Source organism: Anabrus simplex, chromosome 1 (genome assembly GCF_040414725.1).
Source record: "Anabrus simplex isolate iqAnaSimp1 chromosome 1, ASM4041472v1, whole genome shotgun sequence".
Classification (NCBI taxonomy): Eukaryota; Metazoa; Arthropoda; class Insecta; order Orthoptera; family Tettigoniidae; genus Anabrus; species Anabrus simplex.
Window position 1 is genome coordinate 966,399,357 of NC_090265.1, and position 253,668 is coordinate 966,653,024.

A 253,668-nucleotide genomic window follows, 5' to 3' on the forward strand; every position below is an offset into this window, starting at 1 on the left:
ATGGTTCGACGTAGCTGAGAAAAATATCTTTAACAGGTACATTGACAGGTCTTGGAGGTAAAAGTACCGCTTCCTTTACAGCTTCATCCGTAAGTTCGTTTCCCGCAATCCCAACGTGGCTTGGAAGCCACGCGAAAGTGATCCTGGTGACACCATCACTTAAAATGGCTAGAAGGTCATGAATCTGCTGCACCAGTGGGTGTTGCAAGAAACAGGCTTCAATAGACTGCAGAGAGCTTAACGAGTCGGTACACATAAGAAAGTGGCTTCTTTCGTCACCCAGTGCAAACTGCAGAGCCTCTAAGATGGCGTAAAGCTCAGCAGTATACACGCTACATACACTAGGAAGCGAGATCTTCGTCCTCATATCATCGGTAACGAAAGATCAGCCAACATTATCTCCGATTTTAGAACCATCCTTGAAGATAAGTCTCGCGACCGGATATTGGTGGACGAAGTCCTGGAAATACCTCCGATAAACGGAGGAAACCGTGTCCACCTTGGGTCCACGGAGTAGGTCTAGACGTATATCCGGTCGCGGAATTAATCACGGAGGTACCTCGCTAAAAATTTGTTCAAGACAACTACTGATATCGATATTCAAATCACGACACAAGCTATAAATTGAAACCCAACCGGCCATGTGGCATTCGGCCGGTTTTTGTTCCTCTGGTGGTTTTGGGTAATATGATGCATTTATAGTCTGGATGTAGCGGAATTTCACGAATTTTAGCAGCGTGCGTAATGTGTAACTGTTGCCTCCTTATCCGTAAAGGTGGAACTCCCGCTTCAGCGAGTAGGCTGGGAATGGGGCTATGGACAGCAGGCAATGAAGAAAGGGGTTAAAAATCAGGTTGATAGTTTCACGAATGGGAAAAGTCCTCTCGGCTTCAATTACTGCTTTAATGGGGTGAAATTTCCTTATGCGTATCACTATAAGTACGTAGGTGTTAATATAAATAAAGATCTTCATTGGGGAGTTCACATAAACTGAATTGTAAATAAAGGGTACAGATCTCTGCATATGGTTATGAGGGTATTTAGGGGTTGCAGTAAGGATGTAAAGGGGAGGGCATGTAAGTCTCTGGTAAGAACCCAACTAGAGTATGGTTCCAGTGTATGGGAACCTCATCCGGATTACTTGATTCGAGAACTGCAAAAACCTAAAGATTCGTTCTGGGTGATTTCCGACGAAAGAGTAACGTTACCAAAATATTGCAAAGTTTGGGCTGGGAAGACTTGGGAGAAAGAAGACGAACTGCTCGTTTATGTGGTATGTTCCGAGCTATAAGTGAAGAGTTGGCGTGGAATGATATTAGTAGAGAAATAAGTTTGAGTAGTGTTTTTAAAAGTAGGAAAGACCACAATATGAAGATGAAGTTGGAATTTAAGAGGACAAATTTGGGCAAATATCCGTTTATATGAATAGGAGTTAGGGATTGGAATAATTTACCAAGGGAGCACCGAGCTCGATAGCTGCAGTCGCTTAAGTATCCAGTATTCGGGAGATAGTGGGTTCGAACCCCACTGTCGGCAGCCCTGAAGATGGTTTTCCGTGGTTTCCCATTTTCACACCAGGCAAATGCTGGGGATGTACGTTAATTAAGTCCACGGCCGCTTCCTTCCTATTCCTAAGCCTTTTCTATCGCATCGTCGCCATAAGACCTATCTGTGTCGGTGCGACGTAAAACAAATAGAAAAACCAAGGAAGATGTTCAATCAATTTCCAAATTCTTTGCAAATATTTAAGGAAAGGCTAGGTAATCTGCCACCTGGTCGACTGCCCAAAATACACATCAGTGATCATTGAAAAAAAAGGTAAGTTTTGTTTTTGTTTGTATGTCTTAATTAAAATTGTTTCTGTTACAGAAAACGTCTGGGACAGTCTTGCATCTTCGAAGATAATGGAAACATCTAATGATGACCGCAGCATATTACACAATGCTTGAAAACCTGGCTTGTGGTGCGGAAATGGTCTTACTTAACCAGTAGCGTAGCCAGGATTTCAGTTTTGGGGGGGGGGGAGTTAAGGTAGGTTTCCAACCAGAATTTTCTTTTGGTAGGTGTCCAAACTTTCAGAGAGTTTAGGTGGAATAGATAGAGCCCTGCATGGATGCGGATATCCGCGGATTCATCCCCAGATATCCGCGAATTTATTGTCATGGCGGATGCAAACTGTATAGCAGTGTGGATAATTTTACTGATAATTCCTATATAATGAAGTTCATTGATTTTCACTCAGGTAGGCTCTTATTTTTGCTTGTGGTTAGGTGACCCTTGAGAGTGATATAGGAGAATGGTGAAATATAAATAGCCTTGAGACCATAAAGTCGTAAATCTGACCGTTTACTGCCCGCAATGAATGGAAGGAACAAAGGTCAATACGTCGGTAGTTGTCGCTGTGACAATCAATCAATCAATCAATCAATCAATCAATCAATCAATCAATCAATCAATCAATCAATCAATCAATCAATCAATCAATCAATCAATCAATCAATCAATCAGTCAATCAGTCAATCAAATAATCAATCAATCAATCACTACTGATCTACATTTAGGGCAGTCGCTCAGGTGGCAGATTACCTATCTCTTGTTTTCCTAGCTATTTCTTAAATGTTCGCAAAGAAATTGGAAAATCATTGAACATTCCTTGGTAAGTTATTCCAATCCCTAACTCCCCTTCCTATAAACGAATATTTGCCCCAATTTTTTCCACTTAACTTTATCTTCATATTGTGATCTTTCCTACTTTTAAAGGCATCACTCAAACTTATTCGTCTACTGATGTCCTCCCACGCCATCTCTCCTCTGACAGCTCGGATAATACCATTTAATCGAGCAGCTCGTCTCCTTTCTCCCAAATTTTCCCAGCCCAAACTTTGCAACATTTTTGTAACTGTAGGCGTTCTGGAGCCAGGTAACAGGCCCATTGTATTATGTTAACAGATCGATCCGTTTCAATACATTGGGTGTAATATACTGTATTAAATATTATTTTAAAATATCCACGAATAAGCATTCGCGGAAGCGGATGAGGATAATATTTTGTATATCTAGGCATAGAATTCCTATTAAGGAAATGAATGTCCTTGGCTCCAAGTAATATTGGTGGATTCGTGCTAATTCCGGAAGCTAATAATACTATACATTATATATACTATGCTTAATAAATGTACATTCGTTAAAACTCCTGGGGTGCGTGGACTCCTTGAACAACCCCCACCCCGCACCACCCGATACGTCCTTGCCTTCATCTGTTATTCCCATACCAGCATAACTCCAGCATTTCATATATTCCGAATACAAGTGAAATGAATGCAAAAAATAAACAGTTTGAATAAAGGTACTATATTGTGCTTTAGAATAAATACGGTAATTTTGTGCATTGTAATAATAGTCACGTATAACTTATGAAGAAGTGACATTTTATACAAATAATGCGGCGAATAAATATACACACAACATAATGTGTATTATACAAGGATTTATTGAACTTACCAGGCTTCAGCACAATACATAGTTCAAATCCGTAAAGTTTAAAGCTTAAGCAATGTACAGAGATTATATAATCCAGTAACATAAATTTAACGGAAATCTGAAAACCATATGCGCCGTCATATGGCCCACGATCCACTCTTGTTATGAACCAAAGGCCCTGGCAAAAGGCAGCCGGATAATGGAAACTAAAATAAAAACTTAATAACGGGTGTAATAAACAACTTCGGCAGATGGCATGAGAGGTTTAAACAAATTTCGTCTCACATCCTGCTGAGCTAGCAACCTGCCACAATCCAGACCGTACATTGACCTCTCTTCTGACTTACTTAGGTTGCAAACTCAGCTCAGCGTTGCATCATCTGCTGTGCTGTTGAACCACATACTCTTTCCGTACTATTCGTATTCAGCAAATATCTCACCGTCTACTTCACCAAAATAAACCCTTCTCGTTCCAACATCACTCTGAGCTTTTCAATCGCATCCAGATTATCTTGGTTCCACTCTAGGTAAACAAACCACAATCTCACACTTTCCTTTCTCGCCACTCAGCCTCAACTAACCACTCTTCAATTCAGATTACTCACAATCAAATACCACCCTTAATCACCACTTACATTAATTATGAATAAACCACAATCTTACTCTCTCCTTTCGCGTCACTCAACCTCTTAGAATTACAAACCCAAACCAACACCACATTTCAAGTTCCCATCCATCTCATCAACTACCCACTCATTAATCTGATACCACACTTGATCACAAACCCAACCTTTCCTTTTACATCAATCCACCTCCTACCTTCCTGGCTTTCAACACTCAGAAACGCCTTATATACTTCACATTCCAAATCCATTCCAAATTACCTTATATATTACTCTCCATCTCACCTCCTAATTGCCTTAAAAATGCTCAAATCACTCAACTTTTGAATTCTAAACCTTACAATAAATAAAGCACAACCTCACTTTATCCTTACACGTCACTTAACCTCTTATAATTAGCAACCCACTCAACTCCACATTTCAATCTTTCGTCCAGCTCAACAGCTAACCACTCACCAGGTACCACATCCATCTACTCCATACTATTGATCTTTCCATTATCATCCAAATTGCCTTAATATCACTCTATATTCACTCATCGTTACCAATTCTCAACCATTTCAATCTATACACATTACAATAAACAGACCACGTCACCTTAATTCTACTCTAAATTCACTAATCAATACCAATTCACAACCCATTTCAATCACCTAACTTTACGATAAACACATCACCATCTCGCAGGCTCCTTTCCCGTCACTCAACCTCAACTAACCACTCTTCAATTCATATTACTCACAATCAGATACCGCACTTAATCACCACTTACAATACTATCAATAAACCACAACCTCACACTTTCCTTTCACGTCACTCAACCTCTTCAAATTACAAACCCTATCCAACACCACATTTCATATTCTTATCCAACTCATCAACTACCCACTCTTCAATTCGAATTACGCGCTCCAATTTACCTTATATGTTATTCTCCAACTCACATCAATTCTACCTTAATTATCAAATCAAATTATCACACTTTCATCTCCTCTTCTAAACAGTCTTAAATCAAGTTGCTCACAATCAATTACCACATCCATCGACATCAAACGCTTATCCTTCAGTTAATCACTCTTCCAAATTACGTTAAATCCCCAATTACAAACCTTAAACCTCTCAACATCTCAAATTCATCCACATAACTACAAAACTCAATAATATCTACCTCATTTCGTAACACTACATGGCTTTACTCTATCCTCTACTAACTCAATTTACTTAACTTTCTACTTCTCGATACTACACCCTCCTCCTTTTTGTCCTTCTTACTCACAAGTCCATTAAACTCATGCTTCTCCCTTTCCTCCAAGACCCCCATTTGCAAGGTGTCTCTTTTAACTCTTTCTGCCCTTCATTGTTCTTCTTCACTTCACTTACCCAGCCTTCCTCATACAACTCCTTACATACTTCATTGACAGCGGTCCTGATTGCTGTCAACTGTGACCTACTAAACACTGACACTTGATCAATAATTCTGCACGGGGTTGCCACGGAGCCTGTCTCTATACTGCGATCATCTCTCCTTCCTTTCTCTGCATTTGTCACCTCCGAAGCAGTTTCTTTGGCCTCACTGGACCCTGGTCTTCTCCTTTCCTCCTGTCCATCTTCTCCTGGAAGGATTCCCGCTTCTAGCCTTGTTTCCACTCTCATCCCCATACCTTCATCCTGCTTCATCCTTTCCTCTAGTTCTAGTAAGTTTATTACAGACAAAAATCTTATCCACCGGCCATTTGTTACTACTAATTGCTATCTCCTGATATAAGCTTTCAAACCTTGGTGCCTGGCCCTCACCATATGCTTTTTAAGAACTTTTAAATTCTTAATCCTTTCACTTCGTATGTCTCTTTTAATCCAAATTTTGTCACTCTGAATATAATCCGCGTTTCTGATCACTATCTCGGCCTTCAAATTAGATAGCAATTTCACTTTTATAGGCCTGCTACCCTGCGCTTTCTCTATTCTTTCCGCATCGTCTATACCAACCTCACTAAAATTGATTTTCATTTTTTCCATGGATTAGCTCCACCGCTTTATAAATTGTGATTACTTTGTCCTCCCTCTTATCCTCCGGAATCCCGTATATAAACAAATATTTTTTGACGACTAGCCTCTACTTTTGATTTCGCCTTCGTCACTTCCTCTTCTAATTTTCTTATTTTTTCTCTTAGTGGCTCAATTTCTTTAACACTCTTCCCACTTTAGTTATTGTATCGTTTGTTTCTTCCTGGAACCATTTCTTCATATTATCGAACTCTTTCGTCTGTTCCTGTATCATATTTTTAAATTGTTCAAACGGGCAAATTTCTTCTACCACCCCTTTAACCTCCTTCCTAATAACTTCCATGTCTTCCCAGCTCAAGCATCCACTAGAGTTCGGCCCGGAGTTCAGTTCCACACAACCGATAATTAACATTATCCTAATCACCGCCGCCGTCAGCATCCTTGCGCCCTTCATGCCCAGTTCTTTCTTGCTTGCTCCATTTTTCACTTCTTCTTTCTTCTTTCTCCCCTGCCGTCTTCCTATATTTGCCTTATATTGATCTACACCGAGCATCTTCCACGATGCTCTTCCCTTCACTCTTGCACTCCCCTCAAACACTCCCCTCTCGCATGATCGGCACGCTCTACCAAGCACGTCTGCGCTTGTCGCTTGCCTAAACTATACTGATAATGGGTATTAGTGATAGGTCATTCGATTCATTTTACTGAATCGAATCATTTGATTCCGTTCACGTTATAGAATCGATGCAGTGATCCGATTCGCGGCATATTAGACTCACCGCTCCTACTGCATCTGTGTAGTGTGTGCTGATAAGACAGGAGCAACAGCATTCAGTGCTCGCTTCTGCCATCTGGTCTTCATCCTATGAACTCCTTTCCTGTGCGTCGTCTGGCTTTGAGATTCAGGTTTCTCCTGCAGCCACGTCTTCGTATCAAGTCTTGATGTTACAAAGCCTTTCCCCCACAGTGACAACTCCATTAAATAAGTATATAGAATTAGATGAAAAAATATCTGTACACGAAATAACCAGTGATTTACATTTAGAGCTGTCGCCCAGGTGGGAGATTCCCTACCAATTGCTTGCCTAATATTTTCTTAAACGATTTCAAACAACTTAGAAATTTCATTGAATTCACGGTAAGTACATTACACAAAACAAATAAGTTGAAAAATGAATGCAGGAAGAAATAGGTACTTGTGAAGTTCTATGCATGCTTATTATATTACAGTAAAAAAACTTGCGTAGTTATTATTATTAATAATAATAATAATCATCATCATCATCATCGACACAGCTCAAATTTTGTACACAGACATGTAATTTTTCACAATTCCCAGAGAGTAACAACTACACTAAATAATTGCACACAATTACATTAGATGTACAGATATCTTTGTTCACAAGAAGTAGCCCACATATTAATATAAAACAAATGTTAAAAATAAAATGCAAATAAAATTACCTCTCTGGTACATCAAACCCTCCTTATTAAGTTACAGTACAAACATTAGGTACCGAATAATAATAATAATAATAATAATAATAATAATAATAATAATAATAATAATAATAATAATAATAATAATAATAATGTCATAACTCAAATTTTATACACTAATCTATGGTTTTCTACAATTCTCTGAAAATGGCATAACTTATTATATATATAATTAGATGAAAGAATACCTGTGTTCAAGTATCCTACATATTAAATATAAACAAGTTAAACGAATAAAATGCATAAAAAGTTATGAACAGTAGCCCGCTGGTTTTCTGATTCGAACCGAGCTCGATATCTGCAGTCGCTTAAGTGCGGCAAGTATCCAGTATTCGGGAGATAGTGGGTTCCAACCCCACTGTCGGGAGCACTGAAGATGGTTTTCCGTGGTTTCCCTATTTCACACCAGGCAAATGCTAGGGCTATACATTAATTAAGGCCACGGCCGCTTCCTTCCCACTCCTAGCCATTTCCTGTCCCATCGTCGACATAAGACCGATCTGGGTCGATGCGACGTAAAACAACTTGTAAAAAAATTATGATTCAACATACTTTTGGTTAAGTTACTGCGTCAGTCGGCTCACTTACTGCCCACGTATACCGGTGACCTCGTGATTCGATTATTGAAGTCTTCTGCAATGATGCGACATACGAATTGAAAAAATACTGAGCCGTTCTTCCCAACATAAAACAAGTAATTTTGAGTGGTCATGAGCATGACTCAGAGTCACGGTCTAGGCTAGAGTAGAGCGGAATTAATTGTTAAATGTCAACTAAGTTATTATACTGAGATTCATAAACTAATAAATAGGATAACCTAATAGCCTATCAACTTCCTAGCTATTTTAGAATTATGTTTTGACTACCTTTTTAACACTACAAATATATCCATATATTACTTATACCTTCCTGTAAGAAGAGGAAAGTAAATGTTAATGGGAATTATTTTCAAATGGGCAGAGAGCGGGAGTCCGTTATGGCGTACGATTCTTTCAGTGTGCCATGACTCTGTATGTCTCGCTGCAGCGGAAGTTCGGCTTCCCACCAATGCCCAGTGTATAATTTTTATTAACGTGCAAGAAACCAACGATATGGACCTGTTGTCATTTCAACCTAAGCCGGGAAGTGAAACGTTGACGATGACTAGTTCAGAAAGGAAGAGAACGGAAACTTTTGAAATGTGGTGTTAAATACAGAAGAATGTCGAAGGTGAGGTGGACAGACCTAATCACGAATGAAAAGATACGAGATACTGAATCGAACTGGTGAGAGAAGATCGATTTGGCTAAATTTGACCAGAAGAAGGGATAGAATGATAGGACACATTTTAAGAACCCAGGACGTTTGCAATTGGTTTTGAGGAAAATGTAGGTGGTAAGAACGGTAATGGTAGACCAAGGTATTAATATGACAAGCAGATTAGAGCAGATGTAGGATGCAGCAATTACGTAGAAATGAAGAGGTTAGCACAGGATAGGTTGGCATGGAGATTTGCATACAGCCAGTCTGTGGACTGATGACTCAAACAACAACAGCTTTGTAGAAAGAAGTGCAGGGAATACTTCAGTACAAAAATAAGAAACGTGTCTTTCTTTTGACCATAATTACCTATCTCCTGTTCTGAAGACAACGGCAGACGTTCTACGGATTACGAAGTGACGCGTGATCAGTGTAACCAATTAACTCGACCGTTATTCTTGGTTTTTAACACAGGGACCACTATATCACTGTCACATAGCTTCCAAATTGCCCTCACGTAGGTAGGTGGGCCTCGAACCAACCCTGAGATCACAATAAAATTCCCGGACGTAGCTCGTTATGGAACCCGCAGCTTCCGGATAAGAGAAAGGTTCACAAACCCTAGACCGTGGAGCTGCCACAATGTAAGTAATTGAATTTAAATTTTGATATGTATGTGTTGATAAGAATGTTTTATTCCTATTGTACAATATTTACTTTAACTTTTGATAAGATCAGACGAAGAACGTAACCTGCATGGTATTTAGCCGGTAAATAAGAGGAAAACGGGATAACAGAACATTAGCATACTAAATTGTATTTAGAACTAAAGAACGTTTAATTCGCTACTAGTCAATAATATCCATTAATCTACTTGGATAAAGTACACAATACATTCAGTTTGATTCACAGAAAAAACAATTAGATCTATAACTATACATACCTTCCAAGGAAACGCTTTATGCTCACCATTCCGGTTTCAATATTCTATATGTTCAAAACTTAACTTCACTTAGATTCGTTAAATATTTGGCAACTAGAAGGATAATAGTAAGTTCACCATTGCCATTTTCATACAGCAGAAACCATTAACTTTCTGACATTGAAGTCAGGATGCGTTTACATGGTGACAAATCATAGCAGTAGCTACAATGGTAGCATTGTCTGTATAATGAACACTGTTGGGAAGTAATTGAGGAAAACTAATTGAATTACTTGTAACGATTACTTCTCTTGTATTTTTACTTGTAATTGATACTTTTCCCCCAATGTACCGTATTTTTACTCGTTATTTACCGGTAATTCTTGAAATAATATTGTAAATGTTACCTTCTAGTAATCGTTACATTTTTGTAACTGAAGAACTTCGCTCTGTGAGTTTGGCAATGATGGAGCCCCAGATTTCGCAAGGCGTCACGCCAAGGGTATAAACTCAAGGACAGAACGCGTAGGCATTCTTTTCCTCGTGGGTTGTGGTGGTTATAGATTAAGGTTGTTGGGGGTTCGAGATGAATCGATAAAGACACTACAAGAGTGTCATATCTTTGGACATCCTTCTGTTATGTATGATCCCTGCGTTAGCACTTTTAAATAATGTAGTCAAATAATGAAAACATCTTCGAGCATACAAATAGATGGAGAGAGCGCAGCTAGCAGAGCACGGCACCAAGATACAAATCAGCTGATGTTGGGCAACTATCGTAATTTGCGCGGGCCATCGGCGTAAGCGGGGAGATTTCAAGGACTAATTGCCAAAAAACCAGGCTTTTCCTATACAATTTTAATATACTACAAACATAAAAAACGTATTTCCGTTGAAATGATAAGTGAAGTACATAAGTCTGAAGAAATATAGTAAAAATTACAATTTATTGCAGTCAGAGATTTGAAAAGGGAGCAAAAGAACTTTTCACAGGCAAGGATTCAAATCTGTAACTAAAAAGACACTATTTTGATTTCATACAGTATCTAGTGTCCGGCTCCATGGCTAAATGGTTAACTTGCTGGCTTTTGGACACAGGGGCCCGGGTTCGATTCTCGGTAGGTTCGGGGATTTTAACCATCATTGGTTAATTTCGTTGGCACGAGGGCTGGGTGTATTTGTTGTCTTCATCATCATTTCATCCTTATCACGACACGCAGGTCGCCTATGGGAGTCAAATGAAAAGGCCTGCACCTGGCGAGCCGAACATGTCCTCGGACACTCCCGGCACTAAAAGCCATACGCCATTTTTACAGTATCTAGCTACCGAAGAAAACGAGTAAAAATCAGAAAATGACATGTACTCTTCTCCCATAGACAGATATTAGCATGTTTCCTTGTACCGTTGGGACCAAATGAAGCATTAGGCCTACATATAGTTTAGTTCTGACTTATACTACATCGTGGACTTATGCCTGTTGCTCACGGTAAAATTTTCTGTCCAATTTTTTTTTTTTTTTTTTTTTTTTTTTTTGCTAGGGGCTTTACGTCGCACCGACACAGATAGGTCTTATGGCGACGATGGGATAGAAAAGGCCTAGGAGTTGGAAGGAAGCGGCCGTGGCCTTAATTAAGGTACAGCCCCAGCATTTGCCTGGTGTGAAAATGGGAAACCACGGAAAACCATTTTCAGGGCTGCCGATAGTGGGATTCGAACCTACTATCTCCCGGATGCAAGCTCACAGCCGCGCGCCTCTACGCGCACGGCCAACTCGCCCGGTGTCCAATTTATTGTACAATAATTAAATTTTATAAAATTTCTGTTGCTCACGGTCAAATTCAAGTCTGATAAAACCTTTGATAAAATTTTTTCATAAAAGAGGAAATGTTCTGTTCTGTAAAATTCATTTTACGAAAAGAACCAATCAGCGAAGCTCACATCGCGATGATGCTGGCGCTACGTCGTGAGATGATTGCGAAGCTCGATTTTAAACAAACGCTTCTTTCTAAAATGGCAGGATCCAGGTGGACTAAGGAAGCTGTTAGTGTTTTACTGGACGAATACCAGATATATCCTTATTTGTACGAAGTTAAAACACCACTTTAGCGCAACAGAAATGCAAGAAGAGAGGAAGAAAGCTCAATCGCCGAATTCCTATATGAATGTTGGTCTTCTAAACTCAACTAATTTTCGACCAAGGACAGCAATCCTCTACCTTCTTCTCTTCTTTTGATCCAATCCCGAGTCCAGCATTTCCTGGCATTTCTTTTCTTCCTTTTTTACCACCGTACAATATACAATTGCAGCTAAAGCAGCAAGTTTTGCTTTGTTTGTTGGAGCCATACTCTCACATACTCTGTTAGTTGAAGAGCTGATTCTTGGTTTAAAATTTTATCGATAGATGGCAGTACATACACATCTTAGTTCAGAAGTGAGTTCATACATGGCCATCCTGATGCTTCACGTAATTTATAAAGTAACTTTACCGTGAGCAACACAACTTGTTTTCAACAATTTTTTATAAAATTAATACATACATACATACATTATCATTATCGACTGTTATGCCTTTCAGCGTTCAGTCTGCAAGACCCTGAGAATTTACTAAACGTCGCCACAATTCTCGATTTGCAACTAGTGTTGTGGTATTATTTAGTTCTATACCTTTTATCTTTAAATCGTGAAACCAAATCTAACCATCGTCGTCTTGGTCTCCCTCTACTTCTCTTACCCTCCATAGCAGAGTCCATTATTCTCCTAGGTAACCTATCCTCCTCCATTCGCCTCACATCATCCCACAACTGAAGTCGGTTTATGCGCACAGCTTCATCCATCGAGTTCATTCCTAAATTAGCCTTTATCTCCTCATTCTGAGTACCCTCCTGCCATTGTTCCCACCTGTTTGTACCAGCAATAATTCTTGCTACCTTCATGTCTATTACTTCTAACTTATGAATAAGATATCCTGAGTCCACCCAGCTTTCGCTCCCTAAAGCAAAGTTGGTCTGAAAACAGACCGATGTAAAGATAGTTTCGTCTGGGAGCTGACTTCCTTCTTACAGAATACTGCTGATCGCAACTGCGAGCTCACTGCATTAGCTTTACGACACCTTGATTCAATCTCACTTACTATATAAAATCCTGGGAGAACAAACAACCTAAATACTTGAAATTATCGACCAGTTCTAGCTTTGTATCACTAATCTGACATTCAATTCTGTTGAATTTCTTACCTACTGACATCAAGTTAGTCTTCGAGAGGCTAATTTTCATATCATACTCATTGCACCTATTTTCAAGTTCCAAGATATTAGACAACAGGCTTTTGGCACAGTCTGCCATTAAGACCAAGTCGTCAGCATAGGCCAAACTGCTTACTACATTTCCACCTAACTGAATCCCTCCCTGTCATTTTATACCTTTCAGCAGATGATCCATGTAAACTACGAACAGCAAAGGTGAAAGATTACAGCCTTGTCTAACCCCTGTAAGTACCCTGAACCAAGAACTCACTCTACCTTCAATTCTCACTGAAGCCCAATTGTCAACATAAATGCCTTTGATTGATTTTAATAATCTACCTTTAATTCCATAGTCCCCCAGTATAGTGAACATCTTTTCCCTCGGTACCCTGGCATATGCTTTCTCTAGATCTACGAAACATAAACACAACTGCCTATTCCTCTCGTAGCATTTTTCAGTTACCTGGCGCATACTGAAAATCTGATCCTGACAGCCTCTCTGTAGTCTGAAACCACACAGGTTTTCATCTAATTTCCTCTCATCCACTAATCAGACCCTCTTTTCCAAGATGCCTGTGAATACTTTGCCTGGTATACTAATCAATGAGATACCTCGATAGTTGTTGCAATCCTTCCTGTTCCCTTGCTTATAGATAGGTGCAATTACTGCTTTCGTCCAATCTGAAAGTACCTTACCAACACTCCATGCTAATCTTACTACTCTATGAAGCCATTTCATCCCTGCCTTCCCACTATACTTTAGCATTTCAGGTCTAATTTCATCTATTCCTGCTGCTTTATGACAATGGAGTTTATTAACCATCCTTTCCACTTCCTGAAGTGTAATTTCACCAACATCATTTTCCTCCTCCCCATGAGTTCCGTTGTTCGCAACACCACCAGAAATATTTCCTTTTACGCTGAGAAGATGTTCAAAATATTCTCTCCAGCTCTCCAGTGATTCCCTGGGATCTATTATGAGTTACCTGAATTACTCAAAACACTGTTCATTTCCTTTTTCCCTCCCTTCCTAAGATTCTTAATTACTGTCCAGAAAGGTTTCCCTGCTGCTTGACCTAGCCTTTCCAGGTTATTATCAAAATCTTCCCATGACTTCTTTTTGGATTCAACAACTATTTGTTTCGCTCTGTTTCTTTCATCTACGTACAAATTCCCGTCTGCCTCGGCCCTTGTTTGGAGCCATTTCTGATAAGCCTTCTTTTTACGTTTACAAGCTGCTCTCACTTCATCATTCCACCAAGATGTTCGCCTTTTCCCATCTTTACACACAGTTGTTCCTAGGCATTCCCTTGTTGTTTCCACTACAGCATCCCTGTATGCCACCCATTCACTTTCTATATCCTGAACCTGCTTACTGTCTACTGTTCGAAACTTCTCACTAATCATATCCATGTACTTCTGTCTAATTTGCTCGTCCTGGAGATTTTCTACCCTTATTCGTTTGCAGACAGATTTCACTTTCTCTACCCTAGGCCTAGAGATACTTAGTTCACTACAGATCAGATAGTGATCTGTATCATCGAAAAACATGCGAAAACTCGTACATTCCTAACAGATTTCCTGAATTCAAAGTCTGTTAATATATAGTCTATTATGGATCTGGTACCCCTAGCCTCCCATGTGTAACGGTGAATAGCCATATGCTTGAAGAATGTTACAGTGAGCATTACTTTGAGTAATTTTTACATACTTTTTTCCTGGCAGCCCAAATGCATTTCTGGATCTCGCAGCACATCCGTAATTTACGCACCATGACTTCGGCTGAGCCGGATGTCCGATGACAGAAAGTTCGAATCCCGGTGCTGACAGTGGCCATCCTTAGAGTAGTGGTTTTCCCCGGGTTTTCCCACACTCTTTCCAGGAAAATGCCGGGATGGTAGCTTGTTTGAAGCACCCCCTACCCGAATCCTAGACCTTAAAAACTAGTTACACACGCTAGGTTATCAGACAAATTCAACAAACACCTAAGTGTACGGGGATGATGCCAATATGTCCCAAGCCACTCAAATGAATTAATATCATCATTTATTTAATGTAAGATATAAATGTTGGGGGAGGGAAAATAACAATGAGTTACTGAGGGATACATTGCTGGCTATCACCCTCTAAGCATAAATGAAAATGTTATTCACTTATTTCAGTTTCCCATCAGACCCTGAATTGCTGAAGAAATGGGTCATGAATATGAGGGTTTCAGCCACTAGAATTTAGTAAACATTGTTTAAAGCATTTTGAATATAGCTGCTTCGACAAAGAGAGGTTTGGACGTCCATTTCTTCTGAAAGGATCGGTTCCAACTGTTTTTTGAATTTCCGGAACACCTGAACAAAAATCCAGGCATCGTAAGCCTGAGCATTTAGAACAGTTGAACAACTTTTGGCGTGTGTATGGACGAACTCTGCATCAAGAAACGCCTATCTTCCCGTGTGAGTGAGCGTTACCTCCAGTTCCTTGGCCACATTCTAAGACGAGACGGAGAGAACTTGGAAAAGGTAATTTTACAAGGCAAAATTGAAGGCAGTAGACCACGAGGAAGAACAGCAAGCAGATGGATAGATCAGGCAAAGAAGATCACTGGGCTACCACTTCAGTTCATTTTAACGAAGTGTAAAAACCGCTCGGGATGGAGACATCTTGTCAAGGTTGCAACACGGAAATGATGGAGTTATGAGGTCACAACGCTCAATAATGAGCAGAGTGACTAATGATGACGATGTGCTTATTTATATCTAATAGTAGCTGATAACCTAGATGTAAGGTTGTTCTATGTGCGTTCATGCATGTTGGTGGCTCATAACCTAGATGTCATGCCCTGTAAAACAATACTTATCATCATTCATAACTGTACATCCATAATCTAAATGTGAAGGTCTGTGAAGAAGTGTGATGTTGGTGATAGCTGTTTTTTCTTAATGACAGAACCTTGAGGTTATCAGCTGCATTAAGTATTGGTAATTTCAAAGTTTCTTTGATGATTATTACAGGTGCAATGGGGACGATTGCGTTATTATCGGACACATTGCTTGATTTAGAAGGCTTAACCAGCATAAAATCGGCATTATTAGGAATACAGGTTATTCGTATATTTTGTTGAGTTTATTTTTTGCAGCAATGTGAAAATACTTTTAAAATAACTATTTCAGACGAATATTACGCGGAGAAAAATTAAACTTGTGAAATCAGAAGACAAGTAGCTAAAATAAGTTGTCCGGCCCCGCGGTGTAGGGGACAACTCGTTCGCCTGTCACCCGGCAGCCCCGGTTTCGATTCCTGACCGAGTCAGGGTTTTTTAATTGTAATGATTAATCTCTGGCCTGGGGGCTGGGTGTTTGTGTTGTCCATAATGTTACTTTCCCCACAAACAACACTCAACACTTCCGCCATTCCACTTTAAACGCAGGTTCATATTATATGGTGCCAGTAGGGAAAAAGATCCACCATGGTCGACACCCCGAACAAATAGCATTTAAAAAAGTTAACAATGTGAGGCCTATCCCCGTCACCGTATCGCTTAACTGATACATAAACACATCAGAATATCACACATATATAATGATACATAAAACATTTCATACAAAAAGGAATGGAGCTATTCACAGGGAATTGCATTTATCACCATCTTCAATAGTTTAAATCAATTAATCATAAGGAGCACGCTTAATCCTTGAGCTGCACCTCCATCCCTTACCGACAATCTACGACACCATAAAACACACACGTCGGGAGATTCGAGGCGTGGACCGCGGCTAGGAAAGGCCAAAGACACAGCCCTGTACTGGAAACGACCCTCATTTCAATGCAGAACAGGAACGAGACTAGCGCTACTAGCAATACAATTCAAACTAAATTTAAATGAGGGTTTTTTAATATAATAAAATTCAAAAAGAAACAAGAAATGAAGCCAGCAATTAAAATTAAGGATACGTACATGTGCAGAGTTCATCCAGTTGGAGTCCTAACATTAATGCCTGAGCACAGCTTTTCAAACACCAAGCTTAAATTATTCATACGACGGGCTCACCGTCTCAATTGCAGACCGCCAATGTCTGATCGAACGGAAGTTTGAGGTTCAGTCTTATTACGCCAACGTCCGATTGATCCCGCAAAAAATATTTTCCAAGTTATTTATTCGTTTTAATAACGTATAATACATATTTTGGACTAGTGCTGGATTAAATAAGACTGTATACAACAAGTTGGACAAATCAAATATCGCCCCAAAGGATTCATGCTGATTGTGGGCAGCCGGCTAAAAAGATCACAGAAAAAGCAAGTACTTCTCCTGTCTACAAAGGCTGAGGCAAAAAGTGAAATAAAATCAAAGAAGAAAGGAAACAAGTTACAATCTACGACCAAGGCAAGGGTTTTTCAAGTTATAGGAGGAAATTGATGCAAGTTTAGTGTAATGAACTAGTATTACTTGGAAACAATTCTCTAACCCATGGGTAAATAATGGAATTATCAAGCTCGATTAGTAGGTATTATTATTATTATTATTATTATTATTATTATTATTATTATTATTATTATTATTATTATTATTATTATTATAATATCTGATGTGTGGCTATGAAGTTGTTTACGTATATGATTATTGTTATTATTATTTACGTAGTAATGTATGAACTTTATTTGGTATAAATCGTGATCGAGTTATTTGTGTATTGTATGATCTGTATTGTGTAACAAAACATGTAAGGTTTTGTCATGATATATTTTCTGTATGTATATTAACAACAGTTTTTTTAATGTAAGAACACGTATTTAATAGTATAAAATTTATTATTACCTGTAAATATGATGTATAAATCCAGTGTAATGTTATGCAACAGATGGTAATAGTGCAGAATAACGCATCTTGTCACTGGAATAGTGTAAACAATTCTAATCATTCTTAATAAGTTACTGGAGACTCTAGAAATTACGAGAAAACATGTTGTGTCATACTCTTCTAGAATCCTGGCCAGGCAATTTATATAAAAAGGCAGTCTTGGAAGTTAGAGTGGAGTTGTTAACGAAAGGGCTATTGAAACTCGTGTTCTTATTTTGTGATTCTATTGTGTTGGTAATCGGTTGGCATGCTACTGTAGCAGTCAAATTTTTGCCAAGATGGTGGTTCATTAATGTGTGTGTATAATGTGCATATAATTTGTAACTAAATTTTGTACACAATTGAGAGCATCTCGTGTGTGCGTCTTTGTGGTTACAACACATTGTATGTTGTCATAGCCATGTTGCTTATGTGTTGGTCGTTTCATGAATGACCATAACTGGGATGTGTAACTTACTTTTTGTTTCGCCCTCGTCGAAAAGAAAACTTATCGCAATGTAATATGTTTCCGAACTAGTTCATTAATGTACTTTTCAAATAAAATATTTTTGAAAATTACGCATGTTCCCTATTGCTGTGAAATAATCAGTAAATTCCTCAGCGATTTCTAGGGGACAAATAAAGAAACCATACTCCTTACTAGGTGTAACGCCTCGTCTTTCACATGTATATTGTTTGTTTGTAATGATCTCATTCATATGTTTTCGGTGGGTCCTAAAACTAATTTCATTTTCAATTTTATTGGCATAAGTCATTTTTGGACCATCTTCTAGTTACTGAGAAGCAGCATCTTCTAAATTGACCCTTAGTCTTTCCATTCACATACTTATTTTTGAGGTTATTGTGCAAGCAGTCCCTTCACTTAATTTCCTTAATTAATTCCACTGTCACCATAGGTTATTAGTTTTCTTCCTATTTTCGGAGTTTGTATAGTTTTTATTTACACAGAGTCAATCCCTTTTTGACTACGAGGTATTAAATTGTCGAGTTCGCCTTCTACTAGGTTAATGCCAACAGGAATATATGGATTATCAAGAAATTTCATGGTAAGTTTAGTGAAATTTAACCTGCTTATGCATTTATGTTGTTAATTGGTATCTTAGGAATATTGATTTCAAGTACAAGTGTCTGGTTATCAGAAATTACACAGTCCATGTTATATAAAATTATATTTGTTGGCAAATATTCTGTATGATTAATTGAAGTTTTAGTGCCATTTCTAATTCCAGTTGTCAGAGTACAGTTTAGTTACACAGTGTAAATCCATAAGATTATAAAAGTCTTAACTCTAGCACGGAAGACTAAATTTTTGGATCCTTTAAAGTACCTGTATCAAGATGAAAGTCTCCTATTGCAATACAATTATTTATCCTAACCTTATCTAGCATGTACTCTAAATCTTCAAACAAATATGGTGCATTATTTGAGTTTGGATTTTAAACATTAATTATTCTATTTTAGTATTAACAATTTTAATTTCCAGATAAATACTGCTACGGCATTTTTCAAAGTTATATTTAAAAGAACATAGTCATTTGCCATCCACATAAACTTCTAGTCCTACACCATTACCATTGCTTTTCATGGCACTGAATAGTGTATAGCCATCCAGATTAAAAATTTCAACATCATTGTTCATAAGCCAGGACTTGAAGGTCCAGTTTCTTCAACGAATGTTAAGTGTTAACACTGCTGTTAAGTAGACTTAATACACAATTGTACAAAATGTCCGTCCCATCAAGAATTGTTCACACTGACAAACTGCAAATACTTGTGTTAAAATGACACCAGCCTTGTATTAAACCTCTTAACAAAGGCTAAAATTTCAAAATTGAATCACCTAGAAGTCGTAAGTTTCAAGCGGTATTGCTGTATGAAGACTGTCTATAAATTGAAGAAGGCAACGGACGACCAACTTCAAGACAAAACTACTTTTTACAGTTATCAGAAGAATCTTTTCTACAAGATGCCTAATTACCAAAGTCATAATGACCAAGTTACTAGAAGAAATTAAAAATAGGTTAGAGCTTCCCACAGACTGAAATTTTCAGTGTCTCCATAGCAGCAGTTGCTTCTAGTTCTTAAATATTATAATTCTGAATCTTTTTATGTAACTGTATCAGACTATGTGCATGAGTGCAAGACAACAGCGTGCAAAATTGTGCAAAGAATTTATGTTGCATTTGCGACAATGACAACGCATCACATTACTTTCCCCGAAGTAAAGGAATGAAACGAGATTTCCACTCCCGGAGGTGCACATGCCCCTGAGGTTCACTCAGCCTACACCAACAATGAGTACCAGGTTAATTCCTGGGGGCAAAAACGGCCGGGCGTAGAGCTAACCACTCTACCCCATCAAGTGCCGAGGTTACGGATAGTTGAAGCCTTTACCTTCCAACACTCCAAGGGCCTTCATGGCCTGTACGGAGATGACTTTGCTTTGCAGTAAAGGAATGCCAGAAAATCATTTAAGACATATCATTACCACATTTTCCCGGTGTTGCAGGAGCCATAGATTGAACTGATAAAAGAATCTATTGAATTTTGTGATTTAATTATCCGTCCTTTTATTTTTCAAGCACACTCGTATACGTCTGTAATGACGTTTGCCTCATATTATAATAACGCTATTGTTGCCTCTTAATGCACATGTTTTGTGTAATAAGTCTTAGCGGTATCTGCAAACCATAACCTATAATCATGTCAACAATATATAAATCAAATCAAAATCACCTTATCTGCAAGTGAGGTTTCTGCCTCGGTGGCAAATGGTACACAAGAACACATTATTATCGAGTACTAAATTTTAAATAAACAATAAGAAGACATTTTCCTAAAATACAGTATTATACAATTTATACTAACAATTGCTTTTATTAATCCGTAATAAATGTATGTTATTTTAAATTCTACTGATAATATATTCTGTACTTACAAACATAATCAACTCATATACAGTATGTGGAATTACTTCAAATAATATTATATAACTGCTATAACCTCAAAATATACATTGCATTTTTTTCACCCATTTTGGTAAATAATAAGCATACCGACCTGTTGCATCTTAACCAGAGCCCGTTTTGCCACCACTTTTCAGAGTTCCTCAAGGGCCTTCTCAGCTACCGTAGCGGTCCCAGGGCCCTCGAAGTCCCCACTTTACTTCATCCCTACAGGCAGTCTCATACTTCGGCTGTCCAATCTCCATAGACTAGGGGTTGGTACTAATTTATTCACGAAAAATCTTTATTTGCAATAATCTGCACAGGTCGAATGCCCTCTAACATTTTTATGTTGCTGTTTATTCTTTTCTTGAAGATCTGTACAGATTATGGAAGAGAATCAAACACTTCCCCTGGTAAACTGTTCCACTCCTTCGCGCACTCGCCAATGAAAGAAAATTTACCCCAATCGCTTCTCCTAAGATCCCTTCTAATTTTATACTTGTAGTCAGCCCTGCTGATGTAATTATTTTCCAACTGAAGCATCTCACGGCTTTCACCCTATGATTCCTCTCCTGTACAGGCTCTATATAATCCTACAAGTCTAATTTTCTACCCTCTCTTACTTAAAGTTTCCAATCCAAGTTTCTCTAACATTTCTGATACACTACTTTTTCTCCTGAAATCTCCTGTTACAAATCTTGCTGCTTTCGTCTACACACCATTTATTTTTGTTAATAAGTAGTCCTGGTGAGGATCCCAAACACTGTTTGCATATTCCAATAATGGACCCACCATACTTTTCTCTTTTAATTCCTTGTTGCATCCTTTAAGTAGCCTCATTATGACATGTAATGATCTGTATGCTTCCCCAATAATTCCAGTGCAAATTACTTTCAAATCTCACACCTAAGTATTTGCACTTGCCGTCTTTTGGGACAATTACCTCTTTAAAGTACATTTAGCCGTGCTGATTGGCTCAGCCGGTTAAGGCGCTGGCCTTCTGACCCCAACTTGGCAGGTTCGATACTGGCTCAGTCCGGTGGTATTTGAAAGTGCTCAAATACGTCAGCCTCGTGTCGGTAGATTTACTGGCACGTAAAAGAACTCCTGTGGGACTAAGTTCCGGCACCTCGGCTTCTCTGAAACCCGTAAAAGAGTAGTTAGTGGGACGTAAAACAAATAACATTATTAAAGTGCATTTAAATTCAATTCTTAACCTCCTGTTTGTAAATGTTGTAACAGTTGATTAGCCTCCATTACCTTCATATTATTCTCCTCAACCCATTGTTGGATACTGTCAAGGTCCCTTTGTAATTCTTAACAATTCTCAGTGTTATTTATTTCCCTATAAATAATTATGTCATCAGCATACAATCTTATTTTTGATGTTATATTGTTCCCTAAATCGTTTGCGTATATTAAGAAAAGTAATGGAGTGATTATACTTCTTCTTCTTCTTATTCTTCGTTTTGCCTCATAACTGAGGCGTCGTGACTATGATAATATTCAGCCCTCTAGCCGATGAACCATACTCCGCCATTCTTCCCTATCTAAAGCTTTCAATGTGGTTGCTCTGAGAGAACTCTGTAGGGGCCGTTCACCATGTCAATCCATCGCGTTGGTACTCGTCCTCGTTGTCTGTCTCCCTGGACTTTGCCTTCAACAATCAGCTTTTGAAGACTACCATCTCGGCGCATTATATGTCCAAAGTAGCGTACAATCCGCTGAGAGACATTACACGATAAACGAAATTTATCTGAAGTTGGTTCAGGATTGATGTGTTCGTGCGATGAGCTGTCCGAGGAATTCCCTTCCAAGTTTCTCCTCCTGTGATACATGGTTTCCTACTTTGAATTTCTGAACTCTTGGATTTATAAATGTTTTTATCCAACGTATAACCTTTATGTCCACCCTATTTCCTCCAGTTCCTTTAATAATATTCCATGTTCCACTCTGTCAATTGCTATGCAGTCCAACTGGCCTCCTGAATCCAGCGGATCTGATAAGTCCGATTGAAATCCCACCAGTTGGACCTCACAAGAAAATTTCTCTCTAAATCCATATTGGCTCCTCATGAACGAATTTTAATCTTCACATACCCCTCTGATGTACTTTGCTATTAACCACTGCAGTATTTTACAAACGACACTGGTCAGGCCGACTGGTCTGTAGTTCTAAGGTTTCCTTTTATCACCGTTTCCTTTATAATTGGTATTATTAGATATTCCTTCCATTCCCTTGGTATTACGCTATTATTTATGACATAGTGAACGAGAAATTTTAAATAAGGCACCATGTACCATCCCGTTGTCTTTAGTACTTCCCCGTAATTTGATCACTCCCTGCTGCTTTTCCTTGCTAAACTAGTTGGATTCCTCTGAAAATATCCTCATTTGTGAATGAGAAGCTTATTGTTTCCTTATGTGTCTCTCCCTCTCTATCTTCCCTTTCATTTTTCAACTCCAGACTATCTTCTACTGACAAATTACAATTTCAATACACCGCTCGGAGCGCTATACATAAAGAAATAAAAGAAACTCACTGCCAAATGCGTTCAGAAATCACACGGAAACGTGTTAATTTGTCTTAAAAAATTGTTTCATAACAAATGTAGGAAATATGTTCGTGAAACGGAGGATTATTAATAGAAGTGTTAAAGTAATAACAAAAGTTAGTTAACACCGTTAAATAAACTTAAACAAAGAGTTGGAGAAACCGAACTAACATATCTACATTAGGAATGATTTAATTTGTGGTGTTCTGTTTGAGTCATCAGTCTGTAGAATGGTTTGATGCAGCACTCCATGCCACCATACCCTGTACTAACCTGTTCATTTCTACGTAACTACTGCATCCTACATCTGCTCTAATATGCTTGTCATATTCATACCTTTGTCTACCCCTACCGTTCTTACCACCTACATTTCCTTCAAAAACCAACAACAAGTCCTGGGTGTCTTAAGATGTGTCCTATCATTCTATATGTTCTTCTTGTCAAATTCAGCCTAATCGATCTCCTCTCGCCAATTCGATTCAGTATACCTTCTTTTGTGATTCGATCTATCCATCTCACCTTCAGCATTCTTCTGTAACACCACATTTCAAAAGTTTATATTCTCTTTCTTTCTGAGCTAATTATCGTTCATGTTTCACTTCCACACAATGCCACGCTCCACACGAAAGTCTTCAAAAAATGTTTTCTAATCCCTGTATCAATGTTTGAAGTGAGCAAATTCATTTTCTCAAGAAAGCTCTTCCTTGCTTGTGCTAATCTGTATTTTATGTCCTCCTTACTTCTGCCATCGTTAGTTATTTTACTACCCAAGTAACAATATTCATCTACTTCCTTTAAGACCTCACTTCCTAATTTAATATTCCCTGCATCACCTACCTTCGTTCGACTGCACTCCATTACTTTTGTTTTGGACTTATTTATTTTCATCTTGTACTCCTTACCCAATACTTCGTCCATACCATTCAGCAGCTTCTCGAGATCTTCTGTAGTCTCAGATAAAATAACAATAGCATCGGTAAATATCAAGGTTTAGATTTCCTCTCCTTGGATTGTGATTCCCTTTCGAAATTCCACTTTGATTTCGTTTACTGCGTGTTCTATGTAAACATTGAAAAGGAGGAGGGACAAAATGCAGCCTTGCCTCACTCCTTTCTGGATTGCTGCTTATTTTTCAAAGCCCTCGATTCTTATCACTGTAGACTGATTTTATACAGATTGTAAATAATTCTTCGTTCTCAGTATCTGATCCCAATCACCTTCAGAATCTTAAATAACTTGGACCAATCAACATTATTGAATGCCTTTTCTACGAATGCCATGTACGTGGGCTTGTCCTTCTTGATTCGATCCTCCAAGACCAGACGTAAAGTCAGGATCGTTTCACGTGTTCCTACATTTCTTCTGAAGCCAAATAGATATTCTTCCAACTCAGCTTCAACTTGTTTTTCCATTCTTCTGTAAATAATACGGGTTAAAAAAATCAGGCATGAGATACTAAACTAATGGTGCGATAGTTTTCAAACCGCTCAGCACCGGCTTTCTTGGGAATAGGTATAACAACATTCTGCCGAAAATCGGATGGGACTTTTCCTGTCTCATGCATCTTACACACTAAATGGAATAACCTTGCCATGCCGGTTTCTCCTAAGGCAGTCAGTAATTCAGAGAGAATGTCATCAATTCCAGGTGCCTTGTTCCAATTTAGGTCGCTCACAGCTCTGTCAAACTCTGACATCAAAATTGGGTCTCCCATTTCATCAGCATCAACAGCCTCTTCTTGTTCCAGAACCAAATTATCTACATCTTCACCTTGATACAACTGTTGGATATGCTCCTGCCATCTTTCTGCTTTGTCTTCTTTCCCTAGAAGTGGCTTCCAAGATTTCCTTTCTCCAAAGTTTTCCTCGATTTTTCTCTATGCAGCATCTACCTTTCCTAAGACATCCTTGCACTGCTCCTTCAGCCAGTCTTCCTTAGCTACCTTGCACTTTCCACTTCATTCTTTAATCGCCTGTATTCTTTTCTGTCCTCTTCATTTCTAGCATTCTTGTATTTTCGTCGTTCATCAATCAGGTCTAGTATCTCCTGAGTTATCCACCGATTCTTAATTGATCTTTTCTTCTTCCTAACATTTCTTCAGCAGCCCTGCTGACTTCATTTTTCATGACTATACACTCTTCCCCTATTGTGTTTCCTTCAGCCTTTTCATTTAGTCCTTTTGCAACATGTTCCTTGAAACAATCCCTCACACTCTTTTCTTTCAACTTGTCTAGATCCCATCTTTTTGCTTTCTTTCCTTAATTTCTTCAGCTTGAGATGGCATTTCATGACCAACAAGTTGTAGTCAGAGTCCACGTCTGCTCCTGGGAAAGTTTTGCAATCCAACACCTGGTTTCCAGTGTCTCCAGGTCTCGTCTACGTACAAAGCCGTCGTTTGTGGTATTTGAGCCAAGTATTGGCAAGGACTAAATTATGATCAGTGCAGAATTCAACCAGCCGACTTCCTCTTTCGTTCCTTTGTCCCAATCCGAACTCTTCTGCTGTATTACCTTCTCTTCCTTGGCCTATCACTGCATTCCAGTCTCCCATCACAATTAGATTCTCGTCACCTTTTACATATCGTATTATATCTTCTATCTCTTCATATGTTCTTTCGATTTTCTCATCATCCGCTGAGCTTGTAGGCATACAGACCTGCACTATTGTGTTGGGCATTGATTTGGTGTCTATCTTGACGACGATAATTCTTTCACTTTTCTGGTCGTAGTAGCTTACCCGCTGCCCTATTTTCTTATTCATTATTAAACCAACTCCTGCATTTCCTCTGTTTGATTTTGTGTTGATAATTCGGTAGTTACCTGACCAAAAATCCTCTTCTTCCTGCCAACGTACTTCACTTATACCAACTACATCTATCTTTAGTCTATCCATCTCCCTTTTCAGAATCTCTAATCTACCACAACGATTCAAACTTCTAACATTCCACGCTCCGACTCACAGAATGATGATTTAATTATGAATGGCAAAGCCACACAATTTATTCTTGATACTCCTAGAATTTAGGTAAAGCAATATGATAATTGCCAAGTTGCAATTAAAATAATCACTAACACTATTTCATTTAGTTTCAATCTTCTACAATAACAGACTTTCCATTCTTAAAGGTAAATCCTGTGTTAAATATAAAATTCAAACTTCTAACTTATCTTAGATTCTTATTTAAAGCTCAAGAACATAGGCAGTGTTCTTGATTCTTATTACTGGATCAGACTTAAATTTCCTAATAAAAATCTTGTCCTCCTTTGCCCAAGTGAAACTGTAGCCTTGATTCATCATACATCTTGTTCTCTTAAAGAGTGTCTTAGCCTTTGGTGGCAGTTGTTCCTTAACGAAGCCGCACTGAACAATGTTAAATACTTGATAATTACTCACCTACAGACTTTTTAATCATTTTAAGAGAAATTGGGGAATGAAATTTTGCTGTCCATTCGAAGAAGGTGGCGATGCAGACTCTTACTCACGCAAGTACCTTGAACTGTTTAAAGGCACGGTACGGTACCTACTGTCAATCAAGTATCTTGAACTGTTGAATGGCCGGGAAATCCGTAAGTCAATTCAAATTGCTGCACATACTGATAGGTCTATTACTGAGCCTGCAGGACGAATGAAGTACAGTCTACTCGCCCTGGCTATACAAAGGAAGAATACGGTAGGGCCGGTGCATTGTTCGACTATGGCGGTATTATTCCTTTACTTAAATACGAATTCCATTCTTCTATAACGTAAATCTACAAGCTTAGAAATTGCTTTATCGTCAAAGCCAGACGTATTGTAAATGAGGTCTTTCGCAATAGAAATAATTGCCAGAGCAGAGGGTCGTTCTTAGGTCATTGTATTGCGCAAAAATGTCTTAATATGAGTCACGGTCGAGAAACAAATCTCTGCTTCGGTTCGGAACATGGGTGTTGTCACAAATGTCTTGAGAAGCTTTAGAGTTTCTTTGAACGTTGATTTGAGATTAATTTCTAAAATAAAAACGATGAATGTTAGAGCTCCTTTGAATTGCTGAAATCTGTCCGTTTATAAATAACTTCTAATTCCGTCTTTAGCCTATGTTTTTGCAACATTGGATAATATAACACATTAGAATTGAATACATTCCTTTGGAAACTTAGTAGAGAATTTCTCAAATGAATCGGAGTACTGTAGTGTTGCAGCTTCAATATACCTGTGGTGGCATCCGGAAAAATGAACTCACCTCATGTACAGAACACAACCTTGTGTACGATGCAACGTTGCATCATGTTGTATACATTCTTGAACCAGCGTCATTCGACGTCGTCGAGTGTGTTTGAGCTACACGTCTTGTCTTGTGTAACCGATGTATCATATAAGCTAAGTTACTAAAACTGTACGTGGTGTCTGTGTAAATAAATCTGTTATCTGTGAGGACGGATTCATTTATGTTAACGATGTGGAGCCGCCTACAAATCAAGACACCATAATTGGTGACCCCGTGTAGAGCACACGTGCATACCGTAACCTATCTTCGACCAAGTGCTTCACCAAATCTTACGGTACGTTACCATACTTTATTTCAAAGAGGCATTAGATTGTTTACTACATCGGGGCTAACACAGGTTTTCGGAATATAAAACCAACTCGACAAACAAACAAAAGACAGTCGCCAGAGTCCTAACGACCGCCGGTGATACTCAGCGCTTCAGACTGTGCCCGAAAAGTGCACGCCGCATCTGCTACTCCTTGAGAACTCCACATTTCATTTGGAAACCTGTATATATTCAACCTACGTTATAATTGCTCTGGAATATTGCAGAATTATGCACAACATCAATTCGGCGTGAAGTTGTAGGAACAATACAAAGAACTCTCTACAATGGACAGTACCTAATATTCTAACCACAATTACAATCTTGGTGTTCAATTGGTGTGAACGTAATTAAACAATATTTTGTGCATTTTTTCTTTTTTGCTAATTAAGGCATAAAATACAGACTTTTCACAATATAGGCCTACCTTGTCTGCTGTTCAAACAAGTAAACACCTAAGATTCAGTGCTACCTGCATAATATTTCATGTTTCTAGCTAACCTATAAGACTGTATCGAGCTATTTGTAAATTTGTGCTTGTGTTGCTCATCCTCACACATCTTCATACACTTACAAACACAACTACACGTCGTACCTCTGACTGCTTCTTTGTAATCATGTCCGGCATTTTTCATATTTGTTGTGCCCTTGTGTTGTGCGCACATTCTGAATATGGCGGAAGATCGACTAAAAGCGTTAGAGGAATAAAATAACAACTTACAGAACTAACTCCAACAATTTATAGATTTGACGAAGCCTTTCTAAGAGCAGAACGAAGCATTTCTAGCATGGTTCCAGGAGCATGAGTCTGCTCGTGCCGATGCTACTTCTAGCAGTGTTGGCCAAGTTGCCAAAATCTCGGCCAAGTTACCACCGCTTTGGTATGAGAGACCAACTGTTTTGTTCACCCAAGTAGAGACTCAATTCTGGCTCGCAGGCATTACGGCTGACCAGATTAAATTTGATAATGTAATCTCACAACTTGATACGAAGGTCATAGCCGAGGTAGAAGACATTGTGACTAACCCCCCTGTCACTGGACGTTTCGAAAACTAATCTTGAACTGGTTCATCGCCTCTCAGTATCCGAAGAGCAGCGAGTTCACCAAATTCTCGGCGATGAAGAACTCGGATATAGGGAACCATCACAGTTTTTACGTCACTTAAAGTCATTAGCTGGTAGCTCACTTCATGACGAAAGTATATTAAAGCAACTCTTCATGCGTCGACTACCACAGTACTTGCAGGCTGTATTAGCGTTCCAGTTAATGCCTCTAGCTTATATAGCAGACCTTGCAGACAAGAACTTGGAACTTTCACTTTATGTAGGAGATCTAAAAGCCATGACCGTTCACTAACGCCACAGGGACGACTTTGCTGGTACCACAAAAAGTTCCAAGATAAAGCTATAAAATATACTAGTCCTTATGCCTGGCAGGCGGAAAATGTAACGAACAGCCAGTGAAGACGACAATTGTCTGTTCTGCATCGGGCCAGCGTCTGTTTATTTTTGATCCGAATACCAAAGCAAAATTCCTGAATGCCACTGGAAATGACCTTTGCTGTTTTCTGAGTAAGCTTCCGGGAAGCACTTGAAAACCTTCCGGGTATGATCTGAGCGCTGCAAACTGTAGTACAATGAGGACGTATGGTAGCCTTCCTATGACCCTCAACCGTGTTTTACGTCATGACTTTCGCTGACAATTTGTCATTGCTGATGTTAGCACAGACATCATTGGTTCAGATTTTCTGGCTTATTATAAGTTACTGCCATAACAGATGCCTTCTCGACATCACCACCAGCCTATTCGTTAAGGCATCTCTAGACTCTATCGAACAGGCCAGCGTAAAGACTGCTGCAGTATCCACTGACTCATCTCTTAGCATGTTGGTCGCCGACATTCATTCCACATTCCACTACTCGCCCACCTGGGATCCAACGTTATATTAAACACAATACTGTACATCACATTAGAACAACCGAATGCCCACTGGTCTTTTGTCGACCTCGTCACCTGGGACTTCAGACATTGCAGATAGCGAAGAAAGAATTCGAGAACATGGTAATGTGTGGTATAGCGAGACCTTCTAATAGTCCCTGGTCCTCACCCTTGCATCTTGCAGCTAAGCGAGACAACTCATGGCGTCCATGCGGCGATTATCGTGCGTTGAACGTAAGGACAATACCCGACCGTTACCTGGAACGACACATAGAATATTTTTGCAATAAAATTTCTCTGAGTCAACCATTTTCAGTACCTTTGACCTTATCAAGGTCGCCCAACAGATCCAGAACCATTCCAGTGACATATGAAACACAGCCATTGAGACACCTTTCGGGCTGTTTGAATCTGGGTTACGAAACGCTGAACAAATTTTTCGTCGTTTTATGTGTGAGGTCACTAGGTATTTACCTCTACCGAAGATTGTCCAGGGCATCCACCAGTTCTTGGGCATGGTCATGTTCTATAGACGTTTCTTACCACATACGGCTGAATCGCAGGGGCGATTGGTTAACGTCGTAGCCAATTCTACGCTTAAGGTTTCTAAACCTGCCCCCTGGATTCCAGAATTGCAAAGTGCCTTCCACGAATGTAAAGAAAGCCTAGCGTAAACCACTCATTTCGCTCATCGATTGCCAGATGCACCTCTAAGTCCCTTTACCGACGCATCAAATACTCAAGTTGGAGCATGTGTACAAGAGAAATTTGGACACAATTGGCAGCCCCTAACTTTTTCATCTAGAATCTTTCAGCGCTTCTGATAACCTGGCCAGCCTAATTCAGATAAATGTAAATTGTGTACGAGGCTGTCCAGCATTTCCACTATATACTGGAAGCACAACGCTGCACCATATATACGGCCCACAAGGCTCTGCTTTATGCGTTTTCTCGACGCAGAGAAAAACTACCCCCTGCCCAACTTAAACAGCTGTCCTTCATATCCCATTTCACGATTGATATTCAGCTTATGGATAACGTTAGCGCCGATACGATGTCCCGTGTTGAAGCTACCTCACTAGAAGATGGCTATGCCACGCTGGCTCTATCACAAGCGAACAATGAGGAACTCAAAACCTTATTGCGTGATGGTACGTCGCTGACATTAGATAAAGTAACCCTCCCAGGCACCACGAGTCTCATTATATGTGATGCATCAACTGGGAAACCCCGTCCGATCTTGGCACTTCCTTTCGGACGCAAGTTCTTTGACAAGGTTCATAACTTATGTCATCCAGCATTCAAGCCATTTCTTGTCTAGTCTCGGATAGATTTGTTTGGCCATCTATTCAGAAAGATACCAGCTCCTGAAATCGTGCTTGTTTGTCGGGTCAACGCAATAAAGTGACAAGTCATAATGTCTTTCGTTTGGAGAATTTCGGAGCACCCACTGGACGTTTCAGCCACATTAACTTGGATATTGTTGGTCCACTACATGTCTGCGAAAGCTATTATTATCTCTCAACTGCTAATAATCCGTGGTAGAGTGTCGGCCTCCGGATCCCAAAATAGCGGGTTCAAATCAACGTTTGCATCCATCATATCAAGAATTTGGTCAGAACTAGATCCTACTATACGTATTCTACGGAGTGGATTTGAAAAGGGTGGGGTATTTCCTTATTGCAGTGCAGTAATTCCTGTAGAAAGTTACGAACCGCGAGCCTATAGGAGATGGTTAGGTTTGCAACAAGGTCAAAGCAATGTAACTCATCAGTCAGCAACAATGACCCTTGCAGAAGCCTTCCATATTTGCCATCAGAAGTGTCATGTGAAGAAATTCCCCAAGCGCTGCCACTATCAGTATCTAATGAAGAAACTCCCCAGCTAAGCCATCAACAACTGATTCAAATGATATTGCTTCCCCAGCATCAACATCAAGCACACAAAGGGTCTCACTTGAAGAGTTGCTCCTAGAGCAAGTAAAACGAGCAGCAAGAGTCACTCATGGAAGAAAAAGAATCTGTGGAGGGGCAGAAGTTATCACCTAAGAGGAGGCATTTCTAAAGCTGAAAGAAATTGAAAGGATATAATCTGAAAAGCAAGTGAAGAAACCCAAAAAGACAGCAATAAATCATGTGGAAAGTAGTGATGAAGATAATGCTGAGGAATGCACAAATGACTTGGATGATTTTGAACTGGAAGCCAAGATCAAAGAAATGGATGAAGAACATGACTTCACAAATGTAATGCAGAGAGATTTATCAACAGCGCAGGTGGATGATTGGATTCTTACAAAATTTTGTCATAAGAAAAAAACCAAAATCTATGTTGGACAGCTGACGGAAAAGGAGTCACGTCTGGAAGTGAAATTTGCTCGAAGAATTCGCTCAACATCAACATTTCATTGGCCCAACATTGAGGACAACAGTATAATTCAACCGGAGGAAATTTTTCAATACGTATACATACAATACAAATAAATACAGTTTCACAACATAAATGATTACAATAATCAACATGATTGTATCAAAATAATATTTGATTTTTATTAAGTGTTTGGTTCGTTTGGCATAACCGGTATTTCAAAATAAGGATATATTACTCATAAGGTAAATATTACAGTATCTTTGGCCCGAGTCCCTTCTATTTAAATACGAGTATGACATTAATTATTTTATATTAAACTAGCAGTTACCCGCGGCTTTGCACGCGTGGATATCGTAATTTGACAAAAGGAATCGTTCCTTAATACTGTACTATGACATAGTCTGAAAATCCCTCAGGTAAAAAACTCACCGATAAACTAAGTTTAATTTACCCCAGAAAATCTTTGGAAACCACGTTTGTGGTTTTTGGACTAAGACGGCCATGCGACATAGAACTGTACATGTGAGAAAAAGTCTTCTTTCAAGTCGAAAAAGGTACCGTACATGTTTCTTTATTTTAAAGGAGATTCCAAATACCTATTTCCATATCTGTAACATCTTCACTTTAAGTCTTCTCTCAAGTCGAAAAAAGTACCGTACATGTTTCTTTATTTTAAAGGAGATTCCAAATACCGGTACCTATTTCCATATCTGTAACATCTTCACTTTTGAGATATAAATATACCCATAAAGTTTCAACTCCTCTATCAGTCCTTGCCACACCCGAAACCCACCCTCACCTAAGTGGATTTTCCGGAGAAAAATACATGTTTCTTTACTTTAAAAGGAGACACCAAATACCAATTCACGTCTGTAACATCTTCAGTTTTTGAGATGTAGGTATCCTCGTAAACTAATTCAACACATTTTTGACTTCTTTTCAGGACCGTTAAGTGATTTTCCAAAAACAAAAAGAAAATACATGTTCCTGTATTTTTAAACGAGTTTCCAAACCCCATGTTTCACGTCTCTAACATGTTATGATTTACATATACTATAAATACACAGGTAAGTTACTCATTGTAAAAATTCACCCACTTTTCCAAATTTTCCACCCAATAAGTGGATTTTCCGTGTTTCTTTATTTTTAAAGGAGATTCCAAATACGAGTTTTCACGTCTGTAAAATCTTCAGTTTTTGAGATATAAGTATCCTCATAAAAATAATTCATCTTCTTCACTCCGTTCCAGCCCACTCCCCCTTAAGTGACCAATTTGAGGCATTTGATAGGGTAGATCACGGGAGACTATTGCAAAAATGAATGCAATTGGACTACACAAAAGAGTGACTTAATGGGTGGCTATATTTCTAGAAAACAGAACTCAGAGAATTAGAGTAGGTGAAACTTTATCTGACCCTGTAATAATTAAGAGGGAAATTCCCGAAGGCAGTACTATTGGACCTTTATGTTTTCATATATATACATATATATCGATGGCATGAGTAAAGACGTGGAATCAGGGATAAGGCTTTTTTCAGATGATACTATTCTGTACAGAGTAATAAATAAGTTACAAGATTGTGACCAACTGCATAATGACCTCGATAATATTATGAGATGGGCAGAAGGCAATGGTATGACGATAAACGGGTTTAAAAGGCAGGTTGTGAGTTTCAGAAATAGGAAAAGTCCTCTCGGTTTTAATTACTGCATTGATGGCGTGAAGGTTCCTTTTGAGGATCATTATAAGTACTTAGGTGTTAATACAAGGAAAGATTATAATTGGAGTAATTACATAAATATGATTGTAGGTAAAGGGTACAGACCTCTGCACATGGTTATGAGGGTATTTAGGGGTTGTAGTAAGAATGTAAAGAAGAGGGCATATAAGACTCTGGTAAGAGCCCAACTAGAGTATGGTTTCAGTGTATGGGACACTCACCAGGATTACTCGATTCAAGAACTGGAAAAATCCAAAGAAAAGCAGTTTGATTTGTTCTGGGTGGTTTCCGACAAAAGAGTATCGTTACAAAACTGTTGCAAAGTTTGGGCTGGGACGATTTGGGAGAAAGGAGACGAACTGCTCGACTAAGTGATATGTTCCGGGCTGTCAGTGGAGAGATATCCGACTCGTTGGCTGAACGGTCAGCGTACTGGCCTTCGGTTCAAAGCGTCCCGGGTTCGATTCCCGGCGGGTCGGGAATTTTAACTTAATTCCAATGGCATTGGGCTGGGTGTATATGTTGTCTTCATCAACATTCCATCCTCATCACGACGCGCAGGTCGCCTACGGGGTTAGAAAGACCTGAACCTGGCGAGCCGAAACCGTCCTGGGATATCCCGGCAAAAAAGCCATACGACATGCGACGTAAAGCAACTAGCAAAGAAAGGTATTTTCTTAAATGATTGCAAGGAAAGTGGAAATTTATTGAACATCCCTTTTGGTAAGTTATTCGAATCACTAACTCCCCTTCCTATAAACGAATATGTGCCCCAATTTGTCCACTTCAATTTCAACTTTATCTTCATATTGTGATCTTTCCCAAGACGCCACTCAAACTTATTCGTCTACTAATGTCATTCCCCGCCATCCCACCACTGACAGCCCAGAACATACCACTTAGTCGAGCAGCTCGTCTCCTTTCTCCCAAGGCTTCCCAACCCAAACTTTGCAACATTTATGTAACACTACTCTTTTGTCGGAAATCACCCAGAACAAATCGAGCTGCTTTTCTTTGGATTATTTCCAGTTCTTGAGTCAAGTAATCCTGGTGAGGGTCCCATACACTGGAACCATACTTTAGTTGGGGTCTTACCAGAAACTTACATGCCCTCTCCTTTACAACCTTACTACAACCCCTAAATACCCTAATAACCATGTGCAGAGTTCTGTACCCTTTATTTACAATCATATTTATGAGATTACCCCATTGAAGATCTTTCCTTATATTAAGACCTAGTTAGGGAGATAGGGCAAGAGGTAGTCCCAATGAAAGATGGGTATACTCTGTCAAGAATAATATATCAAAAAGCAGACTGGAATGGAATTCAGTTACTGAATAGAGGTGGTGGAAGGAGAAGAAACGGCGGAGAAGTATCATCAACATCTCGATCTGGCAGGAGCTGGACAAGGGAAAATGAAAATAATGATGAATACAAGTTCACATTAAACTGCACATTGGATAATAAGATGTGTTTTGTCAGATTTTGTCGTTCAGTAGCATTTGTAGCACTGTTTATTACTGCTTTTGACTGTGCTCTTAATCTAACTGAAATATATGTAGAAACAATGACTTTCAATACCTTGGTCTCGTGTAAATCTTCAACATCAATAGCAGAATTAATTGTGTGATTAATTTGAAAAATATTTGGATGATGAAGAGTCAAATAGCGACACACAGCACAAACAAACTGAGCATGCGCATGTGGCTTGCTCCAATCCGAAAACCTCATAAGAGACCGGAAGCAATTCTCTGAATACTGCACTATTTTAAACACTGCTTCTGAAGCAAATTTAAGATCACCTCTGGAAACTTGCTGTGTGGAAGCAGTTGGATCTGATGTAGGAGTTTTGCAGTAAGTATGAACTGTGGTCTGGTTTAATAGACACTGTCAACATTGCAGCATATTCACAACACTGTATCAGTCTAGCTCGAGCGGTCGAGGAGAGAGGTTGCGTAGCGAAGTGCGTGCTGTAAACATGGTCGGCATTGAACAGTACCGGGCCGCTATTGGGAAATGGCAGGCAAGGCAGAAGAAGGAGGCCAGGAGTGGATTGGTGACGGACGGATTGAAAATGAGTGAAGCGGTGCTGGTGGTGACAGTGAACAATATTGGAAGATAGGATGTGTGAATATTGAAGGAGTAAGGAGCAAATTAGGAAACAAGAAAGTTAGGGAAGTAATTGAAAGTTTCGATGTTGTGGCACTCTTGGAGACGTGGTTGGAAACAGGGAGGGAGATTGCATGGAAGGGGTTTGAGATAAAATATAAATATAGAAGAAAAGAGAGGAATAAGGGACGAGCACCAGGAGGGATGATAGTTCTAATTAGGGAAGAAATTAGTGAAAGAGTAGAGGATATAGAGACCGATATGATGGAAACCATATGGCTGAGATTGAATTTGGGAGGGAGAGAGGGATGGAGGAAGAAAATAAATCTAGCTTTTGTTTACTGCCACCCTAGTAATTCAGAATATGCAAATAAATATTTTTTGAAGAGTTATTGGTGGATATTGGTAGGATAAGGGGAATGTATCCAGGGGAGGAGGATATGTTGTTATTTGGGGATTGGAACGCGAGAATAGGAGAACAGAGCCCAGTTTATAGTAGGGAGGATGGAATGTGTTTGTTAGAAAGCAGAAGGAGTGAGGACAAAATTACAAATAGTTATGGAGAGAAGCTCCTAGAGATGTGTGCTGTGGGAAACTTGTATATTTTGAATGGGTGGATAGAGGGTGACAGGACGGGGAAATTGACATATGTTACGGAGAAAGGGGGTAGTGTGATAGATATGGTTTTGAGCTCGGAAGGGATGATTGAGGAAGTTGTAAGTATGGAAATAGGAGATTGGATTGAGTCACACCATTTCCCGGTGAGGGTTATGCTGAAAAGAGAGGAAGAGAAGTGTACAATGAAGGAAAATGAGACAAAGGATAAACGAGGGAGGGGTTATAATAAGTATAAATGGACAGAGAAGGTGGGCCGGGATTGGAATAGGGTAGTAAAGGAGGAGCTACATCTTCTGAAATATGGGTGGGAAGGGGCGTTAGAAGAGAATGATACTGATAAAGCCTTGGAATTGTTGCTACATCCAATAAAGATGATAGCGCAGAAGGTGAAAGCTAGAAAAGGAAATAAGAAAGAGGGAGAAGAATGGTTTAATAGGGAGTGTGAAGGATTGCGGAGGAAGGTGATGGACGCGTTAGGAGAATATAGAAGGAAAGGTGGGAGCCAAGAAAGGGAGTTTTTCTGTAGATTGAGGAAGGAGTATAAAAAGAAAGTCTCTGAGACAAAAAAGACGTGGTTAGAGGAACAAATGGAAGCCATAAATAATGACTGCAAGACTAACAATTTTGAGAGAGTCTGGGATAAGATTAATAGAATTATTAAGGGTGGAAGGAATATGGAGAGAACGAGTATTGAGGAAGTGCAATGGGTCAGGCACTTCGATGAATTACTAGGAAAAAAGGGGGGTGATAGATGGAGAGGTTCGGGAGAAGAAGTAATTTGGAGGAATAGGGGAGTGGCAATTTATGACTTGGATAAAGAAATCACAAGAGAGGAAATCCGGGGAGTGATAAGCAGAGCCAGAGCGAAGTCGGCCGGGGGGTGTAATGGTATAAATAATAAGTTTTGGAAGGAAATTAGTAAAAATGAGATAATGATAGAGGGCATGGTGAAACTATTCAATAGGATATTCGAGGGAGGAAATTACCCTAGGGAATGGGAAACAGGAATTATATGCCCTATATACAAGGGAAAGGGTAGTAGGAACATTGTGAACAGTTATAGGGGTATATCTCTGTTGGATTCTTTGAGTAAAATATATACTGGGGTGCTAGCGAACAGAATAAGCGGGTGGGCGGAAGAAAATGAAATTTTGACAGATTACCAAGGGGGATTTAGGAAAAAGAAAAGAACAGTGGATAATATAATGATAGTAAAGACTATTTTAGAAAAGTATAAGAATATGGCTAGAAGTACGGTTTATGTAGCAGCAATAGATTTTGAGAAAGCTTTTGATAAGGTAAATAGAGAGGCCCTACTAGAGAAATTAGGTAGGTTAGGGATTTCGGAGAAGATGTTGAGGGCAGTGGAAGGAATATATAGGGACGTCAGGTTTTGTGTAAAATTGGGAGAAGGGAGAATGAGTGGACCATTAGAGTCCAAGGTGGGTTTAAAACAAGGATGTAAGTTATCGCCCATACTGTTTATTTTATTTATCAACGATATTTTAGAGGGGTTTGGGGCAGAAAATTGGGCTGTACCAGTAATTAATGGTTTGGAAGTGCCAGGACTGATATTTGCGGATGATGTGTTATTGATGACGTTAACTTCAGGGGCGATGAATAGGGCCTTAGAGTCAGTGATGCTATTTGCGAGGAAATGGGGATTGAAAATTAATGGAAATAAGTCTAAAATATTGGTAGTACAGGTGAACAAAAGAAGAAAGATAGAAGGGAATTGGGTAATTCAGGGAGAAAGATTGGAACAGGTAAGGAAGCTGGAATATCTAGGAGTTATTTTTAATGATAAAGGAACTTGGAGTGACCAGATCAAAAGAATGAAATATAGAGGATTGGTAGCCTTAGCCTCAGTCAGAAATTTGCTACTCAAGTACCCGGGGATCAGTTACAAAACACTGAGACTCGTGTTCAGGTCGGTAATCGTGGGGAGGGTATTATACGGAGCAGAAGTTTGGGGGCTGGATGAGAAAAGAGAGGAACTAAGAAGGATTGTTAGTAGTTTTGCCAAGTTAGTGATGGGCTTACCGAGGTGTACAGCAAATGTAGGGGCGGAATTAATGTGTGGGGAGGATTTGGAATCAGAGGGTGTGAAAAGAATAGTTAGATATTGGATGAATTTAAAAAGACAGGAAGGTGGGAGAGTTTTACAGGCAGCATATGTACAGCAATTTAAGAGCATGTATAAGGGTGGATGGTTAGAAAAAATAAAGGGATATTTGGAGAGGATAGGATTAGGACACCTGTGGGGGGAGGTTTGGTCAAAGACAGAAGTGAGAGGGATGAATATACTGGAAAGGAGAATTAGAGATATCCATAGGCAGAAATTATTGGGGGAAAGCAGACTAAGAAATTCGCTGACTGTTTTGACGAAAATAGAGGAGATAGCAGGGTTGAATATTAGATACGTCGATAGGTCAAAACGATATGGGATGATGTGGTGGCTTTTAGGTCTGCCAAGGAATAAAGGCTGGTTACAGGGCAGGGATAAGACAAGGTGTGTACTTTGTGGAGATGTGAATGATGAGTTTCACTTGCTAAGAGACTGTGAGGTAACGAGGGGGTTAAGACATGGATTATTGAGTGCCGAGCATCGGGAAATACTGGGGAGAGGGGATGAGAACGCAATACTGAGATGGATTATTAAACAATGGGAAAAAGGGGGTGAATTGAACAGGTATTTTTGTGCGACAAAAAAGGCCTGCGAGAGTAAAATGAAGGAGAGTGAGTTAGAGGGTGGGCAGGGGAATAGGGGGGTGGAATAGTTATCTGTATAAGGGAAGGGGATAGTATGTTAAAATTCTAATGGATTAGGGAATATAGGGACTGAGTACTTAGTTAGGTGGAGTTGGGTAAGAGGACAGGATTGCATGGTCTGTTTGTTTTATGATATGTTAGTAATTGTTATTCATTGTAATTTTATTAGGTTATGATGGTAATTATTTGTGAAGGCTGAAATGTGGCAATGGTGAAGTGGTATATTTATTGTTGATATGTGGAGTTGGAGGAGTGGTGGTATAAATATGGTAATGGAGAAGTGGTATAGGATGAAGAAATATGTTGGAAAGGTGTTGGTATATGCGTGACTGGTATTGGTTATTCATTGTAATTTCATTAGGTTATGATGGTAAATAATTTGTGAAGGCTGAGATGTGGTAATGGTGAAGTGATATATTTATTGTGATATTTGGAGTTGGAGGAGTGGTGGTAAATGTGGTGTTGGAAAAGTGTTATATCGTTGGAATGTAGTGTGGGAGAAGTGGTGATATAAGTAGAGGTGGTATATAATGTGGAGTTGGTGCTGTATTGCTGAAATGTGGTGTGGGAAGTATTGAAGGTTTAGTATTTAGGTGATGTATGGTTTGGTACTGAGATGGTTTATTTATGGTTGACTTCGTGGGAGTTGGGAGGTGGTATTATTGTATTGGTGTCTGGTATAAGTATTTAATTTCTGGAGCTGGATAGAGGTGAGTTTATTGTCATTTTGTAAATTTTGGTTTGTTTGTATGGAGAGGAGGAAGAAATATGATGTTGGAGAGGTGTTGGTATGTGTTGTATTGCTGAGATATGGTGTCGGAAGCATTGGAGGCTTAGTATGTATGATTAGGTGATGTATGGTATGGTATTGAGATGGTTTATTTACGGCCGAATTCGTGGAAGTTGGGAGGGGGTATTATTGTATTGGTGTCTGGTATGAGTATTGAATTTTTGGAGCTGGAGAGAGGTGATTTTATTACAATTTTGTAAATTGTGGTTTGTTTGTATGGAGAGGAGGAAGGAGTATGATGTTGGAGAGGTGTTGGTATAGGCGTGATTGGTATTTGTTATGCATGGTCGAAATTTTTGGGAGATGGAGAGGTAATTTTATTATGGAGTGTTATGGCGGATTGAAATGATATGAAGCAATGTTAACGCTGATTGGTAAAAGCTGTGGTATGATGGATTGGAATGTTATGACGGAATATTGTTGTTATTATTTAGACTTGTACTATAGGAGGTGGAATCTGAAAGATTGAATGCAATGTTAGTGTCATGGCTGGTTTGGTATGCAATAGTGTAATGTTGCTGGTGTAGCTTATTTTGGAGTAGGTCAGGGAACAATAGAGGTGATGGAAATGCTGAAGCAAGAAGGTCGCGTGATGAGTGGGTACGTGTGAGTGATAACAAGCAGCAAGTTGCAACACCAGCAGCAGATTGTAAACATAGAACAGGCTGATGAGGTGTTCATTTCATTTTATTTTGTATGTGGTGGAGAGTGGTGGCTTGGGTTGGACTGCGTTTATTATTAGTTATTTATTTATTTATTTATTATTATTGTGAACATGTATTCGGGGCTGAACGCCTGTTTTGTTCATTAATAAATACATACATACATACACAACACTGTATGGTCTTCAACAAGTTTTAAAAACAAAGCCAGCTCTATAATAAACAATGTTGTTTACATAAAGATATTGTTGACTGACATCAGTAGACAAATAAGTTTGAGTGGTATCTTTAAAAGTAAGAAAGATCACAATATGAAGACAAATTTGGAATTCAAGAGGACAAGTTGAGGCAAATGTTCGTTCATAGGAAGGGGAGTTGGGGATTGGAATAACTTACCAAGAGAGATGTTCAATAAATTTCCAATTTCTTTGCAATCATTTAAGAAAAGGCTAGGAAAACAACACATAGGGAATCTGCCACCTGGGCGACCGCCATAGATGCAGATCAGTATTGATTGATTGATTGATTGATTGATTGATTGATTGATTGATTGATTGATTGATTGATTGATTGATTGATTGATTGATTGATTGATTGATTGATTGATTGATCTTCCTGAAAATCAAAAATCCTGTTTCTCTAAATTTAAACGCGATTAAAAGTACCAGTATTGACGTCTGTAACTTCTTAAGTTTTTGAGATATAAGTATCCCCATAAATATAATTAAACTCCTTCTTTACCTATTTTCAACCTGCACCATAAGTCGATTTTCTGAAAACAAAATGTTCGTTGACATTGATGATTTCACGGCCCGTACTTATAGACATGATATAGGTTTTTGGACTTGTTCCGTGTGAAGAAAATAAGGTGAAATTTTTTACGTTTCGCAGAGAACTTTGCTCTGCGTCATCAGAAGGAAATCTCGACTGTCCATGAGAATAGCTTCTTAAACAACAAGTTTTGAATTAGAAGTTACAATATAAGTGGAAATGGTACGTTCATTCGTCAACAGACGGCTTCTCGGCCGCGGTACAGCGCTAGAGTCCTAAGCGGAAGCTGACGGAACCATCAGAATCAGTCTAAGAGGGTCACATAACATAACAGGTGTATGCACATACGAAGCTATGACATTGACATAAGCGTGGAATGAAACATCTGGCGATGACGAACGTACGAATTTGGAGAACACCGAAACGAAATAACAATAGTGAAGGTACAGGGAAGGGAACTACCTACGTAAATCCTTTTTTTTTTTTTTTTGCTATGGGCTTTACGTCGCACCGACACAGATAGGTCTTATGGCGACGATGGGATAGGAAAGGCCTAGGAGTTGGAAGGAAGCGGCCGTGGCCTTAATTACGTAAATCCTTAATGGCTGGCAACCAGGTATTACTTAATTGATAGTCAGTGTCCCTGTTGAAATGGTTAGGATTTCAAAGTATTTCCACAGCTTCCCGTATAATCTTGGACCTGTAGTGTCTAGTGTCCGTAATAGCTCGGGCATTTTGGAAACATGGCATAATGACCCGACGATAGAGCGTGCTCAGCTGTTGCTGATTTGTCCGGCTGGTTGAGACGAATATTACGTTCATGTTCCTTGATACGAGTGCCAATGGACCGCCATGTTTGGCCAATGTGTACCTTACCGTAAGAACAGCAAATTTTTTATACCCCAGGATGTAAAAGTGGGGACAATTTGTCCTTGGTTTTACACAGACTGTGCGAAATTTTAGTGACGGTGCCAAACACGGTTTTTATATTGTGTTTGCGGAGGACCTTGGCAATTTGATCTGTGGTGTTGTGACTGTAGGAAGGTAGGCAGTTCCCTTCACTTGTTCCATCTGTTAGCTTTGCTTGGTCGTTTCTCTGGGATGCTGGACTCTACGAATCTGCAAATCGTTGTAACCATTACCATTGAACGTGACTTTGAGTGTGTCCATCTCCACCTGGATATTTGATGGCTCACAAATTCCTCTCACCCTCTTGATTAGTGTCGTAAGAATGCCTTGTTTTGTGCTGGATTGTGGTGAGAATCTGCATGAAGATAGCGATTTGTGTGGGTAGGCTTACAATAGACGGTACGTCCTAAGGAGCCGTCCGGTTTCTTTTTTACTAGAACATTCCAGAAAGGAAGGCATCCATCTGACTCCATCTCCATAGCGAATTTAATTGTAGAATGTTGCTGATTTAGGTTGTTTAGAAATAGATGAAGTTTCTCAGGACCTTCTGTCCAGACCACAAATATATCATCAACATACCCCCACCATGTCATAGGTTTGACGGGCGCCGAAACAATAGCCTCCTCCTCAAAATTCTCCATATATAAATCAGCCACTACAGGTGAAAATGGACTTCCCATATTCACTCCGTCAGTCTGTGCGTAATACTTCCCACCCCACAAGAAATAGCTGGAAGTCATGCAGTAGTAAAATAGCTTAATAACGTCCTCTGGGAACAGGTGTTCAATGAGAGACATGACCGAATCAATCGGGACTTTAGTGAACAAACTCACCAAAAGTGCGTTAGGTTGAAAGGTTGTGGTTGACAGCTTGTTGACGAAATACCGAGAGTCCCTGACGTATGATGCAGTACGTTCTATGTGTGGCTGAAGCAATTAGCTTATGTATTTAGCCAGAGTATACGTAGGAGAAGCTGTCGCACTAACAATAGGTCTGAGCGGAACATCTATTTTATGGATCTTAGGAAGTCCATATAATCTAGGTGGCACTGTGTCCCCCGGGGATAGATGTTTAGCCTCCTTCTTAGGAATTGAAGATTACCTTAAGAGCTTCACGGTGGCGTTGGAAACACGTGTGGTGGGGTCACGTGAGCTCAGTCTGTAAACTGGCTCTGACAATATATCCTAGATCTTATCCTTATACTCGTCAATGTCCATAACCATCGTCGCATTACCCTTATCAATGGCAACATTAAAAACCTCTATGGGGAGGATACTTTTAAGGCGGCTTCAGAATTCAGCAAATTAAGCAGGAAGAATCTATACTTCTTTATGTTTTCTGCTGAGATGCAGGGACCATAACATTATTCCCAAGTGTGTGTAGCTGAGTCCAGTTCCTTATGAGTGTAATGCACTCTCTCGATCACAAGAGCCTTGCTAGCGCGTTGATATATTCTCCTGGCCTTCAGAGTATTTATCGTGTGCTTCAGCTTCACACAGTTGGGAATGATGTTATGGTCCCTGCATCTCAGTAGAAAACATAAAGAAGAAAGAAGTATAGCACAAAACAAGGCATTCTCACGACACTCACCAAGAGGACGAGGGGAATTTGTGAGCCATCAAATATCCAGGTGGAGATGGACACCCTCAAAGTCACGTTCAAGGGCAATGGTTACAACGATTTTCAGATTCATAAAGACCAGCATCCCAGAGAAACGACCAAGCAAAGCTAACAGAAGGAAGAAGTGAAGGGAACTGCCTACCTGCCTTACATTCACAACACCACAGATCGAATTACCAAGGTCCTCCGCAAACACGATATAAAAACCGTGTTTGGCACCGTCAATAAAATTGCTCATGGTCTGGGTAAAACCAAGGATAAAATTTCCCCACTTTTACATCCTGGGGTATACGAAATTTCCTATAGTTGCGGTAAGGTATACATTGGCCAAACATGCCGGTCCATTGGCACTCGTATCAAGGAACATGAACGTAATATTCGTCTCAACCAGCAGGACAAATCAGCAATAGCTGAGCACGCTCTATCGTCGGGTCATTATGCCATGTTCCAAGATGCTCGAGCTATTACCCACATTAGACACTACAGGTCCAAGATTTTATGGGAAACTGTGGAAATACCTGAAATCCTAACCATTTCAACAGGGACACTGGCTATCAGTTAAGTAATACCTGGTTGCTAGCCATTAAGGATTTACGTAGGTGGTTCCCTTCGCTGTCCCTTCACTCTTGTTATTTCGTTTCGGTGTTTCCCAAATTCGTACGTTCTTCATCGCCAGATGTTTCATTCCAGGCGTGTGTCAATATCATAATTTCATTTGTGCGTACACCTGTTATGTGACCCTCTTAGACTGATTCTGATGGTTCCGTCAGCTTCCGCCTCGGACGCTAACGCTGTACCGCGTCTGGGAAGCCATCTGTTCACGAATGAACGTACCATTTACACTTCTATTATAACGTCTAATTGAAACCTCATTGTTTAAGAAGCATTTCTCGTGGACAGTCGAGATTTTCTTCTGATGAGGCAGAGCAAATTTCTCTAAGAAATGTAAAGAATTTCACCTTATTTTCATGACACGTCATAAGCCCATAAGCCTATATCATGCCTGAAAGGTTCGTGTTTCTTTATTTTTAAAGAAGATTCCAATTACCAATTTTCACATCTGTAACTTAACATCTTCCGTTTTTTAGATATGAGTATTTTCATACAATTAAATCAACTAATTTTTCAAATCATTCACCCCTTAAGTGGATTTGCCGAAAACAAAAGAATATGGGTTTTGTTATTTTTAAGGAGATTTCAAATACTAATTTTCACTTCTGTAACATCTTTAGTTTTTGAAATATAAGTATCCTTATAGAAAGTATTCAACTAATTTGCAATTCATACACCGCCCCTTAAGTAGATTTTCCGAAATAAAAAATACCGGTTTCTTTACTCTGAATGAACATTTCAAATACAAATTTTGATGTCTGTGACATATTCAGTTTTTCGGATATAAGTATCCTCATAAAAAGAATTCAACTCCTTTCTCAGCCCCCACTCCAGTTAAGTTGATAGGCCTACCAAATATCACGACTGTAACATCTTCAATTTTTTTAGATATATGTATACTGACAAAAAGAATTCAATTCCTCACCCAATCCCCCCGCCCAGCAGGTTGATTCCCCCTAAAATGCGTGTTTTTTAATTTTTAAAGGTGATTCACCCCTGTAGCCTTCATTTTCTGAGATATAAGTATCCGCATAAATGAATTAAATTGTTTAACTTCCTTTCACCCTCACCCTTAAGTGAATTTTCGAAAACAAAAATACCTTTTCCTTCATTTATAAATGAGCTACCAAATACCAATTTTCACGACTGTAACATCTTCAGTTTATGAGATATATGTATCCTCATAAAACTATTTCAACTCTATTTCCCCCCCCCCCCACACTCCCGCAAGTTGATTTCCCCCTAAAATGCGTGTTTATTTTTAAAGGAGATTCCAAATACCAATTTTCACGTCTGTAACATCTTTAGTTTTTAGATATACGTATCCTCATACAAATAATTCAACTAAATTTTCAATTATTTCACTACCCCTTTAGTGGATTTTCCGAAAACAAAGAATACATGTTTATTTTTAAAGGATATTCCAAATACCAATTTTCACGTCTGCAATATCTTCAGTTTCTGAAGTATAAGTATCCTCATGCAAATAATTCAACTAAATTTTTAGTTCTTTCACCCCACTAAATGGATTTTTCGGAAACAAAAAAATACGTGCCGGTACTTCTGTAGTTTTAAAGGATACACCAAATACCAATTTTCACGCCTGCAACATCTTCAGTTTTTGAGATATCAGTATTCTAAAAAAATCTCCTTTCTCAGTCCTTTTTACGCCACCCTTACATGTTTTTTCCAAAAAGAAAAATCATGCTTCTTTATTTTTAAAAGAAATTTAAAATACCAATTTTCACATCTGTAACATGTTAAGTTTTTGAGATGAACTATAGATATGCTCGTTTTAAAAATGCACCCCTTTTTCAGTTCCCCTTAAATGGATTTTCCAAAAACAAATTATCTACGTTTCTTTACTTTTACGTGAGATTCCAAATGCCAATTTCCACGACTGTAACATGTTAAGATTCCGAGATAGACTGTAGATATCAGTGGCGTGCAGTGGTTTTGAAAAGTGGGGGTGTTGTCCAAAATAGTACGTACTAATTATCGGACATAGGAAGTACAATTTAACGTACATCATTACATAAAAGAATGTAACCTAGCTGTAACTATATAGACTTAACTGTAATCTCATGAAAATTGAAGGGCTTCTAACTAGAGCGTACGGTATCATGCCAAATTCTTGGCTTTTCAGGAAACACAAAATAAGTAGTAGATTTAAACTAGTAGATCTGTAGATTTAAAAATTGGTATCATTTTTAAAGCTCCAATTAACTTATTGAGATGTATAGAAATAGTTTATTCCCAATGACAGTGCATAATCTGTAAGAAACGAAGACAAGCGTGTCATTGTTGCGTTTTTTAAAAATTGTTATTGTATTCAGTTTCCTGCATCGAAGTACTTAGATTAGTAGAAATCACGTCTATTTCATGCACCACCCGTCACTATTCTGTTAAAAAAACTCCCTGATCTCGTATGTATCAGAAAACTCTTTGTCCAGTTATACTTTTTACCCGTCAGCTTGGAATCCGACTTGAAATACCCCTGACACAGGTGCAAGAACATCATGCATATTACGTTGTACACATAGACCTATCTCAAAATTGATAGTAAATTATTTGTTAGGTTTTTGTCAGAAGTTCTTCTATTGTCCACTGTTTGTTCCACAATTAACAAAACTATGCATTATGTCCCTCCACAAGATTTTTGTTAACCGGGCGAGTTAGCCGTGCGGTTAGGTCCGCGCAGCTGTGAGTTTGCATCTGGGAGATAGTGGGTTCGAGCTCCGCTGTCGGCAGCCTTGAAGATGGTTTTCCGTGTTTACCCATTTTCACACCAGGCAAATACTGCGGATATACCTTAATTACGGCCGCGGCCGCTTTCTTCCCACTCCTAGACCTCTCCTATCACATCGTCTCCATAAGACGTATCTGTGTCGGTGCGATCAAAAGGAAATTGAGTCTAGTTGAAGGTGAAATCTATTTGTCTCTCTTGTTTTGTGAATGTTGTGATGACATTATTATAAAATGTGTCTGTTCTTTCCAGTTGGTGCAGAACTTCCTTTTCTATGGATAGAAATGCCAAACCTGAAAGTCGCTCTGGACTCTGCGTTGACCTATGATTAGTCTTAATCCTCCCGAGAGCTGAAAACGGTCTTTCAACTGACGCTGTAGTGCTTGGAACAGTTACTATAAGTTTACCCAATTCGCACACTTCAGGCAGGGCTGTATCTAATTGTTTGGTTTACAGAGAACACACTAACTGATGAGATTGTTGACCATAAAATTCGTCAAACGAATACAGCACGGTAAGTTCATTCTTCAATCGGATCAAATCCAAGAAGTCTTTATAGCACAGTTTAAGATCTTCAAAAGCAGAATGAGGAAAAGTAGCTTTGTACGCTCCATACTTCAGATGATCCAACAAGGATGTAAACAGTATTTGGCTCAATGACCAAATCGTTCGTCTAATTCTACAATAATGTTGTCAAAGCTAGAGTGGTAATGGCATTTCCTTGAAATTATTGCATCTCCTTCCCGGCATTGTCGTTTATTAGGTGGAGAGTCTTTGACACCATGATAGACAAGAGACTCGGCCCAAGTTACGTCGCACTTATTCCTGAGGTTCAGTATCTTTCTTTTGATGTCCTGAACTTTCTGGGAGCAATGTAGGACGTCTTAATGCTTGGACTGAAGGACATTGCTAAGTTGCTTTACGTCGCACTGACACAGATATGTCTTATGGCGACGATAGGACAGGAAAGGCCTAAAACGGGAAGGAAGTGGCCATGGCCTTAATTAAGGTTCAGGCCCAGCATTTGCCTGGTGTGAAAATGAAAAGCCTCGGAAAACCATTTTCAGGGCTGCCGACAGTGGGGTTCGAACCTACTGTCTCCCGGATACGAACTCACAGCTGCGCGCTCCTAACCGCATGACCAACTCGCCCGGTTGAAGGACATTGGAAAGGATATCAGTGAAGGTAAAAATGTTGCTAAAAATCTGTTACAGAAAAGAAGTTTCAATGCGAGTTAGAAATGTCATGAAACATTATACCGCTACTACTGTTTTACTGTCCCAGTTTGAGCTTTCATCTAAAACACTCCGAAAGAATTCAAGGAATGAAGTGCGATGTTCTTTCACTGTGTGAACAAGACGAGATGAAAAATTCCACCGTGTTGGAGCATTTCGAGACATCCTCTTTACTGTAAATCGTTTCATTTCATGAGAGCGTTTAAAGGACTTGCGAAAAAAAATATCCTAATCCCGTTAAGGTCTGAAAAAATATTTTACATTCGTTGATGCAGGAAAATAACTGAAACAAAATCAGATTAAGCTTGTGACTAAAGCAATGGATAAATATGGCCTTCGGAAAGACTTCTTGTACTTTGGTTCTTAGTCCACTTGCGTGGTCGGCCTTCACAGCTGGTCCGTCGAACGTTTGTGCAACCAACCTGTACTTTAAGTCAAGCTCAGTAACAATGTTTTTCATATGCAAACCACTAGCTGTTCGATCTGCGCTGACATCAGTGAAAGAAATGAACCTTTCGTGAATTTTACCACTTTCAGAATCAACGTATCTTAGAGTGGTTGATGGTTGAGACAAATTCATAATTTCTGAAGTCTCGTCAAGAAGAAGGGCAACAAAAATAGCGTATCATATTTCTGACTTCACTCTTTCCAAAACTACATCACTGACAGCCCTTATTAAGTCATTTTATATCGTTTGAAGTTCCGCGAAACACGGTCGATGTTTCTAGGTGTGTACTTAACGTCGCAGCGTAAGTGCCGAGTAAGTTCAGCGCACCCACATAAGCACCCCCTGTTCAAAAAAATCTTCACTCTCAGAATGTCCTCGGCATGGTAATTTGTGGGTACCGGTAACTAAAAACACACATCACTCAATCGCTTGAGCACGTCTCTGCTTTTCCAAACGGTCTCATTAGTATTGTACAGTGGTTGCACGCAATTGAGCAACAGCTGAATATCAATTCTAGATTTTCCAAACGTTCTCAGCTGGAACAGTGCAGAAATGTGTGACTGCGATTTCTCATGCTTTTGAATGGCATTGTGCAAGTCACTCAGATTATCATAACTGTTGTCGAACCAAACAGTTCAGTCTCTTGCAAAGAGAAAACGTAGCCAGCAAAACTGTTTATTTAATTTGGAACTTCCAGAAATCCATTCTCTTTTACTGTACAGTGAAGTTTGGAAATGGCGAACGTAGTCTTGATTTTTTGTTTTTATGCGTCCCTTTAAGGTTGGGCATATCTATAGAAGGTTTTCCAGACTGAACAATTTCTAGTTTCTCACATACTGTAAGCTCCTAAAACGAAACAGTCCAACAGTCGTTCAGCCATCGCAAATATTACGGTAGTTGAAACTAAGAAGAAGTTATATTTCACTAAATACTTCTACATATATGCACAATTACACACTCATGACACAGGTTGATTATAATCACTGTCCACGTTGCATGTTTTTATTATGAAAATCATTAGAACGTACGCTCCTACAAATACGCCAAAAGGTCCATTATAACGCTAGTACGGGACCTTCTAGTAGGCAAGTTTTTCTCACACTGTTACATTTAAGAAAAAAAACTAATTTTCAATTCTAAGGTGAACTGGATACTCGTTTTTTTAAAGTTCTTCACTGCTGTCAGTTCTCACTCGCAAGAACTGTTTCAGCAATAAGCCAAATCACAGTAAATAAACGTATCATAACCGCTTCACACCGCTACGCTATGCGATCAAGCCGGGCAGCGATGAGTTGTCGGCTTACCAAGTTCGCTTAAAGGCCGGTCGCCACTGTTTAACATTTAACACCAACATGTTAAATTTAACATGTTACAGTTGACATGTATATTGTGATTGTGTCTTCCAATTGACTTTGCATGTTAACTCAGAATGTTAAGTTAACACTTTTAACATGTTGGCGTGTTTTCCGCTCCAAGTGGAAAACATGTCAAGTCAATTCGTTGTTCGTGCGTTGTCGGCACAGCTTCGGCAACTTCCATGATGTTTCCATGCCAACACATAACCTAAACGATGCAAACGACGAGCTCCTCATGAAGTAGGATTATAATTACAACACTCCACAATACTCCTTCTCTTTGTTATAAGCTACAAATACAGTACACGCACGTGTGTCGTTCTCTCTGCACTATACTAAAATGTCAGAAATGGGGTAGAGCAAGGAGATTACTCTGGACCTAATTAATGATATAATAGAAAGGCCTTATTTGTGGGATGTCTCATCAGAGGAATACAGATATAAAGCGAAGAAAGCCGACAGTTTCCAGGAACTCGAAAATATCTATAATTGTTCCCGCCAGTAAATCGAAAAAAAATTTGCGTCCCTCCGCTCCCAGTACAGTCGAGAATTGCAGAAAGTTCAGAAAAGTCGGTAGTCGGGAGCGGACGAATTTTATACCCTGTACTTCAAAGTGGTTTACTTTTGAAGCTATGAGCAGAGTGAGGGGAGGAAATGTGCCTAATAAAACTGAATTTCTAAATCAAAACAAGAAGCAACAGTGGCAATAACAAAGGCCAATTCCTCTCCATCTGAGTCCATTGTCCTTATTTAAAAATACTAGACACCATCTAAATGTATTACCATAAATTGTATGATGAACTACCTGTATATAAACAAAGAATGTCAAGTTTAACATGTTTATTAAGTGTGGACACAATGTTAAATGAAACAGTTTTTGACATTTAACATGCTGATGGTGTCACCAGTTAACATTTAACACTTTTGACATTTAACACCAACATGTTAAATTTAACTTGTTACAATTGACATGTATACTGTGATTGTGTCTTCCAATTGACTTTGCATGTTAACTCAGAATGTTTTACTGGCGCGGTTACTACTCATGCGTCACCTTGGTCTCAACGCTGGGTGAGCCAAGCGATAGGTGTGTCACATACCCTCGCTACTACAGAAATTCGCACTGCAGAAATTCAATCTTCATACATACTGCAGAAAATACTGCAGCAAAAACTGTTATTTAAAAAAGTATTGCCAACTGACAACATAAAATAAATTGTTGCACTTACACTTGCATTAGTGCTTACTTTGCTTCTCAAGTCCAATGGATAAACCCCGCTTAGCCTGCATTCCCACAATGCACGCTACTTGTAGATATATTATTTTGAAAAAATCACTCTCTGTCACCGCTGTTCAACCCCCATTAATTTGATTTTCCATAAACAAGAAGTACGAGTTTTTTCTTTTTAAAAGAGATTCCAAATTCCAATTTTCATGTCTGTAACATCTTCAGTTTTTCATATATGAGTATACTCATAAAGGGTATTCATCCCCTTTTAAATTTTTTTCACCCCTCCCTTAAGAGGAATTTCCGAAAACAAAACAAAAATACGTGTTTCCTTACTTTTAAAGGAGATTGCAAATACCAATGTTCGCGTCTTTAATCTGCTAAAATTTTGAGATATATATGCACTAATTTAAAAAATCCCCCCCCCCCATTTTACACCACCTTAGCGAAAGAATATCCAAAAATCCTCCCTTCGTGAGCACCTACATTGTAATATAGCCTAAATGTATTCCCAAAATTTATTTTCTTTATGTCCAGTAGTTTTGGTTCGGCGATGATGAATCAGTCAATCACGACATGTTATTTTATATATATATTGTTTAAATTAACTTCTCTAACGAAATGGATATATTAAAACAATAATTTAAAGTTAAGGCCAGTCTCCACTGATTAACATTTAACAACAACATGTTAAGTGTTAAAAATGTTAAATGTTAACTGGTGACACCATCAACATGTTCAATGTTAAATGTTGAATACTATTTCATTTAACATTGTGCCCACACTTAATAAACATGTTGAACTTGACTTTCTTCGTTTATAGGCCTATATAGGCCCTAAGTAGTTCATCATATTAATTTGTGGTAATACATTTAGGTGGTGTCTAGTATTTTCAAAGGCGCGCGGCTGTGAGCTTGCATCCGGGAGATAGTAGGTTCGAATCCCACTATCGGCAGCCCTGAAAATGGTTTTCCGTGGTTTCTCATTTTCACACCAGGCAAATGCTGGGGCTGTACCTTAATTAAGGCCACGGCCGCTTCCTTCCAACTCCTAGGCCTTTCCCATCCCATCGTCGCCATAAGACCTATCTGTGTCGGTGCGACGTAAAGCCCCTAGCAAAAAAAAAGTATTTTCAAATAAGGACAATGGACTCAGATGAAGAGGATTTGGCTCTTTGTTATTGCTACTGTTGCTTCTTTTCATGACTTAGAAATGCAGTATTATTAGGCACATCTCTTCCCCTCATCCTGCTCATTGCTTCAAAAGCAAACCACTTTGAAGTATAAACTTCGTCCGCTCCCGCACCCGACTTCTGATTTTTTTTTTTTGCAATATTCGACTGTACTGGGAGCGGAGGGACGCTAGGTTTTTTCAATGCACTCGCGGGAGCAATTATAGATGATTTAGAGTTCCTGGAAACTGTCGGCTTTCTTCGCTTCATCTCTGTATTCCTTTGATGAGACATCCCACAAACAAGGCCTTTCTATTATATCATTAATTAAGTACAAAGTAATCTTGCTCCACTCCATTTCTGACTATAAATTTTAGTACAGTGTACAGAGAGAACGGCACACGTGCGCGTGCCGGTACCGGTACTGTATTTGTAGCTTATAAGTTATAACAAAGAGAATGAGTGTTACGGAGTCTTGTAACTATAATCCTACTTCACGAGAAGCACATCGTTTGCGTCGTTTGCCTATCTGTTGACATGGAAACGGCAAGGAAGTTGCCGAAGCTGTGTCAACATCTCACGAACAACGAATTGACTTGACATGTTTTCCACTTGGAACGGAAAACACGCCAACATGTTAAAAGTGTTAACCTCAACATTCTGAGTTAACATGCAAAGTCAATTTGGAAGACACAATCACAATATACATGTCAATTGTAACATGTTAAATTTAACATGTTGGTGTTAAATGTTAATCAGTGGAGACCGGCCTTTAGCCATTTGATTCAACATTTTCTTTATCTGAAATGTCACCATCCTACAAAAACTACTGTTCTCGTATAAATATAAATATGATGCATATAGTACTCCTTCTATGTCGGAAATAACCTTCAATAAGGTACAGATTCTCCGTCGCCATTCTAATATAAACATGAATTCAAAATATTTGCCCAATTTTTCCTGCTAATGAGACCGCATTGATGCGCTGCATTTGCCACTTAAGTGGGTTTCTTCTTGTGCTTTCGCAATCCATCGTATGCACATTCGTATGCACTTCCAATATATAAAAATACAAGCCAAAATGCTTCTGCAAGATGATATACGCCTAGTGACTAAGTGATTTGTGAGCGCAGTTTAGGAAGTCTGAATACTCTCATACTTTAATTTCGTTTTCTCATGTATTCTAATAATTTATGAGGTAAAGAACGCGAGTGGAAATATTTATTAGAGGGATAGCACGGAATCGAATTTTCTCTTTCCTTCAAATATGAATACACAGTTGCTAAATTTATTGTGTTGTGTTCTGTGTGTTGGAGGCACTGATAATGAATTCTAGAGGGCTACGTCAACATGGCGGATCAACTTGAAAGTAAGATAAGTGTGTGTGATTTAAATAGATTTAAAGCAGAGTCTTCGCGAGTAGAGTATTTCTAATGACTATTTAGAATCAAAGAAAAGGGATTCTGTACCTGTTAACTGCTGTACGTTTCCACGAAATTCGTAAAATCTGTAATGTTTTGAACATCCCTCTCCCGTATTCGTGAAGATTGCGAAATTTTAAAATTTTAAATCTGGAAATGCGCCACATTTTGGAAATTTTTCTTTTATTGGACGTTTTTTACCACAGTTCTATGACCAGTGTGCGCTCATGTGTTATGCATCTTGAGATCGTGTTCGGGTTTTAATTGCGCGCAGTGATCTAATATACTGTGTCGTGAAATATCTAATAATAACATGACTTCATCACAAGTGGAACATTCATGCTATATTAGGGCCGCACACGGCGCTTTCATTCATTCAGTTCGTTCTGCGGTTGAAATTTCAGTTTTATAAAATGTACGACTTGTTTCTGTTTTTTTAACTAGTCCTAATTTTTTAAAAAAAAATTCTTACCATACCGTATTGAGTAGTATAAATAAAGGTATACGCTATTTCCGATACAAGTTCCTGAAAAGGGGATATAGTGTCAGGGTTCATATAGATCAGTGAATTTTTCCGACACTTCATGACTTGTTTTTTTTTTGTTTTTTGTTTTTTTTTACATTATTAAGTTGTTACAGCTCTCTAGTAGCACTTCATTTGGTTGAAGCCCTCCTTACTGCACTTTGAAAAATAAATGTTAAGATCATCTACAAAATTATTTTATTCTGTTCTTTCATTTTTTTTAAAATTCCTTATGAGATATATTTCAAATTAGTTACTAGTTGATTGTTTTACAGATGAGTCGGCTGCTGCGTTATTAACTTTCAAAAATGGAGGTCTGGGATATGGAGATATCAAGCAAGAAGTTGATGAGGAGCTTATGGACGTGGATCATGAAGAAACAACTGTGTTGGGTCCTGCAGCTTTGGGACTTCAGCGTGTGGGAGAAGAGTTGCCTCCAAGACCTTCTCCAGCACAGCCTGGTCTTGTGCTCAATAGAAGGGGCATGGTATGTTTAAACTTTAAATTACTGTGGGTGGGTGGATGCTTGCATATGCATATTTTGATCATAATATACAGGTTCATTGTATTTTTTTAATTACGTCGAGATTGGAAGAAACTGTCTCATACTTCAACATGGAGGTAGACTTATATGAAATGTAATCTAGACTTTCTGGTCTTGAAAAAGTTTAAATCCTTAAATTGGTATTTTACACTCTTTCTACCTGTTATAGTGAGGTCACAGTAATAGGGTAAATTCATGCAGTAGCAAAAATTTGTACTTAGTTTTTGGATATTAGTTCCCTGTCTCTTGTTTTACACACTGTGAGATCTGGTGTGATACCGCCACTCCGGTAGAAATATAGATACCAATAGAAACGGTCCATTATTGGACATTATAAATTTTCCAGCTAACTCATTCCTGGTTGCCAGCGTTTTGCCCCCGTGTACTAAGTTGGGCTCATCAGTTGGTACATAGCACACCCACCAAGACGCATGGCTAGTGCGTACCGTCCTGCAATGATTATTACATAATGTGTTAGTTTCAATGCTGCTATTCTTACCCAGAAATGATTCTGGAGTACAGGTATACATTACACCTGCCAGGGTCCAACCCACCCGCCCCCAGAAGTATATTTACTTTTAGAACCTAAAGTAGTGGTCCAGGCGCCATTATCCATTGCTTCTGCCAAGGATCACGGGCATTGGCTGACGTTACCAACGATGCAAAAGAAAAAAAAAGACTAAAGAGGCCTGCGAAGTTTGAAAGTGTCATGGCGTTGGACGGTAACCTTACTCCTTCTCAATTCCTCCTTCAATCTCGGGGCTTATGGCAAGAAAAATATGGTCATTTATTAGCTTTAATGTATTTTTTGCACATTCAGGCCAATCTCTGTCATGAGTGGCCCCTTTGGTGCCACACTCCCTTCGAGAGGCTTTATCTATGGCTGCGGCGTGTACTGTCCGCACGGCAAGAAAAAAGGGTAATTTAGTAGTTCGTAATCTTTGCATATCCAGGCCAATCTGTCATGAGAACAGTCATGAGAAAGGGTCTTTTCTATCGCCATGGCGCATGCTGCCCACATGGCAAGAAAAAAAAAAGTCATATCAAACCAACTGTTCGCAGCAGTGCTATTCTACTTACTTCAGTGCTACTAGTGGAAACCTTAAGTATTAAACAGAGGACAGTCACTTTGCATGTGCCACATAGTTGTACCTTGTGTTACTAACATTGTGAGGCAAACTCTATAGTTTTGCCTTCAGTTTTTTTATATCAGGTAATTGCACAAGAAATTGCATAAGATATCTGGAAAAATAACAGAAAAAACCAAACACGGTAAATAATACAGTGCAACGAATTCGATGCAATTGTTTGGACCAGCACAGTACTACACATTCTCCAGCAGTCAAAATAGTCTTCTCAGTTGCATTAGCTGGAGAAATTGAGTGTTCCATATTCCTATATGAAATATTGGTAGCATATGTATATTATAAAGCTGTTTGTAAATCTAACAAGTATTTCTCTTCAGATGTGGTTTTTGCAACAAACAAATCCAATGAAGATTAACTTGAAGGCACACGTTTTTTCTTTCTTGAAAGGTGCTCTGATAATATTCCAGTGCTTATTGATATGCTGCTTCTAAGTGAGACACTGTCTGAAAACTCAAAGAAAAAATATTTGAAGGATGATAAAACACTGTTTTAATTTCTTTAACAATTTTTTGATGAAATAGGCCTGTTGCTTTTATTTGAGCAAGAGACCCAAAATGGCAAATTGTAACATTTACTGTTACAATTACTTAATAAGAATAACATACCTTGCTTTTCAGGTGGTTAGTATTTTTCTGTTAGAAGTTTAAAAATTTGATACTAGAAAGAAAAAGTAAAATTATTGAAGATTTAAAGAAATTGATGTAAAGATTCACTGTGAGAAAACCTAAAGAGAGAACATAACTGATCAAAATTTAATTGTCATACCTTCATCATCGTTGGCTTCTTTGTATTTTTCTGAAGAAGAAAACATTTAACAGCTGACAAATAGAATATGTTTTGTTCTTGAAAAAATATCAGATTCTATCAAATCACAATTTTTATTATTTAAAAATAATGTCAAAGTTGAAACTGAAAAGAAATTACTTTCAGTATTAAAAATAATATTTTAATCTAGCGAGATACCTGTGCTTCGCTATGGTTTTAAACTGAAAGTTATTATTCAAAATTTTATATTTTGGAGAGTCCACTGTCAGCTGAGCCTGTAAAATATGCCCTGTGTTCATATGTCAAACGGTTTTGAGGGCATGATTGTTTATTTTCTGACCTAACATTCATTTGAACCCCGTGTGGAAGAATTTGAATGTTTTAACCCCTATCTTATTTAACATCTAGGATGTGAAAGCGACCAACTTGTCAAATTTTTATTTTGTTTTTCAAACAGTAATGGAGGAATGAATACTTTTTTAAGGGATAAATGTTTTTAAGTATTTATTAACATCTAGGATATAGAAGACCACCCTTCATTAAAAAAAGTAAGTTCGTACCTGAAACCATTATGGAAGAATGGATACTGTGTTTCTGAGAGTCAGCCACTCCTTAGGGGAGAAATATTTTGGAGTATATGATAGTTTACACCTAGGACATAAAAGAAGACCCTTCTCATAAAATTACAACTTAGTACGTCAGTTTTCAAGGGATGAATAATTTCATTTACTGAGCTAACCTCATTTAACACTTTAGGGGTGTAATGTTAAAAAATATTTCCTATTTCACACCCAAAATTTGAAATATATACCGCTTTTTGGAATTTGTCTTTGTACATTAAACCGTTTTGGAGTAAGGAATGAATATATTTGTTTCCTAATCTGAACCTACATTCAACTCTCTGAGCGTTTAAATTTGTTTAACACCTTCTGTTATTTAACACGTATGATATAAACTGAAATTTTAACTTCATCATTCAAACGGTTTCATGCATATTTTTGTCATCATCCCCCCCCCGCCCACCAGTCTAACTCCCTTAGGGGTGTATTGAAGTCCACTTCTTATTTGTATCCTCATAAAAAGAATTTCAACTCCTTTTACACCCCACTTAAGTTGATTCCATTCCCCTCTCCCGTCACAAAATACCTATTTATTTTTAAAGGAGATTCCAAATACCTATTTTCTCGTCCATGGCATCTTTCGTTTTTGAAATCTGAGTATCCTCAAACAAAGAATTCAACTCATTTTTCAATCCGTCCCTGAAAACAAAAGAATACATATTTCTTTATTTTTAAAAAAGGTTCCAAATACAAATTTTCATGTCTCCAACATCTTTAGTTTTTGAGATATAACATAAGTATCCTTGTAAAAAAGAATTCAATCTCTTCTTCAGTCCTGTTTACAACCCCCACCCCTTAAGTGTTTTTCCGAAACTAAAAAATATGTGTTACTTTATTTTTAAACCGCCAATTTTTTCGTCTGTAATATGTTAAGTTTTTTATATATACTGTAGATATGATTATTTCAAAAAATTCACCCTTTTAATACTTCTCCTTAAGTGGATTTTCAGAAAGCAAATTATGCCTTGTCCTTTGCTTTTGCAGGAGATTCAAAATACCAATTTTCACGTCTGTAACATTTTCAGTATTTGACGTATAAGTATCCTCATAAAAAGAATTCAACGCTTTCTTCACTTCTTTCCCTTAAGTGGATTTTCCGAAAACAAAAATATACGTGGAGCCGATGACCTTCGATGTTAGGCCCCTTAAAGCAACAAGCATCATCATCAAAATATACGCGATTCTTTATTTTTAACCTGCCAGTGGTCACGCGTTGAACAAAATGCCCACAGTATGATACGGTGTGTTTTCATAATAAATACCAACCGATTTCAACCGTAAGTGGACTAACATATTAAATGAACATGAGAATAAATCTCAAATGGTTATAAAAACACTAGAAATTACAAATAAAATTGCAAATAGTAATAACTCTCAAGTGTTTATAACTGTATCTGGAAAAAACAATTCCCAACTTTCTAAAATAGTATGTGCGTATTTCGCAATGCTCTTACACAAGGAGGAAGAGTCACTATATTTTCAGCACAAGTACGTGAGCGTGGATTTCTTCTTGGTGACTGTCTGCCCCACTTTGTCACCTTACCTTTCCCTATATAAACATTGTTACTAAACATGAAATCTCATGTACCTCCAACATATGTTGTTCGCTAGCTACAGATTGCTCTCCAGGTACGGTTTCATCAGCACGTTCTTCTGGCTCAGACTGTTCAGTATCCATATTATGTTCACTGTGTTCACTTTCACAGTCCGAGTCACTATTTTCGCCCTAGAGTTGATCACTAAGAATTTCATCAAACCAAGCTAAAATGTCACGACTTGAAGCAGTCGTCAGGCACTAATTATACAACACATTAAAACAGTAAGTTGGCATGAACTGTTTCAACTATGAAACATACAACAATAGCGAAACTATAACACACACAGAAATTAGCACCAACGTGACTGGTCGCACGTGAAGCAAAATGCTCACCGTTGATGGTCGCTGACAATTCCTTCCTCCTTGTCTCTTCTCAAGGTCACAGATGTGCATTTCAGTGCATTCACCAGTCTCTCAAAACTGCAGTACAAAGGTACAACAGGGTTCAAGTTCGAAACTACATGCTGTATAAGAGGGTAGATGATTTTCAATGACAGTGAGCATTTTGCTCATATAGCAACCGCTGGTGTGTTGAAGAAGATTGCAAATTTAAATTTTCATGTCTATAACATCTTCAGTTTTTGAGATATAAGTATCGCCATAAAAATAATTCAACCCCTTTTTCAGTCCTTTTTACAACACCCTTAAGTGAATTTTCCGAACAAAAAATAGGAGTTTCTTTATTTATAAAGGAGATCCCAAATATCAATTTTCACGCCTGTAAATATCTTTAGTTTTGGAGATACCAGTATTGCAGTAAAAATAATTCAAGCCTCTCTTTCAGTCCCCCCCCACTAAAGTGGTTTTTCTGAAAACAAATTATGCATGTTACTCTACTTTTACAGGAGATTCCAAATACCAATTTTCATGTCTGTAACATGTTACATTTTTGAGATATATTGTAGATATACTCATTTTAAAAATTTACCCCCTTTGTCACTCTTGTTTATCCCCTCTTAAGTAGATGTTCCAAAAACAAAAAAAATATGTGTTTCTTTATTTTTAAAAGCGATATCAAATACCAATTTTCATGACTGTAATACCTTCAGTTTTTTTGATGTAAGTATCCTCATAAAAGGTATTCAACCCCTTTTTCACTTTTTTCACCCCTCCCCCATTAAGAGGATTTTCTGAAAACAAAATATATGCATTTCCTCCTTTTAAAGGAGATTTCCAAATACCAATTTAATTTCCATGTCTTTAAACTGTTAATTTTTTGAGAGATATATATATACACACTCATTTTAAAAATTCACCCCCGTTTTCATTCCCCCTTAGCGACGAAATATCCAAAAATTCCCTTAGACTATTGAAAGCACCTACATTGTAATAGAAATGTATCCTCAAAATTTAATTTCTTTATGTCCAGTAGTTTTGGCTCAGCAATGATGAATCAGTCAGTCAGTCAAAACATGTTATTTTATATATATTGATGATTCTTCACTCTCTGTACTCTTGGCCATCTAACTCATATCCATATTTCATGCACTTGGCTCTACAGCCTTTTCTGCATGTCATTTCTTATATCATTAATATAATACATACATACATACATACATTATCATTATAGACTGTTATGCCTTTCAGCGTTCAGTCTGCAAGCCTCTGTGAATTTACTAAACGTCGCCACAATCCTCGATTTGCAACTAGTGTTGTGGCCTCATTTAGTTCTATACCTCTTATCTTTAAATCGTTAGAAACCGAGTCTAACCATCGTCGTCTTGGTCTACCTCTACTTCTCTTACCCTCCATAGCAGAGTCCATTATTCTCCTAGGTAACCTATCCTCCTCCATTCGCCTCACATGACCCCACCACCGAAGCCGGTTTATGCGTACAGCTTCATCCATCGAGTTCATTCCTAAATTAGCCTTTATTTCTTCATTCCGAGTGCCCTCCTGCCATTGTTCCCACCTGTTTGTACCAGCAATCATTCTTGCTACTTTCATGTCTGTTACTTCTAACTTATGAATAAGATATCTTGAGTCCACCCAGCTTTCGCTCCCGTAAAGCAAAGTTGGTCTGAAAACAGACCGAAGTAAAGATAGTTTCGTCTGAGAGCTGACTTCCTTCTTACAGAATACAGTCGATCGCAGCTGCGAGCTCACTGCATTAGCTTTACGGCACCTTGATTCAATCTCACTTACTATATTACCATCCTGGGAGAACACACAACCTAAATACTTGAAATTATCGACCTGTTCTAGCTTTGTATCACCAATCTGACATTCAATTCTGTTGAATTTCTTACCTACTGACATCAATTTAGTCTTCGAGAGGCTAATTTTCATACCATACTCATTGCACCTATTTTCAAGTTCCACGATATTAGACTGTAGGCTTTCGGCACAATCTGCCATTAAGACCAAGTCGTCAGCATAGGCCAGACTGCTTACTACATTTCCACCTAATTGAATCCCTCCCTGCCATTTTATACCTTTCAGCAGATGATCCATGTAAACTACAAACAGCAAAGGTGAAAGATTACAGCCTTGTCTAACCCCTGTAAGTACCCTGAACCAAGAACTCATTCTGCCATCAATTCTCACTGAAGCCCAATTGTCAACATAAATGCCTTTGATTGCTTTTAATAATCTGCCTTTAATTCCATAGTCCCCCAGTATGGCGAACATCTTTTCCCTCGGTACCCTGTCATATGCTTTCTCTAGATCTACGAAACATAAACACAACTGCCTATTCCTCTCGTAGCACTTTTCAATTACCTGGCGCATACTGAAAATCTGATCCTGACAGCCTCTCTGTGGTCTGAAACCACACTGGTTTTCATCCAACTTCCTTTCAACGACTGATCGCACCCTCCCTTCCAAGATGCCAGTGAATACTTTGCCTGGTATACTAATCAGTGAGATACCTCGATAGTTGTTGCAATCCTTCCTGTTCCCTTGCTTATAGATAGGTGCAATTACTGCTTTTGCCCAATCTGAAGGTACCTTACCAAGAGATAGGAGATTATAAAATGTACTTGACGGGTGTTAGAAAGGGAAGGGCAGAGTCTGGGGTAGGGCTCTTTATCAGGAATACCATTGCACGGAACATAGTTTCTGTTAGGCACGTAAATGAGCGAATGATGTGGGTAGATTTGTCTGTTGGAGGAATTAGGACTAGAATTGTGTCCGTGTATTCACCATGTGAGGGTGCAGATGAGGATGAAGTTGACAAGTTTTATGAAGCATTGAGTGACATCGTAGTCAGGGTAAACAGCAAGGATAGAATAGTGCTAATGGGCGATTTCAATGCGAGAGTTGGGAATAGAACTGAAGGATACGAAAGGGTGATTGGTAAATGTGGGGAAGATATGGAAGCTAATGGGAATGGGAAGCGTTTGCTGGACTTCTGTGCTAGTATGGGTTTAGCTGTTACAAATACATTCTTCAAGCATAAGGCTATTCACCGCTACACGTGGGAGGCTAGGGGTACCAGATCCATAATAGACTATATCTTAACAGACTTCGAATTCAGGAAATCTGTTAGGAATGTACGAGTTTTCCGGGTATTTTTCAATGATACAGACCACTATCTGATCTGTAGTGAACTAAGTATCTCTAGGCCTAAGGTAGAGAAAGTGAAATCTGTCTGCAAACGAATAAGGGTAGAAAATCTCCAGGACGAGGAAATTAGACGGAAGTACATGGATATGATTAGTGAGAAGTTTCGAACAGTAGACATTAAGCAGGTTCAGGATATAGAAAGTGAATGGGTGGCATATAGGGATGCTGTAGTAGAAACAGCCAGGGAATGCCTTGGAACAACTGTGTGTAAAGACGGGAAAAGGCGAACATCTTGGTGGAATGATGAAGTGAGAGCAGCTTGTAAACGTAAAAAGAAGGCTTATAAGAAATGGCTCCAAACAAGGGCCGAGGCAGATAGGGAGTTGTATGTAGATGAAAGAAACAGAGCGAAACAAATAATTGTTGAATCCAAAAAGAAGTCATGGGAAGATTTTGGTAACAACCTGGAAAGGCTAGGTCAAGCAGCAGGGAAACCTTTCTGGACAGTAATAAAGAATCTTAGGAAGGGAGGGAAAAAGGAAATGAACAGTGTTTTGAGTAATTCAGGTGAACTCATAATAGATCCCAGGGAATCACTGGAGAGGTGGAGGGAATATTTTGAACATCTTCTCAATGTAAAAGGAAATCATCCTGGTGGTGTTGTGAACAGCGAAGCTCAAGGGGAGGAGGAAAATGATGTTGGTGAAATTATGCTTGAGGAAGTGGAAAGGATGGTAAATAAACTCCATTGTCATAAAGCAGCAGGAATAGATGAAATTAGACCTGAAATGGTGAAGTATAGTGGGAAGGCAGGGATGAAATGGCTTCATAGAGTAGTAATATAATATTAATATCAAAATTGCATAAATATTTTGACTAGAAAAATGTACAGTCTGTTCAGAGAGAGAGGAATTCCCAAATTCAAAATAATAATAAAACTTTTGATCACATGTACACAAAACTGAAACATGTCACAAACTGAGGTATACAAATTGTATATAATGTACCTGTAATGCATTAGCAAAGGTTTCATCACTTTGAGGGGTAACTTATATTCTTGAAAAATATTAGGGTAAAATGTATTGGCATGCCTTGCTCAGGAGGCGTGACCTAGGACCACTTTGTTCTATTAGGTTGCAGAGCCAGGCGGTTTGTTCACAAACACTACAACAATGGCGCTCAGTCTGCTGGTCGGAAAAGTGCACTCATTTATTTCAGTGCATTTGCGCCCAAAGAGATTGTAACTATGAATGAAACTGAACTCATGTTTGCTGTGGACATTGAGAATGATAAAATGACAAAAATGTAGACTATCGTGACATCTGTTGAAGAATTGAGGAAATTATGTGAAGAAATACGAACGTGTTGAATATTCGACTGTGCCACTACAGCGGGCACCAAACTGTCGAATATTCGACAGTTGCCAGTTCTAGGGTTAAGGCTGGTATGAAATACAAGTGTTGGAACTTAAATAGTGGCAACACTGCTGTGGAGACGCTATGCAACGGAATCTAATATTGTTGCTGATGGCACATGTTGGTTACATACCTACCTTATCTCAGAGCAAATGGACTCGCCCTTCCCACATCACCTGCGTGCGCACAAGCAAGAGAAACACAGTCACTTGTGACCTAGCGGTCTAACGTAACGTCACTATGTTTTCCAAACAGGAACAACGAAGTTGGATCAAGATTGAATGTGCCAGAAGTCGGACAGCACAACAGTGTCTGTGTCCCCCACCCACAGGGGGTAAAGGTCACTAAATATGGCTGGGGTGAAAGGAGGACAAAAACAGTTATTGATTATTTTTTGGTTGAGAAAACAAATCATGAATAGTTAATAAAAGTAACAGCACTAGCAGGAAGCATTTGATGGAAACGACACAGTAGTGGTAGCAAAATTGAAAATGGCAAAGTTGTGAGAGTATAACAAATAAGACAGAAGAAAATGAAAGTATGGAAATTAAAGGAAAATAGGAAGTTTGATAAGCCACAATGTTTTAAAGGCATCGTGTACTTTCTGTGCAAGTACAGGGCATCTAAAATGCATACAGTACAGAAATCCAGTGAATGAAGCACTTGCACAGGGGAGCCAGCATAGATTTCTCCTCGTCTTTTATTCATGCCTTTTTTTTCCTTTGTTTCGTTGCCAGTGAGTTATCCAAGTGCATTATTTTAATACTGTAAATGCACTTTGTTGGGTACATTTTGCAAATAGTTTTTATCCATGGCATTTGAAAGATTTAAACTGTGAATGGGTTAAAGTGATGCCGTAACATAGAGTTTGTTTGTATATTTTAAAATACTGTTAAAAATAATGTATTCCGTATAAGCCCGTAGATATATGATTCAATTATGTGTTATACATGCTCAAAAAGGCTATTCTCTATATCTCGATTTTTCGATGATTTGAAATAAAATTTAGCTCCCGAAGTGATTTGAGATATCGAGGTTTGACTACATATTTTTCTACAAATATTTCCTGGATACCACTTGTATCAAATTCTTTGCAATTATTTAAGAAAAGACTGGAAAAACAAATAGGGTATATGCCTGCCCTAAACGCATACAGTTCACAATATACTACACACACACACACACACACACACACACACTATAATACTAAACTGTACACATGGTTATAAAAGCACATTAGAGGAAAGAAAAAGAAACATATCTAAAATAATCCAGAAGAAATAAAATTGTCCTAATGCATCAGTAAAAACAAATTTAGCAAAACTTAGTGACACACAGAAGGAAAGAACAAAACAGGAAAGTAGAATCAATGTATTTGCACTCAACTTGATCCATCCAAGTACCGCTGCCAACATTTCTTTTTAAATGCCAGTTCAGATAGGGTGTCCCTTAGGTCATTGTATCAATCATCATGTCACCACTGTATATACATTATAAGACATGGTCTGGCAGAATATCATGCCATGGAAATAAAGGCATAAATAAATAGACGGATAGATAGATAATTAAATAAAGATGAAATGTGTGGAAATGAACAAGGCAGCAGGACCTATTGGTCTACATTGGTTACATAGGCTGTTAAGGTGTTTATGGAGGAAAAATGGTAATCTCTTCTTTATTTCCAGTTTGTGGACCACATACTTGGAACAGATCTGGTGTTTCTGTCCGAAACTGCATTCTTACTATAATCATTCTGTCATTGTTCTTCATGGCGGGTTTGTTACTCGGAAAGCCATATTAAAGCGGCTGCCAGGAGGTGACGAGGCTGCTCCTAACATAAGAGTACAGGTGCCTTCTGCAGCTGCCCTTAAGTTTGGGACAGACACTGCTTGATGAGTTCTAGTGTCTTTTCTACACTGAAGGGACCATCACCCCACCTAAGAGGACAATGTTTTTGTTTTTCTATCTCCCCATTTTCTGGCTATTTTTCTTCCTGAACCGCGTGTTTTCTATTATTAAATGGTTCCTTTGGCAGATGTCCATTAACATACCCCCTTTTTGATTCTTGTTCCCATATCCATATGGACCAAGAATCTCTTCTCTTCCCACTTGTGCATTCAGATCTTCCATTATAATTACTTCTTTGTCCTCTATGTATTTTTTCACTTCTTCAAGTAAAACCATACAACAGTGTTAACAGAGAAAAGAAGTGGGAAACACTGGAAAGAAAAGCGATAATAAGTTATAAGACAAAGAAAATTTAGAAATCTCATACCCTAATCAACCTCCTAATACTCTAACAGTTAAAGCTAACAACTTTGAAGTATTCGGTAAACAAATTATAGAGGGTGATATAAATATAATTCAACTTAGTATTGTGCCATTTCACTGTCGTGAATGAACATCTTGGAACAAAAATGGGCGCTATGCCGCAAGAAAACTAAAAAAGCGACACAAATTTAATGGTCAATGGCGAGAAGATTGTATTCATATCGGGAATAAGCCGAGAAATAGTATCAAGAAGGCGGTGAAAAAGAAGGAAGGATACAGGATTGTTACAAGATTATTATAATAAAAATATTCCAGAAGAAAACACTTTAAGCTGCACGGGACAACGATATTGCTATGTGAAGATGATGTTATTGCTAGCAGAAAGTTTGAATAGAATTTTGAATAATATCAAAAGAGAAGAGCAAAGCTACAGGAGCATTGCGTAGAATCGCAAGAAATTGAAACACTTATTGGGAAACGTTACGTAACAGACTACGTCACGAGACACCAAGCAACAACAGCAGATATCATTGAAAGTCGCTGGCAAGAAAATATAAAAGCTACGGGAATTGAAAACAATATATAGAACCCTAAATCAAATTATATAATTGAGAATTTGGTAGACATATAATAGTCTGGAAGACGTTAGCTGGATTTAATTGAAAAAAGCATTCTTTTCAATACGTTTATGAGTATTAGAAGGCTTTGAGCATACTAAGATGACAAAACTATGTCTATCTGTATTTTTGTCCGAACGCAAGAGATGTCCAGCATCATGCACTAAGAAGACCAAGGCTGACTGTCCGGTGATGGTGACCCAAAGTCGACGGAGATATCCCGAGATGACGGAGAAGGAAAGATAACCTGCCCATATGTTCCCGGAGACCGGCACAATGTAGGAGACATACCTAACTAGATGTCCTAATACATCTGGATACAACATCGAGGGAATACAGGGAAGAAAAGATAAGTCAATTACTATTTTTTGTTGCAGTAAGTAACTCGTGTATTAGACACCCTCGCGTATTAGAACCCCCCCCCCCCTGGCTTTTTGAGACGAAGAAAATGAAAAAAATAAATCTCGCATATAAGACCCCCCAATGTAATTTGTCAGAGAAGAACAATGATTCCGCTTCGAAGCGGGTACAAATCTTATTGCAGTTCTGATGACATCGCACAAATTTGTGAATAATTTTGTCCGTACGACCTACGCAATGAAAACGCGTCGAATCCATGCGGTACCTACATCTGTGTTTCGTAGTTAAGAAATGTCTGCCTCCGTAGCGTAGGTCTTCCGCAGCTCTGATGACGTCGCACAAATACTGCAGGTGAATAGGCCTAGCTTCGTGTTGACGTCGTGTCCAACCCGCGCTTTGCAAGCATGCATCAGTCATGCTATATGTTTGTGATTTGTAGTTAATAATAATCCGCCAGTGTAATGGTTAGCACAATTAGTTCCTGTTCTCGGGAGTCTGACTTCAATTCCTGGTACCTTTACGAATGGCAGGAAGGTTGATATGCGTTAAAAGCGGTGCATGTAACTCCCCTGCACTGGGAGTATGTCTAAAAAGAGCTGTACCACCTGGGGATGAGGAAACGAGTTTACTTTTGAGAAATATTCACGGTTGTTGCTATTTTTACACCAGGCGAGGCCATTAACAAAGTGGTCATTTAATATCTCGTAACTTGGGTTAATATAGGTATACCTATATTTGGAGAGAAGTAAGTTTAAAATGTGATAAAAGCTATCCAATTGAAACTATTGATTTACTCGCCAACGTACGTAACAAATAATAATTTTATGTCCCCACGTAGGCCTACTTTAAACGATTTTCGGAGACACCAAACAAAACATACTAAGGTACCGGTATGTGTTAATGAAAAAAGAGACAACAAAAGTACAAAATTAAACATTAAATAAATAAATAAAACGCATTACCGCCACACCTGTAGATATCCATAAATGCGGTATATTTTCCTGTTATTTATTTTTATTCTTTCCTTCGAGGAACTTTTGGCACTATCAGGGCGATAATATACTTAACCTAAACAATGTGGTCTGTCTTATCTCATGGATAGCTGTTTACGTAAATCCTGATGTGATAAATGTAGAGAACAAGCATGAAATGTACTTAAAATAAGGGTCTGTGTTTCAACAGCTGCAGTTACCAAAAGAATGTTTCCAGTTACTATGTATTACATTCAGAAGTACAACTTGTAACAGCTGATGATTTGGCATGCCTTCTACAGCATGGCTTTATTCGGAAAGAGTGGCTTCTGCTACATATACACCAACTGGGAATATCAGAGACCATCTCCAGAAACCATTTGGGAATAGATTCACACTGTTTAGACTCTGTAGTTGGGAACAAAATTATTTTTAAAAGGTTCAAGAAGATGGGACCTCGTATGCTCTTGATTGCAGTGCATGGCTTAAAAGGAATGAAGCATGGCTGACGCAACTGACAAAATGGCAGTGAAGATGACATCACTTGAAATGCCGACACGCAGGTATCAGGGCAGGAAAGTTGACGGCGTAAAGCGATTATATTGAAATGAAAGCAGTGATCAGGTTTACTGTGTGGTAGGTCTATTGCTGAACTGACAGAGACAAATGGCTGGCCATTAAGTTTTTGTATCGATATTTAATTATATGATAACACGATACCCTTATCCCTTTTTTCTACGGTGTCGAGTATGAAGTGAGACGAATCTTTGTAGCAAGTTTTTACGGCCGTATGCCCTTCCTGACATCAGCCTCACCAGAGGAATTAATGAGATAACGAATTACATGTTATGAGTAACTAAAACGGACTTTTATATGTACCGTAGGCCTAAAAGTCGTGTTCACCCTTTGTCTTTTTACGTTTAGAAATACTGTCTTCTGATGAAAATAGCCAGTATAACTTAAATACATTCTAAGTTTGTTAAATAATAGTATAGAATGTTTACACGTACAATTTATACCTCTTTATAGCCTAGAAATCATGTGTTTTTGAGGTCATCGCATATTGGACCCCCCTTTACTATTTTTGGCTGTAAAAGTGGGGGGAAAAAGGGGTCTAATATGCAAGTAAATACAGTAGTTTTTTTCGAAAAGTGCCGTTTTTCAATTGTGTTTAATATATAATTGTGCAATGCCATCATTGATTTAGTTCGAGAAGAGTGAACTTATATGTGAAATCGCGTACATATAACGACGTAAGAGGATAATAGGTAGTCATCTAACTGAAAAATAACAATCCTTTGGCTAGGATTTATTAGATCAGTGGTAACCTAATTATGTGTTTGTAATGCTGTCTATGATAAGTAAGAGATTAATTTACTTCAATTGTGAGTAGTATACTGTTAGTGTTATGATTAGGTTAGGGTGTTATATTACAAAATTAAGGTGATACGGTGCGATATACAGGTTTTTTTGGATCATAAGAAGACATATGAGCAATATGAAGTGAATCCGAAGAGAAGAGAAGAAAATGGAATATTTAAGTGGATAAATGATAGTTATGAATTCATATGCGTCAAGATATATATAAGGGTTATGAAATGAAAGAAGAGATATGGTGCGAAGATATGAAACAGATGATATAAATGTGAAGAATGGTTGTATAAGAAGAAGAGTAATGATGGTGATTATTATTTCGTCGAGAGAGAAGACATGGATGTATATTAATGGTGATATTAAGTTAGCTGACGCGATTTAAGATTAAGAATGCATATATTTAATTCCATAGCATATATTAATCCTTCGGTATTCCACATCCAGCATTAAATATGATCCATATAGTTTACACGTCAGATAGGCACTGGTAGATCGTTGAAATGAATCCATGTAGGGAAGATTGAGCAGAATTAGTCCACAGTAACCCGAATTCTTGACCACAGTCATGTTTATTGTAATAAATAGAGTTAGAATGCTTACTTGCTCATTTCATTAATATTATTGAAGAGGTTGCCCATAACTAGGTGATGAAGATACTGGTTATTAAAGTCTTCTTAGATGGCAGAGCACATATTTTTCTGAAATTATGTTGAATAAGGTGTTATAGTTGGGGAAAAATCATGACGACCTCGCCTCATACCACTACTATCTAGTGGTAGCTCGGGTCTGTTAGCGACTTAATAGGATTTACTACCTCTACTGCAGCCCGAGTTGCCAAATTGGCTACTGCACTCTACACGAAGAAAGGGTAAATACTACAGAGAGTGAGGAAGAAAGTGGTTTGGCTGGCAGCCTCTCCAAAACAAACAAGGATCGCTTGGAACTCGTTAACTCAGCAGGGTGCAGGGTGTGATCGACTACTGGCTTCCAGCTCGCTTCTAGGAACTGAGGCCGTCATGTTTTGTCCCCAACTATATATGTCATTGGTGACACACTACCATGTTGCACATGATGTAAATAATTGGCACTTAACTTAATTTTGGAATTTATTTTTCTATTTTAGGTAAGTATGCTACAGGAATGATTAGTAATGGTAATTTTTAATTATTTTAAAATGAAATAATGTTGAATGACTTGTCATTTATCTTCTCTTCCTCATAATTCCGAACATGAAAGCCACTGAATCTGAAATCCTCGAGAAATAGATAAGAAATTTTCTTATACCAATGATTAATGATGATGATATGAAGCATGATAAAATAATAATAATAATAATAATAATAATAATAATAATAATAACTAGATGCAGGCAAATAGGCTGATAATTTCTGAATAGATCTGCAATATGTTATAATAATTTTTAGAAAGGAATTTGCGGAATTGTTTTGTGTTCAAGCAGACAAAAGTAAATAACTTGAACGTGATTTTAATTTAATTTGACATAATTATGAAGCATCTCAAGATTATTTTCTACTTTCGAACAGAAACAATATGTATAGTCAACCTTTATTTATATCATAGAGCTTTGAACATTTTTCTATATTAATTAGCTAATTTAGGAGAGGAAATAGCCTGATTTCAACAAATTATTCAATTTCTATTTTATTTCAAGATTATTTATTTTAATAAAATGATATTAGATAAACTTATTTGCTCTTTTTATGGTATCCTAGGATAAGTAAATACTTACACATACATTTCAGCAGGACATATCAGATCAGTTAGATTCAGGAGGCCAGTTAGATTGCATAGCCATAGATCTTTCCAAAGCCTTTGATAGAGTGGAACATGGAATATTATTAAAGAAATTGGAGGGAATAGGATTGGATGTAAGGGTTATACGTTGGATAAGAACATTTTTAAATTCAAGGGTTCAGAAAGTCAAAGTAGGAAATAATATATCACAGGAAGAGAAAGTCTGGAAGGGAATTGCACAGGGTAGTATAATCGGTCCGTTACTTTTCTTAATATACGCAAATGATTTAGGGAACAATATAACATCAAAAATAAGATTGTATGCACATGACATAATTGTTTATAGGGAAACAAATAACATTGAGGATTGTTCAGAATTACAAAGGGACCTTGACAGTATCCAAGAATGGGTTGAAGAAAATAATATGAAGATTAATGGAGGCAAATCAACTGTTACAACATTTACAAACAGGAGCTTTAAAACTGAATTTGAATATACTTTGGATGAGGTAGTTATCCCAAAAGATGGCAAGTGCAAATACTTAGGTGTGAGATTTGAAAGTAATTTGCACTGGAAGGGTCATGTTGATGACATTGTTGGGAAAGCATACAGATCGTTACATGTCATAATGAGACTACTTAAAAGATGCAACAAAGAATTAAAAGAAAAAAGTTACTTAACCTGAATCCGCCCAGCGTGCCATATATGGCACGGCAAACTACACAGTCTTCTTGGACTCTTATTATTGTAACCGCGCGCACTGTATCCAACGCTAAAAGTTACAACTTTATTCTCAAAAAATTCAATCTTGGGCGGATCCAGGTTAAGTATGGTTCGTCCATTATTGGAATATGCAAACAGTGTTTGGGATCCTCACCAAGAATACCTAATAAAAGAACTAGATGGTGTGCAGAGGAAAGCAGCAAGGTTTGTAACAGGGGATTTCAGGAGAAAGAGTAGTGTATCAGAAATGTTAAAGGAACTTGGGTGGGAAACTTTAAGTAAGAGAAGGGAGAAAACTAGACTTACAGGATTATATAGAGCCTATACAGGAGAAGAAGCAAGGGGAGATATCCGTGAGAGGCTTCGGTTGGAAAATAATTATATTGGTAGAACTGACCATGAGTACAAAATTAGAAGGAATTTTAGCAGAAGCGATTGGGGTAAATTTTCTTTCGTTGGGAAGGGCGTGAAGGAGTGGAACAGTTTACCAGGGGTAGTGTTTGATCCTTTTCCAAAATCTGTACAGCTATTCAAGAAGAGAATAAACAACAACAGAGATAATAAATTAAATGTTAGAGGGCATTCGACCAGTGCAGGATATTGTAAATAATAAATGTGTGTGATTAAATTAATTCCATCCCCTAGTCTAAGGAGTTTGGACAGCCCAAGTAGGGGACTGCCTGTAGGGGTGAAGTACAGTGGGGACTTCGAGGGCCCTGGGACCGCTACGGTAGCTGTGAAGGCCCTTCAGGAACTCTGAAAAGTGGTGGCAAAAGGGGCTCTGGTTAAGACGCAGCAGGTCGTTATGCTACTTAGGTTCCAAAATGGGTAAAATATAAATATGTAAATAAATTCAGTGTTAATTTTAATCTTATACCAGTTGTATAGTATTATTAGAAGTAATTTCACATGCCGTACTGTATATGAGTTGACTATGTTTGTAAGATATTATAAGTAGAATTTTGTAAACAATATAAATTTATTAAGGATGATGTGTGTGTTTAATAGAAAAAATTATTAGCGTAAATTGTATAATATTGTATTCTAGGAAAATTTTCTTCGTCTCCTGTTAATTTAAAATTTAGTGCTTGACAATAATGTATTTTAGTGTACCATTTGCCACCGAGGTAGACACCTCATTTGCAAATAAAGAGATTTTTATTTGATTTGACATAGATTAAGTATGATTGAATTTTATGAAGCGTTGTGGATCAATTTGCGAGATGGAGATGTCCACCAGACTGATTTTGTGCAAATTTAGCTGTCTAGCTCACCCGTTGCCTTTACTCTTGGGACCTACGACCTGAAAAATATTCTTGATTGATAGTTGGTGATGAAATGAGCTAGTCTGGATTTATTAAAATTCACCTCCTGTCATTGAATAGTACACTAATCACAATGAATAACATACTGTTAAACCTGTAGGGAAAAAAATGTTAATGTAAGATAAACCGACAATCTCTAAAATCAAATCCTTAGAATAAAAGCCGGCCAAAAAAGGGTATACCACAAAGTGCAAGATTAGAAATGAATGTTAAAACACACAGCCGAAGATATTTATATCATCTAGTTTTTTTAGGTTCAATATGATTTATACCTTTTATTAGAACTTATGGGGTAAGTTATTTACCTTTCATTTTGGGGGAACAAATTTTTAAGACCATAGATCAAAGTTGAAGTGAGGATTGGGGAGGTCAAATAATTTATTATGAGTCTATTCAATATTCTCAGTGTTCAGAAATCTCTATACAGCATCATTGATGGTAAAAGGGGGTTCAATATATTCATAGGCTTGTAGAATAGTGAAGTAAATACCCAATAAGATTGTAAAGAATAATCTTTGACTAGCTTGGCTATAGTTTCCTTCTATTAGACTGTGGTGTGCCCAAGTGATGGTTATCCCTGAGACGAGAAGAATTGTGGTATTAAGAAGGGGAATTTAGAGAGGATTAAAAGGTTAAATACCTAAAGGAGGTCAATGTCTACCTAATTCAATACTAGGTGAAAGGCTTCTGTGGAAAAATGCTCAGAAGAAGGAGATGAAGAAAAATACTTCAGAAATAATAAATAAAATTATACCTCATCGTAATCTCTTACTTACTGGTAAGGTGTGAAGGCCTTGATAAGTTCCTTCTCGTGTAATATCACATCATCATTGAATTATAGTTAAAGTAATTAGAGCTAGCCCTAAAAATAGGAGGGAATTATTATATTGGGGAAATCATTTAATTATTCCTATAGTTGTTGCTATAGCTTCAATAGCACCTGTCAAAGGTCAGGGTCTTGGATTAACTAGATATGGATGATTTGAATGTGTTACCATAGTTTACTTCTCTAGAATAAAGGGTGGCTGAAATAGCAAAGACGTATGATTGAATAATTGCTACTGCTGAATCTAATGTTATTTAAAGTATTTGAGCAATAAGTAGGATAGAAAGTGTCAAGAGTACCAAAGAACGCCCAGTGTTTCCTAGCAAAGTTAAGAGGAGGTGACCTGCAATTATGTTAGCGGCTAAACGAACAGCTAATGTTCCTGGGCGAATAATATTACTAATTGTTTGGATACAAACTATAAAAGGTATGAGGACTGGAGGTGTTCCCTGCGGAACTATATGAGCAAACATATGGGTTATGTGGTTAATCCATCCATATAATATAAAAGATAATCACAAGGGGAGTGCTAATGCAAGAGTTAATACTAAGTCTCTAGAACTTGTAAAAATATAAGGGAATAATCCTAAAAAGTTATTAAATAGAATAAGTGAGAATAATGAAATAAAGATGAAAGTTCTTCCATTATGACTGGTTGGTCCAATTAGAGTTTTAAATTCATTATGAAGGGTGTGTGTGATTGAAAACCAGGTGATAGTAATACGTGACGGGATTAATCAGTAAAGTAGAGGAAGTATTAGAAGTCCAATGAATGTTCTTAATCAATTGAGTGATAATTTTATAATACTAGATGTGGGGTCAAAAATCGAGAAGAGATTATTTATCATTTTCAAATTATGGAGTTTGTATTTTATGAAACTTTATTGGTTGGTGTGGGGATATTATAAGTAAAAATATAATAGTTTATGATGGCAAATAAAATAAGGGTAGTTGAGAATATAAAAAATAAAAATAATCAATTTATAGGTATTATCTGAGGAATAAAGAAATATTAAAGGTTTTAATTATTTTAATATGACATACTAATGTTATAAATTAACTGATTTCTTCATCAGAAGTAGGTGTTAATTACTATAAAATGGTTTAAGAGACCAGTACTTACTTTCAGTCGTCTGATGATGAGTTTATCATATTATTAATTCATTTAGTAAATGAGTTGATATTAATTCTTTCGATTACAATAGCTAACTCATTCCTGGTTGCTAGCGTTTTGCCCCCGTGTGCTAAGTGGGGCTCATCAGTTGGTACCTAGCATACCCACCAAGATGCATGGCTAGTGCATCTGATAGCCAAGCAGGCATCAATTTTTGGTAATGAGACAAAGTATCTCATAGTGCATTGGCACTGCCGGTAGCTCCAAGTAGCCTGCACAGTGGCCTCCATGGTATGCACTAGCCATGCGTCTTGGTGGGTGTGCTAGGTACCAAGTGATGAGCCCAACTTAGCACATGGGGGCAAAACACTGGCAACCAGGAATGAGTTAGCTGGAAAATTTATAATGTCCAATAACGGACCATTTACATTGGTATTATCGCCACATTTAACGCAAATTTGCCATGACTAGAAACAATTGTGATCTAACATGTCTCATTCCACCCAAAGACAGACTTATGCCAGGCAGTCACAAAAACCCTGCAGGTTCTTCAACTACTCGCATAACATCACACTTATTGCTCCGTTCTATCCTGACAGTTACTTGATAATACAAAAGGAAGAAATGTTAGATCTGCATAATATGAGTAATGGAACAATGAACCACTATAGCTTTAAGGAAACGGAATACTCTACAATGATGTAAAAGAAACATAATAATAAATTGGATTCGGTGTACTTTTGATTTAATACTAATCATAGCAAAGCAAAATCTTCTCTGTACAGGCCATGGAGGCCCTGGGAGGGGTGGAAGGTAAAGGCTTCCACTATCCGTAACCTCGACACTTGATGGGGTAGAGTGGTTAGCTGTACGTCTGGCCGCCTTTGCCCCCAGGAATTAACCTGGTACTCATTTTTGGTGTAGGCTGAGTGAACCTCAGGGCCATATGCACCTCCGGAAGTGGAAATCTCATTTCTTAAATTTTACGACTTCCTGACGGAGATTCGAACCACGTCCTTCCGGGCGAACAGAGCACGCCTTTACCACCTCGGCCAGGCAGTCCCTACACTAATCATAAGAGTTGTGTTTTTTAATTTTCCAGTGTCATATATGCATTCATTATATACCACTGCTATAAGAAGAGAAAAAATTAGCATTGTTATAAAACCTTGTCTCTTAATAATAATAATTTGACTAAGCATTTCTGTTGATGCACCCCCCTAGTTGCATCACATTTTTACGGGTAACTCAAGCAGGAACTTCGAACATTCTTACAGTAGTTCTCTCACTTTCTTGTTTGGTACGTCTAAGATAGGTGGTGCTTTGGAATCTCGGTTGTTCACACTCTGATATAGTAGCAAAACCTTATTGATGAGAGATCAGACTGCTGGGTTGATGAGTGGCTCAGATGGTTGAGGCGCTGGCTTATGACCCTAATTTGGCGAATTTGATCCTGGCTCAATCCAGTGATATTTGAAGGTGCTCAAATATGTCAGCCTCGTGCTGGTAGATTTACTGGCACATGAAAGAACTGTGGGACAAATTCCCGGCACCTCTGCTTCTCCAAAAACCGTATAAGTAGTTAGCAGGACATAAAGCCAATAACATTATTGTTATTATTGTTAATATTTCAGAGATCAGATTAAGTTACGTTCATTCTTTGAACTTGAAATTCTTAACAATACTTTTTATGCTCCACAGGAAATGATTATAATGGAAAGGAATAATTACAAAGTATATGTGGGTAAGCTTTGAAGAATATATAATGTATCCACTAAATCAATTCACAATCAAGGCCTTTTCTATTGGGGGTCAAACTATACTTTGTCTTGCCTCTTTCATTCAGAGCCGGGCTGAGTGGTTCAGGTGGTGTCGGTAATGGTCTTCTGACCCCAAATTGGCAGGTTCGATCCTGGCTCAGTCCGGTAGTATTTGACGGTGCTCAAATACGTTAGCCTCATGTTGGTAGATTTACTGGCACGTGAAAGAACTCCTGCGGGACTAAATTTCCACAACTCGGCGTCTGCGAAATCCGTAAATATAGTTATTGGGATGTAAAGCAAATAACATGATTATTTCAGTCAGAAACAAGTTACAAGTCTATCAAAGTTTTAACTCTGTGTATATCACAAGTTGTTATTTATTATATCCATATCTTAGTGGGTTGTAAAACCAATATTATTGTATCCATAGAATCCAATTCATCCCTGCAAATATGTATTATTTGTGACTAATCATTGCAATAATCAGTTACTCCTTTTTTTTTCAGCCGGCACGAATTCGGAAGAAGAATCGCCTCTTTTTTGATGATGATGTTGTCAACACAATGTTGCCACGATCAAAGAATCGTGGAGTTCGAGGTTCGCCAAATAAAAAGAACTCTGCCACTGCTAATAAAATATCGTCATCCCAGATGAAGAAGCAACTAGTGCAGCAGCAATTACTTCAGCTGCCAGAGCTGACTGCTGCACCAGCTTCTGAACAGCATGAGAATTCTAGTATGGCGATGGTTGGGTCTCCTGATAGACGTACAGGACAGAGAATTGGCATGAGACTACGAAACTTGTTGAAGTTGCCAAAGGCTCACAAATGGGTGTGCTATGAGTGGTTCTACAGCAATATTGATAAGTAAGTTTCAGAAATCATTACTGATACGAGTAATAGTTGAAGTAAGTTTTCAGTAAACATGTACATACTGTAATAAAGTCAGTACGGTGCTGTTTAATAACATCACAATCTTTTGTCTAAACTAGAATAATTAGTTCAGTAATGATGTTATCAGGGTACTTAAAACTAAAATTACTGCATGTAGAGATGGTATCTTTCATATCCACTAAATTTATTGAATGACTGTTTATAGTAAATCACAAGTTCACTTGCTTTTGGCTTTTCCACTCGACACCTGAGACTAACAGACCCCAAGCCGCCTCTGTAGCCGGCTTTTATAGCCAAAAGTGTACAGGGAATAGCAAGGGCGTTAGCCGCAGGAGGCGAGCAAGGGGTCCTGAAGAGTATCCCCATGCTTTTTTATTATAGAGAAATATATATATATATATCTACATATGGCAAGAGCCCAAAAGAACAAGAAACATACATACAATTTAAATACACAGATAAGGAATCAGAAGACACAAAATTACAGTGAAACCTCGATTATCCGTTCCCGGAAACTACATTTTCCCAGAATATGCGTTCAAATTACATGGTCCCGTGAGCATCGTAATTAAATCACGTTGTAAAAATCCTGCATTATCCGTTCCTCGAATAAACGATTTCCCGGATCAACCGTCCAGAAATTCCAGTCCCATCAACGCTAAATCCTCGATCAATCGTTTTTTTAATAAACTGTATCTCACGAAAGGATGGCTATGGCATACGTATGGATCTTGTCGTTTACGCCCCGTCATTGCGATAATTAGAGCAAGTAATGTATCGGTACTGGAAATGCGATTGGCGGTGAACTTGCATAACTTGCTTTTTTATTATAGAGAAATATATATATTTACATATGGCAAGAGCCCAAAAGAAACTTAGCATCGCATTCGGAGGTACTGTTTAGAGAATCTCGGAAAATCATAGAGCAGAGAGTGGCCACAAGAATTGTAAGGAGACACGGCGCATTTCGACAGCGCTGCTTGAAGATGGAACGAGTTTCGTCAAATGTTCGCACTTATAAAATGTCCACATTATGTCCATGGTTAGATGTTTTTAAATTTTTTCGATCGTACTACCGAGCAGGCAGGAATCGAAACTGCTCCTTAACACAAATTTAGTATTTTAATATTATCGTATGCGATTATGTTAGCGAGACCAGAACAGATGTTGCACCTTACATTAAAAAGAAAGCCATGGTAGGTCTTGGGATTGCCTATTAGTGTTTAGGTCCTAATGTAAGACTGGGAATTTTAGGTTTTCATGTTAAAATATAAAAAACCGCAGTTGTTTTATTGGCGCACTTTACCGGTACATTTAAATGGTTTGTATCATTTCCAACTCGTAGCGACGTGCAGCGAGCGCGCTTTCCAGATTACCTCAAGGTGAAAAATAACCGTAATTTCTGAAGTTTTGATGATATTTCTTTTTTCTTTCCAATTTGATTGGATAAGTGACGGGCAGAATTTAATATAATGCATTCGAGAACTTTTGAGAATCAATACTTACTTTCGAAACCATGTTTTCGAGTTCAACATAACCTTTAAAAGTCGATGTAGGCCTAATTTACGCGGTAACGGTACAAGATTTCCAGAAACTGACTATGAACAGTATACCTGAGACCAAATTACAATGAAAGATTAAGAAAAGAAGGGATTTCACCAGCATGTTGGGCGCTTTTGTATCTAATGTGCGTTAGATGATTAGATGAGAGAATTAAAAACTATTTGTGGTCGATTGTCGTTTGGCTTGGCGTTATTAGATTTTTCAAAGAGTTTGGCTAATCAAAGTTGCTGAACTGAAAGAAGTTTTCACGGGAAACTGACAAAGATTCCCCTGTAAAATTGAATATAAAGTATCGACATTTTGAACTCGCATACCGGTAATTAATGCGGTTTCGCGGTCTAACATGCCTGCCTCTCATCCAGAGGGCCCGGGTTCGATTCCGACCAGGTCAGGCAGTTTTACCTGGATATAAGTCTGGTTCCAGGTCCACTCAGCTTTCATGATTACCTTTAATTGAGGAGCTATCTAATGGTGAGATGGCGACCCCAATCTAGAGAGCCAGGAATATCGGCCGAGAGGATTTGTCACACTGACCATGCGTCACCTTGTAATCTGCAGGCCTTCGGGCTGAGCAGCGGTCGCTTGGCAGGCAAAGTCCCATTGGGGCTGTAGTTTGGTTTGGTTTGGTTTGGTTTAGGAGTTTTTGTAAGATAATAATTATACATATTTCATGTTGGTGATGTTTAGTCAAATTGTTGATGGTTTTCATTCATTCCCAGATTTTCCGTTTTCTCGCATTGTACATGGTCCCTTGAAAAACGGAGAATCGAGGTTCCACTGTAAATAGTCTCCTGTTCCCCAAAGAAGGGGGGAGGGGGGGGGGCAGGAATGTAATACTGCACTATCACGAACTGTCCAGCTCCGGAGGAGGAAGACCGGTGAACAATTGAGCCTGTGGAGAAAGTATTGACTGCCGTAGACTCCGTCAGGGCGAGGTCCGTTGAATATCTACCGGATGAGAATGGGCTATTTCTTGCTGCCGCTGCTTCTTCTTGCCCCGTGTCCTCGACTGCTCCATGTGGTGGTGGCTCCGCAAGGCTGTTACTGGAACCCTTCTGGCAACACGGCCACCTGGTCCCCGGTTGCCCTGTCTACCTGTACGGTGATGTCTGAACCCTGAGACATCACCAGCTATAATAGGTTGGCCCGATTGAAGAAATATTTCTTCTGAGCCAGGTCCAAGTGGGGTCAGGCGGGGAGAGTCCCCAAAGAACAGTGGATGCGTCTTGGTGATAGCACCCGGCCAGAATTACTGCCAGTAGATCCTTCAGAACTTTGGCGATCTGGCTTCCGGTGGTGTTGGCAGGCCCTTGGCGTAGGTGAGGGGTTGCAGTGAGCGCCACTCAAACAGGTCGTCTTGTAGTGGTTGCTGAGGACCCATGTCATCCTCCTCCACGTCTCCTAAAAAATCATCAAGTTTCTCCTAAATGACTTTCTGGTTGGCGGCAAGGTCCTTGATGGCTTGAGTAAAAATATCTATAGAGTAAAACCTCGTTAATTTAAAGTCTTGGGACTCAAAAAAATTGGACATCAAATTACGTGATTTTGAATTAACCGCCAATTTGTAATTCAGAAGGGTCAACAGTTGCCGCGTCACAAAATATTCTGAGGTCCGGTTTTACTGCATGCAATTAACCTTGATTCACAGTTCAAACCTTTCAAAAAATGTATCCAGCAAGGTGCATTTACAGTATTCAAATAATGCACTTGGATAACTCACAAACATAACCTCCAACAACGAAAGATTAGGAGAAATGCTGGCTCCCCAGTGCAGGTGTTTTATTCATTGGATTATTGTACTGTATGCATTTTATATGCCAGTACTTGCACAGAAAGTACTCTATGCCCTTAAAACATCATGGCTAATTGAACTTTCATATAACCAGGGGAGAAAGTCTCTTGCTTCCATCTGCATTGCAACACAGTACAGTCTCTCTGTCCTTGGATGATGTCCCGCCATGGCATATCTCTCTTAATTCAGAAATGCCAACCCTTGCCACGTCACGAAGTATTGTAAGACCCATTAATGCATGCAATCACATTGATTCACAGTTTAAACCTTTCAAATGCCATGGAAAAAAACCTATTTCCAAAGTGTATCCAACAAGGTGCATTTAGTGTTCAAATAATACACTTGCCTCATGCAACGAAAGAAAAAAAACACGATTCAAAGACAAGGACAAATTATGCTGGCTCCCCTGTGCAAATGCTTTATTTTTTTTGGATTATTGTACTGTCATTTTTTAGATGCCTATCACTTGCACAGAAAGTGCCCGACACCCTTACAACATCGTGGCTTATCAACCTTTCCTATGGCGAGGGGACAAAGTTTCTCGCTTCCATGTGCATTGCAACACAGTATAATGACCCCACCCTCGTACGATTTCCCAGCTGGCACTTCTCTCCTTTAAAATACTAAGTCCATTTGGGCTCGGCATTAAAAGAATGCAGTTTCATCGGCACTGACAATATTGTTCGGTACGTACGAATAGATTATATGAGCCACGCTTTTTCGTCAGCTGTTGGCATCGCCGGTGTTTGCGGATTCTGCTTCTCCAAACACTGCCCGCTACTTGATATTGTAGCGTTCCTGAAAACGCTGAATACAAAAGAAGTACTATTTCACTCGAGCCTAGCAAATACGAATCATACTGTAGACACACTGAAGTGAGTGAAAGTGCAGAAAGCTACCCCTGCACTTTCGGAAGACGCTTTCTATCACGACGCGATAAGTTTTGATTTAAAATTACTCTGTAACATATTTTTGTTTTAAAATGTAAAAACAGTTTTGAATTAAAAGTCTGAATTTCGGTAATGGATGTAAACTGCTTCAAGGGCCCAGTGTAGAGGTTGACTTTGTTGCTGCACCTCCTGAGACTATTTACAGTTCATCATTTACAAGTTCACTCATGTTTGACTTTTCCACTCCACACAGTTTTTTTCTCTGCTCATGAAAACACTCTCAGGCAATCTTACTGCACACCAGTGCATCAAAATTCAGGTGCCTGACGTGACTTCACACTTCAGTGTCGTTTGAGAATAGATCACAATAACAAGACTGGTTGAACTCTGCCTAGCCGTCTGATGGACTTGCTTCTGATGAGTGACTCATCCTGGACTTACGACTGACTCGTTCTGCTTGCTTTTGCTCACAATTGACACACACAAGATTGATTCTCTTGGTACTCACTCCAGACTGCTTGGCATGTGTCGGTTGAGCTCTTTATACAGCCTGTAGGACCTCTAGTAGTAGTTTCCAATTCCAGATCATTCTGGGCACGTGGTCCATTGCTAATCAGCTTCCGGCTTCTTCTAGGAACTTCCTTATCGTGGGTCTCAACTGTTCGCTGGGGCTATTGTTTAGCTTGCCGCTGTCCCCGTCCACATTGTCGCAACTGCACCGCAATTTTCATCTCTCACTGGCATTATTGCCGGCCTCCCTACACTCGCCCTTGACTGTCCCAATGTTCCCTCCTTACAGCTGCTTGTTCTGATTAGGTGTACAATAAGGCGCAAGCCAGTCTAGGTGGACACCATCATTTTCCCTCAGAGAAGCTGCTAAATCATGCGGACTTTGTCATCAGTCCTAGTGATATTGGTGTAGTGACTTTTCTACAGCGACTGGAACTTTGGCAACCTCCTCTTCATCTATATCCCTTTCAGACCTGAAAGAAAACTGGAGGTGTGAATTTTTGTTTGTATGTCAAGAACTGACTAAATAGCTCCTCAATACACATATTAATTGTTTATTTTACAAAATAAAAACTAACATCCAAAAAACAGGACCCACACAATTGTGCGTATCAAAATTCAAAACCTCGTATCACGTACGATGGTGTAGCTTCAAAATTTACGTTCACTAATCAATGTACACACTTCATTGAATATATTCCGGTATTCAGTAAAGCTTCTAGATTAATATAAAAGCAGTAAATAAATACTTACTTTCGGCACTACTGCTTCCTGCCATCTCGCCGATCAACTGTGCTTTTTAAACTCTTCTTCCTTCGCCCTGGTGGTCAAGCGCATACTAAAATCAATTGAAATACACGCCACATGTCCTGCACAATCACTGCAGTCCGGTGTAGCGCCGAAAAAACATCAAATACGGTCGGGGATAACTAAAATACGAACCCGCACAATTGTGCGTACTCGGTCTGAAAGGGATATGAGTTGGTATAGCCACTCTTTCACCTTCCTGAAATTCTGCTGAGTTCACCTGCAGGTTATAATGGACATTCATCCTGTCACCAGCTACGTTTAGGTGTCATCGGGCGTACTCATGGATGTTGTTGAGCTGCCCTGCCATTTTCCATGGATAGTCTGTCGCCATTTGTTCTTGATCTGGTGCTGTACTAAACATGGCAGACGTGGTTCTCTCCTGAAGACAATGTTGGCGGGTGTCATATTTGTCTCATGAGTGGTTGCATCATATGCCATCGAGATGAAGGGCATCATCTTGTCCCAGTCCTTTTGGTGTGCTGATACCAACTTTCTCAGAAACTCCTTGGCAGTCTTCTCGCACCGCTCGACCATGTCATACAACTACAGGTGGAGAGGTGTCAATCGGGTCTTGCTACAGAACTTCCTTCATGAGTGTTACTTGGAATTTCCTGCCCTGTTTGCTGTGCAGCTCTCTCACCAAAGCAACAGAAGTAGTTCTTCACCAGAGCTTTGACTACGGTTGACACTTCCTGATGGGGAATAACATAGACGTCAGGTTACTTCGTACCGGGCGAGTTGGCCGTGCGCGTAGAGGCGCGCGGCTGTGAGCTTGCATCCGGGAGATAGTAGGTTCGAACCCCACTATCGGCAGCCCTGAAGATGGTTTTCCGTGGTTTCCCATTTTCACACCAGGCAAATGCTGGGGCTGTACCTTAATTAAGGCCACGGCCGCTTCCTTCCAACTCCTAGGCCTTTCCTATCCCATCGTCGCCATAAGACCTAACTGTGTCGGTGCGACGTAAAGCCCCTAGCAAAAAAAAAAAAAAAAAAAGGTTACTTCGTGAAATAATGTATGGCTAGAAGCAGGTAGTGATTTTGGCATCCGACTCTGAATAAGATCCTGTGGTGATGGCCATCTTCTCAGAGGGTGATACGAGGTCGTTCTGCTGCATATGGCTTTACTCCAGGTATGTGGGCCTTGGTTCACTGTACAGGTGTCACGTATTTGGCACTATCTTTGAACATCCATCCTCAGATGTACCCAGTAGTGGTCTTGTGGGACTGGATCCAAGGTAGCACCTCCATGTAGCTCATCCACAATTTCCATCCCCGGGAATTACCAGCTGGGTGAACTCCTCCTTGCTGTTGGCTGACTCCCATACATGCAAGAAGAGACCATCGTTGACCTAGATACGCCCCTATAAAAAAATACAAACAAGGAAAAAGGTTGAACAACAAAATTGGGTACCTCCTGAAAAAAAAAAAGAAAAAAAAATACAGGAACAAACAGCTCACTTGAGCATGAACAAACTCCATTCCCAAGGTGACGGTCATAAAGATGATGAGGTTCTTAGTTATATTTCCAAATTGTCACGCACTACGCTTTTTTAAGAGCAAAAATAAAAATTTAAAAGACCCATGCACATACCAAAATTTAGTCAGTAAATTCTCCTTTCTTTTAATTTGGTGATAAGTCACAGGTCAGTCACTTTCGAACACCTCATCACCAAATTCCTCTCCTGCACCACTAATTTTTTCTATCTCCTCATTATGCTTTATATCCTTCTTGTTGGCTTCTTTTAAAGTATCGCCTAATTTCGTAAGTTTATCACTCTTTATGCATCTGTGATACCTTACGAATTTTGGTGATTTCATTAAAATTATAATTCAGGTAGTAGTTTAAATATATCCTTTTAATATGTCTTTACTTAATACAGTGAAATCTCGTTAGTACGTTCCTCATTAACACGTTTTTCCGCTTAGTACATCGTAAATTCAAAGTCCCGACGTCCATTGTATTAAATCTGTATAAAAAATACCTCACTTAACACGTCACGATTTTTCGTCTTTACCGCTTAGTATAATCATATATTCCCCAGACCTGAAAATGTTCTTTGTCATCCCTTGTGTACAGAATGTGATTTCCAACAGAGGTAAGAGCCCTCGCCACGGGTCGGTCGGAGAAAGTTGCGCGAGTCGGAGAAAGTTGCGCGATAAGAGGAAATAATGACCTTGAATTCTCAAACACCGAGTATATTGCGCCTTCGAGAGGCAAGCTGTTAGCTTGGGTGAAGTTGAGTTTTGCGTCATTGATTGGCAGCAAAGACTTTACACTAGAACAGGGTCAGTCAACTGCGTGTACGTGTGATGTCAGGTAACACGTCACTCTTCTTGGGCAGTGAAACGAAGTACTTAGTACTGTAGCTGATAAGTGATGGCTAGAGGGGCGAGGGGAAACGCAATGTCATTCGTAGGGGGAGGCCCGAGGGCTGCAGGTAGTACAATGCGGTGTGTGTAGTACACATTTCTCTCCACATACGTTATTGTAACGTAACATTGTTATGAAGTAGCATAAGAGTTATAAAGCAACTTTATTTCCACATATACAAACTAAACTTGTTTGTTTCGGTGCATCTTCGGAACTGATATTGAACAAACAATTGCTGTGTTTTACAATATCATCCACTGTAAAAATAGTGCTAATAGTAACAAACAGTACAGTTTTACAACAAAAATGGTACAAAGAGTAATCTGTAAACTCAAAACATACATTTTACCTCATGATATCGATACTCAGTTGCCATGTATAATATAACTATTTATAATAGTTTATTTAAATCCGCCTTGATCAATACACTCATTAAATGAAAGAAACACTATTTATTAAACCATACATGTTTCGGGAAATCTCAACCATTCCCTTCATCAGTGGTTAGATCAAAGAATAACACAAAGTGACACAATCTTTTGTTTTACAATTTGAAGGAGTATTGTGTCCCAATACATCATATCAAAGAGTAAAGAGAACTTAATGAAATATTATAAAAATGATCAATACATACAATTTTGGTTGAACTGAATGAGAATACTATATAAATTTAGGATCTTCAAGTTTTTCTTCTTTTCTTCTTCTTTTTGTTCCTTAAATGATTATATGCTAGCCTAAACAGTGGGTTATCTTCTGTACTTTTCTCATTGAAACTTGATTCAGAATTACATTTTTGTGTAAGGTAAATTTCTAAATTTTCCAAAACATTCATCAGTTTTCCCTTTTTGGTCGAATGTAATAATTTTACAGTTTAATTAATAGAGCTATGAACATACCTATGTCTAAGAAGAATCATAATAGAGAGATAAATATAATCCATCAAATCGCTCGTAGCAACGGATATTCCAACAGATTTATTAATAGAATGATAAATAAAGTGAAAAATGAACCTATAACAACTTTAATTAAAGAGCGGAAATAGAAAAAGAAATTCGTAGTTCTAACTTTTCGAAATAAGTACTCTTATCAACTGGCTAAAATTTTCAGGAAAAAGAACATCATTGTCACATACAAAACGGATAATAAAACTAATAAGATAATTTTCAATTCAGATAAAATAGAGAATAAATGTATATTTAATAAATCAGGAATTTACAAATTAACATGCCAAACATGTAAACAACGATACATAGGACAGTCCGGAAGAAGTTTGGCTATAAGGTGCAAAGAACACGTTAATGCGGTCAAACATAAAAGATATTCGGCAATGGGAGAACATATGGTTGAAATGAATCATAAATTTACAGACATTTCCAATGACATGAAATTATTACATTCGACCAAAAAGGGAAAACTGATGAATGTTTTGGAAAATTTAGAAATTTACCTTACACAAAAATTTAATTCTGAATCAAGTTTAAATGAGAAAAGTACAGAAGATAACCCACTGTTTAGGCTAGCATATAATCATTTAAGGAACAAAAAGAAGAAAAACTTGAAGATCCTAAATTTATATAGTATTCTCATTCAGTTCAACCAAAATTGTATGTATTGATCATTGATATGATGTATTGGGACACAATACTCCTTCAAATTGTAAAACAAAAGATTGTGTCATATTGTGTTATTCTTTGATCTAACCACTGATGAAGGGAATGGTTGAGATTTCCCGAAACATGTATGGTTTAATAAATAGTGTTTCTTTCATTTAATGAGTGTATTGATCAAGGCGTATTTAAATAAACTATTATAAATAGTTATATTATACATTCAGACCAGTCAATACGGACCAAACACAATATTAACCCATCATGGTTAAGTTTATTAACTCAGTTGCCACTCGTGGGTTTCCTTGATTTTTGTAGTCTTTTTTTCGTTGACTAGTTTTTCAATATTTGGAGTTGATGTTTGAGAAACACTAAGTTTAAGAGCACACTTCAAATTGTGATATGACAAGTGGCTTCTCTGTTTTGGTTTGGTTGTTTTCAAAATAGAAAAGAGTCGTTCACAGGCATATGTGGAACCGAAAATACTAAACATCCTTGCTGCAAACTTATGCAATCTGGGAAACCTTTTTTGTGAAAAATGTCTATAAAAGTCACACAAATCCTTCTTATTTACAAATTTATCTCTTAGTTCTCTAGTAGTAGTAGTAGTAGTAGTAGTAGTAGTAGTAGTAGTAGTAGATGATTTATTTTCTCCAGATTTTGCAGTTTTTCTTTATGGAGAAAATAGAAGAGAAAACAAATACAAAAAAAGAAAACATATACATTGCAGACAATAATACAATCAAGACAATATATAAATAATGGAAAACCCTATTGAATAAAGTATTTCGGCAAAACGGCAAACAAGGCAAAAAACAAACAAAAAATGTCTAACTGTAGCAGTCTACTTACAATGGGCGTGCGCCAGAGCGGGTGTACCCTCAGTCAGCTATCCAAGTCTTTCAGCAGAGTCAGGCAGCTGAGCCCTGACCTAGGACGCTGCTCGTACACACCCGTTATCTCCCCCCACTCTGCTAACCAGCAGTGTGAGGATCTTAATTCTCTGCTGCTTATCTACATCACTCCCTGCTGTCCTATATCCGCAGCAACACAATAACTCCGACAGGAGAAATAATACGTATTATCTACCTCACTACTATCTTCTAACTTCAGCTTCCTTTAACCTCTTTATGCAGCGATTTTTTTATAACCTCTAAAAACTTGTTTAAGTTCCCAGGTTCTTTCCACTCTCTCGCTGTCCAGTTAACAATCTTCTGCTCATTGTCCGACAGTTTCACAGCTTCCAAGTGTCCCTCATGAATTTCTCTCTCTCCGCACAAGTTTCCTTACATGCTATTAACAAGTGGAACTCCTCCCTTGTCTTCCCACACAATAAACAAATAGAGTTGTCATTCATTCTTGTCCACCATTTATTTCTGTAAATACCCAACATCCACCAAATTAGTGTTCTCTTTAATCTGTTCACATTATCTATTCTTATACTTACTATTTGTTTGATTCTAATAAACATGTTCAGGGACGTTCTTCTCCCACATTCAGCCTCCAGCTCCTGTAAGTGAATATCTTTAATCCTTTTTAATGTATTCCTCCAACAAACTGCATTCCTTCTTTCCCAATCCCTCCCCCGATAATTTCCTAAACCCAATCTCTCAATGATATTTTTCACCTTGTCAATCCAATAATCTCCAAAAGATTTCTTCATCTGGTGCTGGTAGACCGTTTGTAGGAGTAAGCCGCCCCCAACCGTTACCAACCTTCTCCAGTACCCCAACACTCTCTTCATGATATGAACCTCTATACACTCATTACACATGACTCTGACCGCTGCGTTAGCCGTACAGTTTGGGAGGTCCGTTACAATTTTGCCAAATCTACTAACAATCTGATTTAATATAATATGATCCTTTTTACCACCTGTATTTCTGCTCCATATAACACCCTACTTAGAACCACTGTTGTAAATACCATTCTCTGTATTTTGTAATCGACCCCTGGGAATTTATTTTCCAGTATTCTTATAACTGAAAGTGCTGGACCCCTTCCACTTAGCTTGATTAATTTGGTCGGACCATTTACCATTCCTACTTATACAAACACCCAGATACTCTAGCTTATATGCCTCGTCTATCACCTCCCCATTTATCACCCAATGCTTCTTTGTCTTCTATTTCCTGCTTTTCCTACATACCATTACCATTGTCTTAGTACTATTTACTCTCAACGACCACTTCCTAGTGTAGTACTCTGAAACGTTATTTAAGCTTCTCTGTAACCCTTCCCCAGTCAGCGTCATCAATAATAAATCGTTTGCAAATATCAGACCAGGGATTTCTATATCATATAATACAGGACTCGCCCACTCCTTCCCATGCTCTTCTAATATATCATTGATAAAAATCAAAAAAAGAATAGGAGATAATTTGCAGCCCTGTTTTAGACCTATATTTGATTCGATTAGACCACTTAAAACCCCTTCCTGTAATCTTATACTACAGTACACTTCCTCATATATGGCCTCAATAGCACGTCTCATCTTTTTTGAAATTCCCATCCTACCCAATCTCTCAAGCAGCACCTTCCTACTCACTCTGTCGAAGGCCTTTTCAAAATTGACTGCTGCTATATACACCTTGCTTCCTTCCTTTCTCATATACTTATCACTTATTATCTTCACTATCATCATATCCATTGTTCTACATCCCTTCCTGAACCCACTCTGATAGATCGATAATATAGAAAACTCTTCCGCCCATTTTCTCAACCTATTTGCTAATACACCCATGTACACCTTACTCAATGCGTCTAAAAGAGTTATGCCCCTATAGTTACTAGGGTTGCTCCTCGCTCCTTTCTTTTTGTAGTTAGTGCATATAATACCCTTTTGCCACTCCTTCGGGAAATTGGTACCTTTGAACACCTTATTAAATAACTTCACTGTACACTCCCTCATCATACTGTTTTTTATCGCTTCTTTCCAAAATATATTTGTTATTCTGTTCCCACCCCCAGCTGTCCTATTTTTGGCTTTGCCTAACACTTCCAATACCTCTTCCCCTGATAATTCTTTATCCAACTCATAATTCCCTACTGCCAACCCCCTCCCAATCACCTCCACCCCTCTATCCCCCTTCCACCTATCCTTCCCTCCTAACAGTTTACGGAAATATTCCATCCATGTTTTATAATCAATTTTAGGTTTACTATACCTTCTCTCTCCCCTATTAATTGTATTAATTCTCTCCCATACCTTTTCACCTTCCTTGCTTTTGCATTCCCTATTGATCGCCTCCACTTGTTCCTTCTTCCACAACTTTTTCTTTTCTATTATCTTAGCCTTGTATTCCCTCCTCAGTCTAAAAAACCTTTCCCTCTCTCCTCCCCCTCCGTGCTTCCTAAAGTCTTTCAGCGCCCTTAAAACTACTCTCCTCAATCCCTTACACTCACTATTGAACCACCCCTCTGTCTCTTCTACCCTTTTCCCCCTATGACATATCACCTCTGCTACCCTCTTTATGGGGTTTTCTACTACATACCTGCCAACCCTTCCGATTTACCAGCAAACTTTCCGATTTTTAACTCGTTTTCCGATTTATTTTTATTTCTTCCCATTTTTGACCAATATAAGCTCCAGTACGGTCAGTAATCTTCCCCTAGGACGAATTCTTATGTGCTTGTGTAATTTACCGGTATTTGATGCTTTATTTGGCGGCCGGATCATCCGTCGCCTTCGTGTATCGTATTTCCCGCTCACTACAGCAGCGTGTGTGCTGTTCAGGTGGGAATTCGGGACGGCAATCGTTCTACGAGTCGGAGAAGGTCATGCGCCCTAGCGACCGCTAGGGACTCCGTTGATCGGGACGAAAGAGTGAGTTTGTTATTGTGTGGTTCGCGCGCTCGTTTCTGTGCGTGGTTTCATTGGAGTTTTAGACCACGTGTTTTTTCTTGCGGTTCTGTTCTTTTCTCCCTCTCAAAGTCATATGTTAATAATGTACGAGACATATTGATCTGTTTTGTATGTGGTAGTTTCGCGTATTTCAGTGCTTTTGTGTTGATCAGAGTTCATAATTTTAATTTCAGTGTATTTCAGAGAGTTGTGTCGGTGACAGTTTGTGGTATTTTCTCTTCACATGATGACTACAAAACATAACAAACGTTATCTCCAAGTGTTCAGGGATACCTATAAAACTGAATTTCCGTTCATTTTACAGTCTAATAAAGGAAAGTATTATGCATTTTGTTCCGTGTGTCGGTGTGATATTAATATTTCGCATGGAGGGAAAACAGATATTGTAGCTCACAGTGTCGCACAGAAACACAAAGATAGTGCTAGCTGTCTCGAAAGGAACAAAAAATTAAGTAATTTTTTTGTAGGTGGAAAGGAAGATGATGTAATCACTCGAGCAGAATGTTTGTTCACGGCGTTCATTGTCGAACATAACCTTACATTGTCTTGTTCTGATCACGCAGGGCCATTGTTCAGATAGATGTTCCCAGATTCAGACATTGCGAAGAAATATGCGTGTGCTAGAACAAAAACATCTGCCATAATTAATGAAATGGCCCGTGATGCAGATAGTAAGGTGGTTCAAACATTAAAGACTGAACCTTTTGCGATTTCAACTGATGGTAGCAATGATAAAGATAGTAAGTTCTATCCTATCGTCGTCTCGTTTTTCAACAAAGAATTGAAAAAGATTGAAAATTGTTTGCTATCCATGGAAAATTTGGAAGGCAATTCTACTAGTATTAATATTGCTAATTTGCTCCTGGATGTTCTGAAAAGATATGACATTCCGATGGCAAGCTGTATAGCTTTTAGCGCAGATAATGCTCCTGTTATGATGGGAAGAAAAAAACGGTGTTGCTGCTAAACTAAGAGAGCAGTGCGAAAACATTATTATTATGGGATGCCCATGTCATTTGATTAATTTGGCTGCCATGAAGGGTGCAGACTCCCTTCCTGTCAAAATTGATGAGATGCTAATTGATATTTATTATTATTTAGACAAAAGCTCGAAGAGAAAAGATCATCTCAAAATGTATCAAGCTTTGTACCAAACTGATGTTAGAAAAATAGTAAAGCAGGTGTGTACATGCTGGTTATCCTTGGGGAAATGTTTGGAAAGATTGATTTCAGAGTGGGAGCCACTTCAGAGCTTTTTAAGGATGAGGTAAAGCGGTCCAATGGCACAGACACATCTCTGAAGTATTTCCAAATTCCCAAGCTAAAGGCACATGAAGATACAGAAATGGAACGTGGTCCTTGTGTCAGTAGAGTACAAGACAAAGCTTCTGTTATTTCTGGAAAAAGGAAGGCGGAGATTAGTTCATCTCCATCTGTGAAGAAAATAAAGGAGTCTAGTTGCACTGCCAGTATTTCACGAGAGGAGAGACTATTTCTTTTTCTGTCTTCAAACTTTAATAAAGCATTTTGCTCATTTCTGGCATTTATCATCCCTACACTTGAAAAAACTAATAAAGTTCTTCAGTCGCAAGCACCTCACATTCATGTCATAAGATCAATGCTGACGGATATGTTGAAGGACATTCTGTGTAGGTTTGTTAAGCCAGTGGTTATAAAAAAATATCCTACAGTTTTAGAAGTGGTCTATCACATGAGAGAGAATCAGAAAGCTGATGATGATTTAGTAATTGGCTGTTCAACATCTCGTCTTGTAGAAAATCTGGCACCTGAGGAGAAGAAAAACTTTTATTTGCACGCTGGGAACTATTTGATTGCAGTTTGTAATTATATTATTCATAAATTTAATTTGAATAGTGATGTTTTTGTTAATGCTCAAGTAGCTCAGATAAATTCTTTGCAGACGTCTTCCTTCAATGCCATAAAGTATTTTGTTTCAAAGTTTCCTGTTATATTGCCAGTGAAAGATGGTGAAGATGACCAAGAAGCAATGGATACATTACAGTGCCAGTTTTGTGCTCTCCAAGTGGAGGATTTACCATTGTCTGTTGTGCAAGAAGAAATAGTAGATTGTTCTTGGTCTGCTATAGGGGATATACGAGGTGCAGATGGGTGTTTCAAATATGATAGAATCGCAAAAGTAATGCTCTCAATATTGACAATTCCACACAGCAATGCCGAGTGTGAAAGATTGTTCAGCCAGGTAAAAAAGATAAGGACACAATTCTGATCATCTCTGAATGACGAAAATCTCAGTAAACTATTGGTGGTCAAATCAAGTCTAAGTGGAAAGTGTTATGAGCAGCAGTATGACAGTGCATTGTTGAAGAGGGCAAAGTTAGCTGCCAGTTCAGTGCTAAACAAGTAAACACAGCAGTCTCTATCACCTACACGTGTATATTCTTCACCATTTGGTAAGTTGTAGTCAGTTCTTGACTTATCTGTCTATATGTTACTATTCGTATCTATGTGTCATAAATGAGAATGATTATTAGGTATGTTTTCTTGCAATCGTTTTTGTTTTCTTAGTTTAAGATGTTAAATGTAATGGTTAATTCGCATTGTAACTGTAGATATGTATGCCTTTTATCTTGTCCTCTTTTTACCGAGACCGTGGCGCAATACACTTGATGAAATCCAAGAATTAAAAAATCTTCCTATTTTTGATTTCTAAAAGTTGGCAGGTATGCTACTATCCACATTATTACATCTGAATGCTACTTCGCACCCTACATTAATAATTTGGAATTCATATTGCAAATACTCTTCAGGTCTTGTTTTAGTCTCCTCTGTCCATTTATATTTAATGAGTCTCATACCCTTTTCTCTATCACTCATTCCTTTTCCCAACCTATACCCGTGTTCCAATCTCCTCAGGTTTATAGATATCAGGGCATGATGAGATTCAGCCCAGTTAACAACCTCCATTTTATTTATGCTCGCCAACATCTCCTCTGAGCTGATTACCAAGTCGATAACACTCCCTCCTTGCTTTGTAATATGTCAACTCCCCCTCGTTATCACCAGTCCACCATCCATTCAGAATGTATAAATTACCTACCGAACATAATTCAAGCAGTTTCTGCCCATACCCATTTATTACACTATCTTTACTCCTTCTTTCGCTCCTCCTGATTCCTTTCGCCTCTTTATTGTATATGGGACTTAAGTTCGCTATTCTCGCATTCCAGTCACCCATCAACATCATTCCCGCTTCTTCATACTTCTCCTTCATCCCACTAATTTCCGCTATCAGCTTCTCAAAGAAACTATCATTTGCAAATACTGAGCCACTAGGGTGATTGTATAAAAAGGCCAGGCATACCTCTTTAGGCTCGCCCCCACCTAGCTTAACCCTCACCCAAATCACCCCTTCCATCTGATTTTTTAAAACTTTGATCATATCACATATTTCTTCCTTTATTAGCAATGCGATTCCGCCTGGATTTCTTCCCCTCCTCCCCCATTTTTTCTTCGTTATGTCCCTTACCACAAACCCTTTCCATGTCAAACTCCTTCCTTCTCCTAACCATGTCTCCAAAAGGGCCACAGTGTCAAAACTTTCCACTACTTTTATCACTTTCCCGTTACCCAATTTAGTACCCCTTCAATATTTACAAATCCTATCTTTCAATATAACTATTTATTCCCCTCTCCATCTTCTACCCTTCCTCCCTTAAATTTATGTCCTTCTGTTGTGTTGATCATTCTACTTCTCGTTACCCTCGTCCCTTCTCTCTGAGCTCCCTGTTCTTCCTTTTTATTAATTTTGGCACTCTCCTTTCTAGCCTTGTCGTCCTGCCCTTTGTTTTTCTTACCCCACAAGTCTTTTCAACTTAGACTCCTTCCCCTACCCAGACCATCTTGGTGTCTTCTTTCTTCTCCTTCCACAGCTCCACTTGCGTGTGACAGCGCCAATCCCTCCTCCCTCGGTGATCTACCTGATGCTCCTTCCTCCTCTGGACACTGGACTTCGGTCACTTCGTCACAGTTATTCACTACTGCGTCAGCACACTCGGCACTTGCTTTGACGTTCCTTTCACCTTCACCCGCCGCTTGTTCGCTAACTTGCTGATGTTTGTCATCCATTTCCTGGAGCTTGTTCACTCCCCACACACGTGACCACCAGCCGTTTCCAACTACCAACTGCCGTCCTCTAATATGTGCTCTCAAACCTTGCTTTCTCGCTACCCAAAGATGTTTTCTCAAAATTCTCAGCTCTTTAATTGCTTCACTACCAATATCACTCTTCAATCACACTTCCTCCCCTTTTAAATTTCCTGTGTTCCTTAACACAATATCCGCCATCAGGGTGGATAATAGCAACACTTTAGTGGGCCTGTTGCCCTTCCTTCTCCCCACTCTATACACATCATCAATGTCAACCTCGTTAAAGTTGATCTTCATTTTGTTTTGCACCACATCCACCACCTTATACACTAAGTCCACTTTATTTTCTCTGGTCCCTTCTTGAATTCCATAAATAAAAATGTTTTTCCTTCTTCTTTACTGATCTTTCCATTTTCACCTTTACCAGCTCCTCCTCCAGGTTTTTTACCTTCTTCCGCAGTATTTCTACCTCTTCTCTGTTGTTTTCCACCTTCCCCTTTAGTTCTTTCATCTCCTCCTTGATGCATTGCTTAATATCCTCAGCCTGGTTCGTTATCAGATCCCATACTTGGTCTGCCTGACAAGCCTCCTTCACCAGCTCCTTTATTGCCTCAATTTCTTCCCATCCAAGAGCGCCCAGATCTGTTCTTCCGTGTTTTTCACGTCTTTTAATAGTCTCTTTTTACTTTAACAGGCTCCAGTAAAGAATTCTTGATATTTGTTCTCTCGACTTTTTCACAATTTTTAGTGCTCTCCTTTATCTCCTGAAACGGTACGCACACAATGTGAAATGTTGTACTAATGTATAGTAATACCATCTCCCTGTTGGGTAGTTTTTAATGGGATGTTCGATAGTACATTCTCCCGCTTAACACGATACTTTTTTTTTCCCTGCAGAAACGTACTAACCAGGTTTCACTGTACGATATATCTCTAATCAATCAGTTTCAGTATCCTCCTTTTTTGTACATGTACAGTAGAAGTCTGTATAGCGAGAATTCATCACGGTAAATAATGTACTTGCTATAGCGGATTGTCATTATATCCGATTTTTCGTGAAAGTCGGGAAAACCCCATATACATTGAAATCGATATGTAATGGCAATCAGTTTGTTCAGAACTTGCGTTTTCACAGTTGATATCCACATTGCGGCTTACCTGTTTGTTATTTTTCGAAATCCGATACTACGTGAAAGTGTGTACTTAATTTCATTCTGAAAGAAATAATTATAGTATCACTCCAGAGGCTTCTGTGGCAAATGTTTGTTTTCTTATTCAAACAGTGTCACCTAACTTAACCGTACTATATGTATGATGAAAACATATCTCAGGGCCAGTAGAGAAATGATAACCTTCTTGCTATAAATTTACATTGGAATACCCTTACCAAAATTAAACCAGACACAAGAAAATATAATCTAACCTCTGAAATAAATTATCAGTCTGCCACATCTTGAGGTGTATCCATTCTTAAATAATTTAATTATTAAAATTATGCAATCATTTACTTTAGCCTTTCTTTCTAACAATTTAACAACTGCTATAGACCACGTTATTTATGCATTTATTACCCAAACATGTTCTCCTCTTTCATTTTGATTTTGCTTTATGGAAAGCTGTTGATGGGAATTACTAGTTGACTCCAACATCTCCTTCGACTGTCGACAAGAGAGCTCGCTAGTGGACACAGCGAGCAAACGATACCAAAGATAATCAGTCGCATGCAGCATAATAGCTGGGTGCATAAATATCGGTAACAGAAAAAATTGTGCACGTTTAATCGCCTGTAATAATGGATGCATCAGTGCTAGGGCTTTTGCTATAACCAGAGGATAATACACAGTTTAATATAGGGATTTTGAAGTGACAGTTCCAGGACAAGCATTTTTTGTTATGAACTTTCTTTGAGTGTTGAAAAGCAATTTCCATTTTCTGAATTCTTGAAGCTACTGATTTATTTTCATTGCCATTTTCAATGATCCATTCACCTAAGAACTTAACCAATATGCACCCACTCGCCCTGCGCACTGACATTGCTAGGAATCTGCAACCTTGGTGTTGCAAGCTTTCGGTTAAAACAGTACAGCATGTATTATCACGGGGCCTATTTTATATTACTGAGAAATTCCACGCTATTGCTCATGACACAAAAAACAGAATACAGAAATCTTATTCTTTTGCTACCGCTTTTTCTCCACACCTGTGGGGTCGCGGGTGCGAACTGTGTCGCACATGTGGATTTGGCCCTGTTTTACGAGCGGATGCCCTTTGTGACATCAACCCTATATGGAGGGATGTAATCACTATTGCGTGTTTCTGTGGTGTTTGGTAGTGTGGTATGTTGTCTGAATATGATGAAGAAAGTGTTGGGACGGACACATACACCCAGTCCCCGAGCCAGATAAATTAATCGGAAGCGATTAAAATCCCCAACCCACCCGGGAATCGAACCCGGGACCCTCTGAACCAAAGGCCAGTACTCTGACCATTCAGCCAACGAGTCGGACAGAACAATACAGAAATATAGCATGTAAAAGATCCAGGCACAACTTTCTAAGAGGATCGAAAGTATCAGCTATCTCATTGTTAGCCAGATGTAAATATTTGCTCAGTTCAAGAAATCTGCCGCGAGGCATGACAGTTCTAAAATAGGGTGTATCAACACTTACTTCTTTGCACCAGTAACTATGAATTGTTGGTTTTTGTATCAGTCCCCTTAGAATACAAAGAGCAGTATATACACATGTTTCATTCGAGTTCGTCTGAGAAAAGTTGGGATCAGCACTGGCATACCTATTAGTTTTGTCTGCAATGAACTGTACAATGTTGTCATCTGGGTACTTGCGGAAAATGAAATCTCTATTTACATTTCTACATATGCCACTACCAGGATTCACTCCACTTGCACCAGAAAAGTTGTGAATAATTGGAGAATTTTCTCCAGGCACCTAATTCCACTGAACAAGTTGCTCATCATTTTCACTAAAATCACTTTCACTCTTGCTTGAATTATTCGATATAACATGCACAAGATCACTAATAACTTCTTCCTCACTATCACTGCTGAAATCAGAGCCTAAAACATCAAGTAAGCTTTGAATGTCGCTATTACTGAGCATATCACGCGAACAAGCGACTTCCTTCTCAGCTGTCTTGTCAACAACAGAATACCGATTTCTCGATCAATATTTTAATCAATTCTCTTTGCCAAGGAAGCATACCAGAGCACACTGGTGACGCTTTGAGACACCAAGAACAGATTTCAAGTAGAAATATTTCCAGAAAAAGCCAACAGATGTTACAAACGTCTCCAATATGCGACCTTGTACCCCGGCATATCAGGCCGCTTGTGGAGTCCTGGCCCAGCCGCTCGAGCGCGTATCAGCCTGCTTACGGGTGCATAGAGTTAAATTCCTTTACTCTTGCAATTTTATTTATATCAGTGGTTTCAGGTGGAGCAGGTATTTATCATAAATTAGGTTTTTCATATGATATTCTACGTCCTATATTTGCTGCTTCCTCTTCCACAATAGCAGTCTGTTTCTGTACATCGACCCCATCACCTTGACATAACCTGCATTTATTTCAAACTCATCAGTATGTCCACCCATAAACTTAACATTGGTCATTTCAGTCAGTGTATCTTTCAAAATATTTCTTGTTCTTTGATCAAGTCCAAATTCTGTTAAAACATTTAGCAGTGAGACACGATCTATACTACCATAACCTTTTTTGAAATTGACAAATGTGATGACAATTTTTGTTAGATATGTTTTGAAAATATGCTATAATGTTCTTTACAGTCAAAATTTGCTCTGCACATGACTTCCCCTTTTTGAATCCATCTTGATGTTCACCAATTTGGTGGTCCAGTTGATGCTCTGCACAGTTTAGTAGAATTTTATATGTGGTCTGTAGAAGGAAGACCCCTCGATAATTGTTTGGTTCAGTTTTACTTCCATTTTGTGTATGGGGATTATTATCGGATTTCCAATCCTTGGGGATCCTTTCAAATTGCCAAGTGTCCAACATAATTTTGTGAAGTTTTTTAATGAAATTTTCCCCTGCAGTTTTTCAAAGTTCTGCAGTTATTGATCTTCCTCTGAGGCCTTGTTATTTTTTAATGATTGAATGATTTCTATAACTAACAATGGTAATTTAATAAGTCCTCCTATTCAGTACATACATTACAATTCTCCATCAGTAGATGGAGTAACAATAGTCATACATGTTTCAAATTGTTTGAGCCAACTTCAGTGAAGAAAGGTTGAAGTTATTTACATAATTGATGCTGAGAAAATGTGTTAAAACATATTGAAGAAAAGAAACAAATGAGACATGGCGGAATTAAAATAATAAGTGATTATAATGAGGTTGTGGACCTCTTAGCCTAAAACTTGCAGTGTGTTACAATTAAAAAATGAGGACAAAATCACTGTCTTAAATTTAAAATGACTGTCTTTGTTGAATCACCATCCGAATAGTTAAGAGGGCAGCGAAAACTAGAGAAACTAATTATGAGAAGAAAACTAGTGCCAGGTAAAATGTATGTGACACATAGTGGAAACCGCCAATGACGTTCAAATTTATTATATAGTTGCACTCTCGAAAGACCTTACTTTCTCAAAATTTAGCGGTCCCGTTCTCAATGATCGTGTTCAATTGTGGCTCAGCTGTGTTTGCCTTATTTTTAAATAGTCAGGAGGGCAGTGAAAAATTGAGCAACTATGTTTGCGAAGATACAAGTGCTAGGTAAAATGTGTGTAACAAATAGCGGAAACTGCCAATGAAGTTCAAATCTGTAATGGAAAAATGAGGTTGTATGAGAAACTTGGGCTAATAAGTAAAAAATAAGTGAAGAAAACTTTATACTTACTTATTAAATAGTTGTCCTCTTGAACGGCTTAACCTTCTCAAATTTAACAGTATAGGAATATTTCCTTTCACAAACAATGGTAGGCCAAAGGGTTTAACAGTTGTCCTCTCGAATGGCCTGACCTTCTCAAATTTAACGTTGCGGTTCTTGCTGATCGTGTCTATTGTTGGCTCAGCTGTGTTTGCGAGGATGGGAGGAGTGGAGGGGGAAGGGTTGCAGGCCTGGTGCGGAAAGGGGGGCAGGGAGGAATGGTGTTGAGTTGGGGAGATGGAGGCAAGGTTTGTGTTTATCATAGAAGTTCTGACAGATATACATGTTTCAAGTAGAATGTTCTTTTTTTCCCATTCATTTTTAAGTTATGAGAGGGGTTTGTAAATTGATCTATATTGATGTGGATGTTTTTGAGAATGTTGAGCAAGGTGCTTTTTTGCTCATAATGCAAGCATTTAAGATCTTTATCAATTGTTGTGTATTCGTGACTGGATTCTTTATGATGCTCATTCTTATGCCAAAATTGCGGCCTTAATTTCGTGTGGCTATTTCTAGACGAGTGCAGCCCTTGTAAGGCAGACCCTCTGATGAGGGTGGGCGGCATCTGCCATTTGTAGGTAACTGCGTGTTATTGTGATGGAGGAAAGTGTGGTGTGTGAGTTACAGGGATGTTGGGGACAGCACGAACACCCAGTCCCCGGGCCATTGGAATTAACCAATTAAGGTTAAAATCCCCGACCCGGCCGGGAATCGAACCCAGGACCCTCTGAACCGAAAGCCAGTACGCTGACCATTCAGCCAACGAGTCGGACAATTGCGGCCTGTTTGACCGACATAGCTGGAATTACAGGATTGGCATTCTAATTTGTAAACTCCGGAGTTCAAGTATCTATTATTAATGTTATTGTTGACAGTGTACGGATTGAAAATAAGTCTGGAGTTGGTGTGAGAGGTTCTAAACGCTATTTTAATGTTATGGTTTTTTTTTTTTTAAAGATATTAGAAATTTGGTAAATGTTACTATTATTGAATGTGAAAGTGGAAAACTTCTCTTTAGGAGCAGAATCTTTTTCTAGGGTAGTCTTGGGTCTGCTCATATATCTATTGATGATTTTGTTGGTGAAGATTCTACTGAAACCATTAATCCTGTAATTCCAGCTATGTCGGTCAAACAGGACTCAATTTCGTCATAAGATACGTCAAAAATCACAACGCTCTCAAATATTATCGTTTTTCAGCTATCAGTGAGCATCATAAAGATCTTAAAATTTTGCATTATGAGCAAAACGGCACCTTGTTCCACTTTCTCGAGAACATCCACATTGATATAGATCAGTTTCTGAACCCCTCTCATAACTTAAATGAAATCAGCAAAAAAAAAAGAACATTCTACTTGAAACATTAATTCCATATATTTGTCAGAACTTCTATAATAAAAATAAATCCCGCCTCCATCTCTCCAACTCAACACCACTATTCCCTCCCCCCTTTTCCCACCAGCCCTGCACCCCTTCCTCCTCCACTCCTCCCATCCTCGCAAACACAGCTGAGCCAACAATAGACACGATCATTAAGAACCGCGCCGTTAAATTTGAGAAGGTCAGGCCATTCGAGAGGACAACTGTTAAACCCTTTGGCCTACCGTTGTTTGTGAAAGGAAATATTCCTATACATACCATTTAATTTTCAGTCACTTCAACATAAATTTGACTAATCACATAAGGAAACTTGAAGACACACACACCTTGCATCGCTTGGATGGCACTAATTTTTTCTCTGTAGGGGCAATTTTGGATGGGAAGTGCCCAGAATGTTGACTCTGAACTCTCAATGGGGTGGTACCAGTGTGGGGACGGCCTCTGCTAGGGTACTGCGGTATTTGAGCACCTTGTAAGTACTGTTCTGCAACACTGATGTGGAATGTTGTGAAGTGTTTATTCTTTATTGTTGGGTTGAGAATTTGCCAAATGAGAAAGGAATTCAATAATGCCATATCAGGGAGGTAGAAGTACATCTTTTTATAGCCTTTCACATACTTCCTCATGAGTGGGAAAGACACCAGTCGCTGATCATGAGAGTCAACCCCACCCATTCCACCATTATAATTGTCCGCTAGGTTGGGTTTCAGCTTCTACTTCTCTCGTTTTGATTGGACTGTAACAAAATCTGGTCTGTCGTGCCGAGTTGACAAAAAGTGTACAGGCTTTTTGTCAATCCATTTTACGGCTAGGATTTTGTTCGCTGAAGCGAAAGTAAGTTCGCTCTTCTTCAGCTGTGTTTCCTTGAACTTAGGAGGCATAAGTTTCCTATTTGCCCTAACCGTGCCAGTAGCATGTGTGTTATGTTCCAGGAGAATCTTGTACAAAGACGGTGAACTGTACCAGTTATCCATGTACAAAGTTCTCCAGACACCCAGAAGATCGTTACACATCAACTTGTGAAAATTTAAAAATTGATAATTCCACCTTTACAATACTGTAATTGTCTTTATTGAAAAGACTACATTAGACTATATTTGTGATACATGTTTCGTCCTCCTATGGGACATCTTCAGTCACACATACAAACATTGAAAATAAGGTGAGGACATGTTGAAATAAGTAAATAAAAAGTATTTAAATCTTGTGATGTGGCATGTTGGCGTTTTGTCAATCTTGAATGTTAAAATGGTGTAGCATGAGCATAATATGAAGCATAAAGTCCAGTTAAAAACACAGATTAAAATGTTGTTATATGCATAGAATTGCCCAAATATAAAACAACATGAGTGGCTGTGCGAATAAAATTATATGCATGTAGTACATAAAATAGTGTGATGATAATGCCACATTAAAATAGTTTCCTTGACTAGATGCAGAAGGTGAAGTTATGCTGATAACGCAAGTTGAACTTGATTGTGTGTTGACAATATGGGCCTAAAAAAGAAAAAAATATAAATGAACTAAAGAAAAAATTCAACTGAAATGTAAACTGAGTGCTCACCTGGTCACTCACCTCCTTGCCCGTCCTTCGTCGACCGCTCCACCTTAAGTGTTAAAGCTAAGCGACGTCCTCAAAATTTTAACACATTATTTACAGAAGAATGGAAAGACAAGTTGAAGCTGAGTTGGGAGAAGATCAGTTTGGCCTCAGAAGAAATGTAGGAACGCGTCAAGCAATCGTGACTTTATGTCTGATATTAGAGGATCAAATTAAGAGGACAAGCCCACGTACATGGCGTTCGTAGATCTAGAAAAGGCCTTCGAAAATGTTTATTGGTCCAAGCTATTTAAGATATTGAAGGTGATTGGGATCAGATACCGAGAACGAAGAATTATTTACAATGTGTATAAAAATCAGTCTGTCATAAGAATCGAGGGCATTGAAAAAGAAGCAGCAATCCAGAAAGGAATGAGGCAAGGCTGCAGTTTGTCCCGCCCTCCTTTTCAGTGTTTACATAGAACAGGCAGTCAAGGAAATCAAAGAGGAATTTGGAAAGGGAATCACGATCCAAGTAGAGGAAATCAAGACCTTGAGATTTATCGGTGATATTGCTATTTTATCTGAGACTACAGAAGATTACATGTAATAAATATCATTTTTGGTCCGTATTGATGATATTAGATTGAAATAATAACATTAAGTTATTTATTAGACCACCTAATCAATACAAAATCGTAATAGTGGGACATGTTTCGCCTTCCCTGAAGGCATCATCAGCCATAGTCTTAACCTGAAATTAAAAATAAATAAATAAATAAGCGTCTAGACATGTAATGTCAATGCCAACCAGGCAATAGTAAAACCTGACAAGTACTTGAACCTAAAAATTAAAATAGGCAAGATTTCTAGACGCTTATTTTTAATTTAAGGTTAAGACTATGGCTGATGATGCCTTCAGGGAAGGCGAAACATGTCCCACTATTACGATTTTGTATTGATTAGGTGGTCTAATAAATAACTTCATGTTATTATTTCAATCTAATATCATCAATACGGACCAAAAATGATATTTATTACATGTAATGTCAATGCCAACCAGGCAATAGTAAAACCTAACAAGTACTTGAACCTAAAAATTAAAATAGGCAAGATTTCTAGACGCTTATTTTTAATTTAAGGTTAAGACTATGGCTGATGATGCCTTCAGGGAAGGCGAAACATGTCCCACTATTACGATTTTGTATTGATTAGGTGGTCTAATAAATAACTTAATGTTATTATTTCAATCTAATATCATCAATACGGACCAAAAATGATATTTATTACATGTAATGTCAATGCCAACCAGGCAATAGTAAAACCTAACAAGTACTTGAACCTAAAAATTAAAATAGGCAAGATTTCTAGACGCTTATTTTTAATTTAAGGTTAAGACTATGGCTGATGATGCCTTCAGGGAAGGCGAAACATGTCCCACTATAAGATGTACAATATTATAGGTTAGGATCCACCTTTCAATACTCCGTAATAAGATGGTAAAAAGTAGTTACAACCTGTTTAATGGGACCGGTTTCAACACATTTTAAGTGTCATCATCAGCCAATTTGCGAAGATCTTAAAACAACTAGCACATTGAATACAGGCAAAAAATTAACATTGTATCATAACGTAGCAATTCAGTAAATGTTCAAAACACAATAATCACAGTCAAGAGAGTAAACAGAACATCACTATCTTGCGCCGAAAACAAATATAGCTGAAGTTCATAAGCAGGTCAAATATTCGCTTATGTAAAGTCGTTGCTAGGCAGGTCTTGTAGGCATTTGTTTCTCCGGCCGAAGAGCAAAAGGTGACGTGAATGAAGTCCTAGGAAAACAGTGTAGGATTTAATTTCGTCAAATTTCAAAGTGGATATATAGGTTTTATAAAATAATTTAAAACGTTAAAAAAGAATAAAGCCAAATAAAAAATATATTTAAAAAATAGGAAGAAATAATGAAAGAAATATGAGGTTCAACTCGAAACAACTTGCCGTAGTAATTGATAAAGAAATGATAAATAGAGAAAGGGGGACGTTAATTAGAGGGTGGTGATGGTGGTGGTGGTGGTGGTGGTGGTGGTTATTGTTATTAGAGGAAATACAATTGGGCAACAATCCTTAATATAATACTAATTCGAAGAAAAAAGAAAAAGAACCGACACTTCGAAAAATGAAGATATCGGTTAAAGGAAGACAAGGGCCACGAAGGGCGTGAAAATGAAAGACTCCCTAGCCCTCGCAAACCTAATAGTATCGGGGTCGGAAAAGAACAAGAATTGACCAAGGGAGATCGGACAGGATAGATGAAAGTGAGGAGCCTGGCACAAGTAAGTGGAAGCAATGCCAGGACTCAGCTAAGGGCCCCGTGGTCGCCAACCCACGCTCTGAAGTTCAGAGCCCCTGGGGGATGGAGGATGGGGCTCTGAACTTCAGAGCGTGGGTTGGCGACCACGGGGCCCTTAGCTGAGTCCTGGCATTGCTTCCACTTACTTGTGCCAGGCTCCTCACTTTCATCTATCCTGTCCGATCTCCCTTGGTCAATTCTTGTTCTTTTCCGACCCCGATGCTATTAGGTTTGCGAGGGCTAGGGAGTCTTTCATTTTCACGCCCTTCGTGGCCCTTGTCTTCCTTTAACCGATATCTTCATTTTTCGAAGTGTCGGTTCTTTTTCTTTTTTCTTCGAATTAGTATTATATTAAGGATTGTTGCCCAATTGTATTTCCTCTAATAACAATAACCACCACCACCACCACCACCACCACCATCACCACCCTCTAATTAACGTCCCCCTTTCTCTATTTATCATTTCTTTATCAATTACTACGGCAAGTTGTTTCGAGTTGAACCTCATATTTCTTTCATTATTTCTTCCTATTTTTTAAATATATTTTTTATTTGGCTTTATTCTTTTTTAACGTTTTAAATTATTTTATAAAACCTATATATCCACTTTGAAATTTGACGAAATTAAATCCTACACTGTTTTCCTAGGACTTCATTCACGTCACCTTTTGCTCTTCGGCCGGAGAAACAAATGCCTACAAGACCTGCCTAGCAACGACTTTACATAAGCGAATATTTGACCTGCTTATGAACTTCAGCTATATTTGTTTTCGGCGCAAGTTAGTGATGTTCTGTTTACTCTCTTGACTGTGATTATTGTGTTTTGAACATTTACTGAATTGCTGCGTTATGATACAATGTTAATTTTTTGCCTGTATTCAATGTGCTAGTTGTTTTAAGATCTTCGCAAATTGGCTGATGATGACACTTAAAATGTGTTGAAACCGGTCCCATTAAACAGGTTGTAACTACTTTTTACCATCTTATTACGGAGTATTGAAAGGTGGATCCTAACCTATAATATTGTACATCTTATTTCTCTATTCAATACGGAACAATAATGAAGTTTTTAACTTTAAATGTCCCACTATTACGATTTTGTATTGATTAGGTGGTCTAATAAATAACTTAATGTTATTATTTCAAACTACAGAAGATCTCGAAGTTGCTGAATGGTATGGGCGAAGTCTTCTGTAAGGAGTACAAGATGAAAATAAATAAGTCCAAAACAAAAGTAATGGAGTGTAGTCGAACGAAGGCATGTGATGCTGGAAATATTAGATTAGGAAATGAAGTCTTAAAGTAAGTAGATGAATATTGTTACTTGGGTAGTAAAATTACTAATGATGGCAGAAGTAAGGAGGACATAAAATGCAGACTAGCACAAGCAAGGAAGAGCTTTCTTAGGAAAAGAAGTTTGCTCACTTCAAACACTGATATAGGAATTATAAAGATGTTTCTGAAGACTTATCATCTGGAGCGTAGCATTGTGTGGAAGTGAATCAAGGACGATAATTAGCTCGGAAAGAAAGATAATAGAAGCTTTTGAAATATGGTGTTACAGAAGAATGCTGAAGGTGAGATGGATAGATTGAATCATGAATGAAGAGATACTGAATCAAATTGGTGAAAGGAGATCGATTTGGCTAAATTTGACGAGAAAAAGAGATAGAATAATAGGACACATCTTAAGACACCCAGGACTTGTTCAGTAGGTTTTTGAAGGAAGTGTAGGCAGTAAGAATGGTAGAGGTAGACCAAGGTATGAGTATGTCAAGCAGATGTAGGATGCAATATGTAGAAATGAAAAGGTTAGCACAGGATAGGGTGGCATGGAGGATTGCATCAAACCAGTATTTGGACTGATGACTCCAAAAACAACAGTACCATTATGCGAGGAACACAATGCGTCGACTTTACTTGTGATTAGTACCACTATGTGAGGAACACAATGGGTCTGTGATTAGTATCATCTGGTGTGTGTCACTATGGGTTTACAGTACCTGTGATTAGTACCACTTTGTAAGGAACACCACAGGTCTGGGTGGCGCCTGTAATTAGTACCACCTATGCTAGGAGCACCATGGGTCTGCATTACCTATGAATGGTGCCGTTATATGAGGAACACCATAGGTCTGCGTTATATGAGAGTAGTACATTACCTGTGATAAGTACCACTATGTGAGGAACGCCGTGAGTCTATGTTATCTGTGATTGGTACCGCTATGTAAGGAACATTTAGGTTCTACTTTACCAGCGATTAGGGTTTGGAAGCAGTCTCTTGTTCAGTTTATACCATTGTTTTAAGTTATTTTATGGGCAAGTGGGGCATAGCAGGTCAGATCCACTGATTGTTTTAAGTTTATAATTATTGTTCATCGTCGTCTTTTTGAATTCTAGTCAGTGGATGGATTTTGGAATTATTTTAACTTTCAATATTGAGAGTTGGATTTGCTGATTATTTTAAATTCAATCATTCACTCATCATCATCGTCATGATCATCTTGTTTTGAATTGTGATCAGTGAATGAATTTTTGAAATTTGTCATATTTTGTCTTGTACCATTAGGGGCTGATGACCTAGATGTTAGGACCCTTTAAACAACAAGCATCATTATTATTATCATTGTCATCCATACCTTAGGGTCGTATTCATGAACAAGACTTTGACTTAGACTTAGAAGGCGGTAAGTCGCCATTTCCATTTCATAATCGCTACTTGGAGGTAAGTAAACTTAGATGGCGACTTTACTTCCAAGTCGCCGATGTTCCGTACTTAAGTAGACTCTGAGATAAGAAAAATAATAAAATGGCAGATATTGCCGATGTAGTTAATTTTGTAGACGAAATTGAAGAGATCGAGGAAATTATTCAGTACGTTGTGCCGAATCCTCGGCGTATTATAAGAGATGCACGGAACCCAGTTCAATTTTATACAGAAAATGAGTTCAGAAAACGATATAGATTCGACAGATTCACAATGAAGTATTTATTTATTTTCCACCTAGTCGATACAATGATTGCCTAAGGCAATTTTTATTGGTCAAAAGTGGTACATGTTTCGTATATTATCAACATCTTCAGCCACATAACACAGTTTAGATGAAAAATATAAAATTGACAAAGTAATGCTTTAGAGGAAGTGTCCTTGAAATTAACATAAGATTGACAAGATTAAAACAAACAAATAACTCAAGAGAAAATATATAAATTATTTCTACAATAGAAAGCAGTCGTCAAGGAAACACTTGTACAATATTCCATAGAGAAATTGTCCTAATAAATATTCTTTTCTTAATAATCCATGAAAAAAGATCAATTTATAAATTAAAAATTATACATTTTATAAGTAATTATCGAAATGAAGAAATCCTGATATCACAGTGCGGCTCTTATTATTAATGTAGATGAAAATATAACAGGAGTTACTGTTCCAAAGGAAAGCAGGCTTAATAAGATTTGACAACTAGGAATTAGTTATATTTTCATCTACATTAATAATAAGAGCCGCACTGTGATATCAGGATTTCTTCATTTCGATAATTACTTATAAAATGTATAATTTTTAATTTATAAATTGATCTTTTTTCATGGATTATTAAGAAAAGAATATTTATTAGGACAATTTCTCTATGGAATATTGTACAAGTGTTTCCTTGACGACTGCTTTCTATTGTAGAAATAATTTATATATTTTCTCTTGAGTTATTTGTTTGTTTTAATCTTGTCAATCTTATGTTAATTTCAAGGACACTTCCTCTAAAGCATTACTTTGTCAATTTTATATTTTTCATCTAAACTGTGTTATGTGGCTGAAGATGTTGATAATATACGAAACATGTACCACTTTTGACCAATAAAAATTGCCTTAGGCAATCATTGTATCGACTAGGTGGAAAATAAATAAATACTTCATTGTGAATCTATTGAAGTGCGATACGGACCATGAAGCTGATTTTATGTAATCCTAATGCCAACCAGGCAAGCAAAGAAGCTAACACCTACCTCAACTTAAAGATGAAAATAGCTAAAGTGACAAAAGATATAGTGTTTTTGAAGGAATGCCTTAAAAATAATTTGACTCCCAGTTTTCTAAAAAGTGCCCAAAGAAAAACTATTTATTCTAATCATCATAAGTTTACTCAAATGCAGGTCAATAAAATATGGTTAAAAAGAGAAATTCAATTTATGTATAAAAGAAAGAAACTTCTTAATGAGAAAATGTACTTCGCGCACCTCTCAGCACCACTGAACTTGCTTCCTCTGGAATGGGATTCTTTCCAGAAACATATCAATGAAAAAATGGAGAACACACTTAAAATGAAACAAGAAATTTTGGATAATAAATTATTTAAGTTGAAAAATTTAGCATCTAATAGAGAAGAAAGAAGGTTAGTTCCTAATGTTACGTTTGATGATAGTGTTTATCCACCTCCAATTAAAAACTTGTCTGAGATAGAATTTAATGAAGAAGAAACCTCTATTTTAAGTCAAGGCCCTAATTTCAATTGGCCTAGTTCAAACAAAAGTTATGATTTAATCACCACATTAGCTGAAACAGAAACAGCAATACAGAATCTACCTGTAGACTTACAGAATGACATAAGGTATGAAGCTAAGAAGAAAATTCCTATTTTAGTAAAAGGTTTACAATCACTTCGAGGCACCAACAAGGCGGTTAATAACTTGAAACAAAAAATCAAACTAAATAACTTAATTATCACAAAAGCAGATAAAGGAGGAACAGTTGTAGCCCTAGATAGAAATGTTTATATTGAAAAAACAGAAACATTTTTTAATAACAATTCGTTTAGTACAGTTGATAAAGACCCGACATCACGTATTCAGAGGGATCTTAAAAAACTATTAAAAAGCACGTCTTTCTTGTTTAATGAACATGATGTGCAAACATTAATAAATATGAACCCTAGACTCCCGACTGCAAGAGCACTACCGAAATTACATAAACAGGGAGAACCGATTAGACCTATCATAAATTTCAAAAATAGCCCCATTTATAAAACTTCTAGATTTATACATAATTTCTTATCAAGTAAATACGTATTTCATTGTAAAACACCTATCAAAAACTCAGTGGATTTTTGCAATCTAGTTAAAGATTTTAAACTTGGATCATCTCACACGACATGTTCGTTTGACATAACCAACATGTATACAAACATTCCAATAGAAGACACTATCAGAATCATTAAGAAGAATTTAACGAAGAACAAATTAGTAAGCATACCAGAAATTGAAGATTTTATTAATGTTTTAAAATTCGTGTTAAATCAAAATTATTTTATGTTTAATAATAAAATTTACCAACAAAAAGGACTTTCAATGGGAGCCCCAGCATCAGGAATATTGGCTAATATATACTTAGACTATTTGGAACACACGAAAATTATTAATCAAATAGAGGGTTTGGATTTTTGGACACGTTATGTGGACGATGTTTACGCTATAATAGATAACAGACTCACCGATAGCAATAAAGTTTTAAATATATTGAATAATTTGGATTCCAATATAAAATTCACTTTAGAAGAAGAAGTTGAAAAATCACTGAATTTTCTGGACATAGTCACAACAAGAGAAGAAAAAGGATTTTCTTTCAAAATACACAGAAAATCCACTTTCACACTGACCACTATCAAGAACAACTCGTTACACCCTGAGGCACAGAAAAGATCAGCATATTATAGTTACATTAACAGAGCGTTTAGTATTCCTTTATCCAAATCTGAAAGGAATAAAGAACTGTTGTTTATCCGACAACAAGAGCCCTCTTGAATGGTTTCAACAATAACATGATTGATAAAATAATTAATAAATTTTCGGAGAAGCAACAATCTAAATTAGCAGTCGAACCTAGTAAAACTGAAAAATATATCAAGTTCACATATAATAATCCAAACATTCATGTAATAACAAATTTATTTAAAAGAAAAAATTTCAAAATTGCATTTTCCACCAATAACAACATGAAACATAGTATTTTCAACCATGATACAATAAATCTCTCGGAAAAAGATAAATTTTTTGATTCCGGTATATATAAACTCACATGCTTTGAATGTAAGAACACATACATAGGACAATCTGGCCGCAATTTTAAAGTTAGATATTTGGAACATGTGAATGCTGAAAAACATAGAAGATTCTCAGCAATGGGATCACACATGACTGCCACAGGTCATAAACTTACAAACATAGAACAAGACCTGACCATCATAAAAAAGTTAAAAAAGGGCAGCTTAATGAACACATATGAAGACCTGTACATTCATCTAGACCAACTTGTAAAGAAAAATGATAACCTTAATGAGGCTGTAGAATATAAGAATCCATTATATTATCAAATTCTAGTATATTTGAAAATGCTTGAGAAGGATCAAGAAAAAAGAATTGGAATTTCTCCACCTACAGATAGCCCTACAACTTGTTCCTCCTCAGTTGAAGCTATAGGTGACAGCAAGGAAGTTCTTGACACACCTATATCCCCCGCTCCTCCTCCTCCTCCTCCTCAGGTGCAAGAACAAGGAAGAACGCATCATCAATATTACACCCGGCGCAAAACTGTGAAAGAATGACAAGAGTTACTGTTCCAAAGGAAAGCAGGCTTAATAAGATTTGACAACTAGGAATTAGTTATATTTTCATCTACATTAATAATAAGAGCCGCACTGTGATATCAGGATTTCTTCATTTCGATAATTACTTATAAAATGTATAATTTTTAATTTATAAATTGATCTTTTTTCATGGATTATTAAGAAAAGAATATTTATTAGGACAATTTCTCTATGGAATATTGTACAAGTGTTTCCTTGACGACTGCTTTCTATTGTAGAAATAATTTATATATTTTCTCTTGAGTTATTTGTTTGTTTTAATCTTGTCAATCTTATGTTAATTTCAAGGACACTTCCTCTAAAGCATTACTTTGTCAATTTTTATATTTTTCATCTAAACTGTGTTATGTGGCTGAAGATGTTGATAATATACGAAACATGTACCACTTTTGACCAATAAAAATTGCCTTAGGCAATCATTGTATCGACTAGGTGGAAAATAAATAAATACTTCATTGTGAATCTATTGAAGTGCGATACGGACCATGAAGCTGATTTTATGTAATAGATTCGACAAACGTACAGTATTAGATGTACTAACGATGTTTGAAGACGAATTACAGAAACATAATAATCGAGGATCACCCATACCTCCAATGATACAGTTGCTAATTTCGTTAAGATTTTTTTTGCTTTACGTCACATCGATACAGATAAGTCTTATGGCGACGATGGGATAGGAAAGACCAAGGAATGGGTAGGAAGCGGCCGTGGCCTTAATAAAGGTACAGCCCTCCAGCAATTGCCTGGTTTGAAAATGGGAAACCACGGGAAACAATCTTCAGGGCTGCCGACAGTGGGGTTCGAACCTACTATGTCCCGAATGCAAGCTCACAGCCGCGCGCCCCTAACCGCACGGACAAATCGCCCGGTCGTTAAGATATTATGCTACAGGTAAGAGTAAAATTATTGTTACTTTAGCGCACAGTTTTTGCACTTTCTACTAATCATGTTATCTAGTTAGGTTAAGGGATGATCAGTAACGGTACAGATTAATGCATTTCTTATGGTAAATACAATAGCCTTTCACACTTCCATGGTTTTCAGGTAAATTCCAAATTGATTCCGCTGATTTACGAGGAGTAAGCCAGCCCTCAGTATGTAGAATAATCAGAAGAATATCGATCCTGACTGCCCGAAAGAGACCACAGTTTGTTTCGTTCCCAAATGAAGCTGAATGTCGAACTAATGCGCGACGTGTGTATGAAAGACCCCGTTTCCCTGGAGTGGTTGGAGCTATTGATTGCACCCATGTACCAATAATAAGCCCAGGTGGCAACCATGCTGAGGTTTCCCGTAATAGGAAAGGGATTTTTAGTTTTAATTGTCAGGGCATAGTCAACCACGAGATGAAGTTTATTGATTTCGATTTCAACTATAGGCTATCTTTCTTCTCTTTCACTAGTTCTAGTAACATAGTTGTTAGCCTTTCATAGTTGTTGAAGGCTGGCAATTTTTTCTTTCCATCCATCGTCGAGAAATAAAAATTAACTGTATTAACTGGACTGGATTGAGTTTAGAGTCTATAAGGTGATCTATAACGCAGGAAACAGCTGAATTTCTTCTTCTTCTGCCTCTTTATTAAGAAAAAACATTGAGTGATGGGAGATGCTACACTGCTCTTCCATTGTTTTCATTGCCAACTTCATATCTAATTCTTCACATCGTAACTTACCAAAGTCTACTTACGCCAGAGTCTACTTTGTAAAAGTTCAGTCTATGAAACAGACTTCCACGAAACTCAACTAAGTGAACTCACGTAAGTCGAAGTCAGTCTCGTTCATGAATACGACCCTTAGCAAGCTTCTTTTGGGTTGGTACAAGAGTATGACCTTTTGCTGCAGACACATATGACTTTCCCGAATTCAGTTGCTTCTTTCTTTTATTCTTCTTCCAGTTATCAGGACCACATGTATGTTTCCCACAGTGATCCATATCATTATCCATTATTAAAAAGTTACCTGTTTTCAACACTACAGATAGAAAATTTAACCACAATATCCAACATGTGGAATGAGAACACAGTGGTAAGACATATGAGAGGTTACAGTTGCAGCATGGAACACATGGCGTTATGGCTTGCACCTCAACTGAACTTCGCTTTTCGCTCACTTGGAGAAGCACTATATACATCAGCTTTTTGTATATTGTAAAGTGAGCCACTTACAACCCATTTCCACAATAAAATGTGTTTTGCCTCTTTTGGTACTTATTTGGCATGGCAGTCTTCATTTATCTTGTATCTCTGATTATAAATTTTGGGTTAGTAGAAGAGTTAAAACAAAGATGCACTCTAAGATGGAAATGAAAAAATTTATCATGACTATGGAAGAACCAACACATTTCCAGAAACCTGAAAATAAGACTGATAAACTGTCTAGTATTTCCCATACTAATATATGGGTGCGAGTCATGGACATAAAGAAAGGAGATGAATAAGATCGATGCAACCAAAATGTTTTGCTGGAGGAGAATGTTGAGAATTCCATGGACCAATCACTGCACAAATAACTCCATCCTAAAAGAGCTGAAAAGAGCTCAGACCAGGTTCAGCTTTGTCAACTGAAATGTAATGAGAGGACCAGAAAATGTGGAGAAGTTCACCACTCGTGGAAAAACCAAGGGATAGAGGCCACAAGAAAGTCCCAACTAGGTGGATTTGCCAGATTACCAGTAATATGGAAGAATAATGCATGATCTGATGAAGCAAGTCAATGACAGGGAATTGTGGAGAAAAATGATGATAGTATCACAATGACCTCCACACCCCCCATCTGGTCAGGATTGAACACCATAAATAGTTCACCCTATGTAGTAAATCATGTGAGAATACTATTTATTAACTGATGATATATTTTTTATTATTTGGACATATTTTTGGAAATTTTAGGACTAAGGTACATTTTTAACTCTACATATATTGATTTTTAAGTGATGAAAATTTTAACCTTATGTAATTAGTTGTCATAATTATCCTCCTTGATTAACTTTCAGGCCTCTGTTTGATGGGGATAACGACTTCATGATCTGCTTGAAGGAGTCATTTCCACAAATACGAACACGCAAGCTGACCATGGTAGAATGGTGTCGAATCAGGCGTATGATGGGTAAACCTAGAAGGTGTTCACAGGTGTGTATACTTCGAAGATGTTCAGTCAGTCAGTCACTACCGATTTACATATAAGGCTGTTGTCCAGGTCTCAGATTCTCTATTAGTTGCTTACGTAGTCTTTTCTTAAATGATTTCAAAGAAATTAGAAATTTATTGAACATCTCCCTTGGTAAATACTTATTCCAGCCCCTAATTCCTCTTTCTATAAAAATATTCAGTGAAACCTCAATACAATGATATCGGACGGAGAGGAGTTTTTTAAAAGATATTATTACTGTTATAAAGAGGGATTTAGAATAATGGGTTCTCATGTCAATTTGTGAACACAATAACATATGAAAATTGAATCACATTAACTACTGCCATATCATATCATTTAATTCCCAGTAATATGCAGTTTACAACAACAGAAATAAAAACAGAATACAAAATGACAATACCTTTCCTCAAGGGGGTGTCTTCCCGCATCGCGCTCACTTTTTTCTCTCCCTGGCCGCCTTCTGTGTGACGTCATGTGATATGAGACAGCACTCGCCCGTCCTGCTGACGCGTATTACCACTATAGTCCAAAATGGTCATAACTTCTGAACCATTCATGCAAATAATGTCCTGACAAAGTTATTGTAATTCTTATAAAATACTGGAGGAGGTCAAACAATTTATTGTGATGAGGAATTCGAGGATAATATTAAAATATTTATTTAATTTTGAGGGGTTATATTTTTTAACCACGGACTATAGCATAAAATCGCTTCTAAAGGGTAACCGGTTGGAAATAGGTATATACCATCACAGACGTTTTTGTAGAGGTTTCTATGTTCTACAGTTCATATGCTTACACTTACGGTCTATCGTTGATGGTTCACGCAGCGTAAGCCAAGAAAGCAAGTGACCGACCGACATTTTTGGTTTTTTTTCTACGTATTTACTGTATATCGGATCACGGATACTTTATTATTTTACAAGCTTCGAAATATATTCAGAAATATAAGTTATTAGCACATAATAATGTTATTGGTTTTACGTCCCACTAACTATATATTTGAGCACCTTCACTACCGGACTGAGACAGGATCGAACCTGCCAAGTTGGGCTAAGAAGGCCAGTGCTCTACCATCTGAGTTGCTACTCAGTACAGCTATTAGTACATAATAATTTTATAGGGGTTCACTACGTTAACAGTGTTCATGTTGTCAGTATCTAAAGTAGAACCACTGTACTGATTAAAATGCAGTCAACATGTTATGGAAACTTCCGTGGTGCTATAAATTGTCAGCACATAAAAGAACTCCCGTGGGACAAAATTATGGCACCTTGAGTCTCGGAAAACCGTAAATTTTGTTAGCGAGACGTAACACAAATAACATTATTATTATTTTGCATATTATAAAGATAATAACGAAAACAACCATCATAGCCAGTTAGTTTGCTACTGTGATGGCAAAACAATACATCCTCGTCAGCAATGCTTGGTTGTTGATACACTTTGTAATAAACTCTTGAATATTTCCATTATTACGGCTCGTACCATAAAAAGGTGTCAGATATAAAGGACTGTATGAAAATCATATTTTCTATAATTTTTGTTATATGCTAATAGCCGGGCTGAGTAGCAACTCAAATGGTAGAGCGCTGGTCTTCTTAGCCCAACTTGGCAGGTTCGATCCTGTCTCAGTCCGGTGGTGAAGGTGCTCAAGTACATAGTTAGTGGGACGCAAAATCCAATAACATTAACATTATTATGTGCTAATAACTTATATTTCTGAATATATTTTGAAGCTCGTGAAATAATACTGTATCCGTGATCCGATATACTGTAAATACGAAGAAAGAGACAAAAATGTTGTGTGAGAAGATACCTGTTACTGGATCTCGGTTATTTCAAAAGGGGGCCGCACACATCCCAGTCATGAGTCGTTAAAAAACATAGCTCAGTTCGAAATTTAATTTGTTGTGTTTCACGGTAAGACTGTATCCAGATGCAAAAACGTAATGAAAACTCTTATTTCTGTTATTAAGTCAAAATTTCCAGTGTTCCATGACAAATTAATTTGTCTCTACATAAGGACCAGGACATTTATTAGGATATGGCATTTAAATGCAAAGAGTAAGGAGCTAGCACTGAGAAAATATGCCAATAAGAAGGCTAAGCTTTGGGATGGTTCATCAACTAATTAAGTCTCCTGACACGTACGTTTTAATACTTTAGTATAATTCTATAAAGATGTCGATATGATGCATATTTTCGTATGCCATTTGATGTAAATATTTACTTCATTAGGAAATAAATTATTTTGAGTTGCATGGCAATATTTTATTTCTTATCATATTATATGTTATGTATTTGATAGTTGAAGTTGTACCTGCTCAGTATGTGACGAAATTTAACGCATTTTCACGTTTTTAAATCTATTGGAAGTACTGTTACTTATCGAATCGGACTGAACCTGACTATTATTTGATGAAAGATTGGGAAGATGTTTCACAGGCGCGAGAACTGACTGGCTTGCTGTACTGCGACTGTGTACCTTACTCGCTATCGTTCATATCGTGTGATGTCATAGCGCTCCAGCCAATGGGAGCTTCAACCACCGGAGTAGCCTACCTAGTAGTGTAGTTACCTTGATCTTACCTATGTTCAGCAGAGTACATTCATATTGACCATGTAATTTTAATTTCTCACACATAATCGATGTTCACACTATGTAGCACTCTGCTACTGTTAACTACCGTGATTAAAGAAATCTGAAATGATAGTCCATTTCTCCTTCCTCTTCACAGGCAGAGAAACACTCAAAGACCTAATTGTGTTGAGATTCACTAAGTTATTATCTGGAACATATGGAAAACTGGGCAGAAAATTCTGCATAGCTTCACAAGACTCGATAGCTTCTGCCTTAGTTTGCGATGGTCCATGGTATTGTTTTTGCCCTTCTACCTCCTCTTCTTATTCTTCATCTTCCTTCTCTGTTCCCGGGATTTCCTCCACAATTGTTTCATTTGTCAGTTCAGGAAAAGCACTGATTTCATCATCTACTCTCAGGTATTCTTCTGCTTTCGGAACAGTCTCGTCTAGCCGTTTGTTGTCAGAGTCCAGTACTCTCACACCCACCTCATCATCAAAATTGTTGCAATGAACCTCTTCCTCAGATGAAAAGCCTGCCCTCCTCCAACAGTTCTGCTCGGTCTCTGCTTTCATTCGTTACCAGCTTGCAGCTATCATGTGACATGCTTGTTTTATATCAACTTGATGCAGATATGCTAGATTTCTTTCTAAGTTGCTGAAGATCCTCTCCATTAAGTTGGTTCTGTAGTACCCTGTTAAACACTTTGTTATTTCCATGTCTAAAGGTAGCAGAATGGAGGTATAGTTCACTGGGAAGTACCTATAGAAAACCTCCACCTTTCACAGGACTGGTAATTGTTTGTGAACTATGCAGTTATCCATGATCACTGCGATTTTTTTCCAGCATCCATTTTCATAACCCAGTGTGAAAACATAGTAGCCGGTTGCCTAAGATTTCTTGTTTGCGTTGTGGTTAATTAAAATTAAAAAAGAGAAAACTTGTATTTAGGCAAAGGGCATATTTAAAAACTAGAATTGAAAATCTTGAATGAGGTAATTTGCAAAGCATGAGTTAGAAATGACTTAAGGCGGCTACACACGTTACTGTATAACTGTGCGATTTAACTGCACCAACTGAACTGCGGAGATTTATCTCACGTGTAGATGGTAAATCGTTACAGTTATTTCTGCTTGCCCAGTTCATCGGAGCAAGTTCATTTTTCTAACCAATAAAACTGTGTCGATTGCGTTTGCACAGTTTTATCGCAACATGTGGACCGTGGCGACTGCCGATTGCTCAGTTCAAGTGAGTCACTCGTTAAGATAGTGCGCGCTACAAGTTATCACAACATGTCTCAGGAAGACAAAAGCGGATATTGTGAGCATTTAGAAGCTTTCATTGAATGCTATAGAAATGAATCTTGTCTCTGGCAGACGAAGTCTAAAGATTATCACAATCGGAACGGGAAAAACTCCGCCTACAGTAAGTTGATTGAAAAATATAAATCAATTGACTGCAAAGCCAACAGAGACGTAGTTGTAAAAAACATTAATAATCTTAAGACTTCTTACAAAAAGAAGTTAAACGAAGTTAAACAATCTAAAATAACGGGGTCAGACACTGACGAGATATACACTCCGCATTTGTGGTACTTTCATCTATTGGACTTCTCATATGAACAACACATACTACATGTAACACTAAGAATAATTTTCTCGTAAAATCAATGTTAAGGCGTCTACACATGTTACTGTATAACTGTGCAAAACCGATAACTGGAATGTATTATCTGCAGCTGTCTTGGAGTCTTTTCCCCTAAATATAAGATGCTTAAAGGAATTCTGCAATATCCTGTAAATTTCCATGTGACAGTTGTATTTACAATATTACGCCCTGCCGGGAATTGAACCCGGGACCCCTCTGACCAAAGGCCAGCACGTTAACCATTTAGCCATGGAACCGGACCGAACAGGACTAACGTGCTGTTATTCTGTATTACGAAGCGTAACTCATTTAATAAATGTACGTGTCAATATTGCTTTCTCTGTAATAGCCAATCTTTAAACCACACGCTGCTTGTCTTTTGCTTTTTCGTTATACACACACACAGACCCAACACTGCTAGTACGTCATCATCGTCCGTCGATGACATGTTGCTTTGATAAATGTCTGATGAGATCTGTCGATCGGCGCAGTTATCTGTATCATGTAGAGGCTATAGGGCTTTTTAGTTTTACTGCGCAGTTCATCGTTGCAGTTAAATCGTACAGTTATACTGTAACGTATGTAACTGCCTTTACCTGGGAAACTTATTTTTGAACCATCTAGGCCTAAGACTTCTTCCTATTATCAATGGCTGGAGCTTGTGTATAAGCTGGCCACGTGGTGTAGGGGTAGCGTGCCTGTCTCTTACCCGGAGGCCCCAGGTTCGATTCCCGGCCAGGTCAGGGATTTTTACCTGGACCTGAGGGCTGGTTCGAGGTCCACTCAGCCTACGTGATTAGAATTGAGGAGCTATCTGACGGTGAGATGGCGGCCCCGGTCTGGGAAGCCAAGAATAACGGCCGAGAGAATTCGTTGTGCTGACCACACGACACCTCGTCATCTGCAGGCCTTCGGGTTGAGCAGCGGTCACTTGATAGGCCAAGGCCCTTCAAAGGCTGTAGTGCCATGGGGTTTGATTTGGTTTGGTTTGGAGCTTGTGTATTCCTGTCAGGTTCACACAGAGGAGAACAGTTAAACATTGCTTTTGATTTATTTTTTTTCCTCTGCTGCATTTCTCCCCCTTTCAAAGACAAAGTTTTTGTAGAGAGAAGTTGATAAAATAGCCCAGTTTTGTCAGTATGGATATCTTTTGGTGCGTGTTTCTTTAATTACTTTGCCAGTGTTATGCGTCATCTGTTGCTGCTTATTTCTCTTCCCCCGGAATTGCTCTGAAGATTATACTTTTACGGTCTCTAAAACAAATAAGCCACCCAGTACTGACTTTGAAATCGCCTTAACTCGGCATGTTAAGAAATTTTTTAGCTTGGGCACAAGGTAGTAGTCCATTAACCGGAATGTTTGGGGCTCTTTTCTCCTTGAAACGCGTCAACATTGAAGTTTTAATGTGCTTTCTTACCGGATCTTAACACACATTATTTTCTTGATCTCCCTTCTGCTCTTTAAATCATGCTGCTATTGATTGCAGAAGCCCGTGTTTTCTTGCTGCATATATTTATTTCAAGGAACGTGATTGCTGTCAAAAAATGTGCTGTACATATAAGAAAAAAGCACTTTGAACCACCTGCACTGTATCTCCAAAACAAGACTGCTACAGCTCCCTCGAATATACAGTAATGTGTCAAGTCAAAAATAAGATAACAAAGGGGCTCATTAGAAGTTAATATAAAGAACCACCTAATCGATACTTTATTTTTTGCCTCAGGCAAAATTGAATATATATTAACACTTACAGAACATGTTTTGACCACTTAGTGGTCATCTTCAGCTGTATAAAGAAAAAACTAAGATGAAAAAACATTAGGATAATAAGCACAAGTGATACTCTTAGGTTATTATGAAGAAAAAAATTGCTGTGTTGACTGTTTGGTAAAAGTTCTTTGGTGACTCCTTTGTTATAAAATGGCGGTCACCTGATCAGGACATCTTGCCTCTCGTTCTTATTTGGAAAAGATGTTTATTGTGCGCTGTCCAGATGTCTTTGAGCGCGATCTAGTGTAGTAGCGATGTGACAGTCTGACAGTTCGTTCAATACTCTGGAGAGAAGGAAAGTAGAGTTCTGTCTTCATCTAATATATCAGGTGAGGGAGGAGGAAGATTAGGCTGTGCTTCTGCGATGTCGTGTTTGATTATATCTCTTTTCCGTTTTGTCTTTTTTCCTGTCTAACCATTCCAAGTATTTAGTGATATGCTCGTATGAGATGTTTTTTTGCTCGTTGTTTTCGTTAAGATTCTGTTCACCGTTTTCTAATTTATCAAGAATGGTGTGGATGTTTTCCAGGTTGTTCATTAGACTTCCTTTATTGATCATACAGATGATTTGAAGGTCCTGTCTGATATTAGTGAATTTGTGGTTAGTCTCTTTCATATGAGTTCCCATGTCAGAGAATCTTCTGTATTTTTCTGCATTGACGTTCCTGATATCTAATTAAGAAGTTCCTTCCTGATTGTCCCACGTAAGTTTTTTTTACACTGAGTACATGTTAGCTTATAAATTCCTGGAATTCGTCATCCTTAAGTTTATTAGCTTTATTGTGATTAAAGAACCTATGTTTCGTGTTGTTGTTGGTAGAGAAAGCTACTTTGGTGTTATGTTTCTTGAATAAGTTGGTGATCTCATAAATCCTTGGGTTATTAAAGGTGAATTTGACATATCCCTTTGCCTTTTCTGATTGCTGTTGAAGTTTAATTTGTTGTTATTTTATTGATGAATTTCAAACTAAAACTGTTATGTAGGGCTTGTTGATGAATGAAAGATAGTTCCTTCTTTCTGTCTGTTTCTGTTAGTGGTATTTCAAACGCTCTGTTGACGAAACTATGGTAAGCAGATTTCTTTTGTGAGATGGGATGTAAAGAATCGCACTTGATTGTGGTCGGTGTAAAGGTGGGTTTCCTGTATATTTTAAACTGGAAATGGTTGTATTTCCGAATTGTTTGGATATCTAGAAAATTAAGTACCGTATGCCTCTCTCTTCTTCTTTAGCTGTAAATTTTATGTTAAGGTCTAAATTATTTAAAGTATTTAGAATACTAAGACTGTCATTGATATCCTTATTAATTATGGCATAAGTATCATCAACATAGCGTAGCCAGAGATCAAGTCCTGTAATGTGGCGTATTATCTGAGTGTGTTCCAAATAATCGAGGTATATGTTAGCTAAAATTCCAGAAGCCAGCGCTCCCATTGGAAGTCCATCTTGCTGATATATTTTATTGTTAAAAGAAAAGAAATTATGTTTCAAAACGAATTCCAAGATAGTCATAAAGTTCTCTATTTTGGGTATACTGATACGTTTGTGAACTAATAAATTCGTTTTAATAATATCAATGATGTCTTTAATAGGAATGTTCGTGTACATGTCTTTGATGTCGAAGGTACTTGTTACGTGAGATGAAGTTAACTTGAAATCTTTAACAGCCATGCAAAATTCTTTGGAGTTTTTACCGAAGATTTGGTATAAAAAAACGTAGTTTTGGGTCAAGAACTTATAAATAAATTGGGATATTTCGTATGTTGGACTTCTCCGAAAATTTATTATAAGCCTCATAGGTGCGTCCTTTTTATGTAATTTAGTCATAGCTCTAGCTTTAGGCAGTCCTGGATTCATATTTATGAGTTTTTGAATTTCTTGGTCGTTAAAAAGGAAGGAGCTTTGATTCAGTATCCCTTTCAAATTCTTTTGAATTTTTAGGGTGGGGTCTTTCTCAATTATCTTAAATTTGTTGTTAGTGAAAAAAGTTTCCGTTTTCTTAATGTATTCGGTTTCATTTAATATTACCACTGTTCCACCTTTATCGGCTTTTGTTATAAATACGTCACTTTGTCTAATTTTACGCTGAAGATCCTTCTCGATCTTAGTATTTGGGGAATTGGTCAGTAATCCTTTAATTACAGAGGAAATTTTTTTCTTTGCTTCGTACCGTACGTCATTCTGAATGTCGACTGGAAGGGTTTGTATGGCAGTCTCTGTTTCCGCCAAAGTTTGTATTAGTACTTGTCTGTTATCGAAACTATGCCAATTGTGATTAGGTCCTTTGCTTAATATTTGTAGTTCTTGTTCTGTAAATGTTGTGTTCGACATGTTCATGACGGGGTGAAGATCCCATACATTGTAACCATACTTGAATTGGAGTCTCACCAGTGATTTACATGCCCTCTCTTTGACATCCTTACTACTATCCATAAATGCTCTCATAACCATGTAACCTTGTTGGTGTGATTACGCCAACACCTTGGTACTTACATTTATCCCAGTGAGGGACTTACACAGTAATTACAACTGAAACGACATTTTGTCTTGGTGAAGCTTACAACCTGTTTACTATGCGCTAGCTATCGTAGTGTTGTCGTTCCTTCTGGTATGCAAAATACCTAGATCTTCCTTGGAATTCCGTAATTGCTGAGTTCCCAGATTTGCTTAACAAACCCTACCTTCAGGTAAGTACATAGCTATTTACTCATGCTTGCTGTGCTTACCCGATGGGAAAATTCAATCTTCGTATGGTAGTAACAGATGTTCCTAATTATTTTTAGTACCAGTTGAAAAGCACATCACCAGGGGCTGAAAAGGCAATCGTTATGGAGAGATTTATCGTTAACAACAGCACCGTTAAATTTAGATGAATTTTACATTGAATTAATGGAACTAATGCCGCGACTGGAGGAAGAGTGAATTATCATTGTATCAATAATCGTATGGAGATTTCACTGTATTTGCTCCAATTTATCCTCATGAATTCAGACTTTTATCTTCATACTATGATCATTCTTACTTTTTAAATCTCCACTTAAGCTTATTTGTCTACTAATGCCATTCCACATCACCTCTCCACTGATAGCTTGGAAGCTACTGCTTAGTTGAGCAGCTTGTCTCCTTACTCCTAAGTCTTCCCAACCCAAACCTTCCAACATTTTCATAATACTACTCGTTTGTCGGCAATCATCCAAAACACCACGTGCTGCTTTCCTCTGGATCTTGAAACAAGTAATCCTGGTGAAGATCCCATACACTGTAACCATACTTGAATTGGAGTTTGACCAGTGATTTACATGCCCTCTCTTTTACATCCTTACTACTATCCCTAAATGCTCTCATAACCATGTAACCTTGTTGGTGTGATTACGCCAACACCTTGGTACTTACATTTATCCCAGTGAGGGACTTACACAGTAATTACAACTGAGACGATATTTTGTCTTGGTGAAGCTTACAACCCGTTTACTATCATACCATTGTCTGCCGTCCATCTCAACATTGTCGAGGTCACTCGCAATCCTGTAACTTATTTTTTACTCTATATATTATGATAGCATCATAAAAAACTTCCCATTCTTCAGTCACATACATAAGAAAACATAAAGGTCCAATGATACTGCCTTGCAGAACCTCCTCTTTTAATCATTACAGGATCAGATAATACATCACTTATGCTAACTCTCTTTGAGTTCTGCTTTATAGAAAATTGTTTATACACGGATGAGCCATTACATTATGACCATCTACCTAATACGATGTAGGACAACCTTTTGCTCGCAGAAAAGCACAAATTCACTGAGGTGGCAGAAGGTATCTTGGGGTATCTGCTACGACAACTGCGATGGTACCTCCAGTTTCCATCTGGGCGGTGATGATGTAACACAGGGGTTTCCAAAACTTTAGAAAAATTATATATATTTTTAATAAATTTGAAGAAAAGGTACCAAAATTACTTCATAGCTTGTTCAGAAAATTATCCCAAGTCAGAACTAATTCATTATTTAATGTCATTTCCTGTTTTTAAGTGTTCACTTGATCTGAATGGATTATTTTATTTAAAAAAATGTAAAACACTCATTCTTGCGAGAGCATATATTTTTGTATGGATATGTTTTTCACTTGCATGTACACTGACTGAGCAAATGTCATGGGATAGCAGAGCACTGATACGCAGCTGTGTTGTCTGCGCACCACACGCCCCCTGTGCCAGCGGCAGTTGTATAGGAGACTTTGTGAGCAGTGGCTGTGCATGTGACAGGTGTAACATGGAACTTCGCCGTGAGCTGACACCGTTCGGAGTATGGTAGTCGGTGCCTGACAGATGGGAAGTGCGATTTCGGAAGTGGTGCGGGAATTTGGCTTCACACGATCAACCGTGTCCAGGGTGTATCGTGAATGGTGGAATGCGAGTGTCACCGTCCACAACAGACGAACGACCGGCCGTCCATCCACCCTCGATGACTGTGACCGGTGACATCTGAGACGGATTGTCAATAGTGGCAGACGGGCAACCGTGCAACAAATCATGGCTCAGTTCAACACAGGCCGTGCTAGACACATCTCCCAGTGGACAATCCGTAGGAACATGGGTTCAATGGGGTATGGGAGCCGGCGCCGCACACGGGTGCCAGTGTTAACCCAACGTCACCGGGCACAACGACGCACATTTGTCGCCAGTCACCAGGAATTGACTTTGGAACAATGGCGCAACGTCATATGGTCGGCCGAATCACTATTTCAACTGCACCACGCCAATGGGAGGCACCGTGTATGGTGCAGACCACATGAAGCGATGGATCCCGCCTGCCTCGAAGGTGTGGTCCAGGGAGCTGGTGTGTCTGTTATGGTCTGGGGTGCATTTTCTTGGTTGTTGAGTGGGCCCCCTAGTTGTTCTGGAAGAGACTTTGAATGGTACACGGTATGTTGAGCTGCTCGGAGACCATCTCCACCCATTTTTGGCCTTACAGCGCCCAGACAGTTCTGCGGTGTTTCAAGATGATAATGCACCGCTACATCGCTTCCACTTCGCCCGGGAACGGTTCCAGGAACATGCAGCGGAGGTCCAACGTCTGCCATGGCCACTCAGGAGCCCCAATATGAACCCTATCGAGCATATCTGGGATATTCTGGAACGCAGGCTCCGTGCCGTGGATTCTGCACCCACGAGCAGACCAGCATTGGCGGCCGCTCTGCAAACGATTTGGTGTCAGCTACATCCAGAGGACTACCAGGGACTTGTCAACTCACTTCCACGGTGTCTCACTGCAGTTCGCAGGGCCAGAGGAGGCCCCACACGCTATTAGGTGACTATCCCATGACATTTGCTAAGTCAGCGTATATCTTGCCACAATTAATATAAAATCAATGTTTAAACACCTGAGAATATTTTTCAATAACTTACGTTTGAATATTATCATACATATCTTAATGATGACATAAAAACATTTGAATTATCATGCAGACATATACGATGTGCAACATTCAACTGGTTCATAATTTCCAACTTGTCTTAAAATGTTTTCGTAGAAATTCACTGTGTACTTGATGTGAAACCAGTCCCAACTCCACAGAAACTGAACTCTAATCGCTAATGTTAATAAAATGTATAAAAGACACTCATAACAGCAAGTTGCTGGTCTGAAAAGGATACAGAAAAAATGAGCAAACAAAGTTGATAGGGAATCAAGTCAACTGTTCTACGAGCGCCGCGCTGTGTCGCACGGGACAGGATGTGGCAAGAGCGGACGTGGGCCCTTCCACTGACCTCCATCCCCTTCACCCACGCAGCAATAGACTCGCCCGGCAGGGATTGCTGGCTATTCCTCCCGTCTCCACACACTCAGTCGCGCTTGCTTGACGTTTAGTGAAGTTTCACAAGTTACCGTACTGTCCATTTTGGAGGCTTTGTTTAGTATTGAGTGTAAAGTGCTTGCGTTTTTTACCTGAATAGAAAATGAGCAGAAGCTCAGTGAAACGCAAAATTCAAAGTGAAAACAGAATTTACAAGGAAAGCTGGGAGAGTGACTATTTAATTACCAACAACAGTGGGAAGCTTCAGTGTTTGATTTGCATGCAAATAGTGTCTGTGCCGACGGAGTGCAATGTTAAACGACATTAATCAACAATGCACGAGAAAAAGTATGCACCATATAAGGAAGAAGCTCGATACGCACTGGTTGCACTTCAAAAAGAAATTAAAATAGCAAACGGGTATGTTTGGTAAAGTCTTAAAAAATCAGTCGTCTTCTCTGTACGCCTCCTACGCAGTGTCGCTTGAACTTGCAAAGGCAAAAAAACCTTCACTGAAGGCAGTCTTGTTAAAAAGTGCGGTATGTAATGGCAAAGGCTTTTGGAGATGCTAAAATTCCTGAGAAATTTTAATCAGTGCCACTTTCCAACCAAACAGTACAGAGAAGGGTCAGTGACATGGTAGAACAAGCAGAAAAAGCGCTCATTAAATTGGTTAAGGAAAGCGCATATTTCTCACTATGCCTTGAAGAAAACGCTGATCAGTCAGATGTCAGTCAGCTACTAATAGTTGTACGCACCATCTTCGAAGACTTCAGTAGTAAAGAGGAGCTATATGATGTGTGCTTTCTTGAAATAACAACAAAAGGGAGGGACATTTATGATGCTGTTAAAAGAACTGTCGACAGAGTTGGAGGCTTCAGTAAATGTTCAGCCATTGAGACAGGCGGAGCACCAGCAATGGCAGGGGTGAAGACAGGACTGACGGGATTGCTTAAAGAAAATGGCGTAACATGTAAAGTGATCCACTGTCTCATTTACCAGGGAGCGTTGTGTAGGAAATCGATTAAGAAAACGGAAGTTTTAGAACTTGGTTACAATTATTATGTTAAGAGGTGGAAATCGATCCCTTTTGCATAGAAAATTCAAACAGTTTCTGCTAGAAATTGACGCAGAATATGGAGACTTGCTGCTGTACAACCAAGTAAGGTAGCTGAGTGCAGGGAAGTGCTATCAGCTTTTTTTTTTTGGCAAGGAAATCCCCGAATTTCTTAATAAGTTTGTCTCGTCAGATAACTCGGAACCAGAAGAGAAAATTCAAAGTCTAGAGTTCTTAAAGCAGTTAGCTTTCCTAACAGACATGACAAATCACCTTAACACCTTCAACCTGCATCTTCAAAGAAGAAACCATGTGGTGTCAGATATGGTGGGATGGATTTCGAAACAAATTGAAAATTTTCAAATTGACTCATTTCCCCTGCTGTCTATAATTAGCGGCGGAGAAGGATCAAGAAACTACACATTTTTCATATTTCAGTTCACACATTCAAGAGATTATTGAAGAATTCAACCCACGTTTCAAGGAAACTGAAATTCTGAAAAGCAATGTACAACTTTACTTGAATCCTCTTGGTGCTGCAATCGAGGAACAAGAACCACAACTACAACTTGAGCTGTGCAATCTACAAGCTGATACGGTCCTACAGACGACAAGAAAAGGAATCACATTTTTTTTTTACTGCTACCCAGGGAAAAATACCCAAAGTTAAGACAATTTGGACTAAAAATGACTTCAATGTTTGGGAGCACGTACATATGTGAAAGTGTTTTTTTCATCTATGAAATTCATTAAAAATCAATACAGAAATCGACTTCAGATTCTTCCTTGCTGCATCTTTGAGATTAGTAACAACAGAGCTGGAGGTAGACATTCATCCATTGGTAGATGCAGCTGATCGACCACATTACTCCCACTAAATTGTCCTTCTTTAAGTTTTGTTTTGACTACATTATTCATTTCAGTTAAGGCATTTGTTTCTTATTTTTTTGTCATTCGTCTAATGTTAATTAAAATGAACTGTCATTGTTGGGTGCTCTTCTTCAAATTTCAATTGTCCTGGGTATAATAGTGTTAATTTTTAATTTCACTCCTTTATGCTGATGCACAATAGTGTTTTAAGCAATTAAAATTATCAAATCTTAGAGTTATGAACATTATTTCATACTGGTACCTCTGTTCTATTTGTAGAATTTTACGAAAATTGGCCTATTATTAAACTGCGGCCCGCAATCATACCTAAGGTTTCCAATGTGGCCCTCGAGCCCTTACTAATTGAAAACCCCTGATGTAACACAAACCCGCTTCTCCAAGTCAAACCACAAATGTTCAGTGGGGGTTCATGCTGGAACTATTTGGAAGCCACAGCATTAAAGCAAATTCTCTATCGTGTTCCCCAAACCAGTCCTTCAAAATCCTGGCAGTGTGACATGGCTGTTGGAAGTGGCTGTTACCATCAGGGGACACTCTTGACCTGAATGGTTGGATTTGGTTCCTAAAAACATTGAGATACCGTACAGCTGTTAGGTATTGGTGTACCAGACTAAAGGCCACCAGCGTATCCCACGAGAACATCGCCCAGATCATTGTAACATCCTCCACCAGCCTATCTCTGCCTGACCATGCAACCACGTGCCATAGCCTCTGATGGAATTCAGCATAGATGCACTTGGCCATCACATGATGAACTAGGAATTTGGTTTTATCGGACCAGGCATCCCTTTTCTAATCATCTACAGTCCAGTGGCAATGGTTTTGTGTCCACCTCATGCACTGCTTGTGGTTGAGTTCAACATTGGGTTACAACTTGGTCACCAACTCTCTAATCCCATGCACAGAAGTGTTTGATAAACTGTTCTCTGGGAAACTTTGGCCTGGTCATTCCCGTTGTACGTGTTCGTGATTTCTCGAACTGTGGTCGTTCCAAACAATGAGTGACAGTCTTTATGACGCACCGACACAGGTAGGTCTTACGGCGACAATGGGATAGAAAAGGGCTGGGAGTGGAAAGGAAGCATCTTTGGCCTTAATTAAGGTACAGCCCCAACATTCGTATGGTGTGTCGGGGCTCCCGACAGTGGGGTTCGAACCCACTATCTCCCATATACTGTCTCACAGCTGTGCACCCCTAACTGCACAGCCAACTTCCTCAGTGTGTGACAGTCTTCACTGGCTTCTGGCATAAATAAGCCATTGTCGACATACAGCTAGACGACACATCATTCTTTGTCCACTTTCAATATATGCTCACAACAGCAGCATGAGAGCAACCCACAAGCTGGTACCAAGCCCCTGTGCCATTACAATTTGCTCTCTAACAAACGTGGAAAGATCGGCCGCTTTTCCCATTCTGACGCCGGGGGGGGTAGTATTAACAGTAAGACAGCCCACCGATACATCGGGGATATTTTAAGTAAGTAAGTAAGTAATTCGTCTTTATTCGTGGCGAAGTTAGGGCTCAAGGCCCTCTCTTACACTTAACCACAATATGTAAAATAATTAACGTACATATAATATTTAAATACAACAAATCTTTTTACAATAATATGGTACTAATAGAAAATTTGGAGATTGTAACAAAAAACTATTATAGAATGTACAACACGACAATCTAAGTGTACATAATAAATATAAAACTAACACTAGTGATAATAAGAGATGGAAACACAGAAGAAAAAAAACCTATAACTAGCAAATATGTTTCTAATTTTTATGAAAATATGCTCATTCACGCACTCATTCACACTACACACATCGAAAAGTCAGCTAGAAGTATTCAGAAAGTGATTTCGGCAATTCATCTTAAATCTCCTACGAGAACGCAAATCCCTAATGGTAGCAGGTAGGGTATTCCACAGCCTCGCGGCAGTGACTACAAAGGAGCGGTTGTAGGTCCTGGAGTGACTGAGAGATATTGTTAAACAGGAGCCAGATCGTGTATCGTGGTTATGATAGGAGGAGAGGTAATTAAATTTTGAAGAGAGATAATTCGGTACACCTGTGTTTAGAACTCCATGCAGAAGAGACAATATGTGGAGACTGCGATGCTCATGCACACGAAGCCATGACAACTCCCTGTAATAAGGTGAAATGTGAGAACCATATCGCAGTTTAAATATGAATCGAATACAGGTGTTTAAACTCCGTTCAAGCATCTTGTTACTGTCTTGAGATATGTCCGTAAGTACAGTGTCGCAATAGTCTAGAATTGGTAAGATTAGGGATTTTACCAGTTGTATTTTAAGATTTTTTGGAAATATAGTAGAGTAGCGTTTGAGAGGAAAAAGGGATTTCTGCACTTTACGGCATGTATTTGTCTCTTGTTCAGTCCAATTTAGTGTCTCAGTCATTATAACGCCTAAGTTTCTTACTGACGTACAATAGGGCACGACAATATTATTTAAAATAATTGGGGGTACATGTCTACTTTTTAACAAGTTGAGGTTTATTTTGGTACCAAATATAATAGCCTGAGTTTTGTTAGGATTTATTAACAAGCTGTTATTTTTCGCATAGTCATTCAGTCGTCGTAAGTCAAAATTTACTCTGTCAATGGCTACATCTATGTCTTGTGGATATGAGTGATAATAAATCTGAAGATCATCTACATAGATATGGTACTTGCTATATTTCAATGCGTCCCCTATGTCGTTCACACTAACAACAAATAAAAGTGGGCCCAAAACCGACCCCTGCAGGACACCTATTGATTTGTTGTGCCATCCTGAGTACATTGTTCCCACTGATACTCGTTGCCGACGGTCAGTGAGGTAGGAGCTAAAAAATTTAAGAGATGTCATGTTAAAGTTGAGACTACGGAGTTTCAGCAGTAGTAACCCAGGGCTAACTGTGTCAAAGGCGTTGCTTGGGTCTAGTAGTGTTGCTACAGTCATATATCGTTGGTCTATCGCTTGTCTGATGTCGTCCGTAACTCGCAGTAATGCTGTCACGGTACTATGTCCTTTTTTAAAGCCGGATTGAAAAGGGTCAAGGAGGGAATTTTGGGTCAGGTATACAGTGATTTGTGCATGAATCACACGTTTGAGTGCTTTTGCGAGGGGTGGCAGGATAGACACAGGGCAGTAATCTGATGGAGAATCCAAGGTATTGTTTTTCGGGATAGGACTTATTAGTGCGTCTTTCCAAACATTAGGGAATACTCCATTGGTCAGGCAATAGTTGAATATGAGAGTCAGTATTTGTAGTACGGCCCCGATGATGTTTTTAATTAATTTTATCGAGATACCGTCATTACCTGTCGCATCGGAAGTGATAGAGTACAGCACTCGTTTAACATCATTTGCGCTAACTGTGTGGAAAAAGAACTGTTCACGCTCGGAACAGCGTGCTAAGTTTGTGGTATTAGCCGGTAATGGAACTGGTCCGACTTTAGGCTGAGAAAAGTAATCATTTAAGGTATCTAGGACATGGTGGGAATGTGCTCTTCTACGGCTTTGCCTATGCCCAAAGATCGTAATTTCTTCCAGGTTTGGTTTAAATTATTATTTCCCGCTAACTGTTGAAAGTAGTGCCATTTACTGTTTCTAGTTAGCTGTTTAACTTTGTTTCTAAGTATCCTGTATTGTTCAAAGTCATCTTTGTCAGTGGATTACGTTTTGCCTTTTACACCTGTCATTGGCAAGAACTTTATCCTGATGCATGACAATGCTCGCCCACATTTTGCCATTTGTGAAAGTGGATACCTGGATGAAGTCGGACTTGAGCATGTGGTGTGGCCTGCTCGTAGTTCCGACCTAAACCGCGTGTCTGTGATATGCTTGGGAGACGTGATAGGAGTCGTTCCCCTGACACTGGTTCAACTTCTGGTTGTGCTCCAGGCAGAATGAGAGCTCATACTGCAAGAGAACATTCAAGCATGCTTGATTGAATCACAGATGTTACAGTGCCTAGAGGTTTACTGTCAAGAATTTCATTTTTGGTCCGAATTGAATGAAAATTTGCAATCAAAGGTAAGGGTAGGGTTTTCCACATGTTCAGTACTACAAAATAGTGAAATTATTAAAACATCACATTTTTATTTAATGTCATTTCTGGCACCGGTTTTGGCAACTTAATTTGCCATAATCAGCCTAGGAGATTGTTGCAGGACATTTTTGATAGCTACATTAAAATACTTATACTAATTGTATGCACATAAACAGGACCTTCTAAACTAAGTGTTATGTTAATTACAATTGCATGTATACCTTAAAGCTTATGTAATTGAAATACAGGGACTGTTAATGTATATAGGGTAATGGCACTATATATCGAACACCCTTTAAATATCGAACAGTTCGCACATCCCGTTTCAAAATAAGGATATAGAAAAGTTTACATAACATGTGAGATTTCTAAATTCACCCTTCCAAACTTAGTTTTATATCAATCGATAGGTCGAAGTCGTTACCGTGTTGGCGATCGCGGGAAAGTCTTAGAACTTTGGACTTGGCGGGATTTTGATGAGATTGTTGTATTGTTACTAAGGTGCAGTGTCCCTGTGATTATCTGTTTTTGTCGGTAAAATAGTGTCTTCAGAAGGTATCCTTTAAATAATAGGTTGTGTTAACATACATACATGTTTATTATTTTCTTGTATTGTGATTTTTCACCTATTTTCATATTTATTTCTAAAATAAAATACTGTTCGATATTTGACTCCCATTTTCAAAAATCGAAAGGACGTTCGATAAATGAGGTTCATTTAATACAAAAATAACCCTTAATATCGAACACCACTGAAAATGAATGGGCTGTTTATGATTTTAATTTGTAGTACTGTTTAATTTGGCGCCGAAGTCCGTATATCTGTGGTCGTGACTGCTGAGGCGTCTATCTGTAATTTGAGAGGGCCTGAATTTTGAACTTCATCGGGTATAGTTAGATTTCCTTTACGAAGTCTTGTGTCTGTCTGATGCCGTACGTTGTTCTACACTTTATTTAACAATCCTGTCACTATCCAAGGTTTCTCGTCGTCGGCAGCGGCGGCAAATAAAGTGGCGTTGACAAGAGGGCGTGTGGGGGCAGTTACCCCGCACTCTTCGAAAAAAACATTTTTATTACACTTTAGCTATTTAAAACTAGAAAGCAGAAAATAATTATTTATTTCCTTAACTAGTGCTCAGAGCTTGACTATGGTCAAAATTAAGACGCCCAATGGGGGAACTGTCCCAAAAGCCAAAGTTAAACATGTTGAAAAAATGAAAAGGTGTCAGTATTCATTATCTGCCTTGACTGAAGCTGTTCAACAGGTTAAGTCCGGTATGATGTCGCAAAGGCAGGCATCTAAAACATACCAGGTCCCTTTAACAACGTTAAAGGACAAACTTTCTGGACGTCAGAAGATTCAGACTGCCCTTGGGCGGAAGCCGTTCTTGAGTCCACGAGAAGAAGAGGGCATTAGTGAATGGGTAATCAACATGGCTAAGAGAGGATTTCCGTTAAAGAAAAAGAATTTACTTGACACTGTTCAGCAAATTGTGCAGTCATCAGGAAGGAGCACACCGTTTAAGTATGGAAGACCTGGTAAAACCTGGTTCAAATGTCTTATGGGACGGCATCCTTCCCTGTCTCAGAAGAAGGCTGAAACCATTAGCAAGGGCAGGGCTGCTGTCTCTGAAGAGAGAATACGTGGTTGGTTTACTGGACTGTCGTGCTACCTGGAATCTGAGGATGTAAGTTCAATTATGGAAGACCCAAGCAGGATCTTCAATGCAGACGAGACAAATTTTCTGTTCCATAAGGTTTCAGGAAAGTACCTTGGAGTCAGAGGGGAACAGCTTCAAATTACGGCAACCTCTAAAGAGAAAGAAGGCATAACAGTGCTCGGAAATTTCTGTGCCGACGGGCGTTGTGCCCCAACAATGATCGTCTACAGCAACATACGACTTCAGCAACTTACAAAGATAGTGTACCTGAACCTTGGATCTACGAGAAAACTGAAAGTGGCTGGATGAAGGCCCCAACGTTTCTGAACTACCTTCAACACTTTAGGTCATGGCTAGAGGTAGAGAAAATTACACTTCCTGTTATTTTATTTCTTGATGGACACAGGAGTCATTTATCCCTTCAAATCAGTGAATATTGTCATGACAATGGAGTAATATTGTACTGCCTTTTCCCTAACGCCGCCCATCTTCTGCAACCAGCAGATGTGGGGGTATTTGCACCTCTGAAGAGAGCATGGGAAAATGCTCTTCAAGACGAGAAAATACGAACTCTCGGTGCATCAGTAACCAAGGTAAATTTTGCTCCCATGTTAAAGAAAGTTTGGGATGATGCTGTTAGGCCAGATATTGTGAAAAACGCCTTTTGTAAGTGTGGTCTCTATCCACTAGATCCCAACGCTGTGGACTACACAAAATGTGTTGCAGATATTTTGAAATCCCCAATGGGAAGGCAACAGCAAGAGAGTGGTGAAGGCAGCCCATCATCCCTTTCCACTTCCAATCAGAAGTTAAAGTTTGTGCTTGATGACCTGGAGGAATTCTTGCCTTCTCGCATTCTCGATAACTTCAATGACAAACTAAGACGTGATGGAGAAAAACAGAATGATGGTGAACCAGATTTGTATGCTTATTGGAAAAGTGTTACAACTCGGTTCAATGCAACATGTGAAACACTATCTACTAATCAGAATGAAACGATGACAGACAGTTCATCAGAAGATGATGGTGATCAGGGAAGAGATGATTTCACGTGAAATGATGAACGTTTAGAGGTGTATGTACCTTCTCCCAAGAAAGATCTTCCTGGTGCCGTCATTTTGAAGAGTGGAGTAAAAGTTCACAAACCGAAAATATTGAATGAGCATGAAGTTGCTTCGGAACTCGCTTGCTCACCCACCTCAAGTAGTAGCGAAGATTCCTTCAGAGATTTTCTCAAAGTTCCTCAAGTACCAGAAAAACCTCATCAGTTTAGATTAAAGAAAACATACGCGATATCCTCAAAGGAGTACCGGGAAGAATTGAGGAGAAAGAAAAGAAACAAGGAAGTCTAATGTTCTGTTCTCTGTGGAAGGGTAGAGATAAGAAACTGTTTTTTTGTGTTTCTCGAGATATTTTAATGTGTATTGATATTGCTTCCTCTACTTTTGTGATTTATATTTAAGAATCATTCTATTTTGCTCATGTTACAATCATATAATGTCTAAAATAAAGTTATTTAAAATAAATATTTCTGTTTGGTATTTAAAACCTTACCGTTCGATATATAAAAATCATGTTCGATAAATAAGACCTCACTGATCGATATATAACGCAGACCGTTCGATATATGAAGGAATACAACTGTTGCATTTAAAGGCGCCTGAAGCCCACAAATTGTACATTTTAAAAGTCTGAACAAGCCAGTTGCAACCAGGGGATGTTCCGTTAAGGTTTTATAACTATTTCAGAGGTCCTTTCTTCACTGGAAAAAAATACTGATCAATAATTCGTAGAGATAACCTTAAGTTTTCGATATATAGTGCCGCAACCCTACAATTAGTATAAGTATTTTAATGTAGCTATCAAAAATATCCTGCAACAATCTCCTAGGCTGATGGTGGCAAATTAAGTTGCCAAAAACAGTACCAGAAATGGTATTAAATAAAACTGTGATGTTTTAATAATTTCACTATTTTGTAGTATTGAACAGGTAGAAAACCCTACCCTTATCTTTGATTGTAAGTGCCTAGAGGTAGTAATACACGTTACTTAGGCAACCGAAGTGTGTTGAAAATGTGGGCAAATGGACTGCACATAAAACGGTGCAGAGCTCCAGGCTTCAACATTTTCAAATTTGTGTCAGTGGACTGTTTTGGTTGTCACGATCAATCATGTTTCTCAGTTATTAAGCTGAAACTTTTCAGATGGGTTATTTAATTAAAAACACATTGCTATATTGTTGTAATGTCATATTATTTGATTTTTACCAGATTTAAAATGAACTAACATTCAATTTTGTCTGAAACACATTGTGTTTCACTTTCTGTTGCCAGTGGGTGTAATTCCACCTCTCTCAAGGGTTGAAGCCCACAGTATGCATATCTTCCATAATGTTGTCAATTCACCACTTCAGCGGTCTCTCTCGTCGTCAGCATCCACCTGGATCAAGCTGGAGAGCCGTTTTAAAAACTGAATCGATGTTGCTTCGCATGACATGGCCATACCACCAGAGTCGAGCCTCTCTTGCTTTCTCCACAGTCATCACACCGTATTACTATCGTCTCCTCTACACAATTTCTCACATTTAGCAGTTTGTCAAAATACTCCTTACATCTCCTCTTTATTTCTCTTCTCTACTTCCTCCACCTCCCTCTTTCATCAGCTTTGTATATTCTCTTTCTTTCCTCTTACTTCATAATTCCATACAGCATTCTTTTACTGCTAGCTCAATCCATTTCCATCTTTTTCTTCTCTTACCAATTTCTTACGTTTCATATACCTTTTCTTATCAAGAGACTTTGTTTTGCCCTTTTTTTTCTTTCATTTTTGCCATGCTTTCTTCTTTTCTTTCACTGCTTCTCTCACTTTCTCATGGTTTCTCCTTTTCTTTCACACTCGTTGACGTTTTACCACAGGACTCTGCCTCACAAATGCGTTTTTGAAGTTGGACCATTTATCTTCCACATTTCCTATTTCAGTAACTCAAAATTGTTGTTTCAGTCTCTCCAAAAATTCTTCCTGTACATTCTTATCTTTTAATTTCCACACTTTTATTTTACTATCTCTTATCTCCTTCAATTTTTCCATTTTCCCCTCTCATTTTTGCTATCGCGACTCTCTGAACTTCGTCAGATGCTTTCCCTGGTAATGCTGTTATATCCAACAACTATCTGCGATTTGTCCTTTCCACCAGAAAGTAACCAATTACTGATTTTATTTTTCTGTCAGCCCAGCCATATCTTGTAATTTTCCTAATGTTTTTCTTCCAAAACTGTGTGTTGCCAACAATCAGTCCATTCCTCTCATAAAAGTAAACTAGTTTACCTCCTTCATTCCTTTTCCTATATTCATGTGGTCCGATTACGTCTTCCTTCCCTTGTCTTTCATTTCCCACCTGTGCTTTTGAGTTTCCCATTATAATCACTTTCACATCAGTAATTTCCTTTTCTAGTTTATCGAGGAATTCCTCAATACCATCATCTTTGTTCCCTGTTTGTGGTGCATGCTCTTGTATAAAGTCCATCACTTTGTTCCTCATACTCAGTCTAGTTTTTATTATCCTGTCACTGGATGTACTCTGCCTTATCCACATACTCCTCCAGCTGTTATGTACCAGACTCACTCCAATGTAGTATATATCCTTTCCTCATTCTCTTATTACCGAGCTCGACAGCTGCAGTCGCTCAAGTGCGGCCAGTATCCAGTATTCGGGAGATAGTGGGTTCGAGCCCCACTGTCAGCAGTCCTGAAGATGGTTTTCCGTGGTTTCCTATTTTCACTCCAGGCTGTATCTCAATTAAGACCCTGGCTGCTTCCTTCCCACTCTTAGCCCTTTCCTGTCCTATCGTTGCCTTAAGACCTATCTGTGTCACTGCAACGTAAAACAACTTGTGAAAAAAAATATATTTCCTTTCCCCTTCCATTTAACTTTGCTCAACCCCTTTTCTTTCAGGATCATACAGTTTATTATGCCCACCTTCATAATGATTGGTATTGGTGATCCATTTTTTACAGTTCCCCCAGCACCCAGGGAACTGCATGTCGCTTGCAGAGTGAGCCCTAACCTTTTCCGTGGCAAATTTAAAAGTACCATATTCATATTTAGGCTATGGGGTCACAATTCCCAGAGGCACTTAAGGCCGCTCCTCAGGAGTACACATGCCTTTTACAACCGCTTCATTGAAGTTCATATGTTGCTGATAGGAGAAAGTTAGTTAGTTAGTTATTTATTTATTTATTTATTTATTTATTTATTTATTTATTTATTTATTTATTTATTTATTTATTTGTTTGTTTGTTTGTTTGTTTGTTTGTTTGTTTGTTTATTTATTTATTTATTTATTTATTTATTTATTTATTTATTTATTTGCCATTGATACTGAGGTCCTCTTTCACCATCTAAACTGCCGACCATATTATCCTTTCTGGTGAATTTTTGTGTCATTTCCTGCACAAAGGCCTCACCTGGTCTCCAAAGGTAGGGCTCCTCCACCCATAGCTCTTGGTTCCCCCTTTGGGTGTCAAAAATGTTTATGGTTGCAATCTTCGTTGCTGGTTGCCTACTTTTCACTGTTCTCCCAGGATGAGATCACCATGAACTGCATGTCGTTTTTGGGGGACACCCTAACTGTTTCCAAGACCTCGACTTGCTCTCAATCATTTTATAGGTTATTAGTATGATTGGCTCGCCACACCCTAAGGCATTTTAAAACTATTGCCAGGATTCTTTCAGGCTGCCCCTAACATGGGGAAACAGATGCCTTTTGCAGCCACCCCTAACGTGGAGTGCAGATGTTGCTAGATAGACTTTTGTGGTATTACCTCCACCAAGGGACTACTCAACCCTCCTAAAGAGCCTCATATGCCCAGAGCCACTGACCTCTTTAGATCAAACTCATATTTATCCCCAAGTCCAACGCTGCCTCTTCTGCCATCTTCACCATACCGAAGTCCACTTTCTCTGCCGTAAGTGCCGCTGAGGTCTTCACTCATAACCCTGAGCTAGGACCCTTACCAGATGTTACACACCGGGTCATTGTGCTCTGAGACTCATATAGGCAGGGGTGCCACTCCATGAGTAGGGCTGTCTCTGAAGAGGGTTCATACCTGCTACCTGCCCTATGTTTCTCTTATCAACCCTATTGTCCCACTGTAGCAACCTTCCTTTTTATAAGTATAATAAAAACTGCTTCATCATCACTTATACCATATATCAGCTCATCTGTTAGAGAAGATTTCTTAACTGCTAATATGCATTAAGTAGGATTAGGATCACAACATTTGTTAATCATTGTATAAACTTGGAAAAGGGAAGGGAGACTGTTGTAATAAGTTTTGATCATATTTTATAAATACAAGACATGTAACGGATCAAACACCCTATATAGATAATTAACAATAATTGCACGCTTGACGCCAGGCTTCGAAATTAAATGTAATTTGAAACGAAATTTAGATCTAAAAAGTACTAAACTTAATTTAATGAGATTATCCCGGTCGTGAGGTATAAGGATACCGACCATTAAATACCCTGTGGAAAAACATAGGGAACCTACTAAAAGGTCAATTATTTAACGATATAAAAAGAAAAAAGTTTTATTCCAAAAAAAGATGAAATTACGTAAAAACAAGTTTTTACCAAAATTAAAAATTACTGACTGAGATTACAATTCAATACTACACGCACGGACTTGCATTAACAGGGCTAACTCATGCTCACCGGAGGTTGATCTTTTCGTCGTCTGCTTCCGTGGTTGATCGTTGTCAGTCCTCTTCCACCAGCATCATCCTTGGCATCTACTTCATGGAATGGATTCCACCCTGAATCTATCACTCCCTATTGTGCTGAGTACCAAAAACATAGTACCAGCCTTACAATGTGAAATTCCACATCAGAATTAATTGAATAGAGAGAACAGAAAACATCCAGTCCTTCTATATTATATGAACTTGTCTTTCTAAATAATCTGAGTAAGTCTCACAGAGCCGATAAGAAATGTTGAGTATAAGCACATCATAAGCGATCCACTTAGATAGCAGAGTGACTCTAAAAGCCCGTGGACTACCTGAGAATGGAGACTCAAGAACGCTGGATGCAGAATGCAGAATCTAGAATCAGAATCAGAAAGCAGAATCTGAATCACCTTCACCACGCCGTGTAGAACTATATATATCCTCTTCATATTCCCATTTCCTCCTTTGTCACATGACATCTCGTTCCAATGAGAGCCGATATACGTCATCACCCTGTCGATATATAGATGAAGTGTGTGTCCTTGGTAGAAAAAGCCCTCCTGATAGGAGCACGTGATATGGGGTAATTTAGCGTCCCAACAACGAAATTATTTATTTTCCTCTTGCTGTTGCGTACGTTTCCAAGAACCATCCAAAATTAACCTTCCTGGACTATTGCGAGACACCAAGTAGCCTGTTAGCGCAAGACCTGTCTTGACATTACCGCGGAATGTTCTAATATATTACAATTAAAAATTATTTCTCGTTCTTACGTACAATTACATAAATGATGATGATGATGATGATGACTGTAATAATAAAATTACGTATGATACATGATACACATATATACAATTAATTTGGGTGGGCAATCAAATTATGTAAATGTCGTGGCTACCACGATTATTACAGACAATCAACATGCAAATGCATTGACACGTGAATGCACAAGAACTACAGGAACGGGGAAATGTAAATACAGCAAAGAAAAAGAAAGAAAGAAAGTATATCCCACTGATGTTTCTGTACTAATGCCATGAAAATTATTCTAAATTTATTATAAAATTAAGAATTGTTTCTTCTGCATTGTATGCTCATTCTTTGCATGTTTAGTGCTGCCTGTCATCATGGTGGGTATTTTTTCAACTTCTACCATTAGAGAAATTTTAGTCAATGAACCATGCTTTTTATCCATGGAATTATACCCTACACCAATCACATTCTGATATTTAGGTTTGTGAAAACACCTGAAAAATTCAGCCAGTAAGGCACAGTAGTACTATGCCACCTATAGTATTTATTACTGCTTATGTCAGTTGTCTGAATAGTTTAAATAAAGTATCTGATGGAGAAAGCTTAGTACATTATTTTGAGGAGAGGCTTAAGTGTGAGGCCACATGGAATTTGTAGGTTGTTCATACATATGGCTCATTGCCAGAATGGTCAACACAGTGTCCATTGGCCGAGAAGTCCTTGGGTTTGATAGCTGACAGCCAGGGATTTTAGTCGTGTCAGGTTGATGTCCCCTGGGTAGGGACTGGGTGTTCATTTTCTTGATACATATACAACACACCACACTGCCAACCACCACAGAAACACAAGAGTGGTGAATATATCCCCTACATATGGTTGGTGCTGGAAAAGTCATTCGATTGTGAAACTGGGCTTAATACGAGGCATGTTTTTTAAGTAAGTACCGTTTTGAAATAAATGAAAAACAGAGATTTTTTAACAATTTTATTTTTATATGAAAGCCTGTACATTGCTCTACTTTTCAACATAATTCCCACCAATATTGAGGCACTTGTCATTTCGTACAATGAGTTTTTGCATACCATCCCCATAGAAGTGTGCCACCTAATTTGTCAGCCACTGCAACACGGCCATCTTGACACCATCATCGTCGTCGTGGCATTTGCCGGCCATATGTTTCTTCAAATGCAGGAGCAAGTGGTAATCACTGGGCACGAGATCGGGACGGTATGGAGGGTGATCGAGTTGTTCCCAGCGAAATGATGTGATGAGGTCTTGAGTTCGATGAGCCGCATGTGGGGGGGGGGGGCATTGTCATGAAGCAAAAGGATGCCCTTACTGATCATGCCACGCCTTTTGTTCTGAATTGAGCAGCACAATTTGTTTAAGGTCTCACAATACATTGCTGAATTGATTGTCTCACCACGGGGCAAAAAGTCCACCAGTAACACCCCCTTTCTGTCCCAAAACACGGTACACATGCTTTTCCAGGCTGACATTGTTTGCTTAAATTTCTCTTTCTTGGGTGAAATTAAATGTCGCCATTCCATAGACTGCTGTTTTGATTCAGGTGTAATGTAGGCCACCCAGGTTTCATCCCCCGTTACAATTTGACCAAAAAAATCATCACCTTCCTCGTGGTAACGCTTCAGGAAAGTTAAGGCACTGCCCAAACGTTTGCTTTTGTGCTCCTCCGTCAACATTTTCGGTACGCAGCGTGAGCACACGTTTCAGTAGTTTAATCGTTCACTCACAATTTCATAAAGAACACTTCGAGAAACTTGAGGAAACACGTCAGATAACGACGTAATCATAAAGCGTCTGTTTTCTCTTACTGTTCGGTCAACTGCCTGCACCAAATCTTCACTAATGACTGAAGGTCGTCCACTCCGTTCTTCATCATGCACATCTTTGTGGCCACCTTTAAATGCTCAAACCCATTTCCTAACCATTCCATCGCTCATAATGTTTGCTCCATAAACTGCACAGATCTCGCAATGAGTATCGATAGCATTCAAACCTTTTGCACTCAGAAAATGAATAACAGTCGGCGGGACTCGCGATCGGCAAGGCCATTTCAAATACTTGCCAATAAACGTACACATGGGCGACTATTGCCGTAATGGCATCTTAGCCTTGCCAATAGATGCAGGTACACAGCGCGCATGCACGGAATGCCGACCGCAGCACTGCATCGGCAGAATATCAAAACGGTACTTACTTAAAAAACTTGCCTCGTAACATGTAGTGCCGAGACCAGGTCATTTGGAAAAGACTGAGCAAGTGGCTGTGCGGCTATGAGCTTGCATTTGGTAGATGGTGGGTGCGAATTCCACCATTGGCAACCCTGAAGATGGTCTTTCGTCTTTTACCATTTTCACACCTGCGAAATGCTGGGGCTGTACCTTAATTAAGGTCCCAGCTGCCTGTTGCATTTCTTGATGGATGTACAGGCCAGAGCAAAATGTAACTTCCACCAATGAGTCACTCTCATTTCTGGCTCTGTCAGTATGGAAGCTACTGAGGATTGAGTAATGACATTGAGCATGACTTGTGCGTCTGAGTGTTATGAAAATTATTACTCATAGGGTCAGTCATACTGACCCAGTGAGAAAAGCAATGGCAAGCTAACTCATTCCTCACCTTGCCTACTACACCTCATTTTAGTGCTGCCTTTGATTTTTGTGGTTTCCCAGAAGCAGAAAAAAAAAGAAGGAAAAAGGCCTGGAAGAGGAAGGAGGAGTCATCGTTTATTTGAGCAAGTAATTAAACCTTTAGCTTTATCTAGCTTCTGGTTTGTGTGATTTGAGCTTGTGTTATCAGTGCCATGCTATACCTGAAAGACACAGAGCTTGGGTGATTAATCAGTGTTTGTACAGATATTATTTCCTTTTTTGTTTTTTGTGTGTATTTATATAGTGGGTGATTTTGATCAAGGGGGACAAACTGCAGCAGACAATCCCTGAGAGGATAAGGAACACATAATGACATACATCCAGAAATTCCTGGGTTGCTTGCTAGAGGGTGGTACTATTCCCCATGACGGTAGCTCACTCATTAATTGGTAACATCTGCTTCATTACCAACTAACTAAACCTGAAGTATACATATAAAGCTTAGCACAGCTCTCGGAGACAATGTCCTGGTACTCCAATCGGGAAAAGGCCAACATGGTCTTTACCAGACAGGCAAATGGCAAAGTGTTGGAGCCTGCACAGCTGTACCAGGCAAAGTATCCTCACCGACAGCAACAGCACCATAAAATGTTTGCAACAGTGTTTCACAATTTGTGTGAGACAGACTTGTTCACGAGAATGGGTAACCATTAAGGGTTTGTGTGCCAGGCACGTACACTGGTCTCATTGGTGGATAGGACAGATGACAGAAATCCCAGAATAGTGGTGGTGGGGCATTATCATCAGCCTCTACAACAGTCATGGACTATGCAGAATCCCTGTGGTATGGTGGTAGCGGCGAACCATCATTGGTTTAGTCTAAATGTCTGGGCGGGAATTTTCGGCCACAGCCTCTTGGGAGCAGTATTCTTTCCACACCACCTCACAGGCAAAGCATATCTGCCCTTCTGGCAAAAGACCCTGCCTACATTGCTACAGGAGGTGCTTTTGGTTGTATGAAGGGTTATGCGGCTGCTACGTGATGGTCCTTCTGCCCACGTCCTCATTATGATGTGTGGAGGCATCTTGGCGACTTCCCGGGGCAATGGATCAGACAAGGTGGTCCAGTTGCATGGCCTGCCTGGTCACTAGACCTCAACCTTTTAGACTTCTACTTGTGGGGGCACCTGAAAGGTAACATTGTGAACGTGCAGACGCTGGAAAACTTATTCATGCTACCTGTGATGCCATTTGGATGCCAGCTGGCACATTTTAAAGTGTGCAGCATTTTATGCTGTGGTGCATACTTTGTGGCCCATAAGGGTCAATTTGAACATATCTACCAGTGGATTTATGGCAGCATGTGGTGCACTGCATTGTATTGTACATGAGTGGTGACTGAATAAAGTAAATGATCTCTAGCATAGAACCCATGCATTTCTGAACACATTTCATATACTGTACAAATATGTTATGGGTAAAGCACAGAAATTGGGTAGACCGTGGTTTACCCAGTTAATCCTTGCAGTACCCAAAACTCTTGGAACAGCTTTATCTGGTAATGTGATCATCATTTATTGCTACTTACAGGCAATTACACCCCATAACAGAAGACAAAGAAAAAAACATTTGTATAAAACAGGTCTCAAAAACCATAAAAGTAGATAGTGGGACATAAAATCAGTATTATTATTGTTATTCGAATTCTGCCGAATCATCATGTCGCCAAGCAAGTGGCTATGCTTTTTGGGTCACATAGCTTTCAGCTTGCATTCAGGACATAGCGGGTTCGAACCCCACTTTTGGCAGTCCTGAAGATAGTTTTCAGTGTTTTCCCATTTTCACTCCAGGCAAATGATGGGGCTATACCTTAAGACCACAGCCGCTTCCTTCCCACTCCTAGCCATTTCCTATCTCATTGTCACCATAAAATCCATCTGTGTCGGTGCAACATAATGCCAATTGTAAATTTAAAAATCCCACCTTCCTCGGTCAACTCTTCTTCATTTCTGACCATGACGCTATTAGGTTCCAAGAAAGTCTTTGATTTTCATGCCCTTCATGGCTCTTGTCTTTCTTTGGCTGATATCTTCATCCTTCGAAATGTAGGATCCCTTCCTTTTTTCTTTCTGATTAGTGTTTAGAGGATGGTTGCCTGGTTGTACTTCCTCTGGGTAAAGTGTGGATTATCCAGTCTCCTTGCTTTACTGATACCTGTAGAACGCAAGTGTCTATTCAGTGCGTAACTCCATTCCTTAATGTCCCAGAATCATCACTTCCTCTTATCCAGATATCACCACCACCACCTCCTTAGCTGCTTTTAATTATAGAGCATGCGCTGATTTGTAAGGAAGAAATAAACCGGCGTTGAAATGAAAAAAATTTCTGTGCTATATCCAAAGTTGTCGGGTAATGTCAAGTTTACCTGGGTAAAGTGCCGATTCAATCAATCAATCAGTCAATACTGATCTGCATTTAGGGTAGTCACCCAGGTGGCAGATTCTCTATCTGTTGTTTTCCTAGCCTTTTCTTAAATGATCTCAAAGAAATTGAAAATTTATTGAACGTCTCCCTTGGTAAGTTATTCCAATACCTACCTAACTCCCCTTCCTATAAATGAATATTTGCCCCAATTTGTCCTCTTGAATTCTGACTTTATCTTCATATTGTGATCTTTCCTACTTTTAAAGACACCACTCAAACTTATTCATCGACTAATGTCATTCCACGCCATCTCTCCACTGACAGCTCGGAAAATACCACACATTGCATAAGACCAATTTCATGTTTTTACCTGTATTGAACTTACTATTAGTATTTACAATTCTTGTATTTACTATCCACACCAATTCGATACATAAAATGTTTGTTCTAAAGGGACATAACAATACAAATGTTAACGTAAATACATACCACATAGTCGAGCAGCTCGTCTTCTTTCTCCCAATTCTTCCCAGCCCAAACTTTGCAACAGTTTTGTAACGCTACTCTTTTGTTGGGAATCACCCAGAACAAATCGAGCTGCTTTTCTTTGGATTTTTTCCAGTTCTTGAATCAAGTAATCCTGTTGAGGGTCCTATACACTGGAACCATACTCTAGTTGGGGTCTTGCCAGAGACTTATATGCTCTCTCGTTTACATCCTTACTACAACCCCTAAACACCCTCATAACCATGTGCAGAGATCTATACCCTTTATTTACAATCCCATTTATGTGATTACCCCAACGAAGATCTTTCCTTACATTAACACCTAGATACAGTGATCCCCAAAAGGAACTTTCACCCCATCAACGCAGTAATTAAACTGAGAGGACTTTTACTATCTGTGAAACTCACAACCTGATTTTTAACCCCGTTTATCAACATACCATTGCCTGCTGTCCATCTCACAACATTATTGAGGTCATGTTGCAGTTGCTCACAATCTTGTAACTTATTTATTACTCTATACAGAATAACATCATCCGCAAAAAGCCTTACCTCTGATGCCACTTCTTTATTCATATCATTTATATAAGACAACATAAAGGGCCAATAATACTACCTTGAGGAATTCCCCTCTTAATTATTACAGGGTCAGATAAAGTTCGGCTTACTCTAATTCTCTGAGATCTATTTTCTAGAAATATGGCAACCCATTCGGTCACTCTTTTATCTAGTCCAATTGCTCTCATTTTTGCCAGTAGTCTCCCATAATCCACCCTATCAAATGCTTTAGACAGATCAATCGTGATACAGTCCATTTGTCCTCCTGAATCCAAGATATCTGCTATATCTTGCTGGAATCCTACAAGTTGAGCTTCAGTGGAATAACATTTCCTAAAACCAAACTGCCTTCTAGTGAACCAGTTATTAATTTCGCAAGCATGTCTGATATAATTAGAAAGAATGCCTTCCCAAAGCTTACATGCAACGCATGTCAAACTTACTGGCTTGTAATTTTCAGCTTTATGTCTATCACCCTTTCCTTTATACACAGGGGCTACTATAGCAACTCTCCATTCATTTGGTATACTGTAGCTCCTTCAACCAAACAATAATCAAATAAGTACTTCAGGTATGGTACTATATCCCAACCCATTGTCTTTAGTATATCCCCAGAAATATTATCAATTCCAGCTGCTTTTCTAGTTTTCAACTTTTGTATCTTACTGTAAATGTCATTGTTATCATAGGTAAATTTTAATACTTCTTTAGCATTAGTCTCCTTCTCTGTCTGGACATTATCCTTGTAACCAGCAATCTTTACATACTGCTGAGTGAATACTTCTGCCTTTTGAAGATCCTCACATACACACTCCCCTTGTTCATTACCGTATAATCTCGAATACCACCCGCCACCGAATAAGCCCCGCACCCTTATTTTGAAAGAACAAAAAAAGAAAGTGAAGTCAAAATTATTTACAATCTTTACTAACACACAACAAATGATTAGAAAATACAAATAAAAGTAAACAAAAATTTCCAGAACGATATCCAACGAGTTCATTCATTATCATCATCATAATCATCATCACATACATGCCAACTTTCAAAAAGAGAATTCCGGAAGATCCTAAAAGGGGAAGTTTTTAACACACCCATGCGTCGCAAAGTCTTGAGACATAATGAAAAGGACGGCAAGGGGGGAGATTAGAACTAATACTAATACAAGTCAAATATATGTTATGATCACCCCTGAAATTAAATACTTACACAAGGTTGCATCTTCATGAGTGCTCGTCTGTTTCCACTTAACACTGGGAACACTTTCCATGATCGTATAAACAAGGAAATTAAGCAGAATATGCCTTCCTAACAGACTGATAATATGGTTTCTTAGTTGAACTCTTTACGAACACCACTAAAAATACTAAATCGCTTACAAATTCGTCGCACAATTCCACGAGTTTCAGAACTACCACCAATGTTACTCACACCCACACACAGACAAAGCCTTTCACAGCTGCTACGAAGCACGACACAATTACTAAAGTTGTTATATATAAAGTCACAGCCTGCTACTTGTTTGGGAACATCTCAGTGATTGAATTAGCATTTCAGGTCGAACAGGTGACAAAAGCACGGTGATAATCGATATATTTACCAGTCAAATTTCAAACACTGCATCTCGTATTACCAGCTACTATTGAAAGTCAAACAAATCCGATTTGACCGCAGAAAGAGAAACCAAGCGCGGATATTCAAAATCCGTACAATAACGTAGTTCATCTGTACAACCGTAAAGCGCACTCAACATCCGTACATTTTACAGAAAAACGGAATACTTGGCAGGTATGCCATCAGTACCAACTTCGGAACTTTCATCATGTTGTATACAAGGAACTTGGTATACAGTGACACAACATAAAGTTCATTGTTTTAATGATTTGATACAATATATATAAGAAATAAAACTGGATTCTTCTTGAAACTTGTTTGAATGCACGCAGTTAATGTTGAAATTAAATCTTAAATTGAATGTCTGTTGCATATGTGCAATTATACAATACGAGAGTTCTATATACACTTAGTTCTATCTTGAGGAGATAGTCTATTTCACTAATAAATTGTCCTGATAGTCGAAAACTATCTTCTGTGAAATTACAAGCGTAACTTGTAGAGAGAGGCAGAATGCTGGTACTAGGTTTATACTTGCAAGGAACTTGCATTAATTTATTCAAATAGCAGAATGCTAAGGTAGACGTCGGAGCACTGATGAGGACTAAGGGAGTAGCAGAATGCTATACTCGGTGCTCAACGTGGCTACGGGGATCAGGATAATGAGGCAATGTTCAGAGGTGAGACCTCACGGCCAGCAATTTGTCCACCTGTTCAAAACACATTTTTAAGAGGATTAAGAGGAATGCCTCCGTGTTTGACTTGCGGTGTGGTCTGGTCGTCGAACATTGGGGTAGTCCTGGAGAAGCTCGGAACGAAGCTCCTTATATATCGCTGGCTGACGTCATCGGTGAGCGTGCCAGGCGCAGTAAAGATACCTCGTAGCTGCTAGAAACTTCGGTGCTGCGGCGGGTTGCGGAGCTTGTAGGCGCAGAGCTTGCGATGCGGAGGACGCACACAACACATCACCATCACCTTCCCACAAAATGTCGTTATCGCTGCCATCCATAGCATTAGAAATGCTACATTTCCTGAAGCCCTTCTGTACGAGGTTTCCAGGGATACGATTCCATGCCGTCAAAATCCGATCACGAATACACCACTCGTCAACATCGTATTTCCTACCAGCGGCACGATTTCCAATAATTTCGGCTTCCCGAACTACTTTCAGTTTCTCACTTGCAGTAAAAGATAGCAAACGTTTTGTGGAATTCATGTTGATACTCTGAGAACGTGCGTGAGACTGACGCCAAGCGCGGAAGTAGCGTATACTGAGAGCGATGAGGGCGTTGTTGACAAGCCGCGCCGGCAGTGATGCCCGATTTACGTGCATTCGGAAAGATAAATTTCCCAAAATTTTAAATAAGACCCGCACCCAATTTTGCGGTGCGAGTGGTATTCGAGATTATACGGTAATTATTCCTGGAATGTCCTTCTTGGAACCTGTTTTTGCCTTAAAGTACCTATACATACCCTTCCATTTTTCACTAAAATTTGTATGACTGCCAATTATGCTTGCCATCATGTTATCCTTAGCTGCCTTCTTTGCTAGATTCAGTTTCGCAGTAAGTTCCTTCAATTTCTCCTTATTTCCACAGCCATTTCTAACTCTATTTATTTTTAATCTGCACGTCCTTTTTAGTCTCTCTATTTCTCTATTATAATAAGGTGGGTCTTTACCATTCCTTACCACCTTTAAAGGTACAACGCTGTTTTCACATTGCTGGGCAGTTGCTTTAAACCCATCCCAGAGTCTGTTTACATTTTGATTTACCGTTTTCCATTGACCATAGTTACTTTTTTTAAACTGCCTCATGCCTGCTTTATCAGCCATATGGTACTGCCTAATAGTCCTACTTTGAAGACTTTCCTTTCTATCACATTTATTTGTAACTACGACAAAAACAGCTTTATGATCACTAATACCATCTATTACTTCGGTTTCTCTATAGAGCTCATCTGGTTTTACCAGCACCACATCCAGGATATTCTTCCCTTTGGTTGGTTCTATCACTTTCTGAATCAGCTGTCCTTCCCTTATTAGCCATTTGTTGGTCATGCTTCCTGTCATTCGCATTTCCTTCCCGATTGACATGTGGTAAATTCAGATCTCCTGCTACAATCACATTTCTTTCCATGTCATTTCCCACATAGCTGATTATCTTGTCAAATAATTCTGAATCCATGTCAGCGCTACCCGGTCTCCTTGCTTTACTGGTAACCTGTTGAACTCGTCTGTTTATTCAGTATATAATTCCATTCCTTAATGTCCCAAAATCATCACTTCCTCTTATCACTAGGTTGGGGATATATGGTCCTTCTTCATTTTACTTCATCACTGCACCACTCCTCATCCTCCTCTGTGTGTGTTTCAGTGGATGAATTCGTCATTGAGTGTTCAGTTGCATTAGATAACTTGATTTGCTAAAGGTGATGACAACTTTGGCTGAATGAATACTGTGGCATTAAGGGCTAAGTGCAGGGCAGTTGGGAGTAATACCAGCAAAGGATAATAATTGCATTGTACCTGCAACAATGTCAATGGGGCCAGCAGTAAACAAAAAAGATAGTGCCAGTGAATTGTTGCGGGCTGTGATTAGGAAGCTCCTAGAAGAAGCTGGGAACCGAATAGCAGAGAATCAGGCAACCAGAATGATCTCGAATTAGAAACTACTAGAATCTTAGGCCTTCATAAAGTGTGCAACCAGCACGTGCCAGTTATCTGGAGTCATTCTTGAATGAATCAGTCTTGTGTGCATCAGTTGCAAGTAAAAGAAAGCAGAAGATGGTGAGTCCATTACGAGTCATTTATTCTTCACTTCTTTGCAGAGTTTGACAAGGCTTACTATTGTGAACTGTTCTGCAGCAATACTGCACTGTCAGAAGCTGTTAGGGAGCTAGAGTTTAATGCGCTGGTGTGCGGTGTGAACACCAGACTGATTGTATGTTATAGTTGTCAATTTTGTCGAGTGGAAAACTCAAGCGCGAGTGAACTTTTGATTAACTGTAAATAGTACTTCAATAAATTTAGTTGATAGTCAAACACACTACAACTCTGTGTAGTGGAAATCTCATGTGCGGATTGAGTGAATTTGAGATCGACTGTAAATAGGAGTGAATAGTATAACATGTTACCTCTCTGTGTAGTGACTTTAAGATACAAGACCCCGATGACTCGCCACAACTGGTGGTAGAAGTGGGATTTGATAGGTAGCTTTGTCAGAAGTGGGAAATTCCTTGAGTAATAGATAAGGTGGAGTCAGGCCCTCTATATAATCTCTTTGAACTTAAGGACAAACATTAGGGAGAGTTTAAAGCTAGTCAGGCTGAGCTTAAATCACAATCCAATCAGTATGAACTTAAAGGCAAGCAGAACTAACTTAAGAGTGGACAGTACAAGTTAGGAGAAGAGGTGCATGATGTTGAAGTTAGGTTAAAGAAAAGTAACACAGAGTCTAGTGTTCGAGATATGAAGCAAGAGATGAATTAACAGTCCAGTGTTCAAGACTTGAGGAAAGAGGCAGCACCTCAGAGTGAGACTTGAGGTAAGAGATGTGTAATCCAAAGGGAACAATGATGGCTCGAGAAACCAGACCGAATAAGCAGCAACAACAGCACCAGCATCGAGAAAGTGAAATTTCTGCACTTCAACTGGGCTACATTGTGGGGGATGTTCTGGGTCCAATTTGAGACGGTGGCCAACCCCATAATGGTGGACTCATTGCTGGGTTGCATGGATGAACAACAGAGGTGCTGCACAGCGTCTGGCCAGCTGGCAACCATCTACCAAATCTCACTTGAGAGGAGGTTACTGCACATGGATGACATGCAGGAAGCATTCACCGCAGAGGTAGAACAGCTAGCGCACAAGGCGATAGGTGTCTTACTTCTACAAAATATATAGTAAGACTGCCTACACCTTCATCGACAAGCTTCGCGACGCCGAGATCTGCTAGCACCTGATGCTCAGTGGAGAGCATTGCTTTGCCCCAAAGATGCCCTAATTATTGCTCTGAGAATGGAAGCAGCAAAGATGTCACTGACTTCGATGTTCTCAGCAAGGACACAAGCTGTCACGGGTGAGAGAACCTGGAGTTCTGCTAGTCACCACCAGAGCGACGCTCGCTGCTGCCTGGATGCTGAAAGACTCCAGAAAAATTATCTGCTGGCAATGCTCTGAGAGCGGCCATCTGTGGAAGGTCTGCCAAAAGCAGATATGAGCCGTGAGATGGGGAGAAGAGAACTCGGAGGTTTTCTCCTCAACACTGGAGCAACAGTCACTACCTTCGAATCGTCAATTCCAGAGGAATCGCCTGCTGGCAGTGCAGTGAGTGTTATCATCTGAGGCATGAGTGCTGGCAGGAGGTAGCACCACACCAAGGGTAACGAGAATAACGAGGGGCTTGTCAGAATTGTTGTTACCATTCCATTGCTGAACGTAGTCTCTCAGCGGTGTGCTGATAGCCCAATTGCAGGTTGGTGGGTCGGAGACAAGCTGTGCCGCATCACAGTAGACACAGGTGGCACTCACCATCTCTAGGCTGAACATCTCTAAGGGGCAGATAGAGGAGGAACTGGACCGCCATTAATGTGCTATGGATGGCTTTAGGAGATGCCATTCCTGTCTTGAAGGAGACGCTGCTGGATTTGACAGTGGGTAGATGAATTCTACAGGTTTGGACCTTTGTTGTGGCGATCATTGATGAGGACATCTTGGGAATTGGGGCACTGCAGGCTTATGAAGTTGCTGATGACATGGGATGACATGTGCTTTGTCTCGGCCATCAAGAAGTTAAGCTCAGATGCCCTAGAACATGCTTCCTAGTAGCGAGAGTAATGCTACCTAATGAAGAAGTGAGGTGGTGGTAATGGCACTACTGGAGGGGTCTCTCAAGGACCAGTGGAGTAATGGAGCCTAGATTGGCAGCTATTGAACATGGACTTTACCTGGCTAGGACATAGGTATGTATGTATGTTCAGTCCGTCAGCGATGCCTCTGGTGGTATCCTCAACATAGGTGCTGGTACAAAATCTAAACACAAGTCAGGGTAGAGTGGATACCCAGAAGGACCAAGCTTGGAACATGTGAACCAGCCAACCACGTGGTACCAGCAGACGATGAGGAAAAACAGCCGCATCAAACTGGGTAGGCAGACAACAAACTCCAGAGAGAGATATCTGACGCTGGAAGACACCTAAAAGCAAATCAGTTTGAGGAACTTGATAGGCTGATTATGGAGTTCGAGACATCTTCGCGATAATGGGAGTTGACCACAGGAGGACTGACTGAATAGGTCCCATCGCTTTAACACCAGCGGCGTGATCCCAAACCATCAACCACACTGTGTGGGGTACCTCTAGCTAAGAAAACAGAAAGTGACCAATTTCTAAGCGGTATGAAGCAACGTGGGATGATCGAAGAATCCAGCTGTCGATGGTCACCCCCTGTAGGGCTGATAAAAACAGTGAGCTCCACTTCTGCATCGATTATCCTTCCATTATCCCAAATAGAAGACCCCTTAACTGGGACCCGGTGCTTCTCAGTCCTGGACCTGAAAACAGGATATTGACAGGTGGCGGTGCACCTGGAGTACAAGGAGAAGACTGTGTTCTGTACTGGCCAGGAATTGTTGCAGTTCACTGGTATGCCTTTCAGACTATGGAATTCACCTGCAAATTTCCAGCAACTGATGGAGGCCTTGCTGAGAGGTTTCGTGCTTGATGCTTGCCTTTTTTACATAGTGACATTGTGGTAGGAGGAATGTTCCAGGAGAACCTGGCAAACCTCCAGAATTTTTTTTTTTTTTGCTAGATAGATCTTATAGGCCTTTCCTATCCCGTCGCCGCCATAAGACCTATCTGTGTCGGTGCGACGTAAACTAAATTCTATAAATTTTACTGTATTTCTCTTCTACTTCTGTTTTCTGCTTTAATCTCTTGCCTCTGTAGGATTAAGTAATAACACCATAAGTCAACTTCTTATCTCTTTACCTGAGAATCCATGCGCCTAAATTTCTCCTCTGTTACTACCTTCTTATATCTGTGACTCATATCACAATTTAGTGAGGAACATTTCATTTTACAGTACATCCACTTGGTATTTACATATTTGTCCCATCTGGCTGTCCTCATTTATAATTCAGTTTTCTATTAATTTAAACATTCTTAACTGTAATACTTTCTTCTTTAATTACTCCGCATGTATGTGAGTGCTAATCCAGAAACCTGGACACTCTTTCCTTTGAAGGAATATTCCAGGCTGTTCAAATGTATAAATTTTAGGCCCTGGAAAATGTCGAAATATGGAGGCAGTTTCAATGACGGTACAGACCTTCGTTTCGTGGTAACTGCTTTCTAAACGGTAAATCATTTCACAAAGGAGATTACATAATCGCTGTTCAATTTGGAGAGATCTTCAACTTTGGTCCTTTGCCTTATTGTCGTATCTCTATTCTTTATACCTTAGATAGCGCAGGACTTCTCGGTTACATTCAAATCTCTTGATTGCGATTGGCATTAGGAAAGGGGGCGTGTCATTATAATGAAAACTATCCATCTCTGTTTTGAATGGCAGCTGGCAAGTGAGCCTGCTGTTATTGTATAAACTCTTGAACTCGATTGTAACTGGCAGTAGGAAATGTGGCCTGCCATTATCATCTATATTTCCCCAACGTGCACCTTACATCAGAAACAACATATGGGGTCTTCCCCGTTTTGTTTCTCAGATAGCGCTAAGAGGCATGCAATTTAATATAATCTTACTCACTGCGTGTGCAGTAACATACGTAGAACTCCGTATACAAGTTATAATACTGTAGGGAAGCACGGGTACATTTGCTAGTCTGGAATAAAGTTGTCCAGAGAATTAGGGGTGGGGGCAAGCACTGTCAGGCACTGGAAAATAAAAACTTTTATAAATGATGTGGTGTTCATCAAAGGCTTCAACAAATGGACTGAAACACAAAGACAAAGTAAGTGAGCATCAGATTGTAAGGGAAGCATTGCTTTTGTGGTTCTCACTGCAAAGAGGTGGGGTGTCTATATTAGGATCGCTTTTGCATGTAAAACTTTGAACGTTTATCCAAAATTTGATGAAAATGCAATGTCTATTGAAGGATAACTTCACAGCAAGTGTTCAGTGACTTTATCACTGGAAAGCATATGACAACTGGCTGTTTATTGAGAGAAGTTTTCAGCGCAGTCACAAATAGGGGTTGACAGGGGATCATTTGGACAGTTGTGATGAAACTGGGCTGAACTTTAAATGTTATTTATTTAATTATATATTTATTTTAATTTTTTTGCTAACATAGGACTATTTAGTCAGGTTTATGGAGTTTTTTTTGTCAGCCCAGTACTGTTTCATCCTTTCTGAACGTAATTTTCATTCTGCTTCTGAAATCGCTCTTCCTATTCTCTGCTTGTTGATTTTTGCCTGTAGTCTAGTGTGTTTATCTTTCAATATGTTGAGTGTGTTTATTTTGTATTTTAAATCTTCTGTTGTAATAAACAACTCTCTCATGTCATCTTTAAGTTCTGTGATCCATTTAATATTATTTTTGCTCTTACTCTTCCATTATTTTTCTATTTTTCTCCTGATTCTGTTTTCTGGTGACCATATTAGATGGCCTAGAAATTAGTTTCTTTTTCATTGTGCTAGTCACAGGTTCTATTTCTTTATAAACTGTCTCATTGGAAGCTAGCCTCCAGACTCTGTTTACTTGATAATTTTTATTTAAACAGGTTCCCACTATTCTCCTTTCTAACTTGAGTACTCTGTCTACTGCAACTGTGTTTGTTGTTTTGAATAATGTTTCACATGCATATGTAATTTGTGGCTGGTTGACTGTTTTGTAGTGTTTCAATTTGGTTGCTATTGAGAGACACTTTTTACTATATGTATTCTTGGTAACATGCTGTGCTGTAACCAGTTTATCTATTCTACAGGGTGATTAATTTGAAAGTTCAGAGCAGAGTGCCGAGGATTAGGTGCGCTGGGAAGCGGAGACAGCGAGCGCAGTGCCCGCCATGACAAGCAGGCCTAGTCGGCTCAAAGAAGCGGCATGATTACGCCTATAGAAACTAAATGAAACTGAACTCACCGGCTACATAGATGCTCTGAACAAATAAGTAAATGAATAAACAAGACAATAAATCAACTAGGAAATCGAACCAAACTCGCCAGTAATAAATAAATATATAAACAAATAAATAAGTCAACTAGGAAATTAAACTGAACTCACCAGTATTTACAGACGATGCTGAAAGTGATCTTCTTCAGCTGCAATGCAAGCTTCACATCTTGTAATGAGATTTCGAAACACACTTTGTAGTTCATGGACATCAATAGAAAGCACAATGTTCCTAATTTCAGTTTTTAATTCTTCTGCAGTTCGAGGATTAGTCCTGTAAACTTTTCCTTTAAGATTTCCCCATAGATAAAAATCACGTGTCTTAAATCAGGCGAATGAAGGGGCCATAAGCCTTTACTGATCTGATCATCATCGAACATTTCCCGTAACCGTCTTATAGAGCTATTCGCCGCATGGGCCGTTGCACTATCCTGCTGCAAATAGCCGTACGTTTTCTCTTCTTCAGTCAGTTCAACAAAAAATGGTTCCAGAATGTTGTGAATATAACGGTCAGAAGTAATCGTGTCCTGAAAAAATATCGGACCAATAATTCGTCCGGCACTGATAGCGCACCACACACCCACCTTCACGTCGTGCAGAGGTCTCGTCTGTAAAATGTGCGGGTTGTCTGTATCCCAGATTCTATTGTTCTGTGAACTGACATATCCACTCAAATGAAACCAGGCTTCGTCGCTCATAAAATAAAGTTCGGATCCACAATACCGTCGTGGACACTATTCATTAGCCAATTGCAAAATTGTATTCTTGGATTGAAATCTGTAGGCAGTATGCTATGAACTGAATGAGTCCAATAAGATCGTAAATGTAACAATTTTGTTGCATTATGTGCTGAAGAAGGTGAAATACCACTTTCCTGAGCTACTCTCCGAAGCGACTTATGTGGACTGACCTGGAGTCTTGCCTGTATATCTTCTAACTTCTCCTGTGTGAGAGCTGTTCTTCGCTTCCTTTTCTTATTGGTTACGGAACCAGTACTGTGTCACTTGTAAACAAGCTGATGCATGTAACGTTTTGATGGTACTGTTGTACCAGGAAATTGTCTACGGAATTTTCGAAGGCACCTTTTAAATAACGCTCGACCAAAAACCATCGTGATAATAACCTCACAACACACCTTAAAAGTCCAATAGTTTCTAGCGAACTGAGGAACAGTGCGCTAAACAGCTGCGCGCTGGCAGTGAACACTTCTTATCTCGCCAGTGTTGACAGAAGCCATATGGCGGTCACTTGGGACTTCCCATGGCATGCGAACAGAAGTCTGAACACTTAAATTATTCTCCCTGTATTTTGCCATGCTGGTTTCTTGTTCAGGTTATATGTGATTATTTCACCTACGTATTTACATATTTCTACAATTTTTATTTCTTGGTCTCCCAGCTTAATTTTGTTTGCAAGCAGAAGTTGAGTTAACATTGTTTTTTGTTTTTTTTTTAAATTAAATTTTCAAATCAATATTTCGAGCTATTTCCTGTAAAGATTTTATTTGTTGTTTTGTTTCCTGAATATCATTGGCCAGAAGAGCTAGCCAGCAATCCTAGACAGTTCAAATGTATGTTATCCTACCGGGTTCCAATTTTTACATTTTTCAAATTGTTCTTGTACCATTCGCTCATAACGTACTCTAGTGCACAATTAAAAAGAAGAGGTGACAATTAGTCACCCTGTCTTAAACCGGTTGTTACTAAGAATGGTTCAGAAAGATCTCCTCTGAACTTGATTTTAGAAATTGTATTAGAGTAAGTTCAATCAATTTGATTAGCTTTGGGTGAAGTCCAAAATGTCTTAAAATTTGTAATAATGATGGTTTGTGGATGGAGTCATAAGCTTTCTTGAAATCTATAAACGTTATTGAAAGAGGCTTGTTTCATTTTCTGTAATATGCCATGACTACCTTCAAAGTTATTATTTGTTCAGAGCAGCTTCTCCAAGGTCTGAAGCCTCCCTGGTATTCACCTAACTCTTGATCAAGTTGTTCTTTAATCCGATTATATAGTATATTAGAGAAAATCTTATACGTGCAGTCAAGGATGGATATACCTCTATAGTTGTCTGGATGACTTCTTTCACCTTTTTTATGAATTGGATTAATTATAGCTGTTGTCCATTGTTCTGGGAATTTTTCTGATATACAAATCTTCTGTAATATCATATGGAGGGATGTCTGAGTTGCACTGCTGGCATATTTCCACACCTCTGCAAAAACCTAGTCTTCTCCACATGCTTTGTAGTTCTTCATTTCTTTAAGCACTGTTTCAACTTCTTTTGCTGTAGGTGGGTTTATATTTTCTGGTTTAGTTTTTATCGGGGTATGTGCATCAATAAGAGTTTTTCAGGTTCATCACTGTTCAAGAACTTGTCATATGATTCCACCATGATTTCTGGATTTTCCTTATTGTTATGCGCTGTTTTTCCATCTTTATTTTTCAACAATAAAGTGGGGGGTTGTATTTTTGCAATTGTTTACCAAAGGCTTTGTAATAATCTCTAGAATTGGTTTTGTTATAATTTTCCTCAACAGAGTTTATTAAATCTTTTTGATATTTTCTCTTAATTCTTCTACTAGTTTGGGTGAATTATTTTCTGACATTCTTAAGGTTCATGGCATTTTCTTCTGTTTTGTGACTTTTGTACCTTTCGGTGCACACAAACACAATTTAAAACATGATGATAATAATAATAATTAAGTAATGAAGTAGACTAATAATTTTCAGGCGTGATCAAACAATATCGAAAACATACGCACGATTAGCACATGAAAACAACGGAATGTAACAATCAGGTTGGGTAACATGACTACTAAGGAACGGAGATTGGGACCATGCTCAGGCAATGAGAAGGTATTGGCATTTCTGGGAAAATGAAATTAGTGGTGATTCAATTCAAATACAATTTACTGAAGTAATAATAATAAAAATAACATTACAATCGGAACTTACGAAAATAATAATAATAATAATAATAATAATAATAAGAGATATTACAATTGGAGCCATCAATGATGCGTTAATGTTAACATAAATTTAAGAAGAAACATTACACTGAACGTACAAACTTCACAGTACTAATTTAAAAATAACATACAGAATAAATTAGTTAATTTAACAACCTCACTGCTTTGAAAAGTAGTACACGCTCACAAGGAAGGAAGGAAAAGCTGAAAATAATAAACATCTTAGCACAGAGCCCGTTCAGGAAGCTACCTTTTCAAAAACACTTCTGAATAAAGAGCTTGTCCTGAAAAAGAATATGCTGAGAGGAAACTGGATTACGAGAGACAGCCCCGGGGGAAAATTAAAATTTACTTACTTGTAAATTTACAACCAAAGAAAAAGGGAACTGAAATTTTACATATTAAAACAATTTATGAAACCAAAAGGAAAAGGGAACTGCCTCTAAAATAAAATATGACTAGCCGCAAGGGCTAGGTTGTATGAAATTAAATTTGGCGACTGGGAGAAAAGCGGGTAAGCTCTGGAGGTTGAAGAGAAATTAAATTGAACACTACATTTGAAAATTACTACCCAAGAGAAGAAATAGATAGTGCTTACCTAGTAGGGGACCAAGAGACCCATCAGATGGAGGAGACAACTTCTCCCATCGCCGGTCAAAACAAGAAGACAGCTGGAATGAGCTTGGCTCTGGCCAAGAGCTCAGCGGCCGGAAATGGTGAAATCGTGAAACAACCAATTAGCACACCCGGGTTTCTCGTATTCACCTATAGGGAATTATTTTATTTTGGCCAGTAAGGGCCTAGAGGAAACTGCTGACCAAAAACCGAGCATAGCTTCGAGAAATTTCCATTCTCTATGCAACCGGAAATCCCTCGAAGCATCCTACCAGACCTGGCACGTGCACAACACCGTGTCCCAAAAGTTTATCTTACCATCAGATGCTCATAAGACCTAATAAAATTTTTCACAATAACCAAATAAATTTGAAGAAGTATCAGAGTAATTAAATAACCCTAGATATCTTTACATACAGAAAACATAAAAAACAAACCACGTTCCCTATTAAATATTACACACAGAGTCACTTTCTTTTTAGAGTCCAACAAATAAACATATGCACATACAAAGATAACATTTTTCTTTTCCCACAGTCCAATTTTCCAATATCAGATAAATATTTTACAATTACTACAACTTGCTATTTACTAAAACGTTAGCGTCTAGACTAGAAATTGCTGCTCTTGGTTATAAAAGGAGTCAAGAAAGAGAGAGAGTATCTGTTCTGGCATATAGTAACACAAGTGGAACACACAAGCTTTCACTCATTCAAATTGGGAAATGAAAAATTTTGAGATCTTTTAAGAAAGTAGACGATAATTCCCTCCCAGTGTAGTACACAGACCAAGCCAATGCTTCAATGAAGTCATATATATTTAGTATGATTTAAAGCTCTGTTTGTACCATCAATAGAGGAACTTTTACCTTCAAATAATGTACCCAGGAAAGCTCTGGTCATTCTCAATAATTGAATTGCCATCGCACCTGAATGCAAAAGATCTTCGAGATGGCAAGATATGTGCAATAATCTTACCACCCAAGTGTTATCTCTTTGTGTCAGCCAGTGGACCAAGCAGTCTTCGAATCTCTCAAGAGGATGTACCAGTAGAAATTTTAACCATACTGATTATGGCAGTAGATGAGGGATGAGAACTGGTTTAATCTGTAGAACAAGTAGACATTCTGGATGTGGTTTCATCGATTTAAGGGGAATGGGACGAATTTCAACCAGTAATTTATTCTGGTTGTATTATGGAAACAACTCCTAGACCACAAAGAGAATGCGAATTGTATGAGAGTGAGGTTAGTGAAAGTCAACATAAAGGTGATGAAAACTGTAAAATGAAAACATTGTTGGAATAATTGCCAGAGTGAGAAAATTGGAAATGAAAACTTTAATGAGTGGATAATATCAAATCAAATCAAAATCTCTTTATTTGCAAATGAGGTGTCTACCTCGGTGGCAAATGGTACACTAAAATACATTATTGTCAAGCACTAAATTTTAAATTAACAAGAGAAGAAAAAAAATTTTTCTAGAATACAATAATATACAATTTATTCTTACAATTTTTTTCTATTATACAAACAGATCATCCTTAATAAATTTATATTGTTTACAAAATTCTACTTATAATATCTCATATACTTACAAACATAGTCAACTCATATACAGTATGTGGAATTACTTCAAATAATACTATGCAACTGGTATAAGATTAAAATTTACATTACATTTATTTTTATTTTATTTTTACCCATTTTGGAACCTAAGTAGCATAACGACCTGCTGCGTCTTAACCAGAGCCCCCTTTTGCCACCACTTTTCAGAGTTCCTGAAGGGCCTTCACAGCTACCGTAGCGGTCCCAGGGCCCTCGAAGTCCCCACTGTACTTCATACCTACAGGCAGTCCCTTACTTTGGCTGTCCAAACTCCATGGACCAGGGGATGGAATTTTTTTTTAACACACATTTTTTATTTGCAATAGCCTGCACTGGTCGAATGCCCTCTAACATTTCATTTATTTTCCCTGTTGCTGTTTATTCTCTTCTTGAATACCTGTACAGATTTTGGAAAAGGATTGAACACTGCCCCTGGTAAACTGTTCCACTCCTTCACGCCCTTCCCAATGAATGAAAATTTACCCCAGTCTCTTCTGCTAAAATTCCTTCTAATTTTATACTTGTGGTCAGTTCTGCCAATATAATTATTTTCCAACTGAAGCCTCTCACGGATTTCTCCCCATGCTTCTTCTCCTGTATAGTTTCTATATAATCCTATAAGTCTAGTTTTCTCCCTTCTCTTACTTCAAGTTTCCCACCCAAGTTCTCTAACATTTCTGATACACTACTGTTTCTCCTGAAATCCCCTGTTACAAATCTTGCTGCTTTCCTCTGCACACTATCTATTTCTTTTATTAGGTATTCTTGGTGAGGATCCCAAACACTGTTTGCATATTCCAATAATGGACAAACCATACTTAAGTAACTTTTTTCTTTTAATTCTTTGTTGCATCCTTTAAGTAGCCTCATTATGACATGTAACGATCTGTATGCTTTCCCAACAATGTCATCAACATGACCCTTCCAGTGCAAATTACTTTCAAATCTCACACCTAACTATTTGCACTTGCCATCTTTTGGGATAACTACCTCATCCAAAGTATATTCAAATTCAGTTTTAAAGCTCCTGTTTGTAAATGTTGTAACAGTTGATTTGCCTCCATTAACCTTCATATTATTTTCTTTAACCCACTGTTGGATACTTTCAAGGTCCCTTTGTAATTCTGAACAATCCTCAGTGTTATTTATTTCCCTATAAACAATTATATCATCTGCATACAATCTTATTTTTGATGTTATATTGTTCCCTAAATCATTTGTGTATATTAAGAAAAGTAATGGACCGATTATACTACCCTGTGCGATTCCCTTCCAAACTTTCTCTTCCTGTGATATATTATTTCCTACTTTGACTTTCTGAACCCTTGAATTTAGAAATGTTCTTATCCAACGTATAACCCTTACGTCCAATCCTATTCCCTCCAATTTCTTTAATAATATTCCATGTTTCACTCTATCAAAGGCTTTGGAAAGATCTATGGCTATGCAGTCTAACTGGATATGCACAAGTTGTCAGACGGCATTGTTGATATGGTATCAAACATCGAAACTCAATGTGATCATGAAATGGCAGAGGAGAAAACCTGTCCGCATGACTCACACAGAGTGCTTGAAATTCCTGGAAGGAGCGCTTGCATACTTATTAAAGCAACAGGCAGCTGTTGCCGATCTAATTATACTCAGGAGATGGAGAAATAGTGTATCAAGGAAAGGAACTAAGTGCGAGATTCTAGCAGCAAGGTCATCTACTAATGAAAATGTTTGATATTTTTTCTTAACTGTACAGTATGAACATTATTTAAAGTCAATTATATACTCTACAATAATGTACATTCCCTGATCACGGTAGTAGATGAAGGATGAGAATTAGTTGAATCTTTGAAACTAGTGGACTTGTTGGATGTGGTTTCGTGGATTTCAGAGGAATGAGACAAGATTCAGCCAGTAACTTTGATTAGATAGTGGGGAAAACTCCTAGACCACAATGAGAAAGAGAAACTGAAGTTAGTGAAAATCAACACAAGAACGTAGAAAACTACAAAATTATAGCATTGGAAAAATTACTGGGGACTGAGAGAATTAAAGTCAATGTACAGTACTGTGTTATAAATAAAATCTTTCTTAGAGAGAGAGAGAGTGTGTGTGTGTGTGTTTTTTAATGTTCTACGTTGCTGGGAGCCTCTAATAGTACATGATTAAAAATCAAATAGCACTTTCACCCTCAGAATTATCCAGATATTTTCTTATACAGATTTTCCTTGGCCCAGATAGTCTGGATAATCAGGACTCTATATAGAATTTTTTTTATTATCCCCAATACAAGGTACAAGAATGTTGGTTTCCTTGATAATTTAAGCGAGATTCTTTACTGTGGTGTTTAGTGGTTTGTCCATTTCCTTTAGTAAGTTCAACATACTTGTATTCTGTGTAGTTTATAAGTTGCATTTCTTCTGTTATTATAGGCATTCTTTGAGGAGGAACGCTTGGAATTGGAACGTAAACGTGCAAAAATTCGTCTACTGCAACAACGCAAAACAGCTGATGTGACCAATTGTAAAGACTTACCTGGGGAAATTCCTCTACAGCTAGTAATTGGGACGAAGGTTACTGCCAGGCTACGTAGACCACAAGATGGCCTTTTCACTGGTAGTATAGATGCTGTGGATACTTCCAACAATACGTACAGGATAACGTTTGAAAGACCAGGATTGGGGACGCATTCTGTACCAGATTATGAAGTTCTGGTAAGTTTATTTTCTCACAGACTTTTCTCTCTTGTATATAAAGTAGTATTGAATGTCACTTATGACTGCTGTTTTCCAGTGTAAAACGAGGTTACTCTGCTCCAGAAATTTCTATAAGAAATGAAGTCTCCTGCAAAAAGTGATAAAGACGAACAGGGTGTTTTTCTTTAATGCACAATATGAATGTACCCGGTCATCTTTCAATTAGTTTTGAACATATTTTCTGTAAGGATGATTGCACATTAAATATTTCAAATTAAATATTGGGGAAAAGTGTCCTCATCGGGTAGGTTACTTTGCTCCGAATACAACCCATATTTTGCATCGAAACTTCTATCCAGGAGCAAAATAAGAACACAGCCATGGACTGTTTGCTCCAAATGCCTTCTTGTTCAACAAAGCATGTTATAATTGTTGACTTCGGTTGTTGTTAATCACTACTAATCTGCATTTAAAGCAGTCGTCCAGCTGCCAGATTCCCTATCTGTTTGCCTAGTCTCTTCTTGTCACAGTGACAAGACAGCTGTATTTTGAAAGATGTTGTGAACCATTTTATGCCGTTTCAGAAAGCCTCAAGAACATTAAGAATGTTACCGAAGGACAAAAGTCATCGTCTTCATTTTGATATTGTAAAATCCGTTTATTTTGTTTTGACTTGAAAAATTGACTGAGTGTGATAATTAAAATTATCATTTTGGATAAGGACAAAGAAGAACTTCTTTTGGAAATTTGTTTTATACTATATAAAATTATCATCATTTATGTTCTGTACATCAAGGACAGTGTCTTTTAATTTGGGAAAGTGAACTCTATAAATCAATCATGTAACTTTAAATTATGCGTTTAAGATATTTAGTGAATTATTCTGGAACTCTACTAAATTAATTTGGTTATTGTGTAAAATTTTAGAATGTAAATAACAGTGTAATTACCATTGGTAGAATTTAAGGTAAGATCTTGTGAGACAGGGTGTACTGACACATGTAAGAAGTATTTTCCCGTCGTTTCTTCGTATCCGGTAATATGCTGGCTCAGCAGAAAAATTTTTTCGAAGCACTCTGGGATAGGCCAGAATAACGAAGTTTCTTATTGGTGAATGTAAGAGCCGCGAGTGTAATTCCCGTGCCCTAATTGGTTATCTCGTGATTGCCCCATTTCCAGCAACCACCAGCTCCTTGAGAGCGTCTCTAGTTTGTTCGTCTTTGATTTGTGACCAGTGAAGGAAGCAGAAGTCTCCTCCATCTGTCCTGTGATGGGACTACCGGCCCTCTGAGGTGAGCACTGTTTGGTTCATGTTTTGGAATTTAACTTTTAAATGTAAATTCTTAATTCAAATTTAATTTGTGCACCGGAGTTTGCCTGCAGTATCTTCCACTTGTCAGTTTTTAACTTCAAATGACTTAGCCCTCCCCGCTAGTCATACCCCCTTCTTTTCAGAGGCAATCCCGTTTCTTATCTTGAATGTTCTATTTATATGTAAAAGGTAACTTTGTTTTATGATCTTGCAAGTAAGAGATAATGTTTCAGTTTCCGCATGGGGCTGCCTCTCGTAGTCCTGTATCAGGTTAGTATACGTTAGTTAAAGCTAAGCGTCTTTTACTGAAGTGTTTAGGAAAGGCAGCAACGTAACTAGCCTCTTCGTAAAATTTTATTATTTTGCTGCTATCTGTCGTTAGTAAATGTTTCAACAGGCCCTTTCCTTAATTTCATATTATATTTTTATTTTTTTAAATGTAAATACTCTGCTATAATTGATTGCCACGATTTATTGTAAATATTGTTTCAGGAAGAAGCAAGATAGAAATGTTTTTCATAACGGATGTGTGCTAGTACATACATTGTAATTTGTTATTTTGGCTGTTAATTTGTTTTGTACTTTAACTTGACTTTATAATCAGTAAATTTGAGTGTTCAGATCGGGATCACTGTTAATCTCGTTTTCCTCGCAACGAACTACCTTTCACAGACCTCGTATGGTTCCCAGCCCACTTCCCATCTTCTTTCTTTTAGCTGTCATGTTGGTTAACCTGGTATTTATATCTCGATGCTGTTTCTGAAGTATTTATCGTGTGTGGGTGTTTCATTTTATCAAATCTCGTGTGAAGTATAAATTTTCTATATGTTCATTATTCATATTATTACTATTATTTTTGTGCTCTATAATTCGTAGCGGTTACACTTCTTAAATACTTGCAAAGAATTTGGAAATTTATTGAACAGCTCCTTAGGCAAATTATTCCAATTAACTCCCCTTCATATAAACAAATATTTTCCCTAATTTGTCCTCTCGAATTCCAATTTTATTTTCATAATATGATCTTTCCTACTTTTAAAAACACCACTCAAACTTATTTACCTACTAATGTCATTCCACGCCATCTCTCCACTGACAGCTTGGAACAAACCACTTAGTGGAGCAGCTCATCCTCTTTCTCCCAAACCTTCCCAGCCCAAACTTTGCAACATTTTCGTAGCGCTACTATTTTGACGGAAATCAAGCAGAACAAATCAAGCTACTTTTCTTTGGATTTGATTCCAGTTCTCAAATCAAGTAATCCTGGTGAGGTTCCCATACACTTGAACCAGAGGCTTATATGCCTTCTCCTTTACATCCTTGTTACAACCCCTAAATACCTTCATAACATTATCATGTGCAGACATCTGTACCCTTTATACACAATCCCATTTAAGTGATTACCCCATTGATCTTTGCTTATATTAACACCTAGTACTTACAGTGATCCCCATAAGGAACTTTCACCCCATCAATGCAGTAATTAAAACTGAGAGGACTTTTGCTGTTAGGGAAACTCACAACATGACTTTTAACCACATTTATCATCATATCATTGTCTGCTGTCCATATAACATTGTCAAGGTCTTATTTTTTTTCTTTTTTGCACTTGCCCACAATTTTGTAACTTATTTATTACTCTATACAGAATAATATAATCTGCAAAAAGCCTTATCACTGATTCAAGTTCTTTACTCATATCATATATATATATATATATATATATATATATATATATATGGATATATGTAAGAAAACAAAGGTCCAATAATACTGCCTTGAGGAATTCCTCTCTTAATGATTACTGGATCAGATAAAGCTTCACGTACTCTAATTCTCTTACTTCTGTTTTCTAGACATACAGCCAACCTCTTTTGTCTAATCCAATTGTACTCATTTTTGTCAGTAATCTCCCATGATCTACCCTGTCAAATGCAATACAGTTCATTTGGCCTTTGACCATTTGACCTCTTAAATCTTACAAATTGAGCTCCAGTGGAATAACCTTTCTTAAATCTGAACTGCTGTCTGTTGAACCAGTTATTAATTTTGCAAACATGTCTAATATAATCAGAAAGAATGCTTTCCCAAAGCTTACATGCAATGCATGTCAAACTGACTGGCCTGTAATTTTCAGCTTTATATCTATCACCCTATCTTCCCCCTCACAGGGGCTACTATAGCAACTCTCCATTCATTTGGTATAGCTCCTTCAACCAAACAATAATCAAGTAAGTACTTTGGATATGGTATTATATACCCATTGTCTTTAGTATATCCCCAGAAATCTTACCAAATCCAGCTGCTTTTCTAGTTTTCAACTTTTGTATCTTATTGAAAATGTCATTGTTATCATATGTAAATGTTAATACTTCTTCAGCATTAGTCTCCTCCGTCTCTTTATTTCTCTGTTATAATATAGTGGATCTTTACCATTCCTTACCACATTTAGAGGTATATACCTGTTTTCATGTATCCTCTACAGTTGCTTTAAACCCATCCCAGAGTCTGTTTACATTTTTACTTACTGTTTTCCATCAATCATAGTTACTTTTTAAAAACTCCCTCATGCCTGTTTTATCAGCCATATGGTACTGCTCAATAGTCCATTATGACCTTCATTTCCATCTTTTTTTTTTTTTTTTTTTTTGCTAATGGCTAGGCCTTATTCAAGGTGCAGCCCCAGCATTTGCCCTAGTGTAAAAATGGGAAACCACAGAAAACCAGGGTTTCAAACCCACTATCTCATGGATGCAAGCTCACAGCTGCGCCTCTAACCGCACAGCGAATTCGCCCGGTACATTTGAGGAGCCTATCAAACACAGACATACGCCTCCTATATCAAAATTGAGTTAAGGATCGACCATTATAGTATTTTTAACACAGGCGTGCTAATTCATTGCTGCTGACAGAACTCTGAGAATCTAGGGCACGATTTCACTGTAGCTAAAAAATTGTAATTGCCGTTTCAGTGAGTTGTGACTTCACTGGGATACTGTTGAATAAGCATAAAATATACTAGTTATGAGCATAAGTCGAGAACTCTTCTTTCAAGGCATTGATAACACAGCCACGTTCATACATAACCTAAGGCTGAGTCATCGTTGACTCTCAGCTGTGAAATAGGCGGGAAAGTACGTATGGTACATGAGGACAGGAAGAGTGTGTGTTCGAGAGGCAGGCTTGTTTGTGTAATTCTTGTGAATATTTAGCATGTCTAATTCAAGTGTACAAAATTTTGACAACGAATCCATAATGGATGTTCTTATGGAAGACACGATTTCTGAAAATGAGGATGAGGATAACAATTACACACTAAATAAATATGATGATTCTGGCAATTCAGGCTAGTAAATGTAGAAAATGACCTAATTTCAAATTGGTGTGAAGTATAACGTAGTTTTATATCGCTTCCTTGAAGTGGGTTCTGTAATACCTTTTTATACCGCTTCCTTAAAATGTGGGTGTTTCCCGTGTACCTGCAGCAACTCGATGCAACCCCATCGTCAAACAAAGAACAGTGGGAGTGCAAATTCCTGGTTGTAAACAAGGATACTGGTGCCAATTGACTAATTAGTGTGTTTCAGTAAATGTGCCCACAAAGATTTCGAAATATTAACCGAACTGGCATCCATAGCTGCGCCAGATTTTGTTTGTTTGTTTGTTTGTTTGTTTGTTTGTTTGTTTGTTTGTTTGTAAAACATATTATTTCCATAAATTTATATTTAAAAATTGCTGCACTATTATGATAAATAAAACTCATTGTGTAGAAGAAAGTGTGATCTTTCTATGCATCCCAAAACTTGTTATAATCATGGCTTACCCTAGCATTGAAAAATGTTCACAAACCATTAAAAATCCTGCGATTTCTGGAGGGTAGCACATTCAAATATGGCCGTCTCTAATGTGTTAATTCTCTCTCTGAGTTAGTGGCTCGTGTCTTTCATAAATGAACATTTATACTTTTTTAACATAGAAATACACCATTTTTTATCAGAATTGGACACCTCCAAACATGGTTTCTATCAGAGACAGACATGACCGTTTCAGCCAATCAGATTGCTACAAATGACATCAAACTGTCATGGCGACCATTCGTTTACATTGTCTTGTCGGTGCGTGCTTGGAAGTTTAATGTTCATGCTTTTTTCAGCATTTTACTTATAAGTATTTAGGAAAATATTTTCGTTTAATATGGAAGACAATTTTTTGGAGTGCCCACCTGAATTTGCGTATGTACGAGGGCAGATCAGAAAATAAGTTGCACTTCCCAGTTATGGCCATTTATTACACTACCTATACAACAGAAACACGACTATAACGACATACACTGTAACGTCGCTTTTCCACATAGTTTCCAAGAGACTCCAAACATTTCTGCGAACGCACAACCAAATTGTCGATGCCGGATGCATAGAAATTTCCTCCAGCGTTCTGCAACCACTCAGAGACAGCGGCCTTCACCTCCTCATCGGTCTGGAAACGTCAACCACCGAGCTCCGTTTTGAGCTTACCGAACAGACGAGTCACATGGCGCTAGGTCGGGACTGGAGGGTGGATGTTGCCACACCTCCCACTTGAAACGCTGCAGCAGTTCTCTCGTTTGGCGGGCCTTGTGAGGTGTTGTGTTATCGTGCAACAAAATCACACCGGCGCTCAATTTCCCCTGGCGCTTCTCTTTAATCGCTTTACGCAACCGGTGCAACGTTTCACAGTACGACGCCGTGGTGATCGCCGTTCCTTTCGGCATGAATTCCACGTGCAGCAAACCCTCCATGTCAAAGAACACTGTCGCCATAACCTTACCGGCTGAAGGTTGAACCTTGGTCTTCTTTCGTTGTGGTGATGAGGGGTGCTCCCATTCCATTGATGTTCGCTTTGTTTCGGGGGTGAAGTGGTGGACCCACGTTTCGTCGCCTGTGACAATTCTCAGCAGAAACCCGTTGCCGTCTGCGGCATAGCGTTGCAAAAATGCCAGGGAGGAGTGGAAACGTCCCTTGTTCTCATCGGTGAGAAGACGCGAGACCTATCTTTGACACAGCTTGCGATATCCAAGGTCCTGGTGAACAATGGCGAACACACTGCCATACGACATGTTCAGCTGCGTCGTGATTTCTCTCAGTTTAATGCTCCAGTTCTGTCCAATGATCGCATTCACTCTGTTGACCTTTGCACGGGTCCTGGAAGTTGCGGGCCTGCCTTCGCGATGGTTATCCATGATATCCGTGCGTCCGGCTTCAAATTGCTGACACCACTTTACGATACCTTGCCGGGAAATGGCCCGCTCCCCATACACAGCACTAATTTCACAATGAATGTCCGTGCAATTCTTCCTTTTGGCCCATAGGAATCGGATTGTTGCACGCACCTCATGTTTGGAGTGAACGTACAGTTGACGCGCCATTGCATTTTGCTGCTATTCACACAATACACAATACACAGACACCCTAGCGACCTGCCTAACAGACGTGTGGGCTGTATCTGTCCCTTTCTCCACTGTGCCCACGTTTGCGACACACAGCGCGCTGCTGCGGCGCGTTAGTGCTACTAACCTTTTGATCCACCTGTGTATAATGAAGGTAGAAAAGTGAAATTGCAAGTAAAGGAAGCTTACATTCGGCTTTTTAATAACAGGTTCAATTTAGGGTTTTCTTCTTCAGGCCCAGATGAGTGCACTACATGCTTGGAACTAGAGCAATGTATTAAGTTTGAAAAGAATGAATAGGAAAGATCAGCCTTAATTTTGAAGAGAACTATCCACAAAAAATAAGCAGAGAATTTTTATTGACACCTGAAGGAAGAAGAGGAGGACTGCTCTTTAATATCCTGTGATTGCCAAATGAACCTTGTTTTGTCTAAATTAAGTGATCTATTGTTACAATCTGTCTGTTGTAACAGGCACATCTCAAAGCAAACTGTACCCTGACAATGTGGCTGTTTATACGTGGCTGGAGAATGAGGCAAAGAAAGAACTGGTATTTCCAATTATTGGACACTCACATTTGCCCTCAGATAGTATTTTGGATTCATTGAGAAAGGCCTGAAGAAGATGACCATAAGTCCAGATGAATACCATGAGGTGTTCAAAAGGTACGGCACAGTGCAACTGATTGGACAAACCTGGGAACCACTGAATTGGAAAGCACAAGCAGAGATTTATCTGAAATTTGCAAGTCAACTTCATTTCAAGATTTCACAGTATTAAGAAAAAAAAACCTGTACTCAGTTGCACAAAAAGAGGCAATTTTCTAGTTAAAAGGGAGGTAGGCTGCTGTTTGGACACAGGTATTGAGCGCAAGATGACAAAGACAGGGCAGGCGAGTTACGAGGTAAGGGCTTCGGAAAAGAGTGGAAATTAAGTACCTCTCTTAAGTTGCACGTCAAAGTCATTAATATGAACAGTTGTAGTGAAAATGAACAAGCTGTTAATGATTATGAATGTGATTGTTTTGAAGACCTGTGTGATGAACTAGAGGTTATTTGTCCAGAAATACAGTGAAGCAAGAACTGAAATGAATGTTAAAATTGTTAACAAAGTATAAGAATAACCTTATTTCTTTCTTATTTTCATTACAGTTCTTTTAAAATAGAAGTTTACTTTCGTGTCATCCCACAATTTTGATTGCAAATATTGAGATAGTTTGTTTCAAAAGTGGACATTTACATGGATGTTTGTATCAAAAATGGCCAAAAGCCCATCTTAGTTTCAAAAATGGACATTGTCATATTTGAATGTGTTTTACATTGCCTTAGAATAAAATTCTTAAGTGTCGACCATGATTTTCTTGTTCATAGGGCTGGCAATATGGCACACAAAAATTTTCACCCTCGTATCAGGAGGTTAACATAGAGAAACAAAAATGTGCTCTACTGAAAAATTAACAAAAAGGCTTTTGTCCATGTTTGATACTGGGAACCTCATTTATTTTTGACTGCAACAAAATCTGCTTTGTGATCACTAATACTATTGTTGTAAACCATAAGTGAAAGTGACTTATTAAAGCTAACAAAAATATTCCAAAGGTTTTGTGCAAAGGACAACTTATTGTTTTCTCACCATTTAGAAAATTTTAAACATATCAGTTGAACACAAGTGACACACATTGGCATTATTTGTAACAGAATACACAACATTACATCAGAAAATCACACTGTGTCATGTTACATCCACCAAGCTTTTTCTAACTCAGAAACTTAAAAAATCCTCCCTTTGATACTAATTTAGGTGCGGTGATATACCACCAAGAACATCTTCCCAACTGTAAAATAGTTTGTCCTAATCTTTGGGCCATTTCCAGGATTTACATACTTTTGGACTGCCTGGATACAGGCTCCACTAGCATTACAATCAGTTACTACTCTTCGTAGATAAACACTATGCATTCTTCAACCTTTCTCCTTGTTAATGGGAAAGACAGGTCATTAGGATGTTTTTCTCCGGATCCCACAGCTGCATCTTGTTTTTTAGTTGTACTTCATTTTCATAGTCATCATCAACAATATGTAGTAGATCATCATCATCACTCAGATGTTTAACAAGTTGCTGACTTCCATCAGTATTGCTACTATCACTGTTGACACTTCTGCCCATTGTTCCTGCACGCTGTTGAGCTTCTCCATCAATGTTCACATCACTGGCAACACTGTGGCCTGGAACAATCTTGATTTGCTTCCTTCGTCTTCTTGATCCTGGCGGGCTGGTTCACTCTACTCTCTTGGACTCTAAAATTTCCAGAAACAATGTCTGCACTGAATTTGCATCACATTCAGCCCTTGGAATGCTGGACAGCAGTTCATCTACACTAACAGGAACAGTGTCTAATTACCAGAAACCTGTCCGGAGAATAGAACGAGTTGATTCACTTGCCGATCTGCTTTTCATCTTACATATAGGAACTCAGCAGTAAACAGTATTATGTACAAAAACATTAAAAGGGTTCACGGCCAAAGAAACAAACCAAATAAGCAAGCACAGGCTCAAATTACATCAGCACTCTTAGCAATGGTCACTAAGCGTGTCTCGTCAAGCAGAGTAATGCCAACTTCTCAAGCGCTCCAGGCGCCTAAACTGGTAACTATGAGGTGTTCGCTCGTTTACATGTGTCACCTGGTGAATGAGAAGGCATATTGGCACAGTCATAGTAAAAGGCAATGACCGCGGTTACCTGTGAGTCAAGTTTAGTATATAACAGGTTACCTACAACGGCTGACTTGCGGTCATTGGCAATTCGAGCATGACGTCACACATATACCTGCTCTCTGATCGCTGGAGCACTTTCCAAAGGAATTTAGTGATTGTGGTATGTTTTAACCAAACATTTATAAGTTCGTGTGTCCCCTATACCTGCTCAAACTGACTTTGTAAAAAAAAGTGTTTCGACATACATGTCAGTAGCACAAATAAAGCAACATTGCAGCCGGACAAGATGCTTGATCCTTTTAACGAGACCAAGGTGTTTAACATTTCTAATGGACTTGATTTATAAAAGAGATTAAAACAGCAGGCTTCAGTACCCATCTGATTTGCCACTGTGAATTTTGAAAGTTACCGTATAATCTCGAATACCACCCACCACCGAATAAGACCCGCACCCTTATTTTGAAAGAACAAAATTTAAAATAAAAGTGAAGTCAAAATTATTTACATTCTTTACTAACACACATCACATGATTAGAAAATACAAATAAAAATACCTATACAAACATTTCCAGAACTATATCAAACGAGTTCATTCACCATCACCATCATCATCAGTACCAACTTCGGAACTTTCATCACCATCACCTTCCCACAAAATGTCGTCATCGCTGCCATCCATAGCATTAGAAATGCTACATTTCCTGAACTCTTCCATATGAAGTCTCCAGGGATACTATTCCATGCCTTCAAAATCCCCAAACATAGCAGCTGAACTTCTGGGCGCTGAATGCGACCAGTTGGCGTCAGTGTGTGATTATCAGCCGCCATCCGTTCTGTATAGAGCTGTTTCAAGGCTGCTTGAAATGGATGGTTCACAGACAGACATCCAGCGGCTGTACCATAGACATCCTGCCTGGAATGACTGTAAATAGTAGATAACGAACACAATGTACAATACAAGAGCTAATCATGTCACAACACCATGGTTATTGCTAATAGGAATTTAGTGGCCACACTATGCTACTGAAATCCAATAAAGTATTCTGAGTTAAACAAAACTGAGCATTAAATAAGCAAGAGAACATAAGAACGAACAAATAGTTCTGTTATGATAAAGTGAATCTTACCTTAACTGGTAAGTTTCATTTTCTTTATCTTCTGGACTTTCACCTCCATAATGTTGACATGTTCGCTTCCACTTTTTCTTCACGTTTGTTTAAACATTTTATTCAAGCATACGTCCTCATTTTCACAAATGTGGGTACCAAATCACTACTTAACTCTTCCGCTGCGCTATTTTTAAACAGAACATTTACAGAAAAATGTAATTTTTTTCGTATTTTCCAAATGAACTGAAACTTTATTTTTTTAAAGATTAATGATATTCAACACCATTGCACCATTTTAAACTCAACTTTGGCAAGCTAGCAGTGGCATTTGACCTTGAAACAAACATTACTGTGATACATCTTGAAACATGGAACTGGACACATTGCAGGCTGTCCTGGGCAATTCTTACAAAAAAATATTGTCTGTTTTCTCTTGTACAGTCCCTTTCCTTTCTTTGAATATTTTGGTGGTAATATGGAACAAACAACACAGTTAGGTTTGTGACTCTTGTCCTGCTGCTTCCCAAGAAAGTGCCTCTCCGTCAGGCTCGCTTGAGGTATGTAATCAGAAGGTCTTCCTCGTTTCGCCGGCAGACTGCGCTGATACTCTCATAGCAGTCCCATTATGACAGAATTTCTGAAGTCTGTAATGTTGATTTACGGCACAATCCCATCCCAATATGAATAGTCACCATTGCCTGAATATCTTCTATTGTGCATTCAGTCCATCGATTATATCTCGAACACGGAGGAAAATCAAATGTTTTATCTAAACATTGCTCAGCATATCTATTTGTTTCCATTACTGTATACTCAAAAACTAAAATCGGCATAAATTGAAGAAATGCCTTGTATGGGTCATCAAAATTCGAAACTTAATTTCATTTTTGGAATTTTTATGTCATCACTAATATCCCGCCAGTCTGATACAAACTGAAGATCTTCCTTGTTGACACTTTCTTCTGAACAATCACTATGCACATCATCACTTGTTTCATTATCCAAATTTACTGAACAATCAGAATCGGCCACTAAAAGATTGAAGATTTCTTCACTGTCATTACTAATGTTGTTCCGCGCGCTCATAGCTGCGGAGTGAAACCTGCTAGAGGCCAGACAGCTGACAGGAATGTTGGCGGGCGGGCGGGCGGGCGGGCGGGTGAAAGATAAGAAATAAACATAGGTCCAGTATTGGCGGGAACGTTTTCAAACAATGCTTAGTACATTGTCAATACATGACTATAGATGTTTTCATTGTTAAATGCACATTTATTGAAGAAGCACGTGGAAACTACAGCAGGAAAGTACCAAGTCGACAAAAGTCAATTACCGCAGCGAATGCTATACAGAAATAAGTCGACAAAAGTCGACTTACTGGGCGAGTTGGCCGTGTGCGTAGAGGCGCGCGCTTGCGAACTTGCATCTGGGGGATAGTAGGTTCGAATCCCACTGTCGGCAGCCCTGAAGATGGTTTTCCGTGGTTTCCCATTTTCACACCAGGCAAATGCTGGGGCTGTACCTTAATTAAGGCCACGGCCGCTTCCTTCCAACTCCTAGGCCTTTCCTATCCTATCGTCGCCGTAAGACCTATCTCTGTCGGTGCAACATAAAGCCCATAGCAAAAAAAAAAAGTCGACTTCCACAGCAAAAGAGTTAAATTAGGATCACTTGCACATATTAAAGAAACTAGGTTCTGTATTACTCCCAACCCTCTTCGGACTGTAAGTCCATGAAAAGAACAGAAACGTTTCTCCATATCTCGTACAGTTTGTGACCACTCAGCTGTCGGCTGAGGACCCCAAACAATACGTACTGTCCTATGTTCCTCGCATGTCTGTTTGGGAACCTAAGTGTGGATGAGTGCTTTCGTGTTTTTTAGCCATACAACCTGCAGTGTAATTCAAACCTTCGACCTCCATTTCAGTGTCGGTTTCACTGGCAAATTTTGGAACAGTATCATATTTGCCTTCTTCAAAATAGCTTTCAGCAGGAGAATATTCTAACTCACGACTCGTTATTCCTCAGCATTTGCGATGAGAGATATTCATCAGAGGTTTCTGTTTGTGTGTTGCTTGTGTTTCTCTATTTTACCATTATTATTTCCGAGAATAATCATCCGAAGATGATAAAGAGCGTTCAGGGTGTAGGGTGGTCATATAATCCTCCTCGTGAATGGATCTGGGAAAACAAATTCTCGAGTGAATCTTGGTTCAGTCGGCGGGTTAAAATGTACTTCATTCCTAGATTCTGAACTTCTGAGATCAGGTATTTCAAGGAGGAGATAGTGACAAGGTTAGCTTTCTGGAACACTTGCTTATCTTTTTTCCCCATGCAGGTCATACTGTTAATAAGGCCATACATTTTATCGAAAATTTCGTCATATTGTTTTAACTGAAGACCATACTGTGCCCATTGCATTTTCTGACGTGTTCTAATATGGCATCAGAGTGGAGGTATAGCCCACACAAGTCAGAATTATATAAAGTGAACTATAATTTAAAAACTCACAGGAGGCCAAGATCGAGTAAAGAGTGCACACTTTCAAAGGCTGTGAGTAGAGAACACAAAAACATCAAGTGGATTGTTTGAAAAGAAACAAGTAAATATTAATATATTATTACACTAATTAATTGCCGAGATACTGGACAGACACAGAAGATTTCAGCTGCGTCAGAAGAGAAAGATATTAGCCAGTTTAAAACGAAATACTCAAATATTACTTGTTTTAAGAAGAAGATACGGCATAATACAAAGTATACAGCATAGAAGAAAAGAATTGCGGTGTGAAATAAGGAGATTTGAATTAAATACGCTCATCAGCTGGTCAGACAAGGATAGCAATGACACGTTGAAGCTTATTTGTGGATAGAGATCAGAGGACAAAAAATAGCTAAGAATCATTACCAAGAAAGCAGAATTAAGAGATTCTTAAACCTTAAAGAGCAAAATTATTACATAAAATTCTATACAAAAATTAAAGCAAAGATAAGACTGGAAATACACTGAACCCAGTGGTAAATATTTTGGGAATCGTTAGCTCAATAAGCAAATATAAGAGTATTGACAAGATATTTGGTGTTCAAGAAACATTAAAATGAACTCTTACTTTTGGATTATTTTATGTTGACACTAGCGCAAGAGAGATGATGATTATGATTTGTTAAATTTGTGTTGGACCGACTGGAGGTGAATATATAACCGCCCAGCCAACCAACCTGATGAAGGAGAGGACTCCAGCCGATCCATAGTATCCAGCCGGCCAAGGACTACAGATGTAGTGCAGAGAGCTACAAAGTCACCATACCAGAGAATGACAAGCTAAGTTTACTAAATTATAGTTCTTAATTAAGTTAGAATGTAGTAACCTCATGAAATTTATAGTAATTGTGAAGTATTTAAGATATCAAGTGACTCAGTGAAGTGCAATGATCGTTATCAGATTAAGTTATGATAAAATCGAATCTCGCAGAAGTGATTATACAGGTATTGACTGTATTAGGATAGCTAATGAATTTATAATTATTTGCGAGAATAAGTGTAGATTTCACACAGAAAAATGAGAGTATATGCAATTATTGGATTTCTTAAATGGGTTTGGAAGCTGAACATGCTTATTAAGCGTCATAATAAAATGATGTGGAAAGGGAGTGTAGATTATATGAGTTATTGCTTGTCGATATACATCATGAAATGGTATTACAGAATACTAGAGGTTAGATATTATTCTGTGAGATGAATTATGATCCAGTGAAGTGAATATAGATGCAATGAAGCTTAATATGTCGTGGGAATTGTGTTATATTTGAAGAGGTTGTGATATGAAGGAAAATGGTTATGTTGATATTTATAATTGAATGAATTGAGCGATATGTTAAAGTTAATGGAGTATTGAGAAGGAATTGAAATGATGGATGCTAAATATAAATATTCATATTCTGGATCAATTATAGGAAGCAAGTACATGGCATGATTAATACTTCGTAGGAATATTGTAAGACAAGGTAACCCAAGGTAATCCAAGCTAACCCAAACGCATATGTCAGAGCAGATGGTTCTTGCTACATTAAAATAAGGTTGTGTTGTTAGGAAATATCCATAGCATATGTCATATAGAGATAATACACGGATTGAAAGATGAGATGTATGTGTAGCTGTGTTGAATAACATTGAGGTCAGAGATAATATTGAACTATCATATCAAACTGAGAGGGGTCACTTAACTTTACAATGCAAATAAGACTTCATGAAAAGTCAAATATGGAATAAGAGGTCAAAATTATGATTAATTAAGAACTAGTAGAGTTAGTAATGAGATTTAGATTATTTTTATTTTGGAAAGATATGTGATGACTTTTCGGATGCTTAAATATAGTGAGACTAGGATGGTAGGTGCCAAGATTATCCGTGGCAATAGGTGTTAGTAACCTTAGCATGTCATTCAGCGGAGATAAACAGAGATGAAGCAATATCGATAAAACAATTTCAATTTTCCGTATTGAAAATGAAACTTATAAATAATTATACGGAAGCCAACCAGGCAAAACATAACGCATTAAAATACTAGCTGATGATGGCCATGGAAGGCCGAAACTGGTACTAATGTAAATCCATTTACAATAAATAATTATTGATAGGTGGAACACATTTCTTGTCTGTACCGTGAATCTAATCAATATGGAAAATTAAACTTATAAATATAAAAACAATAATAATGATGTGGTAATAATTGGGGGAGATCTAAACTTGCCTGAGGTTGAATGGAATGGAGCTGCAAGTGAAGCCCATGAACAGAAACTGGCAAATAAGTTAATTTGGGAGGGAGGATTTACACAAGTAGTACAAGAACCGACTCGTCTCAATAACTTACTAGATGTATTCTTGGTTAAACCATGGGAAATTGTTGATAAAACTGAGGTAATTGAAGGAATAGGAGACCATAAGGCTGTAATAATGGATGTAGGACTCGTACCAAAAAGGCTTAATAAGAGGGTCACACAAGACAAGAAATTGTACAGAAAAACTAAAGTTGATGAATTTGGGACTTACCTTAAATCACAATTCAGTTGTTGGATAAGTGAAGGGAGTAATGTGGATACACTTTGGGCTAAATTCAAAGGAATCGTTTGGGAAGGAGAGAAGAGATTTGTACCTGTTAAGAAGGGTAAAATGACCTCAGACCCTGTTTATTATACAAGGGAAATAAGAAAATTAAAAAGAAAATGTAGAATAGTAAACAGGAAAATCAAAGAAGGTAGGGAGAGTAGAGAAAGTAGAAAACAGCTAATGAGGGAACTGAATAGAGTAAAAAAGGAAGCAAAAGATAATTATATGAATGGCATTCTTCAAGAGCGTAATGACCACAAAGGGAAATGGAAAAAGCTGTATTCATATATAAGGAATCAAAAAGGAAATGGAATCCAAATTCCTACAATGGTGGGAGAAGGGGGTGAACACTATTTAACAGATACTGAGAAAGCAAACCTCTTTAGTAGGGAATTTAGAGATTCAGTAGATGATTGTCAGGAGTTGGACACCGAAACAGAAGTTACAGAGGGACAGACACAGAGGGAAACAAGAAGCTTCTCGTTCACAAATGAAGATATTTTCAGAGAAATCCAACTGCTTCAGCAAGGAAAAGCAGCAGGAAGTGATCAAATTACTGGGGAGGTGATAAAGACAATGGGGTGGTACATAGTGCCTTATTTAAGATTTCTCTTTGACTATGTCATAAATAATAGTGTAATACCAAAGGAATGGAAGGAATCTATAATAATACCAATTTATAAAGGAAAGGGTGATAAAAGGAAACCAGAGAACTACAGACCAATCAGCCTGACCAGTATAGTTTGTAAAATACTGAAGAGTTTAATATCAAAGTACATCAGAGGGATATGCGATGATAAAAATTGTTTCATGAGGAGCCAGTATGGATTTAGAAAGAAATTTTCTTGTGAGGCACAACTGGTGGGATTTCAGCAGGACATATCAGATTAATTGGATTCAGGAGGCCCGTTAGATTGCATAGCCATAGATCTTTCCAAAGCCTTTGATAGAGTGGAACATGGAATATTATTAAAGAAATTGGAGGGAATAGGATTGGACATAAGGGTTACACGTTGGGTAAAAACATTTATAAATTCCAGGGTTCAGAAAGTCAAAGTAGGAATTAACGTATCGCAGGAAGAGAAAGTTTGGAAGGGAATTGCACAGGGTAGTATAATCGGTCCGTTACTTTTCTTAATATACGTAAATGATTTAGGGAACAATATAACATCAAAAATAAGATTGTATGCAGATGACATAATTGTTTACAGGGAAATAAATACCATTGAGGATTGTTCAGAATTACAAAGGGACCTTGAGAGTATCCAACAATGGGTTGAAGAGAATAACATGAAAGTTAATGGAGGCAAATCAACTGTTACAACATTTACAAACAGGAGTTTTAAAACTGAATTTGAATATACTTTGGATGAGGTAGTTATCCCAAAAGATGGCAAGTGCAAATACTTAGGTGTAAGATTTGAAAGTAATTTGCATTGGAAGGGTCATGTGGATGACATTGTTGGGAAAGCATACAGGTTGTTACATGTCATAATGAGACTACTTAAAGGATGCAACAAAGAATTAAAAGAGAAAAGTTACTTAAGTATGGTTCGTCCATTATTGGAATATGCAAACAGTGTTTGGGATCCTCACCAAGAATACCTAATAAAAGAAATAGTGTGCAGAGGAAAGCAGCAAGATTTGTAACAGGGGATTTCAGGAGAAAGAGTAGTGTATCAGAAATGTTAAAGAAACTAGGGTGGGAAACTTTAAGTAAGAGAAGGGAGAAAACTAGACTTACAGGTTTATATAGAGCCTATACAGGAGAAGCAGCATGGGGAGATATCCGTGAGAGGCTTCAGTTGGAAAATAATTATATCGGCAGGACTGACCACAAATATAAAATTAGAAGGAATTTTAGCAGAAGCGATTGGGGCAAATTTTCATTCATTGGGAAGGGTGTGAAGGAGTGGAACAGTTTACCAGGGGTAGTGTTTGATCCTTTTCCAAAATCTGTACAGATAGGCCTATTCAAGAAGAGAATAAACAGCAATAGAGAAAATAAATGAAGTGTTAGAGGGCATTCGACCAGTGCAGGTTATTGTAAATAAAATTTTAAAAATGTGTGTGAATAAATTAATTCCATCCCCTGGTCTAAGAAGTTTGGACAGCCAAAGTAGGGGACTGCCTGTGGGGGTAAAGTACAGTGGGGACTTCAAGGGCCCTGGGACCGCTACGGTAGCTGTGAAGGCCCTTCAGGAACTCTGAAAAGTGGTGGTAAAAGGGGCTCTGGTTAAGGCGCAGCAGGTTGTTATGCTATTTAGGTTCCAGAATGGGTAAAAAAAGAAAAAGTAAATAAATTCAATGTAAATTTTAATCTTATACCAGGTGTACAGTATCATTTGAAGTAATTCCACATACTGTATATCAGATGACTATATTTGTAAGTAGTACAGGAGATATTATAAGTAGAATTTTGTAAACAATGTAAATTTATTAAGGATGAGCTGTGTATTTAATAGAAAAAATTGTTAGCGTAAATGATATTATAATAATAATAATCGTATGGCCTCAGCTACCGTTTACAGACATTTCGATTTGACGCCATCTGGCTGTCTGCTCGTCAATTTCGACGTTCCGGTTTACTCTGTCTGCCATCTAGCGGACCTAGAGTAAACCGGATCTCTCTTGGGCGTCTATGGCTGAGATTTAATTAATTTTGTCGGGTAAATACCAAATGTATCACCAGAGATCTTTTACATGCCGACATCGTACGACATGGAGTGTCGAATGGACTTTTTTCCGCCTTTCAAAAATCCGACTACCTCTGCTGGGTTTGAACCCGCTACCTTGGGATCCGGAGGCCGACACTCTACCACGGATCCACAGAGGAAAATTTTATTCTCTTGTTAATTTAATATTTAGTGCTTGACAATAATGTATTTTAGTGTACCATTTGCCACCGACGTAAACGCCTCATTTGCAAATAAAGAGATTTTGATTTTGATTTGATTTTGAAATAATAAAAGGGAAAATGTTGTTGCGAAAAAGCTAGCGTGTATGGATAGTTTCTTCGAGTGCTTGGACAAATTAATGTTATTAAAGTGAAGTCATCGCAATTGGGGTGCTGTGAAGATCATGTGCTGTGTTTGCTACCAAAACTCGTATTTCACTACTTGAAATGTCTATTCTTCTTCCGCACAAAGGAGATAAGAAGGGAGCTGGTTACTTCAAAGGCAGCGAAATCATCCAGGAAATATTCCAAAGTGTCCGGCAGATGAAATCATTTTGAAACTTAAGTTGCATGCTTGAGTTTCTTAGTAGATTTTGAAGTAGTAGTCCCAATACTGCCTCTGTTATCCTCGCGCTCAGTCATCACTGTGGATGGCAGTGCCATCTGTGCGGCGGTCCACGGTAATTCGTGAACATGTCGCACTTCCTCTTCGATACGCTATGGTAATAGTAATAATAATAATAATAATAATAATAATAATAATAGTGCATGGCATCTGTATTATCTTGGTGGTGACCTAATGAGGATAAAATGAATGGCGAAGATATCGTAAATATCCAGTTCACAAGCCAGGGGAATTAACAGTTTGAGGGGGTTAATCCTGAAAATTGAACCAGAGCCATCGGACCACAGGCAAGCATTCTATCCATTTAGCCACAAAGCTGGACTTTAGTTTGCTAAGCTACCATCACCACTGATCAGGAGTTGAGTATTGACAGTAACAGAGGCCAGGGCAGTAGGTTGTGAAGCAGCCTTGACAACACAGCAGGCTTCTCCATTGGGTATTAGCTGCACCTCAAAACACTGAAAGCTTGACAGTTCACTAAACCAACCATCGAAAAGGAGTAACCTAAGTCTAGTGGTAGCCCATGTCTCAATCTCAGCATACGCCACCGGAGTAATCACATAAATGGGATTGTAGATAAAGGGTACAGATTTCTGCATATGGTTATCAGGGTATTTAGGGGTTGTAGTAAGGATGTAAAGGAGAGGGCATATAAGTCTCTGGTAAGACCCCAACTAGAGTATGGTTGTTCCAGTGTATGGGACCCTCTCCAGGATTACTTGATTCAAGAACTGGAAAAAATCCAAAGAAAAGCAGTTCGATTTGTTCTGGGTGATTTCTGATAGAAGAGTGTGGCGTTACAATAATGTTGCAAAGTTTAGACAGGTTAGATTTAGGAGAAAGGAGACGAGCTGTTCGACTAAGTAGTATGTTCTGAGCTGTCAGTGGAGAGATAACGTGGTATGACATTAGTAGACAAATAAGTTGGAGTGGTGTCTTTAAAAGTAGGAAAGATTACAATATGAAGATAAAGTTGGAATTCAAGAGGACAAATTGGGACAAATATTCATTTATAGGAAGGGGAGTTAGGGATTGAAATAACTTATACCAAGGTAGATGTTCAATAAATTTCCAATTTCTTTGCAATCATTTAAGAAAAGGCTAGGAACTATCCAAGTACCAACTACACAAAAGTCAAATACCCAGTCTTCAGCACATGTTCTCGTTTGAAATACTGGCATTAAAAGAAAGTTAGATTTTGGAGCAAAGTAACCACACTTTACGGTCTCTCTTATATAACTACATCATCAATAGCATCTTGCTTGTACATATTGGTACCTCTGACACGAATAATTAATAGTAATAATAATCAACAGCATATATTAATTTAACCTATCAAAGCAGGTATGAAACAGTATGAAGAGAAGACTTAGAAAATATATTAAAAATATCTCGCTCATATGTAAGACTATTAAATTAATTTTTGTATACACCTAAATAATTTTCCTTCAGTTATTGCTGATCAGTCCTCACCAGTAGTACAGATTTTCATAACTAATAGGCTAAGTAGAGATCCATGAAATTCATGAGAGACAATAACGCAAATTATTTATTTCAGACTTTTATTTCAATATTAAGCTTATAATTGACTTATTTGGTGCCAAAAGTATGCGTTTTAAATCATGAAATCACACTAAATCACAAAGAAATTGTGAATTCTGTATTTGACTGGAGGTTTTTTTTTTTTTTTTTTTTTTTCAATCTCACCAACACACACTGGCAGACATGTGGTAGTTAGTGAACACAACATAGTTCATGGCACCTGCATAGTCGGGTCGCATTCTATGCACTATGTTTCCATTATGATGATTGTCTCTGGATAAGACCTACATAATTAAAATATTTTTCCAACTATAACTTTTATAATATTTTGTTGTTTGAATTGGTATTTGGCACAGTTTTAAATCCCTGTGACAACAGAAATGTTTTTCTCAATGGATAACTTTGGAATTCTATGTTTGTTCTGATGTGTTACAGTTTTTGATACACTTAACATTACCTGTGCCAACTACCCTAGCCATGCTTGAATCATGTCATGTCACACTCCAGCACTCACCAAGACCACACAGACCTTGTTGTTCTTTTAAGTTTAATAATTCTCAGATTCATGTTTAAATTGTAAGTGACTAGGTGCATTCACGGACAAGTGTATTCAGCTTGGAGGACTTTTATTGAACAGTAAGAAATATTAATGTATAAATTTTGTGGCAAAAGGCTGGAGTTTGAAAGACAGCACACAGTGATGAAACACACCACTGTTGTTTACCACAAGTGTGGCAGACAGGAGGAGTCAATGAAATAGCTTCTATCCGTGGGAAGATCACTCTCACAGGTGAAGAACGCAAATTAAGATATGAGATGGTAAGAGAGCCCTTTTTCATAGAAGATTTGAGATGTTGCTGCATCTACAACTTAAAGCAACGCATTGCTGCAGGAGCTATGGGAAAAGAAGAAAGACACATCTTCTACACTACAGAGGCATTGGCATCCAGTGACTGGAAATGCACAAATTACAAGCTAAGACACACAGTTACACGTTCCGTAATACATGACTTTCACTATCAGGTATGCACAGACAAGAAATTTCATGAGCAGACGTCAGACTGCAAAATTGAATGGTGTGGAAAACAATGTGATGACTCCCTAATGTGAGCAAAGAGGACTATTTTGATTAATAAACTGTGCAGTGAATAGTATTGATTACATATTTATCATTATAAGGTGTACTTGAGTGTTGGGTTTAATGTTAAGAAGTTCAGACGACCCTAAGATGTGGGAGTGGTTATCCAAATACCATAAAAGGTAGTGGAGACTTGCCGCCCACCAATCACATTTGGAAGTATTACATTCCTATTGTAAGGGATAAGTAACTGTGAGCTGAAGATAAACATTCAAGATAACAAACTTTTTGTTCTTTGCGACGGAACTATGGACAAGTCAGGGAACTGTGTTTTTAGTGTGTTTTTTCTGCTTTTGGAAGCGAGGAATAGCCTGTGTGGTGCTCAATAGAGCCACTTGCTCACACAGTGTTTTGAACATTCTGAACAGTAGAACATTCAGTTTGGCAATGTTCGGACATAGTTACTGATTTGGCTCATTAAATGGGTGCATGTGTGAGTACCTGAAGGAGACTTGTCAGTGACAATCTTGGTCATGTGCATGCTGTACGTAGGCTCACAAAATTTTTCTTGTAGGTTATATTTGGCAGTGCAACCTTGGTGAACTTAACTCAGCAGTTGCAAAATGCCAAGGCAGCTTTCCTAAACAGTAGACGAAGGAAATGCATGTATGTGAATTTTTTCGCGACTGATACGACGGAGGGAAGATCAAATTGTTTCCAATTCCGGTGCAGACAAAGTGCGATAGTTGGTTTGAGTCTGCGCTCTACATTTATGAACCTTGGAATGATATTGTTGGCTTTATGGATAAGATAAGTGAAGAACCCCTTGTGGGTGGAGGACGCGGAAGAAGAATACACCCACGGTATACCCTGCCTGTCGTAACATACGACGAAAAGGGACGACCAAGGGATGATTGTATTAGAACCATGGAACTACCTGTGATTAGTACCACCACGCGGGGTACCACCATCATGGGTCGCTTTTACTTGCGCATAGTACCACTTCTTTTGTATTAGTCACCTCCTCTATCTGATCATTATCCTTGTAACCAACAATCTTTACATACTGCTGACTGAATACTTCTGCCTTTTGAAGATCCTCACATACACACTCTCCTTGTTCATTAATGATTCATGGAATGTCTTTCTTGGAACCTGTTTCTGCCCTTAAAAGTACCTATACATACCCTTCCATTTTTCACTAAAATTTGTATGGCTGCCAATTATGCTTGCCATCATGTTATCCTGAGCTGACTTCTTTGCTAGATTCAATTTCCTAGTAAGTTCCTTCAATTTCTCCTTATTTCCACAGCCACTTCTAACTCCATTTCTTTCCAATCTGCACCTCCTTCTTAGTCTCTTTATTTCTCTTTAAGCTGGGTCTTGAACATTCCTTACTATCTTTCAAGGTACAAACCTGTTTTCACATTCCTCAACAAATTGCTTTAAAACCCATCCCAGAGTCTGCTTACATTTTTATTTACCATTTTCCACCAATCATAGTAACTTTTTTTAAACCCCTCATGCCTGCTTTAACAGCCATATGATACTGCCTAATAGTCCTACTTTAAGGCCTTCCTTTCTATCACATTTATTTTTAACTACGACAAAAACAGCTTCATGATCACCAATACCATCTATTACTTCGGTTTCTCTATAGAGCTCATCTGGTTTTATCGGCACCACTTCCAGGATATTTTTCCCTTTACTTGGTTCCATCACTTTCTGAATCAGCTGCCCTTCCCTTATTAGCTTATTTGCCATTTGTTGGTCATTCTTCCTGTCATTTGTAGTACGTTCCCAATTGACATTTGGTAAATTCAGATCTCTGGCTACAACCACATTCCTTTTCTTGTCGTTTCCAACATACCTGATTATCTTATCAAATAATTCTGAATCAGCATCAGCGCTACCCTTTCCCTGTCTGTACACTCCAAATATTTCAAGTGGCCTATTATCTTTAGAAATGAGCCTTACACCTAGAATTTCATGTTTGTCACCTTTAACTTTTTCGTAGCTTACAAATTCTTCTTTCACCAGAATGAATACTCCCCCTCCCACCATTTTTATCCTATCTCTATGATACACACGCCAGTAATACCAATATAAATGGTCCGTTATTGGACATATACACACTCCAGTTCCGTGAGGAAATTTCTGCATCCATTATATCATTTCTCAGACATAATTCAACTCCTATTACAATATCTGGTAAGTATATATCTATTAAATTACCTAATTCTATTCCTTTCTCTACAGTATTTCTACAGTTCAACACTAACATTTTTATGTCATCCCTACTTGATTTCCAGTTCCCTGTTCCCTTATCACTGCTCTCCAGACCACTCCGTTTCCCTGAATGTACCTCCCTATTATCCTTCCAAACAAATTTCCTAATTTAAACGTACCACTGCGGTTTAAGTGAAGGCCATCCGAGCGCAGATCTCTATCTCATACCCACCCATTAGGATCTAGAAATCTCACTCCCAGTTTCCCACATACCCACTCCATAGTCTCATTTAAATCCCCAATCACCCTCCAGTCAGTATCCCTCCTACACAGTATTCCACTGATAACAATCTCCACTTCCTTAAACTTCACCCGAGCTGCATTTTCCAGATCCCACACATTCCCAACTGTGTTGGTACTTATACCAGCTTGCCTTACGTTGTTGGTACCAACGTGAAACACTACCACCTCCTTCACTTCTACTTTCCTCAACATCTGGCTCAACCTAATTCCTGAATGACACTACCCTTTTTCCCTTTCCTCCACACACTTTCTCCGCATGTCTAACAATGGAATCCCTCATGATCAGAGCCTCAACCCTACCCATTTCATTTGATCCCCTCCCCTCCTGGTCAGCCCTATCTTTCCTTACAGCTGCAGAAGCTACTTCCTCCTCCCTTTCCTGCTCCTACGGCCCTGTTCCATCTGTCTTTTCCTATCATCTAGTCTACATTTCCCTTTCCTACCTTTTCCCTTCCACCTACTTCCCCACATCTCAGCAACAGTTCGGTGTTCCTCATCTTCCCTCTCTTGTTCTACCTGCAGTGACTCGTACCAATTTCTCACAGACACCTGTCCTGAAGTCTGATCCTGAATGGAGCTCTTAGCCTGCAATCTCTTTCCCCTTAGAACATTAGACCACCTGTCTTCCACAATTCCCCCCTTTCCTTCCCGTCCCTCTTTAACACCTACTGTATCCTGTACATTGTTTGAGGGAGGCCTACTTTCCTTCCTGTCTTCTGAGAGAATCCTAATTATCTCCCTCATACTCCTCAATGCCTCGCCACACCCACAATTCCTACACTTGCATTCCTTAGCCATTCTTTATGGAAAAATGAAAAGGAAAGGAAATAAAAGAACTTCTATCTATTAGGTCATCAGCGCAGAGGCTGGTTGGATCCTCAAATAGCACCCTAAAGGTTATGCAGTTATAAGGAAACCCCAAAAACTAATGTTGGCAACAAAATGAGGCATACTAGGCAGATGAGGAGTGAGGTAGTTTGCCATTACTTTCCCCACTGGGTCAGAAAGTACTATCGCAGCAAGACTGTCCCTATGAGCAACACTCCACAGCTTCCATATTATCACAGCCATGGATGTTCACTGGGGCTTCGGTGGAAGCTACACTTTACTCTGGCCTGTGCCAAGAGATGCATGCAAAGGTACTGTATCCATCAAGAAATGACAGCAGGCAGGAAAATAACTTATGTCAGAAAAAATGAAAGGAAGGAAATATAGTCTAGGATAGTACATAAAGATCACACGACAATAAGGTAATTAATATATTGAACCTTACAAGCCTTCACTCAATACATTGTTCAAATCCATAATAATAGCCTAAGCAAATACAGAATATATAAACTCCCCTCCTTAAGGACAGTGGCAAAATAATAATTTGATTAAACAAAACAGTGTAGTGTTTGGCAACAAATGGCCCACGGTCAACTCACTTCCAGAGAGCTGTTAGCCCTGGCAGTAAGGCAGAAACATAAATTATAAATAAAATAAAAATAAAATGCAACATCGGCAGTACGGTACTGGTAGACTACAAAGCTACATGTCCCACCTGGCTGACCTTGCAGACTCGGCACATTCCACCTCAGCTATTGCTCTAACTCCTGACCTAGTCAATTATCTGAGCCAGCCACCACGTAACAGCACTTGCCACGCTAGTGTGCCACTAAAACTCCACACTTTGCAATTACCACATGATCTACTTCCTTGTTGCCAGACAGCATTACCTAGCTTCACCTCCAAAGCAATGCAGTCTCTAATCATCACTCTTATCTCCACTATGTCACCAACTTTACCTCTTATATCTAGCAATACTTCCATCATCAACCAAATCATCACTACCTCTCTTATCATTCAGATGTACCTCACCAAGCTTTCACTCAACCCCTTCAAAACAATATCATCTCACATAATAGCAATCCTTCCACCACTTCTTTCTCTTTCAATTATTACTGTACCATATCTATAAATCCAACTTACTTATCTCCACTAAACCACCAACTCTACCTCTTCTTACACCACAATAAAACATCAACAGCCAACCATATCAACACTTCCTCTCTTATCAATCAAACATGAACCACTTCCACCAACTCTATCTCTTCCACCATCCATAATTACCAACTAGACATCACTACCTCTTTTACCGTTCAATCATCCACCCCTTCTTTCTCCTTCAATCATCTCTATAAATCCCCCATTCTTATCTCCACTAAACGACCAACTCATCTCATTACCATTCCTCTCGTGCCATGATCCCCTCACCATATAGTAAGCACCTCCGCACGCCCAACAATATAAACTTGCACATGTCACCAGACCAACCCCTTATGGATACCCCCACTCTTAATCAACCTCCAAATTACATTACACCACCACTTCTTACTCCTTCAATTATTACTATACCAAATCTATAAATCAGATACTCTTATCTCCACTACTCCACCAACTTTACCTCTTACAGCATAACATAATATCAACAGCCAACCATATCAACACTACCTCTATTATCAGTCATTCACAATACCTCATTACAGTTAGTACTCTCTTGTCATGATCCACTCACACCTCTCTTGTCAATCAAACTTCTCCACTACTTCACCAACTCAACCTCTTCCAGCATTCATAATTACCAACTAGACATCATTCCCTCTCTACCATTCAATCATCTACCACTTCTTTCTCCTACAATTATTACCATACCATCTCTATAAATCAACCATTCTTGTCTCCACTACACCACCAACTCTACCTCTTACATATAACAATACATCAACAGACGACCACTTACATCATTCTTATCAAACAGACATAACAACTCCACTACCTCTCTTATCATTCAGACATTATACCTCATTACAATTACTCTATTACCATAATAACAATACATTTTCAGTTATCCATACCATCATCATCTACTGACTCTTTACTTAAATTCTTGCTTCTATTTACTACACCCTCATCTTTATTGTCTTTCCTGTCCCACAGATCTTTTAAACTCATACTTTTCCCTTTCCTCAAGGCCCCCTCTTTGCTAGGTGTCACTTTTATCTCTTTCTGTCCTTCATCGTATCCCTCATATATTTTATTAACTCATCAATATTATCCGTAATAATTCTGTTCCGCTCACTTATTGTCTCTTTAAGACTATCCCTAAGACTATCCATAATAACTCTGAGCAGGGTTGCCATGGATGTTGTCCCCAAGCTAGACTCCCTCGGAACACAACCTCCTCTCACCTATCTGCCAAACCAGGACCGTCGTCTCCAGAACTATTTTCTGGAACCTTCTTTCTTGCACTCTCACTCCCATCCCCTCTTCCATTTTTTTTTTTTTTTTTTTTTTTTTTGTTTCGACATAGACCACCTCCGCGTCCATTTGCCATAGGAGACTACTAGTATCTGGTCCCTGATCTGAGCCCTCAACCCTTGCAGTCTTGCTCTCACTACTGTAGATGCTTCCTTAGTGTCTTGTACTTCTCGCTCCCATCTCTTCCTATGTCTCTTTTAATCCACATTTTATCACCCTGCAGATTTCTGGCGTTCTTCACCACTATGTCCGTCATCAGTGTTGATATCAATGTTACCTTTATTGGTCTACTCCCCCTTATTCTGCCTACTCTCACAACATCGTCTATGTCAACATCGCTGAAGTTTATTTTATTTTTCTGTTGAACTATGTCTGCCATCTTATTAATGATATCGACCTTCGCTTCTGTCTTCTCTTCCTTCACACCGTAAATAAATATAGATTTTTCTCTACGTTTTTGACTAGTGTCTGTTGTTTCCTCCTTTAAGTTCCTCATCTCCTCTTCCGAAGTTTTTATTTTCTCCCTTTAAGATACAATATCCCTGTCACTGCTTTTCATTTTTGTTCTAGTTTCCTTCATGATCTGTTGGAACCATAGCCTTGTCTGTTCATGTTCCTTAGCTTGCTCCTGCAACAAGCTTTTTATCTGATCAAATGGGCAGAGCCTCTACTACTTCCTTAACTATCTTCCTTATCACTTCGACGTCCTCCCAGCTCATATTACCACTGTTTATAGGGCCTGGATTAACTTCTAATCCCCCAATTACCAACACCGTGACCACCACCGCCACCAACAACAACTCTACCTTCAGACCTATCTCCACTTTGCCTTCATTCCTTCTGGCTGTTCTCTTCTTTATTCTTCCTTGCCATCTTCCTACTGCGACCCTAAACTGCTCCACACCGTTCATCTTCTCAGTCACACTCCGGTTGACCCTTCCGCTCCCCACTTTACTCCACTCTTCCCTACCGGCACACTCGCCACGACACGTCAGCTTGCGATACCTGCTTAGGCTAGACTGTAATTAATATATAACTACACCACATACCACACCCGGGTGTCTGGAGTGGGACATTGATGATGATGATGTTGACTACACTACAATACTACTTAGTCGTACTCTATTTTTATCCTACAACACCACATCAGGATAAAAACTGCCATAATTACTGAATTCCAAAAGGAGTACACAAGAATTACACAATTCTAAACTGCAGTTAAGCCCATCCTAATTACAACTACAGAATTCTAGTAAGAGAATTTCTACGGATACCTCTACTATACTACACAAATAATTTACAATAATAGAATAAGCACGCTAATTTTTAATATGTTACTCATATACTACAATAATTTTAAACTAAGTTCAGGCGTATCCTAATTACATCAGGTTTAGGTTGGGACTACAAGCAGGCCACACCATGCGCTCAATTCTGACTTAATCCAGGTACTCAAGTATACAAGCGGCAACATGTAGGCGAGCGTTATTATTTATCAGGATAAAGTTCTCACCGAGTCTGTGATTCGAAGCAGTGCATAGATTTATTCAAGTGTCTGGGTTAATTGATTCACACGAACAGCAAGCTCACGGCACACAATTCAATTGACTCGCAGGAGACAGACTCAGTAGCCAACACTAATAATACAGAATACTTGTTTTGATATTATATATATTATATATTATTATTATTATTATTATTATTATTATTATTATTATTATTATTATTTGTTTTGGTATCCTCCTGTCCATTCTTCCAATATGTGTCTTCCAGTTTTGTATCTTTGTACTGAAGTACTGGTTCAATTCTTAAAGATAAATTATTTTAAAATATTTTCAGGTAAAGCATTGTGACCTTTCTGTGTGATGGATGTGAAGGGATAAACTCTCATCAATTGCTGGATGTAACATAATAAATTTCTACTTCGTAGACGTAATATGGTCAACTATCGCTTGTTAATGGACGGAAAATAGCAGACCACAAGATCTTTATTCAGACTGGAGCACATACGAGTAAAGCAAAATACACACAGAATAATCACAGCCGACGTCTTGTCTCATAATGTACTGAATTAACAGTCATATTCATGCAAATTCTAGAATATAGCCTAGAAAATGGACAGATAAAGTAACAATGAGAGCTGTATCTTAAAAACAGTACACTCAAGGCATAATATACTCATCCTGATTATTTTAAATGGATAAACTCTATATAATGAACCAGTAATTCAATCCAGCAGTTCAGACTTCTATGACATACACTTTGAATAACAAAGCAGAAAAGTTGAGATTAATTTTGTAATTAATATTATTAATGTAATTTTGAAGGAATCTTTGGTGAGAAATGAATAGAACAAAATTTTAAAAGGGTGACTTGAAACTGCACATTTTGACAATATTACCAGCATTGCTCTAAATAGACCCAAACCAAGGTCATGTCTTTGTTATGTAGGCGCACTGCAACGGATAGAAGGACTCTAACTCTTACTTACGACTTTGTTTCATAAACATCATTGGAGCATCCCATTCAGCCTCGTAATAATGTACTGTTGTTAAGAAATATGTGATGCTGGAAGCAAAATGAATACTTTGTTATTATGAAGTTGTAAAGTATATCCAGTTATCTAAAATAGTATAAATTGCAAGATAATGTGAAGTGAATTATTTGTGAGGAAATATGAAAGGGGGTGATTGTAATTTAAATTATCATGTTAGCAATTATTTTTCAGATGTCTGTGCGTGCCATTGATGCGGTATTATAATCAGATTGAGTGTGATTTGATGGTAACTCCATCTGATGAAAGCAAGTGTTAATTTGAAGGAACAAGTTGTTTTGATGAGGCTCTAAACCTAAAGATTGAAGTGATGGTGATTGAAGGTTGATTGTAGAGGAAAGAATAGCGACATGCTTCAGCGTTGTGGTTGGGCATATCTATAAAAAATAGGTGGAAGATTTTACTTACCCCATAATTGTACTTAGTATAGGAATACTATTCTTCCATTCATTTAGGTTTTGGCTTATTTGTTAATATTTTAGTTTGATTCATGCTTTTGCTATGCATATTTTAAAATGATTTGGTTATTGAATGAATGACTTAGTATTTGTGATATAAAGTAGCTTGAAGGGATCAAAAGGGTTTTAAATTGTACATAAATATTGTACTTATGACATGCGGTATACGTAGTCTTTTTGAGATTTTGAGTTGGCTATTCACAAAGCTTGGGATAGTAATTATATATTAGTCATCGAAAGTTAATAATTCATGGGGAGTTTCCTGAACTAAATAAATCAAATCAAATCAAATCAAAATCTCTTTATTTGCAAATGAGGTGTCTACCTCGGTGGCAAATGGTACACTAAAATACATTATTGTCAAGCACTAAATATTAAATTAACAAGAGAAGAAAATTTTTCCTATAATACAATATTATACAATTTACGCTAACAATGTTTTCTATTAAACACACAGCTCATCCTTATACTATATCCTGTCCTACTTACAAATATAGTCAACTGATATACAGTATGTGGAATTACTTCAAATGATACTATACAACTGGTATAACATTAATATTTACATTGCATTTATTTATTTACTTTTTTTTTTTTTTACCCGTTCTGGATCCTAAGTAGCATAACGACCTGCTGCGTCTTAACCAGAGCCCCTTTTGCCACCACTTTTCAGAGTTCCTGAAGGGCCTTCACAGCTACCGTAGCGGTCCCAGGGCCCTCGAAGTCCCCACTGTACTTCACCCCTACAGGCAGTCCCCTACTTTGGCTGTCCAAACTCCTTAGACCAGGGGATGGAATTAATTTATTCACACACATTTTTTTTATATACAATAACCTGCACTGGTCGAATGCCCTCTAACATTTCATTTATTTTCTCTGTTGCTGTTTATTCTCTTCTTGAATATCTGTACAGATTTTGGAAAAGGATCAAACACTACCCCTGGTAAACTGTTCCACTCCTTCACACCCTTCCCAATGAATGAAAATTTACCCCAATCGCTTCTGCTAAAATTCCTTCTAATTTTATATTTGTGGTCAGTCCTGCCGATATAATTATTTTCCAACTGAAGCCTCTCACGGATATCTCCCCATGCTTCTTCTCCTGTATAGGCTCTATATAATCCTGTAAGTCTAGTTTTCTCCCTTCTCTTACTTAAAGTTTCCCACCCAAGTTCCTTTAACATTTCTGATACACTACTCTTTCTCCTGAAATCCCCTGTTACAAATCTTGCTGCTTTCCTCTGCACACTATCTATTTCTTTTATTAGGTATTCTTGGTGAGGATCCCAAACACTGTTTGCATATTCCAATAATGGACGAACCATACTCAAGTAACTTTTTTCTTTTAATTCTTTGTTGCATCCTTTAAGTAGCCTCATTATGACATGTAATGATCTGTATGCTTTCCCAACAATGTCATCAATATGACCCTTCCAGTGCAAATTACTTTCAAATCTCACACCTAAGTATTTGCACTTGCCATCTTTTGGGATAACTACCTCATCCAAAGTATATTCAAATTCAGTTTTCAAGCTCCTGTTTGTAAAAGTTGTAACAGTTGATTTGCCTCCATTAACCTTCATATTATTTTCTTCAACCCATTGTTGGATACTTTCAAGGTCCCTTTGTAATTCTGAACAATCCTCAATGTTGTTTATTTCTCTATAAACAATTATGTCATCTGCATACAATCTTATTTTTGATGTTATATTGTTCCCTAAATCATTTGCGTATATTAAGAAAAGTAACGGACCGATTATACTACCCTGTGCAATTCCCTTCCAAACTTTCTCTTCCTGAGATACATTATTTCCTACTTTGACTTTCTGAACCCTTGAATTTAGAAATGCTTTTATCCAACGTGTAACCCTTACGTCCAATCCTATTCCCTCCAATTTCTTTAATAATATTCCATGTTCCACTCTATCAAAGGCTTTGGAAAGATCTATGGCTATGCAATCTAACTGACCTCCTGAATCCAACTGATCTGATATGTCCTGCTGAAATCCCACCAGTTGTGCCTCACAAGAAAATTTCTTTCTAAATCCATACTGGCTCCTCATGAACCAATTTTTATCATCACATATCCCTCTGATGTACTTCGATATTAAACTCTCCAGAATTTTACAAACTATACTGGTCAGGCTGATTGGTCTGTAGTTCTCCGGTTTCCTTTTATCACCCTTTCCTTTATAAATTGGTATTATTATAGATTCCTTCCATTCCTTTGGTATTACACTATTATTTATGACATAGTCAAAGAGAAATTTTAAATAAGGCACTATGTACCACCCCATTGTCTTTAATACCTCCCCAGTAATTTGATCACTCCCTGCTGCTTTTCCTTGCTGAAGCAGTTGGATTTCTCTGAAAATATCTTCGTTTGTGAATGAGAAGCTTCTTGTTTCCCTCTGTCTCTCTCCCTCTCTATCTTCTGTTTCGGTTTCCAACTCTTGACAATCATCTACTGAATCTCTAAATTCCCTACTAAATAGGTTTGCTTTCTCAGTATCTGTTAAATAGTGTTCACCCCCTTCTCCCACCATTGTAGGAATTTGGATTCCTTTTCCTTTTTGATTCCTGATATATGAATACAGCTTTTTCCATTTCCCTTTGTGGTCATTACCCTCTTGAAGTATGCCATTCATATAATTATCTTTTGCTTCCTTTTTCACTCTATTCAGTTCCCTCATTAGCTGTTTTCTAGTTTCTCTACTCTCCCTACCCTCTTTGATTTTCCTGTTTACTATTCTACATTTTCTTTTTAATTTTCTTATTTCCCTTGTATAATAAACAGGGTCTGAGGTCATTTTACCCTTCTTAACAGGTACAAATCTCTTCTCTCCTTCCCAAATAATTCCTTTAAATTTAGCCCAAAGTGTATCCACGTTACTCCCTTCACTTATCCAACAACTGAATTGTGAGTTAAGGTAAGTCCCAAATTCATCAACTTTAGTTTTTCTGTACAATTTCTTGTCTTGTGTAACCCTCTTATTAAGCCTTTTTGGTACGGGTCCTACATCCATTATTACAGCCTTATGGTCTCCTATTCCTTCAATTACCTCAGTTTTATCAACAATTTCCCATGGTTTAACCAAGAATACATCTAGTAAGTTATTGAGACGAGTCGGTTCTTGTACTACTTGTGTAAATCCTCCCTCCCAAATTAACTTATTTGCCAGTTTCTGTTCATGGGCTTCACTTGCAGCTCCTTTCCATTCAACTGAGCTCGATAGCTGCAGTTGCTTAAGTGCGGCCGGTATCCAGTATTCGGGAGATAGTGTGTTCCTACCCCACTGTCGACAGCTCTGAAGATGGTTTTCCGTGGTTTCCCATTTTTATGGTTTTATTTAAAAGTAATTACCAAAAGCGTTAATACATTTACGAGCTGGAAGACGAGACACTCTATTCTGGTTTTGTAGAAAGAGGTAGGTTGCTGACGAATCCACAACCGCACTCACTCTTGCACTTCCTCGTCCGAATAAAACCAACGTCCATGAATGTCTTTCTTCTTCTGTGATTCATTGGTTTTCCCGGATAAGGCCATCAATCCACCCTATCACAACAGGAGTAATGGCTCGATGGGCCTGTCCTGATCACGTATCGTTTTTACAGTGATATACGCTCTTCTCGGAATCTCCTATGCCACTCGTGCACACTCGTCATGGACATGCAGTGTTCGCCATATACAGCAGACATGCGACGATGAGTTACGTGTACTCCAGCACCCTCAGCCACCAGAAAATGAACTGCGCTTCTCTGCTCTTTTTGGCTTCCCTCCATTTCTACAAATGGACGAACACACTGACCAGTCCGTGCACCAATAAAGGCATAAGCCAACAACTGAGTACACCTGTGAGTTGTCACTATGCAGTTCTTCTACCACAGCAATGGCAGTATCGATAAGTAACAACAGTGTATAATATAACTATTTAAAATAGTTTATTTGAATCCACCTTTATCAATACACTCATTAAGTGAAAGAAAAACTAATTTATTAAACCAAACAGAAACATGTTAGTTCAGGGTTGCCGACAGTGGGATTCGAACCCACAATCTCTCAGATGCAAGCTGACAGCTGTGCGCCCCTAACCGCACGGCCAACTCGCCCGGTCTTCGCTTGAATTATGATGATGAGTGATTGTACTCAGAGTATCAGTTGAAAGAGATGTAGAGGGTGAGAATGTCATATGTCTTCAAATCAATTACATGAGGAGATATTTATTTGCAGCCCTTCTATTCTTTTATTTCAAGTAGTAATTATTGAATGTTACTGCACATATGATTCTCGGCAATTTGGTATACATAGATGATGTATTCCTTTTGCTTTATCTACTTAGGCTACTAGTTAATATTTTACATTCTTTAATAGGATTAGTTGATTTAATTTTCCTCAAAACGGGGGAATGGTAAATTAAACTTGTGACCTCATCCTGAGGTGGTGCAGCTCTTTTTAGGCTTCGGGCCGATGACTTTAGATATTAGGCCCCTTTAAACAACAAGCATCTTCATCATCATCATCATCATCATCATCATCATTTTTAGGCTCACCCGTAATGGAGGTGAGCTGCATGTACCATTTTCACCACATACCAGCCCTCCTACCTTTCTTAAATTTCTGGCAGTACCAGGAATGAAACCCGGGCCCCCAAAGATGGCAGCTAATAGTGCTAACCATTACCCTTTGGAGGCAGACAATGGAGGAATAATATGAAGGAACGTAAGAGTGGCCATTATGATCAACCTTGTACAAAAAAAAAAAATAATAATGAAATACCATGATGGTGCTTGTTTGGTATATTCTAGTAAATTGTAATTTTATGAAATAAATATTTGAGATTTGTTTAAATTAATTTCTGTGTTTACAATCAGGAGAAATGTGTTATTTAACAGTCTCCGTTGTTAGATTCAGACATCATTATTGACGTGATATGTAGTTCAGAATTGGTGATTGTTGCAAACAATAACAAATCAATCTTCATATTGTTAGTGAATCCCTTGTATCATTTGATTGTAATTCCACTTGTCCACCCATGCTGTAATATCTATCTATATATTTTAGTTCTGTTCGGGCCTGCTATGGACCACGTGGTCCTTATCTCTAGCAGCTTTCTTCTTTGACCAGTACTCTTTCATTCTTGCACTGTGAATGTCTTTTCGCTCCTGAGTCCATTTCACACCTCCTCCCAGACGTACTGGTTTCTCTGTTAGTGACTGGAGAGAGTTTGATGTTCTGATCAACGTTCTGTACCTATTCCTGTCATAGATTTCACTGGGAGCAATGTCCAATTCTTGAAGGTCTTTTCTAACAAGTCTTGTCTATATCTATCTATATCTATCTAGATATCTGTATATATATAAAAGTTTTGTCTGTACATTGCTCAGAATTTAAAATAGATGGTAATTCTGTATCGGTCGTGTCCACAGTAATAAGGAAATGCACTTTTTAATTTTCCGTAATTTCTGTCTGTCTGTATTGTACACGCAACACGGGAAAAAGGCTGAAGAGAATTTAATGAAAATCAATATGCAAAGTCAGAGAATAAGTCGCTACAATCTAGGCCATAAATAATTTTACTCATGCTGAGAGAAATGGTAGTTTAGGAGAAGACTTAAAATGTAATTCTCAAATATTTAAGTTATTAGTGGTCCTATCTTAATGAAAATCAGTATGTGAAGTCGGGGAAATAAGTCGCCATAATTTAGGCCATAAATAATTTTATTCGCGTTGAGTGAAATGGTAGTTTACGGGAAGGCCTAACTTTTAATTCTCAAATATTTATATATTGTATCGATAAATACAATTAAATACAATAAAATTAAATTTCCAATAATTTATGTCTTGTATACATTTTTACTGTACTGACTATGATCACAGGGATATTCATGAATTTGGATTTTTGTTTCTAAGTCCATATCAGCGCCGAGTCACGAGAAAATGGGTTAACAGAATTTAAAGAAAATCGGTACGTAAAGTCGGAGAATATGGAACTACAGTCTACACTATAAATAATTTTATAAGACACTGTAATGTCATAGAATCAAAGGAAAACTAAATGTGAAGGCCTACAATATAGAAAGCTCGTAAAATTGATCAACATTATATTGACCATTGTTTGTTGTGATGTGCTTTTTGTCTTCTGTTGCTGCTCATCTCCGATCGATAGGATTACTGCTGTGTACCGAGTTTTTTTAATTTTTTTATTTGCTTTACGTCGCACAAACACAGATAGGTCTTAAAGCAACGATGGCATAGGAAAGGGCTAGGAGTGTGAAGGAAGTGGCCTTGGCCTTAATTAAGGTAAAGCCCCAGCATTTGCCTGGTGTGAAAATGGGGAAACCATGGAATATCCATCTTCAGGGCTGCCTGCAATGGGGTTTGAATCTTGGATGCAAGCTCACAGCTGCGCGCCCCTAACCACATGGCCAACTCGCCTGGTCGTACCAAATGTAACAGCCTGCCTGAATATTGGCAGGAAGTAGCTGGGGAGTTATAAAACTTTCTTCTTTAGCATGTCATTCCTCTGGTTCATAAATTTTCTGATACTACTGGTACGTTAACACTGGTTCATCATAGAATTTGAGCTATTCAATCCCTACTCTGAGGCACTGATTGGAATGAGCAGTGTGCATATTTAACAGAATAATGGCAGAAGATTGCTCACGGCTGTCTGCGGCCTGGTCATTCCAGCTTTGGAAATTTGGACTGTTAGATCGGCACTGTAGTACTGTTCGGTAAAAGTGAGAAGATGTGCGGTTTTTCATTTGATCGCATATTTTATATGATAACATTGTTTTTAACGCTACATTGCTACTGACGTTTTATTAATTTTCTATGTTAAAACTTCAGTTAGGAAAACCACAAAGACAGTCTTTCTGAGAATCCCGTAGCGATGCATGGGTACATCAACTAGTTTATTATATTATTCCAGAACCTTGAGAGATTCTCCATGGCTCTGGCAGCGGGACATCGGCCTACCACTGCTGGGTTCCATAATTTAAATCCGGATCACTTCATGTGAGATTTGTGCTGGTCAAAGCAGAGGCAGGACAGGTTTTTCTACGTGTACTCTGGTTTTCCCTGTCATCTTTCATTCCAGCAACACTCTCCATTATAATTTCATCTGTCAGTCATTAATCATTGCCCTGAAGGAGTGTGATAGGCTTCAGCTCCTGGGACAGTTCCTGTCCCCACACTGTATGGGGGCTTCATTAATTAATTCACTTATTCATTCCATTCCCAGCCCGGTTGAAACTGGAAACGGGCTGTCGATTTTTTATTCCTGAACTTTGAGTAAATGTGGAAAAATCCTTCCAAGTACTTCGAATCTTTGTCTTGTCATTTCATTTAGCTTGTTCGTTTCTACCCATCCTACCTCACATTTTTCTTTGATGTCCTACGATAGTATACGAGGGTTGGAACTTAAATAGTGGCAACACTGCTGTGGAGACGCTATGCAACAGAATCTAATATTATCACTGATAGCACACGTTGGTTACATACCTACCTTACCTCAGAGCAAATGGACTCGCCCTTCCCACATCACCTGCATGCGCACAAGCGAGAGAAACACAGTCACTTGTGAGTTAGCGGTCTAACGTAATGTTGTCACTATGTTTTCCAAACAGGAATAACGGAGTTGGATCAAGATTGAATGTGCCAGAGGTCATACAGCACGACAGTGTCATCAAGGTCTTCAAGAGGTTTGCGGGGAATCTGCATTGCCTTACAGAACAGTGGCACGTTGGGTAAAAGCCTCAACGATGGTCGGCAAACTTTGGTGGACATTCATCGGGCAGGTGGTCCTACGAGCGTCCACGTTACTGGACAGTGATCAAAACCAGATGATTCGTGAGCTCAGAACTGTTGTAGAGATTCGACGGGCAGTAGACCGCTCCATTCGCACCATCAACAGAACAGGCTCTGCTGAAGGTATACTACGTCTTCCACATCGCTGGCAACGGGTTATACACAATCCTGGTGACTACATTGAAGGACAGTAAAGGTTGCTAACCTGTAACTCTTGTATCTGTTGTAAATAAATAGTTGCCACTATTTAAGTTCCAACCTTCGTATTTAGGCAGTGAGAACAGAGAACATCGATCACACCACACCCATTAGGTGAGTATCATGTTATCTTCAACATGGGTGGCACCCAGAGCAGAAAAACACAGAACGAGTATAGTATTCAGAGTGAAATGAATTGATTTAGTTAGTTACTTGTTTACATAAGCTTCTCCTCAGGCCAACACTTCAGATTGATATTTATTCTTTGTTGATGTATGATTATTTTGTAATATTTCATTTTGCATTATTGTTTTAGCCACACATTTTTGAAATGAGTTACTGTACTATTGTGAATTTTAATATCCTCGTATTTATTCCATATTATTCTCATATATAAGTAAGTGTTGCTGGAAAGAAGAGTACATAATTTGTAATAATGATATGGGGAAATGGGATTCGTTGAGCTTATGAAGTGGGGAGCCAGCTGGGAAGGTTTGGGAGCCATTGTATTAGGGTCCTAAAATTATTTCATTTCTTGTGCAGAAATAACTAAGTATTATAGTCTGTTCCAGTTCTTAAAAGACACTCACATTAGAAGGTAAAATTACGAATGTCTTTCTTTCTTCAGAGGCAATATCCTCCACCTGTAAGTGTTTTTGCTTCAGAATTCAAAAGTGCTCAGTATTTTGTTTTTTATGTCAGTGGGGCTGATATTTGTCCAACTTCTTGGCTAAATGTTCATCGTTGAAGCCTTCGGTTCAGAGGGCCCCAGGTTCGATTCTCGGCCAGTTCAGGGATTTTGATTGTGCGTCATTCCTCTGCCTCAGGGACCGGTAGTAGAAGTAGTAGTGCTGGTATCAAGTTGTCTTTCTGCTCCCAGGATAGCGGGTCTGATTTTGGCTGAGGTGGGTGGCATTCAAGGGTAACTATGTGCTATTGGATTTAGACACATTAAAGAAATTATGCTTGACAAATTTCTGATATTCCAGTGTTTATATGAATTGAAGAGATATTAAACAAATAATGCTATTTATTAATTAGTATTTCTCTTGCATTTACCACTTTAAAATAAGTTTTATTTCAAAAAATGTATTTTTCCTCTGATTGATATGCACCTCTTCATGAAAATCTGTAATATTTGTTTGTAAAATTAAGCTGGTTTTAATAGTGTGCATAAATATCACCATTAATTTAACAAAATTCTGAACAATGATTATATATCCTTTTCTTGTAGTCCAATGTATATTAATATTCTAAAATGTATTAAGCTTTTAAATCTATTTTTTTCTTTTTTCTTTCTTAGTCCAACGAGCCTCCAGAAACTATCACGGTGTCCAGCTTTGCGCAGAAATTCCGTCCACGTAATGTCACAGCTTTCATGACTCCTCCACGATACAGTGATCCTCTGTCTCCTCGGTTAAATAGCGATCCTTTATTAGGTGCCTCATCAGTTACAAAGATGAAAAGTGTTCCATCTGATGGTATGCTTGGAGGCTTTCCTGTCAAGTGTCTAGATATGATTGTAAGTATCAGAGCTACTTATATTTACAATCTACTTTTTGTTTACATGCACGTAATTATATTTACAATTTTTTTTTTGTGTTTATATGCCTGTAATTCATGTCTTCCATTAACTGAATATCCTAGAAATCACGACAGGAAATTTGGCATTGATTACAGCAGAGTATATGACCAAGATGCAAGCTGTTGCAAGCTTAGGATTGGTAGTACTCAGGAGAAAAATTGAAGACAAACATCCTATTTGGAAAAACGTACATTTTCTCACTTTTAACAAACAGTACTACGGTGCCAATCTAACAGTCCAAATTTCCAGAGCTGGAATGACCAGGCCACAATAACACCCATTATCCTACATAATATGACCATAAAAACTATAATAATATCCCAAGGTCATCAAGAAATTATGAACCTTATGAGGCTAGAAAGTGATATTGTACATGTAGCACAAAACCCGTTATGTAACGCTTTGTGGGTATCAGTAAGGGTTTTCTGTGTTTTCTTTTCTGCTAGAAAGAATGAAAATGAGATCTTCAGTTGTTGATATGAATTAACATTCCTTATTATTACAAGTACAGGCATAATGGTCATACATATATACATACTGAACCTGTTTTGCTGGGTCTTAACTCAGCCTGTAAAAACATGATACTCACCTCACAGGCATGCAGGTGGTCAATTAGGTTGCTCACCAAAGCAGCCACAGTTCACATTCCATCCACTGACACGAAATGAAAAATTCACATTTCTGTGTTTCGATTTCCATGTAAATATGGAGGTTTTGTGGCTATGATCATCACGTTGTTGTTGTTGTCGTCGTCATTACCATATGCAGTTTCCAGCTGCTAGCCAGGTCTGCTTGGAACATAAGCCTCTCCATTTCCTCTTGACTTACTACCACTTCTATCACTTCTCCCTCTTCACTCCTGCCCAGTCCTCCCCTCCTCCCTGGTCTTCCTCTTGGTCATTTTCCTGTTATCTCCATTTTGTACATCCTCGTGGGTATCCTTTCCTCGGTCATTCTCTTCATATGTCTATACTATCTAAGTCTAGATGCCTCTATCATCACATCAAGTTACGTAAAACTACAAGGTTGATTTGTGTTGGTTGTTCCCCCCCCCCTGGGTCATGTTCGACAAATGGAAGAAGATAGGTGACCTAGAAGAATAATGGTCACAGCCACAAAGGGGGCAGCAGAGAAAGAGACCTATGAGGCAATAATTTTATTGCATTTGATGTTTAATTTCAATGTAAGCAGTGCATTTGCAGAAGACGCCATGGTGCTAGTTGAAAATACAGGTTTCTGGTGGTGCTTAGTTTATTTGCAGAGGCATCCAAGGAATATGCTGAAAGAAGTAACTGTCCATTGAAAATGTATTTAATTGTATCCCTTTGTCTGTTATAACATATTTTGTTTTAGGTTCGCCTTTCCAAAATACTAAATGCTAAAAAATTGAAGATCAATCGTCTAAGAGACATGAATGCAGAAGCAGAGAAGAGAAAGTCGTATGGTACTTACATCCCAGAAGACTTCCAGCGTCGTTATGCAAGTACCATTATTGAATTGGAACGATTGAATAAAGATTTACAAGAATACTTGTCAGCAGTTCAGAGTTATTGCCAAGAGGTTAGTGGAGCTGAAAATGAGCAGGATGTTTTGTTTTATGCTTAAAGATGCTTACATTATTCATAATTGTCTGAACTGTTTAGACTAAGTTAGTAGTTTGGTTTATATTTTATAGATAGCACCTGAACCTAGTTTGGCTGCAATGTTGGAGCCTGCACATCTGCGAGAACGCAGCCAACAAGAAGCCAGAGATATGGTAGAGCGTTTTAATACTAGTTCAGGGAAGTGTATGGTAAAGAACAACCAAATGTTGAACCTGATCACTCAGCTTACAGCATTGATGCTACAAGTAAAGGTTAGTTTCCTTAAAAGCAATCCTATCTCCCAATTTAATCTGTAGTAACATACAGGGTCTCTCATATAAACTCAGACCGAACGCACAGTGTTTGTACTCTGCACTACGGCAGCTGCCTCAGCCAAACTTACGTCGTGCGCTGCCACTCTGTGTTTAGCGTGTATACAATCTTATATAAAATCTTACCTTATTCAAGATGCTGGAAGTGTTGTCCTTCCTGGGTTATACAGGCATTGTATCTGGCTGATGCGAGTGAGTTCTGCCACTGTAATGTTTTTTATTTCATTCGTAATGTTTTGTGAGGATTTGTTCGATACATTTTTTCTTTCAGTTTACCCCACAAGTAAAAAATCACACACTGTTAGATCTGGAGAATGAGGGGGAAATAGACCATCACTGATCACTCTGTCTGCAAACACTTCCGAGATTGTCAGAAGGGAATCTTCTGCTGTAAAAGCAGGGCTGAATCTTGTTGAAACCACCCATGCAATTTTTCTTCTTCCGTTAACTCAGGCCTTTCCAACTCAAGCACTCAAGCAGTGGTCAGTGCATGTCAGTGCATGTGTGCGTAAGAGACAGTACATTCATTCTCATTCTCTCTCTGTGTGTGTCATTCTCAGTAGAATCTATTTGATAATAGAACAGACAGCACAGCAGTTGGTTTCTCTTTCATTAAAAATGTCGTTTAATCCTTCATGGGTGGAATCATATTTTGTTGTCAATACCAAAGGGAAAGCTCAATGTTTTAATTTGCCATGTCATTTTAAGCGTAAAGTCTTCAACCGTTCGACGACACTATCATAATAAACAAGCTTCAAACTATGATGACATTGTTGGCGCAGCAAGAACCGAACGAATTGCTAAGTTAAAATCGGACTTACCAAGTTCTTCAGAGATAAGTAATAACTTAATCATTAGGAATTGTTTTACGTGTAATTTAGGGAATTTGTTTTCGTTCTTGGGTATGTATTACTAAGAATTGTTTAAAATTAGATTTCGATGTGCTGCTAAGAAAACACAAAGATAATTATTTTACCTTCCTGTCCCACAGATCCTTGAACCCAAGACTCCAGAAGGTGCAGTTCGAGCAAGTTATATTGTAGCTCTGAAAATTGCAAAAAGTGGTCAACTCTTTACTGGCGGTGAATTTGTTAAAGAATGTTTAATAGAATGCTCAGAGGTATTGTGTCCACGTGCTGTGGCCCACTTTGAGGCAATAAGCTTGTCAAAATAAACCATATCTCACCGTGTACAGGAACTTGGTGCTGAACGGAAAGAGCAATTGCGGACCATATGCGGGACTTTCCAGAAGTACTCGATTGCTCTCGATGAGACTACTGGCAAAAATGACACGGCACAGCTATCTGTTTTCGTCAGGGGACTCGTAAAAGATTTCACTATAACTGAGGAACTACTGGACATCATTTCCCTCAAAGATACTACCACCGGTGCAGATATATTTGTAAATGTTGAAGACGCAATGAACTACATGGGCTTATCGCTCGAAAATCTGTGTACTGTAGTGTCGCTACTGACGGAACACCAGTGATATCGTCGGTTAGGCAAGGTTTTGGAGGCCGCTTCAAAACGAAGTTGTACGGTGCTGGGATACCTTCAATATTATCGGAACATTGTGTTTTTCATCACGAACAGTTATGTGCAAAAAACTTTTGCAACTTTAAATCTGTTATGGATACTGTGTCAAAATGTATAAGTTTCTGCAGAAAGCAAGGTTTGAACCATCAGCAGTTCAAAGAATTTTTAAAAGATCTCGAGGCAGAATATAGCAACATTCCCTTTTATTGTATTGTGCACTGGTTAAGTTGCGCGAACGTTCTAGCAACCTTCTTTGCAATAATTGAAGAAATTGCTCTGTTCATGGAGATGAAAGGTTCTCCACAACTAACTTTGCAGAATAAACAATGGGTAGCTGACCTTGCTTTCTTGGCGGACATAACGTCTTATATGAATGTTTTAAATATTTCATTGCAAGGGAGAAACAAATTGATTAGCACCATGTGTGATCGAATTAAGGCTTTCAAAATGCAGAGTTTATTATTGAAAAGTCAGCTTGAAGTCGGAAATTTTGAAATTTTCCTTCATTAAAATCTTTGCGTTTGTATATTTACAAAAATCTTGGAGACAATCAGACATCGTTACTGACTTTGCACGATGAACTCGATGCCCGATTCAAAGAAATGAATGAAATGGCACCTTAACTTCAAATATTTATGACCCCATTTTCAGCGCATCCTGAAAAATCACCATCGTATTTCCAAACAGAGCTGATAAAACTACATTGCGATGCAATCCTAAAAGACAGGTACTATCACTACAGCAGTGATTTAATTTCCTTTCACAAAGGTGTTCATCCACAAGAATTTCCCAGGCTTCATGCACTTGCCTTAAAATTTAAGTCTAATTTACTTACGCTTGCGGAACAGATGTTTTCAATTCTGAATTTAAATATATGTAGAACTAAGACTTCTCTGACTGATGCTGTCTTAGAGGCTGTACTTAGAATTTCTACTGCCAAATCGATTGTACCCAATATTGGTAAATTAGTTGCCGCAAATCGATGTCAACAATCGACTTAAACGCTAAATGTACATTAAGGCGAACACAATGTATGTGAAGAATAAATTGTGTGTTTATGTGTTCATAGAATTGTCATAAATAATATTGTTTTCGTCAACTGCGCGCTGACTTGACAACCTGTGGTTCTGCCTTTGCCACTTCCCCTCCTTCCCTCACCAGCTCACCGGTGCTACAGCACAGTGCCGGGGCTGCTGCTGGGACTAGCCGGGGCCGTAAGAGCACCTCTGTTGGAATCGTTTGCATTAACTTATGGAAGAACGACGTCAAAATATCGTCTTTGTACCTCTCTGCGTTTACTCTCATCCCATAAAAAATAGGTCCAGTTATTTGTCTTGCATTAACAGCACACCAAACACCAATCTTCCTGTCATAATGAGGGACTTCATAAACACTAATAGGATTTTCTGCACACCGATAGCAAGAGTTTTGACTGTTTAAACGGCCATTAAGGTGAAACTAGAACTTTTACATATGAAAATACGGTGTTGCAATGATAGCTGCATCAGAGATTCAGACTGGTGACTCATGATTGCAAGGTCAGGAACTATGCGCGTGCCTCCCATACTGCAACTGCGTTTCGTCTGGGTTTATATGAGGTACGCTGTATGCGCAGCATCATTTTAGAATTTTTTGCTTTCAGAGTAGTGTATATTGTATCTTCTTTGTCAATATTAACATAACTGCTTGTTGGAAAAAGTAATGAAATAAAACAAAACCCATTTTAGAAACTCTTTAAAAATATACAGAATATCATTTTCTATTAAATAAAAATTGAGTGTTGTTATTTCTTCTGAGTTACGTGTTCTCTTGTTTTGACATAAATATGTTTTATTGCTGGGGTCATCTGAAAATTTGCATCACTAAATTAGTGATACAAAATGTGTGACATGATGTTACCTAGTAGCTGTGCATGCTGTGATGTGATGGATGGCCATGAATGAGGGATGTATTATCAAAGAGGGATGTTAGAGTACAGTTGTTGATGTGATCTTACAAGCTGTCATGTATTGAAAAGCTTATTTATGATCATTTGTTTTTACCTAAAGGGACTTTTGACACCATTTAAAAATTAAAATGTACAATCATTCCTCATTATACACAATCTCAATTTACGTGTTTCTGCTATAACACGATTTTTAAAATATGCATAATTATATTGAATATGAAAAAAAATATCAAAATTAGGTTACCAGTTCACAATCACCTTGTGGGTGATGTCATGACTGAGTGCTGCAAGGCAGTGTGTAGTCAGTTTCAAAGAGAGCGCTGAGTAGCTGTGTTGGGTGTCTTAGTGTTGACTGGTGGCATGTGGTCTGAATTAAAGAGAGTGTTGAGTTAGCAAGCTGTGTTTTATTGTTTCTAAAAACATTATGGAGAAAAGAAAAGGTGATCAAAATTCATTCAAAAGCAAAAGGCAAAGGAAAGTAATAACACTTAAAGAAAAGCTGGAAGTTACAAAGCGATATGAATGCAATAAGCGCACTGTGGACATTGTCAGAGCTACAGGAATCTCAGAATCAACCCTGAGAACCATAAGAAGTCGAGCAGAAAAAATTAAAGCTGCAAAAGTGCGACCAGGATGACGTCACCAAGATAACACAAATAAGGGAGCCAATTGTGAAGAAAATGGAAAGAATGTTGGCCCAATGGATTGAATATCAAACTAAATGTTCTATCCTAATGTCCAGTTTTGTTATTCAGCCCAAAGCAAAAGCTCTGTTTAAAGAACTGAAAGCTTCCTATCCAGACCCTGAAGTGCAATCTTTTGCTGCAATTGCTGGTTGTGTTGAACGTTTCAAGGAATGACATGGATTCCATAACCTTTAAGCTAACAGGGGAGTCTGCAGCAGCAGATGTTGTTGCGCTGAAAATTTTCCTACACAATCACAAGCAATGATTGAGGAGCATGGATATTTGCTACAAGTGCTCAATCTGGATGAAATGGGTTTGTTCTGGAAACATATGCCAAGCAGTTTCACACTGTCCAATTTGTAGGCTTTTTATTTTTTCTTGAAACATTCCCTATCTTCTATCTAACCCATATTACAATACATTCACTTAACATGTTTTCTTCACACACAAAGAAAGAGGGGGGGGGGGGGGTAGAAGAAGAACAGAAGTAAGCTAAAAACTCAGGCTGCAAATTAGAAGAGCAAATAACCAGTTCTTGACTTGACTTATTTCCTTTAATTTCAGGTGGAACATAGGGCCTTGATGAAATGTCTCCAGTTTGTTCTATCTGCCGCCAATACTTTCACCTCCCTCCATGTCTTGTTAACTCCAGCAATCTCCTTGTCTATGGTTCTCTTCCAGGTAATCCTCGGTCTGCCTTGCCTGTGACTGCCTTGTGGATTCCAGCTCAATGCCTGCCTTGTGATATTTTCTTGTGGTCTTCCCAGGGTGTGCCCAATCCATCTCCATTTTCTTCTCATTATCTGTTCCTGTATGGGACTTTGACTTGTGGCCTCCCAAAGTTCTTTGTTTGAGATGGTCTGTGGCCACCATATTCTCAAAATGTACCTCAAACATCGATTTATAAAAGTCTGTAACCTTGTGGTAATGTCTTTGGTCACTTTCCGGGTCTCACTTCCATCTTCCATACAGTAACACAGATTTAACATTTGAGTTGAATATCCTTAGCTTCGTTTTTATACGAATGTGAGGAGATCTTCATATTGGTTGTAACTGTGCAAAATCTCCTTTGACCGGGCGAGTTGGCCGTGTGCGTTAAGGCGCGCGGCTGTGAGCTTGCATCCGGGAGATAGTAGGTTCGAATCCCGCTATCGGCAGCCCTGAAGATGGTTTTCCGTGGTTTCCCATTTTCACACCAGGCAAATGCTGGGGCTGTACCTTAATTAAGGCCACGGCCGCTTCCTTCCAACTCCTAGGCCTTTCCTATTCCATCGTCGCCATAAGACCTATCTGTGTCAGAGCGACGTAAAGCCCGTAGCAAAAAAAAAAATCTCCTTTGGCTTTGTTAATACGACTCGCTACATCTCTAAAAGCACCTCCATCCTTGCTTACCATGCTTCCTAAATAGCAAAATTCCTCTACCCTCCTATATCCATTCCATCTAGAGTCAAGCTAGAATTGTTACTATGATTCATGCGCATTTCCTTAGTCTTTTTGTTATTAAAGCCTACTTCTTTAGCTTCTATTTTTAAGTCATTTAGTTTGACTTCCATGTCCCGAAAACATTCTTCAAGAAGACAGAGATCATCCACATATTCCAGTTCTTCCAATCGGTTATTAAATCCCCATTGAATGCTACGCTTTCTATTCGTTGCCTCTCTCCGCATACAATCCATTGTCATGATAAATAAGATTGGCGACAGTAGACATTCTTGTCTTACTCCAGATTTTACAGCAAAAGGTTCAGACAGCTTCCCTTTATGTTCTACTTGACAAGTATATCCATCATACATTGCCTGTGTAAGACGGACTATCTTTTGTGGAATTCCAAACTTTTCCATAGCCTTCCACATTTTCTTGCGTTTGAAAGAATCAAAGGCCTTTTCAGAATTAATGAAAAGTATATACAGAGATGTCTGATACTCAGTAAATTGTTCAATGGTTAGCCTTAGTGTGTTAATCTGATCCACAGTAGACCAACCTTCTCTGAAACCTGCCTGTTCTTGACGTAGTGTCAACGGCTATGCTTATTCTATTCAGTATGACTCTTGACATCACTTCCCCCATATGAGAGCAACATTATTCCCCTCCAGTTATTGCAATCTGGAAGGCACCCTTCTTCGGTATCTTGATGAGGACACCCTTCTTCCATTCCTCAGGAAGATGTTCTTTGTTCCATGTTAGTGTTAGAAGTGGCTCCATGATTTCCACTGTTAAATCTGGATCTGCCTTTAGGGCTTCTGGGATAATGTTATCTACACCTGGTGCTTTGCCACTCTTCATTTGTTTCACTGCTTGTGCAATCTCTTGTTGTGTTGGTGGTTTTACCGAGATGTCTGGATCCTCCAAAATGGTTTCAACTTCTTCAGTTCTTGATTCCTCACCAAGATTATTGAGTACTTCCATGATGTGATGTTTCCATCTTTGCAATTGTTGTGTCTCAGATGTCAAGGCTACTATGTTTGCATCTCTGACTGGTTTCTCCCCTGAAAAATTCCTCCTAGAAAGCTTTCTCATAATGGCATATACTTCTTTCCTGTTGCGGACTCTTGCTTCTGCTTGTGTTGCACGTTGGTCTGTAAACACTTGTTTAACTGGCCTCACTTTCTTTTTAACCTCCTTGTTGGGCTCCCTGCATTTTTCCATTGCTACTGCATTCTGGTTTCTTGTTCTACTGGAGTTGACGAGTGCCTTTCACTCTCTCCGCTTTTGGATTGATTCCCAAGTGTCGTCCGATATCCATTCTTTCCTCGCTGGTTCTCTGTAGCCCACTATCTCTTCACATGTGTCATGAAAGAGTTCCTTAATTGTGTTCCAATTAGTAGATATTTACCTCTTCATCTGGTTGTTCGGCGAGGGCTTCAAACCTGTTCTTCAAATGTATCTTAAATTCATTTTGCACCTCCAGTTTCCCAAATTTCCCGGAGTAGAAACATTTCATTCGTACTGCTGCCTGTTTTACTGGTGTTGCCATCTAATATCAGCAATCATAAGGTGATGGTCGCTCCCTACATCTGCTCCACCTTTATTCCTCACATCCAGGAGTGAATGGTCTCCATCTTTTACTTATTGCCAAGTGATCAGTTTGGTTTTCTGTCCGGAGATCAGAGGACACCCATGATATCTTGTGGCAGTTCTTATGTGGAAACAATGATCCACCTATAACCAATCCAAAATTACTACATAGGTCTGTGAATCTCTGGCCATTATTATTTTCTTCTCCTATTCCGTGTCTACCCATGATGGTTTCTCTTCCTTCATTTTCACTACCGATTTTTGCATTTAGATCTGCCATCAATACCACAATATCCTTCTTCTTTATCCCTGCCAGTGTTGATGTCAGCCTATCATAAAACTCCTTCTTTTCTTCCTCTTCTGCTACCTCTGTTGGCACGTAACACTGTACTATGGTCACAGGTCTAACTTTGATTCTTATTCGTACAGTAATTATCCTATGTAATACAGGGGTCCATTCCATTATGCTATTTTTTGCTGCTTTCTTTGTAAGACACCCACTCCACTTGAATGCTGATCATTTTCTTTTCTTCCAGAGTAAATGAAGACACCACCCTCTTCCGTCCTCACCTCTCCATAGCCTGTCCATCTTGTTTCACTCAACCCAAGTATCTCCCTTTTATACCTTTTCATTTCTCCCATTACTTCTCTCAGTCTGCCAGTTTCATGCATAGTTTTCACATTCCAGAATCTGATTCGTGTCCTGTATTTCATTGCAAAAGTTGTCTCCATGAAATCCAGCCAGCATAAATTTTGTATGGTTTCTGTAATGAGTTTAATTCAGATGTGCGAGTTATTAGCCCACAACACCCTAAGTCCAATGGTGGGGCTGCCTCGTGTCTGCTCTAGACCGCAGGATTTTTCTGTAGGGGTTATCTCCCTTAGGCCCGGTTTCATCAACATGTTAAACGTATACTAACAAGTATTTAGTTAATACGGAGTTAAAAATATAACATCTTGGTACGTTTCTTGTGTTTCATCAAACTTTTCTTGTGAAATGTTAACTAGTCGACTGTTAACTCTCCCAACATTGCGAACTGGTGCGAATCAAGGAGGCAGTGGTATGAACATGCTGTTTTACAGCACACTCCGTTGCGCTTTTGTTTGAGTACAGCTGTTAAATATGGCGCGTGAAGTGAAACAGAGTCGTAGTTCTAATTTTCCCTCCTTCAAAAAAGAGTTGTTAATTGAATTGGTTAGTAAATATATAGAAGTTATTGAGTGCAAGCGCACGGATGGCTTGATGATAAAAGAAAAGGACGAGGCATGGGAGAAAGTCCACAAGGGTTTCAATGGGGTTAACAGATACTTTTTTAGCAGGTATCTACTATCGTCTAACAGAATCACTTCGTTAATTGTCCCCACTTCAAACTGTGCTCTGATATGAGAGTTATTAAATATTGTACTGTCGTGTACAGAACCAGGCCACCTAGCAACTATATCCCTGATTTGGAGGTTAGCATCACTAATCACCTGAACATTAACAAGGAAATATCCCTTCCGATTATGATATATTTCAGCCCTGTTGCCTCCAGGTGATTGGATTCTTACATGTGTGCAATCTATTGCACGTAGAACACCAGGAAAACGGCTTATTTCATAGAAGTCGCGAATAATTTGCTGACGCTCTTCTACCGAAGCAAATTTTACATACCTCCTCCTCATGGATGCTATTGCTGCAGACACTCGACAAACGACTCCATTAACAGTGGCTTTAGAAATTCCAGCATTGTCTCCGACAAAAAAAAAAAAAAAAAAAAACCAGTAGCAAAAAATCGTAATGTTATCAGTACCTGCAACATTGGAGAAAGAGGTTTCTCTTCGTAGGATATTCCAACCTCACTCAAATTTCGTCAACAACCTTAGCAACGACTATTTTCAATAACCTGTATCTATGAAGAAATTCTGCATCTGTCAAATTTTCAAAGTCATTATGTCACTGAACTCTTCTTCGATCAGGATTATTGTGTAAAAGATCTAAATAAAGCAAGTCCACATCTAAAGGGAGATTCACAGCAGCCATTTTGGAACAGGTTGCTAAATGCTAATGTTAGCCATTTAACATGGGAAATGCCTGATGTTAACTTTAATACGCAGTTTAACATATGTTAACGTTAACACTTATTGATGAAAAGCAAATTTTCTTAAACTGTATGTTAAAATGATTTAACACCTTGTTAAGTACTAACATGATTGTGTTGATTCAACCGGGCCTTACCCTTTAAAGATCCCTCTTTACAGCAAGGCAGTGGTTTCTTCTTTGTTTATCTCCAAGAAGAAGGGTTGCCTCCTTCGCCAGCTTCACCGTACCAAAGGACTCCTTCTCCGCCGTTGCTGCCATTGAGGTCTTCACCATAGCTCCGTTAGCCGTCACTTTTCAGGGTTCCTCTAGGGCCTTCACAGCTACTGTAGCAGCTATGGGGCACACACAGTCCCCACTGTACATCACCCCTACAGGCAATCCCCTACTTCATGCCGTTGCCCACCTCCCACGACGTTGGATGAGGGGTTGGCCTTGTGAGAGGCAATCAGTTCTTGAGTGCCTTAATATCTCCTGTGAATCTTAAAAGGGTTAAATACACATGATCCATCTGTGCTTTTAGAACTTATACATTTGAGAACAAATATTACATTGCCTTTTATTTTCTGAAACTTCTATGCATTCTCCCAGGCCAAGATAGCCATAAATGTATACTAAAAATATTAAAAAACCAAACCAAACCAAACCCCATGGCACTACAGCCCTTGAAGGGCCTTGGCCTACCAAGCGACCGCTGCTCAGCCCGAAGGCCTGCAGATTACGAGGTGTCGTATGGTCAGTACGACGATTCCTCTCGGCCGTTATTCTTGGCTTTCTAGACCGGGGCCGCCATCTCACCGTCAGATAGCTCCTCAATTCTAATCACGTAGGCTGAGTGGACCTCGAACCAGCCCTCAGGTCCAGGTAAAAATCCCTGACCTGGCCGGGAATCGAACCCGGGGCCTCTGGGTAAGAGGCAGGCATGCTACCCCTACACCACGGGGCCGGCACTAAAAATATTACATTCAATAAATTATGGGCAGAAGGGCACAGATCTTTCTCACCCACCATAAGTTGAAGACTCAGGCTCAAATGTTTCTGCTAACCATCTGGGGTAAAACAGGCCTCTTATCAACTTTATCCCCCTTGTACATACGTCTATGCTATTCACTCATTCATATTGAGTGGGAGACCTACTACTTTCTGACCCACCTGGTTCACCAAGAACCCACAGCGTATTATTGTTCTCAGTGAAATGTGACGTAAGGAGCGTACTTAGCCCTTTTCTACAGTGAGTATATTGATACAGTGCGGTTAAATTGGTTCGATTTCTGATTGGCCGCTTTAGGAGTTGTGCTCGATTCACCATATTCCTCCCTAGCGCTGTATTGTAAACACATCGTCTTAATGGTGGTAGTTCACAGAGTAGGTAATAATAATAATAATAATAATAATAATAATAATTTTGTGTGGCTATTTCTAGCTGAGTGCAGCCCTTGTAAGGCAGACCCTCCGATGAGGGTGGGTGGCATCTGCCATTTGTAGGTAACTGCGTGTTCTTGTGGTGGAGGATAATGTTATGTGTGGTGTATGAGTTGGCAGGGATGTTGGGGACAGCACAAATACCCAGCCCCCAGGCCACTGGAATTAACCAATTAAGGTTAAAATCCCCGACCCAGCCGGGAATCGAACCCAGGACCCTCTGAACCGAAGGCTGACCATTCAGCCAACGAGTCAGACACAGAGTAGGTGAAAATGCCAGTTTGTTGTGCGTTCGGCTGTACCAACAGGCCAGATATAGGGCTTATCATGAAGGTATTGTACTAAACAATTAGTGTCAGCAGAAAGTGCAAGTTAAATACCTCAACATTTCAGGAAAGCGAGCCCAAGCTTGATCCCCAGTAAAAAGAATTGTATGTATTATTTGTTGGGTTATCAAATTAAGAACCCCATGTGAGTGGGGGACGCAGGCAAAGAATACACCCACGGTATCCCCTGTCCGTCATAGAGGCAACTAAAAGGAGCGACCAAGAGATGATGGATTTTGAAACATGAGATCACCTGTGATTAGCATCATCGTGGGTGGATCACTATGGGTTTACAGTACCCGTGCTTAATACCACTTTGTGAGGAATACCATGGGTCTACGTTACCTGCAATTAGTACCATTAGCAGAGGTGCCAACTATTACGGATTGTCCGTAATTATTACGGATTTCCCCTCAAGATTACGGGATTACAGTCAAAGGGGAAATTATTACGGAGAAGCTGACATTATCACGAAAAAATCATTTTCTGCGGAAAGAAAGAAAATAAGGAAAAATGTTCAATCCTTTCGAGCCTTTCTCCTAAATGGTCCCCGTTTGATTGTTTGTGAGTTGGCAACGATACTTATTCGATCGTAAGTTCCTTTTCCTACCCGTAAGCGTTGTAAAATTCATTGTGAATGAGGGAGCTCAGGAGCTGATCTTTTCCACTATAAACCCTTCAGTAATGTTGCATTTGCTATGTTAAGTGTACTGACAGTTGACAGAAAGATTGAGAAAGAAGTGAGGCCTACATTAAGCACATCTGCACTGGAATTGCTTGTGGTTGAGAAGACAAAAATGTCATCACAGTGGGAAGGATGCTTCAAGAAAAACTACAGTGAAAAGGAGCTGCTGCGTGAGAAACAAGGAACAAGGAATATTTTTTTACAGAATTAACAGGTTGTGTGCAAATGTTATTGTGTAATATGATATTCTTTCGAATAGATTGCTAGAGGGAAGGGAAAAAGGGGTGTCATTATCGAGAAGGAAGGAGCGCGCTTTGGACTTGACTCTAAATTTTTCTGGGGGGGGGGGGGGCGATTACTGATAATCCGCTTCAAATGTTGGCACCTCTGCATTAGGTGAGAAACACCATGGGTCTGGGCATTGCCTGTGATTAGTACCACTATATGAGGACACCATGGATCTACTTTGCCTATGATTAGCACCACTATGTGAAGAACACCGCGGTTCTGAGCAGCTCCTGTGTTTAGTACCACCATGTGAGGAATACCATGGATCTGTGTTACCTATGAGTGGTGCCATTATGTGAGGAACACCATAGGTCTGCGTTACATGTGATTAGTACCACTATATTAGGAACACCGTGAGTCTATGTTACTTGTGACTAGTACCGCTACATGAGGAACACCTGTTGCCTGTGGGTAGTACCATAATGTGTGATACACCGTAGACCAGGCGAGTTGGTCGTGTCAGCAGCTCTGAAGATGGTTTTCCATAGTTTCCCATTTTCACACTGGACAAATGCTGGGGCTGTACCTTAATTAAGGCCACGGCCGCTTTCTTCCCAATCCTAGGCCTTTCCTATCCCTTCGTCACCATAAGACCTATCTGTATCGGTGCGACGTAAAGCCAATCGCAAAAAAAAAAACCACCATGGGTCTACATACTATGTGAGCAACACCACGAGTATACGTAGCCTGTGATGAGTACCTCTGTATGAGGAACACCACGGATCTAGCTGGCGCCCATGATTAGCACCTCTTTGTAAGGAACACCAGGGGCCTATTCCACAAAAGTATGGTCTTGTACATTACAAGTAAATTCTCTAGTAACTAGTACAAATACCAGAGTTTCTGTTCCACAAAAGAATTTTCTACAGTTGTACTTTACTACTCCATACTTAAAAATTACCAGTGAATTTTTATAGGTATGTTCCACAAAAGTACTAGTACTTGTAACTTACTAGTGAATTGGTAAGTACAGTTAAACCTGACTTATACGTATATCAAGGGGAAGAGAAAAAAACTACTTGTAACTCAGAATTACTTAGAAATCAGACTTACACAATACATTACATATTTACTGAAAATCCAATTGAATAGACCTACATGTGTAGATCCTTGCATAATAATAAATACATTAAGACAGAACATATTATTTTGAACTTGGTCCAGCCGTAAAGAAATCAAATAGTTTGGCTTGTTTCACTTTTCTTGCATTAAGAGTATAAACCTCCTTTTGCAAACTTAGTAATGAATTCAAAGCATTTTCACTACAACTTTTCGCACTGATGTAACGGCTACACGCATCGATTGCACATAACACTTTACTCAGTTCAGGTGTTTCAAGATTCAAATCGCTATCTCCATCTCAATCACTGTCACTATTGCTTGTAGCTGGTCCGTCACCACCGCGTTGTTGGCATATGTAAGCAATAATATCTTCATCCGGTTGTTCTCCACATACAGCCAGATTATTATTGAAATACACAAAAATTTCAAATTCTACACCCTTCGGTAGCATTGCTCATTGCCAGACAAAACTTCGTCCCCATAATCATCATTAGAGGCAGCCTCTTCTAGTAAGACACCAGCTTTGTGGAAACAGTTGCTGGTTGTGGAGAATGACACCATGCCTTGTAGCAAATTAATGGAGAGAGGTTCATTTCCTGCATCACTCAGTGTTATAAATGCTGAACCAGCATTTTGCTGTAATGCACTTTGTAATTTGCAATGATACCCAAATCAAGCGGTTGTAGAACAATGGTACAGTTAAAAGGAAAAAAATTCAACTCGGACATTCTCCAGAACGATTTGAGGTGGATGTACTGCACATCGATCCATAAGAAGAAGGTTCTTCTTCTGTTTCTTTTTCATTTTAATGTCCAGCTTTTTCAACAACTACTCCATTAGAAGCGTAACATCTAAGAATTTCTGTTGGATTGATATTCAGTAGGTTTTGTTTTTGCACCCTTATAACACCTCGGTTTCTTCAATTTTCCTATCACAAGTGGAGGAAGTTTGTCAGATCCATCTGCATTGGTGGTGAGAAGTACTGTTACACTAATTTTACTATTCTTCCCTCCATGGCAAGAGTGACCTTTTTCAGCTATTGTTTTATTAGGAAGGAGATTGTAGAATAGGCCGGTCTCATAACAATTGTAGTTTTTTGGAGGGTTGACAATCACTTACGATACCCGGCAGAACCTCTTCTTTCTAGTGTTGCACCGTGACATCATCCACAGCTTTTGAGTCACCGCAAATTGTTCTCCCTGTGATTCCATGACAATCTTCAAATCCTTGCAACCATCCTGATGAAGCCTTGAAATCGGCAGTGATACTCATCATTTTAGCTAAATCTATCGCCTTTGCCTTCAGCATGTCACCACTAATTGCTAGAGCTGCAGCCCGCTTTTGCTGGAACAACGTGAAAACTGCTTTCTCCAAATCTATGTACCTTGCGTGGTATAAGCAATCCTTGAGTCTGAAGCAATTTCAGTTATTGTTTGGTGTGGATTAGCGTCCACTTCTCGTATACATTTTACTTTTTCATCTAGGGTATAACTTTTCCTTTTTCTGTTCTCCATGGCTAATCAAAAGCAACTGAATTATAAAACGACTTCTCAACAGTAAATACCAGATACCAGCACTATGGACATTTCACTTCTCCGTTGTCCCTACGAAATAAATTCTCATATTCAAACAACTTTACTGTATTTTCTTTTTTCTCCACACCGAAACTGCTCACTTTGTTTGTAATGTATCTTAATCTTTGGCGGCATTATGAAGGTCAAAAAACGACGAAGGTAGAGGAGGAGCGAGATAGAGAGCGAAGAGGACTCGCTCAGTTGGCCTTTGTTAAGCCGCCAGTAAGTAAGGGTCAACAATGTCACTCGGCGAAACTCTTTGTGTTCTGTTACAGCACCGAAACCCGACCGCTCTACTTCCGCCTACGCCGACAAAGAGGCAACTTCGCAAATACAGTAGTTTATTTTAAAAAAGCACGTGCTCATTACAATTATGCAAAACTAAGTTATATTTCACTGACACTTGATACGTATAACAGCGAATTACGCATAAACGGATTACGTATAAGTAAGGTTTAATTAACACGCTTTTAAATTACATTTTGCCGGGACCTAAAGGAAATTACGTACAAATACAAATTACGCAGAACTGAGGTACGTATAAAGCAGGTTCAACTGTATTCTCTACCAGTGAAAGGACAATAATATATAAATGTACTAGTGCTATTTAAATATACTTATGAAACATCCTACGAACAGAAATAAATCTCTCTCTGCTAAACAACAGTTAGGCCTACTAACAACACTGCCTCGGCTAGGAAATGGTGGTCAGTACCATGGTATTGCACATATGCATGGGATGGCAAAATCTTCGGTCTGTAGGTCAATTCATTCTGTGGTAGCTGTAATAAATGATATAACATTTCCTCAAATTGTTCGTTGACCTGAAAATACTGAACAAACATGTTCCAAGAAGGACATTCCTGGAATCATTAATTCCAAATAATTCCAATCATTAATCCAACTTTTCCCCTCAGAAGCTCCATGAGCTTTTCCAAATCAAATATTTCCATCCAACCCTTTATTTTGTCTTGTTTTTTCAGACTCTCGCTGAATGCACCGAAATGAATATCTTTCTATTTCCCTCAAAATGAATAACTTCCTTTCTTGACACCATTTTAACAATTCATGCAGAGTGTGCAATTTTGTAACAATTAAGTTTGGCGGCCGAATGTCGTTATTAGCGGCATCTGATTCCAAATGACAGACCAAGGTGGGTATGTCAGACTATCGTGGAACATATGCGAGGATCGCGGAAGAACAGAATGGGTGATAATAAAGGAGTAATTTTCTATCATCAAAGAAATTAACTGAAAAATAACATTGTAGCATTGAGAAATTCACAGAAATATTAGAGTTCTTTGAATCATTGCTACATAACTTAAAATACGATATTAAGATTAATGAGGCAAGCATAACCTAATTCAACGAATGGAATATGAAGATAAACAGCTGATTCATGCTATGACGTATGTTTTTTGATATGTTGTCACTTGTAAAACTTGTAACAATTCACTAGTAATATACAAGAGACTATCAGTCTTTTGTGGAACAGAAATGTACAACTCTATACATTACAAGAACCCACACTAGTAACTTGTAATGTACAAGACCATACTTTTGTGGAATAGGCCCCAGGGGTCGGTGTTGCTTGTGAATTGTACCATTACGTGAGGAACCTCGTGGGTCTGCTTTGCTTGTGAGTAGTACCTTATGTGAGGAACACCATGGGTCTGTGTTGCCTGTGAGTAGTTCTGTTGTGTGTGACATTCCCTGGGTCTACATTATCTGTGATTAGTACCACCATGCAAGGAACACCATGATTCTTCATTACCTGTAATTAGTACTACTATAGCAGAAACATCATGGTTCTGCTTTACAATTGATTAGTACTATCACATTATGAGGGGCCAGTGACCTGGATTTTGGACCTCTTTGAACAACAAGCATCTTCCCAAAAAATAAGGCACTGTGAATTGGAAGCACCAATTGTATTGGATTCGTTGTCATTTTTTCATCATCATTCGTTTTAGTTTCTAGTCAGTGGATACGTTTTGAAGTTTTAATTATCATTTCCTTTTGTTGCACCTCGTATCATTAGCTATTAGGCCCCTTTAAACATAATCATCTAATTAAGAGCATTATGGAGAATTCCAGGCACTGTGAGGAATCTTTAAAGAGTTTAGGTAGTTCAGAGCCCTCTGGCTTACCTTATGAGAGATTAACTTGAATTTAATATTTCAAAAAGAGCACCTTATGGTTTGTAAATGAGTTTGTGTTTCAAGTTGTGTCAGAAGTTGAAGAATTGTTTTCCAGCTATATTGATGTCAATATAAAGTCACAAAGCAAGTCTGTTGACATAAAAATATTTTTGGTATCTAAAGTAAAGAATTAAGTTTCTGCAATTTCGATGCCTGTCATGATTTATTGAACACATTCATAATGAAGAACATTGTATTTAGGATAAAAATAGATTCGAGAAGAAAGAAAATAAAGGAAATGCCAAGAATACAAGTTCTTGGTAGGAATTTCTTTACTTTCATCTACCTCAAGCCAAAACTCTATTGTATTCAAGTATTTTGCTGTTTGGTGTAAGTAATATTTTTTCTCTGGGTTACCAGTAAGTCTGTATTGTGAGAAACAACACCAAGGTCACGTGCAATGTCAACAATTGAAGGTTTCAGTACTTTCAGGGTTTCCCCAACAACAACAAAATGCCTGTCTTTTGTGTAGTATTTATATCGTGTGGAAAGCGTGACCACAGTTTATCCGTCAATTTTACAGTAAAATTTGTTCCTCTTTGGCGTATGTTAAAATCAGTGTCAGTTATGATTCTGTGCCTAGTCACTTGTGAGAGAATGACATAGGAAAGGATACCCAGGAGGATGCAAGAAAAGGAGATAAAAGGAAAACAATCAAGAGGAAGACCCAGAGACAGGTGGATACAAATAGTGGAAGAGTGTATACGGAGAAGAAGAGAGGACTGGGCAGGAGTGAAGAGGGAGAAGTGGTGGGAGGACAAGAGATGTAGAGGCTGATGTTCCAAGCAGACCTGGCCAACAGTTGGAAACTGCAGATGATGACGACGATAATGATGATGATCGCTGGATAAGAGGCAGGTTTGCTACCCCCTAGACTGCAGGACCAGCAGTTGGGAATTTTGCTCTACCAAGGGAGTCAACGCTGGTCAATCTGCCATAGTGATGAGTTTTTGTCATCTAATTGTTTTTCCACTTTGCTGTTCCATGCTTGTATATCCAAATGTTGGGAGCTTCAAAGTCTATTGGACCACGGTATGTGAACTTCCCCCCCGTGGATGGGGATGGTAGAATGCATCCACGGTATCCCCTGCCTGTCGTAAAAGGTGCTTTCATCTTGGGAGCTTGTGTTGGCAACCATAAGTCCAGAAGTCCCCCAGCTCTCTCTGGCATTGCTTCCAATTATGTACTTGTGTCAGGATCCTCACTTTCATCTTTCCTATCCCACCTCTCTTGGTCAACTCTTGTTCTTTTCTGACCCCAAAGGTATTAGGTTTGTGAGTCCTTGGGATTCTTTCATTTTCACACCCTTCATGGCCCTTCCCTCTCATTTGCTGATACCTTCATTCTTTGATTTGTTGGACCTCTTCCATTTTCCCTTCTGATAAGTGTTAGTAGAAGATCATTGCCCAGTTGTACTTCCTCTTAAAACAATAATCACAGGAAACTTTTTATCATCATCATTATGTCTATTGTGAAAGCCTAAGCTCTTATACTAATTTTTTTTCTTATCTACTTCTCTCCGTAGCCATGCATGTAGAATCACATTGAAATGCACATCAAAGGAAGATCAGACGATTAAGTTGACACCATGGTAACTTCCAGCAGCTATCCAAAAAGAGGCATTATCGCAGGCTTTTCCTAACTCTAGAAATTCTGGAATAGCACATTATTCAAGTCCCTTAGTACCAGTTATATGAGCATCAATTAATTACTGTTCCACATCTCTAAAAACACCTCAGTAATAAGCATATAAAAAATATTCATACATAATTATTTTGGCTGTTGACCAGGATGTCCCATCCTATCGTACTAAAGTGACAACAAAAGCAACATATTATTTTCGCTTAGCTTCTTATTCAAGAGCTTGTGAATTGATTGTTTTAAGATTTAAATGTGTTGAATTTTCCTGCGTTTCTTTTGCAGAGTTTGTCTGAAGCAGATCGCAATGCTTATGAGCTTAAGGTGCTACAAGAATCAATGGAAGAAATCCGTTCTCGTCTGAATCCTCAAAACCAGCAACATTTCCAGAACTGTGTTGAAATTCATATGCAACATATCCAGATGGGATTAGGCCAGTGTGGAACTCTGCATCCATTCATGGTGCAGCGTGTTTGAGTGGATGGTTCCTTTATCTGCTCTCATGACTGATGAAGATAAAGGAGTAAATTTATGTAAATTCAGATTTACTTTCCTATTGCAGCTTGTAGTAAAAGTTGTTTGCTGCTGACTGAAGATGATTTCCTAAGTATCACTATGCTTACCAAAGGTGGTTTGTTCATCATCCACTGAAATCTCAGGATGTACATTCATTGGTTATCTATGGATTTTCTTGAGACATATTTTTTGTGGAAGAGAGAGAGAGAGAGAGAGTGTGTGTGTGTGTGTGTGTGTGTGTGTGTGTGTGTGTGTGTGTGTGTGTGTGTGTGTGTGTGTGTCACGTAAGATATTCAAGCAAGTCTTTTCTATTACTATATATGATTTAATGCCACAGTGTTACTGAATTGTGGTTATAAGCCACCAGCTGTGTATGCAGTTACTGCAAAATCTATTTCTTTAAGGTTGAATGTTTTATTATAGTGACCTACATCTTTCATTCTGAAAGATCAGTATTTACCCACATAGTGGATTGTTGTGATACCCAGGAGGTTAAATTCTCCACCATTAAGCTTTACATTCTGTAGCATTCCTTGTTCCTGAATTTTCCCTCTCAGAACAGTTATATCTGGAAGTGATTTTATAAAAGTGTTGAAACACAAATACCAGTTGAGTCTTCAAGGTACTATGTAACGTTATATTTAGAAATAAGAGAGTAACAAAACTGTTTTATATTTGGATATCTTCTTTGACAATGCTCATGCTCAACTAATTTCAGTATAACTTTACCAGCTTTAGTCTCTTAAATAGATCTTAAAGAGTAGATGATATGTAGATCTTTATTTCTATTGTACTGGTGTACAAAAGCAGTTTTATTTCATCTGGAAAGTTTTCTTGAAGATCATAAGATAATGAGTTTGACCTTAAATAATTGATGATCAATTTTTTTATAGGTTTACTTTATTTATAAGCACACCCAATGTAGGTTACTTCATTGCAGGAAAAAAATACCATTGCCATATATCAAAATCTAAGCTTCGAGTTCATTGGAATAATTTTAGTTGTGGTAACATCTGTTGCTATGCTTTAAAAGGTAATTCTTATTCAAGTTGTTCCCTTTTGCCCACAGAGAGCATAGTTATTACAGTATATTGTGTCTTGTGTAGCTTTTGATTTTTTGTGAGGAAATGATGTGACCTGAAAGTTATGCAGCATAGTTTCACGAACCTTTCTATTTCAGATGCATTCAGTATAAGATCTAAATTATTTTTATACTTGCATGTTCCACACGGACCCCTGTACTACTGGGATTTCATCCATTCGTTTTCAAGGACTTTGATACAGTAGAAGTCTGTTGTAGTGAGAACTCCCTTGTAACATCATTTACCGTCCCTTCAAAATTCCTATATTAAACTGTGTACTATCCTTCGGTTATTGCGAGAACCCAGTCACTGATGCTTCCATCATTACAAGCGATTAAGCGTGCGTTATATTTCCGTTATCAGTGTTTATACACCCCAGCGATTGTACTGATTGTGATAGATCATGTTCAGTATAGTTTCCTCACTGTGCACTAGCGAGCTCTCTCATTGACAGTCGAACTCGATGATAGTGTCAGAGTTGTTTAGTAATTCTCGTCGACTGGTGTTCTGCAAACACAATTCGAAATGAAAGAGAACCTGTTTCCATAATAAATGCATAAATAACGTGGCCGACAGCAGTTGTCAACTCGTTACAAATAAAGGCTGAAGTAAACGATCACTTAATTTTAATGCTATGTACTGAAATTAAGTAGGAATGTGGTACACCTCAAAATACGGCACAGAGTAGATGACTGACTGATTTCAGAGATTAGTTCATTTAGTAAAACCTCGTTAACAGAGCTCGATAGCTGCAGTCGCTTAAGTGCGGCGGCCAGTATCCAGTAATGTCAAAAACATATCAGATGTAAGGCTTTTCAGGCATTTGCTCTATCTATTAACCAGCGTTTCGTCTTAGGTCGGACACTAGACTCATCAGAGTGGGATGTGTCAGACCCTACCCACTGATGCTGGGGTGTATACAGGTGAACTTATCAGAAGCCCTTTGCCTCTTATAAGGTGTAGGTGCGACGTAAAGCAAAAAAAGAAAGAAAGAAACCTCGTTAGGATGTTTCTGCAGAGGACAAGAAAAGGGAATGTGTTAAGCAAGAAAACATACGATTGAATACACAAATAAAAACTGTCCAACAGTTATATAACACTTGATTTTTTTTTTTTTTTTCCCTCAACACGCTTGCATTTTATGTTGTGTAAGTACTGGTACAGGCTATCTAATGGGATCTGTAGATGACACTGTAAGGGAAATTTCAGATTCATATATTCATATTGAATTTCATACAGGGTAAACCAGTAAATGTATAATTGATTTGTTTTACATATAAAATCGAACAAGAAAAATATGTATGGCAAGTCACCAGTAGATGACATCTGTCTTTAGGCATTGCTTCAGTAATTGACAGTTTGTGGGTTAACTTTTTATTAGAAAACTTTAAATAAAGAAAACACGGAACACTACTGAAACAAGGTTATGTTATTGAACCAGATATGTTAAAAAGTATGATATTTATTAATTTCTGGTACTCGATAGTGTCCTCTGTTAGCGTACAATTTGGGGCTTGAAATCACTTCCTTTCTATCGTCCTTATCATACCAGCACACATCATCAGTTTTTGGCCACTTTCATGCATTGATACCTGCCACGGCCATTACATTGATATATGCCCAATTTGCATCTAACTTCAATATAATTCCAAGATGATATTCACCCTCATAATTGCATATCACATAAACTCCCTTGTGTAAATTCATTAAGGCACTGATTGAAACATGTTCTTCTGATTCACTGTCATTTTCTGAAATTTCAGTCAACTTAAGCCTTTCTTGGCTTTTTTTCATTTCTAATTCAGCACATTTTTTCTTCATACTTTCTTCTCAGAACCTTGATCTTTCTTCTTTCAATCTTCTGATTCATTCTTTGCCTCTTTCTTCCTTTCCTGGAACAACTGCCAATCTTTTGATACCACAACACCTGGAATATTTTCCTTCTTTGTTCTTGACATTGTTGATGGTAGTTCTTTAGGGTAAAATAACGCTTGTTTGAAGGGAGAAGGGACATTGCTTGTGGAACATTCTGCACCAGTAGCATCGGTATGATGATACCTATTGTCCTCAGGTGAAGGTTGCATTTGTTGGAGTGATTGAAAGATTTTTCTGTTGGATTTAGATTTGTTGATGTTGAAGGGATAGGCTGAAAATCTTATGATGATCCTTAAGTTGCTGACTGAGTTGTGAAAGGAGAAACCCCTGAGAATGATACTTAATTTTTAGGTGTATGTGCTGTGTTTTCTTTTGCAACTGCCAGAACAGTAACTTGATTCGTGACAACAGTTGAAGCATCGAGCACACTGGTATTTGCTTATCAAGAATTAATGGACTGTTCATCATGGGAGGTGAGTGAACTTTAACAATTTCCACCAACTTCCTTCACAGTAAAACTAAGTTTCTGTCAGTTTCTGTCCTCTTCATCAATGTCTTCTATACAGTTGACACAGGGTTGGTTTTTTTTCCCCTGCATGAAGAATTCCATTTTACTACCGCCAATTTCTTTTTTCCATTACTTCTATGGCTACTTGAAATTCATGCCACATGCTGTTGGGTTGCTGAAAAACTGGGACTTCTTCCTTCCTTTCAAAGGAATCTTTGAAAAATCAACTGTCAACTGTGTTTGTTTGGACCCCATAGTGACAATCCACACTTCCTAAATCCACTTATGACTACTTGTGGTGACACAGAAGCTATTATAACCTCCTTGAGGAGAGGGGCAAAATGTCTCTTCTTGAGTATGATGTCTTGCCTGTTATGTTGAAATTCTTTGTGCTCCTCTCACCAAACACTTTTCAACGTCCTAAACACAGCTACATCCATAGGTTGTATTAGATACATTGCATTAGGAAACAGACCTACCACAAACTTGGTGACTGTTTTACTCACAAACTTGCTCAGGTGCAAGGACATGTGTAATTTATATTCATCTATAAAATAAAATATAAATAAATAAATAAAAAATTTGGGAGGGGAATCTTCTCCTTCAGAAACCAAGGACGAAACATTTGTAACATACTCAAAAAATGTTTTGCATGTCATCCAACCATTGTTTGATCTCCCAATGGCCCAATCCTCAAGGACACTTGCAGAAATATCCAAAGGTGTCCTTTCATATGCATACAGTATCATCGATGGTGCAATTTTGCCCTCTGCATTTGCATTTAAGAGAACAGTTAGACATTCCTTTCCATCTGTGTTCACAACACTGTACATATTTTGTTCGCCTTTTGGAAAAAGCACTTTAGAGATTTTGGGGTTCAAGAAGAATGATGCCTCATCAGCATTGAAAATTCTGTTTGGATGGTTGAGAATGGACTTGCACTTTGCTCTAATCAAAAACTGAAGGAGGTAAACCAATTTTGAAGCTGTTCTTTGGTTGCCTTTGCTCCATACATTGTTAACTTTTGAGGAGTCCTTATACTTAATTCTTGGTGTCTCTTCATGAATGCTGTGTACCAGGATTTGCTAGGCTTACTGTCTATAAAAGAATTGTCACAGTTTAATTCGTGCACTAATCGATTGCATGCTCACTAAAGTCAGCATTTTGTTATTGGGAAACCAGCTTTACCCATTTTCTCTATTGTGTCACTCAGCACATGTTGTTCTTCTTTATTTAGAACACCTGGTGGGCCCAATTTTCTTCTAAAATGCATTTGTTCACTCTTGCATGTTTTCCAAATGTTCATCAAAGTTGTACATGGAACTCCAAATCTAGTAGCTGCTGTGGCATATGGTGTGCCCTTCTTAACTGCTTTGATGGTATTTTGCATAGACCCTGAGGAGTACTTAAAAAGAGATCCTTTCCCCCTAGCAGCCATGATAAGATAGATACAAGACTCTGAAAATAACAACAAAAGCAATGTCTAGGTCAGAGCATAACCTGCAACTTTGAACATACCTTCCACAATTTATAGTAACTGAGCATAACATTAATTATTATCAGAAATGTATATATTGAATGCACCAAATCAAAAGTGAAGTTTAGGGGTGAAACATCAGACACATTCGAAATTAAAACTGGACTACAGCAGGGAGATGGGCTCTCACCACTATTATTTAATTGTGCTCTAGAAATGGTAATGAGGGAATGGTTTAGGAAATGTACCCCTAAAATAAAGATTGGCCGAAAAATCAAAACTATTTGCCTGGGTTTCGCTGGCGATTTAGCATTACTAGCAGTGGACATAAAAGAAGCAAAAATCCAGATATCAGAACTTCAAAACATTGCAAATAAAATTGGCCTTAAAATATCATTTGAAAAACAGAAATTATGCCCCAAAAACCAACACAACTAAAAGAAGTTACCATAAATGGTAATAAAATCAAAATAGTAATTCAATTTAAATATCTTGGAGAAGTAATAACACATAACCTAAATGAAAAATGTCAATCCAAACAAGAACAAATAGATTAGCTAAAGCACAAAAATTAACATGGGATATCTACAAAAAGAAATGTCTATCAATAAATACAAAAATTAAACGCTTTAACACAGTTATAAAACTGGAAGCTACATATGCAGCAGAAACACTTTTTTCACCTGAATAAACAATCAAAGACTGACAGACTTCAGAAAATTGAAAGGAGGATTGGAAGAACCTACATCAACAAAAAATACCAGAAAGATGGACAGTGGCGGTTAATACCTAACAAAGTCGTGTACAAAGAGCTAGAACCCATTACAGATACTATGCGTAAGAGGAGACTAGGATTCTTTGGACATATCATGAGGATGCAGGATTCGAGACTTCTGAAACAACTAGTACAACACACAACAGGATTGTAAATGGATCAGAGACGTAAGAGAGGATCTGAAGGAAATAGGCCTTACAACAGAAGACACCACAAATAAGATAAAATTGAATACAAACCTCCACTTTACCCTTACACAAAACAAACCAACAACACGCATATTTTCAACTGAGGAAAGGGCACGAAGATCAGAGCGTCTGAAGAAGTACTGGGAGGACCGCAAAGCCCGAACATTTGGTTTTCGGTGCTCTCGACAATGTGCACCATTGGAATACAGGAAAAAACGTGATTCATCAGACCATATTACATTCTGCCAGTCAGTTACTGTCCATGTTCAAAGATTTCTAGCCCATTGAAGATGTGCAGCTTTATATGCCTGTGTGAGCAATGGCCTCTTGAGAGATGACCGGCTCCAAAGGTTCATTGCATGCAGTTTCCGTCGCAATGGTCTCTCGCTAACAGGTTGGGATGGAACCTTCCCAAAGAGTGTATTTGGTAGAAATAAATCAAATGACCAAGGTAAAATGAAACCCTGCCAAGTAGTGTATCTGTATTACCGGTATTACCCTTCGTTAACAGTAAATTAAAGCCAATGCCATTTTTACTTCTAATTCTCATGCAGCTCTTTATAAAACCTTTTTGAAAATATGTAGGAGGTACTGCTATATTTCACTTTGTCATATGCTGCACTCTGGAATTACAGTAAGGAACTATTAATTGAAATTGACACTTCCCTTACAAGCTTAAGAATGGGTTTAACATCTGTAAGTGCCATCTACTGGTCCCATTACCTTACCATTTCTAAAGATGAGAGTATTAAAAGGCTTGAAAAAGATGAGAAAACAAATACAAAAGCCTTTTCCACTGGGGATTATTAAATAACAATAGTGTATTAAAAGGTGTGCCAAACACCAGGCAACAAATACTGTATAAAATCATTTGCACTTGAGCCCATAAAAGTATCAGCATTATTGCAGATCACACACTCTTTCTAAAACAAATGTCAGCTGAAGCCTTATATTTCGGACCAGTGGATTATTAAACATTTTTTCTGGTCACACTCTTCTACCATGAATTATTTGGAGGTTAAACTTGGCCAGATGCGAGAGATTGACCATCATAACTTCTGAAAGGAATGCGAAATACAAGCAAAAACAGGCTTACTGAGTTATTCAGCAATATCAGAAAGAAGCGGAGAACAAAACTGGACTTTCCCAAGGTTAGTGGCTTGCTTCCCAAATGTGTAATTTATCCTGTAAAGTTCAGGAATTCAAGGCCATTCCCCGTTTTCACACAACCTTCCCCCAACCTGCCTCCTGTGGTGAGGGTCTAATCTGTGTTGGAAATCACGTTCCTTTCACAAGAGATGACGAACATTTTCAAGGCTAGGAAAAATGTGATCATACTAAGCGGTAATAGCAGAAATTTATGATGCGATAAGAAACATATTTTTGTATAGATTTAATACAACATGAATTGGGACTTCGAATTTACGACGTGCTAAACGAGAAATAGTCTCAATGAGGGATGCATTAACAAGGTTTCACTGTATTTTCTCGCGTCTGGTTAAATTCCAGAAAGGCTATTCCCATGTAAATTTTTAGCGGCATGTACAGGATGAGGTAAGAGATTGATCAAACAAAGAAGGATTAACTACACTAGGGAAGCAAAAGAGGCTGAAAATGGCAAGTCAAAGATGTATTAGCTGCTGAGGTAAAAGGTTGGACATTAACCTCCAATTTATTTAAAACACCAGGCAAGTCTTCTAATTCGGCTTTTTGCCATCTCTCCTCACAGTTTTTTCCTGGACATTCCCTTGCTGTTTCTACTAAAGCATCACTATGCCATCTGTTCTCTTTCTATATCCTGAACCTGCTTACTGTCTGTTGTTTGAAACTTTTCAGTAATCATATTCATGTACATTTGTCTAATTTCCTCATCCTGGAGATTGTCTACCCTTACTCGTCTGCAGACAGACTACTTTCTTTGTCCTAGACCTAGAGATACTTAGTTCACCACATATCAGATAGTTGTTGGGATCTTCAAAAAAATTTCCAAAATACCTGCACATTCCTAATAGATTTCCTGAATTCAGAATCTATTATGGATTTAGTGCCCCTGCCCTACCATGTGTAGCAGTGGTTAGTTTTATGCTTGAAGAATGTATTCGTAACTGTTAATCCCATACTAGCACAGAAGTCCAGTAAACACTCCATTCCTATTGTCATATCCTTCACCTTATTTCCAACTCTTTCATTGAAATCACCCATTAACACTATCTTATTGTTGCTGTTGACCCTGACAACAATGTCACTCAGTGCTTCATATAACCTATCATCGTCACCTGTACCCTCATATGGTCAGTAGACTGAGATAATTCTCATCCTGATTTCCCCAGCTGCTAAATCTACCCACATCCTTCACTCATTTACATACATGCAGTATTATTCCCGCTGAACATTCTTACCGCACACTCTACCCTTCCCTTTTTTACACCTGTTAAGAACGCTTTATAATCTCCTGTCTTTTCCTCATTATCTCCCTTTACCCATAAATCATTAACTCCTAACACATCCAGATGCATCATCTTTGTTGACTCAGCCAGTTGTACTTTCTATGATTAGCCCCATTAATGTTGATAGCTCCCCATCAGATTCCATTTTGTTCACCGAGTAGTTTCCAGGGAGTCCCTCGCCTCTCAAATGGAATTGGGACTCTTTTACTCCCAGGTCCGAGGTTTCTTAAAATATTTTGAGCTCGATAAATTCTCTGAAGCAGGGTGCTACCCTTCTTACGCGCATTTAGGGCAGTCGCCCAGGTGGCAGATTCCCTATCTGTTGTTTTCCTAGCCTTTTCTTAAATGATTTCAATGACATTGGAAATTTATTAACATCTCCCTTGGTAAGTTATTCCAATCCCTAACTCCCCAATTTGTCCTCTTGTATTCCAACTTTATCTTCATATTGTGATCTTTCCTACTTTTAAAGACGCCACTCAAACTTATTCGTCTACTAATGTCATTCCACGCCATTTCTCCGCCGACAGCTCGGAACATACCACTCAATTACAAGTAACAACTCTCATTATTGTTCCGTATTGAAGATGCCTAACATACCACTCAGTCGAGCAGCTCGTCTCCTTTCTCCCAGTTCTTCCCAGCCCAAACTTTGCAACATTTTTGTAACGCTACTCTTTTGTCGGAAATCACCCAGAACAAATCGAGCTGCTTTCCTTTGGATTTTTTCCAGTTCTTGAATCAAGTAATCCTGGTGAGGGTCCCATACACTGGAACTATACTCTAGTTGGGGTCTTTCCAGAGACCTGTAAGCCCTCTCCTTTACATCCTTGCTACAACCCCTAAACACCCTCAGAACCACGTGCAGAAATATGTATCCTTCATTTACAATCCCATTTATGTGATTACCCCAATGAAGATCTTTCCTTATGTTAACACCCAGATACTTACCATGATCCCCAAAAGGAACTTTCACCACATCAACACAGTAATTGAAACTCAGAGGACTTTTCCTATTTGTGAAACTCACAACCTGACTTTTAACCCCGTTTATCAACATACTATTGCCTACTGTCTATCTCACAACATTATCAAGGTCATTTTGCAGCTGCTCACAATCTTGTAACTTATTTATTATACTTTATAGAATAACATCATCCGCAAAAAGCCTTACCTCTGATTCCACTCCTTTACTCAAATCATTTATATATATAAGAAAATATAAAGGTCCATTAATACTGCCTTGAGGAATTCCCCTCTTAATTATTACAGGGTCAGATAAAGCTTCGCCTACTTTAATTCTCTGAGCTCTATTTTCTAGAAATATAGCAACCCATTCAGTCGCTCCTTTGTCTAGTCCAATTGCACTCATTTCTGCCTGTAGTCTCCCATGATCCACCCTATCAAATGCTTTAGACAGGTCAATCGCAATACAGTCCATTTGACCTCCAGAAACCAAAATATCTGCTACTGTATATCTTGCTGGAATCCTACAACCCTCTGACGGATTAGAGACCACTGGTGGGTTTATAGTCCAAACTGCCTAAGCACAAGGAGGGCCATGACTCAGAATATGTCTGAGGTACCCACTCCCATTCCGTAGAACTGATATCCTGACTCGCAAGACCTTTACTGGGTTATGCAGTCATTACCCATGGTTCATGAACTAGGACATGACTACAGTAACCCACACCACAAAAGCTGAAAAATATTCTTTCCAGAGAAATACACCACCTACTTGTTGCAGTAGTAATGTAGGAAAGTTTGCTACCGAAACTCTCATACTGACAATATAAAATTAAATGGAATTTGGCAAAAATACTACTTTATATAAAATTAAGTAGAAATATGACCATTAACTCAGATAGGTCCAAAATATGTCTTTTGAGACAAAATAAATACCCTGTAATTTCCTTCAGAACACATACAGATAATGTTTTTACATAGCTTGAAATCTAAATAAACCTCTTAGAACAAATATGAGATACCATAGAAATTTACTGCTTACTAAATAATATTACAAGGTTTAAATTCTGGGATATAAAGCCTTAATTTTTTCAAGGCTATTAGATTCTCAACTGGAGTCTAAAAGCTCAACTTGCAATAAACCCATAGCTAAAACTAGCGATGAACTTGACTGTCAGTGTGTCCTTATAAATACAGAAAACTTGAGAAACTTACCTAAACAGAGATAGATATTGACTTTCTGTAAGAGATTTTTTTGTGTGTGTGTCTGTAGTTACACCCATACAGTACACATACTACATGACTCAAGGGAGAATTGATTTCCTATTGCCCATAACCTGATGTTGATCTCCTTGAAGATAGTTTCATCAGTGCAAAATGCTATCCAATGTATAGGAAATTTAAAAATGTCCTCATTGAGAATAGTTTATTATTGACTATGAAGAAGCTCTTGAAAACAATGGAAATGTATGAATACTCATCATCATCATCGTCATCAATTCCCCTTTCCCAGCTGACACCGGGTGGTGGCAAATATGGTTCCTCTCCACTTCATCCTGTCTCTCCACCAGATTCCGTTATCCTTTGCTGTTCTTCACAGAGTCCATCCATTATAATCTTGGTTTCCCTTGTCCTCTTTTCCCTGTCATCTGTCTTTCCAGTCTTCCTTCTTTCATCAACTTGACATGTCCAAAACAGCTCAGTCTGTTCTGTTCCAGTTCGCCATTTAATGTTTGCACATTTAGTTCTTTTCTTATGTCTTCATTTCTCACTGTATGCCTCTTTGTTTTCTTTACCACCGGGCGAGTTGGCCGCGCGCGTAGAGGCGCGCGGCTGTGAGCTTGCATCCGGGAGATAGTAGGTTCGAATCCCACTATCGGCAGCCCTGAAGATGGTTTTCTGTGGTTTCCCATTTTCACACCAGGCAAATGCTGGGACTGTACCTTCATTAAGGCCATGGCCGCTTCCTTCGAACTCCTAGGCCTTTCCTATTCCATCGTCGCCATAAGACCTATTTGTGTCGGTGCGACGTAAAGCCCCTGGCAAAAATGTTTTCTGTACCATACTCTTCAGGAATTTCATTTCAGTTCCCTGTACTGTACTCTCATCTCTGAGTCATTGTTGAGGTTTTTGCTGCATATTTCATTATAGATAGGTAATATCCCTTGTTCATTACTTCTTTAGCCGTCATTGGTACATCTTTATTCCGTATTAATCTCTGTACGTGGTGGTTAAGAGCACTCCCCAGTTGCATCCTTCTACTATTTTCCATATCATCCTGAATACTAGTCTTATAAAAGGAATTGACTGAGAAAATTGTCTTATATTCCTTGAATGTGTAAGGAATTTGAAGAATTATTTTCCACCAATGCATTTCATAGGAGTCGACCTACAGATCTACAGTTCATGAAGCCCGTAGAGGAAGGCAGAGGATGTTCAAGTCTTATTTGCATCTTTATCTTCTTCTTTTTTCTCGCCAGGTTAGTGCTCAGAAGGAACAGTTCCTTATTGTCGCGGCCACCAAATTAGGCGGGTGAGGAAAACTGCGCTGTCGTCAGATATGGGAACCGCAAAGCGACAGATGGTCGAGAGTCGCTTATCTCCGAGCACGGATTGGCAACTCTGATCGTGCAGTGGTGTCTAGTTGAAGCCCATCCGCTCCAGGCCACCTTACCCATGTCATTCCCAGTCATACAGCTGTTGAGCTCACACCGTAAGTGCAGTTAAAATGGATAGTGAATGTGAATTGATTTGGGCTCAAGTCAAGAGAGAAGTGGCAGAGAGGACCAAGACATTCAAAATAAAGGACGCAGAAAAACTCACGTCAGAAGCCATCGACCGTGTGACTGCTGCAAATTGCGAAAAGTGCTTCAATCGCGCGGAAAATCTTCAATCAGACGATTAGGCCAAGGAAATAGTAAGGGACGAAAGAATGAAGCCATTCATCATCAGTGTAAATGGCAACTCGACAGATAGTGAGATGTGTGATGACAGTGACTAAGAAATCTTAGACTGCCTTGAAGCTAGAACCTGATTCTTAATTCATTGTAAATTAATGTTAACCTATTCTTTAAAGTAGTTCTTTTTCCATATTACTCAGTCCAATATACAGTATACAAATATTTAAAGTTATAATGTAATAAAACTGATACGGATTAATATGTAATCCGAAAGTATTTACGGCATCCTGCAGCCTGTGCTGGCGCACGCGCCCCGAACTACCTCAGCCAGCGACATTTACATGATCGCTTTCCGGGCCATTTTCCAGGATAATTACAAGACTCATGGAAATATGTTTCAGATAAAAAAATCTGTCAGGCAATTTTTTACATTTTTCCCCGCAGACAAAATATTATTGGCTGAAAAAATAAAAACTTGGCCGCTTACTGAAATTTTCAATACATGATTCTACGGATTTAAATTTACTCGTTCAAGATTTTATTTTTAATAATTATTTGAAGTGGTTTATATGGAAAATAGTTATACCACTGAAATCAGCAGTCTTTTCTGAAGCCTGTAGTATAATTTGGTTTGAAACCTTGTATGAAGTAACATCAGGAGCTTGAGAGATAACAACTTGCCTCGCGCTCCGAAATGATGTGTTCATTTAGACAATTCTTCGCCATTTGCTACATAACCTTGGCAACAGCGTAATTTCTCTGACCCGCCTAATTTGGTGGCCGCGACAATAGTTGAACTTCCCCTGAAATAATTACCACCACTACTAAATTTGCTACAGTCGGTGTTGGGGGACAATATCTACAATTCCATTTGCACTTTCACTATCCATTCCGGAAAAGCACATTATACGAGGGGCGTTCAGTATATAATGCAACACATTTTATTTCTCGGCCAATTTCGGTTTTAAAAAATTGTGATTTTGTTTGGGTCATCTTTAAATATTCCTGCTTCGTCTCGTAGAGTTTCATTAATTCCCGGTAGGTGGCAGCGCTCTAACTAGCTTTCAAAATGGCGTCTGTAACAGAGGTGTGTAGCAAACAGAGACCAGTTATCGAGTTTTTTTTGGGGGGAGGGGGGCGGAAAACCAGGGCATCACAGATATTCATAGGCACTTGCAGAATGTCTATGGAGACTTGACAGTGGACAAAAGCATGGTGAGCCTTCTCCACGACAACGCAAGACCTTACAAAACTTCAGTGGACTGTTCTTCCTCATCCACCCTACAGCCAAGATCTTGCACCTTCTGACTTTCATCTGTTTGGCCCAATGAAGGATGCATTCCGCGAGAAGCGCTACGTGGATGATGGGGAAGTTATCAATGCAGCACAACGTTGGCTTTGACATCAACCAGTAGAGTGGTACCATGCAGGCATACAGGCCCTCACATTACGGTTGTGTAAGGCCGTAGCACTGAACAGAGATTATGTCAAAAATTAGAGTATTGTAGCAAGAGGATTGGGGAATAACATGGTGTATTTGAATCCTCACTAAAACCAACCTGCTTTTAGAAAAAAAATTGTTTCATTACATATAATAAAAAGTCTCTCTCAATAGCAACCAAATTGAAACACTACAAAACAGTCACCCAGCCAGAAACCAAACCAAATCCCATGGCACTACAGCCACAAATTACATACGCATGTGAAACATTATTCAAAACAACAAACACAGTTGCAATAGAGTACTCAAGTTAAAAAGGAGAATAGTGAGAACCTGTTTAAATAAATATTATCAAGTAAATGGAGTCTGGAGACTAGCTTCCAATGAAACAGTTTATAAAGAAATAGAACCTGTGACTAGCACAATGAAAAAGAAAAATATCATCCTTAGGGCATCTAATACGGTCACCAGAAAATAGAATCTGTAGAAAAATAATTGAAAAATGATGTAAGAGTAAGAATAATATTAAATGGATCACAGGACTTAAAGAAGACATGTGAGAGTTACATATTAAAATAGGAGATTTAAAATACGAAACAAATACACTCAACATATTGAAAGATAAACATACTAGACTACAGACAAAAATCAACAAGCAGAGAATAGGAAGAGTGATTCCAGAAGTAGAAAGAAAATTATGTTCAGAAAGAATGAAACAGTATTGGAATGACAGAAAGAAGAAAAATCTCCATAAACCTGACAAAGTAAAAAAAAAAAAAAATAATAATATATTGAACTCTCTTTGTATTTTTGCTATTAGTGCTGAAGAAGCTATTGCGTTGGCAGTGTTATTTAGACCACTAAAGTAAGTTGTTCTTCTTCTCACAGAAAGTTGGCGACCATCATGGAGTAATTTTTCCGATTTTAAGTAAGTTTAGGTTGCGTTTCTCCATTTTGTCCTGAACAGTTTGGAGCTTCCCAGGCTGTTATACTCGGCCATCAGAGATATGGTATTTCTTTGATGTTATTCTTCCCAGGTGCATACTGTATTTCTCGCATGAGGTCTGGGAGTTCATCTTTCGCACCCAGGTGCAAAATTAATTGTATTAGGACAGGACGCAAGTTGGCACTGGTTGACAGCCAGATCATTTGACTAATTCAGTACCTTTTAACCATATCCATCGGAGATTCTTGTGGAACTGAAAGAAAAAAAAAAAAAAACAGAACAGAATTTAGTGTATAGGGGCAGAAGTTGCATAACATAACTGGCTGATTTCTTCCTTTGTTCAAAATTAACAGTGCAAAGTAAAACAAATCAGAAGCAGTTTTTGTGTGGATTCGGTCTGAGCAGTAAGCAAGGTTAGCTACTCAAAAATGAAAGGAAAAATTCTTGTTGTGTCACCGGAAACCATTGATGTGTTAGAGAGGCATTAAACCAATAGCAAAAACATTAAATAAATGTTCAATCAAGATATTAAAAAACTTCAGTGGAATAACGAAAAACATTTCTAAATGCAATAATCACATTTGTAAAAGTCAATGTTCTCTTGATGTGCACATTGAAGATGATCTGACAAGAAACACACTGAACCCAAGCTTCGTCCATTGTTTCCAGGCAAATGATGCATTCTGTTTCTCCATCGCCTGATTGCCCTATGCCATTCTGCTTTCTCTCGGACTCGAAGATCAGTCTCTTCGCAGCTCTACTGGATTTTCTACTTTTGAAAACACTTTTGTTTCTCTGATTTTCTTTCTTTCATCACCTTACTCCCATTTTTCTGTCAATCTCTGGTCTTTTTCTTCCAACATTTTCTTATAGTGAATGGATGTTAGAATGTAGCTCTTTTCACTTCTCCTCTTTCTTATCGTAATTTTCCTTTCTGTCAAATCTGATTGTGTGGATATTTCTTCTACAGTCTTCAGAAATTCTTGTGATGTAGAAGGCATTTGAACTCTGGAAGAAGAAGTTGCTTCTGCAGGAAGATCTTCCTTTTGAGCATCAATTCTTCTTGGAGTTGATGTGACAGTTGCAGATGTTCCTGGAATTAGGGCATCACTTTGTTGAGGCTCTTCTCTATCTCCACGAAAGTAAGATGCTGTCCAACATGTTTATTCAGTGGATACAATCCTGTACAACTGAACGGAGATTTTAAAAGAACCATTCTGCAAATAGATGTAAATGCTACATTAAATAAACCTGCAGTGTCCTTCATAGTGGTCTTCAGTGGAGCTGCAAGCATCATTGTAAGCTGCCTTGAATGGTCTCATCACAACTCGATCCAGAGGCTGCAACCTATGTGCGGTGTAAGGAGGAAGACTGATCATGTGCACATGATTTTCTTTAGCATAAAGGACAACTTTGAGGCCTTTGTGTGAACTGTGGCAGGCCGCAACCAGGAGAGCTGGTTTTTCTTCTGATGGATTGAATTTCTGAACAAACATTTTCAGCCACGTTAGGAATCCTGCAGGTGTAATCCATCCATTCTCCTCAGCGTAGAATATAGTACCTTCGGGTGCATCCTTCTTCAGTTCTTCGGCCATTCTCTTTCTGGGAAATACTGCTAGAGGAGGAAGAAACCTATCGCCAGTTGCGTTAATGGATAGTAAAACGGTTATGATTCTTCCTCTTCCCCCCTGACATAATCTTGATGACCTGCTTTTTCCCTATAACTGTGAGAACTTTGCATTTTCATGTACAACAGAGATACCGGTTTCATCACGATTGAAAATCTTTGTAGGATCTCAAAATTGTATTTAATAAGAAGTTCCTCATATTTGCTGAAGAATAAGCCCACTGAGGCTTTGTTAAACCCGACAGCTCTCTGGAGACTTGTAGATTCTGCAATGCGGAGAGATATTTCTGGGTGACGGGACATAAATTCATAGTAAAATTTCTGCCCTACAGTTCTTTTATCTCTATTAAATTGATGTGTAATTTTCAGGTATTCAGCGAATGCAAAAGAAAATTGTTGGAACTCTTTTTTGTTCATTGGCATTAATGTACTGTCCTAGTGTTTCAGGTACTCCACTAGCTGAGCCTCGAATTTTTCTGAAAATGTTTTTTAAATCTTCCCATCTGTGGAGTCAGTCTCTTCGCCACCAGTTCTTATTACTCTTAATCTATCTCCCAATGCATTTCTTGGAACAGAATACTGTGTTGAAGCTTCCCTGATGCTTAATTTTGCATCCACAACCATCTGAATTGCCTCTTTCATGTTTTCTGGTAACCATTTCCCTTTAGATTTGCCTTCCATTATTGATAAAATAGTTCTGGAAAGCAAGAAAATCCGATATTTTAATTATATGATTAATTAATTTTATGGCCGGTACTGGGGAAATGACACGTGGCTAGTACTGGGCAATGTACAGGCCAACATATATATATTTTTAATTTAATCACAAGTCTTCCAATAATGCTGTTATGATTACTATCTATACTTTATCTAACTACAAATAAAATAAATATGAATAAATGGAGATCAACTCACCAGAGATTGATACACAAAGACTGAAAGTTTAGCAAGTACAGACTGAAAACACAATGACAACTTCTCATCACAACAGCTCTCAAGCAACTGAACACAGGTGCGAGGAATTCTGAAGGGCATCCCTTTGTCATTGTATCTAAGTAGCAGACATAGTGAACATCTGCCATCTAGCGGTGTTTCGGAAAAACACGTGGCGGCCGGTACAGGGAGAGGCTCCCCTATGTGCTCCAGGGTAAGTTTTAACAGATTTAAACCAGTTACAGAATTGCTGGTTGACATTTTCTTGGCCTTCCCCTTGGTCGTCTTCCTTGGACAGTAAGGTCAAAGTATTTTCTGGCAAGTCTCTCTCTCCCTCTTCACTCTCACCACTGAAGTCTGCACTTATTTATTACATTGGTAATAGGGACCTGTTTATTTAATTCCTGATTATTATTTTTTTCCCTACTTGCTTTACGTCGCACCGACACAGATAGGTCTTATGGCGGCGATGGGATAGGAAAGGCCTAGGAGTTGGAAGGAAGCAGCCGTGGCCTTAATTAAGGTACAGCCCCAGCATTTGCCTGGTGTGAAAATGGGAAACCACAGAAAACCATCTTCAGGCTGCTGACAGTGGGATTCGAACCCACTATCTCCTGGATCAAGCTCACAGCCGTGTACCCTTGACTGCACGGCTAACTTGCCCGGTATTCCTGATTTTGTCCTTTCGAGTAGTATAATTCACAGTTCTAATAAATCTCATTTCTGTTGCCTGAATTCTGCTGTAGTCAATGTTTAGTAGAGTACATGCCCTTAAACCATATGTGAGAACTGGTATAAAGTTGGTGTGGTACAGGCTTGTTTTGGGGAGCATATCATCAGCAAATCCCAGGGCACATGGTCTGCTGTCCATTTTCTTGATAGATTTTATGATCTTGTCCATTACTATTATGAACAAGAGTTGTGATAGGACACTTCCTTGTTGGACACCGCTCTTTGTCTCAAAACCATTTTGATCTTCGATTGCCTATCTGAACACAACTGTAGCAATTCTGGTATAGCACTTTCACTTTGTCAGGTACTTTGGCACTTTGAGGTCTTCCAGACATTCCCATATCTTGTTCCAAGGGACAAATGTCATAGGCCTGTCCAATGTCCAAAAATGTAATCACAACATTCTTTTCATATTCCCAGTACTTTTCTATAAGCATTCTTGCAGTAAAAATGAGTGCTTCAATCTTTTTTGAATCTGTGTTGTTCTTCCTCAAGCAAAGGTTCTACCATCTTCCTAATTCTCATTCCAACGATCTTTTTCAACAGCTTCATGGTGTGTGACAACAAAGTTGTTTTTTCTTCCCAGATCACTGAGAGCACTCTAAAAAGCCAATTTAAGCCTGCTATTCCAGGTGCCTTTATCATACCTGAGGTGAGATCGTCGAACCCTGAGGACTCCCTGTTTAATAAACTTAACCATGATAGGTTAATATTGTGTCTGGTCCGTAGTGACTAGTCTGAATGTATAATATAACTATTTAAAATAGTTTATTTGAATCCGCCTTGATCAATACACTCATTAAATGAAAGAAAAACTATTTATTCAACCAAACGTTTCGGGAAGCCTCAACCATTCCCTTCATCAGTGGTCAGACCACTATTTTAAATAGTTATATTATACATTTAGACTCCCTGTTTTGCATGCTCTTAGATGCTGTTTCTACTTCAAGCTATGTTAATGGGAGTTGGTTTCTCTCAATTTCGTCTATTTTACAGGTGGTGGTGGTGGTGTCATCTCCGTTTAACTACATGCTGAAGTACTTCTTCATTACATCTCTGATCCCTTCCTCTGTTCTTATCAAACTACCATCATTTGTTTCCAGCACATCAATGTTTCCATATCCACTTCTTTTACTTTTTACTACTTATATACTACTTTTATATAGTAGCTTCCTACTTCCTTGGCAGTCTTCCTCTATCCTGGTAGTAAAGTCATCCCAGCACTTTATTTTTCTTCTTGGTTTAGTCATTTTACAGCCAACTTCTTGGTCCGATATTCCTGTGCTCGCTCTTCAGTTTCTACCTCATTTCTTCTATTGCCCATTTTTTTTGTTTTTATCCAATTTCCTTTTCAGCATATTTCTTTCTTTTACTGCTGTCTTCACCTATTGTTTTCCCACAGATTTCCTCAGTTTCCTTTACGAGTGTTTCTTTGAACAAGGTCCATTATTCTTCTACCCCTCTGATTTCAGTTTTGGGTCATTTTGTTGTTATCCTTGCTTGGTATTTCTCTTTATTCTCTGAGTCCTTGAACAATCAGGTCTTGATCTTTGTCATTTTCGTGCACTTAGCTTTGAGGACATGGACATCTTCAAGATCAGCTATTAATAGCTGATGGTCACTATCTAGACACTCACTGGGTATGACTTTGACATCACTAACATACCGACCAGCTTTGCCATCAGTGATGATGTAGTCTAGCATGGTCTTAAGCTTTCCATCCCATCTGTATCTTGTTATTTTATGACTCTCCCTCTTCTGGTACCAAGTGTTTTGTATGTATAAGTTGTTTTGCTCACAGAGATTGATCAGATTATCTCCTTCGAAGTTTCTGTTCCCAAAGCCATGAGATCCGATGATGTTTTCACAACCTCCTCTCTTTTCACCAACTTGGGCATTTAGATCACCCATAGTTATGGTGTTCTCCTTCTTTAATTGTTCTTTGAGTTCGGGAAGGAATTCTTCTTTCTCATCTGTGGTACATCCTGTTTGAGGTGCATATACTTGAAATAAAGTGTATTTCCATCCTGTAATTACATTTGGATGATTCTATCATTCACATAGGTGACATCTGACTGTGCATCTAAATCTTTATGAAGGATGAGAATGGAGTTGAGATATGCAATAGAACACTCATGGAAATGGCAAGGGGTCTGCTAATACAATCAGGGTTCCCATCAGCATTTTGGGGGGAGGCAGTAAACACTGCAAACTTCATCAGAAACAGGTGTCCCATAAAAACGTTGGAGAGGAAGACACCATACGTCCTTTGGCATGTCAGGCCACCTGATATGACTGACTTCAAGCCGTTTGGATGCAAAATGTTTGTCATGGCCAGGTCAGCAGAGAGAAGTAAGCTCGAGCCTCGCCTTATGAAAGGAATCTTCGTAGGATTCAGTGCAGAAACAAAGGGGCATCAGGTCTGGATTCCAAGCAAGGGGTAAGATCGTAGTGTCAAGGGACATCAAGTTCCTACAGAAGTCGCCTATGTAATCGAGCAACGAATGCGGAGATTTCGAGCCGGGGGAAGCGACTTCATGAGGATAACCCAGTCCGCTGAACGATGACATTGCAGTCACTCTCAAGGACAAGATGTAGGTGTCGAAGTCTTAGACCAACAGAACAACTTTAAGGCAGAGGATTCCAACCCGGAAGATTTTCTTTGTTTTCCTGCGGAGAAACCATCCAGAAAAAGACATAAGATTTACCAGATAACCAGGAAGACCCTGCTTTGATCACGGTAACAGAGCACCAATAAATCACGATGAACAGAAGGCAGACTTTGCATATCTGACTGAGGTCCCTGTCTTGCATGCTTTGTTGGGTGTGCAATCAAATGAATTGCCAGAAGCTGTGGCAAATGAAGTCAAGTCAGTACTGAAAAATGAAATATGGGACATTGGAGAGGAAGACGCCATACGCCAAGGTCCGTAGCCAAGGGTGTGATTGGAAACCGTTTCATTCTGGGAAATAAATACAGAAAGGATGCCCTTTTGGAGTAGAGAAAAGCCCGGATAGTTGCAAAAGGATACTCGCAATGTTTTGAGAAGGACTATCTTGAAACTTTTGCCCTGGTTGCTCGATTGGATTCAGTTCGTATGGCCATTGCATATGCAGAATGGTGTCTTGGACGAGGGTGTGTTTATGGAGTTGCCTAACGAGATGGAGGACATACGTGAATACATTGTTAAAAAGAGGAATCACGATCAAAAATTCATCCATGAAGCTGAGGCCATGTTGCAAAGGCTGAGAGTGGGAGAACTTCGTCTGGCACATGAAAAAGGCTTTATATGGCTTGAAGAAGGCTGGCTGAGCTTGGCACCAACACCTTGATCAACAATTACATCGTTAAGGAGCAGTACCAATGAAAGAAGACCCATGCATATATAGGAAGGACCAAGATGAGGATCTAACCATCATCGCAGTATACGTCAACAATATTTTGGTGATGTGTTGGAACCCTGAGAATGTTACTCAATTCGAAAATCGCTCATGTGAGGCTTTCTGCTTAAAGAACTTTGGTGAGATGAAGTGTTGTCTGGGGGGTAGACCTAGATCTGAATGGGGTACTATTTTATCCTGGAGGAGGTCATTAGTACATCATGCAATCAAACAGAGAGAGCTACACATGTTCAAGAATGACAGCTGTAGCCATGCAGCAGAAGCAACATATATTAGCTAAGCTCTGTTGAATAATATTAACAGACCATTTCAGTTAATCATCAAAATTGCTGTCCTTGGAAATTTCAAGGGTGATACCACTTTAAAAAAAAATAACTGCTATTTGTCTGATATGGTTGCACTTACAACTGAGCTATCTGCTTTATTGGTACATGCAAGCCTCCCAGTGCAAGATTACATACATATTTTCAGGGGAAGGTATAAAACATTAATTGTGTTCTCGTACACGGTCTCAGTTTTGGAAATGATTTACAACTGAATGTTCTGCATTTAACCACATATATATATTTCATTGTGCTCAACCGATTGATTCATAACAAAAATCCTCCCACAAGGCATAGCACAGCAGGTGAGGCTGTGTGGCCGAAGTGCTGGTCCTCCTCCCCAGTTGTATCCCCAACGCAAAGTCTCACTCTCCAGGCCATGCCCTTGAGGTGGTAGAGGTGATATCTCTCACCAAGTCCAAGAGAAAAGCCTGCCAGTGCAAGATTACATACATATTTTCAGGGGAAGGTATAAAACATTAAAGATCCCCCAAACCCCATGGCGCAACATCCCCAAAAGGCCATGGCCTACCAAGCAACCATTGTTCAACTCGAAGGCCTGCAGTTTACGACGTGTTGTGGTCGGCACGATGAATCCTCTCGGCCATTATTCTTGGCTTTCTAGACCGGGGCTGCTATCTCACCATCAGATAGCTCCTCAATTGTAATCATGTAGGCTGAGTAGCTCTCGAACCATTCCTGATCTGGCCGGACTGTGGGGATGGCACATTAAAGATTAGTCGGTAATTACTTTCTCTTTTACTTTTGTTATAAAAAGTCAGTATCTCTAATATTAATGTAGTTATTTGAGGATGAACTTTATACACCTTCATCTAAATTACCACGTCACTCAGCCCAAGTTACAATGCCTGTTCCCCTCAACATAATATGGAGTAAAATATTAACTTAAAGGTTTTGCAGCAAAGCTTCATTCCTGATGTTGATGGTACAGTATAAAATTTGGTTACCTGCCATCAACTTTCATTGGGATCACTACACTGTCCATATTTTGTCCTTATTTTATTAACCAGTTCAATAGTGTAAAATGTGTATACTTTTTACTCCCTGTCTGAAATAGTATAAGCTGTTGTGTGTTAACTTACAGTATTATTTTAAGAGTTCTACAATCATTTCATCATTATCCACTTAACTTCCAGGGTTGGTTTTTCTCTTGAACTTGGTGAGAGATATCACCTCTACCACCTCAAGGGTATGGCCTGGAGAGTGAGACTTTGCGTTGGGGATACAACTGGGGAGGAGGACCAGCACTTCGGCCACACAGCCTCACCTGTTGTGCTATGCCTTGTGGGAGTATGGGAAGTTTGGAAGGGATAGACAAGGAACAGGGAAAGAAGCGGCTGTGGCCTTAAGTTAGATACCATTCCGGTATTTGCCTGGAAGAGAAGTGAGAAACCCAAGAAAACCACTTCGAGGATGGCTGAGGTGGGAATTAAAGCCTCTTCTACTCAGTTGACCTCCCGAAGCTAAGTGTACCCCATTCCAGTCGCCATGCCACTTTTGAAATTTCATGGCAGAGACGGGAATCGAACCCGGGCCTCCGGGAGTGGCAGCCTGTCACACTAACCACTACACCATAGAGGCGGACAGTTCTACAATCATACTTACCCTTAACATTTAAATAATTCTGGTGTTATAGGTTTGCTATGGTAATTTTTCCTGTGTTTCACATGGTTTGCCATTGACTTTTAGTTCTTCTCTTGCTCTGTGCACAGTTGATCATGCATAAACAACTGGTGCAGCAAGAACATATAGCATATGGCTCGTACAGGGTGCAACAGTGTTTCCCCACAAAGGACAAGCTTAGACCTATTAGCAGTGCTTTGGGTGTCAAAACAAAGTACTAGATGTTGAAACTGATGCATACTGGGTTTACTACAAAATTCCCATTGCTGCTTATAGTACTTTCTGATAGGAAAGTGAAATCTGTACATTGTGGCACTTGGATTATTTTCCAGAAGAAATCTTCCATTTTACAAAATATTTGTAATTAAAGTATAGTATCCTTTTAATAAAACTGTTGTTCCCACCCATTATTGCCACGTACTTGAGGATCCCATCAAAGTTTTAAAAGTTACAAAATAGATAATAAACAGCGAGTGATGAGAAGCAGTGGCATGATAGACATTACCACACCAAATTATGTTTTGTTAAACCAACTTCAAATTGTTTGTTGAACTGGAGAGTTAAAATATACACTTGTTACTGTTTTCTTTATTAATTATATATTATTGTGATAGTGGGATAAATTTTGTCTTTCAGTTCAATATTTACTATAATTTATGTCTCATATAATATATTTCAATTGGTGTTTGATGTTTTACACTGAGGTCTCAAAACATTAACTGCCATGATCCCCATTTGGAGATTTGTTGGCTGCATAGGCTTTAGGTTTCCCATTATTCTCCAGAGCTTGTTCAAACCTGAGAATGAAATGTTTCATATGTTAACTCTGGAGGGTTAATTTTACAAAGCAGGTGTTTCAAATTTGTGTTTATATAAAGCTGTTAGCTATATTATTACAAAGAAAATAAGTTATTTCAAAATTATTTTATTTCCTATAGTTTGTCTGTTATATCCAATAGCCTTTTGCTTTCACAACTGATTTCTAGTTTGTTTGTGTGTGGTGGGGGTTCTTCTAGACTGATTCCTATATGAAGTTCTTGACAGATGATAGTTATTCAAAATGTGTTACTAGATGCTTTAAGAAACTTAAAAAAATGTTTTAAAGAACAGGAAATAATTGGTAGTTGGGTCAAGTAAAGACAGTTTTTGCTAAAACTGATTAATCCAGATTTTGAGCATATGGTGTCTGTTGTCTCAAATTCTAATTCAACCAATTTAGATGTTACAAAATCTCCCAAAAATATACAGAAAGTTGAATTAAATGAGCAGAGAACTGTTTAATTCAAGATCGAGCACACAACACACACCAACCTACTGTGAATCTATGAAATAAGCCTATATAGGATACGGTTTTAGAAATTGTAAATATATTTAACTTTAATGGAAATAATTTGTTGTTGCTGGGCCGAGTGGCTCAGACAGTTGAGGTGCTGGCCTTCTGACCCCAATTTGGCTGGTTCCATCTTGGCTCAGCCCGGTGGTATTTGATGGTACTCAAATACGTCAGCCTCGTGTTGGTAGATTTACTGGCACATAACAAAACTCCTGTGGGACTAAATTCCAGCACCTTAGCGTCTCCAAAAACTGTAAAAGTAGTTAATGGGACGTAAAGCCAATAACATTATTATTAAATAATTTGTTACCTAAAGTTCGCAAAATTTTAGGAATCATCGGGGAAAAAATGTTTATTATATATTGGAGTAAACACTGGCTATTTGGATTTAAAAGTGTCTCCAAGAAATTATGGTTGTTGTGGTAATATTATATTATTGTGATGAATAATGTAAGTACAGGAAAAACTAAAAAATGTAAAATCAGGGAGAGGGGAATAAGAAAGGAACACACACAATTCCACCAAACGATTTGGCAGATAAGTGTGGAAAGAGGGAGCAACAGAAATTGATTCCGAGATCAATAAAATCATTTCAGCTTTGAGGTTGGTCTTTTATATGAACTGTAAAAGTAGTTGGTGGAACATGAAACGAAATATTATTACATTATTATTATTAGGTATTATTATAAATTTGTATGTGCGTACACTTAGCTTTTGGGCTGAGGACTCAGCATACATAACATACTGGAACTAATTTTATTCCTGAATAATAACATTGCATATTAGTATTGTAGAGCTACCACGATTTCTATTGCTTCCATATATATATATATTGAATTTATCAAACACCTCCCCCACTTGAGGGTTGCCTAAAAGTAAAGTATAATGAAGCAGTGATAATATTCAAGAATGTCAAAAAGATTAGAAATAAATTAACAACGGCAAAGAGTCTCAGTGAAGGCGGTTTCGTAAAATGCTGATTGATGACTTCAAAATGGTCAGCATCACTTCATTCACCAGTGAGTAGAGAAGTTAAAAAACTTGACAGAATGAAGTGTAGAATTTTTATAATTGTTTTAATCTGAAACTTGGCACTTGAAGTTTCTTGTTCTTAAAATCATAATTGTGATTGAATAGTCAGTCATTAAAGTTTTGAAGGTTTTTTTGTATTAAAATGGCCAATTTAAGATATATACTTGTGTGGGTCAGTGATCAGCTATGTAGTCTCTTACTAAATTGTTTTATAAATATTTTATACTTTAGCCCAGAATATGCATTTGTTAATGGCTGAAAGGGATCTGGTAGTGGTTTCTATTTTGCCACTTCATTCAGTACTTATACACTATATATATCTACTGTGGTTGTCTTAAAGAGCTAAAATGTAATATGATATGGTTTATGCAACTACTGAAATTCTTCTTTCCCTAATTTTTCCTGTTGTAATATATGTATATATATTTGAGGTATGTTGTAGTATATGCAAAAGATTTATGTAAAAATATTGTAAATTCTATGGAAGGTCAAATATGTGAAATTGATAGACCACCTATCGCTGTCAGTTATAAATGTGGAAGGTAATTGCTGATAGAAAAATTGATTGATTTGTTCATGAACATGTGTTGATATTGGGTATTTGTTGACTCTTGCATTGTCAAATTTGGTTTTCCACCTGCAGTTATCTTCCATAGGTTTGTTTTGTCCCTTCAGCAATTACCATCATCATATGTATTATAATGTGAATAACTAGAAGAGCTAATACTATTGTACAAAATTAAGAAATAAATTAGTAATTCAATTTTCACACACATGATTTTTATGAGCATATATTGCATTTCTTCTGTTTGGAAATTCTAAATTCCCATAGAGGGAATTAGATATTTTTCCACCAATAGAGCATATAAAAAATCAGATCAAAATTAGATGTATGGCTTTTCAGGCGTTTGCTCTATTAACCAGCATTTCGTCTTAGGTCTGACACTAGACTCGTCAGAATGGGATGTGCCTCATAAATAGGCTTCTGATAAGTTCCCCTGCATACATCCCAGCATCAGTGGGTAGGGTCTGACGAAATGCTGGTTAATAGAGCAAACGCCTGAAAAGCCATACATCTAATTTTGATCTGATTTCTTCTGTTTAACAATGTCCTTTCAACCCCTAGTTACTTTTAAGCTCTGTGAAGTATTTTCCTAGGAGTAAGTACTAAAATCTAATTCTAATTCCACCAAGCAATTTGGCTGTTCAGTTTTTGGGTCATGGAGCAGTGAGTTTGCATTCGGGAGATGGTGGATTCGAATCCCACTTGCGCCAGACCTGAAGATGGTTTCCGTCGTTGCATATATTTACACCAGACAAATACTGAGACTATAACTTTTAAGTACACCGTTGCTTCCTTTCCAGTCCAAGCCTTGTCTTATCCTGCGTTGTTATGTCGTTGGTGCAATG

At 38.6% G+C, this 253,668-nt stretch overlaps 1 protein-coding gene across 2 annotated transcripts; it reads left to right on the top strand.

The window, feature by feature from the left end:
* Window positions 1-54,325: 54,325 nt before the first annotated feature.
* Window positions 54,326-226,823, top strand: LOC136875237 (protein lin-9 homolog). 2 transcript variants are annotated; one of them, XM_067148871.2, is made up of 9 exons: window positions 54,326-54,379; window positions 55,230-55,441; window positions 78,157-78,515; window positions 115,883-116,018; window positions 165,449-165,730; window positions 205,454-205,672; window positions 207,089-207,295; window positions 207,411-207,590; window positions 226,397-226,823. In XM_067148871.2, the coding sequence occupies exons 1-9, from the start codon at window positions 54,361-54,363 to the stop codon at window positions 226,586-226,588; spliced, it is 1,806 nt and encodes a 601-aa protein (XP_067004972.2). In that variant the 5' UTR covers window positions 54,326-54,360; the 3' UTR covers window positions 226,589-226,823. The 2 variants fall into 2 exon arrangements, with proteins under 2 accessions (XP_067004972.2, XP_067004973.2); XM_067148872.2 differs by lacking the exon at window positions 54,326-54,379 and adding an exon at window positions 54,397-54,491.
* Window positions 226,824-253,668: the final 26,845 nt, after the last annotated feature.

Bases quoted from the DNA above. Each gene is read 5' to 3' on its own strand.
- LOC136875237 (XM_067148871.2), top strand. The intron at 116,019-165,448 runs GTGTGTATACTT...CTGTTATTATAG, and splicing joins AACCTAGAAGGTGTTCACAG to GCATTCTTTGAGGAGGAACG. The intron at 207,296-207,410 runs GTTAGTGGAGCT...TATATTTTATAG, and splicing joins TTCAGAGTTATTGCCAAGAG to ATAGCACCTGAACCTAGTTT.